General features: G+C 44.5%; 1 protein-coding gene across 3 annotated transcripts; it reads right to left on the bottom strand.

Annotated features, from left to right (window-relative positions):
- Positions 1-13,818: 13,818 nt before the first annotated feature.
- On the bottom strand, positions 13,819-128,315 carry SLC45A4 (solute carrier family 45 member 4). Of its 3 annotated transcripts, XM_073330014.1 has the most exons (9): positions 128,093-128,315; positions 73,756-73,868; positions 63,156-63,761; positions 31,290-31,478; positions 27,379-27,558; positions 23,204-24,276; positions 23,017-23,116; positions 21,705-21,916; positions 13,819-20,679 (listed from the first exon to the last, which is right to left on the bottom strand). In XM_073330014.1, exons 3-9 carry the CDS (start codon positions 63,397-63,399, stop codon positions 20,317-20,319), a joined length of 2,361 nt encoding a protein of 786 aa, XP_073186115.1. In that variant the 5' UTR covers positions 63,400-63,761; positions 73,756-73,868; positions 128,093-128,315; the 3' UTR covers positions 13,819-20,316. The 3 variants fall into 3 exon arrangements, with proteins under 3 accessions (XP_073186115.1, XP_073186114.1, XP_073186116.1); XM_073330013.1 differs by lacking the exon at positions 73,756-73,868; XM_073330015.1 differs by lacking the exons at positions 31,290-31,478; positions 73,756-73,868.
- Positions 128,316-235,675: the final 107,360 nt, after the last annotated feature.

The following is a 235,675-nucleotide window of genomic DNA, read 5'->3' as shown; positions in this document are numbered from 1 at the left end:
TGTCCTCATTCCTCCTCCTCCACTCCTCCCCCACCTGCAGTTGATTGGGAGGTGCAGGGAGGCACTGATAGGAGGAGCTGCTGGTGGGTGGGAAGCACTGGGAGCCAGAGGGTGGGGGAGGTGATGGGGGCTGCTGACATATTACTGTGGATCTTTGGCAATGTACATTGGTAAATTCTGGCTCCTCCTCTGGCTGAGATTGGCCACCCCGGCCTATGATGTCAGCAGAGACGTCGGGGCCATTTTCCCTTCTCCTAAAGGAAAGCAGTGGAGCCAACACTCTCTCCTTCTGGAGCTTCTTTTCTCTCTGCAAATATTCCCTAATTCTTGTTCCTTGGTAAATATAACTTTCCCTGCTAATACATCTCAAACCCTGAGAAAGCTGAAAGTATATTATGAGAATGAGTCATTTTCTCCCCCAAAACATGGAAAGGAGCTCCTGGGCTGGTACTGGCAAACGAAATGACTTCTTTACTGTGTGAGTGGTTTCTCTACAGGGAGATATATGTAAGAGCTGGCGATCACAAAGTTAGCTACTGTACAACTCAACCCTGTTACTTCATCTGATCATCCATTCGTAACTGCCTTCGTTGTCACTCTCCCAAAGCATTTTATAATTGGCTTGCCTCATCAGTGGGCTGTCAGTGCACCAGGAGTGAGCTCTCATCCTGGCAGCGATGCCCCCTGTGATACTGGGCAAGCGTTTGCCTCTGTTCCCCAAGTATAAAAGGGGTAGAACAATACAGTTCCCTTTCTGACACCAGTGTGGCCCCACTACAGAGCAGCAGCAGATGTTCTGGGCCTTGCAGTTCTGCTTTCCAGGGAGGGAGACATTAGTGACCGAGTCTGGATATACTCTTAAGGGCAACTCGCTTTATTTGCACACGCACGCACACCACAGTCCTGAAATGAAATGGTCAAACAGCAGGCGGGGCAATCCTTCAGCCACAAATCTCAGCTCAGCACCAGTGTGTGGTTTCCTTGGAGCAACCCTGCCTCAAGAACTGACTCTAAGCAGAGCCCTAGGGAGACTGCAGACTCTCCTGCTGCTTGCACAGTGCCCTGTCTCATAAAGCTGCCTCCACACACAACTTGTATAACTCAAAACTAACCACAACACACACAGCATATCTTCCCAAGAGTGGAAACCTGCTCACACGTCACAAAAAAGAACTTTAACAGACAATGTAACAGTGCAGCCTAGTGCCACCTGCCATAATACTCGGGAATTCCTGGCTCCCAATCCCGTGCTCAGACATACTCGCTCTATAGTAGTATTAATAAGAGTGTTCTCTAAGCCAGTTAGAACACAGTATGGCAACACGATCACCTGCCCTCCATGACTAATACTGAGTTTATTGATCTAGTCCCCTTTATAAGATCTGTATCTCTGTGTATAGCCATGTCTCCCATCAGTGTCCCCTGATAATGTTAATACCCAGTTCTCTTGATCCTGTTAGGCCTTTTTCCTCCAATCTTTCCTCAGTTTTGCTTGTCTGCCTTTGAGGTTACTCACTACTTTTTCCTCTTTTTAATAACATGGACCCAGATCCTCAGCTGATCTAAATCAAGATAGCACCAAAGGCAATCAGTGGAGAGAGGCTGATTTACATCAGGTGAGGATCTGTCCCATGCTGCTGAAAACTGAGTGCAGTGTTTCAGGGATCGAGAAACTAACCAGAGGCAAGTAGAGGTGGATAATTTCCTTGCTCATTGGAGCACTCATGTTACTCTTAATATGATCTAATATAATATGCCTTTATTTTGCTATAGTATTGACTCTTACTCAGTATTATCATACTAATCCCCCAGGTCCTTCCCAGGGGTGCTGTTGTGCAGCCTATATCGTGTGTCATTTCAGTCCTTCCTGCATAGATGTCATGCTGGATCCACTTCAGAGGTGGGCAAACTACGGCTCGCGGGCCACATCCGGCCCGTGGGACCATCCTGCCCAGCCCTTGAGCTCCTGGCCGGGGAGGCTAGTCCCCGTCCCGTCCCCTGCCGTCCGCGCTCCCCCGCAGCCTCAGCTCACTGTGCCACCAGTGCTCTCTCCCCCTGGGTGGCCCGGCGGCATGGCTGGCTCCGGACTGCAGGGCTGCGTGCTCCCGCTGCTCTGAGCAGTATGGCGGGAGGGGTTGGGATAAGGGGCAGGAGGTCCCAGGGGACAGAGGTGTGGATAGGGGCTGGGGTAGTCAGGGGACAGGAACCATGGGGGTTGGATGGGGAGGGATCCTGGGGGCGGTTAGGGGCAGGGGTCCTGGGAGGGGTGGTCAGGGGACAAGGAGCAGGGGGAGTTGGATGGGTTGGAGGTTCTGAGGGGGGCAGTCAAGGGGTGGAAAGTCGGAGTGGGTGGATAGGCGGCAGGGGTCAGGCTGTTTGTGGAGGCACTGTCTTCGCTACCCCGTCCTCCATACAGTTTTGCAACCCTGATGTGGCCCTTGGGCCAAGAAGTTTGCCCCCCCGATCTACTTCAACAGATTTCAGCTCTCTTCTGTAACTTACCAGAGTGAATTGTATCTTGATCATGTGTTCTTTAAACCATTTACAATCTCTCTCAACTTCAGGACAGCCACAACCTGCATTATTATAGTTTCCTTTCAGCTTCCAGTGAGGATGAGGAATAGCACTGGTCCCAGGAACCAATCCCCCCTCGATACCTCTACCCAACTTGACACTAATCAGGAATATTTACTCTAGTCCAGCCTTGTGTTTCCATTCTACCACATACATAGGTTGAGTAAGCAAATCAGAAACTATATCCTGCAATCACCTGCGCTGTCACTGAACATCTAACTGACTTCTGTGGCTACACGTAGGGTAGATTCAACCCTGGTAGTATCTACTGATACTGTTTGTGGAATGGTCTCGAATGCTTTCCTGAAGGCAGCTGCATTGCCTCTTCGGTGCTGTGCTATCCCTTTGAAAAAAATAACTTGGTCCAGATCCTCAGCTGATATAAATTGGTGCAGGTCTATTGAGGGAAATACTAATATATGCCAGCGCAGGATCTGGCCCAGGATCTCTAGCTTCTATTGGGTGGTACCACCTTGGTGGTGGTTGCTCATTCTCCCATTGGCCTTCAGGTGCTCACAAGGTCACTGCTTTCTCAGCTCTTGCTTGTTTCCAGAAAAGGAGGTTAGACTGCATTTTAATTGCCCTTGCCCCCTTTTTCTTCCTACTGCCTCAAAAACTGGATGCTGAGAGGAGCCCACTCCTATAGAAGTCAGTGGAGGCTGCAGGCACTCAACCCCCTTTAAGAATCGGCTGTTTTTCCTTTTGTAATCTCACCATCCTTCATCAGGTGCTGCTAGCTAGCAAGGCCAGTGGTCTCACTACAGCTAGGTCTTTAGCACTCTAACCTGAATTTCACAGGCTTAGTCTGAATATATTTATCTCAGTATCTGGCCACTTTTCTTTGTTTTCTTGTTCCAGTGACATTCCAGTAGTATCTGGTTTTGTGCACCTTGGGCAATGCAAGCCCAGTGCTGCCTCAAGCAGGCTCTGCAATGGGGATCTCTTACATACCTGTAGTTATTTAACGTATGCAGTGTTACTGTGTCGGTCTCCGATATTAGTACAACAAGGTGGGGGAGGTAATAGCTTTTACTGGACCAACTTCTCTTGGTGAGAGAAACAAGCTTTTGAGCTTACACAGAGCTGCTCTTCAGGTCTGGGAAACTTAATCAGTGTCACAGCTAAATACAAGGCTCATCTTGGATTCAAAGTGGTGTGGGTCTCAGATGCTTGGGATGAACTTCCTGTGAGCAGAGGATGTATGTAAGTGTTGCTGGATCCCTCTGGGCCTACTCTGCAGATGCCATGAATCTGTTAAAGCCCACAGTGGCAGAGACCTGGTATTTTAGTGCAAGCTGTAACAGCTCATGCTCATAGCTCTGGAGAATCCCCTGTCAGTACCTGGTGTGTAAGCTAACAGGGAGGCCATCCTATAAGAGCATAGAAACACTCTGGTGTGCTGGCTTCTGGGGCAGATCCATGCTGGGAATCAGGGAGCTTGTTTGAGCTTCGTGTTCCCATTTCAAAAGTGAGTCTAAAAACCGTTTCATTCGGACATCGAAATGCAAAGGGGAAAATACTGAGCTGCAGCTTAATGCAGCTGTTCTTAAGCAGTGGCTAGTTAAGTGAAGTGCCACAGGCAGGGAAAATGAAATATCTCATTGGGCTCTATTCTACAGGACTGGAGCGGTTTTTGTGTGTCTAAAAAAAGAAATAAGATTGTTTCTTGACACAGACAGCAGGGGGCACCACTGACTTAACTAAATAAACTTAACTCTTGGAGAGAAAATTCAAAGCTTTTTGCAGGGACCCAATGCTCAATATCAGGTATTCTGCAAGCTATTTGATGGGAATATTTTTGCCTTCATTCTTCCACTGACTTGAACCTTTTGTTGCAGTTATTTTCACATGTGAACAGTAAGTGTAAACTGACCATTCTAATCTGGTAGCATTATTTGCACCATAAAAAATGGATTAATTTAGAGCAACACTCTTTGAGTGTAGGCAGCTGTTTTAGGTAAACAGATGCATCACATACCACATTTTAAAATGATTCACTCCTGGAAGTAGGAGCCAGCAGTAGCAGTTCCTGGCTGGGGAGGTGAATACAGGCCAAAGTAATTCATTTTCATTACTGCGGGACACACTGGGCAAGAATATGCTCAAGTCAATCTTGAAGGATTGCAGATTCCCAGGCCGGCTATGGGTGAGGGCTTCTGGCATAGCCCAGGAGCAAACCCAATAAGTTGTAGGAGCGTCTGGGCTTTGCTGAAATACCACAGTCCCTGGGGCCTTGCTGCCTGGAGCCCCACTCCCAGTGCCTTTACCTCTCAGTGCGGTGTCAGCCACTTAGCAGGTCACAAGCTTGCTGGGAAATGCTAACGGGGTGAGGCATTAGAGGCAAATCCTGCCAGCTCTTCCTAGGGGACACGCCAGCATTACCGGCAGAGTGACAGAATTACGTGAGTGTTTTCCAGCCCTGTGTTCCCGAGTCTATGCAGGGAGGTGGCTGATTCATCAGGCTCCGGCCACCTTCCATGCTACAAACCTCATCTGCACTTGTGCGTCTTCCTGCCATTGTCCCTGCTGGGCTCAGTCGCTGCTCGGCCACCTTCCACCTCGGCCTAGAACCTTGCCTGTTTCTTGAGAGAGCAGCAGGATGGTGTGTCCCTCTCCCTGTAGCCCTCTCGGTGCCCTGACAGCATCTCCAGCCCTATGCTGGGGCTGTCCCTGTGCCTTCAACAAGCTGGTTTCCCCCTGCTCAGGCTCCAGCTCTGTGCCGTGTTCCCCACCTGTCTCGCCACAGCCAGTGCTGGTGGCAGCCCTTACTGCACTATGTCCCACTATGCTTTTCTGAAGGCCTTTGGCACTAATCCGCTGGCACCCAGCCCACGTGCCCGCGGCCCCTTCCATTCGGTCTTGCAGCTGGGGGACGGCACAGACACCTTGTGTCAGAGTGTGGGGGGCACTGATTGGGATGGTCCCTTTTCCTGCTCATCAGCTCCCTGCCCCCTTTAGCGGCTTTAGGTGAAGAAAAGCAGCTCCCCAGGGCTCTTGGGTTGTGCTGCCCGGCAGCTGCCCGCTGGGCTAAAGCCCTACACCGTGCGGCGGCCAAACCAGACGGGCTGGGAATGCACGAGTGGCAGCACTGTGGGGTAGCGTACCTGGGGCCAATCAGCGTGTGCAGGAAAGCCCAGCCTGAGGCAATGCCGCCATGATTGCTGGGTGTAAAGCGCTTGTGTAACCTACACACCTCCTGGGTGGGGTGTTTTGTCCCAGCCCGTGGCACCGAGACCAGTTAAAGAGAGAGAAAGCAATAACTGAGGCTGCTCTACGCCAGCTGGCGTTTAGCTCGTGCTGTAGAGGGTAGAGGCTCATGCACTGAGCTCCAGAGGGCCTCGGTTTGATCCCGCCTGCCGCCGGCTGGGGTCTGTGGGCATTACATGCGCTCTGCTAGCTCCCCGCACCCAACTGCCGACCTCATCGGCCCTCCCAGGGCTCGAAAGGGGGCAAGCAGGCGTGCATCACAGCCTAGGGCACAGTGCTCACCGCTCCCAGGCCTGCCTGGAGACGTGCACAGCTGCTGCCTCCTCGGGCGCTGCCCGCCCTCCCCCCTTAGAGTGTCACGTGGGCCAGCCTGGCCTTTCCTTAGCAGGCAAACAGCTGTTTGCCTGCTTCGGCCACTCCTGGTGGGCGGGAGCGGCGGCTAACGGTCACTGCTGGGCCTTTTTGGGTGGGGCGGGGCAAGGGGCCTTGCTGCTCTCCGGCCCTGAATTTCCCCAACACGAGGCGCTCGGCCAGGCCCAGCCCACTCCTGGGCCTTTCAGAGCCACGCTAAGGGTTGCTTGTTCCTTTAAAGCTACAAGGCCCAGCAACCACCCACCCACCCTCCCGCTTTGCAGCACCAGGGTGAGCCAGGAGTGTGCTCAGCAGCTCCCCCGCTGGCTGGCTGCTGTATCGCAGGAGAACGAGGCACGTGCTGCTCCATTGCTCGCCAGGGTCAGCACTTTGGTAAGGACCGCGAGGGGGCATTGAGCTATGCTGAGGCAAGACCACATCAACCTGGCCCGGCGAGCCCAGGGCTGTAACGTGCCCAGCTCTGGCTGGGTGCATGCAGCCATGGCTCCCCCTCCTTTAACCATGCAGGGGTCCCTCTGGTTCTCTGCTCCAGGGGCTGGTCTGGCCCCTAGGGCCCATGCACAGGCGAGCCAGCACTCAACCCTAGCCAGCCACTGCTCCACCTTTCCTCCCCCCACCCCCCGACCTTCTCTGACCCAAGCACCTGTAGGGAGGGGGGTGGTGCAGCAGCTTGCTCTGTGTCTGCTGCGGGGCCCCCACTCACGCTGCATTTTACTCCCTTTGGCTGAGCAGAACACAGCAGCTGCCCTAAGGCACTGAGTGCTCCTGTGGACCTTTCCAACGTCATACCCCTGCCCCAAGGTCAAAGCTGGCCCAGCGTTAGGGTGTTAGCCTCAGGCTCAGCATACACGAGCTGTGACCATGGGCAGATCAGGTACTCTGTGTTCCCAGGTGCACAGGGGGGATTATAGCACAGCCCCAGCTCCCAGGGTGGTGCAAAGATGAAGGCTGTGAGGCTCTCAGCCTGGAGTAGGCCACACAAATGATGGGAGTTGCAGGGAAGGGGGAGGGGGAGAAAGAAATAAATCAGGCTGCTGGCAGATGAGTCAAATCGGTGTTAGCTACTTGCCTGGGCACTGGGGCACCCTAAGGGTAGAGCTAGGTGATGCAAGGCTGCTAGCTGAAGAGCCCTTCTGTTGTGGCATCTGAAGTCAGAAACCCCTGCTCCCTCTACCCAACAGGGTGTGAGCAGAGCAGGTGGCAACTGGAGTGAGTGAGGGGTTATTGCAGGAAAGACTCATGCCTTCACCTCGCTAAAGGAGGCAGCCCCCCCCCCGCTGAGTCCTGCAGCCAGTCGGTCCACTGTGCACAGGAGCTGATCAGCTGGGAGCAGGTTCTTCAGTAATAAACCAGGAGGGCTCTTCTGACCAAGACAGCAGCTGGCTTTGCCCTTCCAGAGGACAGATAAGGACAGCAGCTGTTCAGCTTTGCCTCTAGCAGAAAGGATTAAGTCTCTGATTGTCTCTGGTCAGCTAAGGACTTCCACAGTAGCACAGCCTGCCAAGCCCATTAACTTGATGAAGACCAGCCTGACCTTTCTCTCCAGCTGCCCCACAGACAAAAGTGCATCACATGCAAGCAGATCCAGGGTAATTTTTGCCCTACAAATAGACCCTGGCCTCCAGGGATGTTTCTCATCAGTGTCAGAGCTCAGCCCTCCGAGCAGCATGCCTGCCCAAAGCCTTGCTAGCCTTCCGTCAGTCCCCTCACAGCACACAGGCCAGAGCAAGAGGGAGGAGCGTGCACTTTCAGGCAGTGGTTCTCAGGGACCCGAGGGAACCAGATCATGTTTCAGTGTTTCCAAAACATTTTCAAGTTTTTAGCTTTTCATCTCAGGGTGGGATAATTTTTCTGGCAACTCAGCTATTAGAATCCAATTTTCTGTTCCACCAGCCAGCCCTACTCATAAAATACTACATAGAGTGCAGTGAACAAAGCAGCACACCATGAATTAGCATGCAAAATATTATTGCTCTGTGTTTGTACACCACCTCCCATAATGGCATCTCCTGGGCCATGTCTCCTAAACAAATAGGTAATAATGCTATTAAATGAAGTTCACAACCCAAGTCCCTCCCCAGGAGGAGTCAACAAACCAGAGGCAGAGAAAGACTGAAACCTTCCATAGATGGAGATTAAAGCAAACAGTTCAGCTCTTTTCAGACTGAGACACAGTGAATAAGGGGACATGATAAAAAGATATACAAAATAATACATGGTATATACAAAGTAGAATGGGATCCCATCCCACTGTCTTGTACTGAATGTGTGGAAAGGACAATAAATCAATTAAATTAAAAGACAGCTGATTTAAAAAGGAAATACACAATGCAAAATTTGCCAGTGGAACTCATTGCCAAAAGATACCATGGAGAGATCATGAATTGCTGAGCAGGATTCATAAAATGATTAGATATTTATTTAGATAAGACCATTCAGAGTTTTAAAAAAAAGTTTGGAAGAGATTGACACTGTCATGCTTTGGGTCATAGATCAACCTATAATGGATGGGTTTGGAAAGAAACGTTCCCTATTGGCAGGTTATTCCATAACTGCCTTTGCTGAAAGGCTTCTTGCACCATTGTGCAGTGACGGTTGGAGACATACCACCAGACCAGGAGTCATTTAGTTGTTCAGTTCTGTAACCAGACTGTGATAATTTACTTTCAAACTGTTGGACTATATTTATAAGCGCTTAGGGTGACCAGATAGCAAGGGTCAAAAATCAGGACCGGAGCAGGGTAATAGGTGCCTATATAAGAAAAAGCCCCCAAAATGGGGACTGTCCCTATACAATCAGGATATATGGTCACCCTATAAGTGCAGTTACAGTCCGAAGCATAAAGAGCTAAGTCTTATTAGTGCCAAGGTAAAAACCAGGTATTTTGTTCAGAACTAGACAGCAGTAAATGCTCATTATCAGCCAAGGAGGAGGAGCAGCAGCAGCATAGCAGCGTGAGACAGTGCGTCTGGCACAAGTAGCAGTGAACATTCACTCCTCTCTGGTTTGAGGGAGCAAGAGCTTGGGCTTGGGCTTGTCACCTCCTGGAACAGATTTTAATCTTGGAGTCAGTGTTGCTATCGCTTTAGAATTCTATCAGAGAGGTTTTTAATGTTACGGGGCTAGTCTATGGTTTGGCATCACAACCATTGAATGCAGACAATAGCTGGAGTGATCCAACCCTCCCTTTTCTCACGTCTTCAATGGCACTTTTCCACTGATGCCAAAACCACCCCATCCCTCCCCTGTAACCTCCTTACATCACTAGCTGTTCCCCATCCTCTGGTGAAAAACATTATGTACAAGAACACTGGGCGAGGCTGCTCTCGCAAGAGGAACGGGGCTGATTCATTGGTGCTTTTTAAAATCCCCATTTGGGGAACCCTCTCCTTGGGGGAGATCTGTCATCCAGCACACAGGGCAGAGCCCAACACATCAGGGAGCCAAGCTGTGAACAGGAGCATTAGTCATTTTTCCTGAGCTAGACAATGGGCATTTTCTCCTCCCTTTGCAATATTCTCACAGGGTACTGGTTGTATCCCCTGATGCAGGGATTAGTAGAAGGGCTTGCAGTTCTTTCTAGATCCTGGTTAATTCAGGACACTTTCCTCTCTCCTAGGATTTAGTGCACACCGCAGTGTACCCCTCCCCTCCACTGTCATGAGTAAGGCAAGGCCCATCTTTCTTCTCCCCCTCAGAGGAACAACTTTCTGAAGTGGGTTCTCCCCTGCTCAGCCCCTTTCTTTCCAGAGGGAGAATCTCTCCCAGAGTCATTTCAAGCAGGACTCAGCAGCACAAAGGTTGACCAAGATGATCATCTCTACATGCCAGCAGCGTACCAGTGGCCAGCAGAATCTTTGTGGAGTCAGTTGAGATACATGTGTAACAGGGCCTTGTAAGAGGAATTAGAAGCGAAGCAGCCCCATGGGCTTTGCCTCCCTTCTCTTGAAGCACAGAATGTGGGAAGACACTCCACTGAGGTAAACAGAGCTACTAGGAGCTTGAGTGTCTTTTCTTTAAGCAAGCTGCCTGAGCACTCTGCCATATCAGAGAGGAAGGCTACCATCTGTAGACTATACTCTTAACGGGTACATTCACAGGCATCACAGAGCAGACCAATTGCCGGAGGCTTAAGACTTCTTCTGTGCTAGGTTTTCCTTTTCTTTCACACTCCTTATCCCCTAGCACTTCAGTTTTATAGCTTGGCTGCTCTCAGATCTCGTCACCCTTTTAACATTAAGTCAGGCTCTGGTTTGGCATGGATGATGAAAATCCTATGCGACTGGGACGGGTTGCTTCACTCAACTCCTGCGTCATGCAATTGCTCAGGGCAGACCATGAAAGGTCCTGTGAATGCCAACAGGACATTGCGCACTTCTCTTCATTCCTGAATGATGGGGGAGGGGCGGGGGTTGACAGCACTATGTTCATGGAAGAATTCTTCCATTGACCTACATATAGCCTCTCAGGGAGCTGGAATAGGTACAGAGATGAACGAACCCCTCCCGTCACTGTAGTGAGCATCTATAATCAAGCACTGCATTGCTACAACGGTGCCACTCTACCATTTAAAGCGTAGACAAAGCTTATTTTAAACCCAACGCTAGGAAACACAGGCTATGTGGGTAGATCGGGATAAGACCAAAATGCATCCAGTCCCCACTAGACAAAGTGAGCTAAACGCTGAGCTGGCGTAACAAGTGCAACTCCATTGACTTCCATGAAATTGCACCTGCTTATACCGGTTGTGAGTTGTCCCCATGAGAAAGGGTTCAGCATAAAAACCTTCGAACAGACAGATAGCGTCGGAGGTTACAAGTGAGACCGTACTGAGAGAGCTTCATGTTGCAAATTTGCAAATGTCAGCTGGTAGGGCTAGTCTGATTACTGATGTGTCTGCAGAAGCCTTCAAGACTTCCTCAGTCCTGCCAGTTTAGCAATAAAACCGAAACTGATGGTCAATTTGAACTCATTTCTTTGTACAAAGGCAGACAAACACTGGTTTCAAAGCCAAGCTGGGCTTTGTTTCCTCCAGATAAAAAGACAGATAGACTGTGGATTCAAACGTGCCTCCCAGCAACATGGATCCTAAGTAGGTCAGAAATATGGGTAAAGTTATTGCCTAGTGATATTGCCTAGATCACTCTGTGCCATCTTAGGTAACAAACTATGGATGCAGAACCACTGCCTCCTCACCTGAGCAAACCAGTTTCCAGAACATGAAGTCTGTAGAAGTCCTAGGAATCAAAGTCACCAATAGCAATCTCTCCAACATAAGGTACCTCAGCCAGTGCAGAGACTAAATGGGGGTTTGCAGTCAGGCAGAATCTACAAGGCTCAGACTACAAAGTCTGGTATGCAAAGCCAGAAGAGTTCCCAGAAGTCACCTACTACAGGACAGGCCTAACAAAGAAAATAACAGAACGCCACTAGCCGTCACCTTCAGCCCCCAACTAAAACCCCTCCAACGCATTATTAAGGATCTACAACCTATCCTAAAGGATGACCCAGCACTCTCACAAATCTTGGGAGACAGGCCAGTCCTTGCCTACAGACAGCCCCGCAACCTGAAGCAAATACTCACCAACAACCACATACCACACAACAGAACCACTAACCCAGGAACTTATCCTTGCAACAAAGCCCGTTGCCAACTGTGCCCACATATCTATTCAGGGGACACCATCACAGGGCCTAATAACATCAGCCAGACTATCAGAGGCTCATTCACCTGCACATCCACCACTGTGATATATGCCATCATGTGCCAGCAATGCCCCTCTGCCATTTACATTGGTCAAACTGGACAGTCTCTATGTAAAAGAATAAATGGACACAAATCAGATGTCAAGAATTATAACATTCATAAACCAGTCGGAGAACACTTCAATCTCTGGTCACGCGATTACAGACATGAAAGTCGCTATCTTAAAACAAAAAAACTTCAAATCCAGACTCCAGCGAGAAACTGCTGAATTGGAATTCATTTGCAAATTGGATACTATTAATTTAGGCTTAAATAGAGACTGGGAGTGGCTAAGTCATTATGCAAGGTAGCCTATTTCCCCTTGTTTTTTCCTACCCCCCCCCCCCCAGATGTTCTGGTTAAACTTGGATTTAAACTTGGAGAGTAGTCAGTTTGGATGAGCTATTGCCAGCAGGAGAGTGAGTTTGTGTGTGTGTGTTTCGGGGAGGGGGAGGGGGGGAGAAAGCCTGGATTTGTGCTGGACATGGCCCACCTTGATTATCATGCACATTGTAGGGAGAGTGGTCACTTTGGATGAGCTATTACCAGCAGAATAGTGAGTTTGTGTGTGTATGGGGGTGGGGGGGGGTGAGAAAACCTGGATTTGTGCTGGAAATGGCCCACCTTGATTATCATGCACATTGTGTAGAGAGTTGTCACTTTGGATGGGCTATTACCAGCAGGAGAGTGAGTTTGTGTGGGGGGGGGGGGGAGGGTGAGAAAACCTGGATTTGTGCTGGAAATGGCCCAACTTGATGATCACTTTAGATAAGCTATTACCAGCAGGAGAGTGGGGTGGAAGGAGGTATTGTTTCATGGTCTCTGTGTATATAATGTCTTCTGCAGTTTCCACAGTATGCATCCGATGAAGTGAGCTGTAGCTCACGAAAGCTCATGCTCAAATAAATGTGTTAGTCTGTATTCGCAAAAAGAAAAGGAGGACTTGTGGCACCTTAGAGACTAACACGGCTGTTACTCTGAAAGATATAATAGTACAACCCAAGCCCAGTACTGCTCATGTCAGACGTGGGTTTTATTATTTTATAGACCTGCTATTGAAAAAGATAAACAATCTCAAGTGCCTTTTAATGGTCTAGCTAGCTACAGACGTACATTTTTGATAACGCAGTAAGTGACAGCTTCTCATTACACACAGGAATAGTTCAATCCAAAGGAGAAAACCCAAGCCGCTCTGTGCTTATGTAGGTTTACTACATTCCAGGCTGGTTTTGGTGTTTGACAGATGGTATGTTCTAATATTTCTAACTGTGTCATGACAATGTCACAAGTGTTAGTCAAATATGTGAAGGGTGTAACATGTTTGGACCACTGTCGAGGCCCGAACTGTAACACTTTGCATTTACATTGTGTTGTATAAACATTTAATTAAGACTCTCAAACCTTGAATTTTCCTCCAGGGCAGATTGGAAGAGGCCCTGGAGGTTTTTCACCTTCCTCTGTAGCATGGGGCACGGGTCACTTGCTGGAGGATTCTCTGCTCCTTGAAGTCTTTAAACCACGATTTGAGGACTTCAATAGCGCAGACATAGGTGAGAGGTTTTTCACAGGAGTGGGTGGGTGAAATTCTGTGGCCTGCATTGTGCAGGAGGTCAGACTAGATGATCATAATGGTCCCTTCTGACCTAAATATCTATGAATCTATGAAAGGTTGAGGATTATTATTTTCATTTGACAGCTGAGGAATGTGAAGAAGAGAGAGTGGTTAAATGACTTGCCAGAGACTGCACAGAAAGTTAATATTAGAGGGCAAGAGTACTTGGCTCAGTCTTGAAACCAAGTCACGCTCGCAGACTCACCAGAACACTTGGCTAAGATATGCACCATACGTGCGTTTTCAAGGACAGTACTAGCCCTTGTACTTAGGATTCAGACATCACACACAGGAACACATACAAACTCTTATTTAAATGTTTATTAAGTTTGAACTGTAGAACAACAGACTGGAACACAATGCAATGTGGAGTAGAGTATTTCTAAACCCATTTTTTTCTATGCATAAATGAAAAAATCAAGATTATACAAAAGAGAACAAAGTGCAGAACACAGTAAAAGTTTCTCATGCAATAAAGTTTGACCTTAAAAACAGAAAATAAGCTTAACAGTGTAGAAATAAAAAAATCATGCTGTCTACTCAAACACATTCATCTGTGACATTGCTTTTCTTTATCCCTTTTTCCTCATAAAACTTATTATGTGTTTAACACACGCTTATAAACATTGCTAAACTCAGCAAGAGCTATTATAGTGCCCCAACTTAATAAGTTGATAAAAAAATAGTTGTCATATGGCCAGTCCACAATGGAACCAAATTTTTTTTCATTAGGAGAAGCCTAGATGCAGCTTTCTATTCATAGGAGGCATTTTAAATAAGCTGGTCATTTGGCTACCAAAATGGTTTAGTGTCTATGTTACATCAGAAAGAAAAATTAGGAACCACCGATTTGTTCAGAGTTAATTCCATCTGGGGTTTGTTCGACTAAATACAACTTGGAAATAATCTGGCACTAGTGGGTATTAAATCAATAATACTAATAATAGTGTTTTAGGGGCACATTCCTAGATCTTTAAATGTGATTTTAAAATTTGAATAAAAGGAGCCAGAGTTCATGGAACGTGAACTCGTGCGGTGGGTTCTCTCTCACGGAAGTTTGCACTGGAGACCTGGTACGTTTATATTCGGGTAAAATATTTGTTGGGGAAAAGATTTGTTAGCAATTGTGTTACACTGACAGCAGCTACAGCACTGCAAGTCATCTGTTTACTGCTGGCATCAGAAGTGACAGCTCCTATTGCCATCGGGTTAATCAGGATGCTGTATGATGCAACAGGTTTTCAGTCCCCTCTGCATCAGACAAAGCTATTTGTCCCCCAGAGGGCCATAGCAACAGTTTGCAGACTGGAAAGGCAAGGTTAAAAGCAAGACAAATGTGAAGGTTGTTCAGGTCTAGAAATTCAAATCACTCTTACAGGAAATTATCTTCAATTTAATCAGGGCAAAACCAAGCATCTTAATGGTGGTACCTTTCTGCCCTGACTGGCTGAAGTCATTCATGAGTGAAATCGTGAAAGTCCTGATACAATTTCCCCTTGCTGAAGTGAAAAATCCCTTAAAATAAAAACAGTTCAACATTTGAGTAAGCAGAAGATGCATTTGCAATATGCTTATTCTGGATGCAACATGAGAAATAGGAAATTTTAGGTAGCTTATCCTTTGAGAATGACCCTTTTCAATGCAAATTTACAAATTTGCAGTGTGGTGGCTTAAGCTCAAGGACTATCTGTAGCCATAAAAATCACCTTAAGGAAAAATAAAATTTGGTATTTCTTACACAGTCATCAATACCATTCATGTGCAACATCTGGCGTGCATTACATTTATTTGGCCTATCAACAGAAAACAAGGAAAGGACAGCTGCAAATAAAAACAATCGCTCTTCCACAACAGATACTTCAGGTGCTTGGAGTTTCATGCAAGTGTTCTTTAAACAGGATATATATTTTATAGCTTAGTTCATCTTGCAGCAGACTAAGAAGTGGGGGAAACGGGAAGAACTCAAGTGAAAACACAACATTACTTAGTACAATTCAGGAAGAGCGTACAATCACCAAGGATATTTTGACCCAAACTATATAGTTCAGTTCCTAGTTTTATCTCTAGTTTAGTCACTGAACGTTTTAAATTCTATATATAAACTAGAGGTAAAACTAGGTACTGAACCACAGGATGTCACGCAACCAAATCACATTAAATTGCAGTGAGGAAAAATATGGAAATGTTGAACAAAAATAATCTGGACTATCAAAATAGGTTTCAAGGAGGGAGCCTGCCAGTTGTGCTTCTGTTGTCTGCAGCAAAACTATTTAAACTTCCTCCTCCTCCTCCTGCCGTTTGTAAATTTAGTCTTAATCCAGAGAGCTGTTAATGGGTATTAAGGGCCTGATCCAAGGCCCACTGGAGTGAATGAAAGTCCTTGCATTGACTTCCCTGGGCTTTGGAGCAAGTCCTAGATCACTGAAACCCACGAGTAGGTATGTGGATTCTAGCGAGACTATTTGCCTTCAACAATGTACTTCCCCATACAGCCACCTCTGACATGTAGTTATTGAACTGCTCTGGGACAAGAGGAATTCCTACGAGAGTGAGACTCCCCTGCTATAGTATCCATGCCCCTTTAAAAAAAAAAAATTAGCTTTCTCGGGAACATTTGGCATGTTTCACAACTGAATCTGTCAGCCAGAATTTCCATAGTGAAAGTCTCTCATAAACGTGTGGCTAGTGATGGGGAAATTCTGATTCCCAGGAGCAGGAGTCTACGTTCAGAGTGTCCCTGCTGGTCAGACTTCTGAGGTGGGGAATGCTCCATATTTTATACAAAGGCCCATCTATGACAGGCCGAAAAAGGACACAAGATTCAGAGAGTTGTAATTTGCACTGGATTTGTTGTTTCTCCTCCAAATGCTTCTTTGCACCTTGTTGTGAAAGACATATGTTTTTCCTTGCCAACAGTTGTCCTGAACTGACTGTTGACAGAGTGGATCAGAGATAAATCAGCTTAAAATTATTTAAAGGTTATTTAGGTAATAAATCTCCATGCAAATAATTTGAGTAATTGTAAGAAAACATTCCTAAGAAATTATTGCTTCTATTTTTTGAAATCCTTACTGAGCTGCTTGGTTCAAATACGATTAGACTATGATAAATCAATGCAGCCAATTCAATTTTATAATTTCCAAAAATGGTTATGTTTAAGCCTCTCTGACTTTACACAGCATAATGCTAGACTTGATGCCTACCAACTGGATATCTCATGCAAAGAGATACTTTTAACTAATTTAACCTTTTAAGAACATGAACCTAAAGCTGTTAAGTGTTATCAAGAAACAGATTTTTAATCAGTGGATGTAACATATTATATGGTAAAGAGAAATACAGGAAGAATTAAACAAAACTTAAACCTTACCAAAACTTAAACCTGCTACAGTATGTATCTTATTTGATACCATACACAACGTGAAGTGGACTTAGTAGTAACAGTGGCAAACCTAAACACTATTTAGAGTCACCAAGAAGTTAAACAACTCCCTCAGCTTTTTCCTCCCTTCAATTCCACAATAAGAAATAAGGTGATTACACTTTGATGGGTTTGACTAATGCAACCTTAAAGTAACAATCTCTTTGCAGCTGAAGATAAGGGATACGCTACCTACCCCACGGAAAAGCCTGGGTTACAAAGGGAATCTCTCAAAATCGAAGAGCTCTAGAATTAAAAACCGCCGATAGTCATCACTAAGCAGCAAGCTGTCCACGTTCAAAGCTGAAAAGCATCTTTAATTTCGTCAGGCTCCATAACCTGGCTAGGCAATGGAACTAGCTACTATGGTTGCAAGTCTTTAAAGGCCTAGGCAGGGCTACCCAAACACGAAGTATTGCCAGCGGGACACAAACGTGTTTACACTGAATGATGGTTTCCCTGGGATCTTTACTTTGCTGCAGCGCAGTAAAACGTCATGCTACAAAGCAGCATAGCGAGTTTACATTTTAATGTGATAATCTAAACAATGCTTTCCCAGCCCAAACTATGCACACTCTAGTCTCCAATTCTTAGGAAAGAGGCTTGGTAAAGGCTGGCCAGCACAAAATTCCATCTGACCTGATTGAAATCCTCTGGATCTGAAACAGAGCTCCACCCCAAAACCAAACTTTCACCTCCCTCTTTTAGAGGTCTGTGCGTGTGTGTGTGTGGGGGGGGGCTGAAGTAAGTGTGCCCAATTCCAAAAAGCAAAGTTTTATGATCCCTCTGTTCGCTATGTAGCAAGAGGCAGCCAACTGCTCTTTCCAAAGCTAAATTGTCACCAGCTGATGATGCCAGTGCACATTTTGGCTCAAGAAAGTGCTATGCTGGGTAATGCTAATTTAAACAACATCCAGTGAAACATTTGTCAAAAGGGAAAAGGACCAGATTGGTATGAAAGATTAAATTGATAGACAAATCTCACACGCAATGGGAACTTTAAAACTTGTTTTATGTGTCACTTACTAAGAACTACTGAGTGTGTCCGTTTAACAAAGAAGCAGAATCCTTAGAGTATTTTAAAATAAAATATTGATGCCAGACTTTAAAACTGTATAATTAGGTTTGTATTTCACAGGAATGCCAGTTTTATGGTGAAACAGCACTGCATTTCGGTTATATGTGAAGCCTACTAGACGATATACACAGAGATGATAAAACTCACTCTAAGAGTTCAGTGAGAAATATTTCTAGCAACTGATTTCTTCAATAAGGTCTTAAATGCTTCAGTAGTATTATTCTCCTATCTGAACACAAAATTCAGAAGTGTTCTAATAAAAATATTCACAGAGAAAAAAAAACAAAAACACAAAAAACCAGATTTCTTTTCCTTAACACACTTCAAACAAGAGTCCTGTGCAATTCTGTATACTTGATAGAATTTCATAGCACTCAAATGTAAAAACAGTATATTCATGCCTGTCAGAGGGAGACATGAGTACTGCCTAAAATCCTTCAGTTAAGAAGAAAACATATGATGCCATCAATGGCATAAATGCCATAATTTATCAATGACATTGGCAAGACGGCCAGTTAGCCTCAACTCCACCAGAATATATATTGTCTCTTAAATACACTTACAATTCAAGTAATTAAAACGGCTTTTCATTTTGAAATATATATATATATATAACTTTGCTTTCGAGTGACTATACTGCAGCATGATTCAGTCGCACATTCTAAAGTACTGCGACTATTTAATGAGTTTGAGGCAGCAGAAATATTACAACAGTGGTCTGGATTTGCTTGACTAAACCTGTGAACTTGCTGAGGTCTCTTCTGTTCCACCTGGAAATGAGTAAATAGAGTTAGGAACACTTCTTATAAGGAAAGGACCGGAAGTTTGTTGGTTTTGTTTATAAAGACATTTTAAAAGGCTGTTGCGTCCGAGTTACAGCTACCCATGGTTTTGGGCATTGCTAAAAATTCAGTTAAGCATTTAAGTTAAAAATAGTGATCTTTCCTATCGCTCTTCACAGGAAGTTTCTTTGCACTGCAGCTATGTCCTGAATCCAGTATTATGCAGGAGGGTAAAGAGGTCAGACTGAAGGAATCAGGACAGAAGCTCAAAAGAGCTCCAGTATACAATTCCTGTGTAGGGACAGGAACAGCATTACATGCTCCTGGATTGGATTTTAAGGACCAAAGCTCTTTATGACACAGATTTTTATATAACCAGACTATGGCATAAAGTTACAGAGGTAGGCCTTCGGTTTACCTTGTTGTACTGACACTGACTATACTATTGTGATTCCCAGCCAGATCATAGAAGGATCATAGAAGTGCAATCAACAACCTCCTTCCTCTCTAAAGAGGATCCTCACATCAATTCCATGAAGCCAACTGAATGAAATTCCCTTCTCCATGGCAGTTTCATCAAAATGAGATGATCAATTTTAAATGCCGAAAGAAAAATCAACCCTAGTAAGTTCAACACACAAAACTCCCTGCTAAAATTGTCACAGCATGTTCCAATGCCACTCATTAAATTCTGCACTCACTGCAAATGCTTGCTGCAAGTGCTGATCACCTTCCCAGCTGCTGTTACTTCCATCAGCAGCTAAACCATACACGCAATACCATCAATTTCTGACAAGCAGCAGTACTTGGGAACAGATTTGTTGAACAGTTCGAATAAAAGAATTGACAGCAGTTCTCTTAAACTGTAGTAATTGCTTTTTTAAAACGTAAGTAATTGCAAAGAAAAATACTTGGTAGTAATTGCACCCACTAAAATAGGATGAAATCCAAACAAATGTTAAAAAATTGTAGCTGTCAAACCAAATATTGTGTCTACAGAAAAAAAAAAAAAAAAGAGAAAGGCGTCTACACATCTGATTCACCTATTACATTAGCAAGATCTGAAATGTTCAGACAAAAAAATTAGCGAAGCCTATGTTCAAAATAGCTTTTGTTTTCAATTACAGTCTAAAAATTGCAAGCAACCTTCATTTTTCTAAACTGCTAATTGTATACACTGTGACTCTGTCATGACATTTTAAAAAACATGCAAGAACGAACAATGTACCTGCAGATTTATATATTTGAAATCTAAGTGTGTTCTTAATTTAAAAACTGTTCAGAAGTGACAATTTCTAAATTGTAGAGAAAGCAATCAGCGTAATAGCTATCTGTTCAAACCTATCCTAGGACTACAAAATTTCATCTACGTTTTTGCAGGAAAGAGCCATTTTTTGCTGCAGTTTAAGCAAAAAGTAACTACTGAAGAGAGTCAGAATTTTTTCCTTAAGAACGTCCTCATTCATGCACCTGCATTCATGCACCTGAACTGCTTGGAATGTGTATAAATAACAATGACCAGTTCAAACTATTGACTCGCTTTCCAATTCTGACGAGGCTGCCCCTTTACGCGAGAGCTTTATAGCAGTTGGTTTCTCTGCAACCACACCATTGCTTTCGGTGGTCTCTGGAGGGCTCAGTCCTTTCTGTTCTTCCTTTGGGTCCTCCGTAACATCAGGATAAATCACCAAGAATGTAGCTGTCAAAAAGCCCAGGAAGGATCCTACTGATGCCACCACTGGAATAACCTGGACTGTGCCTACTACATCCACCACTCCACCAAGTGCTGAGGCCACCAGGATCTGGGAGATGTAAACCTGGCATGACAGGATAGCACAGTCTATGCCAAATCCTCGCTTTGAGTTTCCAGGGCTGTGGTGAATATACTGAAAGACAAGGAATGTACATTAGAAGTCAGGCATCTAAGCATAAGCAATCTTCCCAGACTTCCTGAACCACATCCTCTCCTGGACACACCATCTCTCTACCCGAGACAGAGAGGGGGGAAAACGCTGAATAGTTAAACAGGCAACACTTTCACTTCTGCTTGAAGATTAAATGGTACAAGGAGGCAATAAAAATACTACTATCCACACAGCTCCTATTAAGGTCCATCAGATAGCTGGAATCCCTTATTCTGGAGTGATAATTCCTGCTCATTTTGCACCAGACAGGCCACTGATCACTCCAGTTTAAGGGCCTTTGCCATCTCAGTTGGCTCCAAATTAAGTTTTTATAAAGGTCATTTTTTTAAATGACTTGACCAGTAGAAACTTCGACGATTTTAAACAACGTAAATGAAAACAGATGTGTCCAAGAAGTATGTTTACAGGTTGGAACCCAAACACAGCAGTGCTAAGAATATTAAAGTGAAGTTGACTGCACTTCTGTTGTCCTGACTGATTTCCAGCAGAATCTTTGCACTTAAGATACCTGTGGTTGTATCTCCAGACTATTATCAGAGCCTCTAACATGTTTATAATACAGCAGATGGTGCTTAAATGGGACAGCTCTGTAGCCAGCCTACTCTCCCAATTAAGGAGACAGGTTCTTTGAACAAAAAGCTTCGCCAAGATTTAAGATATAGTAATGAATATGAGTGCAATGATTGCATTTATAGTGTCACTTTTTCCTTTTAATCATTATTTGACCACTCCTTTTTAATTAAAAGGTCTGCATGTGCATTTCATATGCATTTAACCCCTTTTACACCATCACTTATCAACTTGGCATCAAGCTAGTATGTTCCCACTGAGCAGAATTTATGTTAACTGTGGCCTGATTAAGTAGCAGTCATTACTGTTCGCTATCATAATCTTTTCACTGGGGGATGCCCCAACAAAGCATATATCCCAAGCAAGTGGATGTGGCAAATCTATTTGGAACTGCTGTGATTAAATATTTCACATACCTGTTTAATATCATGGTATTGTCCTAAAAGCGCATAAGGACAGTAGGATATGCTCATAGAGACTATTCCCATAGTGCTGATCATTATCATAGCCACGTACACATTGGGGAACATAGCCATCACTGCAGTTCCAATAGCAAAACCCAGCGTGCCCAGAATGTAGATCACCTTTATGCTAAGGTCATAGTTGTCCAAGTATTTTTGTAGTAAAGCTGCAGAGAATTAAAAACCAAAAATCAAATACACATCATCAGGCTACTGAATTACGTTTTACAATACTCAGTCCTTCAGTCTGACATAACATTTAAGTGCTACATACTTTTTTTGTACAACACTCTGAACATGTACTGATTAATCTTCACCACCTACCTAGGAGGTAGGAACATGTTATACCCATTTCAAAGAAGGGGGAACAGACACAGGTTAAGTGACTTGCCCAAGGCCACAATTCAAGCCTGTGGCAGAACTGAGACTAGAATTCAGGTGTTGCAGGATTCCAATTCAATGGACCATGATACCACTATATGTGATCAATGGTATTAACTAACATTTTCTGTTAAAGGAAAAAAAAAGTGTCCAGCTTTTTTAAGCACAGGATAGATTCAGTTCCTAACTCAGAGATATTTACTAAATTACACACTTTTGATAATTAAATAATTCAGGCCTAGAGCCAAACTTCCTTTTGTATTTTGGAATGAGACATCTGGCTGGACATGCCTGAATAATGAGATGGTCCCAAGGATATTAAATTGTAATTCACATGTGTGGACTGCAAAAGGCAGAATTAAAGTATATCTAAAGTTCTATATTACAGTATATTTCAAGTGCAAATGGTAGCTCTAAAGTTTATAGGGTGCTTATCTGTCAGAGACTTAACACAGATTCATGTCTTAAAATGGTATATTTAAAGAACAGTCTTTATAAATGTTTTACATAAGATTAATATTTTTGATAGTCATAGTTTTAGTTTTCTGATGGCTGGCTGGCTAAAAGACACAAGTGTCCTCAGAAGTGGTTTTAGGTTTCAAACTATTAGAAAAGAGCTGTTCATATTTCTGTATTTGAGGTACTTTACCATACAGACACTTGAGGAGCCAGGCTTAAGACTCACATTATAACATGTAAAATGCATTTTCAAGTTCTCATGCCCCTCCCTTAACCTTGCAAGAATTGATTGGAAGGTGCATTCTGGAGTCTAGACAAAATTATATTTTTACTTAGAAAAAAATATTTAACGTACTGTCCCAGCAGCATCCCGCCTCACATGATTAGTGAGAAATATTTCATTGCTTGTCTACATAGAGTCTCTTACCTGAGCAAACAGCAGCAGTCGCAGCATAAATGACCAAGCCCCTGCAGCCCATCTGAACTCCGGCATTGTAGGCATGCAGTTCAGTAGAATTAGAAGGACCCTGCATGAAACAAAGATTTACCAGAGTATAATCAAAACAGAATAATTACCAGCAGTTCTGTATTGGCAACACAGGCTATTTGCTCACCTTGGGATCCCCTTTAAAGATGACCTGTCCCATGAAATCCGTATAAAACACCGCTTCAGCAATGATGGAAAACCAGGTTAAGAGGTGACAAAGGCAAAGCCTCAGGAGCTCATTGGGCATTTTTAGCATAGACAGCCACAGAAGTCGGACAGTGGTTTCTGTTTCCCCTTCTTCACTCTCAGTGTCTCCACTAGAATTTGTTGTGCCACTCTGATTCCTGTGTCTGTACCTCTGCCGCTGTCTCTTCTGCATGTCGTAGATGTCATTCATGCTGCGGGAGGACTTGATCAAGACAATCGCATTGGCCCGTCGGAAACGATAGCGGTGAGAACCTATTTTGCCATAGTAGGAGAAGGTGTAAGATGGCTGACGATAGAACATGTGCCTTCGTCTGCGCATGGAGTTTGAAGTACTAGATTGCTTCATGCCAATCCTAGCATGTCCATTGAGGAGATCTTTTGGTAGGGAGCCATTGTCATTTGGGACTTTGGCTTCATTCAAGTGATTATCAAGCAACATCTCCTCTTTTTCATTTTCCCTGAGGAAAGTAGAGAGGCGGTTAAATTTGCACTTCAGAAGTTCCTGGCTGGTGCTGAGGGGAGTATTTGGGTATGAAGGGTCTTGAAAAATGGAGGGCTCAATGTCATGTAGAAAAAGCAGCTCTGATTCGATTTCCAGAGTAGCATCTGGCATGTGCAGAACAGAATCGCTCTTACTCCTTACAATGTCCACCTCAAGGAAATCCATATTGAGGTCCTGCTCTGACTGAACCTCCTCTGGGTACACAGAGGTCCCATAGGGATCTTCCTCGCTAATTACATTCAGTCGATTCAGAGGTGGAAGGCTGCCACTGAGCTTAACACTAGAAAGTGTATCTGCTTCATCTTCAGTTCTGTCTTGTTGAGGGTTATACTGCTCTTCTTCAATGCTAAAAAGATGAAGAGCAACAGAGACAGAGAAAATAATGGCTGCAAAAAAGAAAAGTACTTGTTCTTGAGATTTAAAAAGGTCACCGAAGAAGGTCTGCATCCAGTCCAGCCCTCCTAACATATAGCCAATGGCTCCTCCAAGTCCTAAGGAAGGGGGAAAAAAAAAAACCAGTTACTATTTTGCTGCATGAAAATAAAGAGGTTACATTTCAGTCTGACCCTCCACAGTCAGATCTCAAACTTAAGTTTCCCTTGAAATACCATCTCATCTAAAGCACCCAAAGGTGATCCAGAAATACACAGAATCAGAAAGTGAGACATGTAGAAGTTTCCACTTTCAAGTTTAAGACATTTCTTGTTTCCTGGGAAGTATGAGTCTCTGATTACAGGCAAAATTTTTGAGACTGCCATGACTTATTTTAAGTGGTGGTGCACTTTAATTCTGGATTTCCCAGCTTTAATTTAAAATATATTTCCAGGCTGGAGTCAACTCTCAGTCGGACAATGGGAAGAGGTTCAAGAAATAAAAAGCTGTCAGGCAAATTCTCACAAAATGGAAAATTCATTTTTTAAGTCTACGGCTTTAGATAAAACTTTGAGACCATATGTGATCCGTTAGTCCAATGTTATCACGTGATAACAAGCTGATGCAATTGGCCAGAGGACATAATTTCAATATTGCCCTAAACCCACATATTTCTAATGATGTGGTTTCACTTACAACGATGGAAAAAACAGAGTTTTACTATTAATGTCTTTGAGGAAACTGAAACAGATATCCATTTGGTATGTTACCATATATTTTACATATACACAACACCCACTTTTCCTTTTGGTTACACTGGTGTACATCCAGATTACTCCAGATTTATTTTAGTGGAATAAGTCACTGACACCACCATAACGGTGAAACTTGGCCCACTTTATTATTGTTTTGTCTGTCTTTTCTATTTAGACTGGAAGTACTTCCGGGAAGAGAATGCCTTATTACATGTTTGCAGAGTACCCAGTGCAACAGGGTCCTAATCTTGACTGGGTCCTCCTCTAAGTACTTTGGTAATACAAATACAGGCTGTCCTTAACTTTACGAAGTTTGACTTATGACAAACCTAGGGAGGCAACCTAGTGACAGAGGATGTGGAAAAAGCTAATGTACTCAATGCTTTTTTTGCCTCTGTTTTCACTAACAAGGTCAGCTCCCAGACTGCTGCGCTGGGCATCACAAAATGCGGAAGAGATGGCCAGCCCTCTGTGGAGATAGAGGCGGTTAGGGACTATTTAGAAAAGCTGGACGTGCACAAGTCCATGGGGCCGGACGAGTTGCATCCGAGAGTGCTGAAGGAATTGGCGGCTGTGATTGCAGAGCCACTGGCCATTATCTTTGAAAACTCGTGGCGAACCGGGGAAGTCCCGGATGACTGGAAAAAGGCTAATGTAGTGCCAATCTTTAAAAAAGGGAAGAAGGAGGATCCTGGGAACTACAGGCCAGTCAGCCTCACCTCAGTCCCTGGAAAAATCATGGAGCAGGTCCTCAAAGAATCAATCCTGAAGCACTTGCATGAGAGGAAAGTGATCAGGAACAGCCAGCATGGATTCACCAAGGGAAGGTCATGCCTGACTAATCTAATCGCCTTTTATGATGAGATTACTGGTTCTGTGGATGAAGGGAAAGCAGTGGATGTATTGTTTCTTGACTTTAGCAAAGCTTTTGACACGGTCTCCCATAGTATTCTTGTCAGCAAGTTAAGGAAGTATGGGCTGGATGAATGCACTATAAGGTGGGTAGAAAGCTGGCTAGATTGTCGGGCTCAACGGGTAGTGATCAATGGCTCCATGTCTAGTTGGCAGCCGGTATCAAGTGGAGTGCCCCAAGGGTCGGTCCTGGGGCCTGTTTTATTCAATATCTTCATAAATGATCTGGAGGATGGTGTGGATTGCACTCTCAGCAAATTTGCGGATGATACTAAACTGGGAGGAGTGGTAGATACGCTGGAGGGGAGGGATAGGATACAGAAGGACCTAGACCAATTGGAAGATTGGGCCAAAAGGAATCTGATGAGGTTCAATAAGGATAAGTGCAGGGTCCTGCACTTAGGACGGAAGAACCCAATGCACAGCTACAGACTAGGGACCGAATGGCAATGCAGCAGTTCTGCGGAAAAGGACCTAGGGGTGACAGTGGACGAGAAGCTGGATATGAGTCAGCAGTGTGCCCTTGTTGCCAAGAAGGCCAATGGCATTTTGGGATGTATAAGTAGGGGCATAGCGAGCAGATCAAGGGACGTGATCGTTCCCCTCTATTCGACATTGGTGAGGCCTCATCTGGAATACTGTGTCCAGTTTTGGGCCCCACACTTCAAGAAGGATGTGGATAAATTGGAGAGAGTCCAGCGAAGGGCAACAAAAATGATTAGGGGACTGGAACACATGAGTTATGAGGAGAGGCTGAGGGAGCTGGGATTGTTTAGCCTGCAGAAGAGAAGAATGAGGGGGGATTTGATAGCTGCTTTCAACTACCTGAAAGGGGGTTCCAAAGAGGATGGCTCTAGACTGTTCTCAATGGTAGCAGATGACAGAACGAGGAGTAATGGTCTCAAGTTGCAGTGGGGGAGGTTTCGATTGGATATTAGGAAAAACTTTTTCACTAAGAGGGTGGTGAAACACTGGAATGCGTTACCTAGGGAGGTGGTAGAATCTCCTTCCTTAGAGGTTTTTAAGGTCAGGCTTGACAAAGCCCTGGCTGGGATGATTTAACTGGGAATTGGTCCTGCTTTGAGCAGGGGGTTGGACTAGATGACCTTCTGGGGTCCCTTCCAACCCTGATATTCTATGATTCTATGAAACGGCACTTATGTTCTGAATTGACACCCTGATGCGACTTACGATCATTGGTTTCGACTTTACGATGCTCAGTCTCACAATGGAGCGCATTGTGGTTCTGAGTTACGATGCAATTTACAGGAACCAATTATGTCGTAAGTCCGAGGATTGCCTGTAATCATATGATGCTTTATCCTAACTCCACTTGCAAGTATTATTTTGCGATAGCCAGGATTCACATAGATGTTCTCTTCATATAAAGTATCAAGACCCTCCAGACTGGGATGACTATGAGGCAGTACCGACACGAGGAGCAAGTTCAGTGAACATCGAGAGCTAATCTTTCAATGAAAGTCAGCTAAGTAATGACTTGTCAACTTCATGTAGATACAAAAACAGCAGGAGATATATAAGTGAACTGCATACCAGCTGAAAAGGCATGGATGTTGAGTGCCATGTCTTGTTCTTCGCTGTCCACCACATCCAGTAAATAGGCCCGAATTGGCCCCTCTGTTGCATCAGCACAAAAATCCAATACCACCACTCCAAGCACTGTGAGAACTATGCCAATGGGCTGCTTGTCTGGGACATCTCCAATGGCCAGACCTGTGAAAAAAACGGGGGGGTGGGTGGGGAAATCTTTAAGCATTTTATCCAAAAGGAGCAAACTACTCAAAAGCAAGGTTAATCTCCTTAAGAGAAAGGCAGCCAACACACTAACTGGAAACATTCCTTTACTCAATAAAATGGCCATTTCAGTTCTTTGGCACAGCTTCTTGCATAGTCTGGGACAGAAGGTATGTTTTTACATTTATGAGAATGACACTTGTTTCTCAAGAGTTTATCTGTTTTAAGCACCTCAGAAAGTATCAGCTACTATTTTTCATTTCTCATACATGTTATCCTCCAAAATCCAAAAGCAGTTTTTGGTGAAAGGCAGCCAGGTTAGAGAGGTCAGCATCCACAAAATTACATAACTGGTCAAAATACTGGTTATAAATGCAGTTATACTAGTTTCAGTTTTCCCCATTCAGTGTTGTAGATTGCACCCTTCAATATAGAGCACTCCTAGATGATCCCGCTGGTGTAAGCTACACTAATGGTACATTCCAAAAGTGGGAATGTGCAGAGCCCACTCAAACAATACTGCTTCTGTGTTTTAAAAAGAATCCTATGGAACATATTGAGCATGATGCTATTACATGCATCTCTGTTCCCTTGGCAATACTGCGACAGCCCCCCCATAGTGACAAAAGGGTAATAATTAGGGCTGTCAAGTGATTAAAAAAATTAATCATGATTAATCGCACTGTTGAATAATAGAATACCATTTATTTAAATATTTTGGGATGTTTTCTACATTTTCAAATATATGGATTTCAATTACAACACAATACAAAGTGTACAGTGCTCACTTTATATTTATTTCTGATTGCAAATACCTGCACTGTAAAAAACAAAAGAAATAGTATTTTTCAAGTACTGTAATGCAATCTCCATCACGAAAGTTGAATTTTCAAATGTAGAATTATGTACAAAAAATAACTGCATTAAAAAATAATACAATGTAAAACTTTAGAGCCTACAAGTCCACTCAGTGCTACTTCTTGTTCAGCCAATCACTAAGACAAACAAGTTTGTTTACATTTGCAGGAGATGCTGCTGCCCGCTTCTTGTTCACAATGTCACCTGAAAGTGAGAACAGGCATTTGCATGGCACTGTTGCAAGATATTTACATGCCAGGTGTGCTAAAGATTCATGTCCCTTCATGCTTCAACCCCCATTCCAGAGGGCATGCGTTCATGCTGATGACAGGTTCTGCTCGATAACAACCCAAAGCAATACGGACTGATGCATGTTGACTTTCATCATCTGAGTCAGATGCCGCCAGCAAAAGGTTGATTTTCTTTTTTGGTGGTTTGGGTTCTGTAGTTTCTGTATCGGAGTGTTCCTCTTTTAAGACTTCTGAAAGCATGCTCCACACTTTGTCCCCCTCAAATTTTGGAAGACACTTCAGATTCTTAAACCTTGAGTCAATTGCTGTAGCTATCTTTAGAAATCTCACATTGGTACCTTCTTTGCGTTTTGTCAAATCTGCAGAAGTGTTCTTAAAATGAAGAACATGTGCCGAGTTATCATCCATTACTACTACAACATGAAAGATATGGTAGAATGTGGGTAAAACAGAAGAGGAGACATACAATTCCCCCCCAAGGAGTTCAGTCACAAATTTAATTAACACATTTTTTTTTTAAAACGCATGTCATCAGCATGGAAGCATGTCCTCTGGAATGGTGGCCAAAGCATGAAGGGGCATACGAATGTTTAGCACATCTGGCACGTAAATACCTTGCAATGTGGGCTACAAAAGTCCCATGCGAACGCCTGTTCTCACTTTCTGTAAATAAGAAGTGGGCAGCATTATCTCCCATAAATGTAAATAAACTTGTTTGTCTTAGCGATTGGCTGAACAAGAAGTAGGACTGAGCGGACTTGTAGGCTCTAAAGTTTTTGCATTGTTTTGTTTTTGAGTGCAGTTATGTAACAAAGCAAAACGACATTTGTAAACTGCACTTTCACAACAAAGATTGCACTTGTATGAGGAAAACAGAAAAATACTATATTATTTTTACAGTGCAAATATTTGTAATAAAAATAATATAAAGTGAACAGTGTATACTTTGTATTCTGTGTTGTAATAAGAAAAGGAGTACTTGTGGCACCTTAGAGACTAACCAATTTATTTGAGCATAAGCTTTCGTGAGCTACAGATCTCATGAAAGCTTATGCTCAAATAAATTGGTTAGTCTCTAAGGTGTCACAAGTACTCCTTTTCTTTGTGCGAATATAGACTAACACGGCTGTTACTCTGAAACGTGTTGTAATAGAAATAGATATATCTGAAAATGTAGAAAAACATCCACAAATATTTAATACATTTCAATTGGTATTCCATTGTTTAACAGTGATTAAAACTGCGATTAATTTTTGTGAGTTAACTGCAATTAAGTAATAATTACTTTAAAAAAAAGTATTCTCAAAGTTTGAAAACACAGACCACTTTGATTGATTTAGTAAAAAATGTAATCACAAGAAGATTGCCAAGAAAAGTTTTAGCTGATGCATTAAGCTATGTTTGCCAATATCAACAGATGCAGACCTAAACTAACATGCAGAGGTATCTTAAATCAGAATGAGCTTCCTCTCTATCTAGATAAATCTATTAGGCGGCCTGCAGTCAGATGGCTATTACAAATTTGCAGGGGGAAAAGGAATAGCAGGAGCAGAGAGAGACAACTAGCGGACAAAGCAACAAGCACATCATATATTACCCATTCCTCCAAGTATTAACATTTTCTTGCAGGGACTAAGTCTAAGAAAACTGGTAGAGCAAAGCAATGGAAGCTGCTGATGTCTAATAAGTAGACATGATTTGTTTATGAACAGGAAGAGTTTTTATCCTGGGCAAGCTGTAGGAAGTTAAAAACATCACATGGTGGGTCAGTCAAGCTTTGGAAAGGTAAAATGCTGACCCACTGTCAAATGCTCAGTTCACTTCCTACAATATTAAGACTTCTGTTAAAAATAGAGCTGCATCTACCACACAAATAAGAGCAAAAGAGTTATGGCTCGGTTCCTTGCTATTGTATCAATCCAAAGGTGATGTAAATGTTTGCCCAAATTTTACTTGCTGCTGCCAGTCCCATACTAAATTTCACAAAGATTCTCAGATCCTAGATTAAATCTTGTAGTAAACTATGTTCTAAGCAAACAGTTTATTTTTAACAACTTTGATGAGGACTCAGAAAAAATTATTTTCCCACATACAGTTTCTGATAAACAAATATTAACAGTGTTCTGGACATTTTCAATACCAGGACTAAGAAAAGAACAAGAAAAAGTGAAAAGATAATTTTTGAAATAATGCTGGAAACAGGATGTGTTGCCAGATATGCATTAAAGGGAAAATGGATCACAACAGGAAACATTTCCCTGTGAACAGGTTGCTACAGTTTTCCCATGTCAAGAACTGGCTGAATTCATCTCAGCATCTGCAAATAGCTGGCAACCACGATTAATGACTAGGTATTAACAGTTACAGCTAGGCTTGCAACACATCTACTCTAGTATTTAGCACTGTACTGTGATTTTTTAAAGAGAAGAAACAACAAAGTTTGGGATAGTTCACATGTTAGAAATCTCAAGACTATATACTAATTTAGTACTAAACATCATTTAAATCAATCAACCGCATATCATCTCAGTTTCTTATAGAAATGTCTTAGATCCAAGACTGTAGCAAAATAGGAAGGCAAGTGATTTCCCCATTATTTACCTATAACAGAGCCATTAAGGAAAAGTGCAACACCAAAGAGGACACCAATGCAGAGAGCAAGAATAAAAGGCCGCCGGCGGCCCCAGCTCAGCGTGCAGCGGTCACTAGCCGAACCTATGAGTGGAGTGAAGATCAGGCCCAGGATGGGGCTAAGGAACCAAGTGAGGCTGTAGTATTGTTCAGGAAGACCTAAAACAAAGACAAAGAGGGTTCACAGATTACATGCTGGGCAATGAACATTTTAGATCTAACAGGATTTCTAGGTTTATGAAAAGGTATAATACATGAACAATACATCTGTCTCCAGTAATCACTCTCCTGAATGCACAACTGCCATTAGATTCCCTAAAATTATGGAACTTTAACTGGCAGAGAACTCACAGGAGTTAAAAGGGTATATTTTCAACGTAAAACCCACATGCAGCATGAAGACTACAGTTAACATATCCGAACTGCTGAAATAAAGGTTATAAAATGAGTAGCATTATTTAGGAGTCAGTGGGGAGATTTAATTAGTCAATGCCATCCAAAAGGCTATTCTGATTTTTGCATACATAGGAAATCTGACCCTGTAGGGAGAGCAAAATAGAGGAGTCCGTGTCAGCTGTGTAGGAGTTTAGCAATAGGATTTTTGGACTTTACTTGTACATGGACATATAAAAACCGCAGTGAGCCTTCTGACATTCTTGAAGAATTACCTGTAGGCCACTGCGTCTGGTATTTCCCCTTCTTGCAGAACTATTAATGCAAAACTATTGTGATAACCAACTGATGCAAGTCTGAGAAAAGCAACATGCAGGGCTACTAAAGCTTTAATGTCTCGAGACCTATAGACAGTTTTACAGCCATATAAGTGTTCCTTTTCCCATAGAACCCTCACCAAGCAGTATATATTCCCCTGTGCTCAGTTTTTGAAAACTGGACTTATTTATAAATATCTTAAAGTGTTAAAATGAAACCAGTGCTCTACTCATTGCTGTGCTTATAATTTTGTACCAAATGGTTTATTCGGGATAAAATTGAACAATGGACAAAAAGCAATTATTTGCTAGACTTCAGAATGGATAAATAGGTTGCTCCTCTCTAAAACCAAAAGGGTTTTTTTGTATTGCTTTTTTTTTTAGGTTTCAGAGTAGCAGCCGTGTTAGTCTGTATTCGCAAAAAGAAAAGGAGTACTAGTGGAGCCTTAGAGACTAACCAATTTATTTGAGCATAAGCTTTCGTGAGCTACAGCTCACTTCATCGGATGCATTCAGATGAAGTGAGCTGTAGCTCACAAAAGCTTATGCTCAGATAAATTTGTTAGTCTCTAAGGCACCACTAGTACTCCTTTTCTTTTTTTTTTTTTAAATTTTTCAAAAAAATTGAGTTCTGTATTCAGGACTGAGGGGGGGGAAGTGAAATGGGTTTACCTGGGAAAAAGCTGGTGCAAGTGATAAATAACATCTGGAGAAAGACAAGTGAATGGAAGGAAGGAGACAAAAAAACAAAACAAAAAAACAAAACAAAAACCACAGCCCACACACCAAAGGAAAAAAAAGCCTGCTACCCACATTTAGTGTGAGTAATACTGTCCTGCAGCCTATAGATGGCTGGAGTGCTTCAGAGCAGTTGTTACATTCAGTCAGAGTCTGTTCAGAAGTGTTCTCCCTCTTTAATACAGCACTACCTCATATACTCTTTTGACACAATTTATAACAAAGCAATATGGGCAACAGTCCAATGTTTATTGTCTAAGTAGCACGGAGCCTAAAAATACCAATATTCTAATGCTAAAGAAAAATACTCAATTCAAAACCATAGGTAGTGATCACAACTGTTTGATCTTTACCATTGAGATCAAGCTGCACTTCATGTTTTCATCCTGTGGGTATTAGTTATCAAGTGGGATTATGGCAATCATTCAGAAAAACCCACATGGTAGTTCAGGAAAGTCTAATCTCATTGCTATTTAAAGTACCATCGAATCTTGACTAACATGATGACTTGTTCTATGAGAAGTTGGTTTCCCAAGAGAGCAGGAAAGAGTGTAGTGGTACAGTGAATAAGCTATATAGACAGAGAATTTAGTTGTTGCTTACTAAAGAAGGGTATTTCATCCTAAAGGCTCTCAGCGATGATCGGAAGCCAAGAACCTCTGTGATGGGACCAGCTTTTGCCCACTGTAACAAGTTCACAACCACAGCTGCTTGGTCCAATATTGGGCTATTAAGATCATGCACTCTTCTGAGCTTTGTCACGACTTCTGCTACTAGTGGAAAGGCACACCGAAGCTTTCTTCCCAGTGGATGGAGCAGGCACTCTTTGATAATAGTATTTTCTTGGTTGGAGCTGAAGACCAGCAGCTTCCTGTTCAAGTGACTGGCAGAGATCCACCTCCAACATCCTCCACTAGAAGAGGATCTAGTCTCTCCTTGATGTAGATACCACTCATATGGCTTAAATTAGCTTGCAGTTGCGTTCACCTTCTGTGCTAGCTATGAGATAGTTGCCTATGGGACAAAGCTCAGAGAGACGTGCCAAGGGAACTACAAATAGAGGGGGCTGAGAGACCAAGTGTTCACACCATGGCTCATGCTGCCACCTGCTGGCTTTTGCTTAGCTTTTCTGACAGGCTGATGAGGTCTTGGATATTGGCCATGGGCAGGAAGGCTTTGAGTTGAGCTACACCTAGAAGGGAGCATCAAGATCTTCTGGGACATGTAAAGTCTACCTCCCAGTTTTCAGGGACAATTAGAAGTTAACAGCTCTGATCTGGACTCTCCCCAATCTCTGCTCGGACTACAGCTCTAGCTTGCATCTACACCCGCCAGCTCCCCTTCTATTACTGGTAGAGCACTGCACAAAGTCCGTCATTAGGGGTGCACTCACACAGAAGTAGGTCTTAGGATACAGTCCTGCCTGGGGGCCAGCCTCTGCTTGCACACTGGTTTTATACCAGTGTTAATTCCTTTGGCATCAATAGTTTACTCCAGTATGAGAGCAGAATCAGGCCCTGAATGTTTAACATGTACCAAACCAGACCATACAAAATGTTAACACTTATGCATGCCTGATCTATTGCACACGCTGGGGCTAATTTAATGCAGAAACCAACGCACAGGAGGAGGAAATTTTTCAGCACAAGAATGTACAAAGCTCAAACCCAGACAGGTTTTTAAGTCTCTTATGGTTGGATGACTTTTTGCACCCACTACATACCTGCAAGACATAAGAAGAGAAGGAAACGCCCAGCACTGTTTTACTCACTAGAAATCCTCTTTCGTCAGGTTAGCCCTGCATCAGTGGTTCATGTCATGTAATGCTGCTTGTTATAACAAGTATTACCTTAAAAGACATCCAGTAATTACAGATTCATTAACATAACTGGTCTGTGCAGAAGTCACCATGACACGAAACAAGTCAAATGCCACAAGCCTTTTGAACGTGTGTATGCTGGAAAGAGTTTAAATTTTGAGCTTCAAAACTGGGTAATTTTTGTTTTGGGACATTAAGCCTTTCTGAGTTGACTCAGAAGTCAATAAATCTATTTAAAGCCAAAAAGAAAGTGTTGCATGCTAACCATAAAACTTCACCAAACAAACGCATCTGAAGACATCCAAAGCTAGCAAAGTTTCAATTTCTTACATTGACAAATATCGACCTATTTGAAGTCAAAGAAATGTACCACATATGTAGGTACAACAGTACATAAAAATTCAGAGACTCTCTTAACTGAAGGATGGAATACCAGAGGAAAGGAACTTGATACGGCATTAACTTGTATACCAATCTTTAATCCGATCTGAACTGATCACCCAGGTACAAAATTAAAACCCACTTTTAAACCTTTTCTGTCAGCTGCAATAGAATTTGCACTTCTCTAAATTTTACAGACAGGGAACTTAATTTGCATGTTTTGAAACAAGGTTAATGAATTGCACAGAAAGGTTACTGAACTGTTGCACAAGTGTCACAAGATCCTTAAAAAACCAAAAACCAAAACAAACTGATTTTATTGCTCGCATTACTGCTTTCTGTTTACTACTTGCGAGGTCAGCTTGTTTCTGTACATTATATAAATGATGTAATAGTCAAAAGTCAGGCTAAGACAAATAGCTGTGATGGAAGTTTACAGTCTTAGTTGCCAAAAGCTAGGCTCCTAAATCCACATATAAGAGGCACTGAAAACCCTCATTTTCAAGAGTTTCAGAAGGGGCTCAGTACTTCTGGGGGGGAAAAAATAGGCCATTTAGATACCTAAAGTAAATATGGTTTTAGATGTCCAACTTTGAAATTTTTCAGGAAACTACTTTTTAGTAGCCAGAATATTCTTCTTTAGAAATATAAAGGCTTGTGCAAAACTTGAGCCACGAACAAGAGAAAAATTAAGAAGTACAACTCCTGTTTTTCTGCAGAGCTGTCAAGGCACCTAAAACTTGAATGGGTCAAAGGTAACTTCATAGAAATTGCTTCAACAGTGATTTGACCATTGTACATTTATTTAGTGGTCAGAAGAAAGGAAACCTTAGACTGCAGCTGCACCTTATCTTGTCTGACTAATCACATTGCAGTGCCAACACTACCAGGCTCTACCATTACAGTTCAGCTGCCACATGTGAACCTTGCATCCACCCTGCTGTTTGCAGGTCAGAAGTTTGCAACAGCACTTCTCTTCCCATGCAGATTCACAGTGGACAGAGAAAGGCATGTCTGACTTCCCCAAACATTGAAAGTATGCCTATGCCGGGAGGAAGCCTCTCAGGCTGGCCTGACAGGGTGGTGTTGGCAGGACTCACACTAATGCACTAAAAATAGCAACATGGACTTTGCATGCTTGAGAGCCCAAGCAGCAGAGGGAGGGGATGGGTTTGGGCACCTGAGCTCCAACGTCACAGCAACTTCCAGACTATGATTTTTAGCATGCTAGGGCAAGTCCCACAAACACAAGACTGTTGCCCCAGGCTGTGAGGCTGACTCCCAGATGCAGTCTAGACATAGCTTGCTAATTCAACAGTGCTCCTAATCTTAACAGGCCACAGTGGTAAGACTCCTCAAGACATCCCTCCTAGATGTTCTTCATAAAGTCCAAACTATCTGCATGCCTAAGGGATTTTATTTTTTGAGGAACAGAGAGCGGGCAGCACGGTGGGGGCGGGGGACTTTCAAAAATAGCATCTTGGTCACTCCAGTAGCGCTAGGGTTTGTATAGGAAGGCATTTTATGTTACAGTGAAAAGACTAAAAGACACTTTTGGAGCAGTTCCTGGCAAGAGTAACTCATATGTTAGGATAGAAGTAGAAACAATCTGTCACAGTATTTTCACGTGCGTGTGCATACACACATATATACCGTTCGGAGAAAATAAACAGAGGGAATTTGAAAGGACAAAGCTGAAGTGCCGCAAAATGTTAGGTGCCTCTTAACAAGTATGGTCCCTGCTCAGGAGATGATATGTCACATTTAGACACTGCAAAGTGAGGATCAAACACACCACAGAGGAGGTAAGAAGGGGGAAAATGATATTACAGATACTTATGAAGGCACATGGGCATCCCGATTGTTCAATTTTTTGCATTCTTCTCTCCCCTTTACAGGCAAGATTTAAATAAGGTGAGTAAGATGGCATGTTGAACATGTCCAGCCGTAAGGAGAGAAGATGAAGGGAGTACCTTCTTAAAGTTTTTGGCACTGAAAAATTCCCTACTGTGTTGTGCTGGAGAATATTCATTACCACCATCTAGTGGTAAAAAAGGCAGCCACGTGGCATTTTAAGTGAATTTCAGATTAGCAGCCCTATAGATTCCAGTTCTCTACAGGTACACAGAGGCAGACATTTTGACTGAACTTGGAATGAGTACCACACTGTACAAGATTAGTTCATCTATTCCTACCCAGTCACTGGTCCTTTCAGCTGAGTCTTGCTAAGTGAAAATTTCTGTCAATTGCTATATTCAGCAGGGAACTGGACTGTAATAAGTTCGTGATTGAGCTTATATGGGCCAAACGAGCTATCAGACAGTAAGCATTTTTAGTCAGATGGGGCTTGAATTGGGGAACCAAGAGGTGAAAGCACCTGCATCCTGTTACCAATCCCATGAGCTGTCTGGTGCTGTTCCTTGATTATAATCCTTTTGCCTGGAATTTTCCACTATTGTGTTTGTCCTGTCAGGGAATAGGATCCAAACTTTATGCTTTGTGACCATTAACAGTCATGCACTGAGCTAGGCAACACTTGTAATTGTTTTTGATTTTTCCGTTGACCTCTTGGGGGGAAAAAAGTAATTCAGGTACTGTTATTTAGCAGTCAGCGAAAAAACACAAATACTGAAGAGGAAAAAATACCCTGGATAAACAAGCTCTCGCACTGGCCCCATGAGCTCACAGTGTGGAGAAGGTTAGAAGTCCTACACAACTCAGTGAAAAAAAACAATTGCATTTCTATTAGCAGCTACCACTGCCACTGAGACGCTTGCAACATGGCATTTCCCAGCAAGCTATCAACAAACAGGACACTGGCTCCCAGTAAATAAGTTTTTGTTTTTTCCCCAGACAAAAAAAAAGCCCAACAATAGTGGGACCAGCACTGCTCCTGGTTCACAGGAAATGCTTGCTGTGTCACCACTAGTCTGAGGGCTGTATGAGGTCACAAGTTGCATGGAAGAAAGACTAAGTCACATGCAGCAGTTTCTATTCAAAGTCTCTTTCTGATAAAGTTCTATGGGGGAAAAATAGCTCCTTGTAAGTATAAAACAAAAGATCTGACATGGGAATAGGAATTTAGCTTCTATTTTCACCTGTCAAATTATCACCTAGAGATTTGCTTGTATTCTTGGTATAACCAAAAATCAGAACCAAAGAGAAATAAACACCAGACAAGTATATGTGCACATAACATAAAAAGCCGTTGTGTTTTGCAAATACTATGCATTCTGCACTACTGTCCCTTAATTAAAATACTGAATTTTGCTCAATATTGGCAATAATCCTTTACCTAGTTAAGTTTTCCAGACCAGTTGTTACAGACCTTGTATTTTGTTACTGTAACAACAAACAGTACTAAGACAAGATCAATAAATATTTGTCAATCTCAACACAAAAATAATTTTCAAAAGCCTGAAAATAAGTGTAAAAAACCCTCAATGTCTGCACATATTCTCATTAGAAGAGAATTTTATAGAGCAGTGTCAGCTTTGTTAATTTCTTCCTCTTTCAGAGGGTTTGTATAAAGAATGGGGCTTCTGAGAGAAGAATGCAATTTTAAATAAAGGTTTTTATATTCCTTCCCTTTGAATTAGGCAAATATTTTTAATGTTAAGCTGTAACTCATTCATTATTTCCCCAAAGACAATGGGAACATGGAGGTTGCCAGAAGATTGCATGCTCACCCTGGTGAGCATTATTTTCACTATGAATCTTTATCAGAAACATTAAACGGACTATACCCCTCTACTCTTCATATGAAACCTCCTTGTAACATTCCTGCAAATCAGATGGTTCAATCTCAGAAGGTTTAGGGTTCAAAATAGACTCTGAACTACCTAGCAGGTTCCCTTTACCTGGAGTAGTCATCTCCCGTGATCTGCTACTCCTGATATGCTCAGGGGAGGGATGCAGGCCAGTTCCCACCTCTCCTGGAAACTTCAGAAGTTGTCTTCCCCATTATTCACCCCAGATTCCTATCCTCCCCATAAATGATTCTTTCCATTCCTCTCTAATTCTCCTATTGATTCTGTTCTCTTAATCCCCCACCCCCAATGACAGTCCCATTTATCTGATTCATTCTGTGTTACTCTACTGGCATGTCCCATAACTGATTCTCCCTTCTCGCCATGAAGGAAGCCGCTCCATGTCTGAAAATCACTTGGGTCTGTGAACTTGACATCACTAGTAGCGGCAAGAGGACTGGCTTGGAACCAGGCAGAGGGCATAGCATTCTTCAATCAGCCTACCATCCGTTCGACTCTGAGATCACTACTGAGGTGAGGCTGACTGGTCTGTAGCTCCCTGGATTCTCCTTTTTTTTAAAAAATGGGAACTATATTTGCCTTTTTCCAATCGCCCTGGACCTTCCCCAAGCACCATGAGTTTTCAAAGATAATGGCCTATGCTCTGCAGTCACATCAGCCAACTCCTCAGCACCCTCTGATGCATTAGATCTGGACCCATGGACTTGTCCATGTCCGGCCCCCCACCCGCCCTCAAAAAACACAAATCAGCAAAGGCTCTGAAATCTGTAGCTCTGACAGTAATAATCAGTTTGCATCCTGGTGCCTAATGAGCTGAAACAAACTAGAAATTAAATTTAATTCAACCCCCTAGCTTGTTAAACCGGCAGTTATTGACAAGTTCCTTTTGACCTTTCAGCAAGAGCAGCATGAGGATCTAAAGAAGAATGTTAACTCCAGATACAAACACTTTAAACAAGAATCCCTGAAAGCTGACAGACCTCCCAACATCTGAGGGGTGTTGGTTGTATGCTCCATGACCTACAAGTTACACCTAACCAGCCCCTCAAGATTAAGTTCATAACCTAGGTCTAATTGTGCCTAGAAGGCACAGGAGACTGCCGGTTACTGGCAGTTCAGAAAAGCTACAGATACACAAGGACTTAAAGGTCACATACAGCAGTACAACGAGTATGCAGTGCACATTGGTTTATAGCTGCACATATGTTTATGTGAATGCAGCAGTCAGAAAATTAATTTTCTGCACTGTAATCTCTCTCTCACACACACACACACAGGATGGAATTAAAATGCATAACCTGTGCATGATGCCCCACTTATACTCCACATGCGCCATATGCAAGACTGGAGTATTTAGCACCATTCTGTCTCACTGCAAGATTAGACAATTACCGTGATGTGTGTCGCCTGCAGATATGCAGCATCCCAGTTTACCCAAAGCTCAATTGTGAGTTTTTTGGTCACAATTTCACATTTAGAAACAGGAGCGTTCCAGTTAAGGATATAATTTAATAAGCTAGAGGAACACAAGAAAATCTTATTTATAATTTAAAAGCTTGCAATACTGATCAATAATATAAACTCTTATTTACCGCATTGATTAACATATTATTGTCCCTGAATAGGATTATACACTTTCTCATTGGAGAAACTTTTAAAGCCAAGTCATCTCTGCAATATAGCTACCTTTTTGCATCAAGGACTTTAAACTGTATACAACTAGAAATACTAAATTTACTTGAGAGGTCAAATTAGATCATCAGTGAAGAAGGGAAGCCAATGATTGTTCATCAGGTTAGAAGGTTTAGGAAACTAGTGCAGACCATTGAGGACGCTGCTTGCAGCTTTTAGGTTTGCCAAAGCCCCTCAATTGGATTCCGAATGGTCTTCCTTTAATAGGTGACCAGATGTCCTGTTTTTAAAGGGACAGTCCCATTTTTTTTTTCCTTATATAGGCACCTATTACCCCAAACCCCCTGTCCCATTTTTCCCCCACAGTTGCTATCTGGTCACCCTATCCTTTAAGAATATGAGTAGGCAATTCCTGGGATCTTCAGTTACATGAAGTGTTCATTTTTCAGTTAGGTATAACAAGATTCTCTCTCACATTTACAGAGTGTTTTCCTTTCCAAAGGATCCCCAAATTTGTAAACTGCACACATAATGGAATAACTTTAACACGAACGCAGCCACTGTTTGAATGGATGGCAACAACTCAACATAGAAGGAAGTGGGGGTAGAGTGAAGGGGATATTTTTGCCAAGGACATCAGGGGAAAACTAATCCTACGAAGACATCTCACTGCAGGGCAATTATGAGCTTCTCTCCCCCTCCCAAGATCTCATCTGACAGACCCATGCACAGAGACAGGACAAATCTGACTGTTCCGGGAGGGTTAGGACAAACAAGATTCCCATCTCAACATGACATACAACTACTTAGTGCCTGCCAAGCAAGCTACTAGCCTGCACTTAGTCTTGGATACGCTGACCAAACAATACACATTAGCCAAGGCTGAAGAGGCAGAGCAAGCAGATGGAGGGCAGGTCTACACTTAAAAACCTGCAGTAGCACAGCTGCACTGCTTTATTGAAGAGGCTACTACGCAGACGGGAGAGCTTCTCCCGGCAGCATAGTCAGGTGGTAGCTGTGTTGATGGGAGACACTTTCCTGTCGACATAGGGCTACCTACACCAGGAGGTTAGGTCAGTATAATTACGTCGCTCAGGGGTGTGAAAAATCCACACACCCCGAGTGACATAGTTACACTAGTATTTTGTAGCATAGACTCGGCCTGCGTGGAGCCTAAGGCAAGAGTTTAGTAAAGGCACAGGTAGGCATGTTATTTATTCCTTTTGTTACTTGATATTTACAAGGAAACAAAGACCAGTTTTTATTTTCAGTCTCGGGTTGTTTGCATTGGTGAGACTAGGCATCTAGGATACAGAAATGCCAGATCACAGCAGCAGCCAGTCTTTGAAGGAGTGACATACAAATAATGCACCCACACTTTTTTTGGAATTGTAAATTGCCATAAATATAAAGGGAAGGGTAATCACCTTTCTGAATACAGTGCTATAAAATCCCTCCTGGCCAGAGGCAAAATCCTTTCACCTGTAAAGGGTTAAGAAGCTAAGGTAACCCTGCTGGCACCTGACCCAAAATGGCCAACGAGGGGACAAGATTCTTTCAAATCTGGGGGGCGGGAACACAAAGGGTTTGAGCTGTCTGCGCAATGCTTTTGCCGGGAACAGATCAGGAATGCAAGCCTTACAACTCCTATAAAGTGAGTAAGTAATCTAGCTAGAAAATGTGTTAGATTTTCTTTTGTTTAATGGCTTGTAAAATAAGCTGTGCTGGAGGGAATGTATATTCCTGTTTGTGTGTCTTTTTCTAACTTATGGTTTTGCCTAGCGGGATTCTCTATGTTTTGAATCTGATTACCCTGTAAGGTGTTTACCATCCTGATTTTACAGAGGCGATTCTTTTACCTTTTCTTTAAATTCTTTTAAGAACCTGATTGATTTTTCATTGTTCTTAAGAACAAAGGGTTTGGGTCTGTGTTCACCTGTACCAACTGGTGAGGATTATTATCAAGCCTTCCCCAGGAAAGGGGGTATAGGGCTTGGGGGATATTTTGGGGAAAGACGTCTCCAAGTGGTCTCTTTCCCTGTTCTTTGTTTAAAGCGATTGGTGGTGACAGCATACTGATCAAAGACAAGGCAAAGTTTGTACCTTGGGGAAGTTTTTTAACCTAAGCTGGTAAGAATAAGCTTAGGGGGTCTTTCATGCAGGTCCCCACCTCTGTACCCTAGAGTTCAGAGTGGGGAAGGAACCTTGACAGAAATCATATTTAGAATCCTGGTTGAATAATTGTAAAATGCCACTTTTTTACTGAATGTAATGTTGTAGCCATGTTGGTCCCAGGATATTAGAGAGAGACAAGGTGCGTGAGGTAATCTCTCTGGTTCTGTATAAACTCAAAAGCTTCTCTCTCTCATATATACAAACAGCAGTTGGTCCAATAAAAGATATTACCTCACCCAACTTTTCTCTGACCTTTTTACCGAGTATCGTTTTCCTCTGTGTATTTAGAGTACTATTTATTTTAGAGCCAACATAGCTAAGAGGGAGAGAGATGGGGTTTTTTCTTCTTAGGTAGCACCAGAATTGTTTACTAAATTCAAATTGGTCACACTTGTGCAATCTCACTGAAGGCCATGGCACTACAAAGGTATTATTAAAGCCATTATGAGTTTCTCAGGCATAGCTAAGGGCTTAATTTAGCATTTTTGTTATTGGTGAAGACACATGAGAAGGAAGAACCCAGCTGGAGACTCGTCCCAGAACAAATCTGAAAGGCTGGCAGCCAGAAAACATTTTCATCTGCAAGATGAGCAAGTTTGATATGGAATCAGAAATTCATGGGGAACTTGAGTGTCACAGTTCAGGGTTAGCTGCACCTTTGACCTGGTTTCCAGTTTCACCAAATAAACCCTTTCAGATGTCAGGCCCCTCATCTGCTCCTGTCTTGGAGTGATGAAGTGAGCTGTAGCTCACGAAAACTTATACTCACATGAATGTGTTAGTCTCTAAGGTGCCACAAGTACTCCTTTTCTTTTTTAAAAAAAAGGGGTACTTGTGGCACCTTAGAGACTAACCAATTTATTAGAGCATAAGCTTTCGTGAGCTACAGCTCACTTCATCAGATGCATATCGTGGAAACTGCAGCAGACTTTATATATACAGAGAGAATATGAACCAATACCTCCTCCCACCCCACTGTCCTGCTGGTAATAGCTTATCTAAAGTGATCATCAGGTGGGCCATTTCCAGCACAAATCCAGGTTTTGTGCTGGAAATGGCCCACCTGATGATCACTTTAGATAAGCTATTACCAGCAGGACAGTGGCGTGGGAGGAGGTATTGGTTCATATTCTCTCTGTATATATAAAGTCTGCTGCAGTTTCCACGATATGCATCTGATGAAGTGAGCTGTAGCTCACGAAAGCTTATGCTCTAATAAATTGGTTAGTCTCTAAGGTGCCACAAGTACCCCTTTTCTTTTTGCGAATACAGACTAACACGGCTGTTACTCTGAATCCTTTTCTTTTTGCGAATACAGACTAACACGGATGCTACTCTGAAACGTGTCTTGGAGTGGGATCCCACAATTCTCCTACTCAAATCAAGTAGCCCCTGAGATTATGTACCAGCTGTGTTGCTCAGCAGGCCCAACTGAAAAAAATCTCTTTTGGGAACTGTGACCAGTAGGTGAACAGAATGAACCAAACCAGCCTTTTAAAACCAAGTACACTACACTTTCTATAGGAGGAACAAAGCAGAACAAAAGAAAAAAGTATTTTTTTAAAAAAGAGAGTCTACACACGTCTTTACCTAAAGTTTAGATAAGTCTAGCTTCTAGGCACCCCCACTTCTGAGAACTGGGGTTCAGTCTGCTCTCCAAGCAGTCCCTGTCTCTTCCCCCTTGTACTTCAAGGGCATCATTTTTAATCTATTCCAGAGATCTTAGACTAGAATCACCCCATCTTTTTTCCTAGCTTGAGGCAAAGAGTGACCTTAGAAGGATTAAAGGCGGAGCTGATTCTGCGTGGATTCAAACCCTATCAAACAGCCATTGCTACTGTAATATACATTTATGAGGATTTTATTGTGAATTGTCATCATGCTGCAGCAACAACCTCCTGTCTTTTCTAAAGGCTTTAGGACTGACGTTTGGGTTGTTTATAATAGGGATAAACACACTGCCATTGGCCCAATTATTTTCTGTCCCAGTTGTGCTATCGGGATGCTCTACTGACTAAAGTCCACCAAACAAAAAACTCATTCCTAAATTTATTTAATTTAAAAATTTTTTGGCTGATTTAGACATTCCAGATGCATCAATCCTTTTAGCTCACTATTCAATGTGGATTTTTTTTTTTTAAAAAAAGAGGAAATTCTAAAATAATGTATACTAAGCTCCTAAAAAAAGAAGTACCTCTTTCTATGCCATTGCCTTTATTGCAGTTAACACCCCATATAGCCACATCAAGAGATGCACAAATCCTATTATTGCCTGTCCTATTATCTTAGACAAATGAACTGTGAGTTTTAGTTTGGATGCACGGTTTAATACTTAGACAATCGCTCCAGGAAAGTAGTACGGTACATTGGTTGTTAATTGAAATGTCATATGAATGGATGGCAATATACACTAATGGTGGTAAAAGCGCCATCATGTGTCGCATTTAAATTCAACAGATAAATAGCTTTTGTTTTGTCTGTCTTTTGCAAACAGTTCTCCCTCTCTAAAGCTACCAAGCATATTCAGCAACAGTCCCTTAGCTGCCTTCCTGCCCTTGGGAGGTAGAATCCATGTTAAAGCAAAGGAAGGAGGCTAATTAAAGAGGCAGAGTTCAAACTAAAAAAATTAATGTCTTGTAAGGCGGTTTATTGTAAAGTTTGAAGGAGGATGTGACAGGCTATTAGAGAGCAACACTAAGCTAACTGAAATATATTCCAAGAATAGTCTTTCTGGAGAAGTTTAAATGGTTTAATAGTTTTTATAATAAATCACTACTTAATACAATCTAGAATATTAAAAGGAACTTCAACTACATATATTTTGAACCGAACGTTCTTTTAAAAAAACAACAAAACACACCAAAAACAAAACACACAACCAAAAAAACAAACAAACAAAAAAAACACCCACATTTCAGTAGTAGTACAATTTACTGGAAAAAAAGTCAATTTTCCCATTAACCGGTTTTTGGTGGTCAGTGGAGAAAGTTAAGCAATATTTTGTGTTAGTTAACGTGTATATTTCTTCACTAAGAGAACATCCATCTTGAAAGTAATCTTTTTGGCCACATTCTGTCAATAATTAAGATCTACAATTTGGCAAAAGGCATAAATGTGGCAAAATGCCCAATTCTGCAACCCTTAAAGGAGTAATCCTTATATGCATGAGTCCCATCTTAGTCACTAAACCTACTCACCTAAGTAAGGAAATCAAGAGGGTAGCTAGTTTCCTAAACTTAGAAATGCATTAAAAAGTACTGCAGTTTTAAAAGTGTATTAAAACTCAGGACAGTCCTAGCCGAACTGGGGCTGTTAGCAGGTATGTTTATTGTACGCTATATGTCATTGAACAAATTTTTTTTGCATTGATGTTTTAAACTGAACAGTAGCAGGGCACATAATCTGAAATTAGAGAGATTGACAGTAATGTTACCATCTGTTCCTAATTTTTGAAAGTCAGTGTAAATCAAGCAAGCTATGCATACACTTCATACTGGGAAGGCCTCAACACTAAGCCATCTATTCTCTGCTTTGTGGCAACAGAATTGCAGAAAACTTTGTTCAAACTGTTTTTTACTAAGTGTGCTTATTCTGATAAGCAAAAAAGGAAAGAACAGCCAACACTTGGGAGAATAAACTGACTCTGCAACTGAACTTTAGTGACCAAAGAAATCTTAAATGTTCAGCTACTGGATGGAGTAAAAGAAAAATAAGTACTGCAGTAATCAAGACAACTAAATGGTCTACCGGACCTAGTACAGTTCTGTTATGTACTGAAGTTCAATACAAAACAAAAGGAAATATGTATTTGAGACTCAGATTGAGGCACTTTAAATGTAGTTTCTTAAATTTTGTCTAATCTGCAGAGTGCAATAGAATTGTAATTATATTTTAGTCACACCATGAGACCTATGTAAGACACAGCAGGTATGCTTGTCATTACTATTGATTGCCCAAAAATGTCTGGCTATGCATGACTGCTATGCATGACTTTCCAAATGAGGAACTGCTATGCATAACTTTCCAAATGAGGAAACAAAACAGAGCGAACTCCACAATCTATCCAGTGCAGCTAACTTTTGCCCATCATAAACTCTCTGATATCTGAATAGCAAAGGCATTTTGTACTGTTCATCTTAAAGCCTAGAGCAGTGTTATAAATAGAACTAGAACTCTAACGTAACAAAAAATGGGGGAAACTTTTCTGCACCTCCAATTAGTTAAGTGGAAGTACAATTTTATATTGTATTACATTTTACTGGCTCAGAAAAGGCTCAAACTGAAAAACACAGGAGCCAGTTAAGGGACACAGAAGAGAACAGGGTAAAAGGATATGCAGGTGAAAGTAACCTTGACAATTCTTCTCTAAATGAGCTTTTAAACATTAAAACAAATGAATAGTGCGGATCTGGTGTTTTGAAACCAGCCATGCTGCTGGTTTCAGAAACTGGATCACTGGGTTGCAGTCCCCAACCATATCAATCATCTGCAAGAAGAAGATTGATCTGTTGATCACTTTAGATAAGCTATTACCAGCAGGACAGTGGGGTGGGAGGAGGTATTGTTTCATGATTTCTGTGTGTATATAAAGTCTGCTGCAGTTTCCACGGTAAACATCTGATGAAGTGAGCTGTAGCTCACGAAAGCTCATGCTCAAATAAATTGGTTAGTCTCTAAGGTGCCACAAGTACTCCTTTTCTATCTGCAAGAAGATAGCCCTCAGGGAGCCTGAGACCTGTTCATTAAAGTGACCCCAAACCAGTTTCTTCAAAACAAACATTGTTTAGGATTCCAAAAGGTACATATGAAGCAGAAGAAAGGATTAACGCAATAGAAGTTTATATGCAGCTGGTCGCACCTAAACTTTACCCTTTCCTTGCAAGTTTTGGTAAGCTCCGCTTAGCCCAGCTTCCTCCATCTCTGGGCTGCAACAGAGACCACCCTCCTGCAGTTCTCTGTCCCACATGTCCAATCAGCTGCTGCCCTCTCACCCCATCCCTGCAGGCAGGGGTTAAAGATTTAGTGTTCTTTTGATATTTGGCTCTCGCCTTGGAAAAATAAGCCTGTTAAACTGGGTGGAGACAGGCAGGTAGGCATGTTCCAGTTAATAGCTCACTCATTGTTCTCTTAAAGACCCGTGGTATTGCTCCTGGAGATATCTTCTCTTTGTCAGTGTTTCCTTTCCCGTTTGCTTCTCCCTACCAGCCTCCTTTGTTTTAACTCCAAGCAGTGGAGCAGAATATTTCATGCAAACAAAAAAAAACAATCCCCCCAAACAGATCATAGAATCATAGAATCATAGAATCTCAGGGTTGGAAGGGACCCCAGAAGGTCATCTAGTCCAACCCCCTGCTCAAAGCAGGACCAATTCCCAGTTAAATCATCCCAGCCAGGGCTTTGTCAAGCCTGACCTTAAAAACCTCTAAGGAAGGAGATTCTACCACCTCCCTAGGTAACGCATTCCAGTGTTTCACCACCCTCTTAGTGAAAAAGTTTTTCCTAATATCCAATCTAAACCTCCCCCACTGCAACTTGAGACCATTACTCCTCGTTCTGTCATCTGCTACCATTGAGAACAGTCTAGAGCCATCCTCTTTGGAACCCCCTTTCAGGTAGTTGAAAGCAGCTATCAAATCCCCCCTCATTCTTCTCTTCTGCAGGCTAAACAATCCCAGCTCCCTCAGCCTCTCCTCATAACTCATGTGTTCCAGTCCCCTAATCATTTTTGTTGCCCTTCGCTGGACTCTCTCCAATTTATCCACATCCTTCTTGAAGTGTGGGGCCCAAAACTGGACACAGTACTCCAGATGAGGCCTCACCAATGTCGAATAGAGGGGAACGATCACGTCCCTCGATCTGCTCGCTATGCCCCTACTTATACATCCCAAAATGCCATTGGCCTTCTTGGCAACAAGGGCACACTGCTGACTCATATCCAGCTTCTCGTCCACTGTCACCCCTAGGTCCTTTTCTGCAGAACTGCTGCCTAGCCATTCGGTCCCTAGTCTGTAGCTGTGCATTGGGTTCTTCCGTCCTAAGTGCAGGACCCTGCACTTATCCTTATTGAACCTCATCAGATTCCTTTTGGCCCAATCTTCCAATTGGTCTAGGTCCTTCTGTATCCTATCCCTCCCCTCCAGCGTATCTACCACTCCTCCCAGTTTAGTATCATCCGCAAATTTGCTGAGAGTGCAATCCACACCATCCTCCAGATCATTTATGAAGATATTGAATAAAACCGGCCCCAGGACCGACCCCTGGGGCACTCCACTTGATACTGGCTGCCAACTAGACATGGAGCCATTGATCACTACCCGTTGAGCCCGACAATTTAGCCAGCTTTCTACCCACCTTATGGTGCATTCATCCAGCCCATACTTCCTTAACTTGCTGACAAGAATACTATGGGAGACCGTGTCAAAAGCTTTGCTAAAGTCAAGAAACAATACATCCACTGCTTTCCCTTCATCCACAGAACCAGTAATCTCATCATAAAAGGCGATTAGATTAGTCAGGCATGACCTTCCCTTGGTGAATCCATGCTGGCTGTTCCTGATCACTTTCCTCTCATGCAAGTGCTTCAGGATTGATTCTTTGAGGACCTGCTCCATGATTTTTCCAGGGACTGAGGTGAGGCTGACTGGCCTGTAGTTCCCAGGATCTTCCTTCTTCCCTTTTTTAAAGATTGGCACTACATTAGCCTTTTTCCAGTCATCCGGGACTTCCCCGGTTCGCCACGAGTTTTCAAAGATAATGGCCAGTGGCTCTGCAATCACAGCCGCCAATTCCTTCAGCACTCTCGGATGCAACTCGCCCGGCCCCATGGACTTGTGCACGTCCAGCTTTTCTAAATAGTCCCTAACCGCCTCTATCTCCACAGAGGGCTGGCCATCTCTTCCCCATTTTGTGATGCCCAGCGCAGCAGTCTGGGAGCTGACCTTGTTAGTGAAAACAGAGGCAAAAAAAGCATTGAGTACATTAGCTTTTTCCACATCCTCTGTCACTAGGTTGCCTCCCTCATTCAGGAAGGGGCCCACACATTCCTTGGCTTTCTTCTTGTTGCCAACATACCTGAAGAAACCCTTCTTGTTACTCTTGACATCTCTGGCTAGCTGCAGCTCCAGGTGCGATTTGGCCCTCCTGATAACATTCCTACATGCCCGAGCAATATTTTTATACTCTTCCCTGGTCATATGTCCAACCTTCCACTTCTTGTAAGCTTCTTTTTTATGTTTAAGATCCGCTAGGATTTCACCATTAAGCCAAGTTGGTCGCCTGCCATATTTACTATTCTTTCGACTCATCGGGATGGTTTGTCCCTGTAACCTCAACAGGGATTCCTTGAAATACAGCCAGCTCTCCTGGACTCCTTTCCCCTTCAAGTTAGTCCCCCAGGTATCCTGGTATTTTTTCCACCTTCTAGTAACAAAGCATTACACAAAAGCTCACATGAGACACAGAGCAAATAGGTGCAACTCCAGAGTTCATCTGCAGCTTTCACGTGATAGGTGTGCACACTACTGTGACATTGCACTGTGACATGGGCAGCTCTCTGTCTGGGTGGGCCAGGACCCAGGATTGCGCCAAACATTTCCCTTTTCTTAGCTTCTGAAGCAAGGGAGGCCTAACAGGTGAGACTAGAAGTTAACAGTCTTCCTCTGGATAGAGTCTGGGGTCTCCATCTCTCTGTGCTGGACGCTGCTTGTGGCTGGTAATTGCACGAGCCAGTGACTGGCTTCTCTCCCTGCCCAGTGTTTTCAATGCCCCTTACCGCCTGAGAGCTAGGCATTTTTGATTGGCTCAGCCATGTGGCAGAGGCAAAACGGAGTTTTCTCCTCTACCCCGCAGAGATTAACCCAGAAGCTGTTCCTCTTTCTCCTGCTCCAAGCTCATACCCAGTAGCCAAACATCTCCCACAAACACACCATATCTGTCCAAGACCAATGCATATTTGGGCATGGGCATTACGGTTACCAACCTTGCCGGATTGTCCTGGAATCTCCAGGAATTAAAGATGTCATGTAGTGAAACCTCCAGGAATATGTCCAACCAAACCTGGCAACCCTAAATTGGGCAGGCTGTCCAGGCCTGCAGTGAGTCTCCCTAGCATGTCTATGTCTACTTCTGAAAACTACACCTCTCTCTGACCCAGCCCCCACTGCTGGTCTAGGTTTCAAACACAGACTAGGCAAGCATTTTCCATTTCTCAGCCTCTACCTCTGTGCTGCTGGTTATGGGAGCTACAGTTCTGAAGTTCCCAAAATGGCTGAGGTGCTACATATGAGATTGGGTGGGGGATAAAAAGAAAAAAGAAAAAAGACTCTAGTAAGGAATTCTAAAGCCTGAACATATGGTTTCATACTACCACTGACAGAAGAACAGAAATCACCACCAAACAAAATGAAACTTGCTTGAAAGTCTTCCTCTTCATCCATAAAAGAGATGAAGAAACAGTGGTTGGGCAATAATTTTTCTTAAGTCAGCATAACTGCTAACTAATTGCATTTGGCATAGACTCATAGATATTAAAGGTCAGAAGGGACCATTAGGATCATCTAGTCTGACCTCCTGCACAACGTAGGCCACAGAATCTCACCCACCCACTCCTGCAATAAACCTCTCACCTATGTTTGAGTTATTGAAGTCCTCAAAGTTTAAAGACTTCAAGGTGCAGAGAATCTTCCAGCAAGTGACCCGTGCCCCATGCTTCAGAGGAAAGCGAAAAACCCCCAAGGCATAGAAGTGTGCCTGGAATAGACACGCTTTAGCTGTTCGCTCTTAAGATCTTGTGTACAAGTAAAAGGTCATGTCATATACATGTCCTAGATCTTTCCAGGCTTCTTGTATAGCCCATGAGATTTAGCTCTCCAACTAGATTCTTCAACTCTCATTAGAGAGCAAGAGTGCATTCTCATGTGTAACTATACTGAAAAAATTAGAACAAGGGAAATAATTCATCTGTTTCCTGATTGAGATTTTCAAATCCATCTAGGAGATTCAGATAAGTTTCATTAATCACAGTGGAAAATATGCCTATACCCCTGCACTGCTTGAAATTCAGCCTCCATTTTAAAAATATTTTAAAAGATTAATTCGAGGCTCATACAGGCTTAACGAACATGACGCCAGCTCAAGTCCTCATACTACCTTGAGCTGAACGTCTGGCTACTTATCGCTGGTGTCTCTGAAGCCCAGGCTCAAAGTTGTTTATGAAAAAGCAGCATTTTATGCCGCCTGTGCAGCTATTTTCCTGTAAGTGATGTGGTTATCCCACAGCTGTCAACCTAAAGGCTTCCAAAGGGAGTGGCACTAGCATTTTGCTTAGTATGAGGTAAAGTATGTGCTCTATTTCCTACAGGCACCTGTAGGATCAGAAATCCCATAGAATTATATTTTGTGACAAAGCTCTGTCCTTGTCTCCATGGGTCCCATGTTTCCTGGTGGATTTCGCTAGCCTCAGAGACTCCCTGTGACCCTGCATGTAGCCCTTCTCTCTCTAGAGGCAAGGGTCACAGCTTACTGAGCCATTTTCATCATAAGCCAGCAAGGCAGGCGAGGAAAAGCAACCCTCCCTCACACAGTCTCTGTTGTCTCCCAGTCTCAGTGATTAATTGGGAAGGGAGGGGGAAGCCCGGGCCTGCCCTCTACTCTGGGCTGCAGCCCAGGGACCCTAATAGTAGCAGCTATGGTAGCTGACTTTTTTGGAAATAGGACATGTACAATTCCCTGGGCCACTCCCCCACAACAGCCCCTACTCAATATCTCCTTCACCATTACCTCAGGGCCTCCTTCCTTACACCGGATATGGATTTGTATTACTTAGTTCCTCCAACAACATGGTTTCCTCCTACAGCTCCTGACACGCGCACCTCACTAACTAACTGGGAGGCTTTTAACTAGTTCCAGCCAGCCCTTGATTGGCTTCAGGCGTTCCAATCAACCTAGCTATCTCCACTGTTTTCTAGAAAGATCTTAATTGGCCCCATGTGTCTTGATTAACCTGAAGCAACTGCCATTTGGTTACCATGGTACCAGGGATTTGTTTAAACATACCTGTTCCTCACTACTTTACTATAGCCATGTGGCCTTGCCCTGTCACAATTTGCATACCACTTCAGGATCCTTGGATGAAAAGGTGCTTTCAGAGAGTTAATCTGATGCTTATAATGTTACATAGACCCCTCTCTAAGAAAATAAGACAAATCACAGATCATGTCCCAGGTACTGATTTTATGTCACAGTAAGTTATTTAATAATAAAAATTAGATTCACAGTACGAACACAACTAATTTGATCCTTGGCAGTATGCACAGCAACATCTATTAATTTTGAGACACCCCTCAGGGGCATAAATTACCAGTCGTCTATTTTTAAAAAAAAGAAAAGTGATGGGTGGGGATGTTTCAAGATGTTTTTAATATTTGCCTCAGGTGCACTGTTCACAGTATTATACGTTCACCACCTGAGACACGTATTAATGGAATAAAACATCATATTCTTTAGGGTCTTGGGCTATAGATAAAGTTATGGCTATATGCCTAAAATCTGTTTTAGAGGTTTTATTCAGTTAGTAGTAGTCTTTCCATTCTGGACTCCCTGCCCCACATAGTGGAAGAAATAGAGAAGGAAACTGAAGAGCTTAAATTTTTTTCCTTGAGTTTCAAATACAAATATTTTTTTCCCCTAGCTCCCAAATCTCTATTTTGCATGAAGAATTTTTACTCAGGACAATAATCAGAGCCTAATTCACCAGCTGTATTTGAAAAAAAAGGTAAGGAGCCCAGGTTACCATGAGCAACTTATAGACTGGGGAGGTGGGAAGCAGGCCATAGCCATAACTTGAAAACATCTTTCTGAAGTTTGTACACTTACTATCCAAAGCACACTAAAGGCAATAGAGAGATGCCCATTGATTTCAGTGGGCTTTGGCTTAGGCCTAAGAACTTCAAATGGCTCTTGGTTTTCCCTTCATCCTTCCTTATTACTTTGTCATTATCATTTTGATTGTTTCAAAATTAGATGTGGGACAGGGATGGTCTTTTCATGCACGACGACTGCACAACTTCTCCAACCACAAGCTTGTAATATTGCCCAACGCATCATTTTCATTTGAACAGTTTTGCCTGCACCTGGGCTATAAGATCTTTTGAGCAGGGATCACAGATCCTTAGGTTTGTGAAGTACCCAGCATGCTATTAGCACGTCTCATTGTGCCTAAGTTGACAAAGGCAGACCAGAGGACAAAAAGGCTATTCTACATGTAAATCAGTGAAAAGTGAAGTGCTTTCTTGATTCTACAGTATATGAGAAAATTTTCAGACAAAAATAACCCATTGTATTCTGCTTGAGTTGGTTCCACCTCTTTATTAGAGCCTATTAATTAGAATCAAAGTATTTGTTTCCTGAAATACTATTGCTTAGCATCACTGACTAAACATTATATTCAGAGGTAAGCCTGAAACAAAACGTGAATATTTAATGTGCAAATGGCGAAAGTTTACAATAAGTGGCCATTTATTCCCACATTACAATGTGATATCAGACATCCACTTGAATATGAAATGATACATAAAAAAGTTAGAGGTACTGTTGTACTAAAGCATGAATTTCAAAACATGAAATATATCAAAGACCCATTGGGCAGCATCACCTGAAATGGGTACCCCTTATTCATCACCTTAGAGAAGGAGGGATTAGAGTTTGTCTCTCTTTTAGGGAAACTTTCTTACATTTCTAAGTCACACAAAGGGTAGATGGGATAGTGTTAAAAATGTTCACTTGAACCTTAAGTAAGAGTTCACTTATTTCCCTTTTCTAAAAGAAAGAGTAATACATTTAATAATTTATGCTGCTTTAGAAAGAGGGAGAGTGGAACATTTCTGTTGCTGACAATCGGTTCTGTGCTTATTAACTATTCATAGAATACTCAATGGCATGGGGAAAAGCCTTTGAAATACAATAAAAGCTTAGTGAGTCACTTACCATATTAACTATAAAAACTGTTACAGTGACTATTATAAACTTCAAATTTTATAGACACTGCTGAAACACTATCACTCAATTGCAATGTTATAAACTTCACATTAAAAATATGATACATTAACAGTTACAAGATAGATTTCTTACACTGGAAGGCCTTAAGAATCTTCCTGATTTCATGGGCATACAAATTTTACCTTTTAAGAAAATGGTGAATAGATTTACATGAATTAACAAACCCAGCAAGCATTTGTCTGTTGGCCACATTATGCATACATTTTCCTATTTTCTAAGGATGTGAAAAGTGTTGGTAACAAAGGCCATGCATAAACAGTCTAACGAATTATCATTTTGTCTGGTATTATGAACCAAATCACTTTCTAGTTTAAAAAAAAAAAATCTAACTTAGTAAGTTTAGCAAAGCAGCATCAAAACTGCTCACCCGGTTTTGTTCTTTTCAAATCATTTCAGTGGTGTGGTAGACAGATCCACTGTAGGAACTGTTTTGACTGAAGGAAAATTTATACCATATAGGGTTAAATTTTAGAAGAGCGTTAATAATGAAACGACATCATTTGTCTGGACGGAGCATTTTGTCTGGACCAACTCATAGTTAGTATAGTTTGAAAATACTTGTGTACACACACACAAAATTCATGGAAATCCACCAACTGTGCATTTATTGCGATTTCTGCAGTCTTTTGAAGTGTGCTAAATTCAATGCTAGTTTAGTTAGTGCGGTCTAATATTCTCATATATGCAATGCTGCCACGTGCTACTTTGGGATAGCAGTTGAAGGACTACCAAACTGCCTCGGGGGGCCTCTGTGGCCAAACTATCTGTTGACCTTTGTGCCCACCAGGAGTCAAGCTGGTCGTCTCCCCACTGTAAAATCTGGCACAGTGCCAGGATCAGCCCATTTGCTCCTGGATTCCAATATAATGGCATTACAGTGATATTACTCCAAAAGCCTTTACAACTTGCCTTGAGCAGCTATTTGGCACCACGTTAAGACCCAAGATCTCCTTGCCATATGGACAGAAGCATCAGTGCAGCAAGCTCTTGGGGCCAGCCACCATGATAAAGGGGTGTTTGTGGACATCACTATTCAGATTCCCATGATGGGGGTCACAACTGGAATACTGCCCAGTAATGGATAAAGAAAAAACTGCTTAGGAGAACTTGCATTAAAGCCAGGGAACAATCCAGCTGTGGAAATGTAACCTGTAAATTTTCTGAGGCACTGACAGGTTTAAGCATTTATACCACCACCACCCCTAAGCAAGTTGGGGACCCTGGGCACTCTACACAAGGACAAGCAGCAAAAACCATCACAGGAGGAACATGGAGAGCAGTGAAACGCTTTTCCCAGAAAGCCAGAATTGCTTCAGAAACCAACTGGGTAGGAAGCCCGCCCAACTGCCAGCCAGACACTCAGGAGGCAGATCCTAGGCATGTAAGTATCTATCTTTACAGTTTATTATTTTACCATACTACCATTCTAACTTCTGCTCCGGATGCTCCAGGGCTGCAACCAGTTCTGGTGGATGTGAACTAGGACCCTTTGTCTCTAGCCCCTGCCTCCCTCAGCCCACACAGCATGATGCAGCCACAACCTATACTCCACCTCCCCTTGCGCAACATTTGAATAATTCAATCATTTAGTTTTGCAAAATTCAACAATTTAAGACCGTCATTATGAGGAAAAAAAGGTTGGTTAGTATTCTCAGTTGACACGAGGCGGACAAGGTACTAAGACTACAGCTCCCTGCTGAGGTATGTATGCCCTGATGTACACATTCACACAGGAAAAGTTTACCTTGGGATAAAGGTTGGGGGGGGGGGGGGAAACCATCTTGGTGAATAACTTCACAGAGCATTCCGTCCACCCTTTGCCTTTTTGAATAAGGCTATTCTCTACCTCCTAGTCCCCCACCTCACTGTAATGCCATCAAGAGTCAGGAAAGCCTAAAGCAGGGGTCTCAAACTCAATTTACCTTTGGGCCAGTGCCAGACCTCAAATCCTCCCAGCGGACCAATAAGGTCACTGAAGATGGTGCTCAGAAAAGAAAATGTTTATATTGTATTTTTTATTTTGAATTTCTTAGAAATAATAAAAAGGTCATACAACTTGATACAATTCTTCGCCTGCCGGAGAGTTTTCAGTGTTTGCCAGACACCTGGCAATGCTTCAATTCTGTTAGTTTGTAGATGTTTGGCCTCAGTGACTGAGCAGTTGAACCCTTCAGGATTGCAGCGAGGTGGGCATCAGAGAGTGGTGTTCGGTATTTTGACTTGTTTATATTCATTGTGGAAAAAAGTGACACTGCCTCCATGGCTGACTCTGCCTGGCAACTAGTGATGATACCTCTGTCCCTCTGCCCCAGCCAATGGGAGCTGGGGTGTGTGTGCAGGGGCGGCACCTGCAGCAGATATTGCTGGCAGCATAGGTCTCTCCTCTGCGGGCCTCAGCGGGGAGGTTCTCAGGCCGCAGATGGCCTGCGGCCAGGACTTTGAGACCCCTGGCCTAAAGGAAACGGGGATTGCTATCCAGTTCACCTCCAGAAGCTCCTGCTAATCCCTCTAACATCACAGAAGTGCCTCCAAGGCACAGCATAGACTGCAGTGTTGAAGGGGGAACAATGCTATCCCTCTTCTCTCCCCTGCCCCCGCTCCTCCCCCCCAGCCTCCCAGGCATAACTGCAAACCCAAATGGAATAGACTGAACATCCAAAAATCCCCATCTAACCCTCCTCATGCACCCCACTTACCAACTGATGTTCCCCTCAAGAATGGGAAGAATCTCAGAGAGGGGTAAATACATATTTAAAAAAAAAGATTGACAAAAAACCACAAGTGATTCCTACTTCCCCAACCACAGCACTTGCAGCTGCCTGACCCTCAAGGACAGGGCCTTTATCAATGGCTGGCTAACCTGAGAGGGGAGAAATGAAAAACTGGAGATGAAGTGTTAGAACTCACTGCAAATGCTCCAAAAAACTGAAAAATAAGGGAGAGCTAGTTGTTTGAGATCAGAGAGGAAAGCTATCAAGAATGTGAGCGAGAGATGAAGTGGCCAGAGACCGCACTGTCATGGCAAGAGACACTGTAGTGAGAGACAGGGACATGCAGAGGCAACACATTGAGGCAATACAGAAGCAGAATGCTTTGCTACAGCATTTGCTGCTAGAGGATGTACATACAATTCAGTGTCCTCAACCAGGACATAGCCATGTTCTCCTGCCACTGGACACAGGGTACTAGGAACACTGGCATATGTTACCTGCTATGCCCCTACAGCAGTGTTTCCAAATACTATTCCCTTCTGGGCCAAGGTCAGGGCAGGGAGAACAATTGTACCTGGGAGCCCAGCTCTTTCAAGTCATCATCCGAGAGTGCTAAAGGAGTTGGCGGATGTGATTGCAGAGCCATTGGCCATTATCTTTGAAAACTCATGGAGATCGGGGGAGGTCCCGGATGTCTGGAAAAAGGCTAACGTAGTGCCCATCTTTAAAAATGGGAAGGAGGATCTGGGGAACTACAGCCCAGTCAGCCTCACCTCAGTCTCTGGAAAAATCATGGAGCAGGTCCTCAAGGAATCAATTCTGAAGCACTTAGAGGAGAGGAAAGTGATCAGGAACAGTCAGCATGGATTCACCAAGGGCAAGTCATGCCTGACTAATCTAATTGCCTTCTATGACGAGATAACTGGTTTTGTGGATGAGGGGAAAGCAGTGGATGTGTTATTCCTTGACTTTAGCAAAGCTTTTGATATAGTCTCCCAGAGTATTCTTGCCAGCAAGTTAAAGAAATATGGGCTGGATGGACTATAAGGTGGATAGAAAGCTGGCTAGTTCGTCAGGCTCAACGGGTAGTGATCAATAGCTCCATGTCTAGTTGGCAGCCGGTATCAAGTGGAGTGCCCCAAGGGTTGGTCCTGGGGTCGGTTTTGTTCAATATCTTCATTAATGATCTGGAGGATGGCGTGGACTGCACCCTCTCAAATTTGTAGATGACACTAAACTGAGAGGAGAGGCAGATACGCTGGAGGGTAGGGATAGGATACAGAGGGCCCTAGACAAATTGGAGGATTGGGCCAAAAGAAATCTGATGAGGTTCAATAAGGACAAGTGCAAAGTCCTGCACTTAGGATGGAAGACTCCCATGCACTGCTACAGACTAGGGACCGAATGGCTAGGCAGCAGTTCTGCAGAAAAGCACCTAGGGGTTACAGGGGACGAGAAGCTGGATAGGAGTCAACAGTGTGCCCTTGTTGCCAAGAAGGCGAACAGCATTTTGGGCTGTATAAGTAGGGGCATTGCTAGCAGATCGAGGGACTTGATTGTTCCCCTCTGTTCGATATTGGTGAGGCCTCATCTGTAGTACTGTGTCCAGTTTTGGGCCCCACACTACAAGAAGGATGTGGAAAAATTGGAAAGCGTCCAGGGGACTGTAACACATGACTTATGAGGAGAGGCTGAGGGAACTGGGATTGTTTAGTCTGCAGAAGAGAAGAATGAGGGGGGATTTGATAGCTCCTTTCAACGATCTGAAAGGGGGTTCCAAAGAGGATGGATCTAGACTGTTCTGTCATCTGCTACCACTGAGAACAAGGAGTAATGGTCTCAAGTTGTAGTGGGGGAGATTTGGGTTGGATATTAGGAAAAGCTTTTTCACTAGGAGGGTGGTGAAGCACTGGAATGCGTTACCTAGGGAGGTGGTGGAATCTCCTATCTTTGAGGTTTTAAAGGTCAGGCTTGACAAAACCCTGGCTGGGATGATTAGTTGGGGATTGGTCCTGCTTTGAGCAGGGGGTTGGACTAGATGACCTCCTGAGGTCCCTTCCAACCCTGATATTCTAGGATTATCTGACATCCCTGATAACTTTGAGCCCTGACATTACCCACAGGAAGACAGAAGAAGAAGAGGCAGCAGAGGAAACAGATGTACAGCTGTACATTTTCAGGCCTGAAATTCAATGTAACAGCAATACATATCCCTGACAGTACTAACCTGGCTCTTGCCATTTTCTAGTGGATACCTGGCTGGCTGCTCAAACTGCTGAGCAAGTCTCTGTACCTCAGCTTCCCACCCACTGGCAAGGCTCTCTCTCCCCCTTGCTCTCATATTATTGTGCAAAATACAACATGCAGGTATAATCTCAGGCTTTTTTCCCCCTGCAGCTTCCAACCTAACCCATTAACAGTGCCACCTTCCTTTCAGATAGCCAAACGCACACTCCGCTGTCATTCTACAACTAGTGATGTGACAGTTAAATAATTCCTTCCTTCCATCCAAGCAGTCTGTGAATGAAGCAGAGGATAAGCCAGGTCTCCTGGGATAATCTGAGCAATCTCCACACTGTTAAAGCCCATAGCGATCCTGGGGGCAAACGGTCCTTTATCCCTTAACGTAAATAGGCCTGAGTTCCAAAAGATCCTAGCATCATGGCCTTTCCAGACCATCCTCCATTTGTGTATGTTAATCTACCATGGGTAATCAACCAAATCATATAGCACCATGGAGAAATACCTCTTTGTTTAGAAGCCGACCTCGTGCAGGGGGCAGACTGTAGGCACATGGGTTCCATCAGTTGCCCCAGTGCAGTTTGGAACCCCATGTGTGCAAGCCATCAACAATCTCCTGAGCATTACCAAGCTTTATAACCGACTGCAGCAGTACCTTATGGATGTCAAGTGCCTGCATGACAATAGCCCCAGCAGTTGATCTCCCTTCTGCTGAATTAGTTGGCTATGGACTGGTATCATTTAGAGGTGGCTAGCTTCCAGATGGCAGCGGTGAGTGGGGCACTGTGCTGGTATGCTGCTATTGCAGCTCTGGAGCTACTTCAGCACAGATATCCAAAAAAGGTTGCTTTCACCACCCTGAAATTCTCTCACCACTTACTTGGTCATCCCAGGTGTATAGAACAATCCTTTCCCATCAACAGATGCTGGCTTCCCAAGCCCTGAAATGGCACCGCATGAAGCTGTTCCAGGAACAGCTTTGTTGTCGTCATTTTCTTCCTCATCCCCCTTCCTGTCACTGCTGGAGGAGCTGCTATGGCTACGCCATCTGCTTGGTGGTGCAGCAGGCAAAGTCCAAACTAAAGCTACTCAGCTTAAAGAGGTCAAATAAAGCCCAAGCAGCCTCTGTATATTTGTGGTTCCAAGCATAGCAATGCAGCCAACAATTAAAAAAACGTTACTAGCCTGCCCAGAAAAAGAGGAAGCATGGGATAGAGAGAATGGAATCACAGATTTTTTTTTGGTTTGGCCTCAAGTCCCAGAATTCCACAGGTTTCTGCTATGCATCTGACAATGTTTGAAGAAAAAAACCCAGAGTATACAATGCACAGCAGTGACGCAAAGGATTGTGGAATACCTTCCCAGATAGCCATGCGCTTAGTATGCTGCATGTACATGATACAAATTGAAAGAGGGCAGAGCTGTCCTGTGTGCATGCTATTGGTATGGCTTCTGTATAGTGCAGCAAATAGCAAGTGTCAACTGAAGACAAGCTACACTCTACTCCTCCCCTGCCCATTTAGACAAGGCCATGGTTCTCCTTCAGCAACGATTGTTTACTTTTGATATAACAGTCACTCAGTTTCAGCATGTGCACATACCTTAATAGTTCAGTTGTATCTTTTAATCATAAAATGCTGAAATATATAAAGTTAATAACACATGAAAAAACACACTGAGTGTTACTGACTCACATCTTCTATTACTGTACAACCATTCAGCACTGTCAAGTTACCATATAGATTACCTGTTGGGGCAAGCCTAGGGGAAAAAAATGGTTTGAAGTTGTGAGGAAGGGGGAATTAAACATCTAATAAATTCATGCAGGACTGGAAAAACAACAACAACTAATGTGCCAATATTTAAAGAGGGTATATTGTACGATCCACAAAATTATAGCCTCATTAACCACTGATTCCACAAACCAATCTTCAGGTTTCCAAATCACATAGGAAGGTCAAAGTAGGACTTGATCAAATGTGGCAGTGTCAGGTAATGAAGCAATACTGTTTTAAGCTGTATTTTAAAGCATATCGATATTACATACAAATAATTCACAGGCACCACTAAGCCTGCTCAAATTCTGTCCTCTTCCCATTCACCACTTGCTACAGCAAGGGATACTGAAGTGTTTATTAATCTAAAACACTTAATACCTGGCCTTCATCTTTGGTTAGAAAGTCTGGAGACTCATGTCTTTTAATGAGACCAGCAATTATTTGTGAAACTGGCACAAACACTTCCTTAATATGCAAGAAGCAGAACCGTCTACACTCATTTTAATCCTCATTTTATTTCTATTACACAATGCACTGTGGACTGCAGCAAGGATGGCCAAAGTTGCTCTGTCCATTAATGGACTTCTTGTTGGCCCTCTTGGCTGGTAACAGGAAATCCTACCGACCTCCTGTACCAACAACACTGACCTAATTAAGGGACCGAGTTGTTGGCAACTAAATTGCAATCTAGTTTTAAAACATGCTAATAGTTTAAATCAGCAACTTTATTTGAGCAAACAAAAACTGTTAGATGTTTAGTTAACATTAGCCATGGCATATTACTTCAGAGCTACACAACTTAATGACAGGTTTCAGAGTAGCAGCCGTGTTAGTCTGTATTTGCAAAAAGAAAAAGAGTACTTGTGGCACCTTAGAAGCTAACAAATTTATTTGAGCATAAGCTTTCGTGAGCTACAGCTCACTTCATCGGATGCATTCACAACTTAATGTTGACCATGGATCCATTCTATCTTCATTTTGAGATTTTTCAGACTCAAGCATAAAAAGTTAAAATATAGTTTAACATTCGGAATGACATACGATGTAAGTGAGAGGTTGAACTTGGTATAAGTACTCTCTCCTTTTCCTCATGTGCCAGTTGCCTATTGCATAATATGAGCAAGTTCTTGGCACAGTATTGCTTTGTATCTTTAAACATAAAAAAAAAGAAAGATACCAAGCAAGAGCTTCACTGAATTACAGGTAAGATAAAAGGTTCACTAGAAGCTCAATATAGAACATACAATATTATATAGCTCAATAGTTACTGTCAAAGCCAATCCACACAATAGTCTCAGCATTTTCTTGGGCAAAGTAACCTGATTAAATTTCCCAGTTCTTGTGTCAAGACTACTGAAAACAAGTTTGTACCTAAAGTCCACTGGACTCAATATTTGTCCAATACGTTAAAATGGATATCTGGATATAATCTGACACGATTTGTTCTTAGTGTATTTTTAAAAACTTTACACATTTGAAAATACATAGGTTTTATATATTTGTACTGACAACTTACAATATTAGCAAAAAATACTTGGTACTTTTCCCTCAAATCTCCTATAAGATTAACCCTAAGTTAACCCTAAGAAATAACAAGAAAAACAATTATACAAATGGTATATGCAAGTTCAAAGTGTTTAACATTTTGTTAAAGGTTACAATTAGTCAGTAGCAGAGCCAAGAATGAAACTCAGATGTTCCAATTTACAGCCGATTGCTCTAGCTGTAACAAAACCACTTCTTCCTATGGCATTAACCAAAAAACATTAAGAACAAGCAATGGCTTTGTTTAAAACAGTAGATTAGATATGAAAAGAATGTACTTACCAATTTGCAACAATACCGGGGTTACCAATGCTGTCTCCATGGCATAACAGAATTCCCTGCCAAACATCACTGCGCCATGCATCACCCACAGGCGTATTGGTATCCGGTTTATGGATCCTTCGCTAATAGTCTCCTCCCTACTCTCATTCTCTTTGTTTGCTGGTTTCTGAAGATCTGTCACAGGTAGCTCTTGAACTTGCATAGATTCTGAGTCAGCATTCTGGGGAGCCATTTTCATTACCATAAAAATATATATTTATTATAACTCTATAAATAATACTATCATATCTAAGATGTCTTCTCTTTCCACTTCTGTTGTGTTCCTGATGCAAGTAATGCTTATATTCCTCTTGTACAGATAGGTACTTCACAACTTCTCAGGTAGGTATGAAACAAAGAACAGGAAGCTACTTAGTAGGAATTTCAACATATGGCTTGCTAGTTTACTGTGAATTAGAGTTAAAAATCCATAATTGCCATTCAGTTAATACCAGTTTCATAATTATTATTGACAAAGTGCCGAAGTTGTTATTCTTGCTACGCAGAGGTGGAAAGGCGACACAAAAAGGTGCTCCACTGTTAATCCCCATCGAGTGGCTGATTAATCTGCAACAAAAGTGAAGTGCAGACCATTAGATATCTAAGCAATAGGTGTCAAGATGCCACCACCCTTTGGAATGTATACACTAAACAAACGTTTTCTTCACTATCAGCACCCCCGTCCAATATAGGGCCTTTTATCCCAAAGCACTTTAAAAACAGCTAACAAGCTTCACATCACACATCATTAAAATGCAGCTGCTGTTTAACGGCACTGAAACATTACTCTACAGTTTCGGGCATGAGTTGAAGGTTATTTAAGTTTGCTTAGATTACTTGCAGGAGAAAAATCTAAGTGTAATTACTATATTTAGGCTTTGGCCAGAATACTAGGTATAAGACTCAGTACACTAACTTCTCACTTAACGTCCTCCCACTTAACGTTGCTTCAAAGTTAAGTCGCTGCTCAATTAGAGAACATGCTTGTTTAAAGTTGTGCAATGCTCCCTAGGAGTGGGGAAGCGCCGTGTCTCCGCTCCTCCCCCACCTCCCAGAAAGTCCTAAGCGCTGCCAAACAGCTGTTTGGTGGCGCTTAGGACTTTCCGGAGGGTGTGTGTGGGGGGGGAGGAGCGGGGATGAGGCATGCTCAGGAGAGGAGGTGGAATGTGGGTGAGGGTGGGAAGAGGTGGGCCTGGAGTGGAGTGGAGACGGGAAGAGGCGGGCCTGGAGCATCTCCCGGCAAAGTTGGCACCTGTTCTTCTCCGGGTAAGCTGCCACTGCTGCTGCAAAGGTGCTTTCTAGTGTCCTTGCCTGCAGCGGGCTGTGCCTGTATGGGGTAAATTAGGGGCACTTCCCAACCACAGTACCATACAGTACTGCACAGTATATAATGCCTTTTGTCTGCTCCAAAAAAAATTTCCTTGGAACCTAACACTCCACATTTACATTCAATCTTATGGGAAAACTGGATTCGTTTTACAGTTTCACTAAAGTTGCATTTTTCAGGAACATAACTACGTTAAGTGAGGAGTTACTGTAATTCACAAGTTCTTTTGTCAAGTCAGCTTTAGGTTCCATTTAAGAGATGTCACAGCATACTCCAACACCACTCTCCAGGACACAGGTTCAATGCTGACAGATGGGACCACCACTTACTGACTCACCAAATACCACTTCCTGAAACACCTACAATGGCCCTCCCAGATCTCAATGGAAGAAAGTACTATGCTTTAAATATTTGAGATCCACAATTGTCATTTACACTAAGCACACAGTAATATCCATTATCCCACAGTTTCCTCCCCAAATCTCCATAATACTTCAAATACATGATCTATTGTACAGGTTAGTAGACGTTGACTTCCATGGTTTACTTAACAAATCTGAATACCCAAGAGTTTAAAAAAAAAAAAAAAAAAAGAAAGTGGAGCATTCGGTTAGGAAAAACTTGATAGTCTTTCCTGTAACAAATTTAAGCAGAAATGTAAAAAAGTCACTCAGCTGGGAAGAAACTTTTGAAGTTCAATATTTCAATATTGAACTTTGAATATGTCATGTCCCTAATGCTTACCTCTTCCCCCCATAACACCAAGACATTCAATCACAGCTCTGTCCTGGCACCATAGACCACGCTGCGCCCCAGAAGCTGCCAGCAGGTCCGGCTTCTAGGTGCGGGGGCTTCCTATGTGGCTCCATGTGCTGCCCTCACCCCGAGTACTGGCTCTGCACTCCCACTGGCCGGGAACTGTGGCCAATGGGAGCTGGGGGGCACGCGTGCCTGCAGGTGAGAGCAGCGCACCATTGCCTGCCACGCCTCTGCCTAGGACCTGAACCTGCTGGATGCTGCTGGGGCACAGCGTGGTCCACAGTGCCAGAACAGGCAGGAAGCCTGTCTTAGCCCCCCCGGCTGTGCCGCTGACTGGGAGCTGCCGCAAGCCAGCCTGTGCCCTTGCCCCCGCCCAGAGCCCCCTCCTGCACCCCAAACCCCTCAGCCCCAGCCCAGAGCCCCCTCCCACACCCCTGCCCTTGGGGCTCCAAGATGCTCCCCCTCACTGGGTTTCAAAGCCCAGGCTCCAGCCCAAGACCAGATGTCAACACTGCTCTTTTTAGCCCTGCAGCCCAAGCCCCATGAGTGCAAATCAATTGCTCTGGGTTCAGTCTCTGCACCATGGGTTTTTCTTTGCAGCAGAGACACACCTTTATAATATTCATGGAATTCTCTCTGAAGTAGAAGATATTTGGAAGGCATCTGAAGGAAGCCCAAGTGGTACTTAGTTTATCAGATTAGAATGTTTTTCCATGCATAGGGGCAGGATCAACATGCAAGTGGGAGAAGGATGAGGGTGGGGGCTGGTATCATTGGCAGAGTGAAAGGGATAAGGAGATGATGAGATCAGAGAGTTAGGCCAGGATCCATTTGAGCAAGACCCTGAAGGTGAGACTAAGATGATTAAACTTGATATGGATGGCAAGGGGGAGTCAGATTCAAAGAGTGGAGTGACAGGCTGTGATTGACAAGGGATCCTGGTTTTCTGTGATAATCCTGCTCCCCCCTCCAAAATTATCCAATAAACCCCCCCATAAAAATCCATGTTTTTCTGTGATTAAAATGAAATGCTGAACTTGAGTTTCCCTCGCACATGTGCTCTCTATATATCATCACTGGAACACAATGTTTTATTGAGATTGTTACAATTTTTAAGCAAGCTCAAAGCCTACCAGTGCCATCAATCATAGTAAAATAAAATTAATGGAATTGCAATTTGTATTTCTTACATATACCAAATACTTCTATGTATTGGGCTCAGGCTGTCAGCACTGGGTCAGTTAATATGGAGAGCTGGATGAAAAACACAGTATAATGCAGTTTATTTTTTCACAAAACATAAAAACTAAATGGTTTTCTGTTAAAATGTAAGTTCCATGTTTTTCCACAGCAAATAGATTTCTAGGATCTCTGTTGAACAAAGAAGAAAATGTTAACAGCTGCATTTTTCTTGTCTCTTTCCAGTATAATCTGTGTATCAGAGAAAGCAGTAATGATAATCAAGACAAGCGACCACGGCATGGTCAGGTTTTATCCACTGAGACAAGACAGGATGACTAAAAACCCAACACCACCTGCTTGATGGTTAAGGATTACAATGGGTTTCCCTCACTGCTGCAATTCAATTCCAAATGCAAATCTAGCACAAAAATACTATCTTGGAAGGGACTATCACATCTTCATAGTGAGGTCTTTTGCAAGACTTAAGTATAAACACAACTAGTTTATTTTAGAATAATCCTGCTTCCTCCTCTCCCCAAAAGTTATCTTTGCAGTGACATGAAGATTAATACAAGAATAAAGTTTGCCAGGACAAGAGGTTAATGCTCATTTACAGAGCCATGGGGGTTCTTCCTTACAAAGATTCCAGGTTATAACAGGTCACTGGTTTAGCGATCACTTGTTTCATTTTACTGGATCTGAAGGCTGTAGGGAGAGATTAATTCCTCTGAATCACGCTCTGCTCTTCTCCCCGCCCCATGGCATGTGGAAATCAGAAAACAGGAATACCAAGTACATTAATTTCTTGCCTTTGGGGCTAGCTAGGGTTGCCAACTTTCTAATCAAAACAAAACTGAATACCCTTGCCACACACCCTGCCCTGAGGCCCCGCCCTTCATGCCCTCCCTCCCTCCCCACTCGCTCTCCCCCACCGTCACTCACTTTTGGGCTGGGGCAGTGGACTGAGGTGCAGGAGGGAGTAAGGGCTCTGGCTGGGGCCAGCAATGAGGGATTCAGGGTGTGGCAGGGGGCGAGGGCTCCGGCTGGGAGTGTGGACTGGGTGCAGGAGGGGACTCAGGGCTGGGGCCAAGGGAATTGGGGTGTGGGCTCCAGTGAGGCCAGGGAAGAGGGGTTTGGGGTGCAGGAGGGGGTTCCGACCGAGGGCAGGGGTGTGGGAGGGGGTTCAGGGTGCGTGCTCTGGCCAGGCAGCACTTACCTCAGGCAGCTCCCAGTCAGCAGCACAGCGGGGCTAAGGCAGGCTCCCAGAAGTGGATGGCACAGCCAGCTCATAGGTGTGGGGGCCAAAGGACTCTGCACGCTGCCCGTGGTGGCAGGCACCGTCCCACAGCTCCCACTGGCCGCGGTTTCTGGACAATGGGAGCTGCAGAGACAGCACTTGGGATGGGGGCTCCGCACGGAGGCTCCCTAGCCCCTGCGCCTAGGAGCCGGACATGCCGGACGCTTCTGGGAACTGTGGGGAACCAGGGCAGTCAGGGAGCCTGCCTTAAAAGTCCAGTTGGCAGCGCAAAGGGGTTAATAGCCTGGTCAGCGTTGCTGATGGGAGCCACCATAGTCCCTTTCTGACTGGGCATTCCCGTCAAAAACTGGATGCCTGGCAACTCTAGGGCCAGCAAACAATGGGGAAAGTCGCAAGTTTTCTAGAAACATCATAAAACTTAATAGCTGAGAAGAGTTACTATAGTGGTATCATTTCAGAAGTAATTATTTGAAAGACAGTGTTTGTGCCCATTTTTCAATACAGTAAAGCCTCAGTTACACAATCCACCACACACACACCCACACACACCCTTCTTCCCTTATTTGGGACCGGACGTATGCAATCAGGCAGCAGATACAAAAAAAAAAAAAAAGAAAATACAGTACTGTGTTTAATGTAAACTACTAAAAAAAAAGGGAAAGTTTAAAAAAAGATTTGACAAGATAAGTAAACTGTTTGTGCTTGTTTCATTTAAATTAAGATAGTTAAAGGTGGCATTTTCCTTCTGCATAGTAAAGTTTCAAAGCTATAGTAAGTCAGTGTTCAGTTGTAAACTTTTGAGACAACCATAACATTTTGTTCAGAGTTATTGTCATAAATATAAAGGGAAGGGTAAACCCCTTTGAAATCCCTCCTGGCCAGGGGAAAGCTCCTCTCACCTGTAAAGGGTTAAGAAGCTAAAGGTAACCTCGCTGGCACCTGACCAAAATGACCAATGAGGAGACAAGATACTTTCAAAAGCTGGGAGGAGGGAGAGAAACAAAGGGTCTGGGTCTGTCTATATGCTGCTCTTGCCAGGGACAGAACAGGAATAGAGTCTTAGAACTTTTAGTAAGTAATCTAGCTAGGTATGTGTTAGATTATGATTTCTTTAAATGGCTGAGAAAAGAATTGTGCTGAATAGAATAACTATTTCTGTCTGTGTATCTTTTTTGTAACTTAAGGTTTGCCTAGAGGGGTTCTCTATGTTTTTGAATCTAATTACCCTGTAAGATATCTACCATCCTGATTTTACAGGGGGGATTTCTTTATTTCTATTTACTTCTATTTTTTGTAAAAAAAACTGAATGCTTTTTTCATTGTTCTCAGATCCAAGGGTTTGGGTCTGTGGTCACCTATGCAAATTGGTGAGGCTTTTTATCCAACATTTCCCAGGAAAGGGGGGGTGCAAGTGTTGGGAGGATTGTTCATTGTTCTTAAGATCCAAGGGTCTGGGTCTGTAGTCACCTAGGCAAATTGGTGAGGCTTTTTACCAAACCTTGTCCAGGAAGTGGGGTGCAGGGTTTTGGGAAGTATTTTGGGGGGAAAGACGCGTCCAAACAGCTCTTCCCCAGTAACCAGTATTAGTTTGGTGGTGGTAGTGGCCAGTCCAAGGACAACGGGGGGAATATTTTGCACCTTGGGGAAGTTTTGACCTAAGCTGGTAAAGATAAGCTTAGGAGGTTTTTTCATGCAGGTCCCCACATCTGTACCCTAGAGTTCAGAGTGGGGGAGGAACCTTGACAGTTATGAATAACTTCCATTCCCGAGGTGTTCGTAACTGAGCTTCTACTGGATTATGAAAATCCTTTTACTAGTGTCTAGGGCTCAAAAAAAAAAAAATCTTACATTTCATGCAGCTTCCATTTAACAAAGCAGTCTATTCATTTTATTTTAAATATACCAATAAGTAGCACAGGCCAAATTTCAATGTTAGAATTACTTTGTTCCAGTTCTGTTCAATAATACTAAATCTCAGTTATACTTTTAGAAGCAATGAGTTTGGTTTACATTTTACCTGGCATTCCAGCAGTTTAGGCATTAAAACAGCTGGCTTCCCTTCCTTGAGCAGTGCAAGCAGAGAGGCATAGTAAATTGATGGCAGTGAAGGTCCCTGTGTAAAACTAGAATGTTATGAACAAGCCACATGGCATCTTAAATGTAAAGGAGGACAGAGTCAGCATATTATGCTAACTTTGTAAAACATTTGGCTCAGGAAAACTAAACTATTCCTCCACCCTGCCATCTGAGTTCACCAAGCTTTTTATCATTGTTTTTGTATCATACCCAGCATCGTAGTATCTCTGCTTGTCCAGTACAGCAAGAGAAAACAGTATGAACGATTCTACTACATTTATCTCCTGCCTACCTAGAGGTAATCTTAATAAGCACTGTATAAAAGGTTGGGTAAAAAGCCACAAGACGCTTTAGATACGAACAATTCTAAAGGGGTAAGGTGTGTACTGGGGAGGATGGACTGCTAATATAATAGCTCTTTTCCAATTCTGATTTCTAGGCATACTAGTATTTTACCTTGACCTTTAGCCAAATAAAGACAGTAACAACTATAAGTTTAGTTAATATTTCAACAGGAATATTAAGTGAGCATTATTTTGTAATATATATATATATCTTCCAGTGCAAGTTCATCTGTGCTAAGTTTTTTCACAAATATCATGAGAAACATGAGACTTCTAGAAGGGTGGTAATCTTATAATTTCGTGTCAAGGTTTTGGGTAGACTAAAAAAAGAGAACAGTTTTTTTCTATCTTTCACAGCTTTCTGGTCAAGCATCTACCACATCATCTGTTGTGTTGGGGGTGATGCTGCCCAGTGAAGGATTATGGAGATGGTGAATGTCTGTCCACCCCTGGCTTATAATCTGTGGCTCCGGAGCCACATGTGGCTCTTCAGAAGTTAATATGCAGCTCCTTGTCTAGGTACTGACTCTGGGCCTGGAGCTACAGGTACCAACTTTCCAATATGCCAGGGGGTGCTCACTGCTCAACCCCTGGCTCTGCCACAGGCCCTGCCCCCACTCTACCCCTTCCCACCCCCTCCCCTGAGCCTCCTATGCCCTCGCTTCGCCCCCAGAACCTTCTGCATGCCACGAAACAGCTGATTGGGAGGTGCGGGAAGGGAGGGGGAGGCGCTGATGGGTGGGGCTGCCAATGGCCAGGATGCACTGGGAGCAGGGGGGGCTGCTGACGTATTACTACGGCTCTTTGGCAATGTATAGTGAATTAGTGAATATAGTAAATTCTGGCTCCTTCTCCGGCTCAACTTGGCCACCCCTGCTATAAGCAGTAGGAAAAATAACTGGAAGTTGAGGGAGGTGGCAAGGAAAAGGACTAGTTACACTGGATCAAACTCAAGGTCCATCCAATCCAGTGGATTTTCTCCAATGGCTAGTAGTAGGTGCTAGAGAAGTGTAAAATGCTCAAACAATTACACAGTAATATGTATCAGGCAATTGCCTATGAACCCTCATGCTTCACAGCATGTATTATGCTTTCTAAGAGAGGTAGGCAAATATTACACTTCTGCATCTGTGAAGCTCTCATTAAAGAGATCAGAGTGCAACACATCAATCCCAAATTGGTGAATTCAGGGGAGCATAGTTACCACTGTTTTCCTCCAGAAAATTCTAATATTGAACATATTTTAAACGTTTGTTCAAAGTAAGCAAAATAACACTGATGGGATGCAGAAAATGGATCGTTCTACGAACAGTCTCAGAGAATACTAACAATCATCCCCGTGGTTAGGACTAATATTCATCCCCTGGAGTTGGAGATTCCAACTTTTTTCTTTTTCTTTTTTTTTTTTTTTTTAAATAAAGTAACCGGGCTTTGCAGATCCAGCTACAATCTGCTGAAGAACTGTCCTTTCCTTGTAATGCAGGACACTTTCTCCATTGATGCTTTGTATGTGTATGGCTTTCAAAAAAAGAGGCTAGACTTTAGCCTAGTCTAAAAATTTAGACTGCATTCTTTAATAAGCAGTTTTACAAAAACCTAATAAAAATGTACTTTCAAATTTTTCCAATGGAATTAAATATTTGCTTGGTGTGTTTACAGTCCAAACATTGCTGCAAGAGTGAAACCGCTAGTATATTTTCATTAGCCGAATTAAGTAAGAGGCTAAGTAAACTATTCAAACTGAGTATTTTAAAGATAAACTAACTTTGTAGATTATCACAAGTAAGGACATTTGATAGCCTTACAAGTGCCCCTTTGTAAAAGGAAGTCATAGAATATCTATTGCTTCTCTCCATTTAAGGGGGGGGGGTGGGAATGGGAGATAATCTGGACTTCCTTCCACAATTCTGAGTATTTAAACTTCCAGACTATTTAATGAAGTACACAAGAGAACTGGTAAATGGTCTATCTGACTTAAAGTTCATTGCTTAAATACAATGCAGAAATTCTGTAGAAGTTTAATAAAAGGTTTAAAATAACCCCTCGTCCAATGGTACCCAAAATAACTTATTTTATAAAGTGACATGTTTGCTAAACTGCATGCCTGAACTCCTTAGCCAGAGAGGTGTGCTTTTGGGATATATTGCTGGGTGTTTCTGAACATTCAGGGACAATATTGTTATGATTTGCAAACACAAGGGGAGAAGCGAAATACAATTGTTGAAGTCAACAACTTCCTCTATTGTCCTGTTTGAAATTTAAGGGTAAGGGATGCCAAAACATGTGACTTTGCTAACTCAGTAAACCCCGGCTAATGAAAACATGTTTACCATATATTTGCTAAGCTCGAATTGTACTACAGATCAATGCTGTGGATACAATTATGAGGACTATCCAGGTGCTAATTCCTTCCTCTATTAGAGATTTGTTATTCTATATTTTAAAAGCAATACTTAAAAGTTAAAAATATGGAAACTCACAAAAAGAATAGTAACAGATACCAGAGAATATAAACAAGTATACATAGTTGCAAGCAAGAGGCTCTCTGAAAGATACAAGTTCTAGCCATTGGAAAAATGGGATCACCCAAAAATATTCCTTGTGTTCTAGTCTGATGCTATAGTTAGCCCAACAACTTTCCTAAAAAGCCTTTAAGCCCACTGGTCTGCTTGTGAGTTTCTCACCCACCCTGATTTCCAAAACCGAATATTAAATATAAACAGAAAAACAGGGCCATTATAATACAAGTGGAACAGCAGCATGACAGTTCTACAGTTGTGTTAGGGAGGGAAGATGGACAATGACTCCTCTGCAGCAATCATGATATTAAGAACTTCCTCGACTTCTCTCAACTAGGCCTGTTACTCTTGACCAGTTTAATTCTTTGGGTGGAGGGAAAAGATGAACTTCTGCTGGGATGGGGGGCGGGAACAGGGGGAGTTATCCTGCCCTTTTCCATCAATCAATATTCTCCGTAGCCCAGAAAGGCAGATTTGAGCATTCTGGATTCATAGATAAGGCCAGAAGGAACCATTGTGACCATCAAGCCTGACCTCCTGTATAACACAGGACATAGGACTTCCTTGAATTATTTGAACTAAAGCATCTTTTCTTTTTTTTTTTTTTTGGGGGGGGGTTGGCGGCAGCGGGGAGAAGAATAAATAGTCTGGATTTAAAAAAAAAAAAGTTTCCAGTGATGGATTACCAATCACAGCTGTTGGTAAATTGTTCCAATGGTTCATTATCCTCACCTGTTAAAAATTCACACCTTATTTCCCATCTGAATTTGTCTAGCTTCAGTTCCAGCCATTGGGTCTTGTTATACCTTTGTCACTGTAGAGCCCTGTTATCCAATTTCTATTCCCTGTGTAGGTATTCATGAACTGTGATCAAGTCACCCCTCAACCTTTTCTTTGATAAACTAAATAGATAAACTCAAGGAGCTCAAATCACTATAAGGCAGGTTTTCCAACCCTATAATCATTTGTGTAGCTCTTCTTTGAACATTCTCCAATTTAGCAACATCCTTCTTTAATTCTTGGCAGCAGAACCGGACACAGTATTCCAGCAGCGGTGGTACCAGCAACAAATACAGAGGTAATATAGCCTACTTACTTTGACTGAAAATTCCTCTCATTATACATCCAAGAACAGCTTCATGCTGGGAGTTCATATTCAGCTGATTATCTGCCACGACCCTATGTCCTTTTCAGTCACCGATTTCCATCCTGTAAGCATGGCCTGCATTTTTAGTTTCTAGATGCATACTTTAGATTTGGTCATATTAAAGAACATTGTTTGTTTGCACCCAGTTTACCAAGCAATCCAGATCACTGTGCACCACTGACCTGTCCTCTTCATTATTTATCACTCTCTGATCGTTGAGTCATCTACAAATATTAGCAGTGATGATTTTAGGATTTCTTACAGGTCATTAACATTTTTATCAAATAGGAACTGATTCTTGGCCCTATGCTACAGGGACCACACTGGAAAACACCTGCTTGATGATGGTTCCCTGTTCAGTTACCTATAAAATGGCTTAAAAACTGACTGACTGATACCAAGTCACAGGAGTCAGCAAACAGAGCTGTAAACAGGGGAGTTTGAGTGGGAGTTTGAATGGGGAGTTTGTATTGTGGTGCTTGTTTGGGGTTTGTTTTTGCTGTGGATGGTGGTGTTTTGGTGTGGTTTGTGTTTCCCAGATTAACAGGATTTAGGTGGGAAGGCTGTGACAGATACAGAGGCAGCAGTGGGAGTGACTCATGTCGTGGAAGACACAATGAAGATGACTGGATGTGGAAGCTGCGGTATGTACATGATCCTGGAGGGGGCACCTGGTAAGAGTTTTGTCTGAATGAAATGCCATCTGATAGAGCTGATGGAGGAAAAGATCCGAGGTTTGGAGATGCAGGTGGAAAGTCTGGTTGAGTTTAGGAAGGGGTTTGAGCAGATTATGGAGCAAAGACATGAGGTATCTGAAGGGAAAAGCTCAGACTTGCAGATGGAAGCAGGACTGGGGAATTCTGAGGGGAGACTGGGTGAGGAAAGTGGTCAGTGGAAGCATGTGACTAAAAGAACTAGGCAGAGGAAAAGACGGGCTAGTGAAGGAGAAACAGAGCTCAAGAACAGGTTTTCAGAGTTGGAAAATGAAGAAGTGTCTCAGCAGGTAGTCACTGAAGGTGGAAGGGCAAGGAAGAAGAGAAGATCAGCAGGTCCTATAGGAAAAGGGGAAGAGTCAATGGAGACTACACCAAATATGAGCCCCAGGAGGATACAGGATGGGCTGAAGAGGATTACAAGGGAGAATAGGAATGGAAAGAACTTGCAGCCAGAGGGAACAGGCTGGAGAATAGCACCGTCACCAGGAAAAGGCAGGTCTATGTGATCGGGTACTCTTTACTGAGAAGAATAGACAGGCCTGTAACCAGAGCTGATCCAGAGAATAGAAGGGTGTGCTGTCTTCCAGGTGCTAAGATACGGGATGTAGACCTGAGGTTGAAAAGGATCCTAAAGGGAGCGAGAAAGAATCCCCTAATTCTCCTTCATGTGGGAACAAATGATATTGCTAGATTCTCCCTGGAAAGTATTAAGGGAGACTACGCTAGGCTGGGGAAGACGCTTAAGGAAATAGAGACTCAGGTGATCTTTAGTGGGATTCTGCCTGTTCCTAGAGAAGGGCAACAAAGGTGTGACAAGATTATGACTATCAACAGATGGCTTAGGCAGTAGTGCTATAAGGAGGACTTTGGGATGTATGGCCACTGGGAAGCATTCATGGACAGAGGACAGTTCTCTCGGGATGGACTTCATCTGAGTAGGGAAGGAAACAGACTTCTAGGAGGAGGGCTGGCACAACTGATTAAGAGAGCTTTAAACTAGGAATTTGGGGGAGATGTCCAAGTAATCTCCACGCCAGATTTTAGCATTGAGAGGGAAGAAAACGAAGTAAGAAAGGATACAGCCGTGGGTAGGAGAATGTATATAAGGAGGAAGGGCAGTGTGGATACCAGTCTAACAGGTTATACTGGCTGTAGAATGACCGTGCCTAATTGGGTAAAGAATGTGAGCGAGGCCAAACAGCAAAAATTAAGATGTTTGTACACCAGTGCGAGGAGCCTAGGTAACAAAATGGAGGAACTAGAGCTACTGTGCAGGAAGTGAAACCAGATATTATAGGGATAACAGAAACATGGTGGAATAGTAGACATGACTGGACTACAGGTATTGAATGGTATGTGCTGTTTAGGAAAGACAGAAATAAAGGTAAAGGTGGAGAAGTAGCATTTTATATCAATGAGGAGGTAGAATGTAAAGAAATAAGAAGCTATGGAATGGATAAGACAGAGTCCGTCTGGGCAAAAATCACATTGGGGAAGAAAACTTCTAGAGCTTCCCCTGGGATAGTGCTTGGGGAGTGCTATAGACCACCGGGATCTAATTTGGTTATGGATAGAGCCATTTTTAATGTTTTTAATAAAGTAAATACTAATGGAAACTGTGTGATCATGGGAGACTTTATCTTCCCAGATATAGACTGGAGGACGAGTGCTAGTAATAATAATAGGGCTCAGATTTTCCTAGATGCGATAGCTGATGGATTCCTTGATCAAGTAGTTGCTGAACTGACTAGAGGGGATGCCATTTTAGCTTTGGTTTTGGTGAGTAGTGAGGACCTCATAGAAGAAATGGTTGTAGGGGATAATCTTGATTCAAGTGATCATGAGCTAATTCAGTTCAAACTGAACGGAAGGATTAACAAAAATAAATCTGCAACTAGGGTTTTTGATTTCAAAAGGGCTGACTTTCAAAAATTAAGGAAATTAGTTAGGGAAGTGGATTGGATGGAAGAACTTATGGATCTAAAGGTAGAGGAGGCCTGGGATTACTTTAAATCAAAGCTGCAGAAGCTATCGGAAGCCTGTATCCCAAGAAAGGGGAAAAAATTCATAGGCAGGAGTTGTAGACCAAACTGGATGAGCAAGCATCTCAGAGAGGTGATTAAGAAAAAGCAGAAAGCATGCAGGGAGTGGAAGATGGGAGGGATCAGCAAGGAAAGCTACCTTATTGAGGTCAGAACATGTAGGGATAAAGTGAGACAGGCTAAAAGTCAAGTAGAGTTGGACCTTGCAAAGGGAATTAAAACCAATAGTAAAAGGTTCTATAGCCATATAAATAAGAAAAAGAAAAAAGAAGTGGGACCGCTAAACACTGAGGATGGAGTAGAGGTCAAGGATAATCTAGGCATGGCCCAATATCTAAACAGGTACTTTGCCTCAGTCTTTAATAAGGCTAAAGAGGATCTTAGGGATAATGGCAGGAAGACAAATGGGAATGAGGATATGGAGGTAGATATTACTATATCTGAGGTAGAAGCGAAATTCGAACAGTTTAATGGGACTAAATTGGGGAGCCCAGATAATCTTCATCCAAGAATATTAAAGGAATTGGCACCCGAAATTGCAAGCCCATTAGCAAGAATTTTTAATGAATCTGTAAACTCAGAGGTTGTACCATATGATTGGAGAATTGCTAATATAGTTCCTATTTTTAAGAAAGGGAAAAAAAGTGATCCGGGTAACTACAGGCCTGTTAGTTTGACATCTGTAGTATGCAAAATCTTGGAAAAAATTTTGAAGGAGAAAGTAGTTAAGGACATTGAGGTCAATGGTAAATGGGACAAAATACAACATGGTTTTACAAAAGGTAGATCCTGCCAAACCGACCTGATCTCCTTCTTTGAGAAAGTAACAGATTTTCTAGACAAAGGAAACGCAGTGGATCTAATTTACCTAGATTTTAGTAAGGCATTTGTTACGGTACCACATGGGGAATTATTAGTTAAATTGGAAAAGATGGGGATCAATATGAAGATTGAAAGGTGGATAAGGAACTGGTTAAAGGGGAGACTACAACGGGTCCTACTGAAAGGTGAACTGTCAGGCTGGAGGGAGGTTACCAGTGGATTTCCTCAGGAATCAGTTTTGGGACCAATCTTTTTATTACTGACCTCGACACAAAAAGTGGGAGTATGCTAATAAAGTTTGCGGATGATACAAAGATGGGAGGTATTGCCAATTTAGAGAAGGACCAGGATATCATACAGGAGGATCTGGATGACCTTGTAAACTGGAGTAATAGTAATAGGATGAAATTTAATAGTGATAAGTGTAAGGTTATGCATTTAGGGATTAATAAGAATTTTAGTTATAAGCTGGGGACGCATCAATTAGAAGTAACGGAGAAGGAGAAGGATCTTAGAATCATAGAATATCAGGGTTGGAAGGGACCCCAGAAGGTCATCTAGTCCAACCCCCTGCTTGAAGCAGGACCAATTCCCAGTTAAATCATCCCAGCCAGGGCTTTGTCAAGCCTGACCTTAAAAACCTCTAAGGAAGGAGATTCTACCACCTCCCTAGGTAACGCATTCCAGTGTTTCACCACCCTCTTAGTGAAAAAGTTTTTCCTAATATCCAATCTAAACCTCCCCCACTGCAACTTGAGACCATTACTCCTCATTTTCTGTCATCTGCTACCATTGAGAACAGTCTCGAGCCATCCTCTTTGGAACCCCCTTTCAGGTAGTTGAAAGCAGCTATCAAATCCCCCCTCATTCTTCTCTTCTGCAGGCTAAACAATCCCAGCTCCCTCAGCCTCTCCTCATAAGTCATGTGTTCTAGACCCCTAATCATTTTTGTTGCCCTTCGCTGGACTCTCTCCAATTTATCCACATCCTTCTTGTAGCGTGGGGCCCAAAACTGGACACAGTACTCCAGATGAGGCCTCACCAATGTCGAATAGAGGGGAACGATCACGTCCCTCGATCTGCTGGCAATGCCCCTACTTATACATCCCAAAATGCCATTGGCCTTCTTGGCAACAAGGGCACACTGCTGACTCATATCCAGCTTCTCGTCCACTGTCACCCCTAGGTCCTTTTCCGCAGAACTGCTGCATTGCCATTCGGTCCCTAGTCTGTAGCGGTGCATTGGATTCTTCCATCCTAAGTGCAGGACCCTGCACTTATCCTTATTGAACCTCATCAGATTTCTTTTGGCCCAATCCTCCAATTTGTCTAGGTCCTTCTGTATCCTATCCCTCCCCTCCAGCGTATCTACCACTCCTCCCAGTTTAGTATCATCCGCAAATTTGCTGAGAGTGCAATCCACACCATCCTCCAGATCATTTATGAAGATATTGAACAAAACCGGCCCCAGGACCGACCCTTGGGGCACTCCACTTGATACTGGCTGCCAACTAGACATGGAGCCATTGATCACTACCCGTTGAGCCCGACAATCTAGCCAGCTTTCTACCCACCTTATAATGCATTCATCCAGCCCATACTTCCTTAACTTGCTGACAAGAATACTGTGGGAGACCGTGTCAAAAGCTTTGCTAAAGTCAAGAAACAATACATCCACTGCTTTCCCTTCATCCACAGAACCAGTAATCTCATCATAAAAGGCGATTAGATTTGTCAGGCATGACCTTCCCTTGGTGAATCCATGCTGGCTGTTTCTGATCACTTTCCTCTCATGCAAGTGCATCAGGATTGATTCTTTGAGGACCTGCTCCATGATTTTTCCAGGGACTGAGGTGAGGCTGACTGGCCTGTAGTTCCCAGGATCCTCCTTCTTCCCTTTTTTAAAGATTGGCACTACATTAGCCTTTTTCCAGTCATCCGGGACTTCCCCGGTTCGCCACGAGTTTTCAAAGATAATGGCCAATGGCTCTGCAATCACAGCCGCCAATTCCTTCAGCACTCTCGGATGCAACTCGTCCGGCCCCATGGACTTGTGCACGTCCAGCTTTTTTAAATAGTCCCTAACCACCTCTATCTCCACAGAGGGCTGGCCATCTCTTCCCCATTTTGTGATGCCCAATCTTGGAGTATTGGTTGATCATAGGATGACTATGAGCTGCCAATGTGATATGGCTGTGAAAAAAGCTAATGCTGTCTTGGGATGCATCAGGCGAGGTATTTCCAGTAGAGATAAGGAGGTTTTAGTACCGTTATACAAGGCATTGGTGAGACCTCACCTGGAATACTGTGTGCAGTTCTGGTCTCCCATGTTTAAGAAGGATGAATTCAAACTGGAACAGGTACAGAGAAGGGCTACTAGGATGATCCGAGGAATGGAAAACTTGTCTTATGAAAGGAGACTCAAGGAGCTTGGCTTGTTTAACCTAACTAAAAGAAGGTTGAGGGGAGATATGATTGCTCTCTATAAATATATCAGAGGGATAAATACCAGAGAGGGAGAGGAATTATTTAAGCTCAGTACCAATGTGGACACAAGAACAAATGGATATAAACTGGCCATCGGGAAGTTTAGACTTGAAATTAGATGAAGGTTTCTAACCATCAGAAGAGTGAAGTTTTGGAATAGCCTTCCAAGGGAAGCAGTGCGGGCAAAAGATCTATCTGGCTTTAAGATGAAACTCGATAAGTTTATGGAGGAGATGGTATGATGGGATAACATGATTTTGGTAATTAAATATTCACGGTAAATAGGCCTCATGGCCTGTGATGGGATGTTAGATGGGGTGGGATGTGAGTTACCCAGTGTGGAAGTATAACATTGTATAAGTATAGCTTTGTATAAGGGGACATGCTGGATACATTGTATATGAGAGGGCATGCCAAAACATGTTACAAAGTATCTGAGGGAGCACATGTAGGGACAGTTAGCTTTTGATTGGAGAAGCAATTAAGATAGAGCCAGCACGTCTAAGAAGCAGGCATCAGAATGGAAGGTGTGAAGGGCAATTAGTTAAGTTAACTGGAAGCTGTTAAAGGAGATTGTTAAGTGTGGCAGGTAATTGAAGATACGTGACTGGTCTCAGGGATCTCGAAGGGTGGTGACTAAAATCTTTTTTCTTCTTTTGTCTGTAACTTCTCTGTAACTTGTTCTCCAAAACCTGTATAAATTAAGAGACACAAGCCCCACTCGGTGGGCTCACTTCTAAATGTATTAGCAGAGCAGCTTTGCTAATAAAACAGAGTGGTCTGATAAATTGTGAGTCTGAGACAAACTTTGACAATTTGGAGGTCCCACCAAGATGGCAAGTGGCTTCACTGAGGCTGTGTGATCCCTGACTGCCTTGCAGGACGATCGTGGCAGCCAGCGCTTGGACGCTTAGTCCAAGCGATCCTCCACAAGACAGAAAGGTACACAGCAGCAGCGCAGTCTACGCCATTGAACTTGTTGGTTTCCACTCTGTTCGGGTAGGGGTCCTTGGATCCAGCTTCTGGAATCGGACATCTCAGGTAATTATTATTTTTGTGCTTTAACCGGTTTGAGGACTGTCTTGTCTTTGTGTCTATCCGTCTTCCCCGTGGTGTGTCTGTGAATCTGGGAGCCATCTCTATCCGGAGACTGGCTGACCAATGGATCCCCACCCCCACGGTCTGAATAAGTGGAATCTGCACAGCTACAGCCGCACCATGCCTTGGGTATAACCCCTGGTGTGAAAGCAAGGGCAGTTGAGGCAGTAGCCTGTGGGCTCCTTTCTGTGTGTTGCACCAGGTACCGCTCTGCTGAGCCCGAATTTCCTTCTTGTGTGAGTGCTGTGTGAAGTCCTCCTGGATGGGTAATCAGAAGCCTAAGGTAGAACAGTTCCCTAAGGGAACTCCAGCTTATTTTATGTATTTTAGGAGGGGTCCGGACTCTTGTAGGTTTCTTGAAAAATGATCCAAATTAGCTCTAGAGAACCCCAAATTACAGTGGCCACTGTTAGGTTCTTGGGACAAGGATCGAGTGGGTGCTTTAAAAAGCAAACTCGTCCTCCCAAAAACCAAATTGGAGAGAGGAGAAGTAGACTGCTTCATGCAGTGGTGGGAAGAGGCAAATCGTAGATGGACTGAGTCAAAACTCACCTCTCTTAAAAATTCTATCAAAAAACTAACAGTTCAACTGGATGCAGTCTCTCCCACCACTAGTCCGAGCGCTCCCCTTTGCCCAGTCCTGTGCAATGATCCGGATCAAACCCGACCCCCACCATACTCCCGCGCAAATAAGAAATCAGAAAAGGAAAAATCTTCAGTGACTACAGATAATGAAAGTGAAGAAGATACCCTCATTAGCCTCGCAGCTCTGCAAAATATTATGAAGAAGAAATCCAAAGCAGACTGCAAAGATTCTCTTGACGTCTCTTCTTGGAAAAGGTAACCTGATGGGAGGTTAATGAGAGACTCTGATCAAACTGTTGTGGCACCCTTACGAGCCCTTAAGATGGGAGAAAGTGAGTCCATATGGGATTATAAGCCCTGGACTCGTACGGAACTTTTATCTATAGTTAAAAGTTTTCCCAAACCACAGGAAAACTCTGTCAAATTTGCTGAGGAGTTTCTGTTAATCTGTGAAACCTATGAACTCTCTGAGACAGATCTCCTCCAACTGTGTAAATTGTTAGCTCCTGCCAGTTATTATGAAAAATGGTTGGCTGCCGCAGACTGGCCAGCTGAGGCACACCAATCAGCCATAAAAGTACTGGCCCAGATTCGGCATACAGAGACCGGTGTATGGCTCTTTGGAAGCACCTGCATCAAGCCATTCCCAAAGTGTGTTCTCCTAAAACAAACTGGACAGCAATACGTTGCTGTAAGCAAGGGCAAGGAGAAAGCCCAGGCGACTATAGGTCCCGGCTGATATTTTCCTACAACATTCAGGAATACAAGAGCCTGATGTAAATGGGCAGGGGGCCTTGGCACATGCATTTGTTGATGGTCTTCTCCCTGCCACAGGCAGCATGTTAAAACGAATAAGTGTGGGATGGGAGACTGAAACCATGGACAAATTGCTGGCAGTAGCAGAGCATTGCCACCGCACTTTAAAAGGAAAGGAGGAACAGTCCTCCCAAAAGTTAATGGCTCTGCAGATACAGCATTATTCAGGACTAAGCAGACCACACCGGGGACAGGGACGGGGTTGCGCAAGGGGGCGGGGGGCTGGATTAACTGGGGTTTGTAACTACTGTAAACAGCCTGGACACTGGAAAAAAAGAGTGTCCAAGACGACCTAATAATTGTATGGGAAATCAAGTGAACCCCCCGCTGGTTCCTCCAGCTGATCCCCAACCCTATTTTTCACCCCAACAATGACGGGATGCTGGGGAACCTCACGAAGTTTTAGCTCCCTTATTACCTCTGTCCCCTACTGGAGAATGTGTCCTGACTGTAAATGATCTCTCTCTCTCCCTTTCCTTGTTGATACTGGAGCTTCTCTTTCTACAATCCGCACCACTAACTTGCCTGAGGTTCCCCGATCTGGAAAATCTGTGTCTGCTATTGGCATTACAGGGATCCCTACTTCTTTTCCCCTCCCAAACCTTTGTCTGTTCAGGTTGGTCCCCTCTCTGAGGAGCATGCATTCCTCCTCTCTGATTCCACCCCTGCAAACCTTCTGGGACGGGACTTGCTATGCAAACTTGGCTGTTCTATTTACTGCTCACCTCTCCTCTGCTCGCCTCACTAGGTATGAACTTTTGCTGCTTTCAGCCTCACATATCACTATTAAACGCTGCTCCGGGTTAAACCCTGCTACCCTCCTTCCTTTACCTAGTGATGGTGAACCCCATGACTGCCTTGCAACTGTCTCCGCTATCACTGTCCCGCGCCCCGACCTTTCAGATGTACCTCTCCCTAACTGTGACCTGGTATTATTCACTGATGGTTCCTGTTATAGAAATGACCAAGGCCACCTTCTTGCAGGGTACGCTGTGGTCTCTCTCTCTGAGACCATAGAAGCTGCGCCCTTACCCTCTGTGACCTCTGCCCAGGTGGCTGAACTGATTGCTCTAACCCGTGCCTGCTTTCTAGCCGAGGGGCTCTCTGCTACTATTTTTACTGATTCTCGGTATGCCTTTGGGGTTGTGCATGACTTTGGCACCCACTGGCAGGCTCGAGGTTTTCTTACCTCTACTGGTACCCCTATCAAGAATGGCCCCTACATTGCCGCCCTCCTGTATGCAGTTTTACTACCATCTGCCTTGGCAATTGTTAAGTGTACTGGCCACTCAGCGGCAGACACCGAGGTGGCAAAAGGTAATGCACTTGCTGATGCTACTGCAAAACATGCCGCTACTATAAAACCTTCACCAGAAGCGTTTCTTGGTCCCCTCTCTGTCTCTGTAACGCCACCATCCCTGTCTCATCTCGCTCAGCTCCAGGATTCTGCCCCAGAAACAGAGAGAGACTCCTGGAGTGCTTTGGGTTGCTCTTTGCATTCTGATTCCCTTTGGCAATCGCCCACCGGTACCTTTGTAGCCCCCCTCTCACTCTACCCGTCTCTAGCCGCCCTGCTACATGGTGTTTCGCATGTCGGCAAGGAGGGGATGGTCTCTGCTATGAGTAAGGCGGGGTGGTGGGCTCCCCATTTCAGCTCCTTTGCAACCCGCCACTGTGCCGCTTGTGTTACTTGTCAAAGCCACAATGTAGGCAAATCTGTAAAAGTAACACAAGGGTTCCGGGGTTTGCCTCAAGCACCTTTCCTACACTGGCAACTTGATTTTGTACAAATGCCAAAGTGTCAGAAATATGAATTCATTTTAGTTATGACGTGCCCCGACGCCACGGTAAAGAGCATCGCAGCAAAAGCCCTCCACGACGTAACGCAAAAGCGGATCGGTAGAGCCCCGTCCAGCCAAGACACCGCCAGCTTCCTGAGCGGTTCCCTGGACGGCGAATTCGGCCGAGATGGGGGCGACATCGCTTCGCTGTGGTCCCGCGCCCGCAACGCCACGCGCCGCCTGGGGAAACGCATCGGCTGCCGCTGGGAGTGGTGTGAGGAGCGCCAGGAGCTGGGTGTCCTGGTGCCACAGATCGGGTCCGAGGGCAACACCATCGTCACCCCGAGTGCCAGGGGCCTGCTGGAAAGGACCCTGAAGGCAGCCACCCACTCGCTGTACGTAGAAGCCCTGAAGCGCAAGCCGGACCAGGGAAAAGCCTTCGAACTGACCAGCAAGTGGGACGCCAGCAACCACTTCCTCGCCGGGGGCGGCTTCACCCGCTTCGCCGACTGGCGGTTCATCCACCGCGCCCGGCTCAACTGCGTCCCGCTCAACGGAGCCGTCCGCCACGGGAACCGAGACAAGCGTTGCAGGAAGTGCGGCTACTCCAACGAGACCCTGCCCCACGTCCTGTGCAGCTGCAAGCCCCACTCCAGAGCCTGGCAGCTGCGCCACAACGCCATCCAGAACCGCCTGGTGAAAGCCATCTCACCTAGCCTGGGGGAGGTCGCCGTGAACTGCGCCATCTCCGGTACCGACAGCCCGCTACGACCCGACGTGGTCGTCACCAACGAAACCCAGAAAAAGATCATCCTCGTCGACATTACGGTCCCTTTCGAGAACAGGACCCCGGCCTTCCGAGAAGCTCGAGCTCGGAAACTGGAAAAATACGCCCCTCTGGCCGACACCCTGAGAGCGAAGGGCTACGAGGTGCAGCTGGACGCCCTGATTGTCAGAGCCCTGGGCGCTTGGGACCCCTGCAACGAGCGTGTGCTGCGGACCTGCGGGATCGGTAGACGCTACGCACGACTCATGCGGCGCCTCATGGTCTCGGACACCATCCGATGGTCCAGGGACATCTATATCGAGCACATCACCGGCCACCGACAGTACCAGGAGGAGTGAGCCGGTACGACACTGTGCACACACTGTGGGAAAGAGACTGAGAGGCCTTCCCCATCGGACCGTATGAACTGGAACCGTAAACCCGCTGAACATTAAACCCCACCATATGAGGGTAGACCCATCCCCACCCCCGTATTCACTCACTATACCCAGCATACCGAACGTAGCTGTTGTGTGGATAACTTACCCCATATCTCGATGTCTGTACTCTGACCGGTTAAACTTTTCCCCCAGTCGGGGAATTTGCAGATTATTATGTGATCCTTGCTCCACCAGCTCCTAAATCGCATTTTGCACCCCTCGATAATCTGTACCTTATCCCCTGACGACCAGAAACTCCTATGCTTGAACTCTGTACCGTTCCTTATTTCAACATTATCTCAAATAAAATTATTATGTCTGTTTTCGGGTTGGATTGAAGCCTTTCCCTGTCGCAAAGCTGATTCATTGTCCGTTGCAAAATGTCTGTTAAACCACATTATCCCTACCAAGGGAATTCCTGCCACTTTGTCTAGTGACCGGGGAACACATTTTACTGGAAAAATAGTTCAACATCTAAACCAGGTATTACATGTCACCCACCTGTTGCACTGCCCTTACCATCCACAGAGTGCAGGGGCAGCTGAAAGGCGAAATGGTGTGCTTAAAAATAAGCTGGCAAAAATCTGTAGTTCCACAGGGTTAAACTGGCCAGCTGCTTTACCACTGGCCCTTATGGAAATTCGGTCATCCCCATCCCAGAGACACAAATTGAGTCCATTTGAAATCATCATGGGACGCCCTATGCGAACAATGGCTACCATTACCCCAGCCCCAGACCTAAACCTAACTCACAGCACGCTCCTCCAGTACTGCAAAGGGTTAATGCAAGCTGTGAGCTCCTTCCATTCGCAGGTGCGAGCAGCTTGGCCGACGGAACCCACCTCTGCTGCCTGTCACACTCTTGAGCCTGGTGATTGGGTCTACCTGTGGCCTTGGAACCCCGGTGGAAGGGTCCATACCAGGTACTGCTCACCACCCAGACAGCAGTGAAATTATCCGGCATTGCTGCATGGATCCATGCCTCACAGTGTAAGCCAGCGCCACCTCAAGGGGACCAAGCACCTCTGCAAGACCACGCAGAACCAGCTTCAACCCCAGAAGACAAAGAGGAACAGCCTGCAATACCTTACAATCTGCGCTCTCGTAAGGGTTGCCAGAAGCAGAGGGTAAGCAGACAGCAGGACCCAACAAACAAGAAGCAGTAGTGAGCCTAGCGCCTGCTGCCTGGTGGACGTAAAACCGTGACAGCGGTTCCCTCGAAAGGGGTTGTCGGAACCAGAAAGGGTCCTGCTTCCAACATGTGTCCTTTTACAAGCTTAATCCTCAACTACTGTGTCCTGACGGTCTGGGGAATCCAGAGTGCTAATCTAATGTTGTTAAATGTCACCAGTGAAAGTAATGAAAAAGAACGATTGATGTATGGAATCCAGTAAGTCATTGGTCATGGGCGTAGCCTTGACCAAAAGGGGGGATTGTGGAAGTATAACATTGTATAAGTATAGCGTTGTATAAGGGGACATGCTGGATACATTGTATATGAGAGGGCATGCCAAAACATGTTACAAAGTATCTGAGGGAGCACATGTAGGGACAGTTAGCTTTTGAATGGAGAAGCAATTAAGATAGAGCCAGCACGTCTAAGAAGCAGGCATCAGAATGGAAGGTGTGAAGGGCAATTAGTTAACTGGAAGCTGTTAAAGGAGATTGTTAAGGGTGGCAGGTAATTGAAGATACGTGACTGGTCTCAGGGATCTCGAAGGGTGGTGACTAAAATCTTTTTTCTTCTTTTGTCTGTAACTTGTTCTCCAAAAACTATATAAATTAAGAGACAAGCCCCACTCGGGGGGTTCACTTCTAAATGTATTAGCAGAGCAGCTTTGCTAATAAAACAGAGTGGTCTGATAAATTGTGAGTCTGAGTCAAACTCTGACACCAGGAAAGAATTTTCTGTAGTATCTCGCAGGTGAATCTTGCCTATATGCTCAGGGTTCAGCTGATCGCCATATTTGGGGTCGGGAAGGAATTTTCCTCCAGGGCAGACTGGAAGAGGCCCTGGAGGTTTTTTGCCTTCCTCTGTACCATGGGGCACAGGTCACTTGCTGGAGGATTCTCTGCTCCTTGAAGTCTTTAAACCACAAATTTGAGGACTTTCATAGCTCAGACATAGGTGAGAGGTTTTTCGCAGGAGTGGGTGGGTGAAATTCTGTGGCCTGCATTGTGCAGGAGGTCAGACTACATGATCATAATGGTCCCTTCTGACCTTCGTATCTATGAATCTATGAAAAAAAAACATGGTACACTGAGACCATTCTAGTTTTTTTTTTTTTTTTTTAAATCAAAATATCGTGTTGTACTAAGTCAAATGCCTTAAAGGTAAACCACCTATATTACCTTCATCAGGCCTGTAATCTCAAAAAAAAAAAAAAAAAAAAAAGATAATTGCTAACCAATATGGGTTTATGGAAACTAGATCTTGTCAACTAACTTGATATATTACTCCCCTTTAATTCTATATTTGAGTACCATATCAATTGTTAGTCTTTTGCCCAGGACTGATGGGAGGTTCATAGTACCTAGGTTGTCCCATTTACCATTTTAAATACTGGCACAACATTAGCTTTCTTCCAGTGTTCCAAGTCCTGCTAAAAATCCCAACATTACTGGCCCCAGCAAGCACCTCTTCCATCTTTTAAAAAACTCTAGGAATGCAAGTTATCCAGACTTGCTGCTTTAATAATGTCTAGCTTTTGTAGCTACTGTTCAACATCCTCCTAAGTTATTATGGATGGAAAGTGTTTAATCAACATAGGATATAAATACCTCATCCAGCTTTTTCTCCCAAATATAGAACAAAGTATTTATTAAACACATCTGCCTTATTGATAATCTTATTTTCATTCAGTAATGGACTAATGTTTTTTTAGGATTCCTTTTGCTCCTTAGAGTTAAAATACTCATTGTCCTTAGCGCTGATTAAATCATGCCTGTAGCTTGCAAACGAGGTTGGTCCTTGAATATTAGGCAGAGGTGTGCTGTCTAAAAGTGAAGGGAGGTAGCCAACCTGGGAGTAGGAACATAGAAATATCCTGCAATGTGAAGCATGATAGCTAGGACGAACAGACAGCCTCGAAAAGGAGGAGCTTGGATGTTCCCCATAAGGTAGATGAGGCAGCTTGAAGATTCTTGGCATGCACCCATGGCGAGCTGGATCATTATGCTCTTCCTTCCTTCAACACCAGCAGACCTCTACTTTGATGTTCTGAGGCCACAATGTAAACACATCAGCTGCAGGGAGTCAGGTTTCAGAGTAGCAGCCCTGTTAGTCTGTATTCGCAAAAAGAAAAGGAGTATTTGTGGCACCTTAGAGACTAACCAATTTATTTGAGCATACGCTTTCGTGAGCTACAGCTACAGCATCCGATGAAGTGAGCTGTAGCTCACGAAAGCTCATGCTCAAATAAATTGGTTTGTCTCTAAGGTGCCACAAGTACTCCTTTTCTTTTTGCAGGGAGTCAGGATCTCAGAAACTTCTCAACTAATCTCATCCTCAGTACTCTAGATTATACCATAACACGACTAGTTTTTAAACAGACCACTAGCAACAATTTAACTTTGACAGGCAACGTAAGTGGGGGTTAGTGTTATTAGGAGAACTTATGCATTTCCTGGTACTCAGTAAGCCATTAAAATAATAAGGTTGTAGATAAAAAGTAATAAATACCAGCAATACCTAACTCTTATCTAGGTGCTTTTCATCTGCCAATCTCAAAGCGCTTTAAAAAGGAGTTCAGGATCATTATCCCCATTTTACAATGCAGCAATAGCAGTATGGAGAGGTAAAAATAAGATTAATTTCTTAGTGCATGCATTTTAGATTTGTTAAGTTTTGCGGCTCTCCACTCCATTGGACTTTTGAAGCAGCTCTTCAATTGTTAAGGTGGTGGAATGCCACTGCAGTGAACAAATCCACACTCATGCTTCATTTTAATGAAGATTTTCAGATGATCTAATTATGACACACACTTCTTTCTTCCCTCCCCGCCCCCCTTTGAAAAGCCTCAGATTAAGTGGTGCAAACATTTCTTAAAAGATTTGACAGACAGAAAAGAGTAACAAAATGGCTATATCAGCACAGGAGTTCACATCCATTTTAAAGTTTAACAAACAGGAACTTCTCCTTAGGCATTAGTGACATCAGTTCTGCTGAGGGGCTGGCCTGTCTGTTTTGATGGTTCTAGCTGCACACAGAATGGACTGATTAGTGAAGAACCTTTCAAGGACTTTGTAATCATTTCACTGGGGTCACATCTTTCATACTTTACCAAGGACTGTCTTTCTTTTGCATTCGCACGGCACCTGGCATAATAGGTTTTTGATCTATGACTAGGGCTCCTAAATGTACCAAATACATTTGTATTTCTGTACTGTCTACCCCCCACCCCCACCACGGGCAGGAAAAAAAAAAAAAAAAGCTAAAGTGTCTTTCAGGAGACACTTTGGGCTTATAGTTAAGGCAAAAGTATGCACTTTCCAGCTAGCCATTCATAATCTTCGTTACGTTTTGAATAATGAACTGAAAGTGCAAAGTTCCTCATTGTGCAAGTTAACACAGACTGAATTGTGGTGCTAAAGAAGTTCATCTTTAAGCATTGATGTACTGTACGTCAGTAACACCTCAAAACCAAAGATCCATTTCAACCAATGGCATCACAGTGCCACAAAATCATTCCCTGAGGCGGACATTGTACTGCTTGTTGTAACAGACTATCTTCTTGACTTAATGTTTCCATGCATCATACAATGAAAATCCCAGTGAGAAGAAAGTAGTATGAGGACATCATGCTGCAGTTTTATGACTGAATTTATTCAACAGTATTTCTCTACTCTTTCCCATGCCCTCAGTGGGAGGTGCTATGTTCCCTTCTTCAAAAACAAAACAAAACAAAACAAAAAACAGACAACTATCCAAAAATCTCTACGTCAGGAGAAAGCCTAGGGACTCAAGTATTTTTGTTCAACACTCCCAAAGCCTAGCTGGAGTCTGCGAGCATGGGAAGCACTCTTGGGATCAAAGCTTTGCTCAGAGATCAGATCAGTAGACTTCTCAAGAGTCACAGAAGGAGGCCACCAGAAAACTATTACTGCATATAAAGCACTATTTGAAAGGACCTCCTCTTTCATGGCCTTTAATAAGGCCAAGAAGATACTTTTTTCAGAGCAGCCACTTCACTGTTCCTTATAATAAAAGGAAGGGAGAGGAGGTAGTGTTCTGTTCTTAACTCAGTCAAGGCCAAACTCATAAAAGGATTTTAAAAAGAACTAGCTAAATTAATGGAGGATTGGTCCATCAATGGCTATGAGGCAGGATGGTCAGGGGTGCAACACCATGCTTTAAGTGTCCCTGGTCACTGTTTGCCAGAAGCTAAGAGTGGATGACAGGGGATGGACTGATGATTGCCTGTTGGTGTTTGGCCAATGCTAGGTGCTTCAGAGGGAACAATGTCAGAAGATAGGATACTGGGCTAGATGGACCATTGGTCTGACCCAGTATGGCTGTCTTATGTTAACTCCATCAAAAACTCAAAGTTCTTTCTTAGGCAGTGGTTCTCTAGGTATTTCATTGGGAAGACCACTTTATAAGAGAAAAATTTCACCAACACTCCAGCACGTGATTCTCAAAAGTAAATTCAAGATACACATTAAACTGGAATTAATGGTGAGCACATATCAATAATCTAAAAAGGTAGAAATATTTTACACAGCCAGATCATCCCAAAGCCTAGCACTATAAATTCAGAGCTAAGTTTGAACCTGAAAAACTCAAAACATGTTAAGATATGGAAATACAGTTAGGCACCCAAACAACCTTAATTCTGCACTGTAGCAATGTCATGCAATAAACCATAGAAAGAGCACATTAGAATGTGTTCAAAATTACTGAAAACTGACTTTGAATGGTTCCCCCTGCCCCACACACATTCTCATTCTCCCCCCGTGAGAACACTAGGTCAGAATTAAGGTGATTTCCGGGCCTTTCAAATACTTTCCCTAACATGCTGGTGGTTTGGGTGGCAGGGATCAGCGTGGACCTCAGAATCTGCATACCCAAGGCGACTGCTACCAGCAGCATTAAGGGAAGGGGTGGGCTTCCTGTGTTCTTTCATGGCCCCAACATCACTCTCCCCCCCGAACTGCCAAAGACTGCAATCTGGCAGGCTTAATGCTAGTCTCTGGATGCTGCTTTGAGACCATGTTGCAGGGAGGTGAGGGGGGGCCCCATTGTCCACCTGCTCACTTGTGCTCCTGATGCAGGTTTCCCACAAGTTGCAGCACAGGGCCCGTTGCCCATGCCTCTAGGCGATACTCACCATGGCTGGAACAGCAAACCAGTTTATTGAATAGCTAGGGATTCTGATTATGTTCTGGCTTGCACTTTAGTGTTAAATAGCAACCTTGCACTAGACCCAGGGTTTGTGCTTTGCATGTCTTACTGTGGAAAGCTTGGCCTTCAGCACATCCTCCACACCAGCAGAGAGGCTACAGCAGATTAGAAGGCAGAAATAGAACACATGACGACATGTTCAGTGAGATAATGAATGCCTCTGGGACAGATGGCACTGAGCTCAGAGCCTGGAGGATTTCATGGTCAGAAAAACTGACCATGGGGATGCTCTCCTGCTCTCAGGAGCTTGAGCATGCCACACAGGATGAGATGCTGTGGATTATGACAGACCAGACACGCTGAAGCATCTGGCTGAACTTCAAGAAAAACAGCTTGAGACTAGACTCCCTCTGCAGTCCCTACACAATGGCCTGCAAGCATCACCCTGTTCCCAATCCCCCTTCCCCAAATGTTCCAGGAGGTGGGTACCAAGAACAAAAGGCAGCCATTCAAAAACCTTTGATGGGCAAGACTTCTACGCTTTCATAGACAAGCTGACTTTGTTTCTCCCTTCCCAGTTCTCTCACACTGTTTGCCCAAGGTTAAATTAATTTTTTTTAATTACACAAACAAAGAACAGGAAAAGTCAACATTGCGAGAATGAAATACTCTATTCCAAGCATGAGGGCTTGGGGGAAGGGGAGATACAGGGAAACCGAGGCAATGGTGCTGGATCATATTAAAGAAGTTCTGTATTAAAATCACAAATCAGTTTGGATTCCCCATAGTTTAAATTCCAGGGTATTACTAATTAAGAGGTCTCTTGGTTTTTGGTACTGTTTCTCTCCCTCTATGTGTGAAACTTGCAAGCTGCTAATTGTGTTAGTACATTCTAAGTCTGTTCTCAAAGCAATTCTTTGTAACAACAACTACTCACACAGAGAGAGACTCAAAGCAATACTCTGTAACAACAGAAACAGCACCCAGAGACTCCCTGCCCTTTTGTTGTATTCATCTCACTTTGTTAACAATTGTGATTAAAATAGAGAGATAGAGGATGTATGTGGATGCATGCTTGGTGTGGATAGGTTTCAGACTAGCAGCTGTGTTAGTCTGTATTTGCAAAAAGAAAAGGAGTACTTGTGGCACCTTAGAGACTAACCAATTTATTTGAGCATGAGCTTTCGTGAGCTACAGCTCACTTCATCGGATGCATTCAGTGGAAAATACAGTGGGGAGATTTATATACACAGAGAACATGAAACAATGGGTGTTACCATACACACTGTAACCAGAGTGATCACTTAAGGTGAGCTATTACCAGCAGGAGAGCTGGGGGGGCGGACCTTTTATAATGCTAATCAAGGTGGGCTATTTCCAGCAGTTGACAAGAACATCTGAGGAACAGTGGGGGGGGGAGGGTAGTATACACATGGGGAAATAGTTTTAACTTTGTGTAATGACCCATCCACTCTCAGTCTCTATTCAAGCCTAAATCAGACGTCAAGAATTATAACATTCAAAAACCAGTTCAATCTCTCTGGTCACTCGATTACAGACCTAAAAGTGGCAATACTTCAACAAAAAAACCTTCAAAAACAGACTCCAACGACAGACTGCTGAATTGGAATTAATTTGCAAACTGGATACAATTAACGTACGCTTGAATAGAGACTGGGAGTGGATGGGTCATTACACAAAGTAAAACTATTTCCTCATGTGTATCCTCCCCACCCCCCACTGTTCCTCAGACATTCTTGTCAACTGCTGGAAATGGCCCACCTTGATTATCACAACAAAAGGTCCGTTCCCCCCCCACCCCCCGCTCTCCTGCTGGTAATAGCTCACCTTAAGTGATCACTCTGGTTACAGTGTGTATGGTAACACCCATTGTTTCATGTTCTCTGTGTATATAAATCTCCCCACCGTATTTTCCACTGAATGTATCTGATGAAGTGAGCTGTAGCTCATGAAAGCTTATGCTCAAATAAATTGGTTAGTCTCTAAGGTGCCACAAATACTCTTTCTTTTGGTGTGGATAATAACTGAATGATCAGGGAGGTGACAGCCTAAGAATCCAGTGTCCATCGGCTGAAGAAGGTGTCAAGTGAAAATAACCAGAGGCCCCCCGGAGGGCAGACTGGAATCCACCCAACAGCCTCAAGAATGGGAGAACCAAAGAACAAGATAACATCTGGCAGCACGGAGCCATCAGGAATGTGCCATCTGCTGATTGATTCAGCAACAGCATGATGAAGCAATTCCCGTAGACTGGCATAGGAAGAAATTCCTATAAAAATGGACTCTAGAAAGTGAGAACATTGGGGTCTGATTCTGAAAACCAACTTCCAGGAGCATCAGATGAACATCTGACAAGGCCCTGCTCCCTCCTCATGTCCAGGCCACTTGGCCAGTGGCTTGGCATGAGCAACTCTAAGGCTGGTAACTATGATAACAACCTTGCAGAACCTGTGTGTGTGTATAAATATGAAATTGAATGGAATGTTATAGCTATAACTAACTGCTTACTCGGATTCTTTCTGTATTCGCAATAAATGTGGCATTTTGCTTTTTCCCCTTTAATAAGATCCTGCTGGTTTTTATTTTATTGGTATAACAATGGAAGGGATGGTACGGGAAGGCACAATGCAGATAAGTAGCACACATTACTGTAGCTCACTACTGAAGCCTCCTGGAAATGCAGAGCTCCTTGCTGGGCTACGCTTATTGCCCTGGTATCTGGCTGCTCAAAAAACTAACTGCCAAGCGATCTGCTTCCTTGCCCCACCACTGCAGAAACTTCTCTCCCTTTGTCTCGGATATTATGGTGCATGCAGGAGGCAACGAGAACAATGGGGATATTGCTTTCACTGAGGTCTAACCCAGTAAGCAACATGCACCAGCAACCCTTTAAATATCCAAAGGCACATTCCATCATCATTCTGCGCTTGCTCAGCCTATTGTTGAACTGCTCCTTACTGCTGTCCAGGTGGCTGGTGTACAGCTTCATGAGCCATGAGAGCCAAGGATTGGCTGGGTCTCCCAGGATCACTACTGGCATATCATCAATGGTTATTTTACAACCTGGAAAGAAAGTCCCCGATTCAGCTTTCTGAATAGACCTGTGTTCCTAAAGATGTGCGCGTCATGCACCTGTCTTGACCATCCCACGTTGATGCCCTGTGATCTACCAGCTCTTGCAACACCACTGAAAAGTATCCACCACTGTTTATGTACTCTTTGGTTAGGAGGTCTGGTACCAAGATAGGGATATGCATGCCATCTATCGCTCCGTGGCAGTTAGTGGATGGTTCTGTCGCGCTGCGGTTCCCAACGTCCTGCATGTTGCCTGGAGTCACTACCCTTCTTAGGGGAAGTTGATTAATGGCCCTGCATACTTGGATCACAACAGCTCCTACAGTGCATTTACAAACTCCAAATTGATTCCCCACAGACCAGTAGCAGTCTGGCAGTGCAAGCTTCCACAGCGAGATTGCCACTTGCTTCTCCACTATCAGAGCAGGGCTCATTTTAGTGTTGCTGCACTTCAGGCCTGGGGAAAGTGCTGTGCAAAGTTCCTGGAAATTGGCCTTCCACATGCAGAAGTTCTGCAGCCACTGCTTGTCATCCCATAGTTGCATAATTATGCGATCCTACCAGTCACTGCTGGTTTCCCAGGACCAGAAACAGGGCTCCACCATATTCAGCTGCTGTACAATTGCCAGCAGCAACTGGGAATGGTTTCATTCCACTGCTTGCAGTAGGACTGCTTGAATGACATTGCAATGTTCTGTATGGAGGCTCCTGTCTGGAGTCTGGAAATACAAACACCTCATGCCTTATCCTGCAGTAATAAGAACATAACCATATTGGGTCAGACCAAAGGTCCATCTAGCCCAGTATCCTGCCCAACAGCGGCCAATGCCAGGTGCCCCAGAGGAAATGAACAGAACAGGTAATCAAGTGAACCATCCTCTGTCACCCATTCCCAGCTTCTGGCAAACAGAGGTTAGCAATGACATCCCTGCCCATCCCAGCCCACCAGGGTGGAACAGTTGAGCGGGGTCCATGCTTCTCGGGCTATGGCATATGCGCGGCTAAGCTAGGCTTTGAAAAAAAGCGCAAAAAGGGTTGTTTGCCATTGGTAGAGGGAGGGAGGAATCTGCATCACTGGCAGTGGAAGCCATGCTCCCATCCCCTCTGCGACAATGCTTTGGTCCCATGAGGCATTGCAAGCCCATCTCAAAAGCCCCCTGCAGCTAGCTGCACTGTAGGCTAGCTACCCAGAGTGCACTTTTCTGTGTATCCATGCAAGCATTGTAATCAGATCACACTCGTGCACTTAATCAATGCGGTGTCTGGATTTCAACTTAAATTGACAACTTTGCAGCGTAGACATGCCCTCAGTGTACAAAGGAGGCAAGACAGTCGTGCCACAGAGCCTGTGAAGCATTGATGCCCAGACTGTGACCATGGGACCTTTGAAAGGTAGTATGAGCTGTGCCAAGAGGTCTCCTAGGGCACATTACTACCAACAGAATCGTTGCATGCAAATTAGCTTTAAAAGGATGGTGATCCCTTGAGTTATTTTTGAAGTAGCAATGACCCCACTCAAGAGTAATCTGAACTGTTTACTTGAGCCTGTCAGGAATGTTTAATCCTCAATTAGCTAAAACAGGTTATCTGCTACCTAATTTATTCAAATATAGCCAAAACAAGATTTCAGTTAATGTTCTTTACAAGGAAAGTTTGAAGAGAGATTATTCTGCAACTAAAATCATTTGGTGCAAGGCTGACATGCTAAATTTATAAAAGGGATGCAGTTTTTAATTTTAGTTCTAATTAATGGATTTACTTGTAAATTCTCAGAAAAGTCACTCAGTACTCAAAGTGTTGTAAATTTAAATACAGGGGTGGGGTCTAAAGAAGGATGAGGTAGGAAGTACAGAAGCAGGATTACATACTATAATCCTATAGTATGTAATCCTTCTATAGTATGTAATTATATTCAAGTCCTCTCCCTCACTATAAGTGATGATAGCAACTGTGTCCAGGCCTCCATTTCTTCCTATACCTCACCTGAGAATTTTGAGTTAGGTAGGTAAAGTCATTTTGTAGGAAACTTTTTAAAAATACACAGCCAACAATACAGCACCATGTGCCGTTATGCCAATCTAATTTAAAAAGTGTACTTCAAAGTAATGCTGTTATATTAGATATTTGCATTTTCAAGTTATGTACTTTAGCCTCCTAGTTCATCCAGGCTTGTGGGTTTTATTGGGTTATAACCATCAGAGTCAGGAGACTACACTGCAGAAGGATGGGTTTCCTCTTCCATTTAAGAGGCCCAGTCAGCTAAATATCTGATATTACAGGTCATTTTAGCTAAAGTAACTTGCAGTAATGAACAAAATGGACATGTATTGTTTCTCTGCCCCCCACAACCCCCCAGCAGATGGCTGCATGCATTAGAGCAGCAATTCTCAAACTTTAGCAAGCTGAGGATTTAAAGGTTTCAGAGTAACAGCCGTGTTAGTCTGTATTCGCAAAAAGAAAAGGAGTACTTGTGGCACCTTAGAGACTAACCAATTTGAGCATGAGCTTTCGTGAGCTACAGCTCACTTCATCGGATGCATACCGTGGAAACTGCAGCAGACTTTATATACACACAGAGAATATGAAACAATACCTCCTCCCACCCCACTGTCCTGCTGGTAATAGCTTATCTAAAGTGATCATCAAGTTGGGCCATTTCCACCAGCAGGACAGTGGGGTGGGAGGAGGTATTGTTTCATGATCTCTGTGTGTATATAATGTCTGCTGCAGTTTCCACGGTATGCATCCGATGAAGTGAGCTGTAGCTCACGAAAGCTCATGCTCAAATAAATTGGTTAGTCTCTAAGGTGCCACAAGTACTCCTTTTCTTTTTGAGGATTTAAAAACTTTCATGGGCCTCCAAGACCTCTGCTCAGCCCCCACTCCACCCCTCCTCTTTTTGCCCCCTCCCTGCTCTTCCCCCCCGCCCCCGGCATGCAGGAAGTGCTAAGAAGTTGATCAGTGGGTCCCAGAGACCCGCATTTGAGAAACACTGCGTTAGAGGACAGAAATTTTTAAGTAACAGTACAGAAGTCTCCATTGTAAGTAATTTTCATAGCCTAAGGGACATGCTAAACCCTTCAAGTTCTCGCAGAATTCACTGCGCCAAAACTTTCTAAAACAATCTATTAGAGCTGCTGAATGTTCATCTCCAGGATTTTCTGACTGCAGCACAATTTACCCCCTATCCACACAAATACTCCTAGCTGCATCCGCATAAGTACCAAAACCACTTACCCTCTCAGCCTCTAGACTGAATTCAAAGTCAGTCTTACAGGTGTGAAGAGAAATTTATAGCTAGGGCCCTACCAAATTGATGGTCCATTTTGGTCAATTTCGCTGCCACAGGATTTTTTAAAATCGTAAATTTGATGATGATTTCAGCTATTTAGATCTGAAATTTCATGGTGGTGTAATTGTAGGTGTTCTGACCCAAAGAGAAGCTGGGGGGTCTGCAAGGTTATTGTAGGAGGGGGTGTCGTGGTACTGCTACCCTTACTTCTGTGCTGCTGGTAGCAGCGCTGCCTTGGGAGCAGGGCAGCTGGGGAGTGGCAGCTGCTGGCTGGGAGCCCATCTCTGAAGGCAGAGCTGCTGCCAGGAGCAGCACAGAAATATTCTGCACTGGTGCTGGCAGAGCACTGCGTTCAGAGCTGGGTGGCCAGCCAACAGTCACTGCTCTCCAGCCCCCCCAACTCTGAGGGCAGTGCAGAAGTAAGGGTGGCAATACCATGACCCCCCTAAAATAACCTTCTGTGACCTCCTGCAACTCCCTTTTGGGTCAGGACCCCCAATTTGGGAAACACTGGTCTCCCCCATGAAATTTACATAGTGTAAGGTAAAAGCACACAGGAGACCAGATTTCATGGTCCGTGACGTGTTTTTCATGGCAGTGAATTTGGTAGGGCCCTATTCATAGCCCAGGCACAAGTACTGCCTACTGTTTACTAGAGTGATGAAATCAGCTTAAAAAACAAACAAACAAACAAAAAAACCCCATCCTTCATCTTTTACAAAACTAAAGCCCATGTCCCCATCCCCAGCCCATATTGCTCCAGTAGTATGAATAGAGAGCTTTTAGTTTGCTCTGATTTTTTCAAAACTATCTCCCCGAACACAAATACACCTTATGAAGGGGGAAGCTATTGCTGGCCCAGAGTTTCTTAAGATGAGAGCTCATTCCCTCCTACCACCACTTAGTGAGGGTCTCAGATGCGTGGCACTGTTCCATATAATCTCAGAGAAAAGGAAATGGGAATATTTAATTAGTGGTCCAGCTCTGCAATTTTTTTTTATTTATTTTTCAAAAAATCCAGTTACATTTAATCTGACTGCAGATAAAAAACAGGTTAAAATGCTGTCCCACTTATTTGTTAATGAGGCATATAAAGACATCACTGGTAAAAGGGTACAAGAAGAACTGTATTTAATAAGCTTCCATAACAAGACTACGTACTAAAACGTCAGGTCCTAACATTTAATCTGTAGTCCTCAGGTGATCAAAAATCAAAAATGTTTTGTTCTGAGTATAAGATGGCGTGAGGATCTGAAACCTTTGACACTAAGTCATAAATAACATTTCTACACAACATGGTTTGTAGCCAATAGTTGATATTTCTTTAAAGAAAAAAAAAAAAGTGTTCCAGCATCAATTTGATTTCACTGACAGTGTTTTTACGCACTGCAGTACCACGTAACTGACCCAATTTTAAAATAGCAGTCGATGTACAATGTCTAAGTAATGGAGTCCAAAGAAATAAGTGTAAAAGAACAAAATGCATAATTTTACAGTGCATTCAGAAGCTAGTTTTAAGCCTTTATGAAAATAGTTCTTCATCCACACACAAGACACTCACTTTTGCCAGGATGACTTATGTACTCATGTCAGTTTGTACAAGGTTTAGTTGTTTCCTTCCTTTCCACGACCAAACAAATTGAAGACATCTGTCTCCAGGAGTCTTCATCCACTGATCTATGGGTGGCTTGTTATATTCTCTGCATCACATGCCCAATTCTTGTGGTCAGCAAGGTCTCTTGTAAAAGTCAGTCATCCACAATACTCCTTAAGGTCAGAGGAGTAGCTGTTAAATAACCCAAAGTCATGTTCTCCTACTACAGGAGGCAGGCATGCTGTTTCTGCAACTTTCCAGACAGTGCAGGCTTGAAGTGAAAAATATGGAAAACCAGGATCCCTTCCAAAACAAAGTGGAGCACTACCACCAGATGACCAGGCTGGCCCAAAGTTTGGGTCATGTTCTCCTGAGGGTTTACCCCAGCAATAGCAGAAAGTTATGACGGAAACTCAGTGTGTCACCTTGAGGAATCTGCTCCAAACTCCATAGGAAAAGATATTAATTCAGCACAAGGTTTTAACTACATGAAATATAGGCTACTTAGTGGTGACTATCAGATCCTCCATGAGGTTTCCTGGCTGTGCTGTTGTGGGAAAGTAGTAGCCTCCCCATGAGCCATGCTGCCACTGTTCTCTCCCTCACCTTATTCTACTAGGCCCTGGTCTACACTAGGAGTTTAGGTCGAATTTAGCAGTGTTAAATCAATGTAAACCTGCATCCGTCGACACGAAGTCCTTTTTTTCGACTTAAAGGGCTCTTAAAATCAATTTCCTTAATCCACCTCTGACAAGCGGATTAGTGTTTAAATCGGCCTTGCCGGGTTGAATTTGGGGTACTGTGGATGCAATTAGACGGTATTGGCCTCCGGGAGCTATCCCAGAGTGCTCGGTTGTGACTGCTCTGGACAGCACTCTCAACTCAGATGCACTGGCCAGGTAGACAGGAAAAGGCCCGCAAACTTTTGAATTTCAATTTCCTGTTTGCATCGTCACCTGGAAATTGCCACGCTGGCCAGAGCTCATCAGCAGAGGTGACCATGATGGAGTCCCAGAATCACAAAAGAGCTCCAGCATGGACCGAACGGGAGGTACGGGATCTGATCGCTGTACGGGGAGAGGAATCCGTGCTATCAGAACTCTGTTCCAGTTTTCGAAATGCCAAAACATTTGTCAAAATCTCCCAGGACATGAAGGACAGAGGCCATAACAGGGGCCCGAAGCAATGCTGCGTGAAACTTAAGGAAACTTAAGGAGTTCCTACCAGAAAACCAGAGGGGCAAACGGCCGCTCCGAGTCAGAGCCCCAAACATGCCGCTTCTATGATGACCTGCATGCCATTTTAGGGGGTTCAGCCACCACTACCCCAGCTGTGTTGTTTGACTCCTTCAATGGAGATGGAGGCAACACAGAAGCAGGTTTTGGGGACGAGGAAGATGATGAAGTTGTAGATAGCTCACAGCAAGCAAGTGGAGAAACCAGTTTTCCCGACAGCCAGGAACTGTTTTTCACCCTGGACCTGGAGACAGTCCCCCCCCGGACCCACCCAAGGCTGCCTCCCGGACCTGCCAGGCAGAGAAGGGACCTCTGGTGAGTGTACCTTTTAAAATACTATACATGGTTTAAAAGCAAGCTTGTTTAATGATTCATTTGCCATGGCATTTGCGGCTCTCCTGGATGTACTCCCAAAGCCTTTGCAAAAGGTTTCTGGGGAGGACAGCCTTATTCCACCCACCATGGTAGGACACTTTACCACACCAGGCCAGTAGCACGTACTCAGGAATCACTGAAGAACAAAACATTGCAGTGTACGTTTGCTGGCATTCAAACAACATCTGTTCTTTATCTCTCTGTGTTATTCTCAGGAGAGTGATATTCATGGTCACCTGGTTGAAATGGGGTGCTTTTCTTAAGGGGACATTCAGAGGTGCCCGTTCCTGCTGGGCTGTTTGCCTGTGGCTGAACAGAAATGTTCCCCGCTGTTAGCCATGTGGTGGGGGGAGGCAAAATGCGACCTTGAAACGAAAGCACATGTGCTGTGTATGTAATGTTGACAGCAAAGTTTACCAAGAAAGAGTGTAGTCGTTCTAGAAAATGTGTCTTTTTAAATACCACTGTCCCTTTTTTTTTCCTCCACCAGCTGGATGTGTTTCAATGATCACAGGATCTTCTCCTTCCCAGAGGCTAGTGAAGATTAGAAGGCACAAAAACACACTCTTGAAGAAATGTTCTGAGCTCATGCTGTCCTCCCACACTGACAGAGCACAGATGAATGCGTGGAGGCAGACAATGTCACAGTGCAGGAAAGCACAATATGACCGGGAGGAGAGGTGCTGGGCTGAAGAGAGTAAGTGGCAGGCTGAAGAGAGGGCAGAAGCTCATATGTGGTGGCAGCGTGATGAGAGGAGGGAGGATTCAATGCTGAGGCTGCTGAAGGATCAAACCAATATGCTCCAGCGTATGGTTGAGCTGCAGGAAAGGCAGCAGGAGCACAGACCGCCGCTCCAGCCCCTGTGTAACCAACCGCCCTCCTCCCCAAGTTCCATAGCCTCCTCACCCAGACTCCCAAGAACGCAGTGGGGGGGGGGGGCCCTCCGGCCACTCCACCCCAGAGGATTGCCCAAGCAACAAAAGGCTGGCATTCAATAAGTTTTAAACTTTTAAAGTGCTGTGTGGCCTTGTCCTTCCCTCCTCCACCACCCCTCCTGGGCTACCTTGGTAGTTATCCCCCTATTTGTGTGATGAATTAATAAAGAATGCATGAATGTGAAGCAACAATGACTTTATTGCTTCTGCAATCAGTGATCGAAGGGAGGAGGGGAGGGTGGTTAGCTTACAGGGAAGTAGAGTGAACCAAGGGGCGGTGGGTTTCATCATGGAGAAACAAACAGAACTTTCACACCGTAGCCTGGCCAGTCATGAAACTGGTTTTCAAAGCTTCTCTGATGCGTACCGTGCCCTCCTGTGCTCTTCTAACCGCCCTGGTGTCTGGCTGTGCGAAACCAGCAGCCAGGCGATTTGCCTCAACCTCCCACCCCACCATAAACATCTCCCCCTTACTCTCACAGACATTGTGGAGCACACAGCAATCAGTAATAACAGTGGGAATATTGGTTTAGCTGAGGTCTAACCGAGTCAGTAAACTGCGCCAGCGCGCTTTTAAATGCCCAAATGCACATTCTACCACCATTCTGCACTTGCTCATCCTGTAGTTGAACAGCTCCTGACTACTTTCCAGGCTGCCTGTGTATGGCTTCATGAGCCATGGCATTAAGGGGTAGGCTGGGTCCCCAAGGATACATATAGGCATTTCAATGTCCCCAACGGTTATTTTCTGGTCTGGGAATAAAGTTCCTTCTTGCAGCTTTTGAAACAGACCAGAGTTCCTGAAGATGCGAGAGTCATGTACCTTTCCCGGCCATCCCCCGTTGATGTTGGTGAAACGTCCCTTGTGATCCACCAGTGCTTGTAGCACTATTGAAAAGTACCCCTTGTGGTTTATGTACTCACCGGCTTGGTGCTCCGGTGCCAAGATAGGGATATGGGTTCCATCTATGGCCCCACCACCGTTCGGGAATCCCATTGCAGCAAAGCCATCCACTATGACCTGCACATTTCCCAGGGTCACTACCCTTGATATCAGCAGATCTTTGATTGCGTTGGCTACTTGCATCACAGCAGCCCCCACAATAGATTTGCCCACTCCAAATTGATTCCCGACTGACCGGTAGCTGTCTGGCATTGCAAGCTTCTACAGGGCTACTGCCACGTGCTTCTCAACTGTGACAGCTGCTCTCATCTTGGTATTCTTGCGCCTCAGGCAGGGGAAAGCAAGTCATAAAGTTCCATGAAAGTGCCCTTACGCATGCAAAAGTTTAACCACCACTGGGAATCATCCCAGACCTGCAACACTATGCGGTCCCATCAGTCTGTGTTTGTTTCCCGAGCCCAGAGTCGGCGTTCCACTGCATGAGCCTGCCACATTAGCACCATGATGCCCACATTGCCAGGGCCCCTGCTTTGAGAGAAGTCTGTGTCCATGTCCTCATCACTCACGTCACTGCGCTGACATTGTCTACTCCCCGGTATCGCTTTGCCAGGTTCTGGTGCTGCATATACTGCTGGATAATGCGCGTGGTGTTTAATGTGCTCCTAATTGCCAAAGTGATCTGAGCGGGCTCCATGCTTGCCGTGGTATGGCGTCTACACAGAAAAAAGGCGCCGAATTATCGTCTGCCATTGCCCTGACGAAGGGAGGGGCAACTGATGACATGGCTTACAGGGAATTAAAATCAACAAAGGGGGTGGCTTTGCAAGAAACTGAATGGCTCCCTCAAGGATAGAACTCAAAACTGGGTTTAGCAGGCCAGATTTCACAGAGGGAAGGAGGAGAAAATGAATACAAAACAAATCTGGTCTATTTCTTGTTTTGAGCCACTTCATCTATCTTTATACATCTTGCTGGCAGCAGATCGTGCAGTACAACCGCTAGCCATCATCATCTCCTGGGTGCTCGGCAGAAGATGGTGCAGTATGATGACTAGCCATCATCTTCTGCTGGCTGGAGGTTAAAAGACACTGCCAGTAGGACTGAATCTCCGCACACTGCCTGTAGGACTGAATCGGCGTGAGACGAAACAAGGGAAATGACCTGGCTGAGTCACTCCCATGTTTGCCCAGGTGCCCGATTAAAAGAGCACCCGGGACTATGTCGATGACGGCTACCAGTCATACTGCACTGTCTGCTGCCAAAAGGCCATAAACTGCTGCTGTGTAGCAATGCAGTACCACGTCTGCCAGCACCCAGGAGACATAGGGTGACGGATAGCTGAGCGGGCTCCATGCTTGCCGTGGTATGGCATCTGCACAGGTAACTCAAGAAAAAAGGTGCAAAACAATTGTCTGCCCTTGCTTTCACGGAGGGAGGGAGGGAGGGAACGGGGGCCTGACGATATGTACCCAGAACCACCCGTGAAAATGTTTTAGCCCCATCAGGCACTAGGATTTCTACCCAGGCGGCGGAGACTGTGGGAACTGTGGGATAGCCACCCACAGTGCAACGCTCCGGCAGTTGACGGTTGCCTCGGTACTGTGGACAAACTCTGCCGACTACATGCACTTAGAGCACTTGTGTGGGGGGACACACAATCAACTGTATAAAACTGCTTTCTACAAAACTGACTTCTATAAATTCGACCTAATTTCGTAGTGTAGACATACCCTAGGAGAGGCAGGGAAGGACAGTTAATTAACTTACAATTGCTGATGCAAACAGTATTAATTATGCAGATTTACCAAAGGGAATCCTGCCGGTAACTGACAGTAGCTGCCATGTACAGCAACTGTTTCCCTGGTTGGCCCATTTTCTGGGCATGCATATATATTTCTTCATCTCCTAAAGATAGATCTCTAACTGTACACAACAGGCATGGAAGGCTTCCATGGTGTCACTGTACAGAAGTGTCATTTAAGGAGCACTACTTCCTCACTCTCCTCTGCATGGCAGCCCATTAGGAGTGAATGGGTAGGGAAGTGGGTTCCTTTATCATCCTTACAGGTTTCAGAGTAGCAGCCGTGTTAGCCTGTATTTGCAAAAAGAAAAGGAGTACTTGTTGCACCTTCGAGACTAACAAATTTATTTGAGCACAAGCTTTCGTGAGCTACAGCTCACTTCATCGGATGTTCCACTGAATGCACCCGATGAAGTGAGCTGTAGCTCACGAAAGCTTGTGCTCAAATAAATGTTAGTCTCTAAGGTGCCACAAGTACTCCCTTTATTTTTATTATCTTTGATAGAGTTCTGAAACACTGCTGGGAAGACTTTAAAAAAAAAAAAAAAAGATTCTACAATGTAAAAGACTCTTTGCAATGGCTGTTACTAACATTAGATTCGATCCTGCTGTTAAATCACTGCTGTAATCTTCCCCTCCCTTACTTCTTTTTTTAAAAAAGACTGGAGATCACAAACCCTGATTAAACTACTTTGGTTTATTGCTAAACAAATAAAACTTCACAATCTGCTTTTAAGAAATGAGCTAAATATGCATAAGTACCAGATATATGGCCACATATAGTTTGAGGCACAATGACTGCTTTGGAAATAAGTAATGTAAAAATTTGGCTGACCGATTAGCTACTTCCACCCACAGTGGCCTTCATTTTGACTATCCTCCACAACACAATACTAGTTTGCACTGTATTAATCTTAATTAACAAAGTCCCCAAAGATAATGTACAAATACAACTTTAAATGTACCTCATTGATTGGGGGGCAGGAATGGGGAAGTGAAAAGGAGATTACAATAGAAATGACCACTGCTGGTCATAGTTAGACCAGTCCTTTGGAATAAAAAGTTTTTTTAAAAAGTATGAAGTGGAGAGGTATGAACATTCAGAGGGGAAAAAATTAATTCTCTCTGATAAACCAACAGAAAGGCATAAGCTTCTGTTGACTTATGGCACTTGGGTCCCCAAAGAGTAGGTGCTGTCCAATATCAGGATGAGGCTCAAGAGTGTCATTTTGCATAGCCAGGTATAAACTGTTAAAGGATTTAAAAACAAAAAATTCCCTGTTAGGATATAGATATTCAGGTCTGTCTGTAAAGGCCGATACTCTAAGAATTTAGGTGTATTCTTATCACTTAGCTAGTTATAGAGGTATAAAAGAAAGAAAAAAATCAAAATCACTGTCTGCCGGCGTAAGGTCCTTCTCCTACTGTGACAGTCTGAGGCCCTGTGCTTAGGCTAAAGTCTTTGGCTAAGCAGCAGAGGCAGCCATAAGCTGGGAATCGAACGGTCACATCCTCACATTCCAACCTAGCCACATTGAAATAAGGTGCTATTGGGCTGTTAGGAATACAATCCTGTCCTGATAATACCTATCGCCTCCAGAGAAAGGGAAGTGCCTAGAAGATGTAAAAGGAAACTTAGTTTGATAGCATCCTGTCTGGCAAGAACTCACTTATCAATAGCTGGGATGTGAAATCCTCATTTCTGTTTCAGAGTAACAGCCGTGTTAGTCTGTATTCGCAAAAGGAAAAGGAGGACTTGTGGCACCTTAGAGACTAACCAATTTATTTGAGCATAAGCTTTCATGAGCTACAGCTCACTTCATCGGATGTTCTAGCACTGTAGTCCCCATTTCCCTATTGTTTTTCTGTATAATCTCTGTCTGGTTCTGTGATTGTTTCTCTCTGCTGTATAATTAATTTTGCTGGGTGTAAACTAATTAAGGTGATGGGATATAATTGGTTACATAATCATGTTACAATATGTTAGGATTGGTTAGTTAAATTTCAGAAAAATGATTGGTTAAGCTATAGCTAAGCAGAACTCAAGTTTTACTATACAGTCTGCAGTCAATCAGGAAGGAAGTGTGTGGGGGAAATGGGAACAGGTGGGGAAACTGGAATCATGTTTTGCTATGGAGGGGAGGGAATAGGGACACAGGTAAGGCTCTATGGTGTCAGAGCTGGGAAGGGGGACACTAAGGAAGGAAACTGGAATCATGCTTGGTGGAAGTTCACCCCAATAAACATTGAATTGTTTGCACCTTTGGACTTTGGATATTGTTGCTCTCTGTTCATGTGAGAAGCACCAGGGAAGGAATCGGGTGAAGGAATAAGCCCCCTAACACCCTGTAACAGTTTAAAACCCATCCATCACTTACAGGCAGCAACCTGAAAATTTAGAAAGTAATAGGACTGAGGATTGTCAAGTCAGTGAGCAAAACAGTGCTGCTGCATTGTGAGTAAGCTGCAAGTGACAAGATGTCTGCTAAAACGGAGTTCATCCAATCTAGGCATGGGTGTTCCTGGGAGTTCAGCATGTGATAAAGACACAGAGCAGGTAAACCATATTCCTTAAAAACTCGCAGTCTCTGAATGGGATCCTTCAATAAACAGGGACACAAAAGAAGAGAACCTTCATGATCACTTAAGGATATTGCCAGCTGGATGCACTGGAGCAACCCCCTTGTCCTTGCTACTGGGAAGAGGCAAAGAATAAGCCACCAAGGTCGATGGGCAAGAGCTATTGTACTGCAGCCATATAATCTGTGCTACTCTGGCTCCATATTTGCTAAGTATTTCACTAAGAGCTTTCAAGGGGTTGCACAGTATGGGAGAGGCGTTTATACCAACATTGCAATAGTTGGTAAATTGCTCTCCAGTATGAGCTATGCTTTCGAGTCATGGAGAATTTTATGTTTTGCATATATTAAAATACATACCATAAAAAAAGGTTTATCAAGTCAAAGATTGACTAGTCAAGGATGCATAGCCTTAGTTGTTCCCTTGCATATAACACTTTAATGAATACATGCTATTTCTTAAATTGGATACTAATTTGCTCTTCAACTTTACATACAGCTATTTAAAAAGGTACTGTAATCAGTCTTACAAATAGTGATCTCTGCTTGTATAATTAAAGTAGATTAAGTCAGTTTCTCTTTGAGGCTGTTAGTATTGCCAAATTTTAAAGATTACTTATGTAAAATTTTCCCATAACAATGCATCTCATCATAGTTTAAAACCTTGTAGGAAGCTATGGGGAACAGAATTATTTACAGTAGATGCAGATTTAAAAAAGTTAAAGGTTTATAACTGTCAAAACATTGTATATTTTGACATGTGATGTTGACTCAGACATTAAGGTTAGAAGGGACCACAATCATCTAGTCTGACCTCCTGCACAGATATCCTTAAATCAAACTGGCAACTTCTCAAGCAGCCTCTTATTTTATCTGTAACTTATATATTACTGCAAATATTTGACTGTGTGTGCGCACACACCCCCACCATGAAATTGGTGTTTTACTGATACTATAATTAGGCTTTGAAGATTGATTTAATGAAAACTTTGCAAAGATTCTTACAATTTAATCCCAACTGTCTAACCTCAGCTATCCAAAACCAGATCAAGTCCATATTCTGCATAAATTTGGCTAAAGGGGATTTTCAGTCATTGTGACATTTGGATAGAGCTTGAACTGTTCCTAACTTCCTAATATAAAATGGAAATAAAGTTCTCTGGCTTGCCTTCCATAACAAACAAACAAAAAAAGGTACATCAAGCTGCCATTATTATTCTCCACTGTCAAATAATTATGGACTCACTTAGAGGTTTATGGATGTGCAGAGAAATTTTAGGTTTCAGAGTAGCAGCTGTGTTAGTCTGTATTCGCAAAAAGAGAAGGAGTACTAGTGGCACCTTAGAGATTAACAAATTTATTTGAGCATAAGCTTTCGTGAGCTACAGCTCACTTCATCGGATGCAGTGAAGTGATTGGTTAGTCTCTAAGGTGCCACTAGTACTCCTTTTCTTTTTCAGAGAAATTTTAGTCTCTTCTGTGGTGCAGTCATTTGTTATCAGTGACCCTAGCATACCATGTGCAGGTACTGTACGTAGTACAAATGCCAACATTTATTTAAACTGCTTCAAGCTCAAGGTTGATCATTCCTAGCTTATATTTAGCTGCTTCTAGCTTGATGTATGATCTCTCAGACAACAGAAGAATGCTGACAGGTAAATCAGGTTTAGTCTCTTGTAAAGATTCTACATATATGCAAGCCTTAACTTTTTTTAAACTAACCACCCAGTGAACCAGAGTTTTAAATATGCCAAGGCTAAAGTGTCATATTGTTATAAGGTATTCAGTTTGCCATTCACATTGCAGGCACAATTGCTTCAGTGTTTTGCTCTGTAGTTAAGCTTCACAGGAAATCAGAATTCCTCTAGGAGTAACTACTGAACCTATGCCAGCATAGCCCACAGTGTAGATCCAGCATAAACTGACAGAAGGCAGAGTCCTACTGCATAGGAACCTCACCTTCCCTGAGCTATGTTAGCTATGAAACCATATGGCTCTTCTGATCCCATCATAGTTCTACCTGTCCAACATCATTTTCAAAGTTTAAGAGTTCCTTTTCTTTTCCTCTTCTGTGAGAGCAGACCCACAGGACTGGTGTCCCATTTTCATCAGTCTCCAGACAACATCCTCAGCTCCAATAGCTTCTATAGTGTTTATGCTGCCTCATTTCAGGTGTCTGTTCACTCATGCCCTATCCCCTTTATGCAGTCTCAGGTTTTGAAATCTCTTGCTTCTTTGAAATCAACACAGCCAGGACAGGACTATTTATTTACTCCCTCCCCCTGCTGTAGTGTCCTATTACCTCTTGTTTTTGAGAGGTCTCCCATTCTATTAATCTCTTAGGCTTGCAAGATCAATGCTATTTTACTACTGAATGCACATCCAGGCTGCTTGTAGGTTCTTGGTGTTTCTTTCACCACAAGATTAAAATAAAAAAAATTAGATAACCTGATGGCTAGATTACTTGTCCATACTCTTGTTGCCTCTTGCCTTGGCTTACTGCAACTTCTCATTTAGCCTCTCAACACCAATCCCTTCTAATCTAACCAAATCACCACAACCAAAGTGATCTTCTTTGCCTGCTCAGGCCACATCAGTCCCATATTTGAATTGTTCTGCTGGCTGCTACTTGTCTGCAGTATTGCCTTTAGTGCCCTGCACAATTTAGTGCAGACCTGAGCTCCTGCTACCTGTTATTCTCTATACCTTATTTGCAATCAGCCTTACCACCCACTTTGTCCTTTCTCACACTCATTTCTTCCATTTTGCCCCTTATGCACTGAAATTTTCCTAGTTTGTCAGAACGTTAAGATCTTGTGATTAGTAGGCAGTTGAATGAATAAGTTGAAAGTCTAAGGCAACTCCTTCCTCTCCCTACAATGCATCTTCTGAATTGTGAAATCCCTACGGTAGGGCTGCCTTGCTATATTGTCTTGTACAATACTCAGATACATATGTAAGCACCAGCAATGTATGCCTAAAGATGCTTGTAGCTTTACACTTTACTTTGTACCCATATAATTGAAAACATTGCTCAGGATATGGATTATAAAAGTGTTTCACTCTTTAGGAATTCAGTCTTAACTGTTAAAATGTTTACAGTGGAAAAATGTTTGCAAGATTCCTTAACCCCAGATGAAATGCAAAACTATGAATACTATAGCCACTGGGGAAGAGAAATGTGCATAAGAATTATGCATATTATAAACTTCAGTTTTGTTGTCACAAGCCAGAGAAAGAATGGGAGGAAACACTTATGAGACACGTTTTGACAGATGATGGAAAAGCTCATTTTTAAATTTAAAAAATGAGTCTATCCTTCTGGACTAAGTTTTATTTTGGCAAGTCTGTTCAGGAAGAACAGTCATCCTCACATTCATTTCAGTGACAGCGCTACTTTACTGTGATAAACATGTTATAGGACTTGCACAGCAACCACCAAATAGGTGACAAATGTAATCTGAACGGAGCGTGCATTCAAATATAACCATATGTGATGCAATATATGCTTACTTGTATACATTACACAGGCAGGAAGCCAGTGTAACACATGTACACAGGCACAAAATGTGTAAATATTGCTGTAGCTATATTTTAACCATTATTCCTTTTCTTTTGTCATAAGCTCAAGTGGGGAGCACCAGGTCACTGTTTTTATTTTCTTCCACCACCCTCTCAATTTGTCTATTGAAGTAAGAGCTAAACAATGTTATTTCTCCCTTTTCATATCTTGTCGTAAATCATGTCATTGTTTTGAACCTGTTCACTTTCACCACAGATGTCTGAATTTCACTGGTGGCTGAAGCATTTCCTATATGTAATGTGTTTTGGCATAAATAGCTACTACTTAATAAATATGCAAAGGTCATGCTGGAAGGCAATACTTTGACACACACCAAATCTTTTCTGGAAGGAGGGGTAGGAAGGTTAATGAAGCAGGGAAATAAGTGGGAAGGACTCACTTAGGGCAGGAACCATCTTTTTATTATTTGTTTGTACAGAACTGAGCACAACAAGATCCTGGCCCATGATTATCTGCATTATGTAGCACCTCACAGTTCAACCAATAAATGATAAAAAACTTGTAAAAAAATTAAGGCATAAGAAATCACATTAACAATGATCTTGGCTCTTGAAGTAGAGACAGGAAAACTAAGAGCAAAAATTTCAACTAGGCCATTCTGTACTTAAATATAAATAAACTACAATACCTGATCTGAACTGATTCTAGATCTTCCCTGACAACAGGCAAGGAAAAGTCAATCTTTGTCCTTGATGTTTTCCCTAATAGTAGTTATTAGTAGGATTAGGGAGTAGTGTATTTTTACATAGTGAAATGGTTGCAAGATGGATAATTAGCATAACTTAAGTCAGAATGAAGGTGACACTACCATGGAAACACCAAGTCTCTAATTACATTCTCCAAAATAGAAGCAAAGTGAGGCTAGATTTACTGGCTCACATCTTCTAGTGAAGAAGTTGCCTTTTGCAGCCACTGCAAAAAGGTGAGGTAGATGCTCCTACAGTTGACGGACAGGCCACAGTGGGTTTTAACAAGAGATGGATAAATTCATGGATTAAGCAAAAAATCTGTTCACCAGGAACTTGAACCAGCTTAAAAAAAAAAAAATCTATTTTAATATCCTTCCCCTTCCTCCACCTCCAATTTTATGTAGTATAAATAGTCTAGCTTTTATTTAAAAATTCAAGTTAGTCACTCAACTAATAAGCTGACTATTTTAGCTGGGTTTTAATGTCAGAGTACTTTGCTAATGTGTTCATAAATCTACATCTGCTAACCAAGTAGATTACGCTGTAGGTATTTAATGAGCTACATATACAACATCTGCCTGGTCACCAGGACTCATTCTCACTCCACTTTAAGATCCTGCCAACAAAACATGTGGATAAAATCTTTAGAAGGACCCAAACAATTGATCTGCTGACAAAAAAAGCTGAATGAAAGGTTGGAAGTTCAGAACACAATGCAACTATTGCTGTAAATAATGTCCCGGTTTATCAGTGTAACAATGACTTTCATTCAAAAGATTAATAAACTGTTTGAATTAAGCCAGGACTGTAGATTTTAAGATATTTTACAAGATAAACATTTGTTTGGCAGTATAACTAGTCAGGAAGTGAAGATTGCTAAAGCTGCAGTTTTTAAGTGGGAAATTAAGTGAATGGTGCAGTTGTCTCGATAACATACAAACCCTTCCAGACTATTCTGATAATTAAATATACATATTTCAAGATTTGCAATTTTGTATGACTGGTTTCATACCAAGAACAAACAAGTATTAAGAACACATGTGAACTGCATTATATAGCAACCCTGTGCCCTCTGCTCCAACTCTATTATAGTTAGCTTCAATAGCTGTGAAATAGCATATGCTGAGAACGTGGGACATTTCCATATTTATGAAAATATGCATGACCCCCACCCCCAATCACTTCTGTATTGTTATTTCTGTCCAGCGACAGGGGACTAATATTGGGGTGGTCTTGGGAAGCAGAATATGACAGAGAATGGTGCCTAGAGCCTGAAAACAGAACTTAGGTGTCAGGACATTGGTATAATAATAAAAACCCTCTGCTGCCCTGTGCCAGTGAAAAAGATGGCATCTTGACTGTTTTGGACAGAGGAAGGTTATGCTGCTGGAATGGACATATAAGCTTTGCTTTTCCATTCTAAGCAAAGAACCCTAAAATACTGTATGCCAGTTGACTAATAAATGCTGGTTTGTTTAAAAAAAGGCTGTCCTGTGTTGCTACTAATATATGCCGGTTGCATAGACCCTAAAGGGGTAAAGTGTCCAGTGAGTCCAAAAGAACTTGCATGCCTGTTGAAGGAGCAACAGCTAGAGACAGCAGTGAAGCACTTCCCTCGCCTTGCAAGAAGTCTAGCACTAAAAAAGACTTACTTTCTCTGGGAAATTGTACAAAATTTGGTGACAGCATAGGATGGAAACCAAAATGTATGGATTATTTTAATATATTGAAAACTGGTGTATTAGAATCCTATTATCTAATGGAAGTTCTAAAACATCCAGCCCTGCATTTTAAACAGAATGTCCATTTTATAAAGTCATAAGTTTAACACCTTACATAAGTGTTGTTGGAATAAGTGCATGTGTAGAACGAATACTGCTTTCCCAAGTACGTGAACAGCAACATATATGTGATGCTCACACCACTTTCACAGTAGAAGTGCCTCTTAACACATCACTGTGTTACTGTCTGTCAATATCTGAACTACTTTCTCTTGGATGAGGCAAGTGTGCCTTGAAGGCATCTTCAGAAAGACAGGCCAGTATTGCCATGTTTACACTGGATTGTCAGACAAACAGTTAAAAAAAGAAAAGGAGTACTTGTGGCACCTTGTACTCCTTTTCTTTTTGCGAATACAGACTAACACAGCTGTTACTCTGAAACCAGACAAACAGTTGCCTTTCTCCCCAATGCCTTTTACTTCAGAGGAGGCTGTAAGAAGGGGAGTGGATTTAGTTTGATTTTACATTTTAATCAAAGAAAGGGAATCTTCCCTTGTTTTTGATTAGAGCCTTGCTCCTTCAATCAATTCTTAAGAGAAAGGAGTACTGAAAGAGAGTTAGACTCTTACCTGGGCTTTTGTTCTGCAGATTGAAAGCATCCAAGTAGCAAAGACCTTTCCATAAATTCACAGACTAAGTAGTGACTCAGACCAGACCCTCTCATCCCTTTAAGCTACTGAAAAGGGATTAACATTTTATTCTATTCACAGGTTGGTTGTCCCTACTTCATCATGTTTCCATTATGCCTCTGGCATTTAAGGCAGCAACTAAAATCCTCCACTACTGTCTATTTCTGGCAATTCTTTCAATGGTTCCCCAGCTGTGCCCCAGCTCTTTGCCATGTTGTTTTCGGATGGCCTTGTTTTCGCTTGCCTTCAGGTTCCCCTACTTACTACCCTCAAAATTACATCTGTCCTCCCCTATCAAAAAGGGAGCATGCTGTTAAGACATTTGCAATGCTACCAAACAGTCACACCTGGAATCTAGAAGAAATACTTAGCCATTCTTGCATTATGCTGAAAGCCAAGGCTTGGTCTACACCAGCTGTTCTCAAACTGAGTCACAACCCCAAAGTGGGTCACAATCCCCTTTTAACGGGGTCACCAGGGTTGGCTTAGACTTGCAGGGGCCCAGGGCCAAAGCCTGGGCTTCACTACCTGGGGCCAAAGTACTGAATGCTACAGTTATATGACTTAACGCCTACATTTAGACAGTACTATGTTGACAGGAAAAGCCCTCCTGTCAACATAGCTACCGCCTTGTGGAGGTGGAGTACCTACACCGATGGGAGAAGGTCTCCCATTGGTGTAGGTAGCTTCTTCACTAAGCATTGCATTGGTGCAGCACTGTGTGGACAAACACTGAGTCACCTGAGATGTAGTCAAAAGCATAAAAGTATAAACAGTTCTCTAAAATATATCTGTCACTGGTGGGGGGAGCTGGGCATTACTCTCAGATTATTAATCTGAGATTAGTGATCACTATTCCCACCTCAATTGTCCTGCATTTTCCAGGACATGTGTGATAGGATGTGCACTAGATAAGAGTGCATGCTCTTCAATATGATGTGAGCACTGAGGGTTTTCTATTTTTTGAACTCTTGGGAGTCAAAGCAGCAACAGTTCAGACTGCTGAATCATTCCTCTGGGACAATACTAGATTATCTGCACAGGCGGATATATTTGCACAGAACATCTTCTCTCTCCCCCCCGGGGGAGCAATATTACACTAGAATTATATTTCCACAGGCTGTCTGAAAGAACATTCTGCAAAGGACAGGCAGACAACAGGACAGTGTGCTGCCTTCCTGGAGCCAAGGCTTTTGAAGTCCAAGGGAAATGATCCACTGGTGATGGTTCATATCAGCATTAAGGGATATCATGTTGATAGATTTCAGGGAAACTCAGAAGCATGCTGAAGAGCATCCAAGCAATCTCCTAAAACAGAAGGCAGGCTATTCTGGAATAGAACTGCTACCTAGCTAAATTGGGTAGGTTGGAAAGTTGTGTACACTGGTTCACCTTCTATTAAAGCGGAGTCCATCCAAATTATACAGCCCCATCTCCCCATAGAAGGTGGGCCAATCTTCTGAGGGACAGGTTGGCTACAGTAGTCAAGGTGTTAATAAAAGCAGAGGGTAAAGAGGGGGAAGATATGAATCCAGCACAAGACTGAGATGTTGAGAACAAGATTAGTCAAGGAACCAAAGGCCATGAAGAGAAGAAATTTTATAACTGCCTATATATCAATGCTAGAAGCCTGGGTAACAAACATGAGGAGTTGGCATAAATTTGATCTAGCTGGTACTACTGAAGCCTGGTGGGATGACTCCCATGGTTGGAGAGTTAAAAGTCAATGTATTACGAAGGATCAAGTGGGCAAAAAGGGAAAAGAGTAGCATTGTCAAGGTGGCACTACCTGTTTCCAAGTCATTGATCTCAGATGAAAATGATCTTGAAGGCTTATGGATCAATGTTCTGTCATATGAAGCACAAGATGGTGTCTGCTATGCAAACTAAGACAAGCCAGCATATCATACTAGGGAGCAGGATAACCAGCTCCTTACATACCAATCTATAATGCATAGGAAAAGAGCTGCAGGATCGTGGGGGACTACAGTTTGGGTGACATATGCTGTGGGTCTCATGCTACCAGTACTAACATATCCTTGCAACTTCTAAATATTCTAGAAGACAGCTTACTAACTCAAAAAAAAAAGTGTTGCATTCAACAACACAGGGAAATTATATTAGAACTCATAAGACAATGGCCTTTTAAGACAATTTTTTTCAAGCTTTGAAATGTGGAGTCAAATCTTCAAGACGAAGAATTTAAAAAAAAAAAAAAATCAGAAAGTGAATGATAAGTGGGAACTGTTTAAGAACACTTTACCTGATGCCCAAAAAGTCTCAGAGTTGTGGAAGAAGGCCATATTGGTTAAAATAGCCACCTTCACTTCCCCCCAAACCTGGTTATCTATATTAATGGAAAAAAGGGAAAGTTGATAGTAATGAATATGAAGCAGAAGCTAGAAATTGTAGAAAATTGATAAGGGATACAATGGCCAGAGTCCATTAGGATCTAAAGAATCCTAACAATGGTACTGGGCCATTATTAGATGGAAATGGTACACTTAATGCAGAAAAGTTCAATAAGTTTGTTCTGCATTTGGAAAGAGATACATCATATGATAACTCTTTCCATTATCAGCCACTATCTGCCTGACATCAATCCAAGGCAAGATAGAGTGGCTAACATGATATTTTAGATTAATAAAGAATTAAAGGAGGATAATATAATTAATGCCAATCAACATGGGCTTATGGAAAATAGATCCTGTATAACCTGATATCTTCTTTTGTAGAAGTTATTGCCTTCATCAGCTAAGTGTTGAGACTTAGACTTCTGTAAGTTTAAAAAAACTAGAAAGATAAAATTAATCAGACTGGTGAACTGATGGGTCTCAAAATGTAATTGTAAATGGGGAATCATCATCATCAGAAGGGTGGGTTTCCAGCATAATCATGCAGGGATCAGTTCTTGGCCTTATGCCATTTCACATTTTCAATAATGATTTGTAGACTTCACTAACTCAGCCAGAGATTAGGGGGTCTATTTCAGGAGTGGGTGAGGTTCTGTGGCCTGCAACGCCCAGGAGGTCAGACTAGAGGACCACAACGGTCCCTTCTGATCTTAAAATCAATTTTTTTTGTCTTTCATATTTGCAGAGGACATGAACCGGAGGAATAGTAAATAATGAAGAGGACAAGTCACTAGTACAGAATAATCTGGATCACTTGATAAACTGGGCAGAAGCAAACAATGTGTTTTAATATGGCTAAATGCATACATCTAGGAACAAAGAATGCAGGCCTTACAGACAGTATAGAAGATTCTATCCTGGGAAGCAGTGACTGAAAAAGATCTGGGGGTTGTGGTGATAGTAGGTTGAACCTGAGCGACCAGAGAGACATTGTGGCCAAAAGAGCTATACAATTCTTGGATACATAAAGAGGAGAATCTAGATAAGGAGTAGGGATTACTTTACCTTTGTATTTAGCACTAGTGCGATAGCTGCTGGAATACTGTCTCCAGTTCTGGTGTCCATAATTCAAGAACGATGTTGATATAAATGATTAAAGGTCTAGAAAACATGAACTATGAGGAAAGACTGAAAAAATTGTGTTTGTTTAGTCTGGAGAAGACATGACTGAAGGGGGATATGATAAGAGTTTTAAAGCACATAAAAGGTTGTTACAAGGAGGAAGGAAAAAAAAATTGTTCTCAACCTCCGAGAAGATTAGCAGCAATGGGCTTTAATTGCAGCAATGGAGGTTTAGGTTGGACATTATTAATAAAGAGAAGGTTAAGGGTTGATTTGATTAGTCTATGAGTACTACATGGGGGAAAATATTTCATAAAGGGCAGAACTTGACAAAGGTGGTTCTTGATTCTCCATCACGGATTATTTTAATGTCAAGATTGGATAGGTTTCCTAAGAGATGCTCTAGGAATTATTTTGGGGAAGTTGTATGACACAAGCCATACAAGAGGTCAGACTAGATCAGAATGGTTCCTTCTGGCCTGAGAATCTACGAAGTCCATTATGGTCTGAAAATGAAGATCCAGTACTTTGAGACTATAAATTCCTTCTGTAAGTCACCAAGAAAAAAAAGGGGTCGTTACAGTCTTTAAGATGAAGTATTTTTTCACAATAATGCTGCTTGTGTATAAAAATATTAGAAGGAATAGGAAGTTAACTGGCACAGAAGTCTGTTTTACTGTTCTGTAATAAGACATCAAGTGACCCAACCACTGCTTTCTGGATATGGTCCAGACAATCTGATCACCTATTCAAGGACAAAGAACAAGAAAAATAACTCAAGTGTGAGTATAGCAGTAATGTTTTGTAAAACAAAACAAAAAAAAACCCAGCACACTGGGTTCAGTCCCCAGCTAGGTCATTTATTTGGCACTCAAGGGTGATAATGGATTTGTTTTTGAGCTTCTCAAAATAAATGAGCTAGTACTGCATGCAGAAGTAACCCAGGCTGGCTAACGGAGGAGAAAGAAAATGCAGGATCAGCAAAACACTGGTTTCATATTCAGCTACAAAAACAGAGCCCTTATTTAAAGCAAAATGAAGAAACTGAGTTAAGGAAGAAAACCCAGCTAAGGACTCTAGTCAATCTCCCAGCAACATTAGTTTATTAACTAAGCTTTTAAGTTATTAAAAGTTTTTGCTATTGATAAATCTTAACACAATTAGCATTTATATACTTTTTTATAGTTCTGCTTAAAAAAAAAAGCATTACTACCAATCCTTATTTGATCAGATGATCTTTCATTCTGTTTCTTCTTGGCTAAGAACTGCCCAAATCCCATTTTTGTTACCTGTTCTCCCCCCTTACCTCCCCATTCCACCCTAATGCGCATTTGTCTCATCTACCTGTTTTGTCTTTTAGATTGCAAGCTCTTCAGAGCAGGGACTATCATTTTCCTATGTTTGTACAGCACCTAGCATAATGGGACTCCAACCTGGTTGGCCTCTAGGCTCTACCACAATATAAAGTGTTAGTGTGCAGTGAAGGCTAGTAAATGTCAATGCAACTATTTAACTTAATTCATACCACTTATGCAATTGACACTGCTGTGTTTGATGGCCAATGCCCATTGATTAGACAAGGGCATAAGGTCCAGGAAAGTGAACCTACCCATCTTTACTTTAAGTGGTATTTCATTTTACATCACCTATCACAAGTGCACATAATAAAACAACATTTTAAGGGGCTTAAGTTATTTATGTCACCCTAAATAAGTTAATAGGCTTAGTGCCACTATCATAAGAGAGCATCATTCCCTCGCATGGCATGTTAATACAAAAAGTCAACCCACAAACCAAAACAAATAAATTGGAACTTCACATTAAGCTAAACCAGTTAAAACTAAAAAAAGAGCCTTAAGTTATGCCCTAAAGCTCGACAAACTGGCAATATGCCAATACAACCTGTTTCAGATGCAGAGATCCTTTGACAACAAATCTCTGCAGCTGGTCCTGGAAGTGTTGTACACATATATCGTAATGTACATTGAAAGTTAGTTCCTCCCCAAGTCCCAGACGATTCATGATTTCAGAGACTCACCAACACCAGGAAAGAGTGCAACTGCAAAGACTTGAGTACTAGCATTAGTACTCAGAAGCCCATGCTATATAGGAAGTAGGAAGCCATATCCTTTATCTCCTGAAGTTTCTGGGTGGTCCTTGTGCACACTCCTAACCACAGCACAATTCTAGCAGTACAACTTGAACCTACAGATGTGTGGTTAACTATTACAAGCTCTAAAGTGAAGAGGAGCAGCTTCAGCAGCTGTCCAGGGTTGATTTTAAAATCTAATTAGATTGCATAGTGCAAAGACACTGCTTAGAGCAAAGTTTTATAATAGACAGAATGCACAGCAATATGAGTTTAAGTTATTTCAGTGTTTTCACCCTAGGAGGGTCAACTTTAGCAAACTTAGCTTTCAGACTAAAATTTGGCATGTTTGTCAGTGTGACTTGGAAGCGTTTGAGCAGAAGTGGGTGGGAGAGGAGGGGGGAGAAAAATCACAAAGCTCTTTCCAAATTGACACAAATATGGTACCTCAGCATGATGTGTCAAATTGGAAGGTATATAGTTACTTAGAGATGTAACTCACTGGCCCAGTAAAGAATTTGATTTGACAGGGGGTCCCAAAAAAAACCCCACAAACAAAACCAGATACTTCACACATGAAGTTATACCAAGAAATGAAACACTGGCAGATGCTTCGATGACACTGTCACTCAACTTACATGTGCACAACTTTTCAGCTTGGAAAAAGAGCGCTAAGGAGAGATAATTGAGGTCTATAAAATCATGACTGGTGTAGCGAAAGTAGATGAGGAAGTGTTATTTACTACGTCTCATAACACAAGAACTAGGGGGTCACCAAATGAAATTAATAGGCAGCAGGTTTAATACAAATAAAAGGAAGTATTTCTTCACACACACAAAGAAAAGGAGTACTTGTGGCACCTTAGAGACTAACCAATTTATTTGAGCATGAGCTTTCGTGAGCTACAGCTCACTTCATCCGATGAAGTGAGCTGTAGCTCACGAAAGCTCATGCTCAAATAAATTGGTTAGTCTCTAAGGTGCCACAAGTACTCCTTTTCTTTTTGCGAATACAGACTAACACGGATGTTACTCTGAAACTCTTCACACACACAGCCAATCTGTGGAACTCCTTGCCAGAGGACGTTGTGAAGGCCAAGACCATAACAGGGTTCAAAAAAGAACTACATAAATTCATGGAGGATAGGTCCATCAATGGTTATTAACCAGGATGGGCAGGAATGGTGTCCCTAGCCTGAAATTGGGAATGAGTGACAGGGGATGGATCACTTGATGATTACCTGTTCTGTTCATTCCCTCTGGGGCACCTGGTACTGGCCACTGTCGGAGGACAGGATACTGGGCTAGATGGACCTTTGGGGTCTGACCCAGTAGGGCCATTCTTATGTTATGTTTATGTTCACAATCTCCACTAAATAAATTTAAGTATTCGCCTGAATTACACTTTCATGCTTGAGCGTGGAGTGGAATTTCAGTTGCAATATGTAAGGACTTGCAGAATATGCTAGTTACTGAAGGATGGAGAACCCCACAGGAATGTCATCAAGTCAGTTTAGATTTGTTTGATCTTGTCTGCAAAATAAATGACAGTTTCACACAGCCAGGCACACTGGACTAACTAAGACAAAGTAGTATGGATTAATCAAACTGCCTATCATTTGGAATAGTTTTTACAGGCCTGGATTTTAAAGGTGTTATGACCAAGAGGAAAAGTTCCATTCAGCAAGGCCACAGGCACAACACAGGCATGCAAAAATTCTTTGATGCAAACAAGCATTCTCAGATTAATTCCTCCTTGACCATTTAAACTCTTAGTCTCTACCTCTAAACCAACTGTTCTCAAACTTTGAAATGGGTCACCAGTACCATATAGCAAACCTCCGAATGCAACCCCCATATACATTAAAAACACCATTATAAATGCTGGAGGCAAAGCGGGCTTTGGAGTGGAGGCGGATAGCCCGTGACCCCCCATGTATTAACCTTGAGACCCCCTAAGGGGTCCCGTCCCCCAGTTTGAGAACCCCTGCTCCAAACCATTGTTTGCAAGCATATTGCAGGGGGATGACTTCTAATTGCCTCGGCCTCAGTGATCATGGAAGACAAATGGTTGTGAAGTTTGCAACCATTTGGAGTAGTTGTTTACATCAATGTGACTGTTAAGATGCTTGCTAATACAGAATCAGGTACCATCATCTCTAAACTAAGATCTTAATTGCCTTTTTGGAACATGGAACAAAATCTTCTTCTTGTACTGGCCACAGGCATTTATTCATACTGCAGATAATTGCCATTTAATTCAGAGAGTGATGCAAGTTTGTGAATGGCAGTGTTGAGTACAACTTGATGTTCCAAGTTGAAACAGAGCGAGTGGCTAAACAAATATTAAAAAGCCCGTACTAAGCCAGTAAGTCTCTTTAGAGTTATGGGAACTTGGACACTGAGGAAGTGGAAACTTGAGAAGTTTCCATCTTTTACTTTCTTAAAAAAAAGTGTAGATTTGCATTAACCTTCAATGCACAATTCCATATCAGAACTTTTTTGAAACATCTATTTATAGTCAATATTCAGAAGTACTCTGGCATCATGGTTATATAAATTTTTACCTTTTGTAGTGTCTGCTGATGCATATGCATTTTCAGTAATAAATATTGAAGTTTATATTTAATGACACGGGAAAGATTTAACTTACAATAGTGTTGGCAAGTTTAAGATTGTTAAGTCTACCCAAAAAGTAATTTTACATCTTTCAAGGTCACAACCAGTAAGTTAATAATTATGGCAATGTCATCAAGTCCAAGTCCATGTTCAAGCTTTTTTTAGTCTAATCTCTTAGAGAGGTCGTGTAATTCCAATTATCCGGGGGCAAGCACCCGAAGAAAAAAAGTACAGACTGATTTATTTTTAAAGAGAGTCACAGCTACCATGTACTCAACAGCAACCCTACAAGAAAACGATTCCCACTCCAGCACTTGGGTATGTGATATTTGCCTTTTGGAATAAGGGTATAAACAAAACACAAAAGGGCAAGCAAAACATGGAGATAAAAAATGTTAAAGAAAATTGTAAAATATGTAAGCCAATAAGCTTGCATATTTTTTTCCTAGCCACACAAAAAGCCTCAAAATCAATAATGTCACCATAATTTACATAAATTCTAATGGGAAGCCAGTGTTCTTTCCCCACTATTAGTAACCCAAGTGTTGCATCATTGTGTTTATACATGAGAACTAGGAAGTGGAAGTGAAACTGAGTGGTTTATTTTCATTAATTAAGGTTAGACAAATAAACCAAGGATCAGAAGCTACATAGACTTGGATTAAACATTTCTGTTTCAATCATTTATGGTGCTATAACACAAGGAAAACAGTCTTTAAAATATGCTATATATTTATCCTTAAAGCCTGTTTCATGTGTGAGATTTTCTATCAAGCTAAAGCAATGCACAACAAAAAGCAGGTATATACAAGATAATCTAATTCAGTTATAAATCAGCCAACTGCTAATGAAAACAAATTTCAGCTTCAAAAGGTAAGCCATTAAGTTATTTTAATTATGATCAGTGTGACAATTGAAGACTCATTTACCAAATAAACAAGAACAATTTGCAGACATAGCTCATATCACCAGAGTTCAGTGTTTAAATAAATGTGAACACCTGCAAACATATGAAGTGTCCTCTACCCTTCAGGAGTTCAATAGAAAACTAGAGAGTGCACACGTCACACAACTCAGAAAGAGGCTGTACACAAAACAGGAAACTCTTTTGCCTGACTTAAGGCCCCTCAGTTGTCTACATTCTGTCTTCCACCTATATGTAGACAAGAAAATTACAGCCTCTTCTTTATTCAAGGACACCTGAACTGACTTGAATGTAGATTCGCCTCCAATAATTTAAGTACCTAACTAAGAAATATAAATTACTAAATTAATGCAACTATCTATTAGGTCATGCAATTGCTCATTACTGTAATGAAGTCTCTCTTGAATACTTAAGTTAAAAAAAACAAACAACTTACTAAAACCTATACACCACAGATTAAAGCTATGGATGTGAGGTTCCAGTGTATTATTTCTAAGACAACAGCTGACAGTACCATTATAGTCATTTTCATATCTATTCCCTCATGTGCCTTTTGGCAGCCTACTTAATGTAAAGATCCCTGGATTTGCTTTAAGCCTGAACAAGGCAGGTTCCTTTGTTGTGAAGACTGATGAGTCAATCTTAAGATTATAAGCCAACAGTATATTTTTTCTGTAACAGAAAACATTTGTTAAAAATTGTCTGTTATTAAAATATAAACATATTTAAACAATAGTTTCAAAACTTTCCATTTGTACTTTACTAGTGCAATTTAAAACAGATCCCAGGAGATAGTGTGTTCATTGATTTCTAGTACAATAATTAAACCAAAACAAGCAGACCTTGTCTTTTGTAGGTACTGCTTCCCTGCAAACACTGCAGTATGCAGTACTACCTTAAGATCCACTGCAGATGCTAGAGAATACATACCACAGCTTAAAGTGATTCTTTCCCTCACATTTCAATCACGTATGTTTACTTAAGAAATCTTGCAGGTTGCAAGGCAAAAAATAGGTAAATAATCCACCAACTCACACTTTAAATGAAGCAATCACTAAATTGTTTTAGTGGACTAACTTCTGTTGTAATAGACAAGCTTTTGAGCTACACAGAGGTGACCTGAAGCGCTCTATGTAGCTCAAAAGCTTGTCTCTTTCACCAAGAGAAGTTGGTCCAATAGAAGATATTACCTAACTCACCTTGTCTCTCATATACCAGGATCAATATGGCTACAACACTGCAAACATTAAATATTTTAGTAGCACTGTCTGAGCCAGGCAGTGAATGTGGAGCAGATAACATTTAGACAAGTTAATATAAGAACAGCATGTTATGCAAGTTACTGTGACCATACACACTTGTAACAGTGAGCTCTCTTCAGCCACTACACTCCTAATGGATATTTGAAATTCTAGATCGTTTTTCTACCCTACTCCCTATAATCCACTTCATTTCAGGTCCACTTCTGAGCTGGGCACACCCCCCCTTCTTTGTGGCCAGAATCAGAACTATTCAATATTGCCTCACCTAGCATGACAGACAACTTGAAATATTTTTATTAAGCTTCTTTCCTGACCCCTCCTACTAGTCACTATCAGCAACATTAGACTTCCCCCCTCTGCCTCCAAACTTGAGTCACAGCCAAGTCTTCATTCTCTCTACCCACTAATTAAAGACACCAGCTGAGACACTCTCCCAACAGATAACATAGAAAGTTACAGGACTTATTGCGTTGTTTCTATTGCAACAAAGAGCACACACTGCCTCTTCTGGGGCAATCTCAAGGTCAGCAGCACATTTTTCAGCTTCCATAAAGAAGTTTCTCCAACAGCACCACGTCCATCGTTAGCCACCTTAAGAACTTTTTATAATAGGTAGTTCTGTATTAACTTTTTCTTCAAGAGTTTAAATTGATGCAACTAAGTTTCAACCTATCAAAGATCATCAGGTTCTGGAAGTGAAGGGAAGTATTCTATTACTGTAACCTCTTACTGGATTCAGCAACTAGCATTTCCCTTTTCTCTCCACCAGGATGGTGACAAATTAAGCAGAAATCTGCTCTCATGAAAATAAAAGGATTAAATCTGGTTACAGTTAAAGCATGCAAACATTTAACAGGAAAAAAAGACCAACTCCAGGTCTCTGATAGCCTGGCTGCTCAAGGACAAATTCACACCCTTAGAACCCTGCAAAACAACTCATCTCCCACACCAACCAAAACCAGCACTGGGGCCCCCTATCTACAGTACCTGTCTCTTCTGGCTTCTGTTCATCTTCCCCTTTCCATTCACCCACTCACTTTATTTTATTTGTCTTACCCCAGTAAGAACTACTTGTTTCCTACTCCTCACCCACACAGTCATCCAGCCCAACTCGCTGTTCTGTTATCTTCCTCCTCTCAGCCCCATCTCCTGCACCGTCTCACCACTCAGCCCCATGTCCATTTACCTCACCTTCCACCTCCCCATTTTACCCTTTACCATCCCCAAAACTATGTGCCTTACCCCCACAGGGGCCTAGTATGAGGCAAGACCTCCCCTTCCACCTGTCATTCCACAGCCCTTTCCCCCTCCCTTGTTGTTCCTCTACCAAAAGCCCCCATTCGCTTTTACATGTCCCATGCCCCAGAGCCCCCCAGCACCTCACTCCCCATTTATCCCCTCCACCCAGCACCTCACTTGCTTGGCTGTCCTAATCCAGCAAAACAACTCCTTCACTTTCCTCCTAAGCCCCTCATCCAGCCACACCCCCCCACCTGTCAGCCATCCCCCTCACCTCATCACCCACCTATTTACCTCCCTCCCCTCCACCTGTTCTGTCCACACTTCCTCAGCCACCTTCCCATCGCCCTCCATCGCCCCTCCTGTCTATTTACACCCAGTCCTAACCTAGTCCCTCAATCAGTTGCTCCCCCCTCACCTGTCAACAGTCCGTCACTAAGTCACCTGTCCCAATGCCCCGGGTGCCTCACCTGGTCTCATCCCAGCCAAATGCACTCAGTCTCATCCCCCATTCCAATCTCCCCTGGTCCCAGCCCCCCACCTGTCCCAATGCCCCTGGCCCCTCCCCCACCTGTCCAGGTCCCTCACCCAGCCACCTGTCCCAATGCCTCTGGTGCCTCACCCAGTCCCATCCCAATCCCCCCCAGCGCCTCACTCGGTCCTATCCCCCACACCTCTCCCAGTCCTTCACCCAGCCACCCCCCTCCCCACCTGTCCTGGTCCCTCACCCAGCCACCTGTCCCAATGCCCCTGGTCCCTCACCCCCCCCACCTGTCCCGGTCCCTCACCCAGTCCCATTCCAGCCCAATGCCCCCAGCCCCATCCCCGCTTCCAATCCCCACCAGCGCCTCACCTGGTCCCATCCCCCCACCTGTCCCAGTCCTTCACCCTGCCACCCCCCTCCCCACCTGTCCTGGTCCCTCACCCAGCCACCTGTCCCAACACCCCCGGACCCTCACCCAGTCCCATCCCAGTGCCCCCTCACCTGGTCCCTCACCCAGCCACCTGCCCCATCCCCCCCCAGAGCTCCCTCACCCAGTCCCATCCCCCCCACCTGTCCCAGCCCCTCACCCAGCCACCTGTCCCAACACCCCCAGCCCCTCACCTGGTCCCATCCCCCCCACCTGTCCCGGCCCCTCACCCAGCCACCTGTCCCAATGCCCCTGGCCCCACCCCCCGTCCCATCCCCCCACCTGTCCCAGCCCCTCACCCAGCCACCTGTCCCAATGCCCCCAGCCCCTCACCCGGTCCCATCCCCACCACCTGTCCCAATGTCCCCGGCCCCTCACCCGGTCCCATCCCCACCACCTGTCCCAGTCCCTCACCCAGCCACCTGTCCCAATGCCCCCCAGAGCCCCCCCACCTAGCCACCTGTCCCAGCCCCCCCAGAGCCCCCTCACCCGGTCCCATCGCCCCCACCCCTCACCTAGCCACCTGTCCCAGCCCCCCCAGAGCCCCCTCACCCGGTCCCATCGCCCCCACCCCTCACCCAGCCACCTGTCCCAATGCCCCCCAGAGCCCCCTCACCCGGTCCCATCGCCCCCACCCCTCACCCAGCCACCTGTCCCAATGCCCCCCAGAGCCCCCCCACCCGGTCCCATCGCCCCCACCCCTCACCCAGCCACCTGTCCCAATGCCCCCCAGAGCCCCCTCACCCGGTCCCATCGCCCCCACCCCTCACCCAGCCACCTGTCCCGGCCCCCCCAGAGCCCCCTCACCCGGTCCCATCGCCCCCACCCCTCACCCAGCCACCTGTCCCAATGCCCCCCAGAGCCCCCTCACCCGGTCCCATCGCCCCCACCCCTCACCCAGCCACCTGTCCCAATGCCCCCCAGAGCCCCCCCACCTAGCCACCTGTCCCGGCGCCCCAGAGCCCCCTCACCCGGTCCCATCGCCCCCACCCCTCACCCAGCCACCTGTCCCGGCCCCCCCAGAGCCCCCTCACCCGGTCCCATCGCCCCCACCCCTCACCCAGCCACCTGTCCCAATGCCCCCCAGAGCCCCCCCACCCGGTCCCATCGCCCCCACCCCTCACCCAGCCACCTGTCCCAATGCCCCCCAGAGCCCCCCCACCTAGCCACCTGTCCCGGCCCCCCAGAGCCCCCTCACCCGGTCCCATCGCCCCCAGCCCCATCCCCCCCTTGCAATACTCCCTAGCGCCTCACCCAGCCACCCACCCCCAACACCTGTCCCGGTCCCTCACCCAGCCACCCCCCACCTGTCCCAATGCCCCCGGCCCCGGCGCCTCACCCGGTCCCAGCCCAGCTCCCCTGGTGCCTCCTTTACCTGCCGCCGGGTCTCCCCCTCTGCCCGGTACCTGGCCCCTGTGGCCGCGGAGGGGGTGGCTGGCTGGCTCCGGCAGGTGGGTCGGTCAGGACCGGGCGGCTGGGTCCCGGCTGCTCCCCGGGGGCGAGTCGGGTCGGGCCGGCGCGGACGGGTGCGGGCAGCAGCGTCCGCTTTATACCGGGCTCCTCGGAAACCGTCTCCCTGCAACGCTTCCGCTTCCGCCCCCTCCGCGGGGCTCATGAATATGCAGAGCGGGGCGGGGCTTGAGGGCAGGCGCGCAGCCGGTGCGGGAGGGGGGCGCCCTGCGGGAGACCGCACGCCCCGTGGGCGACCCCGCCGGCCGCTGAGGCGGGGGCGCGCGCGCCAGCCAGGGCCCCCCTGAGGGACGCGAGGGAGGCCCAAGGCTGGGATGCTGGGAGGGGGCACCTGGGTGCACCTAGCGAGTGGGGGGGGGGCCCAGCTTGGCAAGCAGGAAGGGGCGGGAGGCGCTGCCATAGGGGGTGGCACAAAATGGAAGCGGGGTCGGGGTTGGAGGGGGTGTCCCAGCCCGGGTATCACTCCAGGGCGGAGGGGGAAGAAGAAGGGGAAAGGAGGAGGCCTCAGACTAAAGGGGAGATAAAGCAAGAGGGAGGGGCACCAAGAAGGAGAAGGGGGTCCCATGGCGGGTCACGTGAATGGGCATGAGGACTGGTGGGAGAGTCAGATTAAACACTAGATGACATGGGATCCTAGCCTGGGTATTTGGGGGAAAGAGGATGTCCCAGACTGACTGGGGGCGAATGGTGGCCCAGGGCCCGCGTGCCAGTTCTGCCTCTAACAAAAACACAACAACTGCAAAGCCTAAAGGAACCCAATACTTTGTCATATAGCTCTCTCCAAACTGTGTACAATATTTTTAATACCTCACGCTAATTCATACAAGGGTATCAATAAGGGCACAGTTTAGTAATGATAGGAGCTATTCATAACAAGATCATCCCTAGAGTCCATTGAAAAACAAGGGCTGAGAAGCCAGAGTCAGATTTAGTGGCAGCGTTGCCATCTCTTGGTGAACAAACTCATCTGTCTCACACTGCAGCATCAGCACAGGGCAGTGCTGCCACTGAAGGTATTGCCCTAACAGAGATAACAAAAAGCAATACGGATACGACCATGGAGACTGCTGCCTTTGGGACAGCAGGGCTTAGTTTTTCAGTTTTCAAACCCTGGGATGATCAGGAGAATCCCACAGAACTTGGGAAAAAGAACAAGGAGTCCCTGTGGCACCTTAGAGACTAACAAATTTATTTGAGCATAAGCTTTCATGGGCTAAAACCCATTTCACCTGATGCATGCAGTAGAAAATACAGTAGGAAGATATGTGTGTGTGTGTGTATATATACACACAGAGAACATGAAAAAATGGGTGTTGCCATACACACTATAACGAGAGTGATCAGTTAAGGTGAGCTATTACCAGCAGGAGAAAAAAATACCGTCCGTAGTTATAATCAGGATGGCCCATTTCCAGCAGTTGACAAGAAGGTGCGAGTAACAGTAGGGGGGAAAATAAGCATGGGGAAATAGTTTTACTTTATGTAATGACCCATCCACTCCTCTGTAGCTCGTGACCCTGTTCCATGTGGTCCATAGTACATTGATCTGTGCAACAGCAAATGCACTGATTCCACTGCTTACCTGTCTCACCCCAAAAGAGTTTCTGTACAGTGAGCTGCAATGGAGTTGCATTCCTAATTGCACACTCCCTGTGCAGCCTCCTGAAATCCCTCTCCTCTCCCCATCAAGCAATGGAATGAGTTTGGGAGGGCTCCTCCACATGCCCATGCAAGAAGGAAATAGGGAGGGGCAAAATTTGTTCCTAGCAGCACGGTGCAAGTTAAAGTAAATTGTAATCTAATTGGTCAAATCACCTCTTGCTCAGTAATTACCATCTTGAAATCAAACTAAGTGTAAACAAGTTCAAAGAGCTGCAGTCATTGAAAGCGCAGGAGACATATTAAACTCTGACCAAAAAAAGCCACTGTGGTTTTATGCATTTCATTGATCACACAGTGTGGGAAAATGGCAAGTCTGTATGCACATCAGAAACCAGGAGATCTCTAGCCTGGTTCAGGACACTGTCAGCTTTCTATGTGACACCCTCCATCTAGAGACACAAAATGGAACTGCTGTCTCTTCCTTGTTCAGGGATGCTTTAATTAAGCTGAACGTAGGTTCGTTGTCAAACAGCCATCAGTTACCATGCTCCACTACTTGGGTATTTTCACTGTAATTTGTAAAACTGTTATGAAAATTTACCAGCCACGACCCAACATCTACTTGCCTACCCTTTCCCACGATTATTAGGAGGAAAAACAAAAAGCATAATACAATTTTACTTGCACATCAAAAGAAATAACTTGCCTCAAGCTAGTGGGTGACCAGGGTTTACAAGGCTGCTTATGAACCTCACCCCCAAACAGTTAAATAAATGTTGTACGAGGAAAGGGACAGAAAAGAGGAGACAGTTGGTTAGTAATTAATTAAAAGTTTGAACATTATCATGAGATAATGGATTATTTAGAGGATTATTCTCCAGTGTTCAGATCTGGGGTGAATAGCTTGCATGAGATGCTGGCATGCCTAGATTATTTTAACTTTACTTGCCTCTACTGCTCAGTCCCTTAAAAGCCCTGGTTTTTAAAAGACTAATCAACAGAATGGGCTAAATCGCATGGATTGTTTTGTCTGCAAACTCTGGGGAGGAAAGTATCATGGCAGTTTTTTAAAGTATTGTCTTCTGACACAGATCACTTTTCAAAGCGGCTTGTAATTTAGATGACTCCATTTTTAAAACAACTGGAGCTTGATATTAAGAAGTTTAAGAGCTGAGCATCCACAACTCCAATTCAGGTGTCTCAGGTTAGGCACCCAGAAAATGGGAACATACACAGTTAGTGGCCACTTTTGAAAATGTGGCCCTTCTTCCACAGGAATCTCTTGTAAAAAGCTTCAGATTCTTGTTATTGGAGGGAACACAATGTCCTGGGCTGGAGACTGAAAATGGTTTTTTTAATCTAGTGTTTTTGTTGCCAACATGCAGTCATTAGGTTAGCACTTTAATTACTGAACCTAAGGGTTACTGGTGTAAAAAGTCTTTATCTTGCAGTATTTTTCCTAAAGAGCATTTGGGAAAATTCTAGATTTTTCTTATTTGAGATACAGGATATAGTCTCAGGGTAAACCAACAAAAGGTGTTTTGTTTAGACACAGAAAAGTTGTAACAGGACCTAGTGTAGCAGGAGAGAGCGAGAGTGAATGTGTGGGCCTCTCTCTCTGTTTCCTACTTAGGGGCCAAATTATGAGATGGAATTTATAAAGGATTCCCTCAAGAATCATCAAAGGCCAAGGGGCAAAATCCTTAGCTCCAACTGGCCAGGTCTGCCAGCTGCTGATATCAACCATGAGGCAATGTAATGGACTTATGCTGCTGTCACTGCCACCTATGAGTTGTCTAGATCAGTTTATACCCTGAAGAATGAGATTTGCCTATAATTATTTTTCCTGGTTTGCACTGTTAAAAATTATGTTTGTCATCATAAAATTATCCTGCCCTTTTAAATTACAGCCTCAGTATATGATTAACTTCACTATAAAACATCAAGGAATTAAGTTAATATGCAGTTTACAGTTAACAAGGGATGATTTGATAGGCCTCCAAGTAACATAATGAATAGCTATGTGCTAAGAGCAATTAAAATACTAACACACACACTATAAGAACTGCAGTCAGTGTTTAATATAGTCATTCTTCTCTTCAAAGAACATTGTCAGGAGAGATCCGAATTTCTAAAAATTTACTTTCCCCTCCATTTATGCTGTTTGTTTACTTCTATTTCTCTCAGCCTGTACAATGCAGCTAGATTAGCTGGTTTCACTTCCTGGTTGTCACATAGTTGCTCTTGGCTATTGTGTTTGCATTTGCAGTATTGAACAGGAGTATTTAAACTCTGATCTTTAAAGTTTATTGAAAGCAAAATAAAAATATTCTATTCATAGTGGATTTTGCAAAACACTGAAAAAAAAAATCTTTACATTTTGAGCCTAAACTACTACCCAGTGTCTAAGTACAACGATGCTAGCACTGATCTCATGCATTGAAGTTTTAAACTGGAATTACACCTGATTTACACTTGTGAAAGAGAGAAGACAATCAGGCCCCAGAACTTCTGAATATTAATTCTGTTCCCCCATGAAATCCTGAGTAGAGCTCAGTGAAATTTTTTTGATTAATTTATTTTTTCATTGAAAAATGCATTTTTCAGAACCTAAAATTACAGTATTTATTGAATTCAGATCAAATTAGACAAATAGTTCCAGCTGAAATTTTTTTCAAAAGAATTAAAGCATTTTGTTTCAACAGTTTGATTCAAAATGCCATTTCAATTTCAAATTTGTCCAATTAAAAAAAGGGTGAAAGACACCCAAAACTGCCAAACTGAAATGAAACACTTGGAATTTTTTTTTTTTTGCTTTCAGTCAACTACTCAGAATGAAGCATTTCTGAGTTTTCAGTTCAGTGAAAAAGTCACAAAAATGTATTTGTTTGAATTGAAACAGAATTTTTAAATTTTTTGGTTTGGCCCCCCCAAACCTAAAACTCCATTATTCACTCAGCCCTGCCCTGAATAGCAGTCGTAAATGTATCCTCCTGGGTGTGGTGTTCTGTCCCATCTAGTGGCACCAAGCTCACTTAGAGAGATTAATGAGTGTGCTCTACTACGTTAGCTAACAGCCACATAACCTTTAGCTCATGCAGTAGAGGCTCATGCATTTAGCTCCAGAGGTACCAGGTTCAATTCCGCCTGCCAATGATCTGTCGGTGTTACATAAGCATGCCCGAAAACTAGAGTTTTCATAAGAGTTTACTGAACTCCCAATTGTGTGCTGACTTGGATCCTTCTATGCTATCAGAAGGAAACAACTCTGCTTAAGCATGGATTACACTCTTCTGTAGCCAAACTAGGTCATAGAGCAGGTTTGGCTGGCCCAGCGTGCATGGAAAGAAAAATGTATTTTTACCGGGATAAAACAAAAATCTGCTTTAGCCTATCTGATTAGAAATCAAAACATGTTTTTCCACTGGGTGATAGCAACACAGTATTTGGTCCAGCTCACACTAGCTGGTTATCTTGTAACCTGATCAGCCACAAGAGTTTAAACAACACTTAGTATTATTAGACATAGATGTTTTGATAATTTAGATAATTCTAATGTCTTTCTTGGAGGAAGTACTTTATTCTTTGTTCTGATGTTGTGTTACTACCATGCATCAAGCCTTATCTGATCTGTACCCCTTGACTGAACAGTGCCAAGTCTACAGTGTCTATAGATGTCTACAGTAGAAAATGGTCTGATTACTAGTAACATTATAGGAGCTAAGACAGACGGCATTTTTAGCATGGTCATGAAATCTTGCAGCTGGAAAACAGATGTAATATTCTCTACTTTAGACCAGGCCTGGAAAACTGCTTGGCGTGTAGAGTTTGAAGCTGCATCTCAGCTAGTGGTCGTAGCTGTAATTCACCACCAGCGCTGCTCCACTGGTGATAGTGTACCGGGGAGGGGTAAAAGGAAGAGGGGAGGAATTGGGGGTGGGGATCTCAGGCAATATGCTGTATAACTACTACACAATCCCCGTCTTTTTGCACCTCACCATAACTCTTTGTGAAAGCACAGGCCAGAGTTCTGTCTTTTCAGGATGTTTCAGAAAACACTACACAGGGTTAAACGTCAGGGCAATTGTATGTAAAACCCTCATAAAATGGATGGTAATAGTCCACAGTAAATTTTAAAGAGTGAGCACCTTTCACTTTCTGAGTAAAACAAACATTTAATGCAGGCAGAGCACATTGTAAGTAGTATAAATATTGTGAACAGTCTTTGGAATACTATGAATAACTTTTCAACAAAAGCTATTTGTGGCCCAGAGTCCTTTTGATGCCGACAAGCAGAAGGTACAAGGATGCATAGGAGTTACTAGGTCTACATACTGCTTTGCCAAAGGGTGTAATAATGTAACATCTTTACTGAAAGCCTGTGTCATGCTGGTCTTCATAATCATTGCAAGATGTATGTACAGCTAATACATAAGGAGTTATGTACGTAACTCATGCCTGCTTGATGTAGAGCTCTGTCCCCCTCTAATGGCACTTAGCCCAGCTAGAGATTGAGGAGTCTGCTACAGCCTTGGCTAAGAGCCACCTGTAGGGCCCTACCAAATTCAGTCCATTTTGGTCAATTTCACGGTCACAGGATTTTAAAAATTGTAAATTTCATGATTTCAGCTATTTAAATCTGAAATTTATGGTGTTGTAATTTTAGGGGTCCTGACCCAGAAAGGAGTGGGGGGGGGGGTTCGCAAGGTTATTATAGGGGAGGTTGTGGTACTGCGACCCTTACTTCTGCGCTGCTGTTGGGGGTGGCTGTGCTGTCAGAGCTGGGCAGCTGGAACGTGGCAGCTGCTGGCCGGGAGCCCAGCTCTGAAGGCAGAGCCGCCCCCAGCAGCAGTGCAGAAGTAAGGATGGCCTGGTATGGTATCGCCACCCTTACTTCTGCGCTGCTGCTGGCAGAGCACTGCCTTCAGAGCTGGGTGCCTGGCTAACAGCCACCGCTCTCCAGCCACCCAGATCTGAAGGCAGTACGGAAGTAAGGGTGGCAATACTGCGACCTCCCCCTTAAAATAACCTTGTGACTCCCCTGCAACTCCCTTTGGGATTAGGACCCCCAATTTGAGAAACACTAGTTTCCCCTGTAAAATCTTTACAGTATAGGGGGTTCCAAAGAGGATGGATCTAGATTGTTCTCAGTGGTAGCTGATGACAGAACAAGGAGTAATGGTCTCAAGTTGCAGTGGGGAAGGTTTAGGTTGGATATTAGGAAAAACTTTTTCACTAGGAGGGTGGTGAAGCACTGGAATGGGTTACCTAGGGAGGTGGTAGAATCTCCTTCCTTAGATATTTTTAAGGTCAGGCTTGACAAAGCCCTGGCTGGGATGATTTAGTTGGGGATTGGTCCTGCTTTGAGCAGGGGGTTGGACTAGATGACCTCCTGAGATCCCTTCCAACCCTGATAGTCTATGATTCTATAAAAGCACACAAAAGACCAGTTTTTCATCGCTGTGAATTAGGTAGGGCCTTAACCATGTGGCATTTAGCTCATGCAGTAGAGGCTCATACACTAAGCTTCAGAGGTCTCAAATTTGCTCTTACCTGCCGACATCCAGGATCTGTTGGTGCTACAAGTGGGGGCTCATTCAGGATATCAACTGGAAAGTCTCTGAAGCTTGGGACATGCTTTCTCAACTAGGGGAAGTATGTAACCCATGCCTGCTTGGCATGGTGCTCTGTCCTCCGCAAGTGGCACCCAGTCAAACTACAGATTGCTGAGTCTGCTACAGCCTTGACTAAGAGCCATGTGGCCGTTAACTAATATACTAAGCTTCAGAAATCCCAGGTTCAATCCTGCCTGCTAACAACTGGAGTCTTTTGGCATTACACGTACACATACATTGCGTTCTTAAGGTCTGTGAGTTGGGACTAGTCACCAGAAGGTGATGGAAATCTCTTTCAGGCAAGAGTTGTTTTATCTATCTGGCTATATGTAAATTGAGTATTATGTGCTTCACAATGGCTGCCTGTTTACAGGCTGAGCAAATGCTAATCAAAAGTTTGCAAAGGCTATAGGGGAGATTTTCTACAGAAAAAAAAAAACCAACAAGCAGCAGGGGGTGTCCTGTTTGTAAACAAACAACTGAATGTTAGAACTATATCTGGAGATAAAAAGATCTTTCCACTGAGGAGGCAAGAGGACAGTGTGTCTTGCCTCATGAACGGAACATCACAGCTAAGCCTGGAAGGATTTTGGGTGACCTTTTGCTCTATTAAGAGAGGACAATAACCAGTTAAGCAAGGCTAGATTCTAGAAAACACGTTATGGTTTAATTTACATGTATCCAGCTGTTTCTAATACTACTATCCATAGGCGCCGACTTCTACTGGCACTGGTGGGTGCTTGATCCCCCTCTGCCCCCAGCCGCACCCCGACTCCACTCCTGCCCCCTACCATCCCCCGTTTCAACCCCTTCCCCAAATCCCCGCCCCTTCCTCTGAGCGCACCATGTTCCCACTCCTCTCCCTTCCCTCCCAGAGCTTGCTACTGCTGTTTGGTGGCAACAAGCGCTGGGAGGTAGGTGGAGGAATGGGGATGCAGCACGCTCAGGGGAGGGGGCGGAGGTGAGGTGAGCTTGGGGGGGAGCGTGGGCGGGGAGCTTGGCTGCCGGTGGGTGCAGAGCACCCACTAATTTTCCCCCATGGATGCTCCAGCCCCAGAGCACCCACGGAGTCGGCGCCGCTGCTACTATCTACTTGCTATTACCTGAATCTCTGTTCTTTCTTAAATAAACTTATTCTTGTTTTCACTATAAACAAATCGTAAGTGCTGTGTATTAAGCAGAGCTGTCTGTGTTCAAAGGAGTAGCTGGTAAGCGGAGGTGTACTGTTCCTTTGGGAACAGCTTATCTGTGAATACTGTGTGTGTCCAGCAGACCAGGGGCTGAACACAGAGAGCTTGGGGGTAGATGTGTTCACATCACGAACATGCAGACAGACAGGGGAGTCTGCATAGGCTGAGAGGGGAGGGCTTGTGTTGCCTGTGGTTGGTGGAGCCAGGGAACTGACTACTGGAAGGCACACCCAGGGACAGGTGGTAGTGAGGCGCCTCACAAACCTGGGTACCCCCAGGAAACACCACACTATTAGACAGTAAAGCTAGTAATGTGCATTATACAGCCTTTCCCCCCTTTTGTTTCTGTTACAGACCTTCGGATGGAAGGTTTCAGCATAACAGTACCTATACTTTAGTACACACACATGTAAACCAGGGGCAGGCAAACTTTTTGGCCTAGTGCCACACTGGGTTTCCAAAATTGTATGGAGGGCCGGTTAGGAGAGGCTATGTCTCCCCAAACAGCCGGGCATGGCCCAGCCCCCGCCTCCTATCCGACCCCACGGCTTCTCGCCACCTGACGGCTCCCTGGGGACTCCTGCCCTGTCCAAGCCCCCCTGTCTCCTACACTATCCACCACCCCTTGCTCTGTCCCCTGACCACCCCTGACTGTCCTGCACCACCCCATCCAACCCCTCCTCTAATTCCTCACTGCCCCCATCCAACTCCCCATCCTCTGACCACCCTAACCCCTATCCACACCCCTCACCCCCAACCCCCCCACTCCCTGCCCCCTTACCGCGCTGCCTGGAGCGCCGGTGGCATTACAGACATGCCGGCCAGAGCACCAGGTCAGGCCGTGGCTCTGCAACTGCCCTGCGCTGCCCTGCCACCCAGAGTGTTGGGCCAGCGGCGCGGCGCGCTGAGGCCGTGTGGGAGGGGGAACAACAGGGGAGGGGCCGGGGACTAGCCTCCCGGGCCAGGAACTCAGGGGTCGGGCAGGAGGGGCCCACAGGCCGTAGTTTGCCCACCTCTGATCTAAACACATTGCCTCTGATCTTCTCTCCGAGATGATTTCTCACTCTTTATAGGGTGACCATAGGCTGCAACGTGGGTCATCTAGAGCTTGAGAAATGGCAGCACCTCAGTCCTTTCAAACACTTCAGAACCTGGTCAGCAAACTGTCCAGGGATCTCCACAGCTAGCTGCATTCCAGCCCTTTGGTTAATAGCGGACTGGTCCTCTCAGTTGCTGGTGATACAGGTCTGGAGCCTGTACAGAGTGGTAGAGGGACTGGGATCAGCATACAAAATATTCATTTTCCAGCTCAAATAAATTGGTTAGTCTCTAAGGTGCCACAAGTACTCCTTTCTTTTTGCGAATACAGACTAACACGGCTGTTACTCTGAAACCAGCTCTCTCCAAGGTTCTTGCTCTATCAGGCACCATCTTCTCCCCATACACTCAGTGAAGTCAGGCAAGAATCCACAAATCCTTACCTCACTAAATGCTGCCCCATTTGCTCTCTTTAACTGAACCAGAATCCCATCTAAAGCAGTTAGCTGATACCTCAATGTAAATTACAGAGCCCCTGTAGCCTCCAGGGGTAACAAAAGCTCCCCTGGGTCTCCCTATAGGTCCATAAAACACACTGTGGTGGCCCAAACATCCTAATGGTAAAACATCCCTGGTAAAAGTGGAATAGCACTGACCTGTATCCAAAGTAATACAGCGATTGGGACCTAGCACAAACATCTCTTGGCCTGGGCAGATCAGCCACTGAATCCACAAGTCTTTCTGTCATTCCTGTAATTATAACCTTTTCCCCTTTTGCTCTGATTGGCTCATTTCTCAGAGGGTGACTAGCGTCTGACCAGCCAGGTGGGTTGCTCACATAATGAAAACTTCTTATACAGCCTCAAACAGCTTCTGAGCATATGAGGTTACTGCCACACCCTGTTCTGGAAATTTCTGGGTCTTTCTAGCTGAGGTGCATTGCTTTCTGCATGTGTGCAGAAACACAGAATATCCAACTAACATCCCTGTCTCCTCTTCACTGTTCTCTCCCCAGCCCAGGGAAATGCAAAGTCAAATGCTGCTATAGAAAGCATTCAGAGTAACAGCCGTGTTAGTCTGTATTCGCAAAAAGAAAAGGAGCCACAAGTACTCCTTTTCTTTATAGAAAGCATGTGGGTTTACCATAACAATGGTGGAAGCTGTTGTGTTGACAAGTTTCAGGTGTTTTTTATACTCCCCTGAGTAGATGAGGAACCTTCATCTGAGTAACTGAAAAGCAAGCTGGATTGACATTTATTGGCAAGAGAATGAAAAAATAGTATTTAAAGAATCTAGGGATTAAGATAATATAGTGATGTTAGAGTCATAAATTTGGCCAAGTTTTGCAGCCCTGGAGCTTCCAGTTATGAAATTCTTGGCTCCTGTCTCATCTCTGAAACTTAAATATTTTTAACAACTTTGGTAACTCAAGACTCCAGAAAGCTCAGCCCTGCCGGTGTGTGGTTGTGATTTTGATCAAACGACTGAGTCCTGGGTTTCTATTAACAGCTGTGCAGTCCCAATGGTTCAATTAGCTAGGGTACAGTTTTCTAGTGCATACAGACCTTTCATGCCTGCCTGTCAAAGCTGCGTGTGCATACAATTGTTTGTGCAGTTATTGCAATTGCATATGCAAATTAAGTACTGCCATATACACACAGGCAGGCCAGTGACTCATTTAGATATGCAATTAACATGCACAATAGCACCAACTGCACGTGCACAGTTTTGAAAATCAGGCCCTTCGTGGCCCAATACTCCCTTTATAATACCAAAATTCTTCATAATTCTGATTTTGTTGCTGATAGTTAGTGAACCAGAAATTAAAGCTAAAAGGATTGCATTCAGGGGCACTTCCTACTGGAAATTAAGGCCCCTTTCCCTGGTTGGCTTTCAGGCCATTATTTTCAGGCTTTTATATTATTTTCTTTGGATGTAGCTTGCTGCTTATGAAAACAAGAAGCTTCTAGCACTACCCTGAATCATAGCACAGACAGACTATGAAAGCTCCCACACATGCAGCTGACTGCTCTCCCAGCTCCAGAGAGAAAATTTTGGGAGTAGCAATGCGGGAGGGACAGCAGAAGATGAAAAGGTAACAAATTTTAATGCAGGAAGGGAATTATTCACAGTCTCAGAAACTTGTAAGACACTAATGGCCTCGAAACAGGAAGGGAAAGCTTAGGCTAGAGAAGGTTCTTATCAATAAGATTCTTTGGGAAATTTAATAAGTTCCTTGGGGAGGTGTTGGAAACACCGTCACTGTAAAGAGTCAACAACAGATTAGATGAATTGTTTTTAAGAGGTTTAAGGCTTTTTCTCCCTGATAATTACATAGTGTGTTGCAGGGGTGCAAAAACTGGGCCCATTCATGCAGGAATTTACCTGACAGAACACTCAATCTTTGTTTTTTTATGGTTGAAGAAAGTTTCATGCATTTTCCTCCCTCTTTTTCAGTTACTGGTTTTGATCAGACCAGAAAAAGAGGTCACAAAAGCCTGCCAGAAACGTTATTTTCTCAATAGATATTTTCCTCAAGTGCTCTTGAAAATTTTCCAGTTGACAACTTTTATGTAGCAACTACGGTTCTCAATTAATCTCAGTTAAGTCATGCGATTAACTCAAAAAAATTAATCACAATTAAAAAGCTTATCGCGATTAATAGCACTGTTCAACAATAGAATACCAATTGCAATTTATTAAATATTTTTGCATGTTTTTCTACATTTTCAAATATATCAATAAAAATTACAACACAGAAAACAAAGTGCACAGTGCTCATGTTATATTATTTTTAATACAAATATTTGCACTGTAAAAATGATAAAAGAAATAGTATTTTTCAAGTCACCTCATACAAGTACTGTAGTGCAATCTCTTTATCATGAAAGTACAAGTTACAAATGTAGATTTTTTTATTACATAACTGCATGCAAAAACAAAACAAATGTCAAACTTTAGAGCCTACAAGTCCACTCAGTCTTACTTCTTGTTCAGCCAATCGCTCAGAGAAACAAGTTTGTTTACATTTACGGGAGATAATGCTGCCCACTTCTTATTTACAATGTCACCAGCAAGTAAGAACAGGCGTTTGCTTGGCACAGTTGTAGCTGGCGTCACGAGATATTTATGCCAGATGCACTAAAGATTCATATGCCTCTTCATGCTTTGGCCACCATTCCAGAGGACATGCTTCCATGCTGAAGACGCATGTTAAAAAAATAATGCGTTAATTAAATTTGCGACTGAACTCCTTGGGGGAGAATTTTATGTCGCTTGCTGTGTTTTACCCACATTCTGACAAATATTTCGTGTTATAGCAGTCTCGGATGATGATCCAGCAAATGTTCGTTTTAAGAACACTTTCACTGCAGATTTGACAAAATGCAAAGAAGATACCCATGTGAAATTTCTAAAGATAGCTATAGCATTCAACCCAAGATTTAAGAATCTGAAGTGCCTTCCAAAATCTTAGAGGGATGAAGTGTTGAGCATGCTTTCAGAAGTCTTAAAAGAGCAACACTTTGCTGCGGAAACTATAGAACCAAAACCACCAAAAAAGAAAATCAACCTTCTGCTGGCAGCATCTGACTCAGATGATGAAAATGAACATGCATCGGTCTGCTCTGCTTTGGATCCTTATCAATCAGAACCCGTCATCAGCATGGACGCATGTCCTCTGGAATGGTGGTTGAAGCCTCAAGCAACATATGAATCTTTAGTGCATCTGGCACGTAAATATCTTGCAACGCTGGCTACAACAGTGCCATGGAAACGCCTGTTCTCACTTTCAGGTGACATTGTAAAGAAGCAGCAGGCAGCATTATCTTCTGAAAATGTAAACAACCTTGTTTGTCTGAGTGATTGGCTGAACAAGAAGTAGGACTGATTGGACTTGTAAGCTCTAAAGTTTTACATTGTTTTATTTTTGAATGTAAGGGGTTTTTTTGTACATAATTCTACATTTGTAAGTTGCACTCTCACGACAAAGAGATTGCACTGCAGTACTTGTATGAGGTGACTTGAAAAATAATATTTCATTTGTTTATCATTTTTGCAGTGCAAATATTTGTAAGTATAAAGTGAACACTGCACACTTTGTATTCCATGCTGTAATTGAAACCAATATATTTGAAAATGTAGAAAACATCCAAAAATATTTAAATAAATGGTATTCTATTATGGTTTAACAGCTCAATTAATCACGATTAATTATTTTAATCATGCGATTAACCACAATTAATTTTTTTAATCACTTTACAGCCCTAGTAAAAACGTAACAGGTACATCATAGGCAATGACTACAGCAGTTTCCTCTAGGCTCTCCCCTCATGATTCAGACCCGAACTGGAGAAAGGGTAGTTCAGTCTCCATAGCTCATTTAGCCCTTGGGTACACTGCTAAGATTCCTAACAAGGGTGCAAATGTACAAGGTTGGCATTTGTGAATTTTTGTGGTATTGTCCATCTGATAAGAGAGCCTGTTCCTCACAAGATTCCCAGTTTGGAGTAGTTCAGAGGAGTAGTAAGCTTTGGGGTACTTATCTGAGTTAAAGCTTTTAGGTTTTGTTTCACTGGTGGATAGTCCTGAGAATTATCAGAGTCAGACTGGCTAGCCCCAGGAGCTCTGTGACCAGTGTTTCTGTGAGTTGGAATGATCACCCTGGTGTTCATCTCCTGGGTCTTCTGACAGGGGTGACTGCATTTTGTGTTGGATGTGTGCTCTGTGCAGAAGTGGGAACAAGGAGAAGATCAAACCCGTGTTCACTTTTGTCCTAAGTTGGTGTTTGAACTTCACTCTCCAGCACTAAGAAGCTAGTGTGCAAATCCATACCACTAAAAATAGAGATGGGTTCAATCTGGAGAATTTGGATATAGACTCCAATCATCCCCAAAGTTTGAGGAGGGGGGAGGGGAAGTGTTTGGATTGTAGGTTTTGGTCTGCTCAAAGCCATTTGTGAATTCCAGATGACCCAGGTTCCGGAAAGTTTACAGTTGCTCAGATCTCTGGCTTTGCCTTAGATTTAGCTCTAATAAAAAGCTTACAATGGACACTAGTCTGATAGATCCTTGACAACTGATGGTGCTGTTAATGAGAGGAAGTGCTCTTTAGTGGCTGGAGCATAAGGCAGTCAGGTGAGCCATACCTATTTCCAACTCTGCCACTGACTTACTGTGTGAACTTTGTCAAGTCACTTAACCTATGTGTGTCTCACTTTCCTAAATAAATATATCAGCACCTTCCTCAGAGGGGCTTTATGGGATTTAATCTTTCTAGAAAGTATGGACATCCTGGGAAGAAAGGTGCTATGTAAATACAGAGTATTATTATGATGCAGAATTGGGAGCCTTGCATTATTTTTGGACTAGAACTAGGTGAGTTTTTTCACATTTCATTCATTAGCTTTGCTTACTCTTTAATGACCTATGTGTGTCTCTCTTGTCTCTTGGAATTGAGTGTTTGTGCTTGTTCACAGTTTCCTTTCCTTCCGCTATCCAGCGAGAAAGTCAGCTGAAGTAGTTTTTATGAACTCTTTCAAGATCCCTAGAAGGATGATACAGGAAATAGCAAGTTTCCTTTCAGTTAACTTTCTATACAAAATCCTAGGGTACTCCGAGACTATTACAATTTCTCTGCATTCAGCTGATTGCAGTTGAAAAAAAAAAAAAGAGGGATTTTTATTGCATTTGCAAGGGATAATACCAAATACAAGTAAAAACAACGAGGAGTCTGGTGGCACCAAATATGAGTAACATTTCAGAAAGGATAGCTCTCTTCATAAAATAATCTGACATTTGTACAGCACCTTTGGTCCCAAAGCATTATACTGAGCTTGCCAAACACTGTCCCTTTATATCGTCATATTTCCAAGTGCTTACAGTTTGGCCAAATGTTAACCATTCAGGCTGTAATTTTCCATAATTGCTGTCTGCCGCAGGTTGAGTGACTACTTGTTTTGGAAAGTTACAGCAAAAACAGTGCAGCCATTTTTCAGAAGGAAAGAGAAGCAGGTTTGCCAATGTTAAAATTGTCTGACCACTTTCACTGGAAGAGCTCTAGAATCTCAGGAGTTTGGAACAGAAATGTGACACTTCGCAGAAGGATAGACCTGGGCCAGGGAGGTGCATTTTGCTGTCCTGGTGAAAATCCATTTGGACCGGTCCAAATTATAAACCACTGCAAAACCACTCTTTGATTTTTTTTAGATGGTTGCGCCTTAAGTTTTTGCACATGCCCACTGTGGTGTGCATGCTCTCCAGCCCCCGCAAAGCAGCCACACAGACCAGAATATCTGGACAGGACGGAGACAAGAAGGATCCTTTTCCTCCCACTGTGACAATGCATCGCTTGTGAGATCTGATAGAATCATAGTAGCAAGCAGGATGTCAGTACCTGTGCATAAAGCGTACAGGGTTGATCATTAAAAGGCAAAATCCAAACTAAATAAACCAGTTACTTGTGCATTAGCCCTCCCCCCCAAAATCTATTTTGGACGGCTCATTCTGACACTCCATGAGTCAGAGAGTCTCCCACGAGATGAGACCACACTTCACCAGAAATAAACATAGATAAAGGTATTAGTGCTCAGCTAAATACAGTCTAAGAGAACACGCTCTCCTCTAGTTGGATACGGAATCTGCTTTCAAACATTTATTATCCTGCCCATCCCCTTGCCTTTCAAGTGGTCAGATCTGGGCAGGCTTTAAAACATTTAATATACTGTGGTTAACACGTCATTTCTTTAGGGAACAGGAAATTTTCTTGCCACCTCTTCTGGAGAGGGAGAGCGCGAGAGTGTGTGTGACATCCCCTACCCCCAGTATTAACCCAGCAATAAAAATCGATGCGATACTGCTCCTTCTAACACGCCTGTTAGCATTTCCACAGTGGTCCAGTTACAGAAGTCAAAGGACTACAAAGGGATAATGTAATATTGAGAACAAGGAGTCTGCCTCAAAGATTCAACTATCAGCTTTGCCTTATCCAATCTCTCCACTTTGTAAGGCCTGTTCTATTTTCTCAAGCAGTCTGTAGCAAAGAACAGCTTTTCTCTGAGAGAATAATTTGTATTTTAATAATATTTAGCAGTTAAACACTGCTTCTCATGTTCCTAAAGTTATACAAGTATCTATTTTATCTTCAACAGCCCTGCAACATAAGTTTCTGTGTGTATATGCATGCACACATACATATACCTTAGAGGTGTTTGAAAAATAAATTTGAGAGAAATTTTTAATTTTTAAAAAATTTCCTGTGAAAATGTCAGGTTTTTTTAAATGAGAAATTGCAATTTTTTCATTAAAAAAACTCCAAAAATTTGTATTGAACAATTATGGATTTATGATGTCAGAGAAAAGTTGGAATATTTTGACCAAAATGAATTTTTTTCCATCAAAAATGTTTCAGCAAAACATTCCAACCATATTTAGTATATACCCATGTTACAGGTGGAGGGAATAAGGCAGAGAAGTTAAGTGTCTTGCTCAAGATCTCAGAGGAGAGTGTGTGTACAGCTATGGTGAAATTACTACTGGAATAAGATCCAGTTCTGGTGTCCACACTTTGTGTGAAGAATACTGAAACGCTGGAGGAGGTTCAAAGAAGAGCTATAAGAATGATTCATGTTCTGGAAAATGCACCTTACAGTGAGAGATGTAATGAGCTAAATATGTTTAACTTACTGAAGAGAAAGTTAAGAGGTGAGATGTTCATGGTGTATAAAAACCTACACAGAGAGAAGATATTTGATACTAGAGCACTCTTTAACCTAGCAGGCAAAGCATAGCAAGGTTCAGTGGCTAGAAGCTGAAGATAGAGAAGTTCATACTGGAAGTAAGGGGCAGAAGGTAATTAATCAGTGGAACAACTTATTCAAGGAGTCATCACTTGAAATTTTTTATTCAAGATTTGGTGTCTTTTTCAGAGCTATGCACTAGTGGGTTTTTTCTCTCCATAGAATTTAAGGCCAGAAGGGATGACCAGATACTCTAGTTTGACCTCCTATGTCTCACAAGCCACCAACACCACTCAGCACCCACACACTTAACCCAAAGTATTGCAGCCCACAGGAGACTAAACTATTGTGTGCCACACATAGAGAATAGGAGGGACCAAAGTGCACCAATGCCTGTGGCCCCACAATGGCAGGGAAATGATTAAATAAGATACAGCAGATAACCCTGGCAAGTGACCCACACCCCATGCTGCAGAGGAAAGCAACCTCCCCCAACATCACTGCTAATCTGACCTGACGGGAAACTCCTTTGACCCCACATATGAAGATCAGGTAGACCCTGAGCAGCATGTGAGCAAAAACCAGCCAACTAAGCATATGAGAGAGAGAGAGAATGGTCAGTGCCACCGTAGAGCACCAGTCCATCCACCTAGTGTCCAACCTCCAGTCATGGCCACCCCTGATGCTTCAAAGAAAGGAGACTAAAAACCAACCAACCAACCCAAACAAATAAACAAAACTATCCCTTCCTGACCCCTGCAGGTGACAGGCTGAAGCCCTGAAGCATGAACTTTCAGGAACATAAGACTTAAACTGGAAGGGACCCTCATGGAGGCTGAGCCCTGCCCCCACCATCATAAGCAACATGTCATCCAATCTAATAAATTTGTCCAGCTCTCTTTTAAAACTAACTACATTGTTTGCCCCCACAACTCCTATTGAGAGGCTGTTCTAGAACATCACCCCTCTGGTGGTTAGAAACCTTCTAGTTTCCAGCCTGAATTTATTCGTGGCCAGTTTACACCCATTGGCTCTTGTGCAAACATGGTCTTTTAGCTTAAATAGCTCTTCCCTCTCTTTGCTGTTTACCCCCCCGATGTATTTACAGAGACCAATCACATCCCCTCTCAGCCTTTTTTCTGCTAGGCTAAGCAAGCCGAGCTCTTCCAGTCTCCTCTCATAAGAGGGTCCCTCCATTCCCCTTACCCTCCGAGTAGCTCTTTTTGGCACCATTTAAAGTTTGAATGAAACTTGCTTGAACATGGGTCACTAGAACTGTACACAGTATTCCAAATAAGGTTTTGTCAGTGCTTTGTACAATGGCATTAATACTTCTCTATGTCTATTGGAGATGCCTCACTTGATACATCCTAGGATTGCATTTGCTTGGCTCACCGTCATCCTGTGAATGACCCCCACACTCAAGTCTATGCCCACTCTGTCTCTTCCACCTTTTACAGCCCCCAGCTTGTAGCAGAAATTCTTATTAGACTTTAAGTGAATGACCTGATATTTTGTCATATTGAATTTCATCCCATTTCTGTCACTCCCATCTTCAAGGTCATCCAGATCTTCCTGGATAATATTCTGATCCTCCTCTGTAGTGACAATGCCTCCTAGCTTTGTATCATCAGCAAATTTCATTAGCACACTCCTAGTTTTTATGCCAAGGTCATTAATAAAAATACTGAATAAGAGTGTTCATGTTGTGATAATTGGGTCTACAAATTTACTCTAATATTGAGGTCAATTGTAAAAAGTTAATAAGATGCTACAATAATCTATAATCAAAAATGCTGATGGAAAATAGGTCAAGTTGCTTTCAATAATGAATGTTATAGACAGGTGTAAGAACCAGACAAAGAGACTAAATTAGTCCAGTTAAAAAAAAAAAGCCACATTGCTATAATTCAAGGACAATGTTGAAATCACGCTTAGTGGTAAAAACGGAAGATGTGGAACTGGCAATTAATAAACCAAAATTGGGGGTGGTGGGTCAGATATTAGGCCTAATTGATGGCCAGAATAAGAAGGGGATGGGCTATTCGACTCATCGCTCCCTTTGTGGGTCCTTAAACAAAGAGACTTTTGGGGGAGAATATAGAAGAAGGGATGGAGGCTACTGAAGCAAGCTTCACCATCATAGCGGCCCCCCAGAGTCTCCTGGGACCTTCTTTGCCCTAATCGTAAGAGATGTCCTGACCAGATTCCGACCAAGATGGGGGCCCAGATAACATCGCTATCTCTGCTGGGTTCAGCTGAATCCCAAACACACCTGGGATGAAATGGGTTTGGATTTTTAACAACGACAGCAATAAGAGCTCCAGTCCATTTCAACTAACTTTTCTTTTCCCTAAAAGAACCGTTACCACCATCTTTGATCCAGCTAAGAGAGGGGTTTTTCCTTCTAAAAGCTCTCTCCAGCTAAAGGGAAAGGGAACAAGGGACGCTGTTAAAGTAGAAGCCTTACTTAATACTTTACATTTCAAATGCTGTAACTGTTTTCCTTTTTCCCCCCCCTGCATCTTTAATAAAAGGTTAAAATGATCAGCCATGGTGCTAAGCAGGCAGAGGTCTCTGTAAACCAAAACCTGAATCTTTAAGACTGTTTAATGTTGGATAGTGACTGGGTCATGTGGGCCATTTATTCCATCTAAATTAATGCAACAGTCCCAGCACAGATCCTTGAGAAACTGCACTAGTAACCTTTCTCTAGTCTGATAGTTCACCTTTCAGTACAATCTATGGCTCTCCCCCATTTAGCTAGTTGCTTATCCACTTTCAGTTCTTGTACTGATCCCCAACTTCCATAATTTAACTAATAATTTCCCATGTGATGCTGTGTCACATGCTTTACTGAAGTCCAAGTATATTAGAACTACAGATTTCCCTTATCTAAAGGAAGAGTTATTTTCTCAAAGAGGGAAATCAGGAGAGTCTGACATAACCTACCTTTGTAGTTGCATTACATCCCCTTTTCTACTTTCCTTCATGAATTTAATTTCTTTTTTCTTCACAATTGGTGCGAAAACCCTGCATACTACAGAGATCAGACTAGCAGTAAGTCTGTAATTGCCCAGATAACTTTTTTCCCTTTCTTAAATATTGGTACAATATTAACTATTCTCTAGTCATATAGTATTGCCCCCAAATAGATTATTAAAAATCCTTGCTACCAGACTAACAAACTATCTCATGTGACAGTTCTTTCAGCATTCTAGGATGGAAATTATCTGATCCCACAGATTTGAGTGCATAAAATTTTTGTTCCATCTCAGATGTGGAAACTTCCATTTCTATACACTAATTTCCCTCCGCTGGCCTGCCTTCATGCTGATGGTCCACATTATCATCCTCACTGAAAACCAAGGTAAATTATTCATTTAGTTTTGGGGCAATACCTATAGTATCTTTAATCTCCTCCCTATCCACACTGTTCAACCTCATCCATCCTTATTCTCTTTTTATTTATATAAATTAAGACATCTTATCCTTGCTGAGAGCTAATTCAGCATGCGTTTTAGCTATTCTCAGTTTGTTTCTACATTTCCTAACCTCTAAGATGCAGTGTTCTTTGCTTATCAGTCCCCTTTTCCATTCCTCGAAGGCTCTCCACGATATGCATCTGAGGAAGTGAGCTGTAGCTCACGAAAGCTTATGCTCTAATAAATTGGTTAGTCTCTAAGGTGCCACAAGTACTCCTTTTCTCTTTACTCCTAAGAACATTTCTGAGGTGGTTCTTCATCCATTTGGGTCTAGAGCCTTTCCCTATGAATTTTTTCCTCTTGCTTGGGATGCAAATTGCAGATAGTTTTTGTGTAGTTGTTTTAAAGAAATTCCAAGCCTCCTCCACATTTAAGTCTGTGAGCTCTTCAGTCCAGTTGATTTCTTTAACTAATATCTTTAATTTCCCAAAGACTGCCCTTTTACAGTAAACCATAGCCGATGACCTCATTTTGATTATCCTTTCATTTAATTTGAACTGAATCAACTCATGAATGATCACTCGATCCAAGGTAATTTCCTATGACCACCTCTTCTATAATGTCCCCACAACTTAACACACACAAAAAAAGTCTAAACATTGCATCACCTCTTGTTGGTTCGGTGATGATTTGATGAAGAAAACGGTCATCTGGCACACATGGGAATAACTGGGCCCTACCAGTATTACTAGCATTCATTCTCCAGTCTGTATCTGAGAAGTTAGGACACAGTTCCCAGTAGGATTTATCGGAGCTGGCCCGGGGGACTCTATAAATGTACCCCTAACACTATTCCAATAGAACCTCTTTTACAATCCTTCCCCAAAGTGATTTTGACCTGAACAGATTCTGTTTTGACAATACTATCACTCCCTATTTCTCTACAGTTTACCGCATCATGGATGTACAATGCTACCCCACCACCTTTGGCCTTTATTTCTCTCTCTCTCAAACAGCATATACCCTTCGATACTTGTATTCCAGCCATGAATGCTATTCCACCAGGTTTCTGTAGTCCCTGAAATGTCTGCTTTGACTTCCTGCACCAGTAGTTCTAGTTTCTCCCTTTTATTGCCCAGACTCCTTGCTTTTGTGTTCAAGTATCTCAGTTGTTTCCCTCAGACTCACCCAGTTTTCTAGCCAGATTGGGGATAGTCCTTTCACTAACTATAACATGCTACTCCAATCAGTATTTGTACAGTACTTTCTTGCATCCGATGAAGTGAGCTGTATCTCATGAAAGCTCATGCTCTAATAAATTTGTTAGTCTCTAGGGTGCCACAAGTCCTCCTTTTCTTTTTGCGGATACAGACTAACACGGCTGCTACTCTGAAACCTGATTCTTGTACTTTGTACCTCTGCCCCTTACTACATCTTCATTTAGCTGATTTCCCTCCTCCTCTGTATTGAATCCAGGCGTGGAAATTTCGTGAGTCTCTTCCAACCCAACATTTCCCAGCATCCCTAGTTTAAAGCCCTTATAAATCATGCCAGCTTTAATCCGAGAAGGTTAATACCCCAGGTACTCAAGTGGAGTCCACCAGTCATGATGTCTCTACTTTCTGCGAATGCCTCCCAATGGTCAATCATCCCTAAACCTTCCTTGTAACACCAATCCTTGAGCCACCTGTGGATCTTCATTATCTTGTCACACCTTCACCCTCCTTCTCTAGGGCCTGGGAGTATTCTGCTGAAGATCACCTGAGCTTCCACTTTAAGCATCTTACTCATCCACGTGTAGTTGCCTTTGCTCCATTCCAGTGGGAATCCAGCAGTGTCGTTTATCCTGATAGGCAGCACACTCAGTGGGTTTTTCCCTGTTCCATTCAAAATCCTTCTCAGCCCCACATTCACATCTCATATCCTTGCTCTTGGCAGATAGCACACTGTTCTGTTCAGATGACAGGCCTGTTGATTCTTGCAAGCATGGAGTCCCTGATCACATAAACCTCTCTTTCTGGTATTGACATGAATCGGTCTTATGTTCTGTCATAGTCCCCTGTTTGCTAGCCTCATGTTTGCTTGAGCCAGGCACCGGAGCCATCTCCATTGTCCTCCTCTCTTCTGCATGGGCTATCACTCCATCTTACATGTTTCTTTTCCTCATTCCCCAGTGTAGCAAACCTGTTACTCAACTCAATTTTACCACCACTAGCTAGTCTCTTCCTCTGCCTTGTCCTCATGGTCATGTTCTTCCATGGATCACCTTCCCCTTCTGGCAGTCTGCCCTCCAGGTCCTTTTGTTCAGCAGGTGTCTGCAAATCTTGAGTTGTCTGTACCACCTCCTCTTTTATCTCCTCAATTATACCCTGAAATCCCCATCTGAATGCTAGCATCATCTCCAATCCTTGGATCCTCTCTGCCATGATCTCTATCAGGCAACATTTCATGCATAAGTAGCTTCCATCAGATACCCTCTCAAGGATGATGTACATCCCACAATCTTCTTGTCTCCTCTCCTCCTTGGGTCACTTCTTGTGCTGCCTCAGTAAACATCATTGTCTCCTCTTCCTTGTCCCTATTGCTAGAGAAAAATAAAGTTCAACCAGAAGCTTTTGGACTTGATGTAGGAATTATTGCATTAAGTTCTGCAGGCTGGTTATGCAGGTGGTCAAACTAGATGATCACATTGATACCTTCTGCCTTAAAATGTATGGCTCAGCATAGAATAGTCCATGCCAAAAGAAAAAAAAAGTTTAACAGTATGGCCTATTTGTGGGCAGTGGGTATTCAGTGTTTTGAGACTCACAGCATATTTATATGTCAGCATTGACTATCCACTTTCATGTGTCACCAGACTGCACAGTATAGGAGCATGCCACAGTTGAGGGGTGTCCTTGATGTTCCAAACACAGCACTGTTACACAGGCTTTTCATCATCACAAATTCAAGTTAATGCTGAGTGGTCTGTTAAAAGTCTCTTAATTGTCGATTCAGCCCTATTCAGACTATTCTAATGCAAAAATATGAAATTATTTGTGCACAAAAATTGAAATTGAATGTGGTGGGATGTGGGCAGGCAGTACATTTAGTTCTGTCCCTAGGCAACTCAGTCTGACTAGCCAGAAAGTTACATGGATTTTCACATCCTTACGTAACTGCTCGATCAACATGTTACCATGACAATATTTGAATCTCACAATACGGGTGTAATTCCACACATTTGCGTCAAAAGGAATACGTAAAGGGCAAATCAGTCTTTCCTAACAAGCATTTTCCCTGTTTAGTCACCTTTCTGATCAGATATTTGTAGCCAGGCCCAACTATTATTGTATTCATTAGGAAAAGGAAGGAGTGGGTCTCAGTAAGGGAACATCTGCACTGCGTTTTGAAGCCCTCGGCAGCGAGTCTCAGAGTCCGGGCTGACGGAATCGGGCTTGCACTACAGTGATAAAACCAGCTCTGTAGATGTTCCCTCCTACACAGTTAGTTTTAGTGCTGAAACATGAGTGCCACAACCCCGAGTCTGTCAGCCTGGGATCTGAGACTCACTGCCATGCATAGGTGCCAACTTCTCCTGGCGCCAGTGGGTGCTCACACCCCCCCACCCTGACTCTAACCCTGCCCCACCCCCTCCCGTTCCAATCCCTTCCCCAAAGTCCCCACCCCAACTCTGCCCCCTCACTGCCCCATTGGACCCCTTCCCCAAATCCTTGCCCCGGCCCCACCTCTTCCCCGCCTCCTCCCCTGAGCACACTGCGTTCCTGCTCCTCCCCCCTCCCTCTGACAGCTTGTTACGCCATGAAACAGCTGTTTTGCGGTGGTAAGCCTGGGAGGAGAAGCGGGGACATGGCGTGCTCAGGGGAGGAGGCGGAGGCGAGCTGGGATGGTGGGGCGGGGTGCTTTGCTGCCGGTGGGTGCAGAGCACCTACCAAGTTTTCCCTGTGGGTGCTCCAGCCCCGGAGCACCCACAGATTCAGCGCCTATGCTGCCATGGGTTTTAAAATGTAATGTAGACGTACCTTAAGCGTGTCTGTGGTCAGAATACGTCAGAGAACGATTGGCCAGGTTGCACAACATGAGGGTAAAAATGCCTGAGCGCAGCGGAGGCCTTGCCTACACTTCAGCTTCCATCAATACAGCAGCACCCTCTGGGAATTGGGGAGAGGTTTTCAAAAAGGCTCAATATGAAACAGCTCTTTGTCTCAGTAGAGGCTGCGGAGCTCTTTTGAAAATAGTTGTCTAAGAGATCCTAGTGCAAACAAGGCTTTAACAACAGGAAGAACATCGCCTCATATCGCTGTGAGGGTTACAGAATATCAGTGGTCTAGCAAAGGCCTGAATGCCCAATTCCTCACTCGTCTGACCCCTTTTGCCTTTGTCCCTCTTCCCAGCTAGTCTCTGTCCCAGTCCTGTCTCTTCCTCTTCTCTGGTTCCTTGTCCCTGTCTACCAGATTCCCTCCCCCTTTACTACTTCCAGTCCCATGGGCTTTTTGTTCCAGTCTCCTTTTCCAGTCAGTCATAGTCTCCTTCATCTACCCACCAGTTCCCAGTCCCAGGTTCTCCCACCCATAGTAACCTTGTCCCAGTGTGCCCCTTCTGCTACCCCCATCTCAGGTGCTTGCCCCTGCATCCTAGTCAGGCTGCCTTCTCCTCTATGCTGCCTGGATGCCAGCAGAGAGACACTGAGAGCACAGGAGAGAGAGCTTCCTGATGCCCCGTGCCACACCAGCCCACAGTCGGGAAAGCCCTGCAGCCTGCGGCTGGAGCATGCTCAGTGTGGATGGAATCTTTGGAGAATTTAGCTTCCAAACTCTACACAAGTTTCTACTGAACATGTGTGAACTGAGATTTTTCCAAGGCTCATAATTTGGGTGTCCCCCCTGGCCCCCCGCAGGGAACAGCAGTAGGGACATCTCTGACACCGGGACTCGGTGGTTTCCCCAGGAATTGAAATTACGGGGGGGGGGGGGTGTCCAGGCTGATGAGGGGTGAGACTGAGGGTGAAGGTAGGCTGTATGGTACCATAGTAAAAACTGAAAAATGTTTCATGACCATTTTATTCGATTTAACTATGTTTTAAAATCATCACACAGTAAAGTTCGCTACTCAAGCCTTCTATGAAGCACTAAGTCTACATCCTTCTTGGTTTGTTATACTTTTGCACAACTCTGTTAATGAACTTCTTGAATGCAATGCATTCATCTTTGGTGGCTTCTCGTGTGTCCGGTACTTCCATTCCTTCAATTGATATGCTCATTAATCCATTCACATGATCAGGCAGAAGGCGACTTCTTTCAGAACACTAAATTCTATTCAATGATGAAAAAGAACGCTCAGCTGTAGCTGTTATGAATTCCTTCTTCTTTCATCCCAGGAAAGATAGCACAGAGATTGGGTCGAGCCACTAGTGATGATAAAAAAGTTGAAGTCAAGTCTTCATTCATCGTATGGTATTCCACTCTGTGTTCAAATTCTCTATTCTGTCCTGTGCACATGGCAGCCCCATTGCTGGTAGTGCCTCAATCCACTCAACTGTCGGTGTTTTATAGGATCGGCATCTGTAAGAGCTACATAGAGGTTGAGTAGAATCTAGAAGTCACTGTTTTAGATTTAAGAATCAAGTCTCTGTACTTTTTCAGTTGTCTGAAACACTTCTTGTCCTCTTCACTTAAAGATTCAGTATAAACACCTTCATTTGTCAACTTCTGGACTGAAGTCTTTGCTTCTTCTAGTACTTTTTCAATGGATAGCTAGCTCTCTGATTGATCCAAATGTAGCTTCTATTGCTGGACAAAGATCTACTACTGTTGTAGCAGACGCCTGGATAGCATTGTTTAATGACTTAAGTGGTTTCAACAGTAGATTTACGAGAGAGAGAGAGAGAGAGAATGGCAATAGTCTTCTCTGAATGTAGTAGCAAAAGTTATCCAACAGCCTCACTACTTAGATCCATCCCATCTTTGTAGAACTTTCTAAAGCCAGTAATAACAGCTGGAGTAATTTTAAGACAACAGCCAAGGATCGCTCATGAGAAAGCTAGACGGTTTTCCCAGGTTGGACTAATATGAACTTCAGTCCCAGTGTATCTTCTATATTTTCCAAGATATTCAGTCTTTTCGGACTCTTGCTGAAAAAAGAATATAAATGAAGACATTAAATATATAGCTTTTTAAATGTATTTTGAAGAGTCTACAGCTCGTACTAGCGCTAGTTGGAGTAGATGGCCTCTGCAGTGTGTATAGGCGAGATTAGGGTTACACTATTCTCTGAGCCAAGCTTGTACTCCACCATGTCTTCCTGAGAAGTTTGCAGCTCCATCAAATGCACAAGCAGCCATCTGTCTGGGGTCCAATTGACAAGCATTTAAGATGTGGGTTATCACAGATGCAGCCAATGTGTCTTCTATAACTTGAACATCTAGAAACGCATCTACTGGCCTACCATTGAGATCAAGATAAGACTTAATACTTGATGTCCATTTGCATCAGTGCATTCATCAGCCATGTATGCAAATTTTTTGCATGTGGTGAGAGTTCTTAACTTTTTCAGCTGTTGAGTCTTTCACTGTTGCACCGCATGCTTCTAGCCAGCCAGTTGAGTTTCTTGCAGAAAGATAATGAGCATTTGCTGGTCTTGTTCAGAACCAGTGTTCAGCTACAGCATGAACAAATGACAATGCACTTAACATTGGCCTCCAGGTTGTAGTGTGTGGTATCTCTTGCTTAAATAGAAAGTATGATGCCACAGCCATGTTTGTTCACATGAACCGTGTTGTGTCTCCAGTATTCTTAACAGCCTCATTAAGTACTTCTAAAATTGGCTTTGAAAGGAGCTTATAAAGCTTTCTGAATGTTGATGCAGCCCAGAGGCCTGGTGTTTTGCTGCCTTTTCACATAGTTTGTCAGCATTGGCTTTGCTGATCGATTTGACAAACCAAGCTCCTCCACTTTTACCAGTTATAGCATTGGGAAGCTTTCCTTCTTCGTAAGCTTTTTTGCAAGAGGTGCACCAGTAGCCATCTTTTGTAACTTCCATAAATGGGAACACTTTGACTGACAAACATCGGGAACTGCCTTTAGGTTTTGGACACACTGTTTCTTCAGTAGGTAGGTGTATTCGGTCTGGTCGGGTGTAGATATACGACTGGAACCTTCAGATGACATTGATATATTCTTGGTTCTTGATGTGTTCTTCACCTTGGTTAGTTTGAGGCCTTTGAGTGGAAAAATGGTTGTATTGTTTTTTCGTCTTTTCATTTTCATGTTGACCTGCAACATATAAAAGATATGAATAAATTAAATATTTTGTTAGTATAATGCAAATTTAACATAAGGATAATGCAAAATACACCAAAACATATAACAGGTCTAGATTTCTAAAAAAATATAAATAAAAAATGTATTTAATTTAAATTGACTTTTGAAAAGTAAGCCATTATGGGATAAGAGGGAAGTCCTCTCATGGATCAGTAACTGGTTAAAAGATGGGAAACAAAGGGTAGGAATAAATTATCAGTTTTCAGAATGGAGAGAGATAAACAGTGGTATCCCTGAGGGGTCGGTACTGGGACCATTACTGTTCAACGTATTCATAAATGATCTGGAAAAAATGGGTAAACTATGAGGTGGCAAAATTTGCAGAAGATACAAAACTATTCAAGATAGTTAAGTCCAAAGCAGACTGCGAAGAGTTACAAAGGGATCTCACAAAACAGGGTGACTGGGCAACAAAATGGCAGATGAAATTCAATGTTGATAAATGCAAAGTAGTGCACATTGGAAAAACAATCTCAACTATACATACAAAATGATGGGGTCTAAAGTAGCTGTTAACACTCAAGAAAGAGATGTCGGAGGCATTGTGGATGGTTCTCCAAAAATATCCACTCAATGTGCAGCGGCAGTCAACAAAGCTAACAGAATATTGGGAATCATTAAGAAAGGGATAGATAATAAGACAGAAAATATCATATTGCTTCTGTATAAATCCATGGTACATGCACACCTTTAATACTGTGTGCAGATCTGGTCACCCCATCCCAAAAAAGATGTATTGGAATTGGAAAAGGTACAGAGATGGGCAAACTAAAATGCTTAGGGGTATGAAACAGGAGGAGAGATTAAAATGACTGGGAATTTTCATCTTAGAAAAGAGATGACTAAGGGGGAGGATAGTATAGAGGTCTATAAATTCTTGATTGGTGTGAAGAAAGTGAATAAGGAAATGTTATTTAATCCTTCACATAACACAAGAACTAGCAGTCACCCCATGAAATTAATAGGCAGCAGGTTTAAAAAAAAAACAAAACAAAAAGGAAGTACTTCACACAACAAAGTCAAGCCATGAAACTCTTTGCCAGGGGATGCTGTGAAGACCAAAACTATAACAGGATTAAAAAAAAAACTAGAGAAATTCCTGGAGAATAGGTCCATTGGCTATTAGCCAGGATGGGGAGGGATGCAACACCATGCTTTGAGTGTCCCTAGCCTGTTTGCCAGAAGCTGGAAATGGGCAACAAGGGATGGATACCTGTTCTGTTCAATCTCTCTGAAGCACCTGGCCTTGACCACTGTCAGAAGACAGGATCCTGGGCTATATAAACCATTGGTCTGAGCCAGTATGACCATTCTTATGTAAAAATTAATTAGAATAATAAAAATGTTTAGTACAGAAACTCCCCAACATAATGACCTCTCAAGATAGCAATGATTCGAGATAACAACCTTGGCAAATAATGCATTTTAGAAATCTTGGCCTACTACGAAACATTTATATAAGTTTCCATTCCCAGTCACAAATCTAGTATTCTGGAGCAAAATCACTAAAATATAGTCCAAACAAATAAATGTTTATTTAACATGCCCCTCACTTTTCCCTCCACTGCACCCCACTCACCGGTGTTGTCCTTGGTCAGTGGAAACTCAGAGTTCAGAGGTGCTTTCACAGGAGTACACCTCCCAAGGGGGGGGGAGCAAGAAGGCACCTTGCTCGTTCCTTCAGCTGCTCACTGTTCGCTCTGTCCACTGTTGTTCGTTGTGTCACCTTTCACTCCATTGCTCTGTTGCCAGTGGCCCTGCGCCGTCACCTTCTGCTGCCACCTGCCACTGTGACCTCTGAGAGTTGATCTCTTGAGGTTCCACCCAGCTCTCAGTGATTTCAGCTCAGCTCTCAGCGGGGGAACCTCACTGCTAGTGCAGGCTGGGCCGTCTCCTCCACTGAAACACTGTCCCACACAGGTCTAAGCACTTAGCCCTGATTATCAGTGATTTCAGCTGTAGTGATCACTTAACACAACAAAAGACTCTCTATGGAGCCTAATCAGCTCTGTCTTTAAACAGTGGAGAGGGGCAGGTCAAATCGTACTTTTGATCAGGCAGACCATCCAGCAAAACACCTGTCCCCACCCTCTCTCTAGATGCCTTCAATCAGCACAGGCTACTGCCCTTTACTCATACAACAACAACATTTCATTACCCCCGCCTCCTACATTCAAGTGATTTGTAACCCAACCCCAGCCAAAATCTATCAATTGGGCAACACAGCTCTGTTTGCTGGATACCTAGGTAGATTAGGTGTGAATGTAAATACAACTGGTCCTGAAGCCTTTCCCCCCAGCCCATCACTAGCTGTCAGGGAGAGCTCATTTAGACTTGGCCAACCTAATAATTTCAAATTATGATTTGTAAGCAAACACTGAAATGAATGCTCTGACAGTCATAAAAAACAGCTGTATAAGGAAGCTAGTCTATGTTCATACTTTTCAAATCTATGTGTATTTTATCATACACTTTATAAGCTTTTAAAGTGTGTATTAATGTTTCAATTTCAGTTCAAATTTCCAAACAGTCACTAAATTGGCATGTAACTAGTTGGGGCAATTCAAACGGGGTGTAGGGAAATCACTGCCAGGACTCTCCTTGCCAAATTTCAGGTCCTTGTTCCAAAGCATCACTTGAGGGTCTCAATGAAATGGCTATAAGTTTGTTTTTGTTTTTTATTTTAAAAAAGGGGCAACATTCATTGCAATCTTGGAAATGGATGATCCATTTTGGTTCAAACTTTCAAGAACAATTCATGCTGAGACAGACTCAGCGTGGAAAATTTCCACCTGAGTGGTTAAAAGTCAAGGGTCTTACAGCTCGAAGTGTTGGGCAACTTGAATTCTAAGTGGTGCTACCAGATCTGCCTATAATATAGATATAAAGACTTTGCAAAGCTTCTTACTATAGGGGATTAATTTTCTCTTTTACTTCACATATAAACTGCTTCCTGGGTGAAACCAAAAGTTTTAACACAGTTGAAAATTCTTCTGACTCTAGTACGTTTCATAGACAGCTGCTAGTTTTTCCCCCCTAGTTTGCTAGAGGCCAGCACAACCAGAATCACCACTTTCGTTGCAGCAGAGTTTGAAAATTAACCTAGATGAGCTCCAGAGATTACTAGGAGCTGCAGACAGTACTGGAGATGGAGGAGCCAAACATTCAGCTGGTGGAGTTTACTACATGGCCTATCTTAAACCATCCACAGATCCTCTGCCTGCCTTCCGTTGAGTTTCCTATGCTTGATATAGGAAAGAAGGGAACCCCTGGCAGGCAGGTGGCACAGGTGGCTAAAACCAGCCTAATCAAAAACCCAGGAGTTCCTTAAAAATCTTGGATGTTTTAAAATGTTCCAGACATTTTTACATGCTTTGGCTTCCTTCCAGGAGAGCTGATGTCTTTGTTGAGTCTCTATCAGGGAAGCACCAGATAACTGCTGAGCCTGCAGAGCTGCTGGAGTGGTCAGGAATAGTATTCTGGTACCTAACTGTATTGCAGGACCAGCACAAGGCCTGAACTGCTGGCTCCAGAGAGATCAATTTCCCTCGCCCCGTCCTCCAAATTAGCTGCTCCCTCCTGCCTGACCTGGCTCTAGACACCCCCTTGCCTTATGCTTTCACGCAACTCAAGTAGAGGACCCCTCTGCATTTACCAATGCACTCCTGTGGCCTAGATCCTGTTCCCATACATTAAAAAGGAGAGATATGGAACTTAGCCCAACGTTCCAAAGCCTCTAGTGCAGATCTGGTTTTGAGTTCATAGAGGGCAAAAATGGTTGGGGCTTGAGTTTATTTTTAACTGTGCCACGGTTTCCCTGCCCCCTTGCTTCTCATATAGGGAAATAAAACACTAGAGTGGAGAAGGGACAGCTAGTGAATCCTAGTTACTAAGGTGATGGGCTGCACTAGAAAAGAGGAAGTTAGGTAAATAGGATTTTTGTAATTAACTTTTGAAATCCAAAAGGATTATGCCTTCTTTTTTAAGAGCCAAACAAACTTGTCTGAGAGCTTGCAAACTCATTGATGTAACAGAAGCTGCCCTAGATTAGTTTACTGTTTGAAGGTATCCATGATTACTAATGCTTTTTCGAGATGTGCCATGTGAAATGAGCTGTGCCTGCTAGAAGGAGACACAAACCTACCATACAAAGGCATGGTGTTCCATTATTTGTTTCAATTGATCAGTCATGTAGAAACAAGAGAGATGAAATTTCTGGTCTCTCAGACGAGGCAGAGAGAATCAGGTTGTCTGGAGAAGGACAGTCCCTTTTGGCTGATCCAGAACTGCAGATTCTCTCTCTCAGTGAAAGGTCTTTATGAAATAGCCATCTGGCTTTGCAAACAAAGGAAGAGGCTGCTGGGAAGAAATGACTATCAAGCAGTTTTCCCTCTTTTTTAAAGTATGTGGTACGGAATGGCCTAAAAATGACTTGGGAGAGAGCAAGGAAGTGGGGCACATTCGGCCCAGCTGCGGAGTTTTGGAAAAAGGGGAAACTCAAGGAGACATGGTTTCTTTTGTTTTAGTAAAAAGTTAGTCAAAGTAAGAGACAAATCCCACCTCTGTTAGCACACTAATACCCAGCAACAGCTATTCAAGCTTTGAGTGTGGGGTTCTATGGTAGGACCGTGGACATACATAGCTGGCTATGAGTGAAGCATATTACCGCTCTCCTGGCTGGTCTGAGCATTCCTGAGCTTCTCTCTGTTTCTGTTTGTCCAAGGGGAAGGGGAAGAGCAGGCAGCAGGGTGGGGAAGTGCAGCTCCCTCTCTTCTGCTAAAAGCAGAGGGGAGCTCCCACTCTTCTCTCCCTGGCATGGGTAAACAATGCACACCCCCCTCCCCTCCAATCCTGTTTCAATCTACTTCAACCACTGCCCAGAACTATCCTGCTGGTCTCCACAGCTGCTGAGGAGCGGGACACCGGAGCACTAAAAGTAAGAAAAGGAGTACTTGTTGCACCTTAGAGACTAACCAATTTATCTGAGCATACGCTTTTGTGGGCTACAGCCCACTTCATCGGATGCACAGAATGGAACATATAGTAAGATGATTATACACAAACATATATACACATACAGAGAATATGAAAAATAAGGGCAGTTATATGATAGGCCCCAAGCAGGGTTTCAATCTGCACTGTCTCAGTATTTGACAGCACTGCTCTTTGCCAATGACTGAGAAGATAACCTCTGCAGAGACTTGGCTTCCACACTCACTCTGGAGTCAGAGTTACTTGTGGCCAGGTCCGAAGCACGCACCGGGTTGCAGGGGAGAGTTGCTGTCATAGCAGTAAGAAGAAAAGGAGGACTTGTGGCACCTTAGAGACTAACCAATTTATTTGAGCATAAGCTTTCGTGAGCTACAGCTCACTTCATCGGATGCATTCAGATGAAGTGAGCTGTAGCTCACGAAAGCTTATGCTCAAATAAATTGGTTAGTCTCTAAGGTGCCACAAGTCCTCCTTTTCTTTTTGCAGATACAGACTAACACGGCTGCTACTCTGAAACCTGTCATAGTAGTAAGAGTTGCTTCTGAATAAAGGCAGCTTTCGACTGGTGAACTGAAGAAAAAATAAATGCAGGCACCTGAATGTAGGCAGCATTAGATAATCTGGATTTGTTTTCACAGACTTTATTCTGCCCTGGGTTGTGTGGGACAACATGCCCTGTCACTCCCTGTCCTTGCCACCTTTCTCTGCACCGCAGGGACTGATGCAGTTACACTGGGTGGGTTCCTGGAGTGGGGAGAACCACATTTCTCTTTTGCACAGCCCCAGTTAAGGGCATTGCCTGCTCAGCTATCCTCAGCTGGGCTGGAGGTAGCACAGGACCCTATGAAGGACTACAGAATTATCCGCATGCTAAACCTGTCTAATGCCAGCAGCAGCCTGGCATTCAAAAGTGACTGCTTTCTAGAAACTATTAGGCTGGACACAGGGGAAAAGTCTGTAGAATAGTCTCCTATCAGGAGGATGTATTAGGCTTCTTAAGGGAAAAGACGGAAACTCCATTGCTTGGGACATTTAAAACAAGACTGGATAAAATGCTAGCAATGCACTGCAGGGACCAATCCTGCCTGGCAAGGCAAAGACTATGCATTCCCCTAGAAGTTAGAGATGGAAAGTGACCATGAAACCTGTTCAGGTTGTGATTGTAAAATTAGGTATTTATGTTCATGTAAATCCCCAGGAGATCCTCAAATAACTGAGGCTCCAATCTCAGCAATAGGTGTACTGTGCTTAAAGTTAAGCACGTGCTTAAATCCCTTACTGAACCAAGGCCTGAAATAAGAGATGACAAAGACCTATTAGGCTACCTAGTCCGTCCCCAGCATTGAAGAATTGTTTTCCATACTATTGTATTGGAGAGATATTGTCCAGGCCAGCTTTGCATGAACCGCCATTTCTCTTCGAAGACTATACTCAATAATCTAGGAAGGCCTCACTATTAGGAGATTTTTCCTATTGGTTTAAGTTTTCCCTTCTCATAGTTTCCACCTTAAATTACACTTCTGAGCATTATCTAGTGTTGCACATTGTAAATAAAATTACATCTTCACAGATACATTTTAGAATTACTCTCAGGCTTTTAGATTAATTGGGACTGGCCAAAAGCCAAAGACTTAGTCATGGCCAAAGAAACTGAAGATCTAATACAGATAGTAAAGGACTCCCAGGCAAAGTAAGCTTCAAACAAAACAGCCCCTTTGGTCAGTTCAAAATTAAAGGAATCTTCAGAGCTATTGAATTAGATCCAAGGATAATTTGAATGTCACATTTCTAGCGAGTAAGACAACTCAAGGGAAGTTTCCTTGAGCTCCCATGTAAATAAATCACCCCAAATACCGGTCCTCTGTACTGCAGATCAGAACAATCTGCCAGTGATGGGAACAATGGAAGTGACATGGATTGCAGCCATCATATCCATAAGTATCAGGCCTCTTTAATCATGAGCATTTAGAAAAAAAAAAAAAAAAAAAAAGAAAGACATTGGCAAAGGTGGGCAGCTGAAAATCTGACTTCTTTGTTTAAGTGTGTTTCCAATTTCCACACAATCTTTATGTGGGTTTCTTGTCCGAGCTCAAATGTTTCCATCCAGTTAAAGATATTTTGCATAAGAGTGAGGCTGCTATGCAGGTCCTGGGAGGGGACATCATGGGCAGGAGTCTCCCCCTTCTTTGCAGCCTCCACAGCTTTGATCGTGGGTTTGCTACCCCTCCAGCAGACAGGAGAACCTGGGCCCACATGATTTCAAACTGCACTCAAAGTGAAATGACTGCCTTGCTCGGGATACGTTACAGTTGAAATCTAGCCAGCACTTTCCTCTTATGAAATGTGAAGAAAAAGAATTAAACCATTACATTTACTTAATTAGCCAAAACTGACGTGTCCATCACTGACAGTTAATCACAAATCACTGTATGCATTTAGGGTTCCTAATAGCTTTCCATGCTTAATACATCTTTGTAAAACAGTACCTGCCATGTGCTCAGACATCTGGCATGGCTTGAGTGACTTTGTTTTCACAATAGGTTCTTAGTTCTATTCTTCAAAGCACTCCAGACATTTATCCTTTCAACCCTCAGGCACATGTTCCCATTTTACAGACAGGAAAACTAAGACAGCAGGAACTACCAACCTCCCTTTCTTTCAACAACTACTACAGCCATAGGTTGCCCTCAGTTTGCACATGCAGTTCCCGCTGACAAGAACAGAAGTCACATGCACGGCTTGTGGGCACTGTATGACCCTTAGCTTCATATTAACATTTTAGTACCCTCTGCGGATCGCTATTGATCGGGAAGAAACCTAGCCATGAAGGATGTTTCTACAGTGCTGGCTCCTGTATGAAGGATGATGGTCACTCCTGCCAAAGGGCCAGCGTAATGCCCTGCCTGGTTGGAGTGGCCCTTGCAGTAAGGAGAGCGATGAAAAAGGAAGAACAAGTCATGCCTGCAAGATTCAAGATCTGGGGCTGGACTGTGATTTCCCTTTGACTAGTGGGAGCTCTGTGGACTTCATTTGAATCACTCATGTTAAACATGGTCAGAATCAGGCAATGGATCCCACACTGCTCGGGCTCTGGATTTCGGGCCCAGAACAGCCCATGCTTTAGGAAATGAGTCACAGAGTCATAGCCAAGCAGGAGTTGCATTAGACTGTGATGAGGAAGCCACACCGTAGATTAAAGCCCTCCCACCTCCCCCTTAAATATAAAATCAAATTGAATAAAACAAATAACTCAAACATCTGGCATAAGATGGCAAGCATTCCTGGTGTGGTGTTCAAGGGAAGCCTGTTTGTGTGGGAAGTACTGGAGAAATTGCTCAAGAACAGTTCATTCTCATAACAGTCTCTGGCTGGAATTCAGGTCACTGTTTTCATATTTTAGCTGTTGCGTACATGGCTGCTTTGATGTATATGTACAACCAGTGGGAACTTGTTTGTTTCATATGCAATACATGCCCCAGCTACCGCAGTGTCCTATGAGATTCTTCCTTTATAGTCAGTCTCTGTCCCCTTTTGGAATGGAGTGCTCACCCTACCTCAGTCCAGCATTGCACCATCCCCTCCATTCGAGTCGTACATGGAGAGTGTCCTACTGGCAACCAGGTAATTCATATCATCTTGGTGGCCTGTGGTCTAAGTGCCATATTTTGAATGCCTGGACACTCAGAAAACCAGAGCTTCAAATTCTGGTAGCAACTCTTATGAAGAAGTTAAATGGAGTATCATGCACACTGCTTGTGAGTGGTGTGGAGAAAGGATGGTCTTGAGACAAAGGTGCTGGGGTGGGAGTCAGGAGACCTGGGCTCTGTTCTCAGCTTTGCTGCAGATTTGCAGTGTGACCTTAGGCAGGTCACTGATGAGTCCCATGTTCTCAAAGGTATTTAGGGTCCTAACTCTCAGGAGTTAGGTGGCTAAATACTTTTGGGGATCTTAGCCTGAACCTTCATGGCTCAGTTTTTCATGGGGACAATGATCCTTCCCCCCCGGCCCTTTGACTGTCTTATCTCATTAGATTGCAAACTCTCCAGGGCAGGGACTGTCTCCTGCTATGTGTCTGCAGAGGACAATGGGACCCTGGTCTAGGCCTCAGCTGAGGCTGCATAAATAGTGGTGGTGGGGAGGTTTTCCCAGTGTTCAGGGCTAACGTGTCCCACCAGCCTCAGTGCCATGCAGCATGCTGCACATTGGTTCCTTCCTCCCACCCCCGGAAGTGGCTACATTTTTAGTGGTGCGTGAAATGATTCCTGTGAATCTAATCTGTGAATCCGTTAAGTGCTCCAGGAACCTCCTTGATGAAAGGAAATGTAGGAATGTAAGATTGTTATCTAGCAGCCTCCCACTGCATCCAGGGCTTTCCAAACCACCACAAAGTTTGATGATTCCACATGCCCCATGTATTATTTTCAAGCCCTGAATTTTTTTAAAGTGCCTCCATCCATTTCAAACGAAGCCCAAAGGTAAAAGCTAACGCCCCCTTTCAACAAAATAAAACAAAAAAATCCAGAACAAGTTAATAGCAAGCTTGTTGTCTGTAATTGTCTTCTGGCATGTGAAGTTCTTGTTCTCCTCCCATCAAAGCTCAAAAGTTTTTGACAATAACAGCCTTGCCCTACATTGTATTCCTATAATCTTAAAGATTAGAAATATCAGAATCACTACTATGAAAAGCCTATAGTGTTCATTCTCCTAGGTTTTGCGGTGTTAGGTTTAATAACTATATTAAAGTGTAAACTCAGTACACAGGGTCCTTTGTCCAGCACAGTAATGAAAAATAATGCAGCCCATAAATTTAGCAAGAAAAATCAAATGAAAAGGAATTTAAGTAAGAATATGGAGGAATAGTGTTACTGTTTCACTGGAGATGCAGTTAGAATGCTAGAGTAATGTTAGGATACAATTTGTTAGTCTCTAAGGTGCCACAAGTACTCCTGTGCTTTTCACAATAGTTGACTAATCAGTCACCGGGAATTTGGAGGAGATTAAAATTCCTCAGGAGATCCAACAATGGAAAACTTGCTTTAAGTTTCTTGTGCTACTATATTTACAGTAAGTTTGTTACAAGTTTTCCCTCCTAGAAGATAGACATGACAGAAAAGGCAGTTCTTGGGTTTTAAATAGACAAATAAGAACTATGCGAGGATCACGATTTGTGAATATATACTACACTAGGACATGCACTGGTCTGCAAGTATTTACTTAGCATTTCCAAGCACAAATTGACGAGATAACATGGGGAACAATTACCCAATAGGCACATGCATAGGAGTGTCAGCATGCATCGTGTCCCCCTCGTCCCCACACATCCCAGACATGGCCAAATCCTCTTATTCCTTTGTCCACAACAGTAAAACAAAAATCTGCCTCTTCCTTTCCAGTCCAGATGGTCAAGTTGCTCCTGTACTCCCTAATCATCTTCTCTGGAGACTCGCTGATCGTAACCTGCCTTTCCCTTCTCCAAGCCACCCAAAAATGCCATTCCCAAAATCATTTTCCTGTCTGGTCCCTCCACCAGGTCACCTTATTCCAAGCCACTTGCCTGGCTTCCCATTGCCCTGTGCATCAGCTTCAGATGTCTTGTCCTTGCCTACATGGCTGTAGCGAGCTGATGACTCACCAGTGCGGCACCTCCTGTCAGTCATCCTGGGAATGAGCTCTGCTGCCCCGGAGCACCCTCTGCAGGCTGGTGTCTCACCTGCCACTGGCCCCCGTGTCCCTCCCAGGCCCCAGTGCCCCTCTACAGCAGGGTTCTGCCCCCTGCAGTAACCCCACAGCTCTGGGTCTCCCCTCCCCAGGGAACCCCCAGCCCTCTATCCCCACCTCACCTCAGTCTGTGGCTAATGTCAGTCACCATCTAGCCCCCGCTCACTGGGGCAGACTGCAGTGTACAAGCCATTCATCATTAGCAAAGGGGGGTTTGGATCTGCTGCCTTTGCCTAACCCCTGGGCTGCAGCCTCTGCAATCCCAGTAGCTGGTTTGACCTTCAACAAGGCCTGCAGCCTGGGGACTTGCCAGGTGGGAGCTCCTCTCTCCTTTCCCCAGCCCTGCTCTGTTGCCTGCACCCTCAGCTCCCAGGCAGCTAGGTCCTTCTCCCACTGAAACTAGAGGGAGAGTCCTGATCCAGCTCCTCCCTGAGCCCTTATAACAGGGCTAGGTGTGGCCTGACCCAGCTGTGGCTGCTTCCCCCAGTCAGCTTAGCCTTTGCTCCCAGCCCCAGCCTTCTCCCAGGGCTGGCTTTAACCTTTTCAGGGCTGGAGCGGGTGACCACCCCGCTACAATGGCCCTATATCATCCAGCACCTGCCTTCTTCTCTGACTTGCCCTCCTTTCACATCCTTCCTCCCTTCCAGCACTATCTCGGACACTAGTCTCAATATTCCCTTTGTCTCCTGTTCTCACAGGCATCTCTATATCTTCTTCCATGCCACACCTTGGGCGTGGGATAACCATACACAATCTATTTGGCAAGGCTTCTCCTTCACCTCATTCAGGCCAAACCTGAAAACTTTCCCCTGCAGCCTCACTTACCAAAACAGGGGATGTTTGCATGCAAGCAAAGAGAACCTGGACCACCAAGACATAAAAACATACGAACTGAGACAATATGCTCATGTGTCCCTAACCGGAGCATGCCCTTGGCTTCCCCTTCCTGTTAGAAGTAATAACCTCACTTGTCATGTCCATTGGGTTAGGCTTCTCTGCACAACTGTGTAAGGGTATTGGGCCCTTTGACTGTAAGCTCTTTGGACACAGAGCAGTCACTTTTATGAAGGGCGTAAAACACTGATGGTGCTAGAAAAAATCAGAAATCCGAATTAAAACCAGATGGGGCTGTGTTTTCAAAATACGGCCCTCTACGTTATCTGGATATCTTTACTGAAGACATAATGAATAATGCTTTGATAGACTGGCTACAGACTGAGACTCAATATCTTCATAGAATCATAGAATATCAGGGTTGGAAGGGACCTCTGGAGGTCATCTAGTCTAACCCCCTGCTCAAAGCAGGACCAACAGCAATTAAACCTTCTGTCCACATTTCTCCCCTCCCCCCTCCCCCCCATCCACACATGCACATGCGTAGAGCAAGAAAATTCCAATGAATACACATTTCCTCCAAGAGGAAGCAGACTTGCATGGATGAGATCTTCCATCTATGCATGCTGTTCCATCCTGTCCCTAAATATTTCAGAAGCACCCATCACTGTAGTATCTAGGCTTTACATAGAAGGGTTTATGTAAGTCTTTGTTTAACAAAACAAGACTAGCCCTTTAAAAAGAAGTCTCCGTCCTCCTAAGTATTTTACAAAGTAAGTCATGCAGATATATGCTCCCCTGCTTTGGGAGAATTATATAATTTAAGGGCACCATTCAGCATCATCTAGTATTTTGCATCTCCTCTCCCCCCAAGACTTAGCTAATCACAGCAAATATCCTAACCCTAATTCAACCTGACCAAAATGAGATACATCTGCATCCACCCAATTGTTGTTTCCATTCAAAACAACAGACATTTAAAAAACTGGACAGCTTCTGCTGTACCAAAATCTGCAATATTCATGATACTTAGCCTGGGAAATGCTGTAACATCTTTAGCCCTGGAGGATGGGAGATGTGCAGATTTTAATAGCATCCACTGTATACAGGAGAGCGACAAAATGCCTTATTTACATTCCAGCCCATGCAAGCAATACAGGATAGTCCTGGCAGACAAGGGGTGTTTATCATCAGTTACCATCAGTTATCATCAGAGGGAATATCATCAGCTGGGGTGCTTTCTCCCCTTGAGGCATACATGCAACTTCCACTAGCATTAAAAGGAGCAGAGCACTCACTCTGGCAGCAGAATGCATCCCTTAGAATGGCTTAACTATGATGGGGTTTTAACCTCTCGCAAGAGGATCAGAGAATTTTTCCACCTTGCTGAAATTGACATGCATCATGTGTGGCAGAGGGTCTTCAGAGCCTGGCTTGCCAGCTGACATATCAAAGCTGCCTTTTATTTAGTAAGTAAATTGGGGGGGCAAAAGGCAAACAAACCTACACATCAGTGTAAACAGTCTTTCCCGCTGTGTGTGTGTGTGTGTAGGATCTCCGGAATATATGTAAGCAGATGATGCATCTCTCATTGCTATGTTTTATGCAGACAAATCACATGCTCCCTCATCTAATTCATTTCACTGTTGCTAGCCAGCGTTTTCTGTAGGTGTTATAAAAATATAATCAAGAATGTTCTCTGTTGATTTACCGAACAGTGCCAGCCAGGCAGAATAGCTGGATTTCCTGTAACCTGACTTGCTACGGTGTGTTAAAAGCATTTGCCTGCTTTCTCCTTACACATTTTTTTTTTCTGGGAAAGAAAAAAAAAGGGGGCCCATGCAGATGTTTCCATCTCAGCTAAAAGCAGACTCAGAACTGAGCTCGTTCTGCTCTGCCCATGGCTGAAAGTCGAGAATGTTTACAACACATGAAGCTGATTTGCTGACTTACCTTTCATCTCTCTCAAGAATTCCAGGGGGAAAAGCCAGTCTCTTTCCTGTGAAATAAACCACAAAACCCAGACAGCAGCCACTGCAGAGCTCGCTCAGAAGTTCTCTCCGACTGTCACATTGTATGCAGCTTGTCAGGTATGAGCATGGATGAGAACACCCTGTGCTTTTCCCCAGATGAATGAGATCAGCACATATTAGGATAAAAATGGCCTGGAAATGTATGTGATGGTTTAGGACCAAAATGCAACGTATTAAACCGCAGATTATTCTGTTTTACAATCCTGTATTTTCTGTGGTCTTAATTAACACAGATTTCAAAGAGGAGATGATGCCTGTATCTCTCTGCTTTCCATGGTGTCCTGAATCATAGAATATCAGGGTTGGAAGGGACCTCAGGAGTTCATCTAGTCCAACCCCCTGCTCAAAAGCAGGACCAATCCCCAACTATATCAACCCAGCCAGGACTTTGTCAAGCCTGACCTTAAAAACCTCTAAGGAAGGAGATTCCACCACCTCCCTAGTAACCCGTTCCAGTGCTTCACCACCCTCCTAGTGAAAAAGTTTTTTCTAATATCCAACCTAAAACTCCCCTACTGCAACTTGAAACCATTGCTCCTTGTTCTGTCATCTGCTACCACTGAGAACAGTCTAGATCCATCCTCTTTGGAACCCCCTTTCAGGTAGTTGAAAGCAGCTATCAAATCCCCCCTCATTTTTCTCTTCTGCAGACTAAATAATCCCAGTTCCCTCAGCCTCTCCTCATAAGTCATGTGCTCCAGCCCCCTAATCATTTTTGTTACCCTCGGCTGGATGTTTTCCAATTTTTCCACATCCTTCTTGTCGTGTGGGGCCCAAAACTGGACACAGTACTCCAGATGAGGCCTCACCAATGCCAAATAGAGGGGAATGATCACATCCCTCGATCTGCTGGCAATGCTCCTACTTATACAGCCCAAAATGCCATTAGCCTTCTTGGCAAAAAGGGCACACTGTTGACTCATATCCAGCTTCTCGTCCAGATCGTGAAGATATTGAACAGAACCGGCCCCAGGACCAATCCTTAGGGCACTCCGTTTGATACCAGCTGCCAGCTAGACATGGAGCCATTGATCACTACCCGTTGAGCCCAACGATCTAGCCAGCGATCTCCTGGTGTGTATGTTAAGAAGTAAAGCTAATGGTATATGCCCGAGAGGAAGCAGGAGCCCTGTCCTCAGGCGTATTAGGATGGAGGACAAGTGAAGGGCACCGTAAGAGGTGACTGATATGTTTTTACAACTCGTAAGCTGATGTCTGGCACTGGAAGTGTGTGCCGGTGACTCAAACCAGTGCTTAGCTGCTGTTGATCCTGCATGATTTACATGGAGGTGTTAGGACTCCGCTTTCCTGTGTGGGACGTTGCTCTGATTCGTTCTCTTGGACAGGATCCCTTTGCTGAGCCCTTGGGCTTGTGAGATACCCTTCTTTTGACTGCCACCTCCTTTCTGTAAAGTGCTCACAAGGCCATGTTGCCTGACTTTGCTCAGTCCTCCAGGATAACCATTACACCTAGGAGTACTGAAGCACTGGGTGACTAGTAAGCAGAGGAAGCATTACCTGCCCTAGGGGTCCTTATTTTGGCACCCAGATGTGGCAGCTGCATCCCTTTGATGACCAGTATATTTAAAGCCCAAAGATTGCCTTATCTGTCTTCTAGCGGGGGAAATTGTAAAAAACTTACTGTAAATACAGTAGCTCAGGGTAGCTAAGGGATCAAACAATATTGCTGCATTCTGTGAGGAACATCACAGAGGGCTGGGTCTCTCTGTCCCTGGTCACAGGCAAGCGGAGAAAAAGCAAGGAGGAATATGCCGTCACATACTAGTTGGTGCAACACCGACAAACTAAGGTTGCAAAGTTTAATCTCTTCCTTGGGTTTCATCTTGTAGCAATTCTCAGGAGTGCACAGTGGCTGGGAACAAGGATCTGTTTTTTCTTCATGCTGTACAGTGCAAGGTCAGTGGCTAGTAAAGTTAATCCCCTCCATGACTTGAAAATAAAAGAGCAAACCCCTTTATGAAGGCACAGAGAGATTCGTCAATCAGAATCATAGGACTGGAAGGGACCTTGAGAGGTCTTCTAGTCCAGTCCTCTGCACTCAAGGCAGGATTAAGTATTATTTAGATCATCCCTGATAGGTGTTTGTCTAACCTGCTCTTAAAAATCCCCAATGACGGAGATTCCACAACCTCCCTAGGCAATTTGTTCCAGCGCTTAACCACCCTGACAGTGAGGAAGTTGTTCCTCGTGGCCAACCTAAACCTCCCTTGCTGCAATTTAAGCCCATTGCTTCTTGTCCTGTCTTCAGTGGCCCACAATGGCAAAAGGTTGAGAACCACTGGACTAGGCTTTTCAAACAGTTACACGAGCCTTTCTACAGGGCTATAGGTCTTATCAGGCCTGCCAGCAGTCTCTATTCTATCCCCAGAACTATGCAGCTTCCTAGTTTATCCTGGCCAATGATTTTGGTGCAGATTCCCCCTCTTGTGGAAATATCTGTAGGAGGGGACACTGGGGGATCCCTCACAGAGCATTCCCCAAATTGTTCCCTTTAGAGAGATCAGGTGGGGTTGCTCCTCTGTGAAATGGGCCAGGGTTCTGTCTCTAAACTCCATATGACACCAAAGCCACCAGCACACAGAGTCCCCCCATGCCAGATCTAGGGTCCTCTGCTCCTGCCTTCTTGAGAGTAGAGCTCCCTTAGATTTGTAGCTAGGGCTTCATTAAATTCCTGTCAGCATTTGCCCTGGTATCTGAGTGGACAATGCAACTCACCCTCATCCCAACCTACACCCCAGTTTTCCCTTCCTGCTCTGGACCAGCCTTTCCAAACCCATGCTCTGTGCATCTCACATGCAGGTTCTCTGCAGGTCCACTTGTGGGGAGGGATGGTGCCATACAGGTCCTCCATGCCATGGGTCCCACATGGGCTCCTACAACTACTGTAAGGGGGAACAATCAGTCTCTTTAGAATTCTGGCTTTAGTCCCTTCTCTGGCACGGACTTGCAGTGTGGCCCTGGGTGAGTCTCTTAACCATTTGCAAGATGGAGATAATGCTTACCTACCTCAGAGAGGTGTTGCATGGATTAATAAACTAATGTTTGTAAAGTGCTTTGAAGATTGAAGATGCTGTGTAATTGCTAAGTTATATGACTCTCAGTTCACCAGCAGGCTGGGTGGGTTGTCTGGAGGCACACTAAGATGAATCAGCCTCTTACTGGCAGGTAGACAGATGAGAACGTAGGGCAGCAGATGGAGGGAAATTCCTGAGTTTGTGTGGAAAAAGGGATTGGTTTATTAGGAAACACTAGCGATTATTCAGATCCACCACGTTACCTTATCTGAAGGGTTTGAACTATCTCACATAAGCCACTCTGAATAACTGAATAGGATTTCCGTGCTCTTGGGAGACCTGCTGCACACATCATAAGAGGAGGACCCATTTAACTGGTCCAGGAAAGCACGATTGGGGGTGGGTAGAAAGTAAGCTTTCAAATAAATAGTCAGAAGCCCAAGGGGTATTAATCTGGGATTTCCAAGAATGCTGGCAGGTTACCTGATTAATACCACTCTCTCATCTGGATTGTTGATCTTGGAACTAGCTCTGAGACTGAGAGCAAAACACCCCACAGCCCCTTGGGAAATGGGAGTCTTGTTGAGATTGGTGGTGTCTAGGGCTAGTTGCACTGGTGGCCTTTTACGTGGTGATACACGCTGTGGGTTGCACACAATTCAAGGCAGGGACCGTCTCTTTGTTATATGTTTGTACAGTGCCCACCACAATGGAGCCCTGATCCATGACTGGGGCCTCGAGGCAACGCTGCAATGCAAATAAATTATAACCACCATGAATAGGACTCAAGTCAGATCTCCCGGACGTGGGTTTTCCCATTCTTGGAACCCCGCTGATGGCGGTGGAGCTACTCTGGGATGACCGTGAGGTCAGTGGGCTGAGGATCAGGGTCCTTAGCATTTAAAGCCATAAATACCGGCCCTCTTCCCATCATGGCAATCGATTGCAACTCAGTCCAAAGGACTGAATGCCCCGTTTTAGTCCTAAGAGAGTGGGGCAGTGTCTTCTCCTATGCAGCCTGTGACAGTATAATCCTCTTTCCCACCACACACACCACATTAGGTCAGCAGTGGCATCCCTGGCAGCCAGGCACACGACTTTGTTTCTTTTGCAGTTGGTGCCAGTTGTTTTGTGGTTCTATAATTCAGAGGTTTTGTTTCCCCCTTTCCCTTCACCTCAACATCGTGCTCCGGGTGAGGTTTATCCAGGCATGTTGCCTATTCACTCTAAATCATGGGTGTTGTTTGTTTAGGCTCCTGGAGACCCTTGGGCAGGGACACCTGGAACTTAAAAGGCGTGGCTCTGCTCTGAAGAGTGACTGCATAGAAATGGCACTCTCTTAGCCACCCGATCTGCTCTCTGTGCATATGCAGAATCAGATCTGTTCACTTAGGGTGAGATTCTTCCTATTAGGAGGATGTAAGTAGGACTCGAGGGTGCATTAGGCTGGTGTTGGCGTTCTGCACAGGGGTGAATTTCCCCCTTTTCTGACTACAGTTAGTTTTTACATCTCTTTTCCTTGCAGAGCCAACCACGGCTCTGGTGGAACAAGCTGGGAACTCAGCTACCTCGTGCATCACCAACAGACTAGTTACCAGAATTCCACTGCCAGATCTGCATGGTTAGAGGCGCATAAGCCAGAAAGAACACAGCTTAAGTTTCAGATTCCAGGCTGAGTCGGCAAGGCTGGCAATTGCACAAAACCCTCTCTTTCTGCTGGTACACGTACGCAGGAGAGTTGAGATAAGGCTGGAACCCCACATTGCTATTGCAATAGAATTGCTCTGCAAGAAAGAACCTCACTTAAAAGACTGTGGTAATTACATCGGGAAAAAAATACACCTGCTTCTGTTCTGCCCTCTACTCATTCAGACCTTTCTCAGGGGTCCTCAAACTTCATTGCACTGCGACCCCCTTCTGACAACAAAAAATACTACGCGACCCCAGGAGAGGGGACCGAAGCCTGAGTCTGCCCGAGCCCCACCGCCCCAGGTGTGTGTGGGGGGGGCGGGGCGGAAGCAAAGCCAAAGCCTGAGCCCCACCACCCTGGGTGAGGAGGTCAAAGCTGAAGCCCAAGGGCTTCAGCCCCAGGCAGGGGGCCCGTAACCTGAACCTCGTTGCCCAGGGCTGAAGCCCTCAAGCTTCGGCTTTCGCCCTGGGCAGCAGCAAGTCTAAGCCAGCCTTGGCGATCCCATTGGGTCCCGACCCACAGTTTGAGAACCACTGCTTTAGATTAATTCTTCCAGGCAAGGAACAGCTACTTGTTTTACACATATCCATATGCATTATTGTCATGAACTGGCTGTTTATACATAGGACCACCATCTAGTGGATGGAATCAGAACTGCTCAACTGCATCATACACCCCATGCTGCTAACAATGAATGAAGATTTTCTCTCAGCTCAAGTGGGAGGGCCTGTGCTTTTGGACAACAGGATCTGTGTTCTAGCCTTGCTGTCCACAGGAAGTTCCATGTACCTATCACGTGGAGCGTAGGAGCAATGGAGAGATGCTCAGGCAGCCAGATTTGTTACCGGCGTTGTGATGATAAAACTACCTAGCACTGCCCTGTTTAAATACCTTTCCTGGGCTCCTAAGCCTGCCATGGGTTATCCTTTTTCTGCAGTGTTTAACAAAGAGGAGCACTGCAATGGTAAAAGCAGATGAAAGTGTTTTCTAGGTCACAGATTATGCCTGCCATAGTGTTAGCAAATTTAGCACTACAAGCAAATGACCGATTGCTACTTAGCACCACCTACAGGACACAGCACAGATTATTAAAGCACCTCCTGACCTCAGCCATAACTAATCATGTCACTACCATGCTGCCCTAATCCTTTTAAAATGAAAACACAGGGCAGTGTAAGGGTATCGTGAGGACGGGGGCACCTCTAGGTATTTCTTTAGGGTTGATGTATGTGCCAGCCAGCTAGCGTAGTTACAGTGCTTCACTATAGAACTGGAGCACACCGAATGGCATGTTCACGAACAGTCGGTCAGTTAGCCAATCACTTAGTCTTTTTCAATGCTGCCTCCTGTGCATGGAATGTCCTCCCAGTTCCAGTTTGCCAAGTTGTCTCTCTCTGTCTGCAGTCAAGTCTCTCCCACAGACTCATCTTCCAGGATGCCGACAAGAAAGGCATTTAAAAAAAAAAGCAGCAATAACTGACATTTTCAAAGTCAATCTTGATCTGGATTTCCCACTGTGCCTCAGCCTCATTAAGTCTCTTAGGGTAGGGTTTTCAAAAGTGCCCAAAGGAGTTTGGCACCCAACTCCAATGGAAAGGCTTAAACGGTAAGTTCTCCGCGGGTAGGACTGCCTTTGTTTTGTGACATGTGCAGTGCTAACTGCAGTGTTGACAAATAATAAAACAGGTTAGCATGTTTCATTGGGTGAAAGTAAAGGCAGGGCACTGTTACGTTCGAAAAATGACATTACGAGAATGTAATTAAGACTGCAAAGTCAAGCAAATCAGAAGATAATCTTAAATTCTAATATTTCCTACCCAGTGTAACCTTAATTCGGACGCTGTGTGTGTACACATTGTGAGACACTCTTTAATTACATGATCACACATTATTTCCCCCCTACAGAATGGATGGTGCTCAGAGAATTAACCAAGGTTATGTAATAAAGGAGGCTGCTGTCTATAGGAAGATGCATAAATTGGAAGATGTGTAATGAGCGAGGCAGGGGATGGTTTTGTGGCAGATGACTATGAGCCCAGGGAACTGGGCTCTATCTGATGTGTTCTGACACAGACCTTCCCATGCAATGATGGGCAAGCTAAGTTCAACACCTCTTTCCAAGATGATTACAATTTGCACACTGACTGGTCCATCACTGAGCAAACACCTTATAATTACATTGTAACTAAATCAGGAGACGACAGGATTCTTACCAGGTCCCTTGAATTGGCTGGAGTTTAGTGCCTTCTTCAATACAGAGTGAGTACGCTAATGCCCCAGATTATTGGAGTGTCTTCAGTAGAGACCCCTGGCTGGGGAAATATGCCAATGTTTGCAGTACTCCCACATGGGAGAGTCACACCGGCAATCAAGCCCGAGTCTCTTGAAATTCTCTTCAGGCCACAGATAAAGAGTTTAGGCAAATACGAAGGGTCTGTATGAAACTGAACCAAGCACATTGCCAAAGAGGAGGGTGAACTTCTGCTCCTGCCAAGTATTTAACATGGTGGCAAACTGCCTCCTGTATATTATAGTGCAAGCCGTTTGCTGCTGCTACTGCTCTTCTTCTCAACTTGCCCTGACTGAGGGGCCCAAGAGCAGGCAAAGGGCCAAACACCCTATACCTGGTGATCCCAATATATGAGAAAGATCTAATGGCACTAACCCTGCTGCAAAAGGCTAATGTTACCATCTTCCCAGTCCACCCCGAGTCCAGTGATCTTTGTTATCTCCACCATGCAGTACATACAATTCCCCGGTGACGTGCTATACCGAGCGTCAGAGCAGGTGTCTGTATTCCTTGGATTCTCTAGAAATACTGTGACGAGAGCCGCTCAACAGTTTGACAACCGAGGTTTCATTGAAAATGACACTGTGAAAAGGTTTCGTGTTGATGCAAATATTCAGGTTTCCACTGGAAAACAGAAAAGTGCTCAGGGTTTTGGATGCCAGAAAAAATTGGTTGCTCACATTTTTTTTTCCCCTTCAATGAAAACAAAAATGTTGGTTTGAACACTAATCGCTTTGCCATGAAATGCCCAAACGCTTCACTCAGAAAATATTGAGACGCTATTTTGACACGGTCAACTTTTTTTTTTTTTCGGGGTTTTTTTTGGGTGGAAACTATTTGCCAAATTCGATCTGAATTCGTGAATAGTTTTGGTGTGCCCAAAATGCTTTTGGGGGGCCCAATTTACCATTCACCATAAAAATTTCACCCAGCTCTATTACACCAAAGTGAAAGAGCAGAATTACTCTCAATAAGGCCAGTATATCGGGAAATACAAAATACAGTGACAAAGATGGCTGTTCCCTGCAACTATCATTAGCTAGGAAACACAAAAGAGGGTTGAGGAGTGACTAGATTGTGGTCTACAAGTACCTTACATGGAGAAGAGATTTCTGGTAGAATATGGCTCTTTAAACTAGCAGAAAAAGGCATAACAAGATATAATGATTAGGAACAGAAGCCAGACAAATTCAGACTAGAAATCAAGCACAATATTTTAACAGTGAGAGTAATTAACCGTTGGAACAATTTCTCTCAGGGTCTGGTGGATTCTCCACCACCTGAAGTCTTTAAATCAAGACTAGATATCTAAAAGATATGCTACAGCTCAAACAGAAGTTATAAGTTTAATGCAGGAGTTACAGGGGGAGGTTTTCTGGCCTGTTTTATACAGGAGGTCAGACGAGACAATCACAGTGGTTCCTTCTGGCCTTAAAAATATATGACTCCGTGAAACTGCAGCTGGTTCTCTGCTTATCTGAGAGTCACTTGAGACGTCAGTACCGATAATTCCATTATGATCCGGGTGCTGCCATATATCACTTACAGAATCTGTGTTTCTAGCTTGAATAAATGTGCAGTGAATTTAAAACTGAAGATGACAGAGCTGTCCTTACCTCTGCAGAAAGCTGGCTTTGAGTCGCCCACAGACTGCTGAGTTAGTGAAGTGCGAGAATATTAGTTGGAGCAGGCATGGCTGCTTATATAACATACACACAGGGTCCTTCCTCCTCCCCCAACAAAAAGCTGTGTGTTTGGCCTGAAAGTGCAGTTCTGCTTGGAAACCTGACTGCAACGATGAAATTGTGGGATCTTATGTTTATTCTTCCTCTGTGTTTTCCAGATCAAATATGCTTAGTTTTACATTGCAAGCTGCTGGCCCTGCAAACTCAAGCAGTAATCCCAGAGAGAGTTAGACTGGATTATTTCCTTCTCACATCACTCTCACCAGCAATTCAGACTGCCAGCCACAGGTTCTCAGGAACACCCGTACAACCTCACAGTCAGAGTCAGAGTTTAGGAACAGAAAGGACCACCTGATTATTTAGTCTGACCTCCTGTGTATCACAGGCCACCAGCACCACCCGACACCCACACACTAAACCCAACACTCAAAAGGAGACCAAAGTGTTACAGCCCACAGGAGACTAGATTATGATGTGCTACAGGCAGAAATTAGGAGGGATTTAGGTGCCAGAAGCCCCTGCAATGATTAAGTGAGATATACGCAGATAATCCTGGCAAGTGACTGACACCCACATGCTGCAGAGGAGAGTGAAAACCCCCCTCCCCACAAAGTAACTGCCAATCTGACCTAGGTGGGGGAAGTTCCTTCCCGACCCCACATATGGTAATCAGTTAGACCCTGAGCAGCGTGTGAGCAAGAACCAGCCAGTCAAGTCCCTGAGAGAAAGTCATCAGATGATGCCCTCTGGGACATCCATGCACCCACCTTGCCTTCCGTGAGTTTGCAGAGGTGTAACTGGAATTTAGTAGACAGTTCTGTTCATGAATACACAAAAAGGAATAGAATCCCCCAATTTTTTGCCCGAACACAAACAAAACAAACAAATGCTGATTTGGAGATGCCACTGCAGTGCCTCATGGGAGTTGCAGTTCAGGGGCCTAGGGCCCCTCAGCATTCACCTCTGCCCCAACACTGCATTTACACAGGGAGAGATTTTGCACTGAACAGCACAGACCTCTGACAATTTGCAGGCTAGAACTAAATACACATGAGCTCAGACTGAGCAGATGGGAACCCTCAGAGACCTACAGAAAAAAATAACATCAGGGCATTCAGTGAGGTGAAGATCTATGGCTCTGGGGTGTACTCCTGTAGCCTCTGCATAACACAGAGGCCAGCAAAAATTCAAAGATTCCAAGGCCAGAGGGGACCATCATGATCATCTAGACTGGATTCCTGTATCACACAGGCCATAGGACTTCCCCAAAATAATTCCTAAATCAGATCTTTTAGCAAAAGATCCAGTCTTCATTTAAAAATTGTCAGTGATGGAGAATCCACCACGCTCTTTGGTACATTGTTCCAGTGGTTAATTACTCTCACTGTTAAAAATTCATGCCTGATTTCCAGTCTGAATTTGTCTAGCTTCAACTTCCAGCCATTGGATCATCTTAAACCTTTATCAGCTAGATTGAAGAGCCAAGTATCAAATATTTGTTCCTCACGTAGATTTTCACAGACTGTAATCAAGTCACGCTGAACCTTCTCTTTGTTAAGCTAAATAGATTGAGCTCTTTGAGTCTGTCACTATAAGGCAGGTTTTCTAACCCTTTAATAGTTCTTGTGGCTCTTCTCTGAAACCTCTCCAACTTATCAACATCCTTCTTGAATTGTGGACACCAGAACTGGACACAGGATTGCTGCAGTGGTTGCACCAGTGCCAAATACAGAGATAAAATAATCTCTCTACTCCTTCTCAAGATTTCCCTATTTAGGCATCCCAGGATCACTTGAGCTATTTTGGCCACAGCATTACAGTGGGAGCTCATGTTCAGCTGATTATGCCCCACTACTCCCAAATCTTTAGCAGAGTCACTTCTCTGGCAGGGTCCTTCTCGCCTTAAAAACTGGTGAATCTATAAGGTAAGGGGGGAGAGAGAGAGAGAGAGAGAGAGAAAAGAAAAAAAAAAGCGGCCAGGACATGATCCACCTTGCCAAAAGTGGCAGGTAAATAGGGAGGATGATAGAACAGGCCATTTTATTTGTCCAGGTGGAGATCACTAGTTATATAAGTGGGACTGGTTTCTAGAATGTCCTAAATACTAATAACTTCTGCCTATTTTTCTCTGGGTTTCCTGTCTATTTCTCCTTGAGAGGCTCATCAGCAATGGCTGCCACTTTCAGTACTTGATACAGCAGCCATGCCCTGACCATTTCCTTTCTCCACTTCTCCAGAGAGCTCCCTGCCTGCTGCACAAGCCCTGTCAGTGCAGATGGTGCCATGAAGCACAAATGAGTTACTCTTTAGGAAACAATGTTTAATCCTAATCATCTGGGGAATGTTCATACTTTGTGCCACCATGGCAACCGCTTTCCAGCAAACAGCTCCAAACGCTGATTAACAATACTCATCTGTACACCGTGCTGCATTTCTAAAATTCTTTTCCTCCTAAAACCAGAACGTGAGCCGTAGCGAGTTTTTCTGAAGTGTCAATGTCACGCTGTTGTGAGTGGGGAATCATCTGAAACAATGAGCAGGGACTCTTCTTCACGGCGGTTTCAAAGGAAAAAGGGAAGTGTGTTAGTAACATGGGCAAGATTTGGAGGCATTTGGCCTGTTGCGTATATCCTCCTTGGAGTCCATCGCTAAAGTCCTTACTCACCGCCAGGCTCCCGCTGGTTTCAATAGTAACCTTGCCTGAGCAAAGAGTGCAGGGTCCAGCTTTTCACCACACAGATTGTTTTATGAACCGCACGCTGGGTAACAACATGAGAGGAATCCATGCTTGTAGAGCGAACATGGTTCTTCATTCAGAGATGAAGGGTAGCTGAAGTAGCAGTAAGCCATGTGCATATTGACGGGCCTCCTTGTGCCTTCTTCAAACTCTTCCCTCCTGCAACCTGTGCTCATCCCTCCAAGTTCCATGCAGATTGCTACACAGATCGTTTGCCCAGGACAGTAGAATCTCAATTTTTATGAACACCAATCTTATGAACAACCAATTATACAAACCATTTTTGTTGACAGGGAAAGAAGCCAAAAAGCATAATGGAAGTGATGTCAATGAAGAACAAGTCAACATCCCTTCACAGTCTGATGCCTTCAGTGCACTGGAAATCACTTCACAGTGATTTGAAGGACAAGAAGAAACTAATGCTATGCATCATACTGCAGCTTAAACACCGTACCCACTGTTGTTTTTAAAGGGTCAATGTTATGAATTTTTTCCTGTTATTCATTTCTTAATTCCCAATAGTTCATGAAATAGGGATTCTAGTGAGATCTAATGCCTGAGAGTGGTTATGAACATTAGTCCCACTACCTTATGTTAGTTCTTTTCTTAACAAGGGAATGGAGTTCTTTTATACAGCTATAGGGTCCATATTAGCGGAATACTTTTGTTTTTCTTTTTTTAAAAGAATAAAATTTAAAAATGCTAAATGATTTGGGCCACCTGCTTGTGAAATTTCTCTAAGTGTAAACAGAGGGATTCTTTTTAAAGGTGTATGTATTTTAAGACTAGCATTAAACCAAATATTGTGGATAGTGGTTAGCTGTCTGAGCTGGAAACAGGAGGGAACTTTTGACAGCTAGTACCTGACTTATTTTGGAGGTCTGCATTGTTGTGCTTCACATTCTCTTCCCCCCCAACCCCTACACACACTGTGGGTCTCATTAAAGACTCAGCATTTGCCATTCCAGCGATTGTGGAAAGGCAGAAAGATGTCACTGTTATTGTGGCTTTCTGGCATAACGAATGTCGAGTTTAATGGTGTGTAGTCTAACTAGGCAATGTGCTACAAAAAGAGTTTTAACAAGGAGAAATGCAGAAGTGGTTTACTTGGGGAGAAGAATCCACTCTATAAAATACAAGGAAGGAAGGAAGGAATGTAAGTGGGAGACAATACATGGAAATGTGATGAGCCTGCAATGTGATGGTCTATGCAAAGTCTATTGTTTAAGAATTGGGGGGTGGAGGGATAGCTCAGGGGTTTGAGCATTGGCCTGCTAAACCCAGAGTTGTGAGTTCAATCCTTGAGGGGGCCATTTAGGGATCTGGGGCAAAAATTGGGGATTGGTCCTGCTTTGAGCAGGGGGTTGGACTAGATGACCTCCTGAGGTCCCTTCCAACCCCGATATTCTGTGAAAGGGTACATGTATTGCAATCAAAGGTAGTGGAACTAGAGATGCTGGGGTTAGGGTTTCCATCATATGCAGGGTTTACAGTTTGGTACAATGGGTCTCAGTACCTCCACTATACAAATGGATCCAGTGCCCCTGATTGCAATGTATACAGAGAGGCAATACATGTAGGCATGAATTTAGAATATTAGGAAATGAAGCACACTCATTTGTGGGGTTTGCATGGTGACAGCTATGTTTTATTGTCATGACCTTTGCTTTTGCAAGACATTCCCTAGGCCCCAAACCAAAAGAAGCACTGTCCTCCCTGCTTTAACCTATGAGTGTAGCACCCGGGAAGTAATTCTTAGAGTTGCAGGAAACTTTCTTTACAGATCCAAATTCCAGGGCTGAGAATCAAGTCAGGCCAGGGACAAGTTGGAAGCAAGGTAGATTTTCAGTTTCTTTGAACTTAATCTGAAAGGTAAACTCCATGGGTGTGAACGCAAGGGGGCCAGAAATGGTAAGAGCCCACGTGAATCAAAATGATCTGTTTCCACCCAGCTTCCCCTCTCTGCTGGGAAAGAGAAACCATATTTGATGAGTAGGCCTCAATTTCTCAGAAGTTGTATGGAATAAATCTGAGAGAATTCAAAGGAGAACAATGGAAAAGCTAGAAGGGCTTGAAAACAAGTCTATGGAGAGAAGTGAATTTGTACAGGAAGGAAGATAGGCTAGTATTAGGATTTTGCACGTCTTTAGCATCTGTCCTCTCAGGACCACTTCACACTGAGCAAACATCAGCTAATCTGTATGGCGTGTCGATAAAGCAAATAAGCATTATACTGCCATAGTGACAAGCGCTCTATAAAGCACTGCCATCGGGACAAGCAAGGCAGAAACCAGTCAGTCATACGAACTTGGCTGCCCAAGTCCAGGGATGCTAAAGGCAAAAAGCACTTTGCAGGATCAGGGCCAAAGTGAGTTGTCCAGAGTCCCTGAGAAAAGTCAGTGGCAGACTTAGGAATAGAAGCCAGGAGTCCTGGCTCACAGCCTCCTGTTCTTGCTGCTAGATAAATAAGAGGAAACCCTTTTTGCAGTGCGTTCAAACAGACAATGGACCCACTTGCCAAAGGAGGTTGTGGGAGCAAGGAAGTAATTAAAAATTGACACTGACAGCTGCTAGGGGGCAAGAAAAAAAAAGATTTGCTTAATGACTTAATGGTTAATTTATCCCCCAAACCGCAGTACATCACTTGTTGTTTATTTCCCCAAGTTTTGCTGCTAACCAGTTTTGCTTGGCAGATGTAGGAGAGAGACAAGGGAATCTATTCATCTGGGCACAGGTAAGTAACCAATGAAATCAGAGTGGAACAGTGAACTTTTAGTTCATACCACAAATCCAAATGTCTGTGACTGATTAAAACCACCACAAAACAAAACAGAGAGTTGTTACCATTCGTGCAGCGAGACATCTGGCGGCCAGTGAAAGGAATTAGAAGGCCTTGTCTCAGAATAGATCTTGCTAGCAGAGAAGGATGGATGGACAGCAGGCTACCTATCACCACCAGCACCGGGGCTCTTCTCTGAGATCCCTTAGAATCCTGCATCACGGGAATGAATGGGAAATAGTGCTGCGCTGAAGACTGGCACAAACATCTCCCAGAACATCCCCATGACTGCGCCTTTTATGGTGTATTCTGAATTCAGGAGACATCAGTGAGAAGTGACAGACATTGGATGGGCTGGGGATCTGAGTGGCCAGGAGCATCACCTCAGGAGTTCTGCTTTCTAGACTGTGATGACCAATACAATGCCTTTCGATAGCACCTCCCCTCTGAGGAGCGGAGAGGGCTTTACAAAGATGGTTAAATAGCCTCCTTTCACAATGGGGACACAAGCACATATATCTACACAGTGTTCTGGAGCAAGCCTCTCAGCTTGGGTCCACAGACTCGGGCTAGTGGGACTTGTGCCAGTGTTCTAAAAATAGCGGAAGAGCTATGAAGTTGCAGTTCAGGCCCTGAAGTGTAGGGAAGAGGGTGGGCTTCAGAGCCCAAGCTTCAACTTCAAAGTGCTGCCCTGGACAGCTATTTTTAGAGAGCTAGCACAAGCAAGAGGAAGACCAAGGGCAGGGTAGGCCTGTTACTCAGTTTGTGGGGGGGAAACATTAACAGAAAATGTGGAAATTGCAGAAGTGCTAAATGCCTTTTTTTGCTTCAGGTTTTCACCACAAAGTTTAGTAGCAATTGGATGTCTAACAGTGAATGCTACTGAAAAGGAGGTAGGATCAGAGGCTAAAACAGGGAAAGAACAAGTTAAAAATTACTTAGACAAGTTAGATGTTTCCAAGTCACTGGGGCCTGATGAAATACAGCCTAGAATCAGAGCGTCCCATCCATAGGATGGACCGGGGCAACGGCCCCTGACCCTGTGCTTTGGGGAGCCCCACACTTCGGGATGTGGGGTCCAGGGCAGCCTGGGGGGGGGGGGGGGTCAGTGCGGGTTCCTTCCACTTAGGAAGGAACAATCAGTTGCACACGTACAAATGGGAAATGACTGCATAGGAAGGAGTACTGTGGAAAGAAATCTGCGGGTCATAGTGGATCACAAGCTAAATATGAATCAACAGTGTAACGCTGTTGCAAAAAACAAAAACCAAAAAACAAACATACATTCTGGGATGTATTAGTAGTAATTCTTCCTCTCTACTCCACATTGATTGAGCCTCAGTTAGAGTATTGTGTCCAGTTCTGGGTGCTACCTTTCAGGAAAGATGTGGACAAATTGGAGAAAGTCTGGAGAAGAGCAACAAAAATGATTAAAGGTCTAGAAAACATGACCTCTGAGAGAAGACTGAAAAAATTGGGTTTGTTTAGTCTGGAGAAGAGAAGACTGACAGGGGACATGATAACAGTTTTCAAGTACATAAAAGATTGTTACAAGGAGGAGGGAGAAAAATTGTTCTTGTTAACCTCTGAGGATGGGACAAGAAGCAATGGGCTTAAACTGCAGCAAGGGCAGGTTAGGCTGGACATTAGGAAAAACTTCTTAATTGTCAGGGTGGTTAAGCAGTGGAATAAATTGCCTAGGGAGGTTGTAGAATCTCCATCATTTTTAAGAGCAGGTTAGACAAACACCTGCCAGGGCTGGTCTAGATAATACATAGGCCTGGTCTACACTCTGAGTTGAGGTCGAATTTAACAGCGTTATCTCGATTTAAACCTGCACCCATCCACACGACAAAGCCCTTTTTTTCGACTTAAAGGGCTCTTAAAATAGATTTCTTTACTCCACCCCTGATGAGGAGATTAGTGCTGATATCAGCCTTGCCGGGTCGAATTTGGGGTATTGTGGATGCAATTCGATGGTATTGGCCTCCGGGAGCTATCCCAGAGTGCTCAGTTGTGACCGCTCTGGACAGCGCTTTCAACTCAGATGCAGTGGCCAGGTAGACAGGAAAAGGCCCACGAACTTTTGAATCTCATTTCCTATTTGGCCAGCGTGGCAAGCTGCAGGTGAGTGCAGAGCTCATCAGCAGAGGTGACCATGCAGTCTCAGAATTGCCAAAGAACTCCAGCATGGACCAAATAGGAAATATGGAATCTGATCGCTGTATGGGGAGATGAATATGTGCTGGCAGAACTCTGTTCGAAAAGATGAAATGCCAAAATATTTGAAAAAAAATCTCCAGTGGCATGAAGGACAGAGACTATAATAGGGACCCGCAGCCGTGTGAAAATTAAGGAGCTCAGGCAAGCCTACCAAAAAGCCAGCGAGGCAAACGGCCGCTCCAGTTCAGAGCCCCAGACATGCTGCTTCTATGATGAGTTGCATGCCATTCTAGGGGGTGCAGCCACCACTACCCCAACCCCATGCTTTGACTCCATCCAAGGAGTGGGAGGCAACACGGAAGCGGGTTTTGGGGGCGAGGAAGATGATGAGGAGGAGTAGGAAGTTGTAGATAGCTCACAGCAAGGAAACGGAGAAACTGGTTTCCCCAACAGCCAGGATCTGTTTATCACCCTGGACCTAGTACCCCCAGAACCCACCCAAGGTGGGCTCCTGGACCCTGAAGGCAGAGAAGGGACCTCTGATGAGTGTACCTTTGTAAATATTATACATGGTTTAAAAGCAAGCATGTTTAATGATTAATTTGTCCTGGCATTTGCGGCCAGTACAGCTACTGGAAAAGTCTGTTAACGTGTCTGGGGATGAAGTGGAAATCCTCCAGGGACATCTCCATAAAGCTCTCCTGGACATACTCCCAAAGCCTTTGCAAAAGGTTTCTGGGGAGGGCAGCCTTATTCCATCCTCCATGGTTGGACACTTTACCACACCAGGCCAGTCGCACGTAGTCAGGAATCATTGCAGAACAAAGCATTGCAGCGTACGGTCTCGGTGTTTGCTGGCATTCAAACAACATCCGTTCTTTATCTCTGTGTTACCCTCAGGAGAGTGATATCATTCATGGTCACCTGGTTGAAATAGGGTGGTTTTAGTAAGCGGACATTCAGAGGTGTCTGTTCCTGCTGGGCTGTTTGCCTGTGGCTGAACCGAAATCTTCCCCGCTGTTAGCCATGCAGTGGGGGGAGGGGTGAAGCCATCAGCCCAGAGAATTGTGTGTGTGTGTGTGGCGGGAGGGGGAGGGGGGTGTTAGTTGGGTTTCTGCTGCACGTGAACTCGGAAACCGCAGCCCTTCCTTTTAAATTGCCAACCCATTGTTAATGGCCAACCCAATGGCTACTTTGTATGGGAAATGAGGGCGCTGCTGTTTGAAGCCATTCCCACATGTTATGAAGGTTAAAGAACCAAAAGACTGTTGCTTACCATGGCACTTGCAAGCCGAATTCTGCTGCCCAGCCCTGAGCGAGTGATCTCTCATGCCAAACCGGCAGACCCTCAGTAAGAGGCAAAATGCGACCTTGGAATGAAAGCACATATGCTATGGAATGTTAACAGCAAGGTTTACAGTGAAAGAGTGTACCCATTGTTCTATAAAATGTGTCTTTTTAACTACCACTCTCCCTTTTTTTCCCCCTCCACCAGCTGCATATGTTTTTCCTTCCCAGAGGCTAGTGAAGATTAGAAGGCGAAAAAAACGCACTCATGATGGAATGTCCTCTGACCTCATGCTGTCCTCCCACACTGACAGAGCACAGCCAAATACATGGAGGCAGACAATCTCAGAGTGCAGGAAAACACAATATAACCTTGAGGAGAGGTGGCGGGCTGAAGATGGTAGGTGGTATCAGCTTGCTGAAAGAAGGCAGGAGTCAATGCTCAGGCTGCTGGAGCGTATGATTGAGCTGCAGGAAAGGGGACAGGAGCACAGATGACCACTACAGCCCCTGTGTAACCAACCACCCTCCTCCCCAAGTTCCATACCTCCTCACCCAGATGCCCAAGAATGCGGTGTGGGGGGGCCCCTCCGGCCACTCCACCCCAGAGGATTGCCCAAGCAACAGAAGGCTGGCATTCAATAAGTTTTAAAGTGCTGTGTGGCCTTGTCCTTCCCTCCTCCACCACCTCTCCCAGGCTACCTTGGCAGTTATCCCCCTATTTGTGTGATGAATAAATAAAGAATGTGTGAATGTGAAGCAACAATGACTTTATTTCCTCTGCAAGCGGTGATCGAAGGGGGGAGGGGAGGGTGCTTAGCTTACAGGAAAGTAGAGTGAAACTGGGGGGCGGGGCGGGTTTCCATCAAGGAGAAACAAACAGAACTTTCACACCATAGCCTGGCCAGTCATGAAACTGGTTTTCAAAGCTTCTCTGATGCGCACCACGCCCTCCTGTACTCTTCTAACAGCCCTGGTGTCTGGCTGCACGTAATCAGTGGCCAGGCGATTTGCCTCAACCTCCCACCCCGCTGTAAGTGTCTCCCCCTTACTCTCACAGATATTGTGGAACACACAGCAAACAGTAATAACAGTGGGAATATTGGTTTCACTGAGATCTAATTGAGTCAGTAAACTGCACCAGCGCGCTTTTAAATGCCTAAATGCACATTCTACCACCATTCTGCACTTCCTCAGCCTATAGTTGAACAGCTCCTGACTACTGTCCAGGGTGCCTGTGTAAGGCTTCATGAGCCATGGCATTAAGGGGTAGGCTGGGTCCCCAAGGATAACTACAGGCATTTCAACATCCCCAATGGTTATTTTCTGGTCTGGAAAGTAATTCCCTTGCTGCAGCTGTTGAAACAGACCAGAGTTCCTGAAGATGCAAGCGTCATGTACCTTTCCCGGCCATCCCCCGTTGATGTTGGTGAAACGTCCCTTGTGATCCACCAGTGCTTGCAGCCCCACTGAAAAGTACCCCTTTCAGTTTATGTACTCACTGCCTTGGTGCTCCGGTGCCAAGATAGATGGAACCCATATCCCTATCACCCCACCACAGTTCGGGAATCCCATTGCAGCAAAGCCATCCACTATGACCTGCACATCTCCCTGGGTCACTACCCTTGATATCAGCAGATCTTTGATTGCGTGGGCTACTTGCATCACAGCAGCCCCCACAGTAGATTTGCCCACTCCAAATTGATTCCCGACTGACCGGTAGCTGTCTGGCGTTGCAAGCTTCCACAGGGCTATCACCACTCGCTTCTCAACTGTGAGGGCTGCTCTCATCTTGGTATTCTTGTGCTTCAGGGCAGGGGAAAGCAAGTCAAAGTTCCATGAAAGTGCCCTTAATCATGTGAAAGTTTCGCAGCCACTGGGAATCGCCCTAGACTTGCAACACTATACGCTCCCACCACTCTGTGCTTCTTTCCCGGGCCCAGAATCAGTGTTCCACGCCATGAACCTGCCCAGTTGACGCCGTGATGTGCACATTGCAGGGGTCTGTACTTTGTGAGAAGTCTATGTCCATGTCCTCATCACTCTCGTCACCATGCTGCAGTCACCTCCTCCTCACCTGGTTTCGCTTTTCTTGCAGGTTATGATTCTGCATATCCTGCTGGATAATGCGCGCGGTGTTTATAGTGCTCATAATTGCCATGGTGATCTGAGCAGGCTCCATGTTCCCAGTGCTATGGCATCTGCGCTGAAAAAAGGCACGAAACGATTGTCTGCCATTGCTCTGACGGAGAGAGGGGTGACTGACAACATGGCTTACAGGGTTGGCTTACAGGGAATTAAAATCAATAAAGGGGGTGGCTTTGCATCAAGGAGAAACTGAATGGCCCCCTCAAGGATAGAACTCAAAACGCTGGGTTTAGCAGGCTGTTGATTTCACAGAGGGAGGGGGGAAGGAGAAAATGAATACAAAACAAATCCGATCTATTTCTTGTTTTCATCCACTTCATCTATCTTTATACATCTGGCTGGCAGCAGACAGTGCAGTACGACCGCTAGCCATCGTCATCTCCTAGGTGCTCGGCAGAAGGCGGTGCAGTATGACTGCTGGCCATCGTTGTCTCCTGGCTGCTCATTAGAAGATGATGCAGTAGAACTGCCGGCAGGACTGAATCGCCAGGAGACGAAACTTAAAAGGGAAATGACCTGGCTGAGTCACTCCCATGTCTGCCCAGGCACCCCTGACCAACCTCACCAAGGTCGGCTAAAAGAGCACCCAGGAGTACAGCGACGACGACTACCAGTCATACTGCACTGCAGTCATACTGCAGTCATACTGCTGCCAAAACGCAATGAGCTGCTGCTGTGTAGCAATGCAGTACCGCGTCTGCCAGCGCCCAGGAGACATACGGCAACGGTGAGCTGAGCGGGCTCCATGCTTGCCGTAGTATGGCATCTGCATGGAAAAAAGGCACGAAACGATTGTCTGCCGTTGCTTTCACGGAGAGAGGGAGGGAAGGGGGGGCCTGATGATTTGTACCCAGAATCACCCGCAACAATGTTTTAGCCTCATCAGGCATTGGGATTTCTACCCAGAATTCAAATGGGCGGCAGAGACTGCAGGAACTGTGGGATAGCTACCCACAGTGCAATGCTCTGGAAGTCAACGGTTGCCTCGATATTGTGGATGCACTCTACCGACTAAATGCACTTAGAGCATTTGTGTGGGGACACATACAATCGACTATATAAAAACGCTTTTTACAAAACCGACTTCTATAAATTCGACCTAATTTTGTAGTGTAGACATAGCCTTAGTCCTGCCATGAGTGCAGGGGACTGGACTAGATGACCTTTCGAGGTCTCTTCCAGTCCTACGATTCTAAGTCCTGCTAGCCCTACTCTTGTGACCCGGGCTGGGAAGCTTGCTCCTGCTTGGTCCAAAATGCTGTGTAAATGTACCCAGAGAGGTCAAGCAATTTGCCCACACTCACAGCTCATTGACACAATTGCAGCTTAGTCCTGCTTCCCAGTGCTATTTTCTAATCACTGAGCAATGCTCCCTCTTTGGGTATTTCTCCTCCAGGACTGCCTGCTAAAGAGTAAGATGGGGAGGCTAGAAGCATAAGAGTTAGAAAGATCTCGGGACACCTAGTCTACCACTTACTAATGTGAGATTCTTTTCTGCAGGATGTTCACCCGTGGTTTGTCCAGGGCTCCCAGAATCCCTTCTGGCATTGACTGTGCTCACGTGCGTAGTGGGCAAGTGGGTTGCTTCCTAAAGGAGACTATTGCTCATCTCTTGATGATTTCTCCCACTCACTAGGCTCATTTTAGGGCACTGATCCTCAGCCTTGTCCGTATTGGACCATCCCTGCAATTCAGCAATATGAGAAAGGCAGTGCGGTCGTGAATCCCTGCTACCTCTTCATGACCCTGCAGGTCAAGAATCCATCTTAGGACATTTGTCATGATTCACCTTCTGCTTTCTCCGGAGCGAATGGGAAGCAGCTTCTCCAATGAGGTGGAAGAATTAATAGAACTGTAACAGGGACTCTGTCCTCCCGTCACGAATACACAGGGACCCTGCACGAAGCCCTCACGGCCCTCTGCTGTGTACTCGAGTCATCATCCTGCAGCAGAAGCTGCTGAGAATACTCTATAGGACGAGTTCACAAGGCTTCTAGCTCAGATTCTAACGTGTTTGAAGCACATATTTGTTTTCAATGAACAATAATCCATGTGACTTTGAAATGTGCTTTCAGTGAGCTTATTCTCCTGCATTTGTATGAACGGTCAAAAAGAAATGAACATTTCAGCTAATCACAAGTGTATTTTCTTCAGCTTTTTCCCAGCTCTTCCAATAAGTAATAACTAGTACTGGCAGAAAGATTTTGAAAATTAAAAATTACAGTGAAAAATTGGAAGCACTTTTTGCTCACCTCCAGGAATAACTAATGCATGGGATGGCTAACGGCTAAATGTACCAGCAATTTTTTTTAACTGAACTTCAGTGTAGGACTTCAAAGTGTTTGATGTATCTGATGCTAAATCTTCCTGATTTGGTGTCCGCTTTGTTTTCTGACCCCACATCCCTTAATCTGATAGCCCTGCCTGCAGTGAATCATCACACTGTGACATAGTGTGGGATCCCTCGATGAAACTCTATGGTCAGTGTTATGCAGGAGGTCAGAAGATCCAAATAGTCCCCTCTGGCCTTGAAGCCTACATAAATACCTTTGCACTAGTGATATCAACCCCCATTTCCAGAACTTACAACTGTTTTAGAGACAAGAGTTTACTTACTAGAGGAAAATAAAGAGGGCTGGGTTTTTTAATATTGAAACCTAAGGCCAGTCAGGCTTTGGGTGAAACCGAGCAGAGCCTTCAGTGTGGTAAGAGGTAATTTGGAACTCTGACTTCTCTATTTCTATCTCTGCTTCCTTTTCTCCTCTCAGGGGTCACCCAATTAAATGAATAGGCAGCAGATTTAAAACAAACAAAAGGAAGTATTTCTTCACACAACGCACAGTCAAACTGAACTCATTGCCAGGGGATGTGGTGAAGGCGAAAACTATAACTGGATTAAAAAAAGAATTCGATCAGTTCATGGAGAACTTCCTCACAACAAATGGCAGTAACTAAGGGGGAATGCTACAACAAATGGCTGTAACTAATGAGGAGTGCTATGCAGTAGTTAGAGCAGAACGTTGGTTCTGTTCTGTACTTACCGAGACCTCGTGCCATCCTATACCATTGACTGGCAGGGGTGAAATGCTGTGAGCTGCCTTGATTACTAAACAAATGAGATTTAGAGCCAGCCAGGCCGATAACTGGCTATGAAGTTGGATGGAAGTTGTAGCATGGGGAGGACCCAAAGAAAACATTAAGGTCACAGGTCTGGTGTGTTGGGTGCATGCATTCTCTCGCCTTGTGTAGGATTCAGATGTTGCCTGGTTCTGACCTTCCTGATATGCCAAGCATTTCACCAGAAAGGCCTGTTCAGGCTTGTATGGGCTTGCTGGTTAGAGCTAAGCCTTGAAGCAATCTGGTATTTCAAACAAAGAGCCAATGTAGGAGGTATGAGGAGGGGCCAGTCAGTGTTAAACACATCACTATGTCAATGGAACACAACATAAAACTCTCCCTTAAGTTTCCATAAACTTTGGGAACCACTTGCTAGATTGTGTGGCTTTGACACATGGTCAGTATAACAAAGTGGCAGATGTGACATTCAGCATTGCTGAGTATTAGTTTTTACATTTTTTACGGATAGCGGACAGGTAGGATGATGTTGTTCTTCTATCTACCACCATTGCCTAGGGATCCTGCAGTGCTTTACAGACTTCATTGGCGTCCCGCCCCCTCAGCACTGAAATGCACAGGCAACAGCTTCCCTCTTCCCATGCACCAAGTACAATCCCTCCTCAAACCCCATTCTCCCAGGCCTGGGGCATTGGAGAGAGAGCAATGGGCCTTCAGGCAGGAGCATGCGGGTAGAGAGTTAGCAAATGTGCTCTGGGTTCTCTTCCCAGCTGTACCTTTCACCTTGGGAAAGGGACAATCTCGGAGGGTCAGTTCCCCATTTGTAACAGGAGGATAATTTCTTTCTCCCATCCTTATTGGGTTTTGTCACTTTAGACTGTACCCTGCTGAGGGCAGGCATTGTCTCTTACTGTGTTCATACAGCACCTAGCGCAGCGGGCCCAGACCTCAGCTGGAGCTCCTAACTGCTGCCGCAATACCAGTAATAATAGGAATACTTAGTGTCCATCTTAGAGTTAAGAAGCTGGCTTTCAAATGCTCCCTGTGTTTTTGCAGAGTTGCCTTTTATGCCATAATGGTGGTGCCAGATGAATGTGGAGTAGGAAAAAACCCAGTGCAAGTAACTAAACGGATCTTTGAATAACAGTGTCAGGCCCCACACATCTACTCTGCCCTTTGCTCGGGACGGAGCAAGATGGCTTGCTAGATTACGCACAAAATATCTGTTGGTGCCTGCAGCTGCTTAGACGAATGGGGCATTTCAGTGCATGTCTTCTCTGAAGCACCTTTCATTAGTAGAACGTACACCCCAGCCCTGAGCAATGAAAACATTTCGAGCTAGTGGGCTCAATCTCTCCCTGAGAAGAATCAGATCCACTGAACAGCACAAGCTGCTAATCCAGATTCGCACAGCATGAGGGGAGCTGGCTTTGCAGAACACAGCGTACCTTCACGTACAGCCTTCTGGGGGAGACTTTCACCACACAGAGGTGTTGTGGAGAAGGAAGCTTCCTGTGGAAAAGTCAGACTGCTTCTCCAGGTCTAATGAAATCCCACAGCCTCAGGAACTGGATGGCTCAGGGGACTTGTAAGTGTGCGCAAAAACCTTGCGATTGTTGCTCATCAAAATTCAGCCCTGCTCGGTTAAAGCTGTTACCATCAGGAGGCCAGAGGGGAACCTACAGGAGATGAGTGTGGACTTTGTCTGGTTCCTAGCTGACAAATGCTGCATTGCAGTTATCATGAGCTGGTGCCCTTGTGCACACTTTCAGCTGAGAGGCCAAGCAATGAGTAGGCATTTTTTTGCCTCTGTTTTCACTAACAAGGTCAGCTCCCAGACTGCTGCGCTGGGCATCACAAAATGGGGAAGAGATGGCCAGCCCTCTGTGGAGATAGAGGTGGTTAGGGACTATTTAGAAAAGCTGGACGTGCACAAGTCCATGGGGCCGGACGAGTTGCATCCGAGAGTGCTGAAGGAATTGGCGGCTGTGATTGCAGAGCCATTGGCCATTATCTTTGAAAACTCGTGGCGAACCGGGGAAGTCCCAGATGACTGGAAAAAGGCTAATGCAGTGCCAATCTTTAAAAAAGGGAAGAAGGAGAATCCTGGGAACTACAGGCCAGTCAGCCTCACCTCAGTCCCTGGAAAAATCATGGAGCAGGTCCTCAAAGAATCAATCCTGATGCACTTGCATGAGAGGAAAGTGATCAGGAACAGCCAGCATGGATTCACCAAGGGAAGGTCATGCCTGACTAATCTAATCGCCTTTTATGATGAGATTACTGGTTCTGTGGATGAAGGGAAAGCAGTGGATGTATTGTTTCTTGACTTTAGCAAAGCTTTTGAGACGGTCTCCCACAGTATTCTTGTCAGCAAGTTAAGGAAGTATGGGCTGGATGAATGCACTATAAGGTGGGTAGAAAGCTGGCTAGATTGTCGGGCTCAACGGGTAGTGATCAATGGCTCCATGTCTAGTTGGCAGCCGGTATCAAGTGGAGTGCCCCAAGGGTCGGTCCTGGGGCTGGTTTTGTTCAATATCTTCATAAATGATCTGCAGGATGGTGTGGATTGCACTCTCAGCAAATTTGCGGATGATACTAAACTGGGAGGAGTGGTAGATACGCTGGAGGGGAGGGATAGGATACAGAAGGATGTAGACAAATTGGAGGATTGGGCCAAAAGAAATCTGATGAGGTTCAATAAGGATAAGTGCAGGGTCCTGCACTTAGGACGGAAGAACCCAATGCACAGCTACAGACTAGGGACCGAATGGCTAGGCAGCAGTTCTGTGGAAAAGGACCTAGGGGTGACAGTGGACGAGAAGCTGGATATGAGTCAGCAGTGTGCCCTTGTTGCCAAGAAGGCCAATGGCATTTTGGGATGTATAAGTAGGGGCATAGCGAGCAGATCGAGGGACGTGATCGTTCCCCTCTATTCGACATTGGTGAGGCCTCATCTGGAGTAGTGTGTCCAGTTTTGGGCCCCACACTACAGGAAGGATGTGGATAGATTGGAGAGAGTCCAGCGAAGGGCAACAGAAATGATTAGGGGTCTGGAACACATGAGTTATGAGGAGAGGCTGAGGGAGCTGGGATTGTTTAGCCTGCAGAAGAGAAGAATGAGGGGGGATTTGATGTCTGCTTTCAACTACCTGAAAGGGGGTTCCAAAGAGGATGGCTCTAGACTGTTCTCAATGGTAGCAGATGACAGAACAAGGAGTAATGGTCTCAAGTTGCAGTGGGGGAGGTTTAGATTGGATATTAGGAAAAACTTTTTCACTAAGAGGGTGGTGAAACACTGGAATGCGTTACCTAGGGAGGTGGTAGAATCTCCTTCCTTAGAGGTTTTTAAGGTCAGGCTTGACAAAGCCCTGGCTGGGATGATTTAACTGGGAATTGGTCCTGCTTCGAGCAGGGGGTTGGACTAGATGACCTTCTGGGGTCCCTTCCAACCCTGATATTCTATGATTCATCCCCACCCTGCTAAGGATTGTAGCACAGGAGACCAGGCAGGGAATTGCCCCAGAAAGAGAAGATAATGACAGATTGATTCTTGTCTCTCAGAATTAGTTCAGCCCAGCTGGAATACAAACATTGTTGCAGGGAGTGAGTGCTGACTCCAGCAACATAAACGATGGCTAATGATAAAGTGCAAAGTGCTGTGCTGATGGGAGGAGTCTAGTGGGGAGTCTGCAGGGACCGGAGGCAGGTCAGATCAACAAGGGGACTTGTAGTTTGCATTCAAACCAAGGTTGCAGCAACAATCTGTTCCATCTCATGCAGACCGTGTGCAGAAGTTGGGCTCCTGGTGGGCTGTCCATGTGATCTTAGCTGGGCAGAATTTAGGGACCCTTCTTTGAGTTGTTACATACCCCAGCTCACACCAATGGGACTGGTCTGGTACATGTCTGTCTGCAGAGCTGCTTAAATTTTTCCTAGATTCCAAGGCCACAAGGCACCTTTGTCATAATCTAGTCTGATCTCCTGCGTAACACAGGCCAGAGATCCTCCCCACAATAATTCCTACAGCAGATCATTTTTAATCAAGTGGATTTTTTCTAAAATTGTTATGGATGGAGAATCCACCATGACCCTTGGTAAATAGCTGCAATGGTTAATTACTCTTACAATTAAAGATTTATGCCTTATTTCCCAGTCCACTGCAGACTGGGCTGTTGACTGTCTGGTTGGCGGCGCTGCGCATAGGGGCTGGCAGGCTCCCTGTTAGCCTCTGCATCGCACAGCTCCCAGGAAGCAGCCAGCATATCCCCCCTCCAGCTCCTACGGGTAGGGGCAGTCAGGGGGCTCCGCATACTGCCCCAAGCACTGCTCCCGCAGCTCCCATTGGCTGGGAGCCACTGCTAATGGGAGCTGTGGGGATGGCACCTGTGGACAGGACAGCGTGCAGAGCCGCCAGGCCACACCTCCACATAGGAGCTAGAGAGGGGACATGCTGCTGTTTCTGGGAGCTGCTTGAGGTAAGCGCCACCTGGAGCCTGCACTCCTGACCCAGCCCTGATCCACCTCCCACCCTCTGAACCCCTCAGTCCCAGCCTGGAGCCCCCTCCTGCACCCTGAACCCCTCATTTCAGGCCCCAAATCCCTCATCCCTGGCCCCACATCAGAACCCACACCCCCCATCTGGAGCCCTCACCTCCCACACCCCAACCCCCTGCCCCAATCCAGAAACCCCCTCCCTTACCCTGAACCCCTCATTTCTGGCCCCACCCCAGAACCTCCCCCCAGCCCAAAGCCCATACCTCCTCCCACACCCTAACCCCCTGCCTCAGCCTGGAGCCCCCTCCCACACTCTGAAGTCCTCACTTCTAGCCCCACCCCAGAGCCCACACCCCCAGCCAGAGCCCACACCCCCTCCCAGTGAAAGTAAGCAAGTGTGGGGAGAGCGAGCAAGCAACAGAGGGATGGAGTGAGCAGGGGGCAGAGCCTCAGAGGAAGGGTAGGGTGGGGATGTTCAGTTTTGTGCAAGTAGAAAGTTGGCAACCCTACTCTTCCCCCCTTACCTGGGCTGCACATCTGCCTCTCCTAGGCCTTTGCCCCACTCTCTAGCAAGCTGAGGGAAACTAGACAGATCTTCCTCACTCCCTCTGAAGCCTCCTGCTGCTCTGGGCTTTCTCCCATTATGCTCATAACCCAGCTCCTCTCCCAGCTGGGCTTCATCTTCAGTTGGGCCTGGCCCAACCTCCAGGTGCAACCAGAGCACTAATTTCTCTCTGTCTCCTGTTAACTCTTTCATTACCTGTGTGGAGCACATAAGCCCAACACACCTACTTTGTGTTTTAAAATTAACCCCTGGCAAGCTTGGCTTCTCCGGATCACGAATCCCTTGCACACACCCTCCAGTGATTTCACGCACCCAGATCTTTTCAAATTGCACCAGGTGAACTACACACTATACTACCCGTATGTGCAATAGATCGCCCAAGAACAGAATGTCAACATGCCCAGTCAGTGCGCTAAGCATGAGCTGGTTTGCCAGGTGGGCTGCCTGTCTCCTGGGTTATGAGAAGGCATTTTTCTGGAAAGGGAAAACAAAATGAATAGATTTGACTCCAGTGGAGTTACTATGGATTCCCACCAATGTGGCTGACAAACGCTGACTGGGCACCTCAGTAAGTACCTGTATTTTTCACGTGGCTGAAGCTCTGTAGCAGTGTAACCCACTGATTCAGTGTGTATCACCTCAAGTCAGTGGTGGATCAGCATAAGAGGATAAAAGCCTACTGCTGCCACCAGCTACGGGAGCTAGGTCCAGATCCTCAAAGGTATGCAGGCTCTTAACTATCACTGAAATCAGTGGATAAGAGGAGCCTAAATAGCTTTGAGGTTCTGGGCCTTAATTCTCTAGCTGTAGTGGTAGAAGGCCAAAGTTCACTCCCTGCTAATAGCCCGTGATCTGTCTGTGTGTGGGGGTGTTCTTTATACCAGCACTTTTCCTCCTGTCATTAAGAGTCTGTTGCAGCCCCATGGTGCATTCACACAAGAAGGCCACATTGCTCACACTGACAAATGCGTCATCACTTATGTCACAGGTGCTGACTTTCCAATGTGCCAGGGGGTGCTCGATCCCCAGCTCTGCCCCAGGCCCCACCCCCACTCCACTCCTTTCCCCAAGTCCCCACCCCACCCTGCCTCTTCCTGCCCCTGCCCCACTCTTGCCCCGCCGAGGGAGGGAGGGGGAGGCGCTGATCAGTGGAGCCCACCGGCGGGCAGGAGGTGCTGGTGGAGAGGGTGGGGCTGATAAGGGGGCTGCTGGTAGGTGCTCAGCACCCACCATTTTTTCCCCTTGGGTGCTCCAGCCCTGGGGCACCCATGGAGTCGGTGCCTATGACTTATTTGTTTGTAGCTGAAAAGTGGTGCCGTGGAATGAAGTGTCTGTGGAACTGCAAAGATGCGAAACCCACAGAAATCCTTTGTAGGCGAGTGCCTCATTCATTTGCATTTGTGATGCTCTCCTGTTTTGCTCCCTTAGCTGTGTGTAAAATTGCCTTTGAGTCGTTTGTGAAATTTCCTCTGCCGCGATGCTGTGCCCGTCAGATGTTATCAACCTAGAAATAGCAAGCAGCAGCAGCTGAGGCCCAAGGAATATGCTCTGGGGCTCAGGAAAATGGTAGATGAAATTTGCCCGAGTGAGGCAGAATTAATCAGGTTTGAAAAAGAACACAGCTCTTGAGCCCTCTGGGATCCTAGCTAAAAATTCCTGCCTACATAGATCATCTTGTCCTGCTCCTTGACATGACTTCTAACAGAAAGAGATTGGTTTATTTCCCCTATTGCACAAAGCCTTTCTCATGGAAATAGCGGGCTAAAGAGATTGAGACTTACATTTGACTTGGGAAAGAAGAGAGAGAAATATTAGCACGTGAAATGCTCCATAGTCACAAGGTCAGAAATCCAGCCTCCTGGGTTGCATCTATCTAGCTATGGCTTTTGTTTTATACCATGTTAATCCCTGTAGGAGCCTAGTGTATTTAGGAGCCTAGCTTGGGGCTCTCAGTTTGATCAAATCTGGGCCACAAGTTTTGAACCCAAATTGAACCCAAACTCCACAGCGTGCCTGGGCATCTGAGACAGAAGGCAGCCTTTGGAGCTTTTCGATTTGCCACTCGAGGCTGCACTGAGCACTCGGCACAAAGTAGGCATAAATTCTGGCCACTTTCCTTTTAGAAACAAACCCCTCAGTCTTTGCATCCATTCGAAGCCGCTCTTGGAGACCCCTGTGTTTGTTTGCTCAACACATATCTGTATTAGCATGTAATTAAAGAGGACAAACTGCTGTGCTCCAGCACGTGAAAGCAATGAGTGCTCAGCACCAAATATAAAGTCAAACACTGCAACCAGAGAGCTTCTGCCTTTCAGGCCAAGAGTGTTTGCCTGGAGTCCGTGCAGTTTCTGAGCCAGCTTCTCAGCGGCTGTACATCGGCATAGCTCCACTGAAGCCAATGGGGCCTACGCCCATTCACACTGGCTGAGAACCCTCTATTCCTATTGTACATGGGCCACAAAAGCCTTGTTCAGTCTAGAGATGCAGTGGTAATTTCTGCTCATTGCCGGCCCTTTGGTTTATTTCCCTCTCTCTGCCTTGGTGCCTGGAGCACAAGCCCAGGACAGTGGGAAGAAGCTGTTTGCTATCAGTAGCTCTTCACCAGGAAGGGACTTTCCCCTTTGCCTGCTGTAAATAGCTTTGTGGCTCTGACCAGATCAAATGGCTATTAAAATACTCGACTAGTAAAACAGGGAAGTAAAGCAAGTCTGTGTAATGTTATTGGGAATAGACTGGCCTTGATGCTTTGCAGCATCAGTTTGTCACCAGCAAAACTTCTGACTTGCACTTGCAGGGGAATAGACAAGATCATGCAATAGGTCTAGCCTATTTCCAACTATTATCACTAGGGTTGCTGGCCTAGAGGATGGGCAGGATGGAGTAGATGTGGTCGATCTTTTTTTTAGAAAGGCTTTTGACACAGTCTCACGTGACATTCTCATAAGCAAACTAGGGAAATGTGGTCTGGACGAAATTACTATAAGGTGGGAGCAAAGCTGGTTGAAAGACTGTACGCAAAGATTAGTCAATAGTTTGCTATGAAACTGGGAGGGTGTATTTAGTGGGGTCATATAGGGGTCAGTCCTGAGTCTGAGACTATTTGATATTTTCATTAATGACTTGGATAATGGAGCGGAAAGCATGCTTACAAAATGTGCAGATGACATCAACCTGGGAGGGTTGCAAGCACTTTGAAGGACAGGATTAGAATTTAAATTGGCCTTTACAAGTTTGAGAATTGGTCTGAAATCAGCAAGATGAAATTCAATAAAGACAAGTGGAAAATACTTCACATAGGAAGGAAAAAATCAAAGCACACGTACCAAACAGGGAATAACTGGCTAGACGGTAGTAGTGCTGAAAAGGATCGGGGGGTTATATTGGATCACAAATCGAATATGAGCCAACAATGTGATGCAGTTGCAAAAAAGGCTAATATCATCTGAGGTGTATTCACCGGATGCCATATATAAGATGGGGCAGTAGTTGTCCCGCTCTACTTGGCACTGGTGAAGCCTCAGCTGGAGTACTGGGTCCAATTCTGGGTGCCACACTTGAAGAAAGATGTGGACAACTTGGAGATTCCAAATGAGAGCAACAAAAATGATAAAAGGTTTAGAAAACCTGACCTATGAGGAAAGGTTAAAAAAACAGTGCATGTTTAGTCCTGAGAAAAGAAGACTGGGGTGGGGGGGATCTGATAGTCTTCAAACAAGTTAAAGGCAAGAGGGTGGCGATCAATTGTCCCACTGAAGGTAGGACAAGAAGTAATGGGTTAATCAGCAGCAAGGGAGATTTAGGTTAGATAGTAGCAAAATCTTTCTAACTATGAAGATAGTTCAGCTCTGGAAGTGGCTTCCAGGGGAGGTTGTGGAATCCCCATCACGGGAGGTTTATAAGAACAGGTTGGATAAATACCTGTCAGGGATGGTCTAGGTTTAGTTGGTCCTGCCTCAGCACAGGGGGCTGGACTGGATGCCCTCTCAAGGTCCCTTCCAGCCCTATATTTCTATGATTATCATAGGGCCCATTTCCAGGTGCTGTGCAGGCCCCTGTTCCCTCAGAGGGGGCCTGTGTGTGGGCCTTACCCATCTTGAGGGTGGTCAGGTTGGCGAGGTGGAAGGTGTGGAGTGGCTGCTGCATTGGGACCTGCAAAGGCCCAGATGGGCTCCTCACCTTTCCCACCTGATACTTATGCTCTCTGTCCCCTATGGAACGGTGTCTTTTGAGAAGCTAGAGGGGGGGGATCTGCTGGAGCTGGGGACTCAGTGGGAGTCCCCCAAAGAATAGGTGATTGGGGTGTGGGACTGGGTAGGTTGGGGGCAGATGGAAGGGGACATGTACGTCTCCCTCCTCACCTTCCATTTTCCGGGAGCAGTCAGCCTCCTCAGCTGTCACTAACCGGGGGAATCCCAGTCCTCCATGCTGGGTGTCAGAAGGTTCCCCCTTGCCTCCCCCTGCCCATGGCTGGGAAGCAAGGAAGTGAACTTAAGGTGCCAGTGTGGGCTGCTGTGGGGTTCAGTCATTCAGCAGCTGCCCCCAGCTGAAGCTAGTCCTGCCTGTTAATGCCCCCACTTTCTTCAGGTAAGGGAGCAAAGGAACAAGCTGGAGAATGAAAGACGCGTCTCTGCTGCTATTTTCCCCTTGACAGGCTGCAAGAAGAAGCCCTTCTCGCTGGTGGTGTTAGGTGTATGGAATCGCCTTGTCTCTCCCATTTCATAGACTTGATGCAAGAATAAATCTGCCTCATGAATTCACAGCACTGCTGAATGCCCACGGTTGCCATAGCAGGCAATGGGAGCTAGTGACGCTCAGCACCTTTAAAATCAGACCATGTCAATGCCCTGAGAGTGTCTGCCTGCCCCTGTAAATAGTGCTCGTGACCCAGGCCCCACACTCTGCACAGCCACTTAGACATTAATTAGGCAGCCGAGACCTCACAATGGTGTACGGAGGTATCCATTCCACCTTCTCCCCCAGACCAATCAGGAAAGTGTAACTGACTTATTTTCAATATTCAAATCAGTTCATTTTCCCACTGTCCCCAATTTTAAATGTGCCACAGATGAGTCTGCTGACAAGGAGTCGCTGCCATTGGAGGAACTGTCCAGGGAAAGTTGGCAATTATAGCAGCTGGGTAGGGGAAGCGTTGTGGCTTTTGCATTGAAGAACATGTGGAAGGTGAGTTTATTTTTTAGTATCCTGGGGGCTGCTGAGGCAGGGGATACATTGCCCCCTTTTGGACAGGGTCAGATTATACATTTTTGGGGAGAAGAACTTTGACTTCCTCAATCCCCACACCCATCACCCTTGAAGGCAACCAGCTGACATGCTTCACTTCACTCCGATATCTGCGACTGCATCCAGACAATGAGGATCTCAGCTTTGGTTTAAAAAATGAAAATCTCTAGCTCTCATGGCTGTAAAGAAAACTCTCAAAATTTGAATCGCATATAAATGACTGCACTGATGTCTGTGCTTAAAGACCACTAGTTTAATGTTTCTGCTAAACAGATCTGCTGGGAAATAGTAATGTGACAGTTAAATTCTCATCAATGTTAACATCCCATTGAGATGAATGAAGCAGTTCACACCTCTCAGCAGAATTGTTTCAGGCTGTCTGGAGCTCAGGCAGACATTGCCACACCGGGGTACATTTGATTCACATTTTGAGGGTTTCTTCTCAGCCAGGAGGGCTCAAGGGTTTTGTCTTTAGTTAGGTGAAAGCTGAGATTCTGGAACACAATTGTGTAGGAATTTAAAAATAATCTGCAATTATGTGGCTGTATAATCGTGTTAGACACGCTGCCCTAGTTTGACTCAGGTCGGCGATGATACAAATCTGGCACCTTCTTCCTCCATGCAGCAGTTCCCTGTGGGTACCTGAGTCATGGTAATGTACTCTTCTGCAGCAAACACACTGTTTTGCCTCAGTCCAAGGCTTCCTCAAGCCTTCAACAGCTTTGAAGAATTTTAAATGGAATTTGTAGCATTTTTGAAATGTGCCAGATCAACTGTCCTGGAGACTGATGCCCTCAATGTAGTGACAGCAGGGGCAGTGGGGGCAAATCGAATTTTCCACTTGCCAAAGTCCTCAGAAGGATGTCAGGACGCATCATTGTGGCAACTGAGCGCTTTCTAGAGATTGAGTTGATGAGCATTTGTGCCACATGGTACAATCTTGTAAGAGCTAAAACTCTTGTAACATCTTCTCATTCCACTAATGTAAAAGTAAGCAAGAAACAACCCCTTAGGCTTTATGAGGTCGCCTATATTTATCTTAAAGGAGCAACAGAGGGCACAAACAACTTTGCAGTTCACCTTTAAGGGCATCCACTGAGGATTAGCTAGAGTTTATTCAGTTTAACCAGTATTAGCTGGAGTTTATGTAATAAGAAACTTAATCTGAGGATGGTGAAAAGAAAGGGATGGGAGAGTTATCAAGTTAAAGCAGAAATTAATCCATTGGGGAGACATATCTCTTGACCTCCTAGGGAAGGGATCAGAGGCTACAGAAATGTTATTTTTGTAGGGTGCAAAAGAGGAATGAATTGGTAGGCTCTTCCTGGTAGAGCAGTAGTGTTTGGGAAGGAATACCCCCTTAAACCTAAGGAAAGAAGTCACCCATAATCCAGAGCCTGTTTGAAATGCAGTGCAATATTTTCCATGCCTTTCTGGGCAATCGGGATGTTATTTTTGGTCACTGCGGCACACCAAGTGTGGTTTGTAGCATGTGCAACAAGAAGGAAGTTCTCAGTTGCTCCTCATTGTTTTTGTTCCTATTGACCTAACCACTGATAGGTGCAGGATGTGAATATAGCTCCAAGGATGTAATTGGGGAGACTTGGAGACAGCTCGTCTGCTAGGGACGGTGAGTTGTCACAACAGAGTCTTTCATGTTACTCCTTTTCAAATGAAACATCAGGCGAAACGAACACTTTGTTTGCTGTCTCTGTTGACCTCAGTATAATTTGTGGGACTAACGGTTTAATCCTACCACATTTGTTTTTGGATGGGAGGGGTCTTCAAAATGTATTTTATGGATAAAAAGCACAAAGAAAATCATATTGTTATTGTGTCATTAGTGAAATACATGAATATGCTGCACAACCATGCAGATAGGATAACAGCCTCATGCAGTTAGATATTATTATTACAGGATATCTTTTGTTAAGCTCTGACAATATGTACAAGACCCAAAAGGGCCAGATCTTGTTGGCTTTAAATCACTCATAACTTCATTGACATTGGTGGAACGAAGCCAATTTACCCTAGCTGAGGCGCTGCCTGAGAGAGCTTACAGGGTAAATGGGATATAGCACCTTTCATTTGAGGACATCAGATTGCTTTACAAATACAAGTTGATTAAACTTCATCTAGGTATTATCATTCCAGTTTTACACATGGAAAGCTTGGCTAATAAATTGCTAGCATGCACCGATCCAAGGGCATGTCTACATTTACCGTGGATCGATGCTGTGGCAATCGATCCATCCACTGGGGGTTGCTTTAGCAGGTCTTGTGAAGACCTGCTAAATTGACCACAGATCGCTTTCCCTCCAACTCCGGTACTCCACCGGAACGAGAAGCATAAGGTAAGTTGACAGGAGAGTTTCTCTCGTTGACCCAGCGTGTTGTAGACACTGCAATAAGGTGACCTAAGCTACGTTGACTCCAGCTACATTATTCACATAGCTGGAGTTGCGTAACTTAGGTCGACTTAATCCCATAGTAATATAGCTAAGTAATTGCACCAGAAAGCATCTAGATACAATGCCAACGAGGTTAGCTGAACAAATGAGGACTGGCTGCCATTAAGATAACCTCCTGAAGTAGGGAGATCCTAGAAGAGTGATGTAGTGGTTGCTCACCCAATATACACCAGATGTATATATACAATATACCAGATGTATATATACAATATACAATATACACCAGATTCACCAAGGGAAGGTCATGCCTGACTAATCTAATCGCCTTTTATGATGAGATTACTGGTTCTGTGGATGAAGGGAAAGCAGTGGATGTATTGTTTCTTGACTTTAGCAAAGCTTTTGACACGGTCTCCCACAGTATTCTTGTCAGCAAGTTAAGGAAGTATGGGCTGGATGAATGCACTATAAGGTGGGTAGAAAGCTGGCTAGATTGTTGGGCTCAATGGGTAGTGATCAATGGCTCCATGTCTAGTTGGCAGCCGGTATCAAGTGGAGTGCCCCAAGGGTCGGTCCTGGGGCCGGTTTTGTTCAATATTTTCATAAATGATCTGGAGGATGGTGTGGATTGCACTCTCAGCAAATTTGCGGATGATACTAAACTGGGAGGAGTGGTAGATACGCTGTAGGGGAGGGATAGGATACAGAAGGACCTAGACAAATTGGAGGATTGGGCCAAAAGAAATCTGATGAGGTTCAATAAGGATAAGTGCAGGGTCCTGCACTTAGGATGGAAGAACCCAATGCACAGCTACAGACTAGGGACCGAATGGCTAGGCAACAGTTCTGCGGAAAAGGACCTAGGGGTGACAGTGGACGAGAAGCTGGATATGAGTCAGCAGTGTGCCCTTGTTGCCAAGAAGGCCAATGGCATTTTGGGATGTATAAGTAGGGGCATAGCGAGCAGATCGAGGGACGTGATTGTTCCCCTCTATTCGACATTGGTGAGGCCTCATCTGGAGTAGTGTGTCCAGTTTTGGGCCCCACACTACAGGAAGGATGTGGATAGATTGGAGAGAGTCCAGCGAAGGGCAACAAAAATGATTAGGGGACTGGAACACATGAGTTATGAGGAGAGGCTGAGGGAGCTGGGATTGTTTAGCCTGCAGAAGAGAAGAACGAGGGGGGATTTGATAGCTGCTTTCAACTACCTGAAAGGGGGTTCCAAAGAGGATGGCTCTAGACTGTTCTCAATGGTAGCAGATGACAGAACGAGGAGTAATGGTCTCAAGTTGCAGTGGGGGAGGTTTAGATTGGATATTAGGAAAAACTTTTTCACTAAGAGGGTGGTGAAACACTGGAATGCGTTACCTAGGGAGGTGGTAGAATCTCCTTCCTTAGAGGTTTTTAAGGTCAGGCTTGACAAAGCCCTGGCTGGGATGATTTAACTGGGAATTGGTCCTGCTTCGAGCAGGGGGTTGGACTAGATGACCTTCTGGGGTCCCTTCCAACCCTGATATTCTATGTCTTATTCTCGTGTACATGGTAGAGTCCCAGTAATTATGATACATATAGATACATTCCAACACGATGACACTGAGGTTGGCGAGGTGGAGAAGTTTAAGAAAGGTTCTGAATGTCTTTATTTTGACAACCCAGATGCCTCTGCTTGGTTTGTATGGAGAAATTTGTGCTTAGCATTTTTGGAACAGGTATCCTGTCCAAATTGAGTCCCTAATGCTCAGAGTTATGGGCTGGGAAGATTTTAGCTGCAGCATGTTTTAGTGACTTGAGGGGAGTGATGAGTGAGTGGGTGAGTCTAGAGAAGAAGTTTATACTAGTTAATTACCTTTCTTCAGGTCTGTCCTTAAAATTCTCCTCTTTTGGTGAATAATGGCCCCCTGAAAGTGGCTAGGCAGGTGGTGAGCTGTGATTGCTGCTACAGATTGGCTAAAAACTGTACACACAGCCAGTGTGTGCTAGAACATCCTGTTATTTCTGTTACCCTGTCATCCCCTCTGACTCTGCCTATTTGTTTCATCCGTTTGCTATGTCTTGTCTTTTAGACTGTATCCTCTTTGAGGCAGGGGACTGTCGTTTGCTATGTGTTTGTACAGCATCTAGGACAATGAGACCTGACTTGGTTGAGGCTTATCAGAGCTACCACAATATACGTATTATATAGTCACAAGTAAAATCAGAGATGTCTAGGGCACAGCCCCAGGGTTAGCAGCTGGGATGGATTTGGAAGTTGCTGTAGAGAAAGAAGTGGCAGGAACAGATGACGGGACGAGTGTGGGAGGGGAAGGAGACAGAGAACCATGTCAGCATCATGCAACCTTGTGAGACAGTGCGGATGGTGGAGTTATCCCATGGGAGGGAGAGGAAATTCCAAAAAACACGTGCCTGTAATTCCAGAGGGACATTGTGCATTGGTTAGTGATTAGAAAGTGGCATTTCTCTAGTGCCTTTTATCCAAAGACTCCAAGGCGTTTTAGAAAAGCATTAAGATCCTGGGGAGGAAGGTACTACCACCCCCGTTTTACAGAGGGAGACACTGACAAACAGAGCGGAGAGCCCCCTGGGCCAAAACCCTGGAGGATGTTTGCAACAGGGCTGTGAATAAACAGAACCACCCATGTGCCGTAACCTTGAGGCCATCCTTCTGCTGTACATTCCACCCATCTTATACATTTGCCTAGTGTCACTTTTAAGGGAGTATTATCTCAAACTTGCCCAATTCAAGTGTCAGTTTAGATGAGTTATGCCTCTAAAGAGGGTAATTGGGACTAGTGTCACTTAGCGTAACGGGCCTTGTGGGTTTTAATTCTGCATTCAAATCATCCTGCTGGCCATAAAGCACAAGGACCTTAGTGTCATGTTGCTTTTACAGGTTTCATAACTTATCAGCACAGCCCTTCTGCAAAGTTTCATAATAAGAAATAGCATCTTGCATTTTCTGCCATAGCTAATCTGGCCGAAAAGGATTAGGAAAAACTAGAAAACAAATTATTTCTTAGTCGCTTCCGCCAGGATACATTATTTGTTGTGATCACAGCCATTTGCTACTCACACAACAAGCGGGAGGTTAACCAATTAGCGCTCACACACGAAACACCCCCAGTCACGGGACATCATATTAGAGCTGTGGTTTTTGTTTGCTGATAAAATTAAGCTTTATCAAGATGGTTTATGAATTGCTGTAGCCAGAGTGTTTAATGGTTTGAGAAAAAAAAAGTACGGCTTCTTAATATAGCCAGGTAGCAGGCACAAAGATTACCTGGTTGCAAGGTTTGGAAACAGGAAGGGATTTTCCCCAGGGCATATTGGTAGCAGTCGTGCCCATATAACGAACTGTGGCCGCGTATACACAGGTAACATGGTAGTCATGCAGGGTTTGAACCCAGAAACTTCAGCAGCAGAAACACAGGTCTCTGCCCCTGGTGCTAAAGGGAGAGCTCCTTTAGCAGCTGATAGGCTGTGTAGCAACTGACAAATCATTAGAGGGTGCCCTGATCTCATGCCATTGGCCACTATATTTCAGGTGGCTCTCCTTCCTCTGCGGCATGGAGCAGGAATTGTTTATTCATAGCCCTTCCCACCCTCTGTGGAACTGCGGTTTGTTCTCAATCAGCCATGAGCAGAGGGGAAAAAGCTCTCCAAAGGTGAAATCATAGGATCATAGAATATCAGGGTTGGAAGGGACCTCAGGAGGTCATCTAGTCAAACCCCCTGCTCAAAGCAGGACCAATCCCCAGTTTTTGCCCCAGATCCCTAAATGGCCCCCTCAAGGATTGAACTCACAACCCTGGGTTTAGCAGGCCAATGTTCAAACCACTGAGCTATCCTTCCCCCCAAATGCTATTCCCTTTCTATGCTCAGCCCTGAACAGAACTGCCAGTCATTCTACATTATGTATAGCTGGAGCTGGTCTCTGAAGTTAACTTAGCAGAGGCCATCACACTGACATAATGTATTGCTATATAAGGAGAGATTCATGGAGGGAATAATGCTTGCCGATGAGGTGTAAGCATGGAAGTCAGACACACACACAAAGGCTTCTCAGAAATAACATGACCAGTGCAAGATGTAGTGCAACAAAGTCTCTGCTGAAGACAAAACGTTTACAGGAATGTAGATTAGCCTTGAGCCTTTGGAGAATAAAAATCCATCTGACTTTCCAAGCATAGGGAAGTCTTATCTAAATGCCCAGATCATAATGTTTGCAAGTGCATAGTAACAGGGTAGTTTCCCTTTAAATAGTCTGTGAGCCCTCTACTGGCGCTCACAGTGTTCTATGCTTTGGAAGCTGCCAGACACAAGTTAAAGCAAAAGTAGGGGTATAGCTAGGCATTGTGTGTTTGTGTTGGCCAGGGTTCCCTCCCCACTCTGAACTCTAGGGTACAGATGTGGGGACCCGCATGAAAGACTCGCTAAGCTTCTTTTTACCAGCTTAGGTTAAAACTTTCCCAAAGTACAAATTTCGCCTTGTCCTTGAACAGTATGCTGCCACCACCACGTGATTTAGACAAAGAACAGGGAAAGGACCACTTGGAGTTCCTATTTCCCCAAATCTCCCCCCAAGCCCCTACACCCCCTTTCCTGGGGAGGCGTGAGAGTAAACAAGATGAGCACAAACCAGCCTTGGATTTTTAAGACCCAAAAAACCCAATCAGATTCTTAAAAAAACAGAACTTTATTAGAAGAACGAAAAATAGATAAGAGAACAACTCTGTGAGATCAGAATGGAAGATAATCTTACAGGCAGTCAGATTCAAAACATAGAGAATCCCTCTAGGGAAAACCTTAAGTTACAAAAAGACACAAAAACAGGAATACACATTTCTTCCAGCACAGCGAATGTCACAAGCCAAAACAAAGAAAACCTAACGCATTTTCTAGCTAGATTACTTACTAACTCTACAGGAGCTGGAGGGCTTGTACCCTTGATCTGTTCCAGGCAAAGGTATCACACAGACAGACAAAAGCCTTCCCCCCCCCTCCAGATTTGAAAGTATCTTGTCCCCTCATTGGTCATTTTGGGTCAGGTGCCAGCCAGGTTACCTGAGCTTCTTAACCCTTTACAGGTGAAAGGACTTTGCCTCTGGCCAGGAGGGATTTTATGGCACTGTATTCAGAAAGGTGGTTACCCTTCCCTTTATATTTATGACAGTTGGTTACTAAACACAATCATTTGACACCCAGCTGTGCTAGTCTGGTTTCTTCACAGAGTGCACTGGTGTGTAAAGAGCAAAAGACACAGTAGAGACAGCCTTGGACACTCTTGCAGGTTAAACGACGATTGCTTTGGTTAGAGGGGGAACTAAAACCACCTTTGGCTAAGGTTCATCCTCTGGGCCGTAATATGGACTTTTGTTTTATCCTCCACATGCACAGGGTGAGATAGAACTCATTAATAAAGGGACCCCTCACCCTGCCACTTCTATCTATGCAGGGGCATCACTGGCATGGTAAGGGACCAGAAGAGGGTATAAGTTTGAGCAGGCTGTTTCCTACCTTAACACACCCTGACCGCATCCTGGTGCTTTTCTTACACTCCTTTTGGCCACCGTGATTGCCACCAATTTACACTTGTTTAGGCATAGTGTGCCGAATGCAGGGTGATGTGCAAGAGGGGTTAGTAGGTTACATGTTGGTAAATGCAGGTGAGATTAAGGATGCCTAGAAGGAGTCTAAATTTCCATAATGGACATGCTGAGGACCAGCTCTACTTAGCACCTTGATCGTACCGCACAGACATTAACCAATTAATCCTGCCCTCCCTGGATCTCCAAGCCCTGAATGAATTAAGCCCCCCAACAAGGTATGCAAATATTATCCCTCCTGTACAGACAGGGAAATAGACACACACTGGGCTTGTTTGCCCAAGGTCCCAAGGCGTGAGGGTCGGTGTTAGAGCCGGGATTAGAATTCAGAAGAATCTGTGCCCCAGGTCATGCTTAGTTCACTAGACCATCCATGGGGGTCTGAACTAAGTCTGTCTGAACAGGTTTAATTCTAAGGGAACACGGGGCCTTCTGGAGTTGCCCAGATGCTGTTAACATGTTGAAAACTATAGGCTATCTCAGAACACACTTTTACTTCTAATCGACTTGTCCTTCTGAAATGGATCAGCACCAAAACAGACTTCAGACTATAGGCTATCTCAGAACACACTTTTACTTCTAATCGACTTGCCCTTCTGAAATGGATCAGCACCAAAACAGACTTCAGACTATAGGCTATCTCAGAACACACTTTTACTTCTAATCGACTTGTCCTTCTGAAATGGATCAGCACCAAAACAGACTTCAGACACGCCAAGACAGAAAATCCCACCCCGCCTGTAGACTGGGTTACAAAAGAGGCTGGCTATGTCAGAGGGTCAGTGGGTTTGCCCCATTTCGGGTTTGCATGAATCACTATGGCACCATTTGCTCACATCTCCGTGTCTGGAAACGTGTTACCCAGCTGCTGTTGCTGTCTGGAGGGAGGCAGCAGAAAGTCAGGACAGTCTAGTTTCAAAAGCTCTTCCTTGCTGGGGAGGATTTGTGGCAATTTGCTCTACGAGAGTCACAGACAGGCTACGTGTCCAGTACACGTGAATGTGAACTAGAGGGAAGGTTACAGGATTACTGTCAATTCTCTGGCTGAACTGCTTGCTGGATTGTATATTTCACAGGCTCAACGAGGCTCTCTGTGAGGGCCTTTTGCTCTTTCAGGTGCTAATTAAAGACGAGTGAGCCAGCTGGTGATAAAACCTGTTAGGTTTGCCTGACCTGTCAAATTGTTAGAGTTCAAAAGGATTAGAAAAGGAATGCCGAAGAAGGCTCCCAGGAGACAGAGGCCCCAGGTCCTAGCAGCAAATCAAAGAAGTGGGAGGAGGCAAGGTCTTTGTGTAACCGGGATAGAGAGAGACCAGAAATATTTGAAGACAAATGATCTCTGCATTGTTCCCTTGCTGAACTGAAGGCCATCCGAGTGCTGATATCTAAGTAAGTGAGCATCTGTTTGCTATTGATCTGGTAGTATCTTTTGCGGCTGACATGTCTTCCATGTGTTGGAAGACCAACTAATTCTAAAAGGTGTACACCAAGGAACACTGCTACACAGCCGGCGATCATGTGGGTGTCAGAAGCTTTGGGGGTGTGACAAGATAGCCAGGGATAGACAAAAACTGAAAATACAACCAGTTCACATTAAACACTTTGCCAGAGATCAATCCAGGTGGCACATGATCTGCAAAGAGGCCACATCCATTTGGGATTTGCCATGGCCCAGATTCCTGATGCTTTCAATGGAAGTTAGGATCCTAAATACCTCTGAGGAATGGGGACTTTTTGTCTGAGAACTGGGGGGTGAGGAGGGGGAGGGGAAATTAGGCATGCTCATTTTCTAAGGTTTACTAGTAAAGGGAAACATGATATGGAGCAGCACAAATAAAACATGCTTGTTCATTGCTACCGTACGTCAGCAAAAGAAAAGCCAAGAGAGACCTATGCAGTGCAGAGCTGCCCATGTGGTGGCATCACGGCATGGAACAGAAAGGGAACAGTCTGTTCTGCTCTGGTGAACGCACGTTGGTAGTATTGTACTCAGCTGGGGTACAGGAATAAGAACACAGGAATTGCCAGCCTGGATCAGAATAGCATCCATCTAGTCCAGTGGCCCGTCTCTGCCATTGGCCAGCACCAGTTGCTTCAGAAGAAGGTGCAAGGAGCCCTGCAGTAGGCAGTTACGGCCTAGCCTACTTTCAGACTCCCAGTCTCCTAACTCCCAATCTCTAGAGTTTACCAACCAGATTCTGACAAACTGGATGGAGTTCAGAGAAGAGCAACAGTGCTGACACTCCAGAGGAAAAGTTCCAAGAGCTGACTCTACATAACTTGGCTAAGATCTGACCAAGGGGAGGACATAGTCAGAGTCTGCCAGCATTTGGAGGGCACACACATCAAGGTTGGGGAGGAACTATTTAAGCTTGAACAAGGGAGCATAGCAAGTGATAATTGGCCAAGATTTACGAAGGCAAACTCTAGGTTGAGCATCAGGCAGACTATGATGGGTTAGTCTGTGGAACAGTATTCCAAGGCAAGCGATGGAGTGCATGGAAATTGTAGAAAGGATGCTAGATCATCTGATGACTATTGCCCAGACCCTAAAGGTATTTAGGTGCCTAACTTCTATGGGAGTTAGGCACCTAAATACCTTTGAGGATCTGAGCCTATGTCACCTAAGTATCTAGATGAGTAGGCATCCTCCCCACAGGCCATTTTCCCAATGCACATTTATCAGAAAGGTTCAGGTGAGTGGGAAGTACTGGAGCAAGCTAAAGCAGCATCCTTGCCCCTGTGCACACCTGGTCAGCACGGGCATGGTACGCCACCTTTTATGGTGCCCACTGGCCTCTGCTAACTTTGGGATCTAGGAGACAATTCTTCAGTACTCGTGACAGATGGACACACTGGGCCAGATCTGTGGCTCTGGCTGAGCTATGCGCAAGGCAGGATGTGAGGAGGGTTGCAGAGAGGGCACTATGCTTCCCTTGTTTCCCCTCCAATGCTGGGGGCACCCAGAAGCTAGTTGGTGCAGCTTCAGAGTTGTTCTATGTGATGCCAACTGCTAGCAGTTTCCTAGAGGTCATTGCACTGGTCCAGATTGCCAGTGTGCAAAGAGCTTTGCCAGACCTGTTCCTGTTCTTCCAGGCCCCTATGCTTGGAGGGGGTCAGGAGTGTGTGGAATAATGCCAGCAATGCTGGCTTTGCAGCATCCAGCTGGCAGTTTCAGGGTATTTTCCCTCCCCTTTCTGCTATTGGAGTGACACTTAGGGGGCAAAGCTGGGCAGAGGATCTGGCCCATTGTCTTAGTTACATCAGAACTCATTTCCCAATGTACTCCACAACAATAACCGGTGCGAAACCATGTAGTCTCTGACATAAGGGTCTTATAAAACCAGCAGAGACACATGTCATGCCCCAAGCTGTTGGCTTTACTGTAATATGAGGAGAGTGCACAAAATTGATTAATTCGCCTTTCAGAATGCAGTCGTTGTGGCTTGCCGATGCACTAATGCTTGAATTGTGCTGGTTAACCTCAGTGGTAACGCTTTGGGGAAAGAGCATGTTTAAGTGAATGGGTGTCACAGTGATTGAGTCATGCATCTGACGAAGTGGGTATTCACCCACGAAAGCTTATGCTCCAATATGTCTGTTAGTCTATAAAGTGCCACAGGACTCTTTGCTGCTTTTACAGATACAGACTAACACGGCTACCCCTCTGATAGAGTGATTGAGTGTAACACTGAGGGTTGCTGAAGCCCCGTGACAGTGCTCCAACCTTTTGTGTGAGCTCCATCTAGTGAACTCACGGAGGAAGTTACCCTTGCAGCGAGCTGGAAGGTTTCCCAGAAGGGTTCAGCTGGCTACACTGTGCCAGTTTAGGGAGACAAGGTGGGTGAGGTCATATTCAAATTGGAACAGTACACAGTGTTGGTGTAGCCGTGTTGTTCCAACGATATTAGAGAGACAAGGTGGGTGAGGTCATATCTTTTATTGCACCAACTTCAGAAGAAGATTCTGTGTAAGCGCGAAAGCTTGTCTCTCTCATCAACAAGCTAGTCCAAAAATAACCGCTGTTGGTGAGAGAGACAAGCTTCTGTGCATTTGCGCTTCTGAAGCTGGGCCAATAAAAGAGCTGACCTCACCCTCCTTGTCTCTCTAATATCATTGGACCAATATGTCTACCACAACACTGCATACTTGTTCCAATTTGAATTTCATCGACATTAGGCCTACATGCAATCCAGTCACTGGAGCTTTAGCCAATGCAGTTTTGAATGACTTGAGTTTTGGGGCCTTCCACTTGGAGACTATTCTACAGTCTAATAGATGTTACTACTAATTCTTTTAATCTCCTTTCATAACTCAGTCCTTTCAGGATCTTAGGCAATGGACTAATGCCCAGCCTTATGTCACCAGGGACTGGCTCAGTTGAAGGGTTTTTTAGACCCACTTATGAGGGAGGGATTGCGTCTGTTGGGAGGCAGGAAAGTTGGGACCCTGGCATGGAAGGAGACCCAATTTCTTCCTGCCATGGCCTCCCCTCTACACTCTCAGGGTTCCAAGGATTTCACAGGTGTTTTTAAAAGGCAGACGATGGCTGCTTGGGACCTCATGAAAGCAGCAGGGTTAGAATTCAGCTCTTCTTATTATTTGTATGTGGAGAGTCTTGTAGGAGCTTTGTGCTGGGAGAGAAGCTGAGCCCTGATTAGGGGGCGGGGCTTCTCTGACTAGGGGTCCCATAAAGGTAGCCAGCCAGTCAGGCCGTGGCACAGACAGCTGTAGTGGCATAGGAGCCAGCAAACAGAGCTGTAAACAGGGGAGTTTGAAAGGGGAGTTTGAATGGGGAGTTTGTCTTGTGGTGCTCGTTTGGGGTTTGTTTTTGCTGTGGGTGGTGGTGCTTTGGTGTGGTTTGTGTTTCCCAGATTAACAGGATTTAGGTGGGAAGGCTGTGACAGATACAGAGGCAGCAGTGGGAGTGACCCATGTCGTGGAAGACACAATGAGGATGACTGGGTGTGGAAGCTGCGGTATGTACATGATCCTGGAGGGGGCACCTGGTAAGAGTTTTGTCTGCATGAAATGCCATCTGATAGAGCTGATGGAGGAAAAGATCCGAGGTTTGGAGATGCAGGTGGAAAGTCTGGTTGAGTTTAGGAAGGAGTTCAAGCAGATTATGGAGCAAAGACATGAGGTATCTGAAGGGAAAAGCTCAGACTTGCAGATAGAAGCAGGACTGGGGAATTCTGAGGGGAGACTGGGTAAGGAAAGTGGTCAGTGGAAGCATGTGACTAAAAGAACCAGGCAGAGGAAAAGACGGGCTAGTGAAGGAGAAACAGAGCTCAAGAACAGGTTTTCAGAGTTGGAAAATGAAGAAGGGGCTCAGCAGGTAGTCACTGAAGGTGGAAGGGCAAGGAAGAAGAGAAGAGTGGCTAGTCTTCTAGGAGTAGCGTCAATGGAGACTACACCAAATATGAGCCCCAGGAAGATACAGGATGGGTTGAAGAGGATTACAAGGGAGAATAGGAATGGAAAGAACTTGCAGCCAGAGGGAACAGGGGATAGACTGGAGAATAGCATCATCACCAGGAAAAGGCAGGTCTATGTGATCGGGGACTCTTTACTGAGAAGAATAGACAGGCCTGTAACCAGAGCTGATCCAGAGAATAGAAGGGTGTGCTGTCTTCCAGGTGTTAGGATACGGGATGTAGACCTGAGGTTGAAAAGGATCCTAAAGGGAGCAGGAAAGAATCCCCTAATTATCCTTCATGTGGGAACAAATGATACGGCTAGATTCTCGCTGGAAAGTATTAAGGGAGACTATGCTAGGCTGGGGAAGACGCTTAAGGAAATCGAGACTCAGATGATCTTTAGTGGGATTCTGCCTGTTCCTAGAGAAGGGCAACAAAGGTGTGACAAGATTATGACTATCAACAGATGGCTTAGGCAGTAGTGCTATAAGGAGGACTTTGGGATGTATGGCCACTGGGAGGCATTCATGGACAGAGGACAGTTCTCTCGGGATGGACTTCATCTGAGTAGGGAAGGAAATAGACTTCTAGGAGGAGGGCTGGCACAACTGATTAAGAGAGCTTTAAACTAGGAATTTGGGGGAGATGTCCAAGTAATCTCCACGCCAGATTTTAGCACTGAGAGGGAAGAAAACGAAGTAAGAAAGGATACATCCATGGGTAGGAGAATGTATATAAGGAGGAAGGGCAGTGTGGATACCAGTCTAACAGGTTATACTGGCTGTAGAATGACCATGCCTAATAGGGTACAGAATGCGAGCGAGGCCAAACAGCAAAAATTAAGATGTTTGTACATCAGTGCGAGGAGCCTCGGTAACAAAATGGAGGAACTAGAGCTACTGTGCAGGAAGTGAAACCAGATATTATAGGGAGAACAGAAACGTGGTGGAATAGTCGTCATGACTGGACTACAGGTGTTGAAGGGTGTGTGCTGTTTAGGAAAGACAGAAATAAAGGTAAAGGTGGAGAAGTAGCATTTTATATCAATGAGGAGGTAGAATGTAAAGAAATAAGAAGTGATGGAATGGATCAGACAGAGTCCGTCTGGGCAAAAATCACATTGGGGAAGAAAACTACTAGAGCCTCCCCTGGGATAGTGCTTGGGGTGCTATAGACCGCCGGGATCTAATCTGGATATGGATAGAGCCCTTGTTAATGATTTTAATGAAGTAAATACTAATGGAAACTGCGTGATCATGGGAGACTTTAACTTCCCAGATATAGATTGGAGGACGAGTGCTAGTAATAATAATAGGGCTCAGATTTTCCTAGATGCGATAGCTAATGGATTCCTTCATCAAGTAGTTGCTGAACCGACTAGAGGGGATGCCATTTTAGATTTGGTTTTGGTGAGTAGTGAGGACCTCATAGAAGAAATGGTTGTAGAGACAACCTTGGTTCAAGTAATCATGAGCTAATTCAGTTCAAACTGAACGGAAGGATAAACAAAAATAAATCTGTGACTAGGGTTTTTGATTTCAAAAGGGCTGACTTTCAAAAATTAAGGAAATTAGTTAGGGAAGTGGATTGGACTGAAGAACTTATGGATCTAAAGATAGAGGAGGCCTGGGATTACTTTAAATCAAAGTTGCAGAAGCTATCAGAAGCCTGCATCCCAAGAAAGGGGAAAAAATTCATAGGCAGGAGTTGTAGACCAAGCTGGATGAGCAAGCATCTCAGAGAGGTGATTAAGAAAAAGCAGAAAGCATGCAGGGAGTGGAAGATGGGAGGGATCAGCAAGGAAAGCTACCTTATTGAGGTCAGAACATGTAGGGATAAAGTGAGAAAAGCTAAAAGTCAAGTAGAGTTGGACCTTGCAAAGGGAATTAAAACCAATAGTAAAAGGTTCTATAGCCATATAAATAAGAAGAAAACAAAGAAAGAAGAAGTGGGACCACTAAACACTGAGGATGGAGTGGAGGTCAAGGATAATCTAGGCATGGCCCAATATCTAAACAGATACTTTGCCTCAGTCTTTAATAAGACTAAAGAGGATCTTAGGGATAATGGTAGCATGACAAATGGGAATGAGAATATGGAGGTAGATATTACCATATCTGAGGTAGAAGCGAAACTCAAACAGCTTAATGGGACTAAATCGGGGGGCCCAGATAATCTTCATCCAAGAATATTAAAGGAATTGGCACATGAAATTGCAAGCCCATTAGCAAGATTTTTAATGAATCTGTAAACTCAGGGGTTGTACCATATGACTGGAGAATTGCTAACATAGTTCCTATTTTTAAGAAAGGGAAAAAAAGTGATCCGGGTAACTACAGGCCTGTTAGTTTGACATCTGTAGTATGCAAGGTCTTGGAAAAAATTTTGAAGGAGAAAGTAGTTAAGGACATTGAGGTCAATGGTAAATGGGACAAAATACAACATGGTTTTACAAAAGGTAGATCCTGCCAAACCAACCTGATCTCCTTCTTTGAGAAAGTAACAGATTTTTTAGACAAAGGAAATGCAGTGGATCTAATTTACCTAGATTTCAGTAAGGCGTTTGATACGGTGCCACATGGGGAATTATTAGTTAAATTGGAAAAGATGGGGATCAATAAGAAAATTGAAAGGTGGATAAGGAACTGGTTAACAGGGAGACTACAGTGGGTCCTACTGAAAGGTGAACTGTCAGGCTGGAGGGAGGTTACCAATGGAGTTCCTCAGAGATCAGTTTTGGGACCAATCTTATTTAATCTTTTTATTACTGACCTCAGCACAAAAAGTGGGAGTGTGCTAATAAAGTTTGTGGATGATACAAAGCTGGGAGGTATTGCCAATTTAGAGAGAGAGAAATCATATAGGAAGATTTGGATGACCTTGTAAACTGGTGTAATAGTAATAGGATGAAATTTAATAGTGAGAAGTGTAAGGTTATGCATTTAGGGATTAATAACAAGAATTTTAGTTATAAGCTGGGGACGCATCAATTAGAAGTAACGGAGGAGGAGAAGGACCTTGGAGTATTGGTTGATCATAGGATGACTATGAGCTGCCAATGTGATATGGCCGTGAAAAAAAGCTAATGAGGTCTTGGGATGCATCAGGCAAGGTATTTCCAGTAGAGATAAGGAGGTTTCAGTACCATTATACAAGGCACTGGTGAGACCTCACCTGGAATACTGTGTGCAATTCTGGTCTCCCATGTTTAAGAATGATGAATTCAAACCTGTCTTATGAAAGGAGACTCGAGGAGCTTGGCTTGTTAGCCTAACTAAAAGAAGGCTGAGGGGAGATATGATTGCTCTCTATAAATATATCAGAGGGATAAATACCAGAGAGGGAGAGGAATTACTTAAGCTCAGTACCAATGTGGACACAAGAACAAATGGATATAAACTGGTCATTGGGAAGTTTAGACTTGAAATTAGACGAAGGTTTCTAACCATCAGAGGAGTGAAGTTTTGGAATAGTCTTCCAAGGGAAGCACTGGGGGCAAAAGACCTATCTGGCTTTAAGATTAAACTCGATAAGTTTATGGAGGAGATGGTATGATGGGATAACATGATTTTGGTAACTAATTGATCTTTTAAATATTCATGGTAAATAGGCCCAATGGCCTGTGATGGGATGTTAGATGGGGTGGGATCTGAGTTACTACAGAAAATTCTTTCCTGGGTATCTGGCTGGTGAATCTTGCCCATATGCTCAGGGTTCAGCTGATCGCCATATTTGGGGTCGGGAAGGAATTTTCCTCCAGGGCAGATTGGACGAGGCCCTGGAGGTTTTTCGCCTTCCTCTGTAGCATGGGGCACAGGTCACTTGCTGGAGGATTCTCTGCTCCTTGAAGTCTTTAAACCATGATTTGGGGACTTCAGTAGCTCAGACATAGGTGAGAGGTTTTTTGCAGGAGTGGGTGGGTGAGATTCTGTGGCCTGTGTTGTGCAGGAGGTTGGACTAGATGATCATAATGGTCCCTTCTGACCTTAGTATCTATGAAAAGCAGAGCTTTCTACACCTTTTTAGCTACAGGAGAAGCACATTTAGCTACTGGCAGTTGGGGGGCCTATGACACAGAATTGAACAATTCTGACTCCATCCAGTAGAGGGCAGTGGTGCACATGCACACTAGCCAGCTCATTACAACACTCACACATTTAATCTAAGGATCTTAATGCTTATAAATCACTGAAGCCTCACTGCACCTCTGTGAAACAGCTCTTATTACTAAGGCTAAGATTTTGTCATGATTATTTTTAGTAAAAGTCATGGACAGGTCACGGGCAATAAACAAAAATTCACGGAAGCTGTGACTTGTTTGTGACGTTTGCTGCTGCGGCTTATGGTTTCCCCTGCCACCGTGGTGGCTGGGAGCTGTGGGGCTCCCCCTCTGCGCATCGCAGTTGGAAGCTGCAGGGGGGGCCCCCCCTCAACCCACAGCGGCTGAGAACTGCAGGGTGACCATATTTCCCAAAGAGAAAACGGGACACCCCCAGCTGCTCGCCAGAGACATCCCCATCGCTCCCCACTCACGAGGCTGTCGCCCGTCACTGGAACCCTAAGGCGGGCCCCCTCGGGAGTCTGGCACCTGTCACTGGAACCTTGCAGGGGGCTGCCTTTTGCCTATCGCTGGAACCATGCCAGGGCCCCACTGGCTGCCAGCTCCGGAGTCCCGCAGCCCCTGGGGCTGAAGTGGAGAATGTCACAGAGGTCTTTGGAAGTCACGGATTCTGTGACTTCCATGACCTCTGTGACATAAACGTAGCCTTACTTATTACCATCTTGCAGCTGGGAAACCCGCAGCTCAGAGGCATTAAGTAACTCACACAAGGTTACACTGCACATGGGTGGCAGGGCTGGGAACAGAAATCAATTCACCAGGCACCTGGTCATGTGCTTTAACCACCAAATCACACTTCTAATGCGACGTAATTATTTTTCATGCCCTTCAGCTTGTTGAAAGCCTTCGAATACTGAGATGCCTGGGAGGAGGTGTAGTGAACTGTTAACTCCTTCACTGACTGCATCTTTTTTAATATTTAAAATGTAAACGGAAAGAACAGTTAGCTAAAAATGAGATACAAAAAGTGGTGTAAAAAAGTCTAGCATTAGTCAGGAGAGCTTGCAAATCCTGTTTTCTCGCTGCTTATCATTAATCTCACCACAGGTTTTGCAGATACAATCTAGGATTTTCCTTTTATTATTGTCATTTTTGACTTTGTTCTGGGATGGAGGTCACAACAGCAGCAGAAAGTGTTTCTGCAGCCATACAGAAGGTGGCAGAATATTCACCCCTCTGCCAAAGAGGGGCCTGCCTGGGGAACAGATGTTAAAGGCATTAGTCTTGCTATTTTGCAGAGGAATTGGGAGGCTCCCAGTCCGCGATGGGCTTCTCACCAGCGTCAAAGAAAAAAACAGGGGCCAGATCTTCAGCTGTTGTATGTAAGTGCTGCTCTGTTCCAGTCAATGGGACTGTACCAATTGGGGATACAATCCTGTGTGGCAAATTTGGGCCTGGCCTAAACAGGTCAGCTCCTGCTGACTCCAGTGGAAGCCCTACCCATTTAAACCAGGGCTGACTTTGGCCCTGTGTCTGAGCTATCTTGACTATATCTAATTCAATCCCATTCCAAAAAGGACAAATCTAGCCCTCTCCTACGTGCAATATATGAGACCCTTCACTTTGATTATATTTAATACATGCAGACAGGCCTGAACTCCAGTCCAATTTCTCTGGCATATCAAACTGCCCAGGAGGTGGTTTACGAGAAGCATCTCAGGCCGGAGCTCAGAACGTGTTGAAAGCTAACCATTGTAAGCAAGCCTGGCCACCTGCAAACTCTGCAGTTCGATCGCTCCTCTGCCTTGTTTTTCAGCTCGGCTCCAACGTTTCCTACAGCGACAATAAACAGCGCACACGGAGGGTTGCCAGGCCTCTGGTTTTCGACTGGAACGCCCGGTCGAAAAGAGACCCTGTTAGCTCTAGTAAGTACCACTGACCAGGCCGTTAAAAGTCCAGTCGGCGGCGCAGCGGGGCTAAGGCTCCGCACAGCTCCCGGAAATGGCTGGCATGTCCCTATGGCCCCTAGGCGGAGGGGCAATCGGGGAAGCTTTGCGTGCTACCCCCGCCCTCTCCAGCGCCGCTCCCGTTGGCCGGGAACTGCACCCAAAGGGAGCTGCGGGGGCAGTGCCTGCAGGTGTGGGCAGAGCCCCCTGGCCGCTCCACCTAGGAGGAGCCGGACATGCCGTCTGCTTCCAGGAGCTGCACGGAGCGAGCCTTAGGCCCGCTGTGCCGCCGACCGGGAACCACCTGAGGTAAGCACTGCCCGGCCAGAGCCCACACCCGAACCCCCTCCTGCACCCCAACACCCTACCCCAGGCCTGAGGCCCCCCACACTCAAACCCCTCATCCCTGGCCCCACCCCAGAGGCCACACCCCCAGCCAGAGCCCACACCCCCTCACGCACCCCACCCCCCCGCCCCAGCCTGGAGCCCCCTCCTGCACCCTGAACCCCTCTTTTCTGGCCCTACCCCAGACCCCACACCCCCAGCTGGAGCCCTCACCCCCTCCCGCACCCCAACCCCCTGCCCCAGCCCAGTGAAAGTGAGTGAGGGTGGGAGAGAGCAAGCGATGGAGGGATGGAGTGAGTGCGGGCAGGGCCTTGGGGAAGGGGCAGGGCAGGGGTGTTCGGGTTTGTGCAATTAGAAAGTTGGCAACCCTACGCACGTCTCTGGCGTTTTCCAGCTAGGGATTTCAGAGCACCACACACACATTACTGAATTAACCCTCCCATCAGCCTCATGCAGGTGGTGAGTGTTATTACAGAGATTGGAAAGGGAGACTTGGTCTGGGAAGAAGTGGCGGGTAAGGGACTCAGGCCAGTCACACCATGAGTCACAGTGGAAGAGCTGGCAATAGAATTCAGGCACCCTAATGGCCACGCCTTTGCTCTAACCACTAGACTGAACTCCCTAAGCAACAGGTGGAGGGGAGGAGTTGTCTGTCTCTCCTCACCATGGAATGGAATCAGTGCTCTTAGAACAAAACCAGCCCAGAGAACCAGGATGGTTGTACAGATAAGGAACTAGCCTAGAAGTGAGGTGCTCTAGGAGGAAGGATGGTCCAGTGGTTAACACAACTAATCTGGGACACAGCAGACTTGGCTTCAATTTCTAGCTCTGCACAGATTTCCTGGGCTGCCTGTTGCAAGTCACTTTGGCGCAGATACTCGAAGGCTCCGAATTCCTATTGAAATCAATGGGCATTAGATGACTAGATACTTTTGAGGAGCTGGGCCTTAATTTCTCCATGCTTCAGTTTGCCATCTGTAAAATGGTGGATAATCTGTCCTTCCTCTTTGTCTAGACTGTGAATGCTTCAGGACCGGGACTGTCTCTTATTATGTCCAAGTACAGCGCCTAGCACAATGGGGCCTGGATTTCAGCTGGGGCCTCTGGATGCGACTTAATACAAGTAACTATGGAAGTGCTGGTCATGGCTCCATGGTTAAGGCTGAGTTGGGTTTTGCTCAAAGCAGAGATTCAGTCTCTTTGTTTTGCAGGAAGAATACACTTGGATTCTCCCCAAAAGCAGGACAGCACTTACCCTTTCAAGGGTGTACTGGAGCTCACCCTGGGTCTCTCCAAAGAAGCAAATGGAAATTAACTCCATCCTTAAAAAGGCAGCATCAGCCCCGCAAGTAAAAACGAGGGCTGTCAAGTGATTAAAAAAATTAATCATGACTAATCGCGCGATTGATAAAATTAATCGCGATTAATCACACTGCTAAACAATAATAGAATACCATTTATTTAAATATTTTGGATGTTTTCTACATTTTCAAATATATTGATTTCAATTACAACACAGAATACAAAGACTACAGTGCTCACTTCCTATTTATTTTTTATTACAAATATTTGCACTGTAAAAAACAAAAGAAATAGTATTTTTCAATTCACTTAATACCAGTACTGTAGTGCAACCTCTTTATCATGAAAGTTGAACTTACAAATGTAGAATTATGTACAAAAAATGCCTGCATTCAAAAATAAAACAATGTGAAACTCTAGAGCCTACAAGTCCACTCAGTCCTATTTCTCGTTCAGCCAATCACTCAGACAAACAAGTCTGGTTACAATTTGCAGGAGATAATGCTGCCCGCTTCTTGTTTGCAATGTCACCTGAAAGTGAGAACAGGTGTTTGCATGGCACTGTTGTAGCCGGCGTCATGAGATATTTACGTGCCAATTGCTCTAAAGATTCATATGTCCCTTCATATTTCAAGTTTCAGAGTAGCAGCCGTGTTAGTCTGTATTCGCAAAAAGAAAAGGAGGACTTGTGGCACCTTAGAGACTAACCAATTTATTTGAGCATAAGCTTTTGTCACGAAAGCTTATGCTCAAATAAATTGGTTAGTCTCTAAGGTGCCACAAGTACTCCTTTTCTTTTTTCATATTTCAACACCATTCTAGAAGACATACATCCATGCTGATGACGGGTTCTGTTCAGTAATGATCCAAAGCAGTTCAGACCAACACATGTTCATTTTCATCATCTGAGTCAGATGCCACCAGCAGAAGGTTGATTTTTCTTTTTTGGTGGTTCGGGTTCTGTAGTTTCCGCAGCCGAGTGCTGCTCTTTTAAGACTTCTGAAACCATGCTCCACACCTCGTCCCTCTCAGATTTTGGGAGGCACTTCAGATTCTTAAACCTTGGGTTGAGTGCTGTAGCTATTTTTAGAAATCTCACGTTGGTACCTTCTTTGCGTTTTGTCAAATCTGCAGTGAAAGTGTTCTTAAAACAAACATGTGCTGGATCGTCATCCGAGACTGCTATAACACGAAATATATGTCAGAATGCGGGTAAAAACAGAGCAGGGGACATACAATTCTCCCCCAAGGAGTCACAAATTTAATGACAGGTTTCAGAGTAGTAGCCGTGTTAGTCTGCATTCACAAAAAGAAAAGGAGGTCTTGTGGCACTTTAGAGACTAACAAATTTATATTGAGTCTCTAAGGTGCCACAAGTCCTCCTTTTCTTTTTACAAATTTAATTAACGCATTATTTTTTTTAAGGAGTATCATCAGCCTGGAAGCATGTCCTCTGGCATGGTGGTCGAAGCATGAAGGGACAGGTGACTGTTTAGCACAGCTGGCATGTAAACACCTTGCAACGCTGGCTACAAAAGTTTCTGGCAGCCTTAGCAAAGAAATCCCGTGTTTTTTCCTGGGAATCTGCGAGTGTGTATGGGACCCCATCAAGGGCCACGGACTCCAGACCCTAGTGCTGCAGTGTGTATTATGCCTGCTCTTCTTTAGGTCTGGGAAACATACTCAGCCTGGCACAGCTAAATGGGAGGTGGAACAGATCATTTAGCACAAGTAGTTAACACATATTTCAAAGGACCATTCGTCCACCTTGTCTCTCTAATATCCTGCAATTAACACTGCATACAAAAAAAAAACCCAGGAGTATTTGTGGCACTTCAGAGACTAACAAATTTATCTGAGCATAAGCTTAAGTACTCCTGTTCTTTTTGTGGATACGGACTAACACGGCTGCTACTCTGAAACCTGCATACAAAGATATCCAATCGTTTAAAGACTTCAAGTGATGGAGAATCCACTGCTGCCTAGGAAGTTATTCCAATAGTTAATTCCCTTCATTGTTGAATATATGTGCCTTGGTCCAGTCTCCATCTCCTCTTCTGCTGGAATGTAGTAACAGGGGCATGTTTATTTGAATGCCATCTAAGGGTAGTTCGGATTATACTTTGTACAGGAAATTACCTTTTGTAGTACGGTAGCCAGAACCCCTAACAGAGATCGATGTGCAAGTGAATATAAAGCCTGGTTGGTTGTTAGCAGCAAGCCTCAAAGGCTGTCTCTCTCTTTGTTAAAAAAATCCCTCTGACCTATAATATAGTATTACATCCATCCCTCAGCAGGGCTAGAACTCAGAAACTCTTGCTCCAGGAACACAGGACACTAACGCTTACACTGAAGGGGAGAATTATCAGTGATATCACTCCACCTACTCAGAAATAACAAGTCTGAAAGTCTGGGGATGTTCCCCCTGACCCTGCAAGCACAGCTTAGTGTTCGCTGAAATTTTCTGACCGGCTTGTCCGGTGACACAAAGTTGGGCACTACTGATTCTAATTCTGTCCAGCAGAGGGAGATGGGAGATCAATATGCCTGACTCGAACCTACTGCACCTCCATTTTCTCCAAGCCAGTGAGCTATTTCCTTTCTCATAAAAATTTTGCCTTAAAGCTTTCTATTTATTTTTAGCATAGTCTGAAATCTCTACAGTGTGTTATGCTTTTGGGCGTTAGGAGGAGACAACACAAATCTCAATTATATTCTCATTCTCTGCAGTGGTTCAACACACTTGCTATGCTGGGGCAGCAAAGCCTCTAAAAAAATCCAACAAATGTTTCCCTAATGACTTCTTAAATAAAAATTGCAAACATCTGGAACAAATTACGATTGGCTGATATGGTGTAAAATGGGTGATTTACTGCTGGATTTTAATACTCCGGGTGTTTAGTTAACTGCAAGTGTTTAAATGAAGAGAAATTGAGAAACGTTAGCCATGTTTATAAAACCGCACCAAACAATATATTTAACAAACTCTGCCCGTGTGTGTAAGCAATACTGAAGGGCATTCCATCTTCTGGGCATCCCATTACCCGGGGAAGGGAAAAGATGCTGGAAAAAAGAACCTCTAAAGGGATACTGGCTAGTCATGTTCTCCCTGGCCTTGCATCCTGGCTGCTTTGCGCCATTCCATAAAGGTAGCATCATCAACCATACGAGGAGCACCCCAGAGTAAGGGGAGTTTGAGTTGGCAGAGAGCTGTCATGGCGGCTTCTCTGGCAATCTCCCCTCTGGCTACTGGAATTGGGAGTGTAGCCGTGAGAAGCAGGGCACGGCGGGGTCTTGCCTATGTCGAACCAGACCCTGGCTGCCATATTGGCCTCTTGGGCTGATGGCACTTGGCATAACTTCTAATTGCTTTAAGTACAGCTAAGGCGTGGGCCCACCCAGAGCAGCCTGAGGACTTTGAGGAGAGCCAAAGTCTTTTGCAGAGGCCAAGTCTGCAGCCTCCCTCCTGAGCTGTGCTCTCCCCCAGCCCGATACTCATCTTGGGGGACACCAAGAGAACTCCGCTGACTTGAGTGGAGGCCTGTGTAAAATCAGGAAGCGAGGAGACGCTAGCCCTCCGAGGATCTGGGCCAGGGACTGCAAAACGGAGGAGCGGGGGAGAAGGCTGCTATTCAGATGTGGTTGCCACTTACACTTAGTTTTCACCCATTTGACCCATGTTTTAGGGCTGGATTAATATGCCCTTATTCAGCTCGCCAAGTAACCTCTCTGAAGTCAGTGGGGCTACTCCTGAAGTAAGGCTCAACTCAGCATGAGTAACTTGACCTAAATGAGTACCTAGGGTGCAAGACAGTGGAGAATCAGGCCCTTCTACCTCTGAAATAGGACTGGTAATGGGAGCAAAAAAGCAGGGAAACACAGGAGCACAGTATAGGGGCCACGTGGAAGCAGAGGAGCTCCATCGTGCTGCATGGCAGCTCTGCGCTGGGGAGCAGAGCACAGTGGGAGATGGGACAGGAGAAGTCAGAGCAGCTCCTTAAATGTACCCTCGGCTCTCCTTTTCCTTAAACTTGCTAATTCATTCTCCCAAGCTTTGTATAACATCCCCCAGTGCAAGCGAAAGAGCTTGGCTGTTTTTTGTTTCAGGGTTAACATGGCTTCCTCTGACCATGGCTTGAAAAGTTATCGGCAGCTCCAGCTGCAGCTTGTGAATCTGCAGTCACAGAAATCACCCCTTGTTGCCGAGTTGTTCAGCGGATCCTGAGCATTAGAGACAAGGTTTCCAGCTACCATGGTTATGAAGAACACCTTCAAATGTCACCGACACTGTCATCATGGCTGCCAGAGGCTGCAGAAGGTCTGAAGCAATAGTGTTGAGAGAAAACACTTCAAGGGGAGGCCTCTCAGAAGCCCAACAGTGAATATTTAAAAGTCAGTGTTGTTAGCTATTGAAATGACGATCATTTTAGCAGAAACACGCAGCTAATGGCCTCAGGCGGTGATCAGAACTGCAGTAAATGGCGCTGGGAAAAGGGAAGGGTGGGTTGGTGGGTTGCTAGGATGTTCAAGCCCACCCCAAAGGTTTCTGAGTAAGAAATTCCCTCTTAGAAATGTGAAGAGAAGCTCAGTGTTTCTCAGACTGGGGGGTCCTGACCCAGAAGGGGGTCGCAAGACTATTGTAGGAGGCTTTTGAGAGCAGTCTCTGCTGGCAAGATGCCCAGCTCTGAAGGCAGTGTCAGCACCCGCAGCAGTCCAGAAGTACGGGTGGCCTGGTATGGGAGAGGGTGAGTCATCACAGCTTGAAATATTTTCAAAGGGGGTCCCAGCAGAAAAAGTTTGAGGACCCCTAACCTACATTGAAAACAAAGCCATATCTAGCTGTGCACCCCGTGCAACTCTGCTCAGTTCTGGCAGTACACCACAGCATGGATCTTTACAAGCACAGCTTCCCTCCACACCTAGCCTCTGAGCACAGGCTGCCAATCATGCTAAGCTGTAGGGTGACCAGGTTTCTGGTTGTCGACCAGAACACCTGGTTGAAATGAGATCCTGGCAGCTTTGGTCAGCACCGCTGACTGGGTCATTGACTGTCCGGTTGGCAGCATCGTGCAGCATGGCTGGCAGGCTCTCTGCTAGCCTCCACGCTGCGTGGCTCCCAGGAAGCAGCTGGTATGTCTCTAATCTGGCTCCTACATGTAGGGGTAGCCAGGGGGCTCTGTACACTGCCTCTGCCCCAAGTGCTGCCCCCGCAGCTCCCATTGGCTGGAAACAGCTGTCAATGGGAGCAGCAGGGGCAGCGTCTGTGAACAGGGCAGCGTGCAGAGCAGCCTGGCTATGCCTCCGTACAGGAGCCGGAGGGGGGACACGCCTCTGCTTCCGGGAGCTGCTTGAGGTAAGTGCTGCCCAGAGCCTGCACCCCTGACCCCCGCCTGGGCCTCAACACCCTGCCCCAGCCCTGATCCCCCTTCCACCCTCCGAAGCCCTCAGTCCCAGCCCGGAGCCCCCTCCTGCACCCCAAGCCTCTTAGCCCCACTCCAGAGTCCACCCCCCCCCGCCGGAGCCCTCACCCCCTCTTGAATCCCAACCCACTGCCTCAGCCTAGAGTCCCCTCCTGCACTCTGAACTCATTTCTGGCCCCACCCCAGAGCCTGCACCCCAACCCTCTGAGCCAGCTTGGTGAAAATGAGCGAGGGTGGGGAGAGTGAGCAACAGAGGGAAGGGGATGGAGTGAGTGGGAGGCGGGGCCTCAAGAAGGGGTGGGGCAGGGGATGGGGCAAGGGGGCGGTTTTGTGTGAGTAGAAAGATGGCAACCCTACTAAACTGTGGGGAGTCTGGGGCCCTACAGGGACATGCACTTTTTCGGCCTGTGACCCAAGGCATGATTTTACACTTGGGTCCAAATCCAGACCTGGTGCAAGCTGAGTGCCACGGTACTCTTTGGAACTGGACCCATTCCTGGCCTGGAGAAGTCAGCCCTAGAGCTGACAGGTTGATGCACTAAAATCACAGATAGCTCAGCTTAGTTTGGACTGACTGTGAGAGCCGAGCCATAAAACGACAATTGTTTGAGCTATTTCTGACTCACACAGTCCTGCCACTTGCACCGACGTCGGCTCTGACAAGCTGTGTAGACAACGCTTCACTCGGGTTCAATGTGAACCAGTGCTAGTGCTCTGCACACCGAGCCCGCTAGCCCTCGGAAAGTGCCTGCCGGGGTGAGACACCATAAACCAGCAAGGGCTTGATTCCCCAAGGTGCTGAGCCTTCTCAGCTCCCACTGCACTCAACGGGTGCTCAGCACTCTGCAGGATTGGGCCCTCTGTCTAAAAATAGCTGATAGGAGTACTTATGCTTTCTTTATACAAGCTTCATCTTCTCCATTTGCTCTCAGGCAGACAGTTTTCTGTGAGTGTATGCTGTAGTGGCTGGGTGGAGAGGGTTCCCGGGAGGGTCATTAAAAACAGATTTCAGCCTTTCACTTGTTCATGGAAGACAAATTGTGCCTTGCGATGGAGGCGAGGGAAATCGCCCTGCTGAGGGTGCTTGCTAGAATGGGATGATTGTTTTCTTTTAAAGGCAGCACACACTTGTGCCTTGCTTCTGATCAGCTTTGTAAATACTCTTTGCACCCAGCTGGCTTAAGCCTGTAACCACCAGCTGCCTCCTGAAGAAAGCAGACACCCTGTGGGACAGAACCTAAGTAGAGGCGTGGCATTTCTGTGCTCCTTCCCATAGGGAACAAGGGGCCAGATTCTGACCTACAGCTAGAGGGAGCGTCAGCTCCTGCCTTCAGTTACATCCTGTAGCCACCTGCCATTGGGAATCCCGTGTTGGCCTCCCATTACCATGATATCTCAGCACCCTACATGCCTCAGTGGATTTATCCTCTCCACCCCCTTGTGAGTACTATTATCCCCATTTTGCAGCTGGGGAAACTGAGGCACAGAGTGGCTAAGCGATTTAGCCATGGCCACACCAGAAGTCTGTGGCGGAGAGGACCCTGGATCTCCTGGTCCCATGTGAGTGCCCAAGCCCTGGGCCAGCCTTTTCCCAATTGTCATCCACACCCATGTAGAGTGAGTGCAAAGTGCACGTAAAGCAGAGAGTTCTGGGTTTGCTATGCAATGTGCACAGGTGTTAAATGGTCACCCACAATGCGAGGGAGTAGAGACTCAACCCATGTGGTCTCAGTTACACCATGATAAATCCAGGGGAGGGGCCATATTCTGATCTCAGTTATAGCTGGGTAAATCTAGAGCAGCCCTATTGTCATCAGTTCTCCATGGCATATGATCTTGGTTCCCGAGCGACAGCAAGCGCAAAGCTACCAGTGCGCCAGGAGTTTGCGACTGATGCACCAGTATGACCAAGCTGTGCTGGGCCCAGGCAAAACTCCACATCCATTCAGAGATACCCATTGTAAGCCGCGCAGAACAACTTGCAACCAGTTTGGCCCTTGGGAAATGGAGGTTCGCAATAGTTCAAGCTAGAGGGCAGCGTAGAATGCTCACAGGTGCGTGGGTAAAGCTGAGGCCTGTGATAGTGTAGAGGGCAGAGATCAATTTGTATAGCTTTGTTCTTCCCTTCCCCTAAACTGTTTAAATGATTTTAACACTGTTTAGATTTGTGTTACTGCTCCCGGCTAATTTTTAAGCCCAGCTTGTTTTGCGGGGATGGTAGCAGAGGAATGCCAGTTCAGAAACTGTGAATAGCATTACTTCAGGAGTCACCGGGGGACTTTTAAAAGAATGAGTTGGAGAGGACCATGCTTGGGAATGATCCTGGCTACCCTTGGGCAACACCAAGAGGCAGCACCACCTATGGGAAATTGTGTCACCCAGCCTGGCACTGGTGACCCACAAGTAAAGAATGAGAGGTCGACACAGGCAGCCCTGGAGCTGTGCGTATGGTGCTGAAAATAATATCCGTTACGTGGTGCAAAACGTATCGGGTGCTGCCTCACGGGCCTGGTACTTCAGGCTGAAACGCTAGGGAAGTGTGGCCTGGTGCTTGGCACTCCAGCTGGGGAGTCAGGAAACCTGGGTTCTATGCCTGGCTCTGCTGCTGTATAACCTTGGGCAAGTCACTTCACCTCTCTGCACCTCAGTTTCTTCCTCTCTAGGAAAATGCTTTGAGATCTACCAGTGAAAAGTGTTGCAGAAGAGCTAGGTATTCTTCTTCTTCAATTTCCATAGAGAAACTCACAAGTAGCCCTCTTCCCTGGACACACTGATGTATCAATTTTCTTCATGCAGATAGAGAAACTGAACTGACTCATCCTGGCCCCCATCTGGAACCCAAGGATCAGCCTCTGAAGTTCTCCAGTGGTTTCTTCATCCTAGATATTAAAGGTTTCCAGTGAGGGAGACTATCCCCCAGAGTAGAGGATCCCATTGCTAGGAACTTCCTCCTAATACCCAGCTTGTGATGGGGTGCACTCACCTCTTATGAGTGCCTCGTGTCAGCTGGGTGCAAACCTGCACTCTCTCTGCTCATGGTGCCTCCCGACGGCTATTGCCCTCATCAGGCAGGTCTTCAGGGGCTCAGCCCTCTGGCTGAGTCACACACACTGTCTAAACACGTGAAAGAACCCCTTCTGGGGTAAAAAGGTCCAACAAGGCCTGTCCCTGTGCCCTTGTTACTATCTATAACCCTGTCTCTTGGCTCAGTCCTGAGCATCTTCTGGGCTAGCATTAAGTCTGTGTATGCCTTGGTATAGCACAGTACCTCCAAGGGCTTTCTCCCTGGAGACTCTTTACATTCTGCCTGTCACTTGGGCCTCTAAATAAGACATATCCTCTTCTCGGAGCTTTGACCACACTGCCAATGGTAGGGCCAAGCCCACCCACTACTGCGGGTCCCAACTTAGGTACCCTACAAATAGCAGCCATGTGGTGCTTCCTGAAATTGCTGCTCCGGCTGTTCCCTGGGCCACTTCCCATGTAGCCCCTTGCACTTCACCCTTCCCTCGGGGCAGAAGATCTCAACTTTCCTCCTGTCTCACCCTTCTGGTCCCAGCCAGCAACTGACCTGCTCAGGCCCTGCAGCTCCTTTTAACTAGCCCTGTTGCACTCTGATTGGCTGCTTCCTTTCAGCCCTTCTAGGCAGGCCGGGAAGACCCACCTTTGCTGCTCCTTTTCTGTGGCGGGGTGTGGTAGGACTGCGAGGCCTCCAGCAGGGGGCCTCAAAGGGCCTGGTACACCTCATCACACAGCTCATATTTGCCTGTACACTTACTTTCATCCTATGTCTCCTAGTAACAAGAGTCACTCTAAGGGTACGTCTACACAGCAGCTGGGATATGGGATTCCCAGCTTGGATAGATGTACACATGCTAGTTCTGATTGAGCTAGCATGCTCGAAATGTAGCGCAGGCTGGCTCAGTCCTAGAGCCTTGGATGGATTTGTACTCAGGTAGCTAGCCTGAGCCACCATCCATACTGCTGCAGCCACATGGCTAACTTTAGCATGCTAGCTCAATCAGGTGTAGCGTGTGTATGTCTGTTCAAGCTGGGAATCACACCTCCCTCCCTCTTTGGTGTTTGCACCCCTAAGATAGTTGTGTGGGGTTGTCAGATCCCGCTCTCTGGCCATTGCTAAATCATGAATAAGGCACCCGCCCAGTTGTCTCTTTGGATTCTGATTACAATTTATCCCGGTGATTATACAAATGTTTCACTTCCTTGTTCTAAGTACGGCCATTTACGTCTTCATTGCTCTACAGGACGTAGCGGTGGCTTCCCTTTGAAGGGCTGATGTTCACACAACACTGGAATTTCTGAGGGACATACAATATCCAGCATGGGCCTGATGCCAAGCCCTCAGTGGAAAGACTCCGATTCACTTAATGCCTTAGATGCAAGCGCACCCGATCTGCAATTTTCTCCATGTAGCAGGAAGTTCAACAACCCACACTCAGAGCAGGGCTTCCCAATGGTGATTTGATTTGTTCCCTGCTTGTGGCTACCGTTGCCAGGCTGGCTTACTTGATTTCCCATTACACTTTAGTGGCACCAAAGCATGCCCAGGAGGTAGGGACAGTTCCCATCCCTGCCCATCTCCAGTTTAGCCGTTGATATGTCCTTGTGTATCTCCTGCATGCCTGCGGTGTACAGAGTCACAGCATAGTTCTCAGATTTCTGTCACAAAGCCTCCTCCACCAGGTGCCAGAACTGATCCCATTGATTTTTCACTGTCCTGTGCCTGAGGGAAAAGCAGCCCCCTGACTATTGATGCTAAACACAGACTTGCACTTGGCAGGTCTCCACTCCCTGCCCCGCAGCTGCTGCTGATCAGTTTTGCTCTAGTGACTGGATGGGCAGCTCTCTCACAAATCACCCCCCTCTCACCTTTGCAGAGCTAGAGGAGTGTGCTGGTGGTGTCCAATCTCCATGCAATGTGTGGACTATATGCCAAGCTGTGCAGCAGTTTTATGCCATCGCAAAGCAAAGCTGACCTGGGAGGACAGCATGACAAAGACCTCCACTGAGGTCTGAAGGGAATCAGAAGACTCCTGTGTTGCCCATCAACTGTGGTAGTTGAGTGCCTAATAACTAGAGACAGTCTTTGAGACACATTGACTAAAGGGTCTATGCAGAGACACCAGACTCTCCTTCACTCAATCTGCAGATGTTCCCTACCTCTAATGTATTACAGGCCCAGATTGTTTTTGGCCTATGTAATATTGATCTACAGGACAGTTATACTACTGGTCACTTTAAAGAATGAAAGAAGTCAGAGTCAGAAAAAATAATTCTCTGCTCCCCCTGTGCCATACATTGTTTAAAGGGGGAATAGAGGGTCTTAGCTCCAGGACTTTGACTGATGTTAACAGGAATAGCTGGGAAGAACTTTATTATAAAAAAAAAGTAAAAGAAGCACCTCTGTAAAATCAGGATGGAAGGTAATTTTACAGGGTAATAAAAAGATTTAAAATACAGAGGATTCCCCTCTAGGCTCAACTTTAAAGTTACAAAAACAGAAAAAATGCCTCCCTTTTGGCATAGGAAAAATTCACAAGCGAAAACAAAAGATAACCTAATGCATTTCCTTGCTATTACTTACAGTTCCTGTAATTTTAGATGCATCGTTTCAGTAGGAGCTGAATTACCTGCTTGGTCTCTCTCTTTGTCTCAAGAAAGAACACAAAAAGAGCACAAACAAAACCTCCTTCCCCCTCTCCCCCCCGATTTGAAAGTATTTTCTTTCCCCATTGGTCCTTCTGGTCAGGTGCCAACCAGGTTAATGGAACTGATTAGCCCCTTGCAGGTAAGTGATTCTGTACCTCTGACCAGGAGGGATTTAATGTTACTGCATACATAAAGGTTGTTACCCTTCCCTTTATATTTATAACCACGGGCCTTAGCTCCAGGACTTTGACTGACGTTAACAGGAAGAGCTGGGCACAAACAAGTAACAAGCTTTCTAATAAAGCCAAGTGCAAGGTCAGATATCTAGGAACAAAGAGCTTCAGTCATGCTGACAGGATGGGGACTGGATCCTGGAAAGCAGTGACTGCAAAGGACTCTAAGAGGTCATGGAACATAAACAGCCTGAACATGAGCTCCCAGCCCAGTGCTCTGGCTATAAGAGCCAATGCAACTCTTGGCCCTATAAACAGAGACAGAGCAAGCAGGAGCAGGGAGCTGGGATTACCTCTCTGTACTGCACTGGTGAGCCCATCTCGGGAACGCTGGTTCAGTTCTAGTGTCTACACTTCCAAAGGGGACATTGAAAAATTGAGG

The sequence above is a fragment of the Lepidochelys kempii genome, chromosome 2, assembly GCF_965140265.1.
Source record: "Lepidochelys kempii isolate rLepKem1 chromosome 2, rLepKem1.hap2, whole genome shotgun sequence".
In the NCBI taxonomy this organism is placed as follows: domain Eukaryota; kingdom Metazoa; phylum Chordata; order Testudines; family Cheloniidae; genus Lepidochelys; species Lepidochelys kempii.
Note: the sequence above shows the minus strand (reverse complement) of the source record. Positions and strands in the feature narration are given on the sequence as shown.

Coding starts and splice junctions, on each gene's coding strand:
- SLC45A4 (XM_073330014.1), bottom strand. CDS start 63,399: ATGGTAATGAAAATGGCTCCCCAGAATGCTGACTCAGAATCTATGCAA. Junction 24,277..27,378: donor CATCCATGCCTTTTCAGCTG/GTATGCAGTTCA, acceptor CCCCTTCCTTAG/GACTTGGAGGAGCCATTGGC. Junction 21,917..23,016: donor GACTGCTGCTGTTTGCTCAG/GTAAGAGACTCT, acceptor AATTCTCTGCAG/CTTTACTACAAAAATACTTG.